We start from the raw sequence: 233,513 nt of genomic DNA on the forward strand, positions 1-233,513 counted from the left end.
GGATTTTCATATATATTCGAAAATGCAAATATGATTAATGCAAAGTCGTTTTTATGTGAATTAAAATGTAGAATTGTAGATGCTTTTAAACAAGAATGGTTTGGCAATATGAACGATATTTCTGTTTTAGATATGTATAGAATATTCAAAACAACTCTTGAATACGAAACTTACTTAGATTTACTGCCAAAAAGTTTGCGTACATACTTTGTTAAACTAAGGGCTTCTGCCCACCCTTTGAGAATTCAAACTGGAAGATACGCACGTAATAATATTCCCCGTAATGAAAGATATTGTCAATGCTGTGATCAAAGGGACATAGAGGATGAATTCCACTTTATATGTAAATGTCCATGTTTCCAGCAATTACGACAAAAATATATAAATATTGTTTACTATGTGAATCCATCAGTTTTTAAGTTCCATACTTTATCGAACTCAACTTGTAAAATTGAAATTATAAATTTGTGTAAATATATGAAGGAAGCTCTAGCCGTAAGACATTCTATCACAAATAATATTGCCAGCGAAAACTAAAGTAGTTCCTTACTGCTAGTAAAACGATATATATTTAACTACAGTAATGTAAAGTATTTCTTCTTTGTTAAATATACTTTGTCTCAAATTGTTATATTACATTTTGTATATTGTTATAACTCAAACGTTGTAATATATAGACACGTGACAATATTTTGTATTATATTTTGTGTATTTAGACGATGTACATTTGTATAAGTCTTAATAAACTGTCTGTTCTGTTCTGTTCATAACCAAGACTTGGTATTGAAAAAAAACAAATGTGACAACATAACTTCAAAATCTCAGTGTAACACATCTTGCACATGTGAGGATCAATATTATCCCAAATACTTTCAATTAACTATGTATACATATACGTTGAATTTGAATGCTTTGCGTTGATTTTTTCTATCCGATGTGCCCAGCTTCATCGTGTGTTATGGTAAGTAAAATGTTGCAATTATTACATTTTATTGTTTAACCCATATATGCCTAGCGTCTAGAAAAAAGGACGTGGCAAACAGCGTAGACCCTGATGAGACGCCGCATGATACGGTGTCCCATCAGGGTCTGCGCTTTTTGCATAAAGGAATTTCTGTAATAAATATTCTAAATATAGAAATGAATATAATAGACATACCTAATTTTGGAAGTTAATTGATCCAATTTAGAAGGATGGGAGAGTCCACTAGCCATAAATGGGTTAAGTCAGTGGCCACTTGTCTGGAGTAATGGACTAGTGAATATAAACAGACATTCCACTTCTCATAATGGCTCTTTAGATTCATTATTCCTAAATGTGATACAAAAAATACCCGTTTAATTGTACTTGGCGAGTGTTGTTATTCATGATGGAGGTACATTAATATATTATCCTTTAAGAAAGTTGTTCCAGCAAGCTGCGTTGGCCAGGCCAAAAGGAGCCTCACGTGTTTTCTGTAAAGCTTGGTATGCGACTGTCACAGGTTATCGACGTCGTAGATCAACGATTTCCTATGCCCGCAAATCTATCCATACATTGTAAACCACATTTATGCTATTATAAATCACTTCCATATTGAGCGAAACATTATCGTCCGACCGATTTATTCTTTTATTATAGTAATCTAATAAGAAACTGAAAGGGATAATTTCACTTAATCTTTATTGAGTCATCGGTTTACGCTGCTCATAGACGTGTAATCTGATGTCATATAAACCATTTTCTTTGCTCGAACTTGTACTCATACATTTTAAAATCCTTTTATGTTACTTGCGCTTTCAATAGTTTTTAGCTTAGTGCGTGCATGCTTTCATAACAATAAACATAATCATAAAGATATAGAAACTTATACACTAAATACAATTTGATTCCTCGGTAGACTATGAGCATATACGTGTTATATGGTGTTTGCCTCGTTATTTTGGGGGAAAAAACACAAGTAAAACTTAAAGTTAAAAATACGAAAATTATCAACTAATTATACAACTTATTAACTAGTTATTCACATCACACACAATATATATGATTGTCATTGATAGTTAAAGAGGTGTCTTCGCACTACCAAGTCAGTTATAATTTTGCTACATCGGTTATATGTGCAACTTTGCATGTGTCTTGAGTTTGGCCCAATATATGAAATTCTCAGCAATTCACTTTCTTGGAATAATGCCAGAGGTATATTCTCTACCATGTGTTCGAGTAATTATGAGGTATGTTGATTGCATTTTGATTTCAGAACATGGTTTTCTTATTATAATTGGTCTGCACTTTTTGCTATAGGATTTGTCAAATGTCTAAAGAACGTTCCAGGTTAAAGACTTTCGTTTACGTCAGTATACCTTTACTTACTTTTGTATTGTATATCTTCATGTGGAAATAAATCAAATAACAACTACTTTTATGTAGTAACGACGTGTCGGTTAACAACCTTTTCATATATACGATTGTTTATCTTATGTAGCCAACTTTAAAAAACAATTGCGAATTATTGTGGGTGTGTTTTTTGTTTTAATACACGTATCGCATCGCTGGTTTATTTATGAAAACGGTCTATTGCAATAATGCTTTTGGATAGATGTACAAAGGAATGGATAGACAAACGGCTACAGTGGGACCCTGCGTATTTCGGAAACATTATGTCTACTCCTTTTTCTATTGAAGACATATGGCGCCCGACATTGGTTCCAACATTGTAATAATAACGTAGCCAAGTGTGATACATTTGGAGTCAACTCATATGCTTGATTTGCTGTGATCTAGAAAGACAATATATGACAACATTATATTCAATGACACCAATTATTTAAGTACGTTATTCCTTCAAACATACATCTGCTTAAAGAATAGAATCCATTATTTGTATTTTAAAGTGCGGACTCCAATTTTGCCGTGGTCATTTGAAAACAAAGGTTTTGTCAACTCCACTGGTGTATTTGGGACCCGTATCATCAAACAAGTTCAGCCCCAAACACTTCGAGCGAGTATTTCTCATTTGATGGGCACGAATGCACCATCTAGTTCACGGATTTATGATGGCGGAGACGTAAGAGTCAGAATTAATTAGTTTCCGGTTAGGGATGCCAGCTTGTTTTGTTGTTTGCCTGTTTTATTAAATTGTGTTTGGTTACGTAGAATGCAATACGTTTGCAACTGAGAAGCATCTTTGCCAAGACCTTGGCAACAAAGAACGGAAACGTAAATTCTTCCTCACGTTCAGCGCATAAAGCAGCCAAGTCAACAAGATTAAAAATATATATGAATTGATGGAAAAAATCATTACAGGCGAAACGAGAAAAAGAAAGAACATATGATAATAAAGTTTAAAAACCTTCAACACCCAACATAAAACAAAATGTTATCCAAAATTCGAATGCATTATTAGCAACATATCCCGAAAATAATCAAGGCATCACATAAAGCGATGAGACTTATCGCAGAACATTTCAGGAAAACGGACGACATCACATAGAGCTATGAGACTTATCGCTAAACATTTCAAGACACGGACGGCATCACATAGAGCTATGAGACTTATTGCTGAACATTTCAAAACAACGGACGGCATCACACACAGCTATGAGACTAATCACTGAAAATAGCAAGACAACCTACGGCATCACATTAAGCTATGAGACTTATCACTGAACATTTCAAGACAAAGGACAGATCACGTACAGCTATGAGACTTATCGCTGAACATTTCAAGACAACATACGGCATCACCTAGAGCTATGCGACTTATCGCCGAACATTTCAAGACAACGGGCGGCATTTCATAGAGCTATGAGACTTATCGCTGAACATTTCAAGACAACATACGGCATCACATACAGCTAAGAGGCTTATCACTGAACATTTCAAGACAACGGACGGCATCCCATAGAGCTATGAGACTTATCGCTGAACATTTCAAGACAACGGACGGTATTTCATAGAGCTATGAGACCTATCGCTGGACATTTCAAGACAACGGACGGCATTTCATAGAGCTATGAGACTTATCGCTGGACATTTCAAAACAACGGGCGGTATCACAAAGAGCTATGGGAATTATCGCTGGACATTTCAAGACAACGGACAGCATCACATAGAGCTATGAGACTTATCGCTGGACATTTCAAGACAACGGACGGCATCACATAGAGCTATGAGAATTATCGCTGAACATTTCAAGACAACGGACGGCATCACATACAGCTAAGAGGCTTATCACTGAACATTTCAAGACAACGGACGGCATCCCATAGAGCTATGAGACTTATCGCTGAACATTTCAAGACAACGGACGGTATTTCATAGAGCTATGAGACCTATCGCTGGACATTTCAAGACAACGGACGGCATTTCATAGAGCTATGAGACTTATCGCTGGACATTTCAAAACAACGGGCGGCATCACAAAGAGCTATGAGAATTATCGCTGGACATTTCAAGACAACGGACAGCATCACATAGAGCTATGAGACTTATCGCTGGACATTTCAAGACAACGGACGGCATCACATAGAGCTATGAGAATTATCGCTGAACATTTCAAGACAACGGACGGCATCACATAGAGCTATGGAACTTATCGCTGAACAATTCAAGACAACAGACGGCATCACATAGAGCTATGAGACTTATCGCTGAACAATTCAAGACAACGGACGGCATCACGTAGAGCTATGAGACTTATCGCTGAACATTTCAAGACAACGGACGGCATCACATAGAGCTATGAGACTTACTGCTGAACATTTCAATACAACATACGGCATCACATAGAGCTATGAGACTTATCGCTGAACATTTCAAGACAACGGATGGCATTTCATAGAGCTTTGAGACTTATCGCTGAACATTTCAAGACAGCGGACGGCATCACATAGAGCTATGAGACTTATTGCTGAACATTTCAAGACCACGGACGGCATCACATAGAGCTATGGAACTTATCGCTGAACAATTCAAGACAACAGACGGCATCACATAAAGCTATGAGACTTATCGCTGATCAATTCAAGACAACGGACAGCTTCGCATAGAGCTACGAGACTTATCGCTGAACATTTCAAGACAACGGACGGCACCACATAGAGCTATAAGACTTATCGCTGAAGAATTCAAGTCAACAAACAGCATCACATAGAGCTATGAGAGCTATCGCTGAACAATTCAAGACAACGGACGGCATCATATAGACCTATTAGACTTATCGCTGAACATTTCAAGACAACAGATGGCATCACATAGAGCTATGAGACTTATCGCTGAACATTTCAAGACAACGGACGGCATCAAATAGAGCTATAAGACTTATCGCTGAACATTTCAAGACAACGGACGGAATCAAATAGAGCTGTGAGACTTATCGCTGAACATTTCAAGACAACAGACGGCATCTCATAGAGTTATGGGACTTATCGCTGAACATTTCAAGACAACGGACGGCATTTCATATAAGACTTATCGCTGAACATTTCAAGACAACTGGCGGCATTTTATAGAGCTATGAGACGTATCACTGATAATTTCAAGACAACGGACGGCATCACATAGAGCTATGAGACATATCGCTGAACATTTCAAGAAAACGGACGGCATCACATAGAGCTATGAGACTTATCACTGAACATTTCAAGACAACGGAAGGCATCAAATAGAGCCATGAAACTTATCGCTGAACATTTCAAGACAACGGACGGCATCACATAGAGCTATGAGACTTATCGCTGAACATTTCAAGACAACGAACGACATCACAAAGAGCTATGAGAATTATCGCTAAAACTTGCAAGACAGCGGACCACGTAAAGACGAAAATAAATACACGACTTTATTTCTGTTTGAATCGCACTAGCAATAATGACCATGGCAACACTTTGTGTTTGTTTATTATATTGTTTTTGAAACAGAAATATACACATTTATAAACATAGTAAAACATGATGAAATATAATTATGCTTAATTTCTGCTATTTAGCATTTTTCATCATTCGTATGCCATTTATTGCAGCAAATGTTTTACCAGAAATGTGTTGCCATGTGGATGGATCGCAATTATGTTTCTTATAATCTTCATGTCAGCCTGCCCAGTTAGTTCGATTGCAATTTTGCTTAACGCCCTTCCTGTTCACGAACGTTAGTCTGAGAGGGATTTCAAATATAGTCACTTGAGATACAGTTGCGTTTTGACTTGTGATGTGTTATGAAATGTTATTAAAAGCGTATGTACAGTTTTCATGTCTTTATTTGATTAAACATGTTGAATTATACAAACATTATTTTAAATTCATATTAAATTAACAGTTACTTATGTTTAACGTGCAATTCAACACATTCTTAACTGTTATTGTAATTATAATATAGTGCTTATACTGGTGTAAACGTATAAGTATGGTATTATAACTTTCATCAACTGTTTTCTTTCTGCTCGTGTATTCCTTCCACAACAGCTTTCTAAAGCACTGATTGTTTTTGTTGTTTGTACCATGTATATTACAGTCTGTTGCACTATCGCTAACACACCGGCAGTAACAGCTGATGTTTGCTACCGCACGCATTTAGATCAATCAAAGTAGTGCTAACTGTTTACAGCGTTAGAAGTTCATCGGTACAAACTTCTCTAAAATGCATTCTTCACTTCGACTGAACATTTGAAAACTTATAATTTGCCTCTGTTCTCGGAATCGTTATTAATATATTGCACATATTGGTTATGCTAATCCGAAATAAATCATTATTTACAAAGAACACCTATTGCGTGGCATGGAATTTATAATAGTAGAAAACCGGTTAATTATGGGGAAAAATTAATACACTCAATCACACAAAATATAGATCGTATTTAACAAACAATTAGGGAACTCGTCGACATACATCATTGTTTTCGGATTCATGTTGGCCGTATATCAATCGAAGCTATTTAATCTCCCTCTCTAGATTCCTGAAACAATGACTGATCGCGATAATTTGGTCCATGTTGTGCTTCTTGATTCCTGTCTGCCGATATTCAACACTTAATTGCATGGTTATTCGGGAAGTGCCATCCGTCTTTGTCAGGGAGAAATCGTTGGGAAGCCGTCTTGTCAGAGGTGCACGATCATGCGTGGCACAACAGAGAGAACTTTTGTACTTAAATAGATATTAGTCGTGTTCTGAGAAAACTGGGCATAATGCATGTGCGTAAAGTGTCGTTCCAGATTAGCCTGTTCAGTCCGAACAGGCTTATCAGGGACGACACTTTCCGCTTTTTTGGTATGTTTAGTTTCAAGGAAGTCCCTCCTTACCGAAAATCAAGTTTAGGCGGAAAGTGTCGTTCCTGATTAGCCAGTGCGGACTTCATTATGCCCAGTTTTCTAAGATCGCTACTCTTATGCATAAAGACAATGCCCTTGCCATATTATTTGTATAACGAAAAATAAATCGGTGTATGTAATGAGATACTTCAGACGTGACGCAGACATCAAATGATACAGATCAATTTTGATCACCTCATGATTTGTGAATTATTAAGTAGTTGGTAATATTCGATTTGGATTCAAATTGTTCACAATGTTGAACACATGCGACATTATTACACTGATCATATTTCGAGTATATCAAAACTCATCCCGTTTTAAGGAATGATATTTAAAAGAAAAGAAACTCCATCAATAGGTTAAATTGCTTAAATGATTATGACAGCATAAGTTTAATAATTGAGAATGCCATTTCTAAAGGTATAGTTTTACATACACTACACTTTTCAGGACAAGTGCTTTTCCCACGGGTTATATTTTTTTGATATCATAGTTGACAATTCAAAATAAGAAACTGTTGTTAAACGCTCTCCCTTATATATAATTACCAAATAAATCATACAAAGTTTCCTCACTGAAGCTTTGTAAAACGTGATTTTGGTAAATGTAAAGGAAACTCCTTTGTAGACATAAGTTTAACCGTAATTATAGATTTTAAAGCAGTTCAATTTTTATTAGCAACAACAATTAGAGAATTATGCGCTTTGGTATTTATGTCTTTACAATGTAAACATACCCTTATTACGTTTTCGAGGATTGAAAAAAAACAGCATTTTCTGTGTGCGCTTGTATTAAAGAATGTTATTTAAAATTAAGAATCTTTGTCAATTGTTATAATTGCTTTATTTTCAAAATGAAAGGATTAGTTTAAATTAAATTGACACTTCTACTTTATAAAAGGTCTGGTATTTACATAACTATTCAGGAAAAGTGCTGTTCGCACGGGTAATATTTGTCTACTTAGTTGACAATTGTAGGATATAAAATTGTTGTCAATCTATCTCATCCATATATATATAATTACGCAATCAATCGTGGAACTATCGGTCCAGTGGATTTAAATATTATACAGAATCATGTGTCGACATTATGAAATGATTTTCAGCTTCATTTTGTTTATTGAAATACATTTAATAGCACCAGCAATTTAAGATTTGTATACATTAATTCCAAGTTTATTTATATTGCACCTTTTTTAACCAGTGGTCAGATGAAATAAAATAAGATATTTTTTTATGTATTAAAATCCTTATTATATCAAACTTTTTAAAGTTTTTGTCAATCTTTATATTTATGTTTCATTTAACTTGACTAGTATTAAAATAAAATTGATAATACAATAGCCGAGACTGCGAAAAAAAGACTTCATGACAATTTGAAGAACGCTCATCGTATTATTAAATTTTAATATAGTAAACATCTAAAAACATGTTGTCACAAGATGTTTGGCTGGATCATCGCGTAATGTGAACGCAAAAAAAGTAATGAGGCAACTATTATTGTTCCGTATGCGTGGTTGTATGTGGTGCGTTAATGTTTGAAGATGATCGTATAGACGTACATTTGTAGAAAAATAACCAACCTTTCACGACCGACTGAATGAATGTCCATCATTTCATAGGAAAATTATGGTTATGTTTACTATCTGGAGAATCAACACCATTCAATGAACACTTACAATTGGAACACGCACACAAAACACATTGAAAATAAACATGCAATGATTGTTTTCGTAAATATACATTTATAATGTATAAATACGTTTTATAAAATAGTTTATTCTCAATATGAAAGTTTCACTATTAAGGGAACATACATACGTGCTACAGAATGTTACGCAATCAAACGGTTATTGATTGTAACGGTCGGCTATTTGCTTATATTTCATGCTTCAGTATAATTTTCCTCTTTTATACACACGGCGATTAATACAAACGTAAGTATACCTGTGATCTTAAATTAACTGCTTATTGTCAATGAAAATCGACAATCTTATAGGGAAACGAAGTAACCAAAACTCAGCCGAATGCAGTCGAGTGCCCAGATCAGATAATAAGGCGGCCATTTTAATTTCAGATTTTTACCCTCAATGTCAATTCGCGCATGTCATGGCCACGGAACATTTGGACCAGGTCATTTTGGGAGACGGACTTTTGTTTAAGCCAGGCCAATCTTTAAACTTTATAAAACCTGATCTGTGATTTTAATCGGCATATTGGGATAGAAACGATTCACACTGTCTATCAACCATTTGGATGTTTAATAGCCTCTCTCATCTTACTTACTTAGGGATAACGTTGCAGAGAAAAGAATGTAGTTTCTACGACTGAGAAACCCATGTGTGTGTCTTATCAAACATTGATGGAACCCTCCATATGTTACATACAAAAAACACACAATTAACCATTAAATCCTAGGTAACAACGTGATATACTATATCATCTTATCATTGTTTTCTCTTTGGTAATAGAACGTGTCGTCCCAGCCTCAGAGTTACATAACACCGATACCACCATGACCGTTATCACCGGGCGGAGAATAAGATACATCAATCTGTAAAGAGGTGTGGAATTAAGAAAACATGATTAATATCAACTGAATGTGTGTATATTGGGTTCCTTGATAAGGTTTGCTTACAAATCCTGTGTTCAGATAATGTTGTGGCGTTGGTAAGACTACTTATTTTATTCTGTAGCGGTTACGCGGTTAAATTGAACTGTTTATTAATGTATTTAATCTTGTCGACGAGTGTGGTCAAACAAATATCCTTTACGAAGTACGAGTCTTCTAGTCAAATACTTTATCAGATGCAAATGAGTTTGAAATCTAGTCTGAGTTTACGTTCGATACGCCAAACTTTCATGATGTAGGAGTTTATACCGTATCTGTCATCGTTCGAGGCTATGAAAAACGGATTCATGTGCAAATTCAAGTAATTTCCAAGTAAAGCACAACATGAAGCCAGTTTTGATAGTTTCGATAACTAAATGTTTTAAATCTGCATGTGTAGGGTAATGTTGTTACAGTCCTACAAAGAAACAATTTACTGCCCAATATCATATGGATTTATTGTTTAAACATACAATTATTAAAACGTTTATGTTATGCAATCCATGGGTCATTTACAGTTCGATTTTATACGAAATTACAGACGCTAAAGTGTTGTTTTTTTACAATTTGATAATTGTACAAATAAAATTGACATGGGCAAAGTAATCTTTATCTAACATGACAAAATATTAAGTGGTCGGTAAATTGTCGATTTATATTTAAAATTGCATATTTTATACATTTATTAATAATAAGAGATGAAACAAAAAGGTTCACTGCACACTGTATCATTGCCGAATGGGAGTTATATTTTTATCAATTTTTAAATGAGCAAACATCCAAGTAATGATATATTCCAATACTAATATTCTAGAACAAATATATATATATATATATATATATATATATATATATATATATGGCAATTATTGCACAAATGAATGCGAAAGTTCAGTAAAGTCACAGATGGCACACCATGATATAAAACCACTTGTTTCGAAACTCAATTGATCAATACGTTTTAACAAGTTTAACTGATACATTTAAGTACACATATTTCAAGTGAATCGCTGCTTATTTAACCAAGTTTACACAATTTAAATCACAATGCAAAAATCCAATAGTTATTGTTATTACAAAATTGAGTTCTGAATATCACATTGTGTCTTTTCATACATTATTTGACAGGTAAAGTATTTTTCATGCCGATATCGTTTGACATATGTATGTCAATGTTTTTGAAACCAGACCACTCCATAGCCAACATCGCTATGTTTAAGTGTCATCAAAGAATGAAAAAAAATGATAGTAAACATTTATTTATGGCATTCTAAAAACAAACTCGTATTTACATAGACGAAATTGTATGGTATTAGACATGTTCACACTACTAATATTCAACACAATGGTTCTATCTTAATTGAGGTTACAATTCCATAGCACATATATCTATTTACTACAATACATTATTTTTTAATATTTTCATTTCTAGTACTGAAATTTTCAGTAACATAAAAAGTTCACTGTGTGAAGCAAAATCCATCCTTTCCAAAATTGTCAGCAGTAATAGCCGTCCTATCGTCGTATATCGTTGGTGCCTGCAAAAGAATGCCGAATGTCCCTATTATCGAAGCTAGAGTAAACACCCAAAAGAAAACTCTGTCCAACACCATAGCAATGAACTTCCAGTCCTGTTTATCCTGAAAAAGGTTCCAATGAATAAGTGAATATGTTTTGAATAAGATATCAGCAAAATGATAGGATACAAACTGAAGAACATAATGCAATTATTTATACAATGATCAATGCTTACTCAAACCCATTATAAACGCATTTTGTGACCATCCATCACGTTTCTCCCGTCTATTAAACGAGGTTTTCAAATTCAGTTTACGATAGACATTTATAGACAATGTATTAGCCGGGCGATTACATGCATTATGCTGAAAAGATGCCGTAGTGAAATTCCTAGAAAATACCGAACATAATTTTTACAGACCTTACCAGACGGACAATAAGCAATATTTACCGATGAATATTCATCTTCTTCTTTCAAATGGCCCGATATAAATGTAACGTCATCGAGAGCATTGTTGATTTGTGTTAGAATGGCGGAGCATTTCCTATGCGCCGAGCGGTTAACGTTCCGTCTCCATGCCGGAAGATCTTCTAGAGGCTCGTTCTCGGCAGCATGCGGTTCATTAGCTTGAACGATCACTGGCTCGATGACATGATGCCTTTGTCGCACACCGTTGCATCTCAGATGACTGTACTTACGCATAAGAGGACGCTGCATCATTAGAAATCTTGGCAAAATGACAAGGAACGTTACTCTTGTCCATCTCGACATCTTATGAGTCGCCGGTGAACGAAAGTGGATCGTCAGAATCAATACTGTTACGATGATCGACAGGGTAACTAAAATCATGGTGAACAGTAAATATTTGCCAATTAGCGGAATTACGATTGATGTTGGCGGAATGATCTCTGTGAGCAGTAAGAAGAACACGGTAAGGGAAAGAAGCACTGATATACAGAGAGTTATCTTCTCATCGCTGTCAGAAGGGAGGTAAAACACAAGTACCGTTAGAAATGAAATAACGACACAGGGTAAAATTAAATTCACAGTGTGAAACAACGTCTTCCGTCTTAATATCATGTAGAATGTCACGTCAATATAAGGTTCAATGCAGCAAATGTAGATTTTTATATGTTTCTGTGCAGTGACAGAAACGATGTCCCATTCCACATTCTGGTAAAACTCACTTAGGTCCATGCCATTCTCAATTACAACGGTTGACTCCGAGTCTATGGCACACATGTGTACCAGGTCAATCTCAAACCCGTCGTACGTCCACGATCCAAATTTCAAGGAACAGTTTTGCACATCGAAAGGAAAGTATTCTACATCCATAATGCACGCGCTTTTGAATATTGCTGGCGGTTCCCATATAACAAGTCCTGTGTACATTAGTGTGGCTTTTGTTAATATCTTGACTTCGAAATGACCATCGGCACTGAAATCCGTTTAAACACGATTATATGTATATATATATACATCATGTGGTATAGAACGACACCATTTACTAGATACTCGTGAACCCAATTAGCATTTATTACACCAAGCTCTATAGTTTTATTCGGTTTAGCTCGTGCACGTATAACACGATATTAATTGCTTTAAAACCGTATTTTAGCGGGATATTTGTTTTTCATGTTTAACAAAACAGATTTTAATTTTGAAACTTCTAAATACTTCGTAACGGAAAATACAAATATATATAAATTGGATGAGTGTCTGATAAATGTGTGTCCGCTGTTCAAAAGGAAAATGCTTAAAATACATAACATAAAGTATTAGTTTATTGTACTTTTATATACTCTGTTGCTGTAACATTTTTCTTATGATAGTTTTAACTTTATTTGACCAAAAACTGTATAATAATGGTTACACTTTAAATAACTATAGACATTAGAAAATGATACTTGTATTAATCTTCGCTTGAATTATGAGCAAAAACATGTTTTTATAAGGCACTAATGGTAGATACAAATATGGTACGACATACACCAGAACATTTCCATTAACATTGCAACTACTATTGTCTACACTACGAGGGCGTTTTCACTCGGATGAGACTAACATTTAACAAACACACTTCACAAAAGCTTAACGCTTAACTGTTTAACGGAAAATAGCAGGCATTAATAAATCTAAACTGGATGCGTGTATGTGTTATTTTCAAATATGCATAGCGATTTAAATGGATTATTGGCACAGCTTACAGTAAAGATACTAGTAAGGATTACTATATTGTTATTTGCAATATATTCCCAGCCCAGTGCATTTAACATATACGCGAGCTTAAACATACTACAACATGTCAAATCAGCTTTAAATTCGTATTAGTATACATGCAGTGTGGTTGAAAGCAAGTGTGAAACTTCTGAATGCTGGATTCCATCGCCAGGCGCAAGAGTTTGTATCTCCTTGAGTTGACCTACCATATTACTGTCTGGGTGTAAAACACATCGTATGCTCTGACCTGCTTGCTGTGTATAAACCTGCAAAAAACTCAACGATGTGTTCTACAGCATCATACATGAATTAGGAGCATTTGAGCAATGAAATAAAGGAAGCAGTTTGTAGATCCCTTCCCTTCCTAAATCAAGCAAATTGAAAGGAAAAATTCGACTTTTTTCAAAACAACTGTTTGTCTGCTATTATGGATAGTACCCGAGGCCTAGCATTGCTCTAAACGTGCTAATAGTGTTTTGTACAAAAAACACTGATTAACAAATCTGGGTCTTCTCTTATCTGCATCAATACTAAACAGAAAATAAAAATGTTATAACTGGTTACTTGTATGTTTTGTAATATAGTACACGTTTATGTAAGAACGCACTGCGTATGACCATCATAAATTGGCAGAAAGCTTATAAAAGTCAATAATAGTATCAGCAACAAAATATTTCCAACTGTTTGTTTGTCTAAGGTGTGTTAAATTATATGTTTGTATGTTATGTCATATCTTCGTACTTTTTATCTTTACATAAAAACTATAATCGGCCTTGTACAATTAATCGTTAAACATACTGAAAGAAATAAAATAAAACGAAATAAGTTCTCTCATAAATTGCACACTGACATTAGCAATGCATATTATACTCGAAATCATTTCTTGATATAGCTTTAAATTGTTCTTGCAATTAATTCTTATATGTGGTAATTAAACATCTATGATAATCCGAGCGTGGTTTTATTTCTTTCGAATAGAACTCAAAATCAACGTATTTCTATTTGTTAAACAAGGGAAATTGATAATACTACATATCTTATATCAACAAAATCCAGAATCAATTATTGAATGCTATTTCGCAACTTGTTCATTTGGTATGAATTAAACAGCAGAAAAAACATAGACTGCCTTGCTGAGCCTTCTATAATTGAAATCGTGCCGTCGAATTCGTTTGCGGGATTTCATTACTGAATTAGATTATAATTTACATCGTCGTTGAATTATGAAAAATGATAATCAAGACAAATTTAGTTTCTACGCCGTCTTGACAAGTAAATTTTGCAAAGCCTTCACGAATTATTTGAATCAAAATAGCTTTGAAGAAATCTTGAATCAAATAAGAGGTTCTTGTTAAATCTAAATATGAATAGGACTTTAACATGCACTTTTTAAATATTACAGCATATTGCTAATTGGTTAATCCTAATGATTTGTTTCTCCGAATATTTACATAAAATGAAATAAAAGTTTCCATAGGCTTGAAATTTTTATTCAATTTCAACGAAAACAATAAATAAAATCATAATACATAATTTCATGCTTATTACTTACTTGATGGTATATTAATCACTGTTTTAAGTGATACGTTTCATTCTAGTTCATTTACAAACTGCAATTTTCAGGATAAAAAAAAACAAGATAGTTTGCATGTTTGAATGTCAAGTTTGCAATGTTTATTACTGATCATCAGATAATTATGATGCAGGTAAGGGTTGCTATTTCGAACGGGTTCAGTGTTTTTATATGCTGTTAGGTCCAAAAGATAAGGCTTGAGTTGCAATAATAATAATAATCATTATTATTATTATTATTATTATTATTATTATTATTATTTTAATATTTACATGTTAAATAATGACTTACGTTCCATGGGTATATTAAATCGGACAAAAACGTATTAATTTAGTAAACTCCTTTGTTATGGTTAACCTTGGATATTTTCCACTGGAGGCACGCATCGGTAGGAACTAGCCACTGGCGTCAACCGCTGTCTGTTGTCATAGAGGGTCGGCGCCTGTAAAATGATGCCAAAGGTTCCTACCACGCACGCCACTGTGAATATCCATAGAAACAACCGGTCCATCACCATGGCAACATATTTCCAGTCTTCTCTGACCTGGTAAAACCAAGAAAAATTGTTTACATGAGCAAAGGCACTGTCATTCTGTAAAATATCGACATACAGAAAATGCTTATATGATGTTCCCTGAATGTCCGATTTAAGTAAGAAGATACACGATTGCGTTTAGTGGAGCAATATACGAGTCTTGTTCTGAGAAAACTGTGCTTAATGCTTGTGCGTAAAGTGCCGTCCCAGATTAGCCTGTGCAGTCTTCACAGGCTAATCAGGGACGACACTTTCCGCTTTTATGGTCTTTTTAGTTTGAAGGAAGTCCCTTCTTACCAAAAATCAAGTTTAAGCGGAAAGTGTCGTTCCTGATAAGCCTGTGCGGAGTGCACATGCTAATCTGTGACGGCACTTTACGCACATGCATTATGCCCAGTTTTGTCAGAACAAGACACATATATAAATATACAACACTTACGGACGCAGTATTGTCACCCTTCTTCAGATGCTCAGCTATGAAGCATATGCTGTCAATAGCTTCTTGAACCTCTACGGAAAGATCCGTATCCTTATCTTCCACTTCATCAGCTGCGGTAAGACGCATAGTTTCGTATTCAAAGTCTCGTCTGCTGACATACTGGTCTCGTATCTCTACTCCATTTCTCGTGCGAACGAATGTTCGCGCTACCTTTTCACTTTCAAGATTTGGACGTCGCATTAGAAGCATTTTGGGTAGAATGTTCAGAAACACTCTCCTCACCCATGGCGACATCGTGTGCGTAGACGGCGAACGGAAGTGGACATTTAACGTGATGACCGTAACAATGATTGACAATGTTATGAGAATCATTGTAAAGAGCAGATACTTTCCAATCAAAGGTACAACAATGGACGTTGGTGGAATTATCTCCGAAAGAAGCAAGAAAAAGAAATTAAGTGAGAGCAAAATAGAGATGCACAATGTAATCTTCTCGCCGCTATCAGAGGGAAGGTAAAATACAAGGATTGTTAAGCAGGATATCGCCACAGAAGGAATAATCAAATTAACAGTATGAAACAAGGTTTTCCGCCTCATTGTGACATTGAATGTAATATCCGGATAATCGATGTTGTTGTTAACGTTCTTTTCAGCAGTCACTTCTAAAATATCCCACTCACCAGATTCGTAAAAGTCTCTCAAATCGATACCATTGAAAATGACTTCTCGCGCATTCGTGCTAGTAGAGCAATTGTGAATAAGGTCAACCTGGTCACCAGCGTACGTCCAGGATGCAAATCGCATTGAGCATAATTGTATGTCGAAGGGGAAGAATTCAACTTCGATCGTGCACGAACTTTTGTAAATGGCTGGGGGCTCCCACACGACACAGCCTGTGTACTTGACCGTTGCTTTTGTCATTAATGTCACTTCGTAATTACCGTCGGCGCTGCAAATTTTTCATTTTAAGCACGGGAGTAACAATCGCAAATTGAAACTAAAAATTGTCGTTTACATATATCTGATTATAAAATATGGGTATAGACTCCTTAAATGATAAAATATAACATATATAAACCACCAAGACTATACATTCACAAACATAAGGTAAAAAGCGAGGAGAGAGCCGATTTTTTACAGTAAAGCTTATACAAAAATACGGCTTCTGTGACTGCGGTGTACACTCTACTATTGCTCTCACCCTATCCCTTCATACTTAACGAATTGCTATGTGGGATAGTGTTTTCTGCCCGGGGGTACCGGGTCATTCGCATTAAAAAAAAGAATTTCCTATTAAAATATTGCTTCTATTATATAAGTTGACAAATAGTACCTGAAACAAAAGAGAAAACGACAAAGCCCTCGCCGAAAAAGGTTATTAATTAGTAGAAAATAATTAATAGTTTTTAAGATACGTTTGATTGTAAAATATATTTTATATTTGTTAAATATATAAAATATAGTATTGGATATTATTTGAATAAATCCAATGAAAAAGTGTTATCAATCATTCATATCCATCTTTAACTATAAGTAAGGTTAAAACAAAATGTTTTAAAAAAAAGCGTACTTGTTGAAGAGGACTATATCTGGCAGCCATATGTTTTTCGACGGCAATTCAATGGTGCTGATGTTTCCGTATTCTTTCGGATCCCACTGCAGACTAACGTCGCGCCATTCCTGCAGTGTATCGACTCAACAATTCAAATTTAGCGTGATGCAATAAAGGCATGATAAACGTATTAAACCCGTATACCTCTAGACCATGCATGGAACAGCAAATGGTGCAACTTACACACTTCAAACTCTGAATATCAGTTTTCTAATTTGCTACGTACATTCATGCATCTAAAAACGTGTAAAGCAGTATATACATGCGGGACACTGGATTAGAAGCGGATATGGTATCATTTGCATTGTTGTATTCGTACTTATTATACAAAACAATATCTGGCAACCAAATTTGCTCAGACGGAACATAAAGCCTGTCTACGCCTCCGTATTCATTCGGGTACCATCGAAGGTTTGGATCATACCACTCCTGATGTTGCAGCGTATATAGAAAAGAATATTACTACATATGTGTATACGAGCATGTGCGAAAATAAATAGTTATGGTATAAATGTCATTAAATATTAGTTTTTCTTACGAAAAAGGTGTTGCAATTTTTGCAGTGACTTAACGATACATTTTTTTCAATGCGCCTTCAGCAATTTTATTCCAATGAAGCGAATGATTGACAATGTTATATTTATTTATATCAAAGTATATGTGACATATATATCAATGTCATTGTTATTAGAATAAATAAAATATTAAAAGTATTGAATATTACATGTATTGCATTGTGTTCATGGTCTTAGCTTTCTACAGGCACTATATGTTAGTCATTTTAAAAAACATTAATTAAAACGATCAAAAGGCCTAAACTGCAATACAAACAAGAGGAGGTTGAGGATTGGGGTTCTCTCTAGGCTTAGTCGCCACTTACTGGTATGATGAATGAAATATATCTCGATTGCAATAAAAATAATATGCACACATATTAAGTGTTATTATATTTTGATTCATTTTTATTCGGATATCGGAGTCAAGATAGCGATTGTTGTGTGAAGCAACACAATACAATGAATTGACTCGGCACGGCTGAACAGGCAATGGTTGCGGTAATATCAAGCTAACGCAAAGCAACACACAGTTTAAATCTTGATTTAAATACATTTGCATTTGTCGATTCAGGTTGAAATATGGTAAATCCAAAATTATGTGTCGTTGAATATTTTTGAAAAATATGAACATCCAATATAACGCGTATTTTATTTAGACAATATTATCATCATTGAATACTCTAACAAAAAGTTGCACGAAAAAGTATTTAATAAATACCATTCAGTTACTAGTATAATAACGCATTTCATTTCATGTTCTCATTTTAGGTACATTTATATATTTTATAAAAACATTAAACTAAATAACCCCCGCGTAGGTACAAGAAATACTATATAAAAAAAAACATAAAAACTGCATAACGTACACGAACATGTAAACATAAACATATTGGTTTTTCATGAATGATCATAGTATATGTTCAATTGTATTTCATGATCATAATGGGTGACACAAGTTAAGACAATTGTTTTCTTTTACTTTAAAAGGGGGAACTAAAGCGTCTGAACACGGTTTTAAATACATTGAACGGTTTGTTTATTCATGATTCATTCTACTGTATTTTTATTCTTGGAAGCGATAATAGCTGCAAAATCATTACTACAAGCTCAGACGCAGAGATATCGTCTTGATTAAACAAAACATCCATCAAATATGAAGAAATACAAATAAACAAACAGTTATCGACATTTTGAATTACTTGTCGTTGCACATTATTTCAAGTCCAAAAACAGACCAAATCCTTTCATATCGAAAATCATCAATTCATCCGATATTGCTTGATACAAATGTACCAACTTAAATGATGTACATAAAACTTGACACTGGATATATTGTACAGATCTACGTGGTACCATTGCAAACACTTATTTTATGAAACACATTTTAAGAAGATGCCATTGTAAAATCGATGAACAAATATTAGTGGTGTATGATGTTCAAGTCAGCTATCATAACTGATTGCGTATCTGTTAACCTATTCGATAAATAATTTATACAAACCAAGATTCATTCATCTCTTATGTCATATGCATTTACCAAATCAAAGTATTGGCAGTTACTTCAGTGCCATGCAAACACTAGTGATATATTATGAAGACGACTGAAGTGGATAAAGGTGAAAGCTGTATAATGTTGTATGCATTTGCCAACAACATTATCGAAACTTGCTGTATCTAAAATGTATTAATAACAGTACCCACATGCGACTTTTGGGTTTGTTATAACCTATCGTGGTAACAATATCGCATGGACCCGTGCCAGTTTAGACCCGATTGTCATACATTAAAATAACTTAGTATAGGGTCACTTTACTATTTTAAAAATTTAATAGTAAACCAGAGAAAAAATATGTTCAAAGTATTTTTAACTAGTTTGTATCCATGGTAGCCAGTCTATGCAGCGGTCCGTAAAAATATAAGAACAATTGTCAAAACTATCCCATCTGTTTTGAAGCAGATATTTTTTACACTCAAAGAACGACGCACGAAGGACGACGCACGACGGACAAATAACGGCCCCAAACGCTCACGGTGTTAGCGAAGGATAGCTTAACACATGTTTGTTTATACCTCTGCGATTTAAAATATACAGAAAGACTTTCATCAATCTAAAATATGTTTACATCTGGCATATATGTTGATTGATGTGTATCAAGTGGACAAATTGAAAAGAACAAACTGTTACCGAATGAGCCATACAATACCAACATCTATAAATACATTACCTGACGAAGCCAAACGTTTGTTGTCATCACTTGATTAAGCTCATCCTGTAAATAAATAAATAAATAAATAAATAAGAAAATATTCACCAAACGATTCTGTATCAAATGGATACATGTTTGACACAAATCTGCATCTCACTGTGTTCGGAGTTTCTGTTTTCGCATTCCATTCTTAACAATATGATATACGAAGTTATTCAGTTTTAAATGTCTTTGGATCGATGTCATTGTTGTTGCTTAAGATTATTTATGCTCATTTTTATTGCACTTTGCAATTGAAATCAGCATTACGCTAAGTGCAAAATCTGCATAAAGTCTCTGTTGCAAAATTGCGTTTGTTATAAAAGTCGCGAATAACAGGACAACAATGTATTGTCAGTAAATAACATTTAGTATGACTTTTACGACAAGTGATTCAGGAACCCAGAGAGTTTGTTTCTGATTTATATCTGATTGTTTAAACACACTATATTACTATTCGGTATACAATTTTAATGTGTATACTTGACTACATGAGCAAATGCAATGGCCAATTGAACTATGTTAGGCCCGATTGTTGTCATTTACAAATGATGAACTACATGTTAGTAATACTTGAAAGCAGTTTGTGTTAGCTGTATATGAAATGAGATATGTTTAATAGGTTTATGCAATATTTAAAATTCTCGAACTTATCATGCTTCAGTCATATTCGTTTCGGGTAAACCTTGCTTCCCTTTAAAGGGGCCTTTTCACGTTTGGGTAAATTGACAAAATTGAAAAAAGTTGTTTCAGATTCGCAAATTTTCGTTTTAGTTATATTATTTGTGAGGAAACAGTAATACTGAACATTTACCATGCTCTAATATAGCCATTATATGCATCTTTTGACGATTTAAAAACCTGAAAATTATGAAGCGTTACAACGCGAAACGAATTAATAATTTGTAGAGTTCTGTTGTTGTCGTTATATTTTGTGATACTACGAGGATTGCTTATATAAAGTATAAAATACATCTAATATTGTATCTGTGGTCTAAGTCGTTTTTACTTCAGGACTCCAGGGGTCAGTGGTTCGAGCCCTGCTGAGGGTTACCTGTTTTGTTTTTTTTTAATTTTATTCTTGAATGTTTACTGGAGCTTTTTAGATCCAATGTTTACATTTATCAATATTAAGCATTTAATGACAAACATCAAAACAACCCGAAATCTGTGAAAAGGCCCCTAGTAATGCTGAAACATATCATGTTTGTACTTAAAAAAAATATTTTACAATTATCACTCAATGATACATCTTAGGGTATTTCTGTGTTAAAAGTTTGCATTTTATTTCTTTCAATTCAGATTCTTAAGACTTTGGACAAGATATTGCATCTTTTGTTTTTAATAATGGGAGATAACAACACGTGTGTGCTAAAAGTTTCTTTATTCTGGTGGCTCCATCTTATTAAGATGAACAATATTGAAGTTCATAAGAGTTAAATTTGTCTATAAAAACGTTCAGAAAAAAAATGATTACAATATTGAGTTTTAGCGACTTGGAATGTCTTAGAATCCTCCAGCGATTTTCCTTGTCCAATTGGGAAAAGTACCCGTACCGGTCCGATTGGGAAAAATTGAGTCGTGAAAACCTCAAAATTGGGAAAAATCGAGTCGTGAAATCCTGAAATTGGGAAAATCGCGTCGTGAAGTTTGGGTCTTATTGAATACATCATACAGTTCATACTTAATTGAACATACCCATTTAAATAATCATTTGCAGGCATGCCTTAATGACCATTAAGTTATAAAGTTTATATAAATAACAAAATATTATAAAGAACACACCAAATCAATTACTAGTTGTTTTAATCTCTTTTAAAGCAATGTCTCTCTCTTTCATTTTTGTGAAATTTCAACAATCTTTGATGTTTAATCATCAGTGTTGTGCCGGTGCCCGGTCTATAAAATGCGCACATGCCTCGTGATTGGGAACCGGCGAAGGATCGGTGTGGTGCATGCTGGGTGGCACGAGATGGTACGGTCTCTTATGCACGGGTGACTAATGCGAGTAGACGTATTTTCCCAAGCTGAGTATTGCTTGGAGTAATTGTGAGCCTGAGTGAGTAATTGTGAGCCTGAGTATAGATTATATTGTATTATATTGTATTATATTGTATTTTATGTGTGTTCAACACGTATTTACCTGGAAGGCCATTCCCAGAAGATATAAGTGAGTCTGTGACTGTGCATGTGAGTTGCCTGTGATTGTGTAAATGACAGGCATTTCCCTGGAGGTGTATTCCCAGAAGTATATGTGTATGTAAGCAGGTGACTGTGTGTTTAAGTACGTATTTGCCTGGAGGTGTATTCCCAGAAGTACATGTATAGTGCCATTTTGTGACGTGCAACCGACGAGTATAGCCGACGAGTTCCTTCGAAGACGACGAGGACGATTGGTGCCATCCTGACGAGCATTCCAGTCGATGCCAACGTGAGTATTGTATTTAGTGCCGTTGCAAGTAATTGCTGTAGTTGTTGTGAAAGAACCCCAAAGAGCTAACCGTGAAAACACTACAATGGCGCCCAACGTGGGGCAAAGTGAAAATTGTGTTTAACGGTTAGGCTAGTTGCAAAATCAATCGGCATCGCATACTTTATTTTCAATCGACGGATCAAATTTAATTTGAAGTGTATAGAAACTGTTCATTTCATAAAACGTTATTTCTGTTTTTAACTTGTTGAACTCAGTGTTCGTCTATTTTAAGAAGTGTGTAACAAACAGACGGCATCGTAGTTTTTTTTTACATTGTTGGCATTCGCCGGCCATGTTATCAGTTGGTGAAATATTTCTTAAAAAACGTGATTTTCCAATGCTGTTTGTTACAGTTTAATTGCTTGTGTAATCAACGGATGGCCACGTGTTTTTTTTATTTGGCAATTTTCCCGTGATTAGTTGGCGCGTATTCTGTGCGCAGCAGTTCATGAAAAACGTGTTTGGTTGACTGTTGTATATAGCAGTGTAAATTGCTGATATATCGGTAACTAAAGTCCGAGGAAATAGAAGTTTACACGCACGAGTTTTGTCCTTGGCAATTCTATTTATAGAAGTGTTATTGCGAATGTAAACTGGGTCCCGGGAAATTAGTGCTTAACGTCAAGTTAAAGCGACGTGTTTCTTTATTGATTTTTGATAGCAACAACAGTGATAGCGATTTTGTTAATTGGTTATTGTTGGGCAATTAAATTTTAATTGTCTACTAGTAGATACAAAAGTTTTTATTTCAGAATTTCTCGGCCCATTTATTTTAGGTTGTTTATTAATTTAACTTTTTCATATTTACTTGTAAAGTTCTAAATTAACAATGGATATGGGAAGTGGATATACCCCACCATTTTTACCGGTAGCCCCCAGAAAAATTCGAGTGAACTACGACACTCCCACTAGATTATGCAATATTCTGGGTGTGGGCAGACAACTGGCACAGGCCATTGTTTTGATACGGGAAAATACGGGAAATTTGTTACCAGATACTTTAAAGGCAATTATAGGGCGGCCGCTGACCTTTGGTGACATGACCGAGTTGGATTTTAGTACTAACCCCGCATTATTTAGAGAAGCCCTGGGGTATGGGGATGGGGCGGAACATGTTGGGGAGGGTGGAATGGGGCGGTCAATCGCAAATAGGCCCATTGACCCACACGAAAGGTGGATAGATATGTCTGTGCTTGAGAAGGAGTCGGTAAGTCAGGATCGCGAGAGGGCCCAACTCGAAGCCCAAATTTCGGCTCTTGAGGCGGACGTAGCTCAATGGGACGATTTTCTTCCCCAGATTGCAAAGCCTTTGCTCCCAAAGCGTCTGTTGTTACAGCCGGACAATATGATGACAAGCATACCGAAACCGTTAAATGTCGCATCAAGCGTCCCCGCCCCGCCCCCTTTGTTAGGTTTGCCCCAGAGTAGGGACAATGGGCCTACGGGATCCCATCGTGCCTCAAAGGGCCCTCTTGCCCCGAATGGTCTACCTGTCCCAATTCCATCTACCATCACTATTCCCATACCCAGCAATGCACCGGTTTTCAATAATTTGCCCGGACCAAGCAACCCTCCTGGCCCATGTATTTCCCCGACACAGAAAGATCGGGATGTTCTGACAAAATTGCCTAAGAGCCTGCTATATGATGGGCAGAGCAATTGGTTTGTTTTTCAGAGCAAGTTTGAGCGCTACGCAAGGGTGCAAGATTGGTCTGACGCAGAATGCGCCGATTGCCTTGGTTGGTGTTTGACAGGAAAGGCGGTCGATTTCTATGCATTGCTTACCGAAGGGAGAGGGACGGTACCTTACGCAGAGCTAATGCAGCGACTGCAGGAGCGTTTTGGCGCCAGGGAGCTTACCGCCACCGCGCAGGGCCGTTTCCACTTTGCCCATCAGGAAGTAGGCGAGTCCCTAGACAATTGGTCAGATCGGGCGCTGAAGCTGGCAACAGCGGCGTTTCGTGATCTGCCCTATGCATACGCCGCTGAACAGGCAGTGACGAAGTTTTGTCACGGTTTGATTGACGAGGAGGCCGGCAAGCATGTTAGTCTGCAGTTACCAACATCTATGGGAGATGCGATGAACATGCTGAAGATATATAGCCATGTTCAGTCGGCTTGCGCCGCGGCTCCGAGGTATACCCAGGCGACTGAGCAAGAAGAGTCAAGGTGGGTTCAAGAGGTGAAGAAAGCACCCACTGCGGATGAGGTCAGTGTGTCGGCGGTCGACAAATTGACCCAGGTGGTCGAGAAGTTGCTGGATGCTGTGGAGAGATTGTCAAACTCTTTTGGAAGTTCGGCCGTTGATCCCTTTTTCCGACAACCGGGTAAGCCGTTTCGAAATAAAAAAAGCTATGCCGAATACCCTGTGGAGTGCCCCTACCCAGGGAAGGTCCGGAACCGGTGGTACAACGACCAACGCCAGGTTATGTATCCTGCGGGTGCGGGTGGCGGAGGTTTACGTGGGTATCGGAACCAAAGTTCAAAAGTCCGCCCTGAGGGATCGTATCGCGGCAGATATGGTTCCAACTGGGGACATTTCCATGCCATGTCCTTGCCCAACCATAAGGAGAAGGAGCCCGTTGTGGTAGCTGCGACGACTAAGCAGTTGGGCCAACCGGAAGTTGATCATGTAAACCAGCTAGGTCCGGTTTCCCAGTTCTGCATGAAGGTGCAGCATGCCAAGGACGTGCACGATGCAGTTCCCTTGGTGCTGCCAACAGTGCCAGATGTCGTCAGTGATCCAAGGATGGTCATTGGCGAGAGCACTGAAGGAGACCATGGAGATCCTGTGTGCGATGATGAATTTCGCGTGCAGCGCGTTGCGGTTCAGTCTGCGGAGGCGGCTAAAAGCATGGCGACCGACAGGGCCGACCAGGTGGGGGCCAAAATAGCCCAACGAAAAGCTGCTGAAACTACTCCGGCCACCGGAAGGTCAGTCCCTGTCAGACGGGCGACAGAAGTTGCCGCGTGTGACCGCCGTGAGGGCGGCGCATGCGGATGCCGAGTTACCCCAGATGACAGCTGGGAAGGTGGTGTTCGAAGACTTGTTATGCGTGGTTCCAAAGGGTGGCGACCCTCTAGTTCTCGCCGCTGGGAGCGGTCCCAGCGGTGGAAATTAGGTTGGCGACCACCAGAGCGTCTAACTTCCAAAATCTGTACCGCCTAAAATTGTAAATGGCGAGGTTAATTGTTAGTAAAACTAGGAAAACAATGCAAAATACAAAAGACCCCCAATTTAAAAAAATTACAGTAGAGTTGCAGTGACATTCTATTTGCGGTGTTGATAATGTATTACGGTGTACGCGGAGTATCTCTAGTAGTAACACTAAAAGTAGTAGTAGTAGTAGTAGTGGTAGTAGTAGTGGTAGTAGTAGTAGTAGTAGTAGTAAAAGCTGTTGTTATGAATATTACATGAAGTACGCGGTGTATAAAAGTAATAGTTCTCTTAAACATTTTGATTAGTTTGATTAGATTGTTTTGAATATATATATATGTCCTATTGTCTCAGTTTAAGCCCAGTCTTTTATTGCAATATTGTTGGAACTATAAAATTGAAATTAATCTGAGCAGTGCTCTGCGAAATGGGGGTTTAATGAATAGGCATAAAGTGTCGTCCCAAATTATCTTGTGCCGTCCGCGCTTAACTTCCTGTAATGTTTGTATTACCGCGCTAAGAAGTGCTTTGCACAGTCACGGATGTGTTTGATTATTTCCCGTGAAGTCTGTTGTTTTTTTTTCCTTATGGTCGGGTGTGACATTGTCGGACATTGTCGGACGACCGCTGTCACACCGCACCATCAGATGTGGTAACTACGCAGATGGTGAATAGGAACCCGGTTTCCCCTGCAATATCCCAGTCTTGGCACCTCCGTCACCTTTTTTCCTTCCATGTTAAGATTTGTGAGTCGATCTAACTTCAATCACTTCGTCATTGCTGTATCATGTCATTTATTTCCGTAATTTTCTATAAATGAATTTATTTTGTACCAACCATATGCCGAGCAATGTCGTAGAATTTTGTCGCATGACTTTGTTTTTTATAGGTGACAGTGCTTGACGACCACTGTTACACTCAATACTGTTGTCCGGAAGTGGTATTTCCCGGAGTTGTTCTTTTAAACAATATTTGCAGGTCTTTTTAAATTTGTGTGTGACCGTGCTTGACGGCAACTGTCTCGTAGCGTCACTTTAATTTTTTGAATGGCCGGAGTTGTTTCCCGGTGCATGTACACTTTTATTTTGTTTTTATTTTTGTAAAGTACATTATTTCTCAGTGTGATCTCCACATTCTAATACATAAGTGACTGTACTTGTTGGACGAAAGCCAACAAGAATGTTTTTTCTTGATTAAGCAATTGTCGGACGATAGCCGACAATAATGTTTTTTGTATTTACTAATGTGATGGAAATTTTCTTATGCAAGAAACATATTGGTCACTAACCGCTAGAATGCAGCGGTCTGTATGTACCCCGCTGGGCAAAGGCACTCCCGTGCCTGCGGGAGGGGGATCATGGTCCCATTTGAGTCTTTGTCTCTTCTGCCTTGGGTGCGACCGTACGGCGGCGGCCCAAGAGGAGAAAAGTGGGAGGAATGTAGTGGGTACAATAGTTTTATTTTAGTTGTCTTTTCCTCCATATAATGTCAATGATTATGTTGCAAAATGTACGTTCTCTATATAAAATTAAAAGCAATTATATGTATTATTTGGACAAAAATAAGATTATTTTTATTCTTATATTTTTAACCTTTTTGTCACTTAGATATTATTTGAACGCATTTGTAGTACCTTAGAAAGTTACATTTCTTGTGATTTTTATTGTAATATAACCAAGAGGATTTTTATTGTATATTATGCAGTCACATGCAGAGGGCGTAGGCCTTCTCATTTGGGCTGCGAGGAGATGTATTTGTATGCAGTTATTTTATTTCTTAAAATTTGTGAAAATAGGTTGGAAGGTGGGTACACTTGTCCAATTATTGTGCAGACAAGAAAAGGAGCAAGAGTTACCGGGCCTTATTATGAACTTTTATTTTTAACTCTTTATTAACAAAGATTAAGGCTCATATGCGTTCATATTTGTGCGAAGGTGCTAAACACAAATGGTCATTTAATGGAGATGCATTAACTTTAGTTGTGGTTTATGGCAGGCGTTGCGCCAAAAGAGAGGTCGGACGAAAGCTATGCCTGACTTAGGGGAGTTGGGTCAAGGTGCTTACGCAAGGGGCACTATTACTTCATCGGTGGCGCCGGTACGATTCCTTCGCTGTGTGGCGTCGTCCCAAAAGGACAAAAGTGGGAGGAGTGTTGTGCCGGTGCCCGGTCTATAAAATGCGCACATGCCTCGTGATTGGGAACCGGCGAAGGATCGGTGTGGTGCATGCTGGGTGGCACGAGATGGTACGGTCTCTTATGCACGGGTGACTAATGCGAGTAGACGTATTTTCCCAAGCTGAGTATTGCTTGGAGTAATTGTGAGCCTGAGTGAGTAATTGTGAGCCTGAGTATAGATTATATTGTATTATATTGTATTATATTGTATTTTATGTGTGTTCAACACGTATTTACCTGGAAGGCCATTCCCAGAAGATATAAGTGAGTCTGTGACTGTGCATGTGAGTTGCCTGTGATTGTGTAAATGACAGGCATTTCCCTGGAGGTGTATTCCCAGAAGTATATGTGTATGTAAGCAGGTGACTGTGTGTTTAAGTACGTATTTGCCTGGAGGTGTATTCCCAGAAGTACATGTATAGTGCCATTTTGTGACGTGCAACCGACGAGTATAGCCGACGAGTTCCTTCGAAGACGACGAGGACGATTGGTGCCATCCTGACGAGCATTCCAGTCGATGCCAACGTGAGTATTGTATTTAGTGCCGTTGCAAGTAATTGCTGTAGTTGTTGTGAAAGAACCCCAAAGAGCTAACCGTGAAAACACTACATCACTCAGTTGCTTGCATCCCTCCCTGCACAGCATCATTATTGCTGTCAATGTGTCCTGTGATTGATGGTTCCGATTGGTTTTTTGGCATAATATTTGCTATTATGACTCATTTCAAACTACGATAAGGTTACAAACCGACGTAAAACAGTACGCTGGCTGCCTGGCAAAAGAACCGGAAACAGTAACAACTCTATTGATTGAATGCGCTGAATAATAAAACCCGAAATTAATCGAGCGCGTGGTTACACACAACTATACGATTTTCTTTGTTCGCTTGCCGAAAGTTGGTTTTTTTACGAAACTTTCTATCGTTTTGAGAAAAAATTCGGACGCTGATTGGGATTTTTCCAGATGCCGATTGGGAATTTGGGAATTTTCGCTCGATTGGGAAAGTACCGTTTTGGGAATTTGGGAATTTTCGTTCGATTGGGAAAGTACCGTTTACCGGTACTTTATAAAGAAGGAGGAAAATCGCTGTCCTCATGTGTTCGGTATTAATTTCTAAAACGTTTATTTAAGCATCCGGAGGCCATCACAACAGAAGGCAACACAGAAAATCAAAATGTTACAATTAAAACAAGAATAAGGCTTCTATCAACTGTAGAAGCCACATAAACTTGTTAATATTTTGCTCTAAATGCCGTCTCAATTTTACAGTCGATACTACGGTATGTATTGAAGACAAGTTCCCTTTGAATAATACGCAACGTTTTGCCAAAATATTTTCGAATTTGAATAATTAATAATCCCGTAACTCGGAACATATTTATGTTGCTAAAAAACTTATTTTAAAGTAAGGTTAGGGAAGCCTCAAACTACTATAAATAAGCAAATAAAGAAGTACCGTTTAAAGTTTACAGAGATTATCTAATGTTTTCACATATTTAAGAAATGTATTCTATTTTTGCATAAGTATTTGTAAAGTGTTGTTGTTTTTTCATTAATTGCGCTTGTACAATGTTGTTGTATTGTTGCGTTGTCTGTTTGGTGGCGCAGCGATGTTGTAATTAAAATATGAAACTATGAATAGATTGGTACATGTTCTCCAAATGCCACGTTGGTTTACATTTTCGTTTGTTTAAGTTTAAACAACAGCAATAATATCATATACACATATCTTCATATTAAGAGATGGAATCAAATAGATGAATTCAAACACACTATGGTAAATTGAATTTAAAAACGGATGCATAAATTAAACACATATCCGAAATAAAACAAGGAAATTCGTTGAATCGATATCCCCCGGCAAATAAATTTTGTTTATGGATGGGTGTAGAACTAAAAGAAAAGGTATTAGTGAAAGGTTGTGTTTTTTTTAACTCATATTGTACCTGTGATGGGTTTGCAGACAATACAATGCAGATAGTATATTTTTTATGAATCAATTTACATCGATAGTATCATGACAAATGGAGAAATTGCTTGTTATTAGCATTTTCTTAAATAAAAACCTTATATACTGAGTCATTGCCCTGAAAAGTATCAATATACCAAAATAACAAAGGACTATAACTCAAAACTAAGACAAAGGAGGATTCTTGAGCGTTACATATTTATTTAGGTGGATACAAAAGTCTTGCCTCTTCCACGAAAACATTCAATCTTAATAAACACTAAATTTTCAGAGTGTTGCAGAGTGAACACAACATCCGCCATGACATACGTGGAAAAAACATAACGAAGTTTTTAAGGTTAATCATCCATCATTGAGTACGACCTTACATTAAGCATTTGTGTAACCTTGACACTTGATGTGAATCGTATGACCTTACATGAAGTATATTGTGTGACGTTGACCTTAACCCTAGACATGAACCTTGACCTTAACCCAAGACATGAACCTTACATATGACACACACCAAGGAAGAAGCCGGATAATACTTATGGAAGGTTATTACAGAATCAACTTATGCATAGTTAAATAATGGCTTAATGTTAAATATTTCTACAAATGTGTGACCTTGATGTGTGACCTTGACTTTGGTAAAAAAAACATAGGTCTTGCACTGCCTGATAATTGAGAACAATTACATCAGGTCATTTTGAGAATCTATTTTAGTATGGTAATATCGTTACCAAAAAGGCACATTTAATCAAAATGTGTGATTTTGACCTTTGTGTGTGACTTTGACCATGACCCTAGCAATCTTGACATTATATTTGACATTCAGCTAGATAATGGAGAACAATTGGGAACAGTTATTACAGAATCCCTTGATGCAGTAAAGGAATGACTAAATAATGAATCATTCATCAAATTTGTGACATTTGACCTCAATGTGTGACCTTGACTTTAGCCCCTAGGATTATGGGAGTTGAATGTGAAGTATCCCCCGATGATTGTGAACAAATATGGCACGTTTCATGGGTCTGGCTCATGTGTTAATGGAGATAAAGCTCTAAGCCTATATTAAAAAGCATTTTTTTCAAGATACAAAGGGCAATAACTCCGTTATTAAACGATGGTGTACAATGCTATTTTGCGTGCATCATCCTCTTATCCATATATACATGTTTACTCATACAAAGTTTCAATGAAATCCGCCAAAGCACTTCCAAGATATGGCTCCGGACACAAAAGTGCCGGACGGACGGAAGGACGGACGGACGGGAGACGGACGGAAAGACGTACGGACAACGCCAAATGGCGGAGAATAAAATACTCTGCTGGAAGATTTAAAAAATAACAGTTTACAATCAGCTGTAACTAATTGATAATCTAAACATTCATTGCAGTTTTAAACCAGCGTAAAAGTCATAAACTATAAATATCTATAAACATTCTATAAATAGTTATACAACATAATTATGTCGCACAAGTTTAGTTGAAGACATAAAAGGGAAACATTTTACCTATCTGGACTATAATATACATTCGTATAGAAACACCCATAGGTGGTGCGTGTGTCTATGATTCTTTTTAGTATACTTTTTAGTATAAACATCATTTTGAATGAAAAATAATCAAATTATAACGAAATATCAACTTCTCTGAAAAAAAACAGTTCACTATCTAATATATATATTTGATAGTGCTTTTTTTTCAGACAATTTGAATTTTCGTTATAATTTTATTATTTATTATTCTAAATGATGTTTTCACTAATTGGTATCAAAGCCACATGCTAACCACATGTGGAAACACCGTGAACATTAAGTGCATTTTTCATGCAATCTTAATTAAAAAGTGAGTCTCAATGTTGACCTTGAATGTTGTATAAATGAATGTAACGAAAACGCTGCAAAAACGTTCGACGTATATTACTCTTCACTCGCGATATAATAAACTTGATAAGTAATGTGTGCGATTACTCACAAAATACATTAATAAGATGCATGCCAACATATTTCATCTACGATCGTTTTTCTTTTGCATATAATGTATGTGTTGGCTATACAATGTGTGTTAACAGCAAACATATTTACATTGCGTAACAATGCAAGTTTTCTACACGTATCCATATAAACCAGAAATTTGTTTACTACCTGCGAACGTGCTCGTATTAATCATTACCTTGATGTATTGTAACAGTCTCGTGGAAACAGCTGGGGCTGTGAAACTCACAAAGTATTGATCTAAACTTATCTTTGCTCTTACCTTCTTACATTGTTTCTCATAGTTTGAACGTAGATTATAAATACGGTTTCGAGTACGCATATTATATTTACCGCAGTCATATATTCTTCTTCAAATACAGTTCATTAACAGATTTCTATGGTGTCAATTATTTTCAGCCAATTTCATGTATACGCATGCGTGCATCATGTACTGTGGTCAATAGACTTGTTTGGTCACTCAACTTCAACGTTATGCCGACAAGAGTAAACACGTATGTAATGTTAACACAACAGATTTGGTAACACAGAAAAGTGTTAAAACTGTGCTCAAGCTATTGAATGTGTCTAAAACATTGTGTGAATCAATATTTAAATAGTTTTTTACTTACTTCATAACCTTACGAAAACAAAACGTAACAACAGCAGAACAATATATTAACAAATCGCATGTACTTTAACATTCATGTACATTAGAAATGTTTCAAAGACAAGATGCCCCCACGACAAATGTTGGGAAGAGTACGAATCCACTAAAAAGTCTACAGTAGGCGTAATTAATGACAAAGGGCAATGTCAGTCATACCTTGTCGAAGTCAAAATCACTTTCTTAAGGATCATTTATGTTATTCAACCGTGAAAGTTTTAGCGAGATCAACCAATTACTCAAAGTGGAGTTCAAACTAAACTAAACGTACGTACGAACGGACGTACGGACAAACAAATGCAATCCCTACTCCCTGAGTATTTAAAAAGATGTAATGTATTATTACGTAACTTAATAACAAACAATTATTAATGCTTCAATAACGTACCAAATAAATACACTCAACTCTTATGAAACACACTCAAACATACCACGTCGATGATCTGTGAGAGCCGGATACCCATCTTCACGGTCAGTGGTTCCTTGGTGTTGTTCCCTACGGGCCTGATCAGCTTGTTGTACTTGTTCTGTACCAGGAGGTCGTGGTAGAGTCGCTTGGCATCATCGTTCAGTTGAACAGGTTTGAAACACGTCAGTGCAATCACGGACAATAACATACAACTGATCCACAACATTCTCTTGAAAGAATTTGAACTTGTTTTTCAATTAGAAAAAATTCACAACTATCGATACAGTTTGTACCAAGTCACAAACAACACTTTCCATTTTAGCACCACATTGCAATTTTGTCCCAGTGTTCTCTCATTATTAATCGGTTGATCAGCGGTTAGAATGCATTCAGCATTGAGCCTAATAATGATTAACGAGAGAAGCGGTATCAAAGCGTCAAAAGCCTGATATCTTTGATTTTCCTTACCTATTCCTACTTCTCCGATACAACCACGCGTAATGTTAATGTCATATTGGAGAAAGCCGTAGTTGTTTGAGAGGGCTGCTTGCGGCGTGTAGTAGTCGAAGTCTTGTAACAGGGTATTAAACTATTTTTCCACATGTAGCTAGTTACAGTAACTTAATGAAATTTGGCATGTTGCCACTGTTCTATATTACGAAGATGTTAAGGAATATACGCCATTAAATATTTTATTGTTGTGTTAATGTTAATGTTTCTGTTAATGTGTTTTAAATTAACAGTCTTTTTTAATAGTATGTGTTATAAATCGTTGTTTTGAAGTAACATGCATATAGTTTATAGCTACGTATATATAACGAACCATAATGAAAATCACTTAAAATATATATCCTACGCGTGTAGTAATTAGTTAAAAAGCATATATTATCCAACACAAAACGTAACGTGCAAATTACTCGTTTATCTACCGGATTTGTCTAGCTTTTTTAGTGACGCATGAGTGCATTCAACCGTTGCGTGTGTGTGTAAATCGCAACATGTACATGGAGGTATCAACAAACCAGATACTTAGAAATAATAATGCATGCACACACAAATTGCATTGTTAGCTCAGCTGACCATAAAGTATTCGTTGTGAGATATAGTGTACCGCATTGTCCATCGTCCGTCAAACATTTCGAGCGTGCGTCCGTTTTTTTCCAGAACGACATTTTTTCCTGAACCGCTGGTCAGAATTTATAAAACTGAATAGGAATGCTGCTTTTGTGGTCATATATGGATATTGGTCAAATGGTTTCGGATTTTTATGTCCCCCACCACTATAGTGGGGGACATATTGTTTTTGCCCTGTCAGTTGGTTTGTTTGTTTGTTTGTTTGTTTGTTTGCCCTAACTTTAACGTTTGCAATAACTGTTGACATTTTAAAGATAGCAATTTGATATTTGGCATGAATGCGTATCTCATGGAGCTGCACTTTTTGAGTGGTGAAAGGTCAAGTTCAAGGTCATCCTTCAATGTCAAAAGTCAAATATATAGCTTCAAAGCGGCGCAAAAGGGGACATAGTGTTTCTGACAAACGCATATCTTGTTTATTAATAAGGTTACATTCTCAATAGGGTCAAAACCAAAAGCTTCAAAATATTTTTCTTTTAAACTGATCTGCCCTGGTTTTAAATATTGCGGGCGTAGCATTTCATTTTGTTCATATACAAATGTTGTGCAAAGCATGCAAAAACAGTAAAAGTAATCAAAATCGTCCGTCCGTCATTGCGCTCGTGCGTCCGTCAATCAACCTTTTCTTAAAACAACCTCTCAAACAGTTATTGATAAATAATGTTAAGAGGTCCGAAAGTTTTCTTTTTTCTTCCTTCAAATCTCTTCTGAAATCGCTTTGTCCTGGTGTTTATATTGTGTACGTAACATTGCATGTTCGTCCTTTACAAAGGTTTGTTAAAGAATACCCATATGTTTATGATTAAAACGTACAAAACACTTCATCTTATGAACACAATTCACAGATGCATGGTATTTGTTAGTTAACAACGTATCGAGTTCTTCGTAAAAGTTTGTTCAAATCATGCTCTATATGTCAAAATTGGCCCCGCCCTTGAGGTAACTTTATTTCCTGATATGCATATAGTGTAAACTACTCACGTGAAACGTTTTTTCCTTATGCTGGTTGTTTGTTAAGAGCAAAAGATGTCAAACGGTCAATTGTTAAGGTCCGAAGGACTTGTAACAATCGAAACATTTGCATAAGCAAGGCAATCCAGAAATCGGAGTATTACATAAATATATCAATAAATAAAACATTTGTGTGTGCGTGGATGCGAATTTAAAAGTAGTTATGGCACCCGTTTACTGTGTATGTTCAGGTCTGGTAATGTTTTTTGTCAGGTCTCCGCCAGAAAAGCACTTATATATTGTATTGTTCAGCCGTTAATGTACATAACATATGTAACAGTATGAAAACCACCGCTAACATTGTTTTGAAGGTATGTATAAAACCTGTTTTGTATTATCATTTTTTTAAGTACTATGTTTATTTACTTTACTTTTATATTAAACATTAAAATGTTGGAAAATGTAATATTGTTTATGAACCGCGACTTAACTGCTTAACATTGACTTTGTTTGAATTATTTACCGTTCTGTAATTTTAAAGATAAGAGGCGGTAAAGTTAGCGAAATATTATTTTTGTTTGTTTTGGTTTCTCAAATATGTTCATTCTATTCAAATTTAAATGGACAAATTGCCTTACATTGTAGTGTACTGTGATTATTTCGATTTTTGTGTTTGTTATTTGATATGTCATCTAAATTCTGATGTATCGCTTTTTTTTGACATGCATGTAAATTATAAGAAAGCTCATCGTTTATGGCAATGGGTTGTGTATTGTTGTTGTCGTTTGTAAGTTGTTTTTATTGTCGCAGTTCACAAAGGCTTACTGTTCATTTTCTGAACCTGTATAAACAACTTGCTAGTGGATCAGCAAATAGAGACCGTTACTATAATGACAAGTTATAATGATAACATCGGTATGTGTCGGGAAGGAGTGTCTTTTCATAGAGACAATTACCATATAAATGTAACCATGTGGTTGTCGTAGTCGTATATTATTAATACAGTTGTCTTGAATATATATACACACTCCATTGTGTCTCTGTTTTTGTGCTGTTATGTTATTTCGTAAGAACGCTATGTTGATTTCACTTGTAAGGCTACATGAGTGATTTTTTTCTCGTTATATATATATATATATATATATATATATATATATATATATATATATATATATATATATATATATATTTATTTATTTATTTATTTATTTATTTGGATAAATAAAGTTTCGAGAGTCTGAGTACAGCTGGTGCATTTGAGATCTATAGAAGAAATATTGCTCGCACGTCCCAACGACTGATGTTAATGGCATATACAGTAGAATATAAATTGTTAATTTGTATAAACAGATTGTTTTGAATTTCATCAAGCGATCTGTAAATTAATGTGTGTTAATAAAAACGCGTATACTGACGCTATAATGTGTATTTGATTGGTTCAAATATAACATGTCAGTCATATTTGATTTATAGCACATAATGACATTTTACGCATTAATTATATTTTACAAAATATAGCTTCGCTAATTCCCTCAAATACTTTACTGGGAAAAACAAATAATAAATTCAACACTGTTAATGCTGCGTGAAGATTCATGTACAAAATTACTCTTAAGCTTTTCATATCATGCTTTGCTAGCAAAGTTTCTAGGCTTAGCAATTCTTGTTATTTGCCACTTAATTTGATTTGCAAATGTCAGGAAATAAGCGCTAATTGAGTTCGCATAATATTTTTTGCCGCATGTTATGTTTGTAAACAAGCCCGGAACATAAAAACAACTTTTAAAAAATATCGACATGAGACGACAATCCTTTCGAAATGCGTCTGTTCTGTGCGCATGAAATCTACTTAACCATATGACTAGAATATCAAAATGTCTGGTCATTTGATATAGAGGATATTTGTTGGATCCGGTGGATTATCGATTTTAATTCACGAGTGATCATAGAAAATAATATTTTCACGAGTGGCGCAGCCACGAGTGAAAATATATGTTTTCTATGATCACGAGTGAATTAAAGTCGATAATCCACCGAATCCAACAAATTTTCTTTTTATTTAATGCATTTTTCACAGTGTATATATATTGTTCAAGAGTTTAACTAACGAATTTTGCTTGGATAATGACGTCATTTCGTCAAAAAAATGACGTCATTTCACAGTAAACAATGAAAATTATCGATTATTCTCACTGATAATTTTCACTGTTTGAAACAGTGAAATTATCAGTTTTAATTCACTGATATTTCTCTATAAACCACCGGAAAGCATTAAATAAAGTCCTATAATATTTACATTTCTAGTTTAATATGGCATAGCTTAAATGCTTTTCATTGACAGCTATTGTTTCCAAAAAAAGATCAATTATACAGCGACAAGTGGGGTACACATGAGGTAAATTCATACAAATGTTGTGGTATTTTGTATTTTTCATTTGAGATTGTCGTATGTTTGTGACTGTTCAAGGCATCGGTTAGGCGTATCATAATTTAATTGTTGGTAGTTAAGTTAATTATTTCAGCCAAATCACGAAATGTAGACCCTTTCGCCGATCGCAAAATTGGGTTTTCTTTATATAAACAAGCATACAGGATTTAGGCGCTTACAATTAAACTTGTCTAAATAAATGTTCCCATCAACTATACTTTATTGAGTTTGTATTCATGACTTTTAATGCTTTATGCAGAGGACTACGTTCTGCAAGATCGTGTGCGTATTAAAATAAATAGTGGGTATATAAATATTGTAGTCACTAGTATTACGTCGCTTTCCTTACACGTGCAAAATATAAGTATAAAGGATTCGGTTTTTAAGAAAACACACAATGCAATTTGGACAATAAAAGTACACCTTTAGCGATCTTTTGATTTTGGGGTGTCATTAGAAATATATATTTTATAAGTAGTGATAGGAAAGTATTGTTCACCTGAATAGATCAATCAATACGATATTACATTGTTATTGATAATCCATGTGTACTGTTCTGTTTGCGTAGTTTAATTCTGAATAAAGGGTACGACTATTGTTACTTATTGTGCTATATTCCCGAGAGTTGATACGTTTGGTATTAATTATACAGTGCAATACACGGGTTAATTTCACATAGCCTTACTTGACAAGCATACTTTTGTACACTAGGGCTCTAATTTATAAAGTCGCACCGCATTTATAAAGAACGTGAATTATCACAATTACAATTTGACAGTGAAATTTAAACATGATTTAAAACATGGCGTGCTATAATACCCCAATGTCCACGCAGAGTTGTCGTTCCTTGCTCTCACATACACCTCTGCGTAAGGCTCAGCATGCAATTTTGTCTACCCAATAGGTAAAACCGAACAAACGCATTCAATGTATATTTGAGTGGATATTTAAGATCGCATGCATTAAATTAAGAAATATGACTTTTAGATTTACGATAAATCGTGCAAAAACTTGTGTGTTTTAATACAACTCTATGGAACTATTTTATTTCCCATTTACACAGATGGAATCATTCAACGCACTTCACAAATGTAAACAATTGTACATATTTTTTATTGAGTGACGTTAGGCATTGCTTCGACGTATTTATGTATGTTGGTTTCTTAACATAAAAAAAACATATCAATTTTATAATAATGAATAAAGACTGATATAAGATATCATGGTTTGAGATGGGGGGTTTTTAGCAGTGAATGCAATGTTACCGTCGTGCAAGAGATTGTTTAGTATACTGTAACCTCAATGATGAACGCTTGAAATGATCCTGACATGAATGAGACGCTTTCATTTCAGTAGTCCGTTTTGGTCATAATACACTAAATAGTTTCCCTATATAATTCAATGTAAAAGCGACAACTTTGAGCGAAAATAAATGCAACATTTTGCACATAGAGACCCCCATAGCCATACCTTTTCTTAAAGGCCATTCTAAGCGGAATCGATTTATGCAATAAAAAAGAAATGTCATGTACAATGCAAGAAAGAACTTGACACAAATCAAAATCGACTGTTTTTGCAACTTTTTTTTTCGGCCGTTTCTTAGTGGAATATAACCTTTTCTAGTGCAAAGGTTTACTATAGTCTTCAAGTGTATCATATTTCAGGGATTCAGTAGTGAACACCTATTCATGTCCTACCATTATCTCCGCAAGATAACACCCGAATAATGGTAAAAAGTGTAAAACATGCCTTCTTGTCAACTATGATATTTTTTTAGAGAGTACAGCCCTACATGAAGCGATCATTTAGTGTATTGTAACCTTTTGAGCCTAACACAGAGGTGAATGTAATGTAACCGTCGTGCAAGAGATTGATAATACCCGTGTATCACATTTCTTCTCAGCATTTATTAACATTTATTACATAAAAAAATATCCGAATTTCATTGTATATGGAGTAATAAACCTAAACAAATGGCATATTTTATAGTGGTTTTGATGCCAGTCTTTATAATGCTTCAACGCTAAAACAATGGGTGCACTACAATGAATGAATGATGGAAACTCACGATATATTACCGTAAGAATTCACAGTTGTTTGTGTCTGGGCCGAATGCCAAAAATTTTTTTGCTAAAAAGAATACAAAGCACGGTTGTTTTTGTTTTGTTCAAAGAAATATGCTAACAGAAAATGAAAATTTTGCGCTATATGACGCAAAACTATTTGTTTGAAAGTCTTTTCATTAATAACATAAACTTGTCGTGAAAAACAAGTATGGAAGAGTTTACGGAGCAATTCTCAACACTTTAACAGAAATGTGTTCGATGATATGGTTTCACTTAAAATTCCGGACGATTCAGTTATGAAGGAGTTAAATGTTTAATAACGTTTAACCGCCATTATATAAAATTTATTAAGAGTACGAACTATAGCATAATAAATAAGCGTCGTCGTTAATCTTTTCGATGATAGTTACTTCGCATTAACGTATATTCATTCATCCTTTCATTAATTCATTCATTTATTCATGCAATAATTTATTAAGTCACAACTTCATTCACTCACACAGTCACTATCATACTCAATTACTCAATCAAATACTCACTCACTCACTCGCACGCTCACTCACTCAATCACTCACACACTGAATGAATTAATCAATTAATTAAAAATCACACACTGGTTATTTCGATAAGAAGTTAAAAGTTCAAAATTGTAGTATTAATTAGGCTGAATTCGTTTTGCAAACATCCGTCGAATAACTGATTGATTTCTTTTTGCAAAAAGTTTTACTTCATTATTACTTTATTATTTTCTTTGAAAAAAAATCAAGTTTCAAATGTTTAACAGGAACATTTCTTACATGTATATGTAATTTGATAAAAAAAAATCAATAATGACATTAGGTACATAATGATATCATAAATACTGCAATAGTGTAACTACGTTTTGGCATTATTTTGTCACAATGTATTTTCTTCATCCATGTAACATTATCACGAAAACGTGTTTATTCAAATTGATCTTTATTAACAATGATGTATGTTTTGTATTTACATCAAACGCATGCTGCTATTGTATACGTACATAAATATCCATGTACTTTAAAGGCGTTAATCAAAATAAGCTTTACTGTTGTTATTGTTGAAATTCAATTAATGAAAAAACGTAGTCAATACACTCTTTCTAGTATCTACATTCATTTTAAAGAGCGATGCATACATTAACGGTTTGAATAAGTGTTCGGAAAATGTAATTCTTTTTATTTGAGCATATCACATAAGTATGACTCACGCATATACGAGAGGATGGGACCTTAATATAGCAAAAATGATGGCATACAGCACATATCTAGTTGGATTTTTTGATAAGTGCGGGCTGTACTTTTCTGTTTTCCTTGTCAATAGCTGTCAGATAAATCATTTGAAAATGCAGGTTTAACCGCATTACAAGTCCGTATTTCTTGCCAAGAAAACTCGGATGCTGCGTCACGTGCCCGAAGATCGAAAGATGGTAAGTATAATATACATTTGTAGCCAATATATATCACTTGTGGAACAATTAAACGTTTGCAAACGTTTGGATGCACCAATCAATAATGTCGTTCAGAACTACCTTAGAAGTGCAAAGCATTGTCTCATCTAACATACTCATGATACCAAAAACACATTTATATGTGTTATTGTTTGTTATCTACTTTTCCAATGTATGTATGTTTGTTTATTTTTTTTGTTGAGTATTGTGTTTGTATGCGTGTGTGTTCTTTCGTTTGTTCGTTCGTTCGTTACTACGGTTGTTTGTAACTATATCTTTTTCTTGTTTTAAACGTTAACTGTGTTATAAAAGAACTGTTTAAACCATAAATAAACATAACATAACTTAATCATAGAAAATGTGGTTACGCTTATCATTTCAATTCTTAATCAATTTAGTGCAAATACACCATGTAACAATATTCATACAAATTTGACAAAAACTGTTAGTACGTCTTTAAGCAGAAGTTTGCATAGGTTCACCAACTGTCTCCTCAATATACCAATGTATATATTTGAAGACCTGTTATGCATTAATTAATTAGGAGGATATTTTTTCTTTTTTTTTCCATTCTCAGTTTGAAGTTTGGTTGAGCTCACTATCTACCGCTCGAGTAAGCATCACGTGTAACTAATATTATTTAACGAATCATTTACTGATTGTGCGAGAAATAATAAAACACAACCTTGGCACAAGCAGTTACACAATTAAAATACAATATTTGGCTTTTTTTTATTATTTTCTTTAACAAAGATTATTATATTATTGTGTTAATAAAACTGTTCGCGTTTCAAAACTTAATTAAAATTAAAATTTTAGGTATCAAGTTGCATTTTTAGCGAAGCTTTTTCTATTGTACTCCCCGTACAAAAACCCAACCATGCCAATTAATATTGTACATGATAGTGAGAAACCAAATCTTTTTAACTAATCATGTTGATGGGAACATCATGAATTCAATAAAGTTATTTTATAACTGATTCTACACGAATGTTACATACACACAATGTGACAAGTGTAGTTGGTGACATTATCGAACTAATGAATGATAAAGTGGTCCTCAATGATAATGATACCTATCGGTTAAGAGTGGTGTTAAGTGGTCCTAAATGAACAATGAGTGATCGGTATGAAAAAAAAAAACGAAGTTAAGCAAATACATTTTGAAACATCATTTAAAGTTGCAAAGACAGCATCTAGTTAAATTGTGTTATTTGAATAGCAGTCGTTATTCTTGACAAACAGTAAAAACGTTGCAATTAAACAATATTTACGTTTTCGAAATCTCTGTTATTCCAACATATGTGTTATTATAATAATGTCACTATTTAAAGCAGATATTGTTGGCATTATCTAGTCTTTGTTGAAAGGACAAATCGACATTTATTCGTTTATAAATGTTTTTCAATGGTTTCAAATAAATTTACTGTATAAATAACAAAAGTTGATATGTTAAAAGAATTAGTATGCAGATGCTTCGCTGTAAACAGGCACACTTCTCTCGTGTTCAAATCAAATGCCAAAATATTTTTTCATTATCACATCTTAATTTATTTCCTGTTCTAGACTGCGTAACATAGATTTAAACGTCATTTAAATTGACAACAGTTTTATTTAAATAGTGTATTGCGAAAAACCGGATTACATGTATATTTAATCTGCAAGGATATAAATATTCTGATTCTTCCGCACCCGAACTATTTTCAGATTCATACAAAACAGCATTTCATGTCTTGTATTTTCCGAAACTTTAGCCCGTGATTTCGTTTACTTTAGCATACAAAAATAGATCTTCCAATGTTTGATAGGCGTATAATAATTACACATTTATTCAGTTACCAGCGTTCAAGCATTTGAATAATTGCGTTACCGTTCCCGTCTAAAAAATACTCCGCTTATTTGTCCGCGCATGCATTCTATTTGCTAGTTTGGATAGGTAATATAAACATTGGTTTAGGCATAACTATCTTCTTGCAGAGTTATTGGAATTAAAGCTCATGACTGTCCCTCGCAAAATATATTTCGGTTGGGCTATAACGGACGGGAATATATTGTATACTAAAAATATAATTATTTATAAATTTTAAGAATGTACTACTATCATCTGCATAATGTATGTGCAAAAACAGACCATTCAGTATCTACTGTATGATAAAGTACAAATAAGAAATTCGATTTTATTGAAATAAAGCGTGAATACTTGATGACAAATATTCTAATGGACGTATGACATAGAGAAAGCCTTTAAACATTCGAAGCTGATGTAATGCAAAAGCGTCCATTCTGTTAAATTGGCCTTTTCACGTTTGGGTAAATTGACAAAATTGAAAAAAGTTGTTTTAGATTCGCAAAGTTTCGTATAGTTAAGATATTTGTGATGAAACAGTAATACTGAACATTAACCATGCTCTAAAATAGCCATTATATGCATCTTTCGACGATTTAAAAACTCGAAAATTATAAAGCGTTGAAAGCGAAACGAATTAATAATTTGGAGAGTTCTGTTTCTGGCGTTCTTTTTTGGGAAACAACGAGGATTGCTTTTATCAAGTATACATTACGCATGATATTGTGTTCGGAAGGATGGGCGAGTGGTCTTAGTAGTATACTTTTTATTCAAGGACTTAAGGGGTCAGTGGTTCGAGTCCTGCTTAGGGTTACCTTTTTTCTTTTTTTAATTTATTTTATTTATTCTTGATTTTTTTATGGGGCTTTTTATATCCAATGTTTACTTTTATCAATATAAAGCATTTAATAACAAACTTCAAAACATGCCAAAATCTGTGAAAATGCCCCTTTAAACAGCTTTTTGTACTGATTGCACTGCGATCGGGCAATGCATAGGACAAACATACAAATTTTAAGACTGTTATGAAATTAAAATGATGCGTGACACGTTTCATGCCGTTTCTACGAATTTTGAATAGAGGAAAAAAAATTAATTGCAATGCATCTCTGGGTACACTAAATACCTATTTTCAACAAAACAATTTATCATTCTCTAACGATTGCATTATCAATAATGACTTAATACTGAAACAAAACAGCACTGTAAGCATTTTTTGGTTAGTTTAAGTACGCGTGATATGATTATGATGACCCTGTCGTTTCGTTATTAATTATTTCTATATGTTCCAATTAGTGATGGCTTACAGTTAAACACAGATCACAATATTTAATGGATTGTAGGTACATAATATTTTTTCTGTATTGTTTATAAATGAACTGTTTAAAATAGTCAATGTATATTTGGTATGGTCATTCTTTATGTCCTCATCATCAAAGCAAGTGACATATAGAGTGCACTCTTTTTTTTTTGATACGTGCGTGTGTACGTATATAAAGATGATAGCCCTGACAATGGCTTAATAGGATTTTTCCATGATTTTTGTAAAGATATCTAGAATGACTTGACCGTTTTTCTTGAGCAAGAACAAGATAGCTGGGTTCTAGATCAGGGTCAATATGATCTTCTCTTATTAATATCTTCGTCTGTCCAAAAGGTATGTGGATATTTTTGGTAATCAGTTCTAATACTGTATGTTTGCGTGTGCTCGGGGTGTTGGAATTAATATCATAGCGAAGCATGTCCATGTCAACAACGCTTAATACATACGTTAGACAACGCACGTCTGTCCACTGCTTATATGTACATACCGACCAAAACACTGATTCATGCCAAGAACGGTTAGCTGTGCGCAACATACATACGTGTACATGATCATGTACATGCGGTTTGATTTCTCGTAATGGACGTTGACTTCCTGTTGACCAGTGCAAAATAATACAAACACAAGTAAGATGCTGACATAGAGATTGTGTCTAATTACAATACAAGGGAGGAACCGGTTATTGTCAATAACAGTCAACTAATGTCACAAATGAGGCCAAAGCAACGTGTTTACATTGTATGTATTATTACTATAATATTAGTTCTTATTATTTTAAATGTGCAATCAAGATATGCCTCTATGTCTACTAGTCACCTGTTGTCCATACTGGATATACATCATTTACATCATTTATTGGCGAATCGGCATATTTGCCTTTGGCCATTTACAATCTATTTGAGTTTAATTATGGCCAAGACATACAAAAATACAACATATAAGCGTACAATACAATACAACAATAACGAACATAGCATTGGATTAATACAGAGCAAGTGGAATAATTTGTAGAGTATATTTGCCAGATAAACGGGAAAGACAGAGTAATTGTACTAGGAAGCAGCATACACAATCGGAAGAATAGGAACTTCCTAGAGGTCAATGCATATCATATCATATTTCCTAATGGGCTTATGTTTCCTCTGAAATATGCGCCTAATGCGAAAACGAAAATTAGCAGCTTACAAAGGACAATAGAGGCATACCTTGCCATGAAAAAAAATAGTTTAGAAGAATAAAAAATAACAAAATTAATTATTTAATTTAAGAAAAAAATGATTAATAAAATGGATCGTAAACAATTTACAAAGAACATTCTAGAAGTCAAAGCATACAATATTATCGAATGAGTTATGTCTTTGTAAATAGCGCCTAGTGCGAAAACATAAAATTAGGAGCTAACAAAGGACAATAGAAGCAAAACTAAATGGGAAAAAATTATAGAAGTAAAAAAAAACAATAAGTTAATTGCATAAAAATAAATAAAATGGAACGATGATATAAAGTAATGGATTGACACGCACATGGGTTCTTGAGTAGTAAATGATGGAGTATATTTCATAAGTTTCAAACCAGCACTCAAAATATACCTAATATCAGCACAAAGATATTTATGATTTATATTTTAATTGTTATACCTTATTATAAAATTAAATATTAGCTTATGATTTTAATTGCGCAATCGTCTTGTTATTTATTATAAATCACACGGTATGGGAACATAGATGTCGAGTAAAAAAAATATAATGTATCCAAGATGTGTCCTTGATAGATCAAAATAAAATGGAGTAATTCTACTTTGACTTTTGCATATATTCTGGTGATAGAAAACATGCTTCATGAATGTCCCGTTGTGATGCATATCGACACTTGGTTTCATGTTTAACTTGTTTTCAATCCTAATGTGCGAAGTCATAAAGTACTGTTTATTGGAATAAAGCGGGTGTACACTATGATAACGTTGTAATCTGTCAAATTCTTCAGTACCGTTTTCAATCGCGGGTTACGTAATAGCCAATATGGCGGCGCCCATAATATCGATTCTGGGATTGTCTATATCAATGGATCTAAACTGCTGCGAACAATGCGTTACGATAAGATTAATCAAAGAAACATCAAGGGAATCATAAACAGACGAGGCGATGTCTTGTCATCACAAATTAACTAAAATATGTGTTTGCTAACTATTTATGCATGGTCAGTAGATCTTTGGTAATTATTTTATATGGCACATAATCACCAAGCCGTTTAGGACGTAAGAACAAAGAATAAAATAACATTGAACAAATAAACATTATTCATAATTTACCTACCAAAGTTGATTGCTGCCTCTACCAAACATCAAAAGACTGGTTTTAAATGAAACGTGATGCATTAATAAGTATTATTAAATGCATTGATGTACTTAACAGTAAAACATTTAATGATTTGTTATTGAAGTTTTGAGACCCTATTTATTTGTCTTCAGTCTACGAATGTAGTGGTGAATATGAAACGCCAGGGTTTTCAAACTTTACAAAACATGTGTTATTTGTGTGTTGTTGTTTTTTCAAAGTACGAACACATTCATAGTTTTGTGAGTTCATTTAATTAACAGAATGAGCTGTTAACAAAATTACACATTTTACCTCGTTGATGTTCTGAAAACGTATTAATCCATGTCAAGATTATCCTAATTAATAATGTTATAATTTCTTGGTGACTTGTCTCATGAAATGAACCAACTTATCACAGTCTTTTAAACATGTGTCCTCTTTACCTAGTTACATTCATCTGGAAACGATTTAAAGTTAAGTGCTTAAAATGCTCTAAATGGTATGACTGTATTAAGGGAAACATGAAGGAACACTGATAAATGGAATTATAATTGTGTCGCGTTCTAAGAAAACTGGGCTCAATGCATGTGCGTAAAGTGTCCGTCCCAGATTAGCCTGTGCAGTCCGCTCAGGCTAAATCATGGACGACACTTTCCGCTTTTATGGTATTTTTAGTTTTAAGGAAGTACCCTCCTTACCGAAAATCAAGTTTAGGCGGAAAGTGTCGTCCCTGATTCGCCTGTGCGGACTGCATAGGCTAATCAGGGACGACACTTTACGAACATGTATTATGCCCAGTTTTATCAGAACAAGACACATATTCTGAAGCACAGGCTTCTTATTTATAGCATGTAATTTGTAAACGGTCGAAATAAATATAAAATCCTATCATATTCGTTATCAAGGGTTTCTTTATGTCCTACTGAAAAAAAAACTTTACGTAAACTAGTGATTTTAAAACAATATAAAAGTAGCACTTGATAAATATAACTTACGAGATGCATACTTAATTGTTTTGTTTAAAATGGCTTCCCGTAGATCTTGTCAAATCTTATGGTTTATTTTCCACTATTTAACGGACACCGATGCTATTTTTTTCTCCGGGAAATAATTTCTTATATGATGCTTTCGACACGTCTTATTTCAATTGTCAATTCGGTATCTGCCGAATCATACTGATCAGCACGCCAGATAAATGGGTCTTAAATTTGTCCGAGGCGGTCGATTATCACAAAAATAATCTGTTATTGACTTAATATATACTTTTTGTTTTTTTAATATTTGTTGCTGTGTAACAACATGAAAGTGGAGTCTGGTGGAACGTTATCCAATCTTAAATAGATATTTCGTAATGCTGAAACATAATCACTATTTGATCACAGTTAAAAAGTAGTTCTTCATTGCAAAATAGCTTCCAGTTATTTTGCAATTATATTAAAACCTTTATATGACACTATGTGTACCCCTTTTCGCCAATTCCATGCCTTATTTATGCATTTAAACTATAAAGCCAACGTTATTTAAATACTAATCAAACCATTTTTTTGGTTTAGGTACCACAGTTTACCAAATACCTGACAATTTGACAGTGAAGCTAATTGATATTCATCACAATTTACTCAAACTTTACACTGAATGAAAACAAGCCCAGAATCCGTTTTTATATACGATAATAAACCGAAGCACGAATTAATGTTATATCTTGTTACCTTGCATCTTAAATGGATAACAATTAATGCGTGACAGATGCTTCAGCTATATCGTGTGTTTATTTATAGTGTGGACAGCTATCTTTTTATGTCAACATACAAATCAATTAAGGAATGATCGAAATATCTCCTTGTTTGATTTGGGATTTTATTATAAAACGATCTCGCACAATAAATTGTTACTTCATGCACTCATTTGTAAAGAACATTGAAATTATAAATTGCATTTTGCTTAATGTTAAAGACCCATCAAAACAACTGCATGTATTTCAGAAAACTTAAATAACCGTTTATGGTATAGTCCCTATGTATTGCAATATAAAATAAAATGCACTCAAATAATAACACATATATTTATGTAAATGAAAGTAAATCAAATAACCGATCGATTGTAGATAGATCGATTATTGAAAGGCGTTTAATAAGGTTTCAAGGAATGTCACCAATATTGATTCACCTTACAAAACATGTTGCTTACTACAAAGTATGTTTCCCCGCGAAAGTATGTTATTGCTTTTGTACAAAGATAGATGAATGCGTGTATTAGTTGCATGCTTCTTTCCCAGGTAACTATACATACAAGCGAATTTCAGTACGTCTGTATGAATAAATAGTCGCTCTTGAAGGTTAAGTAACATCTAACAAAGACGTTTAAATATCCCGGTTGAGTACATACCAAACGGATTTACCCACATTACGTTATCAAAGTGGTTAATGTGCGTGCGATTAACGTGTGTTAGGAAGCTCTGGCAGAAACAACGTTTTCAAAATATGAGATTTTCGTTGCGAATTACGGAGCAAAACAACTGCCTGAATAATCCGATGATTTAATGGTATTCAGGTTATAAAAAGCATCTGTTCGTTTACATAATAACATGCATTCACGCTCGGCAATGTTGCACAATATGCAATATTGAATGGTTAATTAACATGTGAATTTATCAAAGGATCATTAAATATTTTACATATTTCTATTCAGAAAACATACGAGTTTTCTTACACAACAATGTTGGACGTTCATGCCCTATCTGTTTGGACAGTGCTGAGTTTCGGTCTGGCTACTGCAGGAATATTCGACGCGTTGCCGAACACCCGGCCCAAGGAGCAGTTGCTACATCACTTCCTGTTACAAGTACATACATTGTTTATTTGATTGTTTAGATTAAAATGATATATATAATAAGTATATATATATAACATTATGCTGATTTATATTTGTGAACATTATGCAAATCGTAAATAAGCATGAGCTGACATTTAATTTACGGCTATGGCTGCAAAGTCGTATTGAATTTGCTTTATAAATCTTTGATTTGATGTAAAATCGATATTCTATACATAATTTATTTTTCTTAAAAATGTGCATCTTCGATACATATTTTGTTAACATCATTGAGAATATTAACTAAACGATCATCGCCCGTGTATGACTAAATAATTCATGCTTATATCAGAAATGTATTTAAATCTCGGGCCATTTGATATGCTATACACAACAATGTGTAACATACTCATAGCGGCTGATGTTACACAAACATATGTGTCCGCATTACCAATCTACTGGAACAAGGTATATAATTTCACATTTGTTTTACAAGCGACTAAAACAGTTGTTTAAGTTATTTTATTTAATGTTGTATTCATGAATATGTCGCAATCACATGAGACTGGTACTATTTATCTTTTACGAGGAAAACTCGTACAACAAGGAGATTATGCCCGCCGGTAGCACGATAAATGGCACGGCCGACAGCAAATTGACGGTGAAGCTGGGAATGCGACTGTCACAGCTGCTGGATGTGGTAGGTCACATGCCTTATCAAGCTCGTGTTTTGATTTCGAATGGCAACATATGTCAAAATAAACGCAACAGAGTTTAATATTACATTTTCGGACAAAAATACAGATTTTGATTACAACATGGTTTTCGTTTGTTGAGTTGTTTCCAGATTCAAATGATATCATAGCATGTGTAAAACTGGGTTTTTGTTTTAATATAGTTATCAGAAATATGTGTTACTATAGCTTTTCCAAAAGGACTAAATAGAAGAAACACACTGCACACGTATCGTTCTAATTTCATGCCTTGTGAATATTTACGGCAAGAATACCTGAACAGAATATATAAGGAACTGATAATTAGAAAAACAGGCACACAAGCATTGAGAACTAGCCCATCGCATTCCATAACTCATTTACTATATATCGCCTTGAAATTGATGTATAATGACTGATAATGATTGTTTCATCTATCTTACGTGATTTCTCTAATAGGTAGAATATCAGATGATATGAACATAAGCACAGTTTGGCAGTTTCCAACGATAATTCTTCAACATACGCTTTGATATTATGGTGTAACCTAGTACATTTAACTTAAAAATAATAAAGAGGACAAATTTAATGCCTGCACCGTAGCATACACAAATTAGAACTCAGCCTCCTTGCGTAACCAATGACAATGTAAATAGTGTATTTTTGCTTCAATTCTTGCGGTCTATATATTGAAGTGCCTTCAAGGGGAAAAATAAGACATTGCTTATTTTCACGACATATATAGAGTTACCTGGAGAATTACATACTTTTCTTAGCATTTTAACATCTACTTCCGCTATACCTTACAATAGACATTTGCCAGCTGTCAAAGTATCCGATACGCCCGCGATCAACTTATCGTTGATCGACTTCCGACTTTTGTTATAGTCGGTATTTAAATTTAATTGATATTCAAATATAATTTCTGATTATTTGTAGCTCGGCAACCGTCTTCTTAATCTTACATTGTACAAAATAATTTATCGTTACCATAAATATGAAAAACATGAACGGGTGTGTTTCGTTACAGAAATGAAGTCACAAGAAATACGTCACAATTTGCGCAAACAATTAACTGAAAAAACTACAGGAGAGTTTATTCTATCATACTTTTTATTGAAGAAACAAAATATGATCAATTTTTTAAAGATAGAATAGGACAGAACTTGGCCGTAATCGTATAATCGGCCCTGACCACAAAATGGCCCCCGGTCATGAACTATCACAAAAGGCTTTGACAGCAGCGTTTGATCATTACAAATGGTCTTCTGGTAGAGTGAATCTTGTATACAATGATTATTCTAATCAAAATTACGTTTAACATCGTATAATATTTGGAAAATTGTAACGGTCATTGACGGGCAATATACTTATGTCCTACATTCGTAACAAATTTTTGACAAATACACATTGTATGTACATTGGAATATCACATATGCAAATACCTTCAAACTAAACATGTACGCTTGTATTTCGTTACATCTACATTTATTGCGTTTGTCGTCTCATAACTAAGCCTCAAATGTTAATATATATTCAATATTTTGGGTGTAACTATCGATGTATTTGTACTTGATTTTTCTCTGACCATTTACCCTTCCGAACTGAACAAACACAAACAATAATTCATACAATAATACAAAACAGAAGAATATGTACTAGACATAACATAAGTCTATGTTTATTGTCTCTACCTTGCATTCAACCAATTTTACATATAGTAAATTATATTAATCGATACACTAATAAATGAAAGCAACATTGATTACAAGCGTTTGATATAAAAACACGAAATAATCTTTAGTGACGAGCTTGTAGCACATGTTATTCAGTACCCATCCATTTACTATTTACTGACATCAATATGTGTAGTTAATATCACGCAGCGTTCTGCATGCCATGAACTTCTATTACTGTTTGTTTTAACGTACATATATTAAATGCTATCTTTTTTGTATTTCAGTCAGAAAAGTATCAGATTCTGACCTCGAACCTTTGGCTCCGACACGTATGTTGTAAATGAATTGTTCTTTGATACTTGTGGTTACACATGACACCTTTACGCTAGTATTTGTCCAGTTAATATTTCATCGGTAAATGCATTTTTACGCGGCGTGTTGCCATACATACCACGTTGTTCCAAAGATAAATGCCCCACGAATTCCACGATATTCTGAAACACAAAACCCGTTCCCTATAACAATAATTCTGTTATATTTACAGGAATGGGTTGATAACAGACTTCGGTGGGATCCCAACAAATATGGTGGAATTCAGATGACATTTATTCCATCTGGAGAATTATGGAGGCCTGACATAGTGCTGTATAACAAGTAAGTTTTCAAACAAAAATATAAACATATTGAGTAAAAAACGTAAATATTAACTTTTTAATAACAGTTCTATAAAATGCGAATATTCTGTTCATTTATCACTACGTATACTATTCTCCTTATTTATTATAATGCATGTACTTGTTCGTATCAAAAACAAGGTGTTGGTGAACAAGGAAGATAAAACATGTTTTCAATGGTGGTTCTGAAATTAATAAACAAAAGCCCTTTGGGGCGTTCTTATTAGTTTGGTTTCATTAATATATTTGCGTTAAGTCGCCTTTAAAATATCTCCATTCATCTTACCCTAGTTGTGGATTTGTTTAGTGCCGATGGTGAATTCCATGTGACCCTGCTTACAAATGCAAAGGTCTACAACACCGGTCTGATTGTTTGGGAGCCACCAGCCATATACAAAGCTTACTGTCCAATTAACGTCGAGTACTTCCCTTTTGATCAGCAAGAATGCTTCATGAAGTTCAGTAGCTGGACATACGATGGACGCCAGGTGACGAATAGCTCCCTGAAGTGCGATTGTTTTGTTGGTTAACGAAATGTTAACACATAACTTCGGATGTTTTGTGATCAAATGCCCCATGTTTGTCGCCCGCAATTGTAAGAGGGTATAATGGCTACAGGTTATTTGTCTGTCCGATGTCGTCGCCGTCGGAATTATTCTCCTGGGCTTATTTTGAAAAGCAAAACGCAACTTCAAACACACACATTTTAAGTTAGGTAGATCTCACTGAGTTAATCTGCAGTGCGTAAGAACCATGCTTTTCGCTCCCTTAAATTTACATTTACTGTTCCTTGTTTATTGTTGTTTATACGTTATATCCGGAGTATATGTTGAAAATTAATATAGCTATCAAAGTGAAATTTATTCAGTTTATAGATCTTATTACGAACGTGTGGCTATATGCATTGTTCCTATTTTTTTAGTTATTACCAAGTTTTTATTTGGGTTTTTCCTTTTCTTAAAAGTTGTCTTTAGATTATCTTCAAAACTAAAAAAAAAGGTGTCAACATGATTTTTTTTAAATATAAATTATGTCTGAAGCATAAATTGTAATATAAAAGAGGGTTCAACTTAAAACTGAATATGTTGTTAGATCTCCTTAAAGGGCTGTGCTGTGCGCATGAATTAAAACTCTTACTACCTCATGTTATGAGTTATTTCCCTTCGTTTAAACTGAATACGTTATCACACGCAAACTTAAAACAAATCTAGGTCTTATTACGAAAATGTGCAGCTTACGAGACTTATAATTCTTGCTTCAAATAATTTAAAAATTATTGTCCTTGTGGAATATTAATTAATTACAATGTTGTATGGGGCATTCTTTGGAAAAAATAATATGCAGATCGATCTCAATTATGGGGAATGCTATGCAAAAGAACCATTACGCTTACTGTCATCACTGTATACATATTTCACCCGTGAAATGCCGTGACTGAAATTTAACCAGACCATATCTCGATGCTGATCAAGAATGGTTTATTTAATATTCAATTTAGTGCGCCATCATTCGTTGACCATCAATGTGATCTTATTACAGATCGACCTCCAACATGTGAGTGGACCTGGTGTATGGGAACACGATCAGATGGTGATTCCGAAAGGCGTGGATCTGTGTGACTACTACCAGAACGTGGAATGGGACATCATCAATGTGACCGCCAGACGCAAGGAGAAGTTCTACCCTTGCTGTCCGGAACCGTATCCCGACATTACCTTCAACATTACCATTCGGCGACGAACTCTGTTCTACACCATCAACCTCATCATGCCATGCGTCGCCATCTCCTGTCTCACCGTGCTTGTGTTTTATTTACCCAGTGCATCCGGCGAAAAGATCGTGTTGGCTATCTCAATCCTACTGGCCCTGACGGTGTTCTTTTTGCTGTTGTCCGACATCAATCCACCGACATCCATCGTAATACCATTGTTAGGCAAGTATCTGCTCTTCACTATGATCGTCGTGACGCTGTCTATATTCCTGACAGTTATAACACTTAACATTCATTTCCGTTCCCCGGCCACTCATAAGATGGACCCATGGATTAAATGGCTGTTTATTGACACAATACCGAAGATCATTTGCATGTCAAGGCCAGCAAAACCAAAGAATGAATATAACATAATGGAGATGAAGCAGACGCCTGAATGTCTTCGACAGTTCCCGGATGTTGACAGCGACGGGACACGCTTTGGGAATGTAAGGAACAGATCTAAGTACATTTCAATGGACAGGTATCCCCAAGAGATCAAGGAATCTCTGAAGGCGGTACACTTTATTGCTGACCGTCTGAACCACCACGAAGCAGAAATAGCAGTAAGTTCAGTTAGTGATTTGATATAACTTAGTTTCTGATGACAATAGTTTGCACTAATTCGTTGCAATTTTTAAATGATAATGATCGTGCAAATTTCGGTATCTGTGTTTAATGCTTTTTCTTGCAAACTTCCTTTTCACTAGACGCTTAGGGATCAAGCAAATATCACGCGCCACGATACGTTCGTTCTTATTGAATGAGTTAATTTGACGTGATAGATATATTCTTTTAAAGTACTGGATTTTACAATAAAATAATATGTTTGTGTCGTTTGATTGATAATTATAAATCGCATATTCTTTAAAGAACGTTTTGGTGATGTAAAGATATTTCTTGTGTTTCAGGAAGATCGCGACTGGAACTACGTTGCTATGGTAATGGACCGGATCTTCCTGATTTTCTTTGGCACAGCGTGCGTCTGCGGCACTCTTAGTATATTTCTTCTGCAGCCGTCACTCTATGACTCAAGTCCCGCTTTAACTAAGTCCAATTTTAATTGTACAAAATAGTTTATAGGTAATGTGTTACGAACATGTTTTCTTTCTGTTTTATATGAGTTAGAATGTACTCTGTAACAAGATGCAACTGTATATAGAATTTTATTTTTAAATTAGACTTTTTCATGGATATGCATCTCATTCGTTGCAAACCAAACATATACATCTCGTCTAATTAACCGATTATGTTGTAAGATGTTTATAAAGGATCAAACCTTTTTTTTGAATATTACTTCTTTCTTTTATGATAAAATATGACATTTCTGAAGTGAAATAACAGCAGTGAAAATAAACAAATTGTTATTTTCATCGATAAAAATAACACATTTTCGGAATTCCTTTTTCTATTTTTAGATTATCATATTAAGACGTACTTCCCTTCTTTATATCCTTGTTTATATTTTTTCTATGATCACGAGTAAAATAAAATCGATAGTCCACCGAATCCAACAAATTTTCTTTAAATTTTATGCTCATTTTACTGTTGTAAAGAGTTTAACTGAAGAATTTCCCTGGAATAATGACTCAACAAAATGATGTCATTTCGTCATCAAAATGACGTCATTTCAATGTATTGAGGCACGCCACGGGAGAGTGGGTCACTTTTCAGCGAAAGGGAAATTATAATAAATTTATTTTCTTGACAAAAGGGGCGTAAAAGAAACAGAAAATGTGTTCATGTCAGTGTAAAATCGTTTATTATTTCACTCGTGATCATAGAAAAATAATAGTTTCTATGATCACTCTTGAAATAACAAACGATCTTACACTGACATTTACAAATATCCTCTATATAATATACACTGATTTTTTGTCACATATTCATCATAACTTGTTTCTTATTTAAATACGGACGTTTCGTTGTATAAAGCAATTTACATTTGTATCTAGGCATTTAAGCCATTGCAAATATGTTTAATCATATCCAATACTCGTCCTGAATCTGAAATGCATTTTTGTGTTTGATTAATTTTACTCGTAAAACAATTTAACCCATTTATGCCTAGTGGACTCTCCCATCCTTCTAAATTGGATCAATTTATTTCCAAAATAAGGGATGTCGAGTATATTTAGTTCTATATTTATAATATTTCTTACAGAAATTAATTTAAACAAACAGCGCAGACCCTGATGAGACGCCGCATGATGCGGCGTCTTATCTGGGTCTACGCTGTTTGCCAATGTCTTTTTTTCTAGACGCTAGGCATTAATGGATTAACTACTATTTCAAAAAGTGATCTTTAATCTGGACAGTATCGGTAGTTTCAATGGGTTCATTCTTTTTTAAAGTGTTCCCGAAAAGATATTTTAAGAGTATTTGAAACGGATCGTCAAGGATACAGGATTTACATGTTGATAAATGAATTCAAGGTTACGTCTTAACGTGATACAAATGTCACACTAAACCAGTTTAAAATCTGGAAAAGCATGAATTAAGATGCAATTATATCGGCAGATTTTCCACCCATCATGAAAACCAACAAAAAACCTGAACATAGATAAAATTTTGAAAACATGGTTATCAATGGATATGCCTTCATCTGCACCGTAGTCATTTGGAACAGTTAATCTAAATCTGTACAGAGAAAAGGATCGTTTCAGAGCAAAATAATCCATATGCTAACCAATATTTGTTTTGTAACATACAGTATGAATACTAACAATTTACAACATTATTTATGAGTGTGAGATATATTAAAGTGTAATGGCATCGGCATTTAAAACATACAACGGCATATGGAATTATATACATGGAGTATTTGTAATTTCATTTCCCCCCTTGTGTTGTATGAATATGACCCAGTATATAGAGAATAACAGGTTACTGCCTGATCTTTTTGTAATATATAAGGCAAGGCTTAGAATAATATAACGGCGAGGCTTGCCGAGCCGTTATTTTATTCGTGCCGAGCCTGATATATTATAAAAAGATCAGGCAGTAACCTGTTTTCTGTTTATCATACATCTACGACCCCGATTTTAAAGAAATAATGAAAAAAATCGCTAAAAATCTGCAGTTTTAGCGGGAAATAATATGACTTGTCGTTTGACCTGTTAATAATGACGTCATGAGCACGCGCACTTAATACATGTATTTGTAAAAAAAAAAATTTTTTGCTGTTTGTTTTGCATTTTGTGTTTAAAATATATTACATCTTGGTATCAAATTGTTTGTTTTGTTTAATCTGATTCGATTTTACTAAAAGTGATTACTTTATAGTTGATTCCGAGTAATATGACTATCCTCCACACATGACTGATATAAGAACTTCCTGTTGACCATGATATAAAAAAATATATCAGGCAACGTTATATCAGGCAGATATCAATGCGGTGGTATGATAAATTATTACCATTACAATTATCATTACAATGTATTTCAGTTTCACGAACAGGCTGTATTCTGATTTAATGATCCGATCATGCGAATTAACTGTTTTTTATTTCCCGATGAACCCATCCCGGTGGCACATTTGAACGCAAATAGTCATGACAGTAAGACTTGTTCGTTAACAGGTTAACAACTGACAGCGATTGTATACTCAGTTTAACCAGCGTAAAACCACATACCGGGTGATAAAAGTACGTAATTTGTTGGTATCTTGTCGGTAAACATGTGTATAAAATTTGTTTAAAGGCTCTATAAAGGTGAAGATCCGTAATTATTTACCGATTTTTAAATATTATTTTCATATTTTATTTCTAAAGGTTATCAAAAAACAATATATATATGCTATTGGACATTACAATTAAAAATTAGCAATACAACTTGTCTTGATCTCAAAATAAAGTGTCCTCCAAGTCAATTGTGTTTACAAACAATCCGTTTATTTACATCGCTGTTTACTCGGGAAAACGAAAGTGAAAGTGACTCAGGTCACCAAAAATATATCGATGATTTTTAACGTTTTCCGGTATTACTCACAAAGTAGGTCTCTTCTAAATGGTTAAAACGTTTGTAGTGAACTAATAAGTTTCTTTCTGCTGGTAAAAAATTGTTTAAAATAGAATTAAAATTGAATTTTCTTTCGGCTATTTAAGCATATGTCACTGCTCTGAGGATACACATCACTTTAGTTGAAATATGTAAACATTTTTCCAATTATGAAACGGGTATATCTTCCATAATTCTTGGCAACGTTGTACCTAAGCTGTATTATTAGCAGTTTTTATGCAAGAGTAACTGAAATCCGGTAAAAATATGACCAGTTGATATGCATAATAATTGGACTTGTCACATTTATAGAGCCTTTAAATATTCCTTAGACAATAACACACGGCAAAGCTGGGCCGGGCGTCTATAATCGGCCCGCTGCCGACATAACGGCCCGACACTTTCCGCTTTAAGGGTATTTTTGGTTTAAAGGAAGTCCCTTTTCACCGAAAATCTAGTTTAAGCGGAAAGTGTCGTCCCTGATTAGCCTGTGCGGACTGCACAGGCTAACCTGGGACGACACTTAACGCACATGCATTTTGCCCAGTTTTCTCAGAACACGACACATATAATAGCCGTTGGTAAAATCAGATAAATTTGAAGATTTTGCTTAAAACATAAACATGGAATAACGTTTTGTTACTATGGTAAATGAGTAAGTTATAAAATACAAGAATTGACTATGAACATACATTAAAAAGGGCAAGCATTCCATTTGTGTGCAGTGTACACAGCATATAAATGCGCTGAAAACCCGTGCACGAAATTGGATATTCCATCGCCATTGTCTTGTCTTTACAAAAACAATACAAATACAAGTACACTTATATAGCGCAAACATTATTTGTCAATATTCAATTGCGCTTTACAAATTTATATTACTTAAAAACTTTGAGTCGTAGAAAACGCAAAACAAATGCGTTTTGAAGTTAAGTTTTAAACTGAAATTCGCTCGAAGTGCATTTTTTGTCTTTTGGCAGAGCATTCCACCACTTAGGTCAAGTAATTGCTATTGATCTATCCGCCATCTTTGTTCGAGTCCTTGAGATGTCAAAGTTATTATCATCAATTGATTTAAGTCTAAGATCTTTAATAGACGTTGGATTGAAAATAACACCCCTGTTTGCATTCTTCAAATTCAGATATGTTATATGCTGCTGCATGGAGGTTTCAATACCTTCCACATCTCGGAACTAAACTTGTTTGGCACTTTTGAATGAAATCGTCTTGCTGTTTTCGATGGCCATTGTGTTTGAAATCGAAAGCGTCATTCGGAACTTCGCGCCAAATATAAGTCTTTACAAAATGCATTTCGGGAATTTTTAGTTTTCGGTTATTTTTTAGTTTTCCGGTTGTTAAATTGCACAATGCGCAATTTGTTAACTCACATTGAAGGCTACTAAACCTAAATAAACGCAAACTGAACAATGTTTAAACATACTGATGGGTAAATTTAACCAGCGTGTATACAATCGGGTGCTGACGTCAATATTTTGGGCGAAACGTATTGACTTTGTTATTCAGTCGTCATTAGCGAAATACCGTCATAGCCTTGTGCAAATGTCAATATTCGATTCTACGATCTCAAATCGAAATTGAAACTTCATTCACTAGCGCTAAATAGTCCGTTGTGGCCTTAAGAATGTTCATATGATAATTTTCGTTTTTGTTGTAATTATAGGTATTGACTGGCATTTCTTGCACGCCTTTGGCGTTATTTCAAATTAGGCGTCATTTTCCCACAGATCATACACCAAATATTAAAAGGCTTAAAATACTCATCAATTCTTAAATCGTACGTGATTCCTACGGCAATAACTTGCCACATGCATCACACAAAAAACACACCAATATAAACTTCATCTTACTTTCTGATGTATGAGATGGACGTGAACAGGTGGGTGCAATACACAAACGTATTTATGAGAGAAATGTAATTTATTTTGTATTGCTATATTATTTAAATTGTGATGCTAATTGATCCTTTTATCGACCATTTATTGTTTTATGAATACCTTTGGACCAATTGTGCGGTCTGGATCTCTTAAAAACTAGTTTCAACAATATGTTTGCATTTGGCGGTGACCTCACTTGTAATAATGTTTGTATGTGTGTTGTGTATTTGTATGTCTTGTCTAGTGCATTTATGGTTTGTCTCACTCTTCTATAGTTGGTATATTGCAATTAAAATGCGCACATTATTTAACAATTTCTATCTTCTACCCATGCAGCAGAAATTCCAAGGTGTGAATATATTATATTTTCATTGAGGTGATATAAACAATATCTTGTGTAACGTTCATAAAGATAAATCGACGAACAAATACAACATAATAATAGAATGCCCCTTTAATCTGTAGACAGCGTAGATCTATCGCTTGTAATAGATTTGGTAACTGACATTTTATGAGGATTGCTAACATCTGTTACCCATCTCAAACAAACAGACGTGAAAGCTTAACGCTGTTGTGCCAAGTAAAGTCCTCAGTTCAAATAGATTTCAACATCTCAATACATCGCCTTATGTTTTATACCTGTATTGAGCACACAACACCTCTGATATTATGTGTTGCTTTGAACGTTGAGCGCATGTTCTCCTTTGATTAGGGCGTTTCGCTTACATACGTGCGTTTTGCATAATTTAAGGGCAACCAATGAATAATGTAATATTTTGAATTGCCTGAATGTTTACTTATACACGTTTTATTTACAGAGCGTCGATTTACAAATGTTCTCAATACTTCGTTTTGATCAAAGTTTCTTTGATGTCGGTTTCAACGTGATTTGAAACAGGATGCGCTAAGTATGTACATGCAACATGAACGAGATACTGATAATTGAACTGATATCATAAAACATATATTCGTTAAGAATCAGTCAGTAACCGATTTCTGGAACCTTATAATGACAAATTATTTACTGAAGCAACTAACTGCTCATAAATATAAACAAATATTTTTATAACAGTAAGTTTTATAATGCGTATATGATTGTGTCATGCCCTTTCACACGTTGGCAAGATGCGTACGTGTTGTGCAAACTTTAAACTTACCGTTTAGTGGACGACATATTGGCTTAATCGTTTATGAACATACAGTCGAAAACCCAATGGCTCGAACTCGCCGGGAATGACAACAAAAGCTAGAGCCATCCGGAATTCGAGCCAACCGATTTCTAACATACCTCTGTTTACTAACATGAATCTGCTTTAGATTTTCATTTGCAATTGAAGAGAATTCATACCACCTAAAATGTGTAATACTTTTGCTTGGAATTAATAATAACCAAATATATACATTATATTTTTATTAAATAAATCAATATTTTAAAACAGTTAAAAATACACTCAAACAAATATCATATTCTGGTAATAAAGGTATGTTATATCATTACCTTTTTATGTAGCACACTTACGGGTTATTATAATAAACAGCACTAAGAAAAAAAACATGCATAAGCACTTAATACACATCGCTGAAATATTTAACAGAACTACGTGATTTATTTATTCGCTTGTTTGTTTTTACAGAATGCCATGATATCAGTCTGTGTTTTAGTTGGTCGCGTTAGCGACCAACTAATTAAGATGGCGTTTTGCAAGTCAGTCTGCTGTTAGCTACGCTAGGAACGATAGCCACCGCATCTGCATGTATATACTCTACTGGTACACTGCAGACAGCAGAGTGTGTATGTAATCAAAAGGGTTTAACAGCTTGTGCGATGACATTGGCCAGTCTATTGTTTATAGTAAACATCTACAAGGGAACTTTACACAGTTTAAATGCTAAATGGTTAAATGCATAATATTGATAAATGTAAACATTGGATCTTAAAAGCTCCATTAAACAAAAGAATACAATTTAAAAAAAAGTTACCCTCAACCTGGCTGGAACCACTGACTCCTGCAATAAAAGTCTATCGTTAAGACCACTCGACCATCCTTGCTCTACAATGAGAAATGTATTTGATACTTTATATGTATAAGCAATCATCGTAGTATGACAAAATATAAAGACAACAACAGAACTCTCCAAATTATTAAATCATTTAATTTTGTCAATTTACCAAAACGTGAAAAGGTCCCTTAAATGTTTTCATACTTGCAAATTGAATGAGTTCAATACACTGTAAGATCTGGCATCATGAATAACTTACAGGTTTAGTGGTTGCCTGTTAGCCTGGGGCCAGTGGATTTAAGCAAGAGAAACTCAATTTCAAAAGTTGGTTATAGTTGGGCTTACAGCAGGGTAACTAGCATTTTCAAAGCTTGAACAACTCAATCCAATTAAACATAAAATACGAATTGGCGATCATTTAGGCCTAGGAAGTAATTCCATTCCGGCTCACAACAAGACATGATGCATTAAAAGACTGTTATGTCGGCAAACGTGTTGCTCAATAATTTAAAGAAAATAGATAAAGTATTAGATACACATAACACAACATGTTCATGATTCTAGGCTTGTTATTGTTTAGCAAGGCAACCAAAAGTCTTAAGATGGTTGCCAGTGCAGCAACCAATTGCGAAAAAAGAGACATATTGTTGTTATTTTGTCAAAGTTATCTCTATAACATAAAAATGAGGATAAACAGTGCACACACATCTCGACCTGAGCTTTAAGACACACTCTTTAGAATTTGAATGGGTTGTGTTTATTTGCAACTTGCGATATAAAAAGCTATAACATAATTTTGAAAACTGAGTTGCGTCTAAGATTATGCAAAAGCGAACAACTTCAGTGCCTTCAGCGCTTTGATTTCATGAGTTGCTGTATAGATACAACGTTTTTTATCAATCAAGTTGACATTTAACCTGTTGTGAAGCGGTCGTTCCAGCCGAAACGAAACCAAAAGCCATTGTGATACTGCGAATAAGAATTAGTTACCTTGCAACGGCAAAAATTAAAACGATGGCATGCCATATCCGCACAACGATTATTGTCATACATCAAGACATACATTTGTTTACATTTTCCTAAAGAGGAAGTTAAAAAATGGTAGTCATTGTCTAGAGCCTGCAGTGTTCAATCTAGAGGTGCGCCCTTGCGCCCTGTGCCGCTTTGGCTCGGCTAGGGCGCAAATCTGAGACGTTTCCGGGCCCGCCGGGCGCACTCGCGGCCGAAAATCCAACTCCGTCAAATTCTTTGTTTCTGCTTATTTTGTTCATTTCCGCTCATTTAGCGAGTACCTTGCAGACTGCTACCCGACGTAGGTGTAGTAAACTGCTAGTGTTCATTGCGCTTAACCTAATCGATCAATAACCCGTCGGTTACTATGGTATGTTACATCCGGTACGCGCATCACATGTTTCCGCGTCAATAAACAAGAAAATGAAGAGAATTTCGGAGTATTTTGCGCCGACAGCGGCGACCAAAAAGCCGAAGACCCTAGATGAGCCCCCGCCTAACAATGATAATAGTCCTCAATCCTCAAATGAATTGAAAACTGCCCCGGAAACTTCAACTAATAGTGATAAAAAGAGAGGTTTTCAGCGGATATGGCTTACGTACGAGCGCTTTAAATTGTTGCTATCTTACGATGAAAAAGAAAACCACATGAAATGCACTTTGTGTGTATCCACGGGGAAATTAAATCCATTTGTCTCGGGGTGTTCAAATTTCCGAACGTCAACACTGGACCGTCACATGGCATCGGCTGATCGCGTGAATACGTTGACTGATAAAAAGGAGCAGTCTCGTATGAAAGCCGCCGTGAATTCATTGTATGACAAAAAGAAAAACTCTGTTATTTGTGCAATGAGAACTGTTTATTGGTTATGCAAAGAGCAAATCGCTACTGTAAAGTACAGCTCATTTCTAGACCTACTCAAGTTGCAAGGCTGTCCTGATATTGAGTCTTTGTATTCAGGAGAAAATGCCACTTACCAGTCGGGTCGGGCTGCTGAAGATTTTCAAGATGCCATTTGTCAGGTAATTGAGACTGATTAAAAGCAAAAGATAGCATCTGCCAATGTTGTATCCCTGATGTGTGATGAAAGTGATGATTTTTCAGTCCAGAAAAAGCTTGTAGTCTATGTGAGATTAATTCCAAAAGATAGTTCCTTTGAGCCATAGACGTATTTTCTTGTGTTACAATTGAAAAGGGTGATGCTGAGACTATTTACACACATTTGAAAGCTACTGCTAGTGACAAGGGTATAGATGTTAAAAAGATTATGTTTTTGGGATCCGATGGGGCATCGGTGATGACAGGCCGGATATCTGGAGTGAGTGCACGGCTTTCTAGAGATCAGCCCTTCCTAGTGAACATTCATTGCATGGCTCACAAGCCCAGAAGAAATTGAAAATAAAAGAGATTCACGCAGTGAGATGGTTTGCCTTTTACAGTGCCTTGGAAGCTGTTTTCCATACCTGGGGATCACGTGTAACCTACTTTGAGCCGGAAAAGCAGTCAGAAAGTGGTGGAGCAGCAAAGGGAATACATTCCCAGCTGACACAGTTTGAGTTTGTTGCTGTCACTTACTTATTGATGGACATTATGCCAATTCTGACAAAACTCAGTCTCTCCTTCCAGAAGAAGAACATAGACATCGCAGTGGTGCAACCTCTAATACAGTCCACAATATCACAGCTGGAATACTTGACTGAAAATGATGGCCCCTACATGACCATGTTAAATTCTGCAAATACTGAGAATCACTTGGAAATCAAGAACCACAGAATTTCTATGACCAAGAACAAGGCGACACACTTCAAGTCCATCAGAGCAGAATTTATCCAGCAGGTGATATCTCAACTACACATGAGGTTTTCTGAACATGACACATCAGTCATAAGGGCATAGGCAAATCTTGGCATGAGAGGCATTACCTTTGTAGAAAAAGACAAACTACTTGCTCATGGCAAGGAAGAAATTCAGATTTTGTGTGAGAAATATGGTCAACAGGTGTCTCAGTGTGTACCCTATGTTGAATAGGCAGAGGTGAAAATGGAGTGGCAGATACTTAAGCACCTGGTGATTCAGCAGAAGTATCCCACAGACAATATCTACACTCTTTGGAAAATACTCCACACCCACCACAAGGACTTAGTTCCAAATATGTTTAAAGTGGCTGAGTTGGCCCTCATTGTTCCTCTACAAACAGCAGACTGTGAGAGAGGTTTTTACAACTCAAAACGACATCAAAACCTCTGATAGGAACAGGATGTCGGCAGATAGACTGAATACATTAATGAGAATAGCCATGAACAAGGCTACAGTTGCTGACTTTGACTATGAGAGGGCTGTTGGAGTATGGAGGGGGTCAAAAGACAGGAGGGCTTTCAGTAGCATAAGCAAGTGACTTTCTCAGTGTCAGGGGAGCAAGTGTAGAAATGTTCATTTCAAGGTAATCAGTAACACCATATCATGTGTTTCGTGTCAGTTTTATATATGTATTTTTGATTTGTCTGCTAATGACCCCCAACTTTGACCAAGGGCCCCCTCCAACAAAGTATGTGGGCCCGAAGGGTCCCTTTTTGTGAAAAGCTGGATTGAACACTGGAGCCTTATGTTATAAAAATCATAAATAGTATAAAGTGTAGTGTGCATCGGACCACAGTATGTGATGTGAAATTTACAGGTCGCATGTTATATTTACATGAGGACAACTGCCTTAATAAAAATTATGTGTACAGCATTCAAGACAATAACAAGAATATCTTACAGTGCATAAGGAAGTATCATAGACAAGACACGTTCAACCTATACGAAAGGTCTATATGATCAATAAGTACACGTAATTGTACGATAACTGCAACTTATGTGTTTGCCTGTACGCTTCCCTTTCATCATGAAATCTTAGTATAATAGGATTAAACTGCCCATTTACTCTGCACAGAAAAAGCTGAAAGCATATGTTAATTAACTTTTATAATTTTTTAAGCGAATAAGGTACCACCACGTTTAAATTAAATTAATTGAAATAAAATGGATTTCTTTAAACGTCATTGTTTTAATACCATATCTTATAGATATTTATGTACATCAATTGCTTATGCTGCTAAATAATATGTGTAATATTATCGATATATTTTAACATAACATACTGCTTGTATCTCATTCCGAATTATTAACCCATTTATGCCGAGTGGACTCTCCCATCATTCTAAATAGGATCAATGTATTTCCAAAATTAGGGATGTCTAGTATATGTATTTCTATATTTAAAATATTTCCTACAGAAATTCCTTTATGCAAACAGCGCAGACCCTGATGAGACGCCGCATCATGCGGCGTCTCATCTGGGTCTACGCTGTTTGCCAATTTTCTAGACGCTAGGCATAAATGGGTTAATAGTGAAACATAACTAGAGGTATATAGCAACATGTTGCCATTCAGGTATGCGTCTGACTGTTATTAACGATCTCTATGGCGTATTGGTGGGAATATACTGCTTTGTGTTTGCATATTACAAAACCTATCCATACGTTAGTTTCCTACTGTAAACCTGTATCAGCAGTAGAAAGAAAGCGGTGGCTCGGATAGACAGACAAGCGGTACTCTTTTAAAATTCGGCATAAAGCGCCGTTGAGGTATATAGTTACTAGTTAGAACAGTGAAGTGAAGTCACATCATGCATTTTGTTGCTTAGTTGTGTCTTGGCATTTGAGGTTCAGCTTTTTATGAAAGTAAATGCAGGTATAGACTAGCTTCTTAAACATGGCGGACTTAAGGCACTGGCAATATTTTTTATTTGTGTCTTCGCTCCTGGTTGCCTTCGGAGTTGGTGTTAACGGTCGACAGCCCTACATATCGGATGAGCAGCGCCTACACCATCATCTCATAAAGGTAGGGTCATTAAAGGCTTTTGTGATGATAACATGAAAGTATTTACATGTTTATTGTACAGAGTTTTGGCATAATTTAAAATCCAGTATTATATTTGCATAGACAACAGTTTCAAATGATGACAAAACAATAACAAATTGAGGCTTTTTACATTATGTTAAACGTAATTTAGTGAATGTTGAGTGAAAACTGGACATTTGTTACTTTTTATATTTAGTTTGTGACAATTTAAGAGTTACATCTGATTTTAACACAATTTGCAAAGGTAATAATATGTTATATTCAAATCATTACGATTTACCATTAATACGTGTGGAAACTCCCCTGTCTTGCGTTGACTATCGCAATACGGTGACCTTTCCCGTGTGCTATGTTGAGCATAATGTTGCAATTATTATCTTTAATTATATAAGCAATTGGTTACTAGCCTGAATTTGAAGATGATCGAATATAAACATGATTCATGTTTTGATATGATTCTAAAGTTTCATAATTCCTCTATTGGATACATGTTTAACGTTTAGTGGTCGTTGGCGTGTGTTGTTAGTGTTGATAGCGTAACATCAATATGGTCCTTGCTCTGTGAAAAGGGGGTTTAATGCGTGTGCGTTAAGTGTTGTTCCAGAGTAGCCTTTGCAGTCCGCACAGGCTAATCAGGGACGACACTTGCCGCTTTTATGATTTTTGTTTGTTTAAAGAAAGTCTCTTCTTAGCAAAAATCCAGTTTAAGCAGAAAGTGTCGTATCTGATAAGCCTGTGAAGTCCGCACATTTTTGGACGACACTTTACGCACATGCATCACGGCTCATATATTATCCCACAGGAAAGACGCTATAGCAAGCTGTGCAGACCACCAGGAGAGCCTGACGTGCTAACTGTGAAGCTTGGTATGCGACTGTCACAGATTATCGATGTGGTATGTGCAAATAAAGCCATGTTCTATTACCTCATCTCTACCCATACCTTGTAAAACCCATTTATGGTACTATCATGCACTTTCATCGAAAGAGACAAACATTTTCATCTAGCCGATTCATTTTGTTTTTAACCGTGATTTTTTTTCAGAAAACCATAAGGACCATTGCACTAAAACAGATCGGTAGATAATTTTCATAGACATGTAATGTGACGTTCCATTTCGTATTAAAACTGAAGTATTCCTTACGATTATATAACTGAAGATCAAACAGTTTATTTATTTGAAATAGCTTAATTAAATATGCATGAGTGTCGTTGATTCATAAACAGGGTTCCTTTCCACTAGGGAATTTTACTGTTTATGTTCTTCTTTGCATATGTTCAAATATTCCTCGATGTTTGCAAACTATATAACCGCACATTCTCAGCCATTCATCTTCATGGAATAATGCCAGAGGTATAGTCCATACAATGTGTTTGAGTAATTATGATGTCTGTTGATTGCAATTTGATTGACAGAACATGGTTTTCTTATTAGCAATGCTGCACAGCTTGTATTTTAGAATGTTCTATATGTCTTTAGAACGTTCAAGATTAAAGATATGACTCTACTTCACTCTACCTTTACTGTATTTTAACTTTATATTTTCAGTCGGAAAGAAATCAGATAATAACAACTAATGTGTGGTTAAGACATGTAAGTTAACAACGCTGTGTATATAACTTACTGCTCTTTATATTATGTAGCCTCTTTAAAATCAAATTTGTGAATGTTTTGTATTTTCTGAGTTAATAAAAATGACTTAACATTAATTATAGCGTACGTTTATTTGAAAACATAGCTTAGTGCACACATGCTTTGGGATTTATGTTCAAAGGAATGGATAGACAAGCGGATAAGATGGGATCCTACGGATTTCGGGAACGTTACATCCACGTATTTCCCTATTGAAGACATATGGCGCCCCGACATTGTTCTGTATAACAAGTACGTACGCATGTGTGATTTTATTGGAGGCAAAGTAAGTGATCTTAAAGATGACCACGTTGTATTCAAGTTGGTCAAGTATTGAATTGAGTTTTTGCACTCTACTATAGTTCTTCACTGGAACATTGTAATAAAGAATGACATTCATGTTTTATTTTAACAGTGCAGATGGAGATTTTGCCGTGACCCTTTTGAACAAAGCCTACGTCAGATACACCGGACTTGTGATTTGGGAGCCCCCAGCGATTTACAAAAGTTACTGCCCGATAAACGTCGAGTATTTCCCATTTGACGAGCAGGAATGCTTCATGAAATTTAGCTCCTGGACTTTCAATGGCAAAGAAGTAAGCGTGTTTGTCGGCATTTATTATATTCAGTTTTGTTAGGCTGAATAACTGATTTGTTGACCTGTGTATTTAATGAGGTATAAAACAAATTTTGCAACTTAGAACCATTAATGCCAAGATTATTATTCAAATTGTTGACGATGTTGGCTAAATCTCAGCCCAATGACATCGTATGATATACAGATGTTAACTTAACATATACTTATAATGAGACATATACATATAAAAGCATAACGTTTATGACATTCAATGATCGAAATAGTCATTATTTAGGCATTAACAAATAAATTATACCGCCTTTCAGATTGATCTACGACACATTGCGGAAAAAGACAGAGGTGTGAGTTTAGAAAATAATCAAACGTTTATTTCACTGGGAGTTGACCTATGCGAATATAGCCAACACGTGGAATGGAACTTAATAAATGTCACTGCCAAGAGAAACGTCAAGTTATACCCTTGTTGTCCCGATGCTCCATATCCAGATATAACCTTCTACATAACACTACGACGAAAGACCTTATTTTATACAATAAATCTTATAATGCCTATAATGGCTATTTCTTTGCTGACTGTTCTAGTATTTTACTTGCCATATGAATCTGGGGAAAAAATAACATTGTCTATATCAATCTTTCTAACGTTGACTGTGTTTTTCCTTTTGCTGTCTGACATGAACCCGCCAACCTCCTTGGTGATACCGTTGCTAGGAAAATACCTTCTGTTCACAATGATCGTTGTGACGTTGTCAATAGTTCTTACTGTCACTACCTTGAGCATATACTTCCGATCGCCATCGACTCACAAGATAACAGTTTGGCAACAACGGGTGTTTACGGAAATTCTTCCTCAAGTTCTGTGCATGAAAAGACCAAATCATCAAGATAAAAACATATCCGACCTGATGGATGAAATAATCAAAGAAAGTAAAGAGAAAAAGAAAGAAAAAGAAAAGATGACCAATAATTTACGACCTTCCACACCCGAAAGAAAAATCGTCGTTCCAGGTCCTAAATCATCACTCACAATATATCCAGAGAATATTAAGGCTTCTCTTAAAGCTGTGAGACTTATCGCAGATCATCTCAAGAAAACAGATGACGTAAAGAAGGTAATCAATAAACGACATTATTTGGATTATAACAATAATGACCCAGGATTTTTAGTCAAAAGTAATTTTTTTAAAGGAAGACGTTTTATGTGTTTGTTCATGAATTTGTTTTGTTTTCATAAATGTATGAAATGATAAACCTATGGGGAAATTATGATGAAATGATATTGTTTAATGTATGTTATTTAGTCACAGCTTAACACTTCGATTGCGATCTATTGCAGGAAATGCTTGACTGGAACTATATTGCCATGGTGCTGGATCGGCTATTTCTTATGATCTTCACGTCAGCCTGTGCCGTTGGTTCGATTGCAATCTTTCTGAACGCTCCTTCTATTCACGACCCAAAGTTGCCCTTATCTCATAGGGATTTCAATTGCAGTCAGTTCAGATAGTTGTGTTTTGACGCGTGAGTTTTTTTTTGCAATTTTATTTCATCGCGTCTGTACAGCAGTTATGTATATATATGATAGTGAATGTTTTATTATGCAAACAGATTTGTTTTTCTATAAAATTATCAGTTATTTATATTAAATTTCACTTACAAAAAAGTGTAACTGTAATTTTATTTTAACACTAGGTTGAAATTTCATTGTCGCTATAATAAACATACTGTTTTTCCACCGTGTTCTCAATATTGGATTCTTCCACTTAACAGAAAACTATCGCTTTCTCACACAGTTCAAAACGCAGATCGTTATTTATGTTGTACTACATATATTACAGTCTGTTGCACTAACACACCGGCAGTAACAGCTGATGATATTTGCTACCGCACGCATTTAGATCGATCAAAGTCGAGATACCTGTTTACAAACTTTACAGTATTAGAACGTCTTCGGAGCACGTCTTCGGAGCACGTCTTCGGAGCACACTTCTCTCACAATGCACACCTAAATAAGACAAAAACTTATTGTTGTCTATCCTCGAAATAGTAATGAGTGCATCGATATGTAATTAAGAAGAACACTTATTGCGAGCCATTGAAAGTCCTTTAACAATTAAGATAAATAATCGCACTATACAACTAACAAAAACATTAATCGTATTAAACAAACAATTAGGGAACTCGGCGAAATACAACATTGATCTCGGATACTTTTTTGACGTAAATCAATAATTGCGATTCAATCTCCTCCCTGGATTGTATACAACAATGACTGATAGTGATAATTTGATCCATATCGTGCTACTTGATTTCTATCTGCCGATCTTCTACAAGTAATTGCATCGATATTCACGAATCGCCATCCGTCTTTGTCATCGAAATCGTTGGAATGGTTGGGTAACCACCATGTTAGACGCGCAAATCACACGTCGCATAACTGCCAATCTGCCATTAACTGGGATAGGTTTAGCGCTCAAATAGATATGCATTAATAACACATAAAAAGATGATTGCCCTTGTCAAATTATTCTTGTTTAGATGTATGGAGCTCAATACAATGGTATACCGTGAGAACCTTCTAGATTAACGCAGACATTAAATGATCAGGTCAACCGGTGAAATGTTAAACAGATTATGCTTTGTGTATTATCAATGAAGGGGGTACATACTCGAATTACATTTTAATAAATGTTTAAAACGTTTAACAAAGGGGACGATCAACGTTTATTATATTTCGAGGGCATTATAACATTTCCTTTATATATGTGTCTATAAAAAATGATATTTAAAAGTAAAGAATACCTATCAAGTATTATAATTTCTTTTCTCAATATGTAAGCATTTACTTTAGATGGAAAATGGCACTTCAACTTTTGGAAAGGTCTTGTATTTACACACTATTGTTTAGATAATTAAAAAGTGCTTCTCACACGAGTAATATTTGATCAATATCGTAGTTATCAATAGGAAGGTATTCATTAAATGTTGTAGATCGTTCATGATATGTATTTACCAATGGCTTTGTAAAGATTTTTGAATGTGATAAATACTTCGTTTGAGACATGATTTCTGGGCTAATTATAAATTTATTTTTTAACAGTTTCAATTTTTAAGCACCAAAAATGACGTATAATAAAGAATGAACACTGATTTCACATTATAAACGATAGAGAGTAAAATAGGGACCTACTAGTAATTGTATTTAAGACGTGTTCTGATGTAAAAGTATCACGTAAAAGTATATGCCTATAAAATAACGAACATGCGACAGTTCAGTGAATTAATTGCTTTCATTATGTAATGAAATCAAAATTTTACATTAACTGTTTGACGAATAATCAATACTCTCTATATATAATAACATTGGGAACAGACACAAATATTCATACGATTATAATCAGTTTTATGTAAGAATTATTTTTCGAGAGGGAAATATACTGTTTCATATTTGCAACAGACAGTTGTGCGATACATAGTTTTTCAGTTATAATGTTTTTTTTAATCTCATGTCTTTTACCGGTATAAGTTACTCACTCATTAAACAGCAAGCGTTTCATAATCACTTACTGTACCCGAGTGGTTTTAAACCCTTTTTAATAATTTGTAACCTCATTTCTTGTGGTCAGTTTTATCACTATTGGGTGTGGTTTTCTGGTTGACTTGTTCACTTTTGGTGGGAATTTGGAAAAGAAAGGCAGACATTTTCTTCATTAATTGGATCAGTATTAAATCAGGATATCCACTGGCTGCAGTCACGTGAGCTTGGAGGGTAGAACTTAAACCAATTGGATGGGACACAGCCTAGAGTTACAACATCCTGATCACTTATTTGTGACCTATGTATTTACATGAATACATTAATACGAGAAAACAGAACCGTATTGCGTTATATTGTCCTCTTATGTGAGTTATAATACCCCAAAGAACCCCAGAGTTATATTACTATACCTATAACATAGAAATAACTATAGACTCGAATAAAATCTACTACTAATGCTGACATCAGCTGTCATCAAACAAAAACGCGAACGTTTATTACGGATACACTTAACCCATTTATGCCTAGCGTCTAGAAAAAAGGCCTTGGCAAACAGCGTAGACCCAGATGAGACGCCGCATGATGCGGCGTCTCATCTGGGTCTGTAATGTGTGCTTAAAAGAATTTCTGTAGGAAATATTCTAAATATGGACATTAATACATAAAAATCCCTAATTTTGGAAATAAATTGATCCAATTTAGAAGGATGGAATAGTCCACCTGGCATAAATGGGTTAATGTACATATATTCATGTTCAGACTACGTGACATTTGGGTTAGATTATTTTTTGGGGGGGAAACGGGCGTTTGTTTCAACCAAACCACACCAAGCGATTGTAAAACCTAACCTGAGATTTTAACCCTCCCAGCGCTGGAACCGAATTTTAAAGGCCTTTGCAAACAGTTTGGATCCAGATGAGACGCCACAGAACCGTTGCGTCTCATCAGGATCCAAACTGTTTGCTATTCTGATAGTATTCTTCGAAAAAAATCAAAGAAAATGCTAATTTTAGAAATTCAGCAGACGACATTTTAGCAGACGACAAATTTCCCAGCATGCAAAAGGTTAAATGGCCTCTTTGGATGTAAGCGAATAAAACTTTCCATTTGACTTCGGAATGTAACTTCGCAATGTGTTTAGGCCTCCGATCCCGCTTTCTAAAGGATTACGATGCAGTGAAATCAAGTGTATTATCAACGACTGAAAAAACGGGTGCGTCTTATCAGGCTGTTCATGGCACCCACCGTATGTTACATACACAAACACACACAATTAACCAGTAAAGCCAAGGCACAACCTGATATTCTATATCTCCCTATCATTGTTTTCTTTACCCAAGAACGTGTCGTCTCAACCTCTGAGTTAGATAACACCGATACACCATGACAGGTATCCCCGGGCGGGTTTGAGACATATCAATCGTTAATGAGGTGTAGACAAACATGATAATTATCAGCTAGATGTGTGTATACAGGCTCCTTGTTTTTTGCTTCATTTGAAAGTAAGATTATGTTAAGAAGAAAAAAACATTTGCAAAAAAACGCAGTAGGCCTACTGTTGCACTTAGAGGTTATGTTACCTTTTCATCGCGCTTTTCAATAAGATACATGGTTAACAATAGTGTATAAGCCGCTCATTACATGTTTCAAACTACGATAATCAATATGTGTTGTTTAAAAACAATTGTTCATATATACTTTGGGTGTTATTTAAGTGAGTAGTTTTCATTAAGGTAAATGATTTTTAACGGTTACGCATTGACATGATCTTAATGAAGCACATTTTATATATTGCAATCACCACTTTATTCCAAACTAAACTAGAAAAAAAGCAACACACCGTAAACGTGGTACTATGTCATGAGTATTTAAAGAATCCAACGTTAGCAGTCTCGAAAACGAGGAAGTAAATGTGTATGTCCTAAAACGTCATCATTATAAAGTTGAAATCCTCTTGAGATAAACGTATGACCAATAATTATTAATACGTTATTTGTTAGCGGATTTATTCCTGAATAATGTCTTATGTGACGAATAGTGCCAATTAATAAAAACAAAGAAGATGCTGAAGATCCCCAAAACTACAGACCAATAACGCTACTACGTTGCTTAGGTAAATTATTTTACAGGTGTGTAAAAGAAAAGACTCAGAAGAAAAGTATTTATTCAATGAAAATAAGGCTTGTTTTAAAAATGACCATTCGACGATAGACCATATTTTTGAGTTACGTGCTCTGGCTCAATTTTGTAAACGTACAAATAAAAAGTTGTTTTGCTTTTTTTTCGATTGTCAGAAAGCATTGTGTTCAAATAACCATGTTAACCACTGTTGAAACAAATCGCTAAGTACAAACACTAAACGTTCCTGTGTTACATAAAGATTTGCATATTAAGAAACATCATTTGAATCACAATTTATAATGCCATTGTAACTGTTATTTGTACTTCATGTAATAAGCATGTTTTCATGAATTATACTACACAGAATTCTGTTCTAACTGTTAAACTGATATCGTCAAGTTTATTGCAACATCACCTTGTTTAATTGTCATCATAAATAGGATATTTAATAGTACACATACATTGATGGAAATTTTGTTGATAATCACATATATACAGTCATAATGATGCGGTATAAAAACGTTTTACGGGTGATTGTTAACGTTCTCCACAACGTTTCAATCTACTTTTAGATTATAATTTGGTAAGGTGTATTTTCATGTACATGAATTCAAATTCATTCATCTTTCTTAAGTTTTTGAAATACTGTAGTTTTACGTGGAATGTTCATAGTTCATTTTGAGAAACAGAACGCTATGTGTATCTTTGTTAGAATGGCAGAGCCATTCCTATGCACCCGCGGTTTACGTTACGTCTCCACGCCGAAAGGTCGTATAGGAGCTCGGCCCGGCAATGTACCCATCATCAACTTGTACTGGCTCGATTACATGATGAATTTGTCGAATATCTTCTCTTCCGATGGTATTGCTTGCGCATTAGAGGGCGTCGCATAGTAAGCATCCATAGAAAATGAAAAGAAACATGTGTCTTCTCCATCTTGACATGTTTTAAGTCTTTGGTGAACGTAAGTGGATGGTCAAAATTCTATACGGTTACGATTATCAAGAAAAAAAGTCCTGCTGGACAGTGAATATCTATTTTCCATTTTGCCAGTGGCGATTGATGTCGACGGAATGATCTCATTTAGGAGTACGAAAAACGCAAAAAGGGAGAGAAGCACTGATTTACAGAGTGTAGTATTCTCTTCACTATCGGAATGAAGGTAAAAAAGTACGGCTAACAATGAATAACCACAGCTGTTAAATAGTATGTAATCATACCACATTAAGCGTTGAAATTGTGGCTATTGCTATAAGGAACACTGATTGTTTAGGTGTTAACTTTATTTTACGAAATGTTTGTTGATTTTGAGCGTTATAGAGGCTTTAATATTCCATTGAATTGTATGGCCAAACAAGGTTCAGTGCAGCAACTGAAGTGTTAAGTATCTAAGCCGTCACATATAAAATGTCCCATTCCATTTTCTGGCACAGCTCACGGAAGTCTATATCATTCTCAATAGCAATGGTCGACTCCGAGTTAATGGCGCACCTGTGTTCAAGTCAACCTCAAACTCATAGTTGGTCAACGATCCAAAGGTCAAAGAACAGTATCGAAATTAACGAATTCGACATTCCTGATGTTTGGGCTTCTATACATAAAAAGCGGTTCCAATGTAACACGTCTTGTGTAAAGAGGAGTGACTTTTGTTAATAACTGCCTTCGAAATGACCATCGGAACTGTAATTCGTATAAAACACGGTTATTAGTATTTGATATATTTAATCACTTATGCCGTGTTCTGTGAAAAGTGGGTTAAATCTGTGCGTAAAGTTGCGTTCCAGATTAGCCTGTGCAATCCGCACAGGCTTATCAGGACAACACTTTCCGCTTGTATGGTATTTTTCGATTACCAAAAGTTTCTTCTTTGCAAAAATCTAGTTGAGGCGGAAAGTGTCGTCCATAATTAGCCTGTGCGAACTGCCCAGGCAAATCTGGGACGACAATTTACGCACATGCATTGAATCCCCTTTTCACAGAGCAAGGCTCAATTTACAGAGCAACATCATTAACCAGATACTCGTGAACTCAATAAGAATTAATTAACTCTAAAGTGAATGCGAAAGTCTGAGTCTGTTTAGTTTGTGCATATAGTACAAGAATGTAATGGCAAGATAACCGTATTCCAGCGGGATATTATTGTGTCCATAGCACCTTATCATACTACAGGAGCTGATTCATGACATGATCAGGTATTCATAAATATTCACGAATTGGGTGAGTGTCAAATTTATGTTTGAAAGCCATACATAATAATGCTATTAGATTGCAAAAAAGTCTACGTTTATTGCACTTTAAACTCTTGATGTGAGTTAAAACTGCATTTAATCTAGAATCGTATATGCTTTAGTACAACTTAAATAATTATATAAATTACATCATGATAATTACATGTAGTTCCACATTTATTATGCACCATTAAATGTATTTAGAACGATTTCATTGTGGTTGAATATCGACATCAACACTTAACACACCATTCCCATTAGCATTGTTACTACTATTGCCTACACTCTATATGGGGATATGAGTACATACAACAAACGAAACTGTTCACATCACTTTTTGTTTAAAAAAATTATAAAGCTTAATAAAAATATTTATAGTTGTATTGTGTTGGGAGAATGTGGTAGACATCAATTGTATGTAAATTATTTTACTAATTGTATTAGTTATTGGTGCAACCTTTTACGAAATCGCATCGTTATCCGAGAAATTGTTATTTATTGTTAAAATCACTAGATGACGCTGCGCGAATCTGCTGAGCTTCGAAAATAATAAATTTGTTGTACACAGTCGGAGTTGGTTATGCTTTGATAAGTTGGTGATAAAACATATTTAGATCATCTTTTAAGCACGAGTCGATGTCATCATTATAGACATTACAAAAGCGTACTTAACACAGAAACGTACTTATCAATTGTTACCAAAATATAAGATTGTGCTTTCGAAATTCCGAGCCTCAAACCACAAATTACAAATCGAACAGGGAAAACGCGATCATGTACAAAAAGAGAACAGATACTGTAATAATTGTTCTACAAACGAAGTTCGAAATCTGGATTGCGAATACCATGCTTTCTTCGGATGTACCAAATACAATAAAATACGATAAAATTAACTTTCAAAGCTGGTATTAATCAGGCGAATCACCGCTAGAGTTGTATAACTTAATGAGCTCTAATGATGAAGCTATTTTTTAAAAGTTATGTATATATTTGTATCATCTATTGAAAATTATCAATATCTAAATCAAATACGTTCGATATATTAACACTGCATATGTTTTGTCTGTGTTGTTTTTGTTGTTGTTTGTGTATGTGTTTTCCTATGTAGACACGTTCTAACCACAATTATGTTAAGACCAATAACTTTATAATGTACATTGCTATATTAAAACAACCCGTATGTATTTTTATTAATATGTCCTAGACACAAGTCTGTTATGATCCAATAGTTAGTTATAATGTATAACTATGTATTTGGCCCTGAGGCCTTTCTTTTCAAACTACAATTGACTTGACTTGACTGAGACAAGTTTGCACTAGGATGCGACTATAATAAGCGTTCAGACTTTACGAAACACAAGAATAACACAAATATATAAAACTGAATACAACCGACATGAATAACTGTATTTTAGACGTTTGCAATTGTTATTTTATAAAGTATACGATAATTTGAATTCATCTTTAACATTGTAAGGATTAGTTATTATCTATTTTAAGCTATTAAACGCCCAATTTATCTTGTTTATTCAGGAGCTTACATATACCACTAAATTTCAACAACGAACATGAAGTTAACCTCCGGATAATAAAACATGCATTGTGATTACTTTGTGGAAAACAAACGTTATACTTCAATATTGGATTCCATCGCAAAGCGCGAGGGATCTTATCTTCTTTTGTTGTCCTACCCTATTACTGTCTGGGTGTAAAACACATCGTGTTCTCTGATCTGCTTGCTGTGTATAAACCTGCAATAAATTCAACGATGTAAATTGCATAACCAGAAATGAATTATGGGCAATATATAATTAAATAATCAAACAGAGTTTTTTGGAAAACCAAATCATTAAGTGTATTATATGTTTATCGTGATGTATGTACTGTGTGTTAAATCGCACTGCTTGTGACATGTATCATATATTGGAAAAAGGTCTTTAAAATCAACTTTTGACCAGTTTCATGAACACAAATTCCTTAATCCGATATTCCGTCAAATGTATTTTTAATTAATTATTAGATATTGTAATATTATTCTTATATTTGTCTATCGTCGTAAAATTTATCTGTATAGGTAGATCCTAATTAGCATTGTAAAGCTATCGACAAAGCTGAAAGAAATCCGGAATAGGATACTAAAGTTCTCATTGAAATTGCATAAGTACATTATCAAAGTACGTTTAAATTGAAATAAAGATCGTATTTTTCTTATAATAGTTTTGAATTGTTTGTTGTTGTTTTTTGCAATTAGTTCAGATTAAACAACATGAGTAAATCCTTGTTTAGTTTAATAACTTGGCAGCAGAGAAAATACAATTTGTGTTTATTGATACAAAATTGTACATCGATAATTATATATTTATTTGAGGAAATTAAATCAACAATTTGCATACTCAATTATAGACCGATATGTTGCAACTTGTTCCTTGATTACGAATTCAAAAACAGTAAAAAGTATAGACATTTGTTCTAAGCCTACTTAAATTAGAATCGTGCTGGAACATTCGTTTTAGGGATTCCATCGTTCGCCAAGATTATCTAGGCCTCTTCATCCATAAACTTGAGTTTCTACGCCTTCTAAATAATCATTGCTGCAAAGTCTTCACGAACTATTTGAACTAGAAGCGGCGCGACAGAAGCCGACGCGTATCCCCACGCCGCATATATTTTATATTTTAAGGCAATTTTGGATGGGCAAGGCCTATGTTGGTGAGGCCCCGGCGTGGGCAATGTGGACATGGATGGTCGAGATAAGTCATTGTCATAAGAGATGTTCAGTATTAATTTGAAGACAATTGGTGAATAAATGAAGAAGTCATGTTAAAACAAAATGTTGGGTACGAAAAAAAAGTGCGTACGAAAATGTTGGGTACGAAAAAATATGCCATAAAAATTTGGGTACGAAAAAAAAAATTGGTAATGAAAAAAATTGGGTACGAAAACAATTCGGGAACGAAAACAAATGGGTACGGAAAAAAATGTGAGCACGAAAAAAAAATGGGTACAAAAAACAAATTGGGGGTACAAAAAATATGAAAAAAAACAATTGGGTTCGAAAAAAATTTGGGCACGAAACAAATTTGGGTACGAAAAAAAATTGGGTACGAAAAAAATTGGATACGACAAAAAATTTGGGTACAAACAAAAAAATGGGAACGAAAAACAAATGGGTACGAAAAACATTTGGTATGAAAAAAATTTGGGTAAGAACCAAATTTGGAACGAAACAAAAATTTGGGTACGAAAAAATTTGTGTACACAATAAATGAAAGTTATGTTAAAACTATTTTTTGGGCGGGCGTGGTTCTCCACTATCTCCTCCTACACTATTAGAACTTGAACATTGAAACTTACACACATGGTAGCTATGAGCATATGTGCGACGGTGCACTATTTGGAATTTTGATCTGACCCCTGGGTCAACAGTTATTATCATATGCGTCGCATGTTGTTAGTAAAATGATTTTTTTTACCCATTTTACCCATTTATTTACCAATTACTATTGACCCAGGGGTCAGATCAAAATTCCGTCGCCGTCACCGTCGCACATATGCTCGCAGTCACCGTCGCTTTTAAAAGCGTGGTGATAATCAAATTAAATTTGACGAAATACTAAATAAAATTAGGGTTTGTTGCTCAATCTAAGCTTCATGGAATTTTACAATAAACTTTCCTTTAGTACTACGTGTGTATTTTGCTGATTGGCTTTGTACAGTGATATTGTCATTCGAACTTATGCTTCAAATATAACTTTATTCAGATATAAGTTTCTAATACATGTATTTTTTTCAAATTCAATGAGGATAATGCATGGAATCTTTAAAGCGGTAAAATTGTCGTGTTTATTATTTAAATTATAACATTATGAGTTTTGTATAAGTATATGTATCACTGAATTTAGCGAGACATTGTATTCGAGCTGTAAAATACTTTTGTTAACAAACTGCGATTAATTAAGAGAAAAACATAGCTGGGTATGTGTATATATTAAAGGACTGCTATGTTTTTCAATTATCATCTTATAATTATGATGCATGTAATAGTTGAGATTTTCAAGCTGGTTCTATGCATCAATATAGATTTAGGCCCATATGATAAGGCTTGAGTTGCAATAATAATAATAATAATAATAATAATAATAATAATAATAATAATAATAATAAAAATAATAATTTAATAACAAAAATAATAAAAATTATAATAATTATCATAATTATCATTGTTATTACAATTAAAATAATAGTCAAAATCGTCATAATAATAATAATCATTAGTATCATTCAATAATCGAAATAATAATTTTATATTGGACAATCGTAATTGTATGTAATAAAATCCTGTATTATGATTTACCTTCGCTATGTCCCACTGGATACAGGCATCGGTAAGAGCTATCCACTGGAGTCAAACGATGTCTGTTGTCATAGAGGGTCGGGGCCTGTAAGACAATGCCGAAGATTCCTACCACACACGCGACTGTGAAAATCCATAGAAACAGTCGGTCCATCACCATGGCAACATATTTCCAATCTTCTTTGATCTGGTCAAGACAAACAATAGTGAAAACATGAGCAAATGCACTGTGTTCTGAAAATGATCGACGTAAAGAAAACTCTCATAAGATGTCATCTGGCTGTCGGACTCAAATACAATACCCCGATATACTGGTTTACTTGTATATGAGCACGATAAATCAATGTAAAACACTTACGGAGGCCACATAATCATCTTTCTTCAGGTGCTCAGCTATGAAGCATATGCTGTCAATAGCATCTTGTGCCTCTACGGAAAGACCCGTATCCTTCTCTTTCACTTCATCAGCGGCGGTAAGACGCATGGTTTCGCACTCAAAGTCTCGTCTGCTGAACTCAAAGTCTCGTCTGCTGAACTCAAAGTCTCGTCTGCTGAACTCAAAGTCTCGTCTGTTGACATACTGGTCTCGTACTTCTACTCCATGTCTCGTGCGAACTATTGTTCGCGCTTCATTCTCATTCTCGAGAATTGGACCGCGCATGAAAAGCATTTTGGGTAGAATGTTCAGAAACACTCTCTTTACCCATGGCGACATCGTGTGAGTAAATGGCGAACGGAAGTGGACATTAAATGTGAAGACCGTAACAATGATTGATAAAGTTATGAGAATCATTGTGAAGAGCAGATACTTTCCAATTAGAGGTACAGCAATGGACGTTGGTGGAATTGTTTCCGAAAGAAGTAAGAAAAAGAAATTCAGTGAGAGCAAAATAGAGATGCACAAAGTAATCTTCTCGCCGCAATCAGATGGAAGGTAAAATACAATGATAGTTAGGCACGATATCGCCACAGAAGGAATAATTAAATTTACAGTATGAAACAAGGGTTTTCGCCTCATTGTTACATTGAATGTAATATCCGGATAACCGATGTTTTTGTTAACGTTCTTTTCAGCAGTCACTTCTAAAATATCCCACTCTCCAGATTCGTAAAAGTCTTTCAAATCAATACCATTGAAAATGACTTCTCGTGCATGCTTGCTTGTGGAACACTCATGAATAAGGTCAACCTGGTCAATAGTGTACGTCCAGGATGCAAATCGCATTGAGCATACTTGTACATCGTAAGGGAAAAATTCTACGTCGATCGTGCACGAACTGGTGTAAATGGATGGGGGGTCCCAAACCACAAAGCCTTGGTAGTTGATTGTTGCTTTTGTCATCAACGTCACTTCATAATCCCCATCAGCGCTGAAAATCAGACATGTTAAGAACGGTGTAACATAAATGTATAAAAAAAAACAATAATTGAATATTTGTTAACTAAAATTTTCTTTAACAAGATTTATAAAAAATATATGGTTGTAAATGGGTGAATTATCTATCAAATATATCAACCTCCAAGGATATGACTGGCAAGCTACTGTTAGGGTTAATACGGCTGCTGTGACTGTATTGTACACTCTATAATTGCCATTACCATATCCTTTTGTAAAGAAAATGCTCATTAGGATATTGTTTTCTGCACAAGGACAATATACAAATGGTATTCAATAAGAATTTAAAATGAAAGAATTGCTTCAATTACATTCTGTCGACAAATAAGACCTGAAACAAAAGATAATGACACAGCTTAAAGAGTGAATATTTTTTTAAGTAATTCATAAAACAGATACATAATATAATTATCACGTATGCATGATATTTATTTCAATACACCATATATAGCATAACATATTTTTGAGAAATAAAAAAACTGCTAAAAGGTTCATACACTGAAGCATGCGTTTGACTTAAACATAAATTGTATAATAAAGGGCGTACTTGTTGAAGAGGACTATGTCTGGAAGCCATATGTTTTTCGACGGTAATTCAATGGCCGTGATTTTTCCGTATTCTTCTGGATCCCACTGCAGTCTTAGATCACGCCAGTCCTGCAGGTTACCGGTATATACTAAATAGTTTGGTGCCATTATAAGATGCTACATATGTAAGTAATACCATGCGTGCAAACATCTCATGGTACGACACATTTCTAAATCTGAATTCAGTTGTCTAAAATGCTACGTTCTTGCATGCCTCTAAAATTGAAATAAACTTAATAAAGTTATATAAACTTAATAAACTTATTTAAATGCAGGAACACTGAATTAGAAGCGGACATTGTAGTATTGCCATTGTTGCATCCGAACTTTGTATGTTAAACCATACATAGTTATCCAATTACATCGGACGGAACATAACGTCCGACTACGCCTCCGTATACATTTTAATTAATGTCAAGTATGTAAGGTAGATATACCATACGTTCGTTCAAAACGTGCTTTGAACGATAACGGTATATATATTGTTCACAGACGAAACGACAAAATGTTATCAAAACCTTGACAGCAATTTCATCGAAGCGAAGCACATTTTAGATAATTGTATAATTATTTATTTCAAATTATATTACACTTGTATTGTTGTTGTATCGCAATTATAATAAAACACTAAACAGAATATTGAATATAATATGCACTGCATTATATTTTGGTTTGGCACGGATTATGAGGCAAATGTTGATACTAAGCTGGGTAACACACAAGTCAAGCGCTAGATTTCAATCTCGCAATTAATGATCCCAGTCGTTTAAAATTGTTTTAAACAGGAAAATCCAATAAAAAAATTCATTTAATTTGTAAATTAATTGTATTAATTAATGATGTACCGATATTGTTTTCATTAAAATATATAACTATTACTGCATTTTGAAAATGATAAATCAGTTCATTTCCAAAAATAACTTAGTAATGTAAATTATTAATTCACAGCATTAAACTCAACACACTATTTCATAGATGCAAGTGAGAAAATATGAAAGAAAATACATGTATAATATATTTCGTACATAAACATATTACCATTTTGAGTATTTTTCTTTTTTAGGAATGGTAATTAGTTCAAGTATTACTCATAACTATTTAAAAAGGCATGCTTTGCTTAAAAAAAGGCCAATTCCAGCTCTGTAACAACCGTGGAACATGGTTTAGACGTAAGCAACTTTAACGGCCTGTAAATATGTAGAGATATCGCCTATAAAAGGACGACGGCGACGCACGATATATTTAACACGATATATAGCATTTTGGGCTAACTACACAAGGGCGATATATCGTGTTTAATATATCGTGCGTCGTCGCGACTGACGCGAACAATATTGTGCGTCGCCGCGACTGTCGCGCAAAATATCGTGCGTCGCCGCGACTGTCGCGCAAAATATCGTGTATCGCTTCGTGTGTCGTGTGTCGCCCTTGATGAAAGAGGGGTGAGATTATAGATGACACTATCCGGATTCCATAGAATGGTTTTAGCCTATTTGCAACGCAAATAGGCTTTTGTAATACCACATTTCGAAATCACTACTGAAGAATGGTTGTCCGTTTTGATGCCTTACCAGATTTTGGCCAGACGAAATAGACATTTAATATAGTATTTGTTAATTCTTACAATTTTTCATTTAGAAACTTTTTTCTAACATGTTCTTCCAAGAATATTGCTTACATCGTTTTTAGTGAATTTTTCTAAGACCGTTTTACGTGAAAAATGTTCTTAGAATCTAAAACAAATTTCGTTCGTAAAACAATTCTGTTCTTGTTGATAGTGACCTCACAACTACTTTCAATTTCCTTTGTTTACTTCTGGGAGAGGTCAAATCTGTACATAACTGAATTCATTCGGCCCTGGTTTATGGATATCTAAAATTTCATTGGTTAATTATTAATAGAAATTTACATATGCTCACCAGGAAGTCGGTCAAAAAGCACTTTCATTCTTTAAAAATGTGTATGAAAAATTGCGGAGAACCATGAATGTTTTCTGATAATTCTGACATGGATTCTGACCTGCCTTTCTATGGATTTGATGTAGTAGAGTTTGAAAGTAATAGAGATGTGTTAATTGAAATTAAAATGATTTACTTTGAGCAAGAATTGACCGATTTAAAATCAATTTGATGTAGAGAATGGGTGTACATAGGAGTCCCCCATTAACAGGTCGTACAAAGTTGAACGTTGAAATGGAGAGGCAGGAGCCATTAAACTTCTTAAAACTGTTAATTGATGATGCCTTGATTAATAACCTTGTGCTATTTAACTATGCTTCTGCAAAGTTAAACGGCCCATTAAAACAACACTGAAGAATGAAAAAATGGGAAGAGGTAACATTTGCAGGAAATTAAAATGCTGACAATGGCAATATACATATAGGGTTGTTATACAGGTCAGATGTTTAAATCTCTGCTAATAGTTAGATTTTAAATGATTATTTTTTTCTTTGAAACTTAAAATTTTAACAAAATATAAATTGATTCAATATTAAATTGCTTTAAAATGTACTGAAACTAAAGGTTACTGAACATTACTTGTTCTCTTACAAGCTTTATTACTTAATACACATTTTCAGAAAAAAACAACACAAAATCTAAATTTTAAAACTACCATCATTATTTACAATCAATGACAAATAAGAAAAATATAGGTTTTATAAACTTATGTCTTTTAATAAATAAAATGCATTTTTTTTAAATAGACCACCCATATCAACCTCAGACTTTCAACGCTCTCGTTCATTCAGTCAACTGTCCGATCCCTTAACATTTACTTCAGCAGCAACTTTGCTGTAACTTGCAAATAGGCTTTCAACGCCATCGGCGCTCTCGTTTTTTTAGCTGCTATATATGCAGCGGACTGAAACGATCTCAGCAACTTTAAAAACAAATAGTCAAAATCTTCAAAGCCGGTGACGCAAGACACAAGACAGACAACGTACTACACAAGACAGACAACGTACGACACAAGACAGACAACGTACGACACAAGGCAGACAACGTACGACACAAGACAGACAACGTACGACACAAGACAGACAACGTACGACACAAGACAGACAACGTACGACACAAGACAGACAACGTACGACACAAGACAGACAACGTACGACACAAGACAGACAGCGTTCGACACAAGACAGACAACGTACGACGCAAAACAGACAACGAACGACACAAGACAGAAAACGCGCGACACAAGACAGACAACGTACGACACAAGGCATACAACGTACGACACAAGACAGACAACGTACGACACAAGTCAGACAACGCGCGACACAAGACAGACAACGTCCGACACAAGACAGACAACGTACGGCATAAGGCATACAACGCACGACACAAGACAGACAACATACGACACAAGACAGACAACGTACAAAACAAGGCATACAACGTACGACACAAAACAAACAAGGTACGACACAAGACAGACAACATACGACACAAGACAGACAACGTACGACACAAGACAGACAAACAACGTGCGACACAAAACGGACAACATACGACACATGACAGAAAACGTACGACACGAAACAGACAACGAACGACACAAGAAAGACAACATCAAAACACAAAACAGATAAAATACGACACAAGACAGACAGCGTACGACACAAGACAAACAACGCACGACAAAAGACAGAAAACGTACGACACAAGACAGACAACGCTTTACACAAGACAGACAACGTGCGACACAAGACAAACAACGCTGCGAAACAAAAAAGACAACGCGCGACATAAGACAGACAACGTACGCGACAAGACAGAAAACGTACGACACAAGACAGAAAACGTACGACACATGACAGAAAACGCACGACATAAAACATACAACGTACGACACACGATCGACACAACGCGGCTCTATCTGATACACCAATATGTTGCACACGTGAGCCAGAACTCATACAATGCAATTTTACCAATGGGCCGTGCGCTGTGACGGGGTTTAATGCATGTGCGCAAAGTGTAGTCCCAAATGAGCATGTGCAGTCTGCACAGGCCTCATCAGGGACGACACTTTCCACTGTAACGATATTTTACTTCTAAAGAAAGTCTCTTAGTAAAAATCAAGTTAAGGCGGAACGTGTTGTCCCTAACATATGGGACGTGCTCTGTGAAGGGGTTTTAATGCATGTGCGTAAAGTGTCGTCCCAGATGAGCCTGTGCAGTCTTCGTCGGCTCATCAGGGACGACACTTTCTACTGTTTTGATAGTTACGTTTCAAGAAAGTCTCTTATCAAAAAATAAAGTTTATGCGGAAAGTGTTATTCCCTGATTAGCCCGTGCGGACTTCACAGGCTAATAAGGGACGAAATTGTTCTCACATGCATAGCACCCCTTTTTTCAGAGCACGGATAATATTTAGAAAAAGTGGCATAAATCTAAAATATATTTTATGTGCGGTGTTAACATACATCTTCTCGACATAAATTCACTATATAGTATGGTTATCCAAACAACAAACTGTTATCACGTTAGCTATTAAATACCAATACATTTAAATACATTACCTGACGAAGCCAAACACTTGTTGTCATGACTTGATTCAGCTCATCCTGCAAATAAAAACTATTTAGTTCATAAAAAAACTACTTGAGAAAACGCTCACTTAAACATCTTAAACATTACAGGATTTTTTGTTACAAATGATCATGGAAAAGATCGATAGCTTTTGAAAGATGCTGTAATTGTATTCTATCCTTAACTTTTTGATAAAATTAACACGACGTTGTTCAGTGTCACATATCTTGGCATTTATGTAGTTGCTTTTTGCAAACTCATATTTATGCCCATTATGTTGCAATTTGTTATTGAAATCAGTACTGCGCTAAATCTGCATAAAGTCTCTGTCTCAACATATTGAATGGGTCGCCGTGGCGTAGTGAATAACGTGTCCGCCTAGCGACCGGGAGTTTACGGGTTCGATCCCCATTGTGGGAGAGAAACCCCCTCCCCAAAACACACCAAGTTCTAGTTCTAGTCCCAAGAAACGGACTCGAGAGCGTTTCAAATAAGCCTTAGGCTTTCGATGCAATCGAGATAAAATAAATAGGTTTAAACTAACATATTGAGTAACTATTAGAGTCCCGTATAAGATGACAACAATTTATGTTCTTTAAATGGCGCTTATTGTGAGAGTCATGAGTACCGAAACCCATTAAATATGCAAACACGCGCAATTAATGGTCTTCATATCATTTTTCGGGCTGTGTATTCATGCATGGTAAGAGATTAAACGGGTCAGCATCGTTGTAATATTCGAATCGGCGGGACAATATAATATCATTTTTTGGAAAAACATATTTACGTTAAGTAAAACAATCCAATTCACAATTGAAACAAGAAAGTGCGTTGATTGCCTATACACATCTCTAGACATTGATCGTATCAATCAAAACCGTGATGCACTTTAAAGTCTCGTGGAAAAAATGAGAGCTGTGAAACTCATATTGAATTGATCAAAATTTCAATTTCCTTTTACGTACTTCTTATATTTTGCACAGTTTGAACGTTGATTCGTTTAAATGTTTCGTGTCATGTATGCACATCATATAAACCGTACTCTCAAATATGTTTCTTTATATATGTCTTGTTCTGAGAAAACTGGGCTTAATTCATTTGCGTAAAGTGTCGTCCCAGATTAGCCTGTGCAGTCCGCACAGGCTAATCAGGGACGACACTTTCCGCTTTTATGGTATTTTTAGTTTCAAGGAAGTCCCGCCTTACCGAAAATCAAGTTTAGACGGAAAGTGTCGTCCCTGATTAACCTGTGCGGACTTCACAGGCTAATCTGGGACGAAACTTTACGCACATGCATTATGCCCAGTTTTATCAGAACAAGACACATATACAGATGTCAAACAGTTGTCGATTGATTAACATGTTACCTTTAATTCAATCATTTTGCCTTAATCATGCACTGTAAGCAATTAGCATAATTTGTATAAAACAACATGCTCTTTGATGTTTGTGTATCAACAGTTCAGCGTCACTCCAACAAAAATAAACCATAATGTCATTTTTACACAACAGAGTCGTTAACATAGCAGAAAGTAATGTGAAGCTAACCAATGTTCGTTTCTAAAACAACAAGAGCTGTCTCCATAAGATGACATATGCCCCCGACAAACGCTTTGATATAAGTTATGAGCATTTTTCGAAACCTAAACGCAGATTTTGAAACATATACGCGGACCCTAAGTTCAAGGTCAAAGGGGTAAATATTTGTGTTCGTATGGAAAGGCCTTGTCCATAAACCACATGCATACCAAATATGAAGGCTACATCTGAAGCGATATAGAAGTTATGAGCATTTTTAGAAACCTTAACGCAGATTTCGAAACCAAAACGCGGACCCTAAGTTCAAGGAGAGTCAAAGGGGTCAAAATTTGTGTGCGTATGGAAAGGCCTTGTCTATATACACACGCATACCAAATATAAAGGTTTCATCAGAAGCGACATAGGAGTTATGAGCATTTTTCAGAATCAAAACGCAAAGTGCGACGGACTTACAGACGGACAGACGGACGGACGGACAGTGCGATCACTATACGCCCTCCTTCGGGGGCATAAAAACATGTGCATAAATAAGCAGACATGTTAAATGTTATGTACTCACGACATTTAACGTACAATAACTAAGTATACTAACATCTGAACAATTTTTACATCACAATTCGAAAGTCCGTGCAATTGCATGTAAAAAGTTACGTACGGTATAATCACGCAACCACAGGACAAAAATGCATTAATGCCTAACCCAAAACCAAAAAAAATCGCAAGCCATATGAAATACACGCAACATACCACGTCGATGATCTGTGAGAGCCGGATACCCATCTTCACGGTCAGTGGTTCCTTGGTGTTGTTCCCTACAGGCCTAATCAGCTTGTTGTACTTGTTCTGCACCAGGAGGTCGTGGTAGAGACGTTTGGCATCATCGTTCATTTGCGCAGGTTCGAAACACACAAGAACAACCACTGCAAAAAATGTACAACACATCCACCGCATTCTATAGAAACAATGTGCATTTGTTTGACTTAAAATTAGAAGATAGATAGAGTTCGTTGCGATTCACCAACAAAACTCTCCTATTTCTGTCCGGTAATCGCGTATCATAATCGGTTCATCAGCGCTTAGAAAGAATGCACCTTGAGCTTAAAACTGATCAATGAGAGTAGCGTGACATGTCCGAGATCTCAATGAGAGTAGCGTGACATGTCCGAGATCTCAATGTTTTGTTCTTATTCCTATGACCCCGATGTAACCATGCGTCCAGTCATATTGTAGAACGCCGAAGTTGTTTTAGAGGGCGTTTTGCAGCGTGTAATAGTTGACGTCTTGTAAGTCATTAGCGATATATTATTGTAACTAATTTCACACATGCAGCCATTTACGCTTGGTTTCCGACATTTCGGCATGTTGCCAATATTCTTTATTATTAATTCAGTAAAAGCCGTTTCGCCATTAGCGTCTTCATTGTTTATTTTCAATTCTATTAAAATATTTTTTGTCGATTTTGTTATCATTTTAATACTTCTTATGATTATCTAAATATTTTTATAGATATCGGTGTAATTTGATATAATGAAACTCGTCTGAAAAATGAAGGGAACAATGTCCTGATTCCAAATCATAAGTGTTTGAACAGGAGATATTATATTGGCTGTTAAATATGTTGTTTGGAAATAACAAGTTCATAAATAAATATCTTGAAATCTGTTAATCTCTCGTTTTTTAGAATCCTCTCCTCTGACACCACACGTCGCAGTGGTTTTTATTTGTGCTTAGCAAACATCGTATTGTAGTCACCTACCTAGCTTGTTTAAATCATACATATGGGGTCAAAATGTGCACCGTCAGGGGAATTTCCCTAATATGTATATAGTGTCAACTTAAAATCTTCTCTAAAACAGCAAGTTCACAGGTTGAATATTTGTTTTGTAGTATCTTATAGTGTTGAAACTTCGAATCGTGTTCAAATCATGCCATGGAAACAAAATTGCCCACGCCATGTGGGTTTCTTGTCATCATTATGTGAATATTTGTTAAACTTTCTCATTTGAAAATTAGCTGCTTAGAAGTTTGGTTTTAATGCGTAACACTGCGTAGTAATCCTCTGCCATAGTTTGATAAAATTATGTCTCTTTGCTAAAAAGTGGACTTACGAAGGGGATCACCGTTTTTACAGTAAATTATATAGGTGTCTGAAACGGCAAGCTATAACTTCATGCATTGTATAAAGGGCCATCAACTGGTCCTCTACGACGCTAGTTAAATCTTGCTCTTGGAATCCAAGTTGACCATGCCGAAGAAGGCATTTCTTTAATTACATCCAAATGTCTTTTTAAAATTCGGACCGCAACAACAATGCGTGGTGCTTTGAATTAAGTATGTCAAATCATATTGTGAGTTCATTCAAAGTTTGTTCAAATTATACCCTGACGTCCAAGTGAACAAGCCGCATGTGTCACATGTTAATGTATACTTACTATCTTCACGCATGTCCATCCCAATCCTCAAATTATAAGACCCATAGGTGTCACATTTTGTATGAAACATCGGAAAATATTACACTGCTTATTTTGTTAAAATACTTCTGGGGTTAATACTGGCCACACCCATGTACTGGTGAGAATTTTTTCTATAATAACTTACATATAAAGATTCGTTCAAATTAAGCGTCGTCAAAATTGCATAAAATCAAAGGTATCAATTGACACACCACTGAACAACAGTCTCTCACATTAGCAATTCTATGACCCTACTGGTTCCCTTTTTTTTTAATTATGACCCCTTCAAAGAAGCGTGGATTTCTTGCTTTGAATCTTTCCGTCGGTATGACGGTCGGTCGGTTGGACAGTCCGTAGGCCATTTGGTTTCCCATGCGATATCTCGAAATTTCTACGATCATCTGACTTGGTTTACTAGATCACGGCCGTTAATCACGCGCGTAACCTCTTTTTTAAGATGCATTATTAAATGAGCCAATGCAACTTCCGAAGTGGCGCTCAGGCCCGGATGTTTTGAAATTCAACGGATAATTTTACAGAGTGATTAGGTTTAATATGTTTTTCAACACATTTCGCAATATTTAAAAAAACAAATCGGCCAATGTAGTGCGATTCAGCGATTATAAATTCATGTAAAAAAGTACAGAAACATACAATCGCAACCCATTTGGAAACGTGAGGACCTTTATAAGTTGTGGCATGGTAGAATTCGTTAAAGCTAATCGATGTCTTTTGCCTTTGTGACGAGCAAAGTCCTGCCAATTAAATCGCTCATTACATAAAACGATTGCTTTGAAACTGTACAATTTAATGCGTGCATAAAAACATCGGCTTCTAGCCGATCTAATAGATAAATTTGCATTTAAAAAAAAGAGATGGAGCAAATGCCAAGGAGATGGCGCTCAGATTAGGAGGTGGCGCCAATGTACATTTATAGCTATTTTAAAGTGAAATATTTTATGTAATGGTTTATATTATGTTTACAGAACTTACACTATGTTTTGTAAGTTGACTACTTCAGCACATTTGCGTCGCGTGCGTTTCAAATTAGAAAAAGTAGTTTTCTAATAATGTATTTGTAAGATAACAACATTTAACGTGTATTATACAAAAATGTTAACGGAAAAAGACCGAGCTATCTTCCTTTTTTGGAGTTGATAGTGGGAAAAACAACATAAATGAGCCTAATTAAGATTCGTTGAACTTGGTCTTTTAGTAAATTAAGTATTTGGATTAACGGCCACAAATCATAGATTTAAGAATAAGTGTTATGTTATACTTATTTCGTGAATTATCATACTATATACAAATATTGATGTCGATGCATTATTTTGATAATGTTGAACATTAAGATATTGGTTTCATTGAGTATTACACATTTTTGGTATACATCGTACACTATGTATTATTCATGTTAGTGACTTCTTAATTGAGTTGATCACTTATATATTTAAAAAAACTATATCTTATTTATTATAGATTGTGTTTATGTTCTGTAAAGATTTGGTATGTACGTTGAAAAATAAATTTAATATAACAAATAACATTATCTATCAAATCTACGTCATGTGATAATGTCATTGTGATGCGACTGTTAATTGATACATCCTGCATTGGCGACACCTCCTATCATTAGCGCCACCTCCTAAGCATTGGCTCCATTTCTATTGAAAGCATGCAAAATTATCTACTACGTCGGCAAGAAGCCAATATTTTTTGTGCATGCAGCATCTAATGTATGTTGTACGCAATCGTTTGATGCCGTTAGTGATTAAATTGGGTGGACATTTTCTCGTCACACAGGAAGAACTCATCGAAACAATCTTACACTGACATGAACAAACATCCTCTATTTCTTAGAGGCGACTGTTATATTCCCGATTTCGGAAAAAAAACAATCATCACCGACACTTCAATTGCTATCCATCGTAACCGGTTAACATAACTATTTATATGAGCCGTGCTCTGAGAAACGGGGATTAAATGTATGTGCGTAAAGTGTCGTCCCAGATTACAATAGCACATATAAACATATAACAGTAAACATAAAGCACAATTTAGACCGTTGTATTCAAACATGACATTATGTCAGTTCAAAAAAAATGTGGATCATGGCTAGTGGCACAGTCTTAATATTCGTATTGATGTTCTTATATGTATTATACCTTACGAATTTCACTGTAAAAATATCGTATTTTTGAGGAAAACGACGAGGAATAGCTCAAATGATTATTAATGCTGGTTTAAATGCCGGTTTTCGACATGTATGTCAATGCTATATTCACAACTGTTTTATAAAATGATCACTGATCAGTTATTTGTATTAACAACAGAACAATCAAGACAGATGTATTAAACCTGGAAACCTATAGAATTAGCAAGGACTATTATAGGCACAATAGATATTTTTGACTACGATGAACAAAAACAACCGAGATATTATCTCCCATAATTTGTTAGAATTGCATCTTTCATGATATCGGTGTTCGAATTGTAACTTACATTTAACATAAGTCTTCGTTATAGGTAAAGATTAACTCGTGGGCCAAAGTAAAGTTCAATCATTTTCAATTTTGAAGTAAGTGTTTATTGTGGATTTATATCCAATCAAACTACTAGAAACTTATTTACATCGAGTATTTTACGACGTTTTAAATAATTAATATTTTGTTCTTTATGCGATAAAACTGGATTGGGGTTATTCAGCTTATTCTTAGCGTAGATTCCGATAGTATGAATCAATTTAAACCATGAACAATTTGCGGCTCCACAAAAATAGATTGTACAAGCTTTATCGTTTATTGAAACTAATGCATATTTGGAATGCATTGAATGATATACATATTCTTGTTTGAATGAATAGCATTGCAATATATATAATCTGACATCCGCGTTAAATTCTCAAATATTATGAAAGCCAATACCAGTTTTAATCTTTGACTTGTTTTCCGATAATACTAATACCAATTTGAAATTATTATTCTATTCAAATAATATTTAAATTATACCCTTGTTAAAATCTTATTGTTTTCAAATAGTATATAAACTAAAACATATGTATATACTATTAGTTGTATTCAATTAATATGTTAACGGATACCCATTCACATTTCTGATTTGTTTTAAAACAAACTAGTGTTACGTAAACTAGTTCACATGTTATATTCGGATTTGAATTAATTAATATGCATTTCCAATAAAAAAAATGTATTCAAAATACTATCCACTGTTTAATCGGGCCCGGTTATGAAATATTGTATTTAGCTGTTATGATAAAGATATAAGATATCAAATCGTCACCAATATAAGATCAGAACATACAACACAATTAATCTGCATACATATATTTTCAAAACACACACCAAGTTCAAAGTTGAATATTTTGCATAGACATTAAAAAAGTCCACATGTTAATATTTAATGATAATTACAGTATTATTTAAATGTACACATACGCACAAATTTCATCTCAAATAAATTCCATACAAATCGTTATTTTCGTTTTATGTGGGCATTGAATAATGTATACCGAATGAAAAGTTTTCTAAGTACATTTATACAGTTAAAAAATAGTCTGGAATGGTATCGAATACAACGTGTCGCGTTAGAAACGCTTTATAATTTATCATTTGCTTAATTTACACTTAATATTTTTTTACAATATTGGTGCTATTGTTTTGGATTATCTCAAAAAGTGTCGGCAAACTGTCAGTTCGTCCGTCTGTGAACGTATCCGAAACAAGAGCTGTCAGAGGACAGCGCGCTCGACTATTGGAGTGCTTGACAGTATAACGTAAGCCATCATGGGGAAACTGTTTATATTCAAAAAAAAATTGGGGGTAGCGGGGGGAGAGGGGTATAATGTGGGGTGTGGTAATTTATTAGATGATGTTTTAAAAAAAAAATGGGGGGGGGGTAGGGGGGTTGGGGGTGAGAGGGGGGTATAATGTGGGGTGTGGTAATTTATTAGATGATGTTTTTAAAATAAATTGGGGGGGTGGGGGGGGAGGGATTCTGGGTAGGGGCATGGGGTATTGTTTGGCTGGAATCCATTGTGGTATTCAGGTAAGTGTTGTTTTGTCAAAGTAATAATAAAATGTGATCATAAATAAAGAAGTTACGGAAATTGAAGCAAAATGTTCAATTATCTAAGTGTAAAAGGGGCCATAATTATGTCAAAATGCTTGATACAGTGGTCTGCTCTTGTTGATAGGTTGGGATCATGTTGGTAAACAAGTATGCAACATATAAAAGCAATATGTCAAAGGAAACTGGAAATATTTGGGGTAGTACGCAAACTTCAACATAGATTTATCAATAATATGCATATTCTAAGTATAAAAGATGCAATAATTATGACAAAATACTTGATAGAGTTGTCTGCTCTTGTTTATAGGTTGGGATGATGTTGGTTAACAAGTATGCAAAATATGAAAGCAGTATGTCAAGGAACATTGAAAGTAGTTGGGGCAGTACGCAAACTTTAACATTTGCTGCATATTCTTAGTGGAAAAGGGGCCATACTTATGACAAAATGCTTGATAGAGTTGTCTGCTATTGTTGATAGGTTGGGGTCGTGTTGGTTAACAAGTATGCAAAATATGAAAGCAATATGTCAAGGGACAAAGACAATATTTGGGGTAGTACGAAAACTAACATTTGCACGCTAACGCAGACGCTAACGATTACGCAGACGCTCACGCCGACGCCAGGGTGAGTAGGATAGCTCCACTATATATATTTCATATATAATAGTCGAGCTACAAATGAGCACGAATGTAAAAAAAACAAGTCGAATTAAATTTATAACACGAAGTTAATGTATATTACTTTATTGATAGTTTCTTATTAATTATCATGCTTTACTCAATTTGATATCGATATTTAACAGGACAATTTTCACTAACGGAAACAATTGTAACCAACAGGATGCATCCAAAATGTGAATGTGATCAGCTCAGAGATACAGCAAGAGTTCCAAAACAGATATTGTTGGCTTTGTCCAATAATAACATTTCATTGTATGAGTGCGCGTGGTTTCTATGGTAATATCAGTGAAATTTCGTCATTATATTAACGTCATGATGTAGCTGTTCTTGAAATAGTTTTCAGTGTAACTCCTTTAAAATGGATCGACAAGAAGATGATGAAGAAGTAGAAGAAATATCCGTATTGCTTCAACTGTCCAATGGTCAAGAGAATGGACACAAGTACACGAGAAGGACGATTTTTACAGAGAAATAATGGTTTGTTGCCGAAGGGAATATTTGTAAATGAACGGATACCTAAGGCAAAATGACATTTCACTACCGATGATTGTCAACAAGTATATGACCGTGCTCTGTGAAAAAAAGTGTAATTCATGTGCGTAAAGTGTCGTCCCATATTAGCCTGTGAAGTCCGCACTTTCCGCTTTTATAATAATTATTTTCTGTTAAAAGAAAATCTCTTGTTGGCAAAAATCCAGCTTAGGCGGAAAGTGTCGTCCCTGATTAGCCTGTGCGGACTGCACAGGATAATCTGGGACAACACTTTACGAACATGCATTTAACCCCCTTGTCACAGATCACGCCTTTATTTAATTAATGTATGTATCTGCTATACACGAATACAGCACCATGATACACTAGAGTTATCTCTTGGTTTAAGTACACGACATAAATATGTGTACATCCAACATACTTCACTGCAAACATTCTTTACACAATCAATTGTCTGTGGTCATTTTCATTTCATTGTTTCCGTATACGCTGCTATATGAACATATACTAGCTTTCTAGTGCAAATATTTCACATGACAGCATTTCCATAGTAAACATTTCTTGTAACTACTTATTTCTAACTACCACTCTTTGCAATTTCCCAGTTCTTGTTGTACTTAGCGAGAATGTCTGACTGGTTGACATGCTCAAAGACATGTGGGGCCTTCAGGAATATAGACAGCGTCCCCACGGCGGTCACCAAGAAGAATACTAAAAGGAGCAGTCTGTCAATCACCCTGGCAGCGTAACGCCAATCATCAATCACCTGTAATGAACGGCAGCGTCTCATACTGTGTAAGTATTTGCATAGGAAAGAGAAAAAACTCCGAACGGGATAGCAATTTAAGTATCTGATTAAAATGAAAAAGACCTCGTCCATTCAAACACTTTTTTCATAAACTGAGAAAAGTGCCTTTTTGATTAAAAATGGACGATATTTGGCTGACATATGTGTGAATTATAGATTGGCATAAAGCGTTTCATAAACATTAAAGATGCTGAATCTGAAAAACTAACAGCATTTCGTTGCAAATACTTGCATACTTTTCGAAAGATATACATTAAAAGATTTTCCAATAAAAATATTTGAAGTCTTTTAAAAACTTAAATTGCTGTATCGCCTATTGATTGAGCTCGTCAAAAGGTTTAAATTTCGCTTGTTAAACGATTGCCGTCGATCAGTGACGGAATCTTCCGGGCTATCAATGTCTATTCATCGGTACACAGTATTGTTCACGTTGTTTGCACACGTATAATTCGATTACCGTGAGGTCGGGTTTTGTTTTGCTCTTCTAACTTCAAAATGCCTTATATTTGACAATTTAGTATCTGCATGTCATTACAAACGTGTGTATTAATAAAGCCTTACGATGATTACGACACTTTAATATCGCTTGTATAGAGTGTGGAAAAGACGTGTATGTGTAACATACTTTAAATTAATTACGTTTCCACGAACCATTATGATCAATGTTCCGCAGGTAATCGTCAAAGTGTTGCATTTCAAAATGTAAATAAAAAGCCAGAAAGCCAAGCTTGCTTTAACGTGTAAATATTGCAAGCAAGGATTTTTCATACTTTGTGGAATTCGAAACTGTACCAAATGTGTTTTCGAACCCAGCGATATAAACACATTCCTACAGAAGTTTCAGATTCAGCTTCTTTTAGACTTTTATAAAGGCTTTAAAGAGAGTCAATATTATCGATCGGAGTACCTATTGCACAATTGAAAGCAGTGTCATAAAATTATGGATGTATGCGTAATCTCAGACGACATATTTCAATGGATTTACTAACTTAATAAAAAGATTGTCAATTTAATTTAATTGTACTTAATAATTAGTTGTTAAAGACAATTGCATTGGTTGTAACCAAAACAACAAACTAGATCTTTGTTTCGAGAAAATCCCTTTTCTAAACAAAAATAATAATTAAGTGTCGCGAACTAATAATTATGAGTTATTTTATTGATATATAAAATACACATGTATCAACGATTCTTACAGTATGGTATTCGTCATCTTTCATTTGGTGCCTCTGTATGAATAAGACGGAATCTGCAGCTCTGTAAATTTCTGGCGAGAAGTGGAGACGTGGTTCCTGAGTGTCAGTAGTGTCCTGCTGGCGAGTGTCTTCACCATCATTGAGTCTACAGTTAGGCTGATGGCTGTCAATCAGATTCTGTATCTGACCACCAACCACCGATTGAGCGATATCACTAAGTGTAGTTTTAGGCACAGAGGAAGCCACTGCACTATGAGTCAAATCTGGATCCCGTCTTAAATTGCCAGTCCTTCTCAATTCAGAATCGACAACTTTATCGGTTTTAGTTGCCTGTTTGCCTCGCCAGCGTTGTTCATGGTGAGGTCTTTTCATTCTTAGCAATCTTGGAAAAATGTTCAGAAAAACGTACCGTACCCACATTGGCATTTGATGAGTCCTAGGCGTACGGAAATTTCTGTTTATCACAACCACTGTGCAGATAATGGCCAGTATATTCATTATAAATGTAAACAAAAGATACTGGGAAATTAAAGGAATAGTCAACGATGGTGGGAGTATTTTTGATATAAGTAAAAGAAACACAACCAACGCAAGTAAGATAGAAATGCTCAATGTCATCTTCTCTCCCGCATCTGCTGGTAGAATGAAAACCGATATCGTAACAAATGATATCAGGACGCAGGGAATTATAAGGTTCACAGTATAAAACAAACGTTTTCTTCTAAGGCGTAGTACAAAGGTGACCATTGACTTAAAATTTTGTCCCACTGGCATTCTTTGAATTGTTGCCCCTCCCTCCACGATGTCCCAAGATCCGCTTTCTAAGTAATCGCTCACATCGAAATGGGGAATGTTATGATAAAAGGTAAAATTCAGTTGATGTTCCTGAAAAAAAATATAACCATGAGTTGTTATTAAACGTTTGTTTCAACGAACAACCATCAATAATTACAATTGATTTTTGTAATTACCTTTAAGGCGGCGTTTAATTTCTAAAACAAATCAGTAACCATGGTTCTATATTTTAGTTTGTAAATAAATGTGCAACTCAATATGTACATACCAATATTCATAAGCAAACATAAAATAATATCTGATATGAATGAATATTAAGTATCATTCAATTAAAAACTACAATACAGCTCGTAGCCTTTTGTTAAATCGCACATTCACGCCGCGGATAACGTACCATGAATTGGTATGATCATTATAAGAATATTGTACTGGACATTTAAAAATAATATCAATGACTTTTGTTAAAATATCACAAATCTTACTCCTTACTGCATGTATATTGCTTGTCATAAATGAATCGATGTGACAGAGTAAGCCATTGAAAATATACTTTTCGCCATATCAACAAACACCACGAATCCACTTGACCCATCTTACCATGGTAAGAATATCAATTACCCGTCTGTACACTTACCGCGACTGTCCATGGCCATTCATAGCTCCACTATTAAGAATATCTTGGCAGTACATGACGCTACTTTTTACAAACCACAGAAGCCACTGACCGTGCAAACAACCTACCATGAATGTCCATGAGCCAAACTTCAACTCGCAGACCTGCTCGTCAAACGGAAAGTATTGGACATCAATGAAGCACGAGCTCTTGTAGATGGCGGGAGGAATCCAGTTAATTGACCCGTCGGAGTAAACCACAACGTTTGACATAAAGGAAACTTCGTAGTTGCCATCAGCACTGAAATAATATAAATGAGCTGCGTTCTGGGCTTAATTCATGTGCGTAAAGTGTCGTCCCAGTTTAGCTGGTAAAGTCCGAACAGACTATAAAGGGATGATACTATCCGCCATGGAATTGTTCTCAAAGAAAATTAGGTCCAGGCGGACTGTACAGGCTAATCAGGGACGACACTTAACGCGCATGTATTACAAACGGCTCAAATTGCCGACTTTACACACGCGACAATAAACATGAATATTAGCATTATTATTGAGACTTTTTCTGACGAATTGAAATTTTAAATTAAGAAAAAGTTGGGTTTTTTTATTTCTTGTATTAAGATTTATATTAAATCAATAAACCATAAGTCATTTTGATTGTGTTCGTTTTATGAATTATGAATAATGAATTAAATACATTGTTTTTAATTTACAACTTATTTGAATATGCTGTTTTGCTCACTTTATGCATATGCAACTTTTAGTTATGTGTCATATCCATATATGCATTTACATTTGTCCGCTTTCGTCCAATATTCATATGTATTTGCTTTGTGAATGCCGTATGGTACGAGTTATGGGTTGAATCCATTGATGCCGCAACAACTTATGAAGTACAGTCTAATCTAATAATTAATGAAACACTTTAACACACAACACCTATAACCTCTTACTTGTTAAAGAGAACGACGTCAGGTCGCCATGCAAACTCTGGGTTAATACGCAATTCTCCAATCTCTTGGTAAAATGGATCATCTTTCCATTTCAGCTGGAAATCCTCCCAGTACTGTGGATAAGAAATTAAAAATAAGGTCTTGTATTGACCAATAGTAGTCTTATTTATAAAACGCGCAAAGCATTTAGAGATACTTTTTATATGGGCTAAATTCTTTGGAGCTCCAAATATTACCAACATAAAAAGTAGCTTAATATTTGAGAGCGTCAACAAGTTCGACTATGACCAATAGCTGACTGGTAAAACGACATGATTTGTGCTCGCAATTCTATGAAGCGTTTCCGTACGATTGATACTGCTCATTGTTCCATTATTTATACATTTATGGTTTTGCAGCATTCATTAAAACTGACTTGCTACGCAGCATACGTGTTTTCTTAAGTTATATTTACTATGATACACATGTGAATAACAATACATACTGGTCGTGCTCTGTGAAAAGGGGGTTCAATGCATGTGCGTAAAGTGCCGTTCCAGATTAGCCTGTTCAGTCCGCACAGGCTTATATAGGGACGACACTTTCCGCTTTAATGATATTGTTCGTTTCCAGAAAGTCTCTTCTTAGTAAAAATCAAGTTTGAGCGGAAAGTGTTGTCCCTGATTAGCCTGTGCGGACTGCAAAGGCTAATCTGGGACGACAATTTACGCACATGCATAAACCCTCTTTTCACATAGCGGGGCTCATCATTTAACTTACAAGTTGCAGCCACACGTTCGTTTTCATAATCTGATTTTTCTCATCCTGAAAATAATTGCAGTAAAAACAAAAGTCAAGAGATATCAACAAAAGAGACGCTCTTGTAACAATCGGATAAGCGTTTTTACTCAAGGCAAGTTATTATTAGCCTGTATAAAAGCAATATGTTATATTATATGCAATACTACAAATATAAACATAGTTAAAACTGGGATCACCGCCTTGGATTTGTTAATTTAAGCTTAGGTGCTTAAAGGGCTTAAATGTACGACAAATCGTTCACGTAAAAATGATATTAACCCATTTATGCCTAGTGGACTCTCCCATCCTTCTAAATTGGATCAATTTATTTCCAAAATTGGGGATGTCTAGTATATTTATTTCTATATTTAGATTTTTTCTTACAGAAATGTATTTAAGCAAACAGCGCAGACCCTGATGAGACGCCGCATCATGCGGCGTCTCATCTGGGTCTACGCTGTTTGCCAAGGCCTTTTTTTCTAGACGCTAGGCATAAATGGTTTAAACAAACGATGCGCTCAGATCGCTGCCAAAGACATTTTGTATATCTTACCAAGTTGACAATCTGCGAAAGTTGCACGCTGATTTCGACTTTGATGGTCTCGTTCATGTTCTTCACAGGTCTGACCAGCGGGCTATACCTCTCGCTATCAAACAGCTTCTCCACCAGGCATTCGTACTTCTCCTGCCGGTTAAGTTGGGCTGAAAACGGAAACACAAATATATGCCAGCATCAACTGTTAAAGTAGCTTTATTTCATCATGTCCGACAGCAAGCTGTAACTTGCAATAAAGTGTCGTAATTTTGTTTATTTGCTTGACGTCATTTGAGTATGGTCGTGTTTTTCTACCGTTTTTCTCTTGTTATTTTGATTTAAGCATACAAATGGTTTGATTAAAAGAAAACCAGATAAAAGTCGATTACGTGAGTGTCTAATAGTGACAATACATGTAAGTTTAAAGCTCTTGTTCGGGTTTTCTATGCAGCGTTAAAAAATATCACTAACCTTATATTCTCTATGAGATTCATTGATTAGTGTACACAATAATGACGGATATATGCATTTTGAAAAAAAAAATTGTAACATTATTAGCCTTCATGGGCGTCCGCATATGACGGCAAGTGAGTTCAGCTGACCACCCCCCACCCCCACCCCCCTTAGAAATTTGATCAGCCGAAAAGTTTGTAGAATATGGAATAAATACCGTTTAAAATTATAATTCTTGAGTTGAACAATTTGGGAAAGAATGACCCCTGTTTTTTTTACATAAACATCAATTCAAATTCAAATGTAAACAAATCAAGGATGCGGTTATTGTACAATTTATTTACTTTCAAACACTTGTTTTAAACATTATTCATTCGTGCGAAATCGATGTTGAATTTTGATCAATTAACATTTATTTAGCCCCTAAATAGGTAGTGAAGGCGAAGTGGGTCTCTCACTGTCGAATTCTCGATGTTTCGATGTTCATGGAAACCATGGAAAGCATCTTAAGTATATAAACAACATCTTCGAGGAAATGACTTATACACAGGTATCGTCCTAAAACGGGGCCTTCCGATTCCTATACCACATAAGTTATTGTGGGTTAAACATAATGAATGTCTTCAGGTGATGACTTATAAGAATTCTATATGAGACATGTCACTATGATCCATGGAGAAAGAAGATAGGTATAATCCACTTCAATACAGTCAACTTATCCATTTTCAAATCCGAACTCGTTACCTTCCAGATATACTTCATGATGCACCATTATCTGGCCTTATTCTCAAATTTTCTAAGCCTTCGGCGGCAAAAAGTGAGCAAAAACAATGACCACGGCCCACCCTCCCCCAAAAAAGGATAATTCCTGTCGGAAATCCATGGTAACATTAACATAAAATATTAGCGCAACGTAGCAGCCACTGTTCTAATTTTATTGTTTTTCGAGTTTTATTATTCCTATTTCTACAAATGCGTTAAAGCGCATTGAAATTTCAGCATTGAATCTACTCCACATTCGTTCTCATTTAAGAAAGAATTCATTTTATTCCAATCTTTCAAATCAAAATTATTTGAAATACCAGCGTTCGTATGGTTCGCATGTTGTTAGAGATTCCATAATATTCGTCATTCTTCAATCTATGACGGGATTGTATTGACAAAGGACGTGGTTCTTATTCAATTTACTAAAATCATCTTTATAAAAGAAGACAAATGCCGTTTACAATTGGCATTTATGTTAAAATAAAAATAAAAATGTAATACTGTTAATAGCATGTGAACTATATGCGATGGTTTGCGACCATGAATATGAAATATCTGTACTTATATTAAATATAAGAGAAACATAGTTCTCCGCATTTATGAAGATTAAATACCTAGAGAATGAATGTTTATACATCAAAGCACGTTAAATCTTAATACCCATATGCCACAGAGTAATAAACCCACACAGATGGTATGTTTGAATACTGGTTTTGATGCAAGTCTTGGTGATGCCCAAACGTTTAAACAATTGGTAACACTACAATAAATGAATGCTGGGAATTCACTGTACATTATCGTAAGAATTACAGTTTTCTGTGTCTGGGGTGAGTGCCAAGAAGAGTATTTTAAAAGTATTAATTGTTTCATTGAATTGCCTTAACCATTACTTCAATCATCAGTTTCAGCTGAAATAAATGAGCTTCGATCTGGGAAAATTGGTGCAGTTAATGCAGTTGCGTTAAGTCTCGTTCTGGATTAGCCTGTACAGTCCGCACAGACTAATCAGACACTGTCCGCTTTGTTGGAATTTTTGGTTTATAAGAAGTACTTCGAAACGAAAATCCAATCTAGGCGGACAGTGTCGTCCCTGATTAGCCTATTCACATGCTCATCTCAGAGGATACCTTAGGCACATGCATTAAGCCCCGTTTTCACAGAACGAGTCCATAATGTTAAACAACGCCTTTGACTTGTTTTATAATATTTGAAGATTTAAAAACGAGAAGCCAGTGCATGACATTATGTCGAGTATTTAATTTAATTGTAACAATAGTTTCAGGGGGAGATATCCTCGCCCATATTGTTTTCTCTCTTTTCTATTGACATCAAATTTGATTTACAAAATGGAATACATGCCGAAATAACACTAGATAAAATATCGGCATATCTATTATTATTCGCTGGCGACGCGGCTTTAATTTCTTAAACACAGGAGGGTATTCAATAATCATTAAACAATTTAGAAACCTACTGCGATAAGTACAATTTAACAGTCAACATTGATAAAAACTAAGCTCATGGTATTCCAAAAATGTGGTACAATTTATAAAACATTAAAATGGACAGATAAAGGTAAAGAACTTAAAATTGTTAATAATTTTAATTACCAGTGTCATGTCAAGTGGTGGATCATTTGTGCACGCAACAAATACACTGTATGGCAAAGCCTTAAAAGCGATGCATTCTTTGTTTACTCTAACAAAAGAAATAAACGTACCTATAAATATCATGTCAAATTTATTTAACGTATATGTATCATAAATTTTAACTATAACTGTGAGGTTTGGGAATATGTAAAAGCGGAAAACATTGAGCGCGTTCATCGTAAATTTTGTAAAAGAATTTTAAATGTAAATATTTCAACAAACTCATTATCGCTATATGCCGAAATTGGTCACTTCCCTTTGTTTTTAGACAGATATGTCAGGATTGTTTTATACTTTTTGAAATTGTATACTGTAAAACAGGGTAATTGTTTTCTAAAACACATCATAGAGATTAGAAAATGAACGCACAAATAGCATTCTTAACCAAACCAGTTTTAACGATGTATTGCTATTCCCCGACTCTGTGAACTCTAATCAATTAATCCAGTTTCTTAAAAACAGATAACGAGACCAGTATTTCACTTACTGGAATACTGGTGTCATCAACTAGTTCAAGGATTTCATATAATGATTGAAAACCAGTATTCCAAAGATGGACATATCTTGATATTGTTGAAAATAACAAGCATAGGAGCATTATTGCTAAATAACGTCTGTCGTCTCACAAATTATGTATTGAAACGGGTAGACACCAGAACATTGATAGAGATCAACGCAAATGTGTTTTATGCAACCTAAATTATACCGAGGCTTAATATCACTTTGTTCTTAAATGTCCTTACTATGCCGATGTTAGGAGTACATTAATTCCAAAGTAGTATAGATCTTCTCCAAAAACGTTCAAGTATATCGAACAACTTAATATTTCAAACAAAATAGTGTTAAGAAAACTAGCCATGATTTGATGAAAATGCTAGAAAATGTCGTATATGTGTAATATTAATGATATATCTTTCACAAAGACGATAAGCTTAGAATAATGTAATACTTGTTGCAATTATTAAAGCACCATGTATTAACCTCACCCATGTGACATTCTCACTAACACATGTTGAATTTTATTTCTTTGTAAATGTGTCTTTCTTCGAAATGGTGTGTTTTTTGTATGTAATTGAAACGCATGCTGTTATTGCATATGTACATTGATGACTATGAGCTGTATATATGCCTCAGTTTAAATAAACTGTTTCGTTCTGTTCTGTACAAAAAATGATATTTTTTTTACGTTTACGGAAGCGATGGCAAAATAATACAGCAAAATCAAACAAAGATGTCAATATGATTTCACTGTTATTATAGTTTTTTGGCGATTTATTTATGAAGGATTGAGTATATTTTTACGACTTTTAAATGCAATTTCAATAAAAGTAGTATAATTATTAAATATACAACATGCATCAATGCTAAGGATAAAATAGTTTTAATACTGTTTACATTTTTAGGCATCTTTTAAGTGCAACGATGCTTTAAACTAAACAGCAAATTTAACACGTATTCCGATTGCCCTATGGAATGTTGCAACAACATAAATTGATTTGCTGACAAAACTATTAAATGTTAGAAATTTTAAAATAACGGTTATATCAAGAAAAAATTGTATACAAATTGCTGCCTTCTCCGTCATTCGAATCTGGGTCAATATGGCGAAATATATAACGCGCGAACCAATAGGCATTTTAAACTTTAGAGAATTATTGTGACATTTTTGGCGGAATCGTTTAAGTGCATCGCTAATTATAACTATAAGTAATTTAAACACGTTTGTCCATTATCTTTTGGAAGTTTGATACAATACAAATAAGATTTAATGTCAAATCTAACAAATTTTGCGTATTTAAAAATAATTATTATTTAAAGAAGTTGAATACAAAATGTGCCTTATGCATGAATCGAACCAAGGTCCATCGAGAGCAAAATATAACGCGCTTGCCACTTGGATTTTGGAAATTCGTTGATTTTTGACGCTATTTTAGTAAATTAGTATTTTCCAAATAAACCATGAACGTTTTACAAACGATGAAATACCATTAATTAACGATTCTACATTTTAAACATATTGCTAAATTATGAGGATTAAATTACTGTTTTGAAAAAACTTTCATCAACAAAATGTCTATGGCGAAGCATCAATGAGAACAACGTGTTAGGTATAGTTTTACAACGTAATACACCAGTTTGGAAATAATAAGCGGATTATTTGTGTAAAATAAAGACATTTGTTAAATTAAATAAAGAAGATTTCCTCCTAAATTAGCACTGTTATTTCACAGTACAGTTGTCAAAATGTGTTGGTGTTTTACCTATACAGAAATACAATTGTATAACCGAACGCTGAATCGTTAATGGTTACACTGTAGGATGCTGTCAAAACAACGTAACAAACTACAGTATCTACCCACGTTAGTCTAGAGCATATTCTCTTGCAAGTGGTTTACACGTTCGAAATATGCGTGAAACACTCCTGAAGCTTCAAACACGGTTGGATTGCAGATACTTTTTATGACAACGGCTTGTTCTTATGAGCGACGATTGTTTTATGTCTTTGTTGAAGCAGATTGACGAAAAAAGGAAAAGTTCTAAAATACCGTAGTTTTATACAATTAATAGTTTATATTGATTAAAATATTACGACTGGTATATTACATTACTTGAAAAAGTTGTTAAGATTTCATATTTTCAGTATTTTCGGTAATACAATTTTACTGGGTATGTGTACCAGGTAACTATCAGTTAACCATAAATAACGCAAGTAGATTGATCATCATCGTCACGTGGTAAACCCAGGAATGCAAACTGTACATGCGTATTGAATTTTATATATTTTATATAATAAAATGATTAATCTACTTGCGTTATTTATAGTGTGTATATCGTTATGTCACATATTTTCGCGATGTACTTTCGATTTCACATCGCGAAATTTTATTACAGAATATACTAAAAATATGAACTTTATCACGTAATGTGATATAACAGTCGTGATATGTCAATCAATCTAAACTAATAAATGTAAAAAATACGGTATTTTATAACTTTTCTTTTATTTCGTCAATCTGGTTGACGGTCCCTTTAACAAGTAAGCCTTGTTCTGTACTAAACTGGGTTCTATTCATGTGTACAGGCTTATCAGGGGCGGCACTTTTCACATGTATTCAATGTTTCGTTGACAAAAGGTCTCTTCAAAAGGAAAATCCAGTGCGTGCGGAAACAGTTATCCCAAATTAGTCTTTGTGGACTGGGACGACATTAAATGCACGCGCGTTAAGCTCTCAACGCGGCTTAATATTTTTACTCATATTCTGGATAAATGTCTTCTTTATAAAAGTAATTATGTTGATGTCCTGTTAACTTTTAGTTAATAAATAAATTTTAGAAGTGAATGTTTGCATTAATATAGTGATGACTTGAATAATTAAAATACATATTAATAACATAAAAATAACACTGAACTGTTATAGTTCAACAATTCGGACTATTAGGTTAACGACTGCATGAAATATATTACAAATTTTAATACAAAATAAGTGACTTGTTTAATAATTTGTTTACGACAGACTAGGGAAAACAAAACACAATTATAATTCAAAAGAAAAGTATTGTTGAAATATATGGACTGAAAAAATGTTTACATTTACATTTATGTGTTCTTTATTTCATTTAATCAAGAAGACAGCTCCGTGTTTAAATGAATGCCAAATAACATATAAGTTTGTTTTATGCGACAAAATCTACATTCTGAAAGAAGTAAATAATTTTAAATCACCACATCCTGTACGAAGTAAATAATTGTAAATCAAAGTTCAAGTCAAAACGCAAAGTAAATTGAAAATGCAGTTAATGAGTTTCTTGAAGCTATTCAAAATAGTATCGCGACTGTTCCGACGTAGACATAGTTAGTGAGAACATAATGTTTAAAACAAAACAATCTTAACCTTTTACCACTCAGAAACAAAGTGAAAACTCATAAATGTTAACAGCATAAAACCAAAATAGCCTGCGAGTAACTTGCAGTCTGTTCAGGTTTTATGCTGTTTGCTGCTTATCAGTATCTGAGGGCTGGAGATGAAGCCTTTAAACTTGAATGTAGTAAGAAAGGTATTTAACTACATGTAACTTTCAAAGATACCATACAAGCGTCAAAATACGTTTCTACGTGGTAAAGGTTTAAATTAATGAACATTTCGGTTACTATACAATAGGAAACACGAATAATCAAAATGTATTACAATAACGAGTGTACATGTAACTCCATTCGAATGATGTATACTGTATGTTGCAGTTTCCAAGTGTTTTCACACTTACTGACCATGGAAAAAGGCATACCACACGAAGATGTTGGGAAGATCTAGAAGAGATAATGCAGCCAATGTAATTAACCTTTATTTTTTGAACATCTGTTTTGCTAATCAATAGAAAAGGTCTGAGTTAAAGATCAACAAAATAATAGGTTCCGTGGAGAAATAGTATCGACCGGGTGAAGGGTCGTGTGGAGGTATTTATAAAATGAACACTTGCTTACATCGAGATCTCAACTTACTGGAAAAGGAAGCGTTCATATCTGTGTGCACGGAAACGTTATAATAAATGAGCCGCGCTCTGTGAAAACGGGGTTTAATGCATGTGCGTTAAGTATCGTCCCAGATACTGAGGCTAATCAGGTACGACACTTTCCGGCTTAACTGGATTTTTGCTAAGAAGATACTTTTTCTTTAACAGAAAAAATATCATGAAAGCAGAAAGTGTCGTCCCTGATAAGCCTGTGCGGACTACACAGGCTAATCTGGGACAACACTTTATGCACATGCATTGAACCCCCCCTTTCACAGAGCACAGTCCAAATACATGTACGGTATAAACAGACACGCTTTATAAAATGGTGTATACGCTATGACAGCAATTGTTATATCTTAATTATTTATGTTTGTGTAATGTAAACCATTGGTTTATCTGACGATATATAAATTCCTGGCTATGAAAATGGCAAATGTGTGACTGACATGGATTAAGTAATACAAAATAACCTTTTGATACTGCATTATGTTGAAAATAAAGTAGTCCCAAAAGAACATTTCCAAGTTCGAATTTGTTTCCCATTCGGAACCTTTAACAAATTACCAACCCAAGTTTTGTAGACAATATTTATTTACCAACCGTTAAGTAGAACAAGCAAATGATCTTCGTGCATTGCTAGCTAATAGAAAACACCTGGCATGGTACTACGTTGTGCACTGGAATTAGTGTGCATCGCTTGTTAGAAAAATTATACGTCTTAATTCAATTATATAGTATGTATTAACGTATGACATGCATATATGTATGACTTATTTAATGCTACTGATAAAAGTGTATAAATGATCCACTGTAAAATCGCATATCGATATGTTTCGTCAACTTTTATGAATGAAATATTCCTATAATTAAATAAAATTTATAATAAATACATTAACATATATGGTGTTTAGTAACTTTATGTACTACTAGTAAACATCGTGAATTTAATTTAAATGAGCCGTTCTCTTTGAAAAAGGGGTTAAATGCATGTGCGTAAAGTGTCGTCCCATATTAACTTGTGCAATCCACACAGTATTATCAGGGACGACACTATCCGTCGTAACTGGACTTTTGCTGAGAAGAGACTTTCTTTAAACGAAAAATATCATAAAAGCGGAAAGTGTCGTCCCTGACAGGCTAAATTGGCATGACACTTAACGCACATGCATTAAAACCCCTTTTCACAGAGCGCGACCCAAATAGTTTGAGCAGATAGATACCAGCACAGTATCGAGTAAAGTTAATATATCGCTGTTACTTGGGCCACACAAGACTTGTGGACATGATAGAGATATACTCTCAAATTTGCTGATGAAATTTATACAAATGTGTCATATATTTGTATCATGATGACAACATATTTGAAGTGTAAATATAATTCAACCTGAATTTCATACCACCGATCAGTAAAACAAACACATTTTGAAAGGCAACTTCATATAGAAATTGTATATATATACAATGTATATAACACTACTTACCATGCAACGAAGGATCACATTTTGATGGCATGGAATGCAACGGTGGAACAAACAAAAGCATCAACCAGCCACATAATTCCAACCATTTCTTGCACATTCCTCCTACTCGATTGTTGACGATCATCATGGTGCATGGTCCCCTTCTGCGGTCAATAAGGTGCGTTGTGATTTTGATTTTTACTCACATGTTTATTTTATTCTCCAATCGATACACTTGATCGCGTATAGATCTGATTTGAAATTCCCGTATTTGTCGACGTTCAAAGGCTGTATTGTAACAATTGTCCTCAAAACCAAAAGAATTTAAACAAATACAATTTAAAAGAAACTCTTCTTGTTTCGATTCGTAAGCGATTAAAATCGATACTCGTTTAAACCATCGACTGTTACATTTACTCCAAGCATGCTAGATTTATCTCTGTTAGAAAACATACTTCTTCGCAACACATTTTCTACCATATGGCTCTACATGTAATGTTCGCAACATGCCACAGATCAGAAATACGTTTATTCAAATAAATCCAAGTCTTGATTAACAACTGTTACCTCGATATATCTGTTTTCTGACTCATAGTGAAGAGCATTATCCTCGCGAATTTGTACATTAATGCTTTTGTATACACACTCTCTGTCCCAAACAAAACACTTCAAAGACATAAATTGTAATAAAACAGAAACAAAAGAAGCAGTTACTTTTTCTAGATCAAACAAGGGTTATTTTTCATCATAATAATCCTCAACCCACCCGTACAATGCTACGAGAAATGCTAAAAGCACAAGTCGGTGGCATTGGTAAAGGTAGACAAGGGTGCGTATAGACTGCAATAACTGCACCTAGATTTACTCTTCGATACGTCAGTGTGCGTCTGACCTGAGCCAACCATCAGGTACAGTGAGCCACTATTCCTCTCCCTGTATTTTACACAGTAGGCATAGGTAATGTAGTAGTGTTGTTATCCTTACTATTAGTCTTCTTGAAGAACCTATTTGCTTCGCTTACCCGCCTAATTTTCGTTTTTGTTCATTATTTGACGAGATCAAAAATTCAACTCAACGATGTTCTTGCGCAATGAAAAAAAGCGTGAATTCAAGGAAGACGAGTACTTAACATATGTGAAGAGATTGTTATTTGTCGCTCGTATTGAGGAACAAACTTAAACCATGTTAACATTAAAGCAACTTGCTTATGTAAATATAATAGGAGTTTGCTTTAATCGTGTGTCTATTATCAATTGTGGATACTTCGAAAATCAAAACACTGATTTTGCGGATTTCATTTGAATAGTTTGTGACAGTTTTAGTATTCACATCTTATCCCTTAGATCATTCCTAGTAGTATATGGACCGATGATACTCCATTTATATAGCTTGACGCGTCATGCTGAATTCGGTCTTATGTCATATGCGGCCTGCAAAGCGCCAGACTAGCCTGTACAGTCTCCCAGTCTAGTAAGGAGCTACACTGTCCTCTATAATGTCGCACAAAGTCCCGCGGTCTAATTAGCGGGCAGCGTAGCTCCTGAGTTTGGGGCTTGTCTGGAGGTACACTGGCCGCATATGGCATAAGGACAAAGTTTCGCATGACGCGGGTCGTATAACGGTATAGAGATGTTTAACCCATTTATGCCTAGTGGACTCTCCCATCCTTCTAAATTTGATCAATTTATTTCCAAAATTAGGGATGTCTAGTCTATTTATTTCTATATATGGAATATTTCTTACAGAAATTCTTTTAAGCAAACAGCGCAGACCCTGATGAGACGCCGCATCATGCGGCGTCTCATCTGGGTCAACGCTGTTTGCCAATGCCTTTTTTCTAGGCACTAGACATACATGGGTTAATAAGCCGTATGTATTTATGGATTGCTGTGTGATATTATAGACAAAAACAACCACCATTGTCATAAAAATAATTGTTGATCGTTCTCTAGACATTGGTTCTTGTTTGTTTTTGGATCTATGAATAACATATTTTGCCGTGCCATTAGTAACATTAATGACACTTGAATAGACATGGGCCACCGATTGCGTGCCACGATAATGCCAGAAGCAGAATAAATTCTTAATTCGGGAGGACATTCATGCAATATTCACACTTGTTACAATACGCAATTAAGAACACAGATTTGGTGTAACCGTTGATTCCAAACACCTGAATTGATAAACATGTAAAATTGGTACTCTCATTTTTAAAATAAATGGGTTTGTTCTTTGGCCTGGGCGTAGCCCCAACCCCAAGGCCATAGTAATAATCACAGCCTATCCGATTTGGCTGGCTGCCATAAACCAAATTCCCAAAACTCCGATTTACCACTTAATTCATGCGCAATAAAAGTAGCTCTTCGCAGATCACAATAACCCGCCTTGTAAATACAGGACATCACTATATAACATGACCGTGTGATCAAAAGTGTAAAAAAATTAAATATTACTGAAGCAAAATTGCTAAGCATTGGCTACAACATAGTTTTTATTGTTTACATATTCATGCGAGAATAAATTCCTCACTTGACGGTTTAGGCCTAAAAGATACGAGTGTTTACGGAGACAGAAAGTATATTTTTTACTGATAAATTTTTTGAAGACATTAAATTTGGTATTTATAAACATACTTTAAAATATTGTTATTTTATTTTGCGTTAACAAGACATTCCAGAAAAAAGAAAATGAAAAAAACAAACAAATATTCCATGATCATTCTCGGAAATAGACAAAGAAACCGGATATGGTATTTCACTGCGCAGATCGAGCGCGCAAATCGAGCGCGGAAAGTTCTACGTGAGACAAAGTACACAATCTTTACAACGTTCTTTATTTGGGTAAGTGGATTTTCTTTTGTATACACATTACAAAGGAAGTATCAGTGTTTTCCTGATCTGTTAATTATGTAATAAAAAGCTATTTTAGGCTATTGAAAGTCATTTTTTGACGCCAACAATAACAGTTTTTTGCGGCCATATTGTTGTTGTTGTTGTTGTTGTTGTATATCTTCACCGCCCATGTAGACGAACCTTTACGAGATCTGTAGAGTTGAACAAAAGGTTATTGTTCCCACCACAACTATCGTGTAGTCTTCCACCGTCTATGTACACTGTAGTATATACACAAATTTTTCTTTTCTTACAGTCTCTGAGCTTCTAAACTCAACCGCTCGGGTCAATCCGTATGAATTCGGACAAAGGGAGAAATTCGGACAATACTTCTTCCCAACCACACTAAATCCAGCCACAGGCCTACAGCGCCTATGTACAGCGCTTTGATTTTATAGCAAACGCGATCCATTTCAAATATATATGTATGTAACATGTTTACTGGTATACAAATTTAGTAAGCGAATCAATTTATATAAGTACAAATTATTTTTATTATAAGAAGAGGAAGAAGAAGAAGAAGAAGAAGATGATGATGATAAGTTTGTAAGCACATTTAAATCATTGGAATAACACAATAATCAATACATGCATCTATCATTTAATAAATTAAATATAAAATCAACTTAGTTTTCCACCATATACATACAGGAACGCCTTCTTAACCCAAGGTATGTACGGTATTTCCCGCTCCTACGTACCTACAATTATGCCTAATTGATTGGCGTGCCAGTGAGCAAGCACTGTATGTCATGCTGTGATATCCCGATAATTGGTATTACACACTCCGTTACCATCGATAAATGTTTCGTTAAAATAAGAGCAAGCATTCTGATTATGAAGACATCGGAAATTATATATACAAAATATATCATAGACAGTTGAAGATCATAGTGCATATTGCAACCCGAGGATAGTGGTTTCAACCGAGATCGAAGGCCAACGTTTAAATTACTGATCGAGAGGACAATATATACTCAACCCGACATCATAAGCTGCTATTGGTGTAATTATATGCCGAAATGATGTACTTAAAACAAAATTCCATTCTTCCACTGCTTTTATTAGTAAATCGAATGCATAAAAATTATTATCTAAGCAAATATGTTATGAACATTTTTATTATTCCGTACCGACTACAGGCTTAAACAGAATTTTCGTTAACCGGTTTTGAAAATATGCAGGAATGCTTATGCAATCTAAATACGAAAAGTGATAAAATAAAGGAAACGGTTTTATTTAAGATATGTAAGTTATCTGTTATTGCTGGGTTTGCTTCACGTCACCTGCATTACTAGACGACATATTTAGAAGGCATTGTGGTCTTGTCGACGGCTTCATTTCCAGACGACGTAACTGATTTCGGTACGACCTGACGACAATATACCTGTGAACAGTGCTAGACGACGGACGTGAAGTTTGACCACCAACAATCAGGAACAGCATATTTTGAATGCGTTTAAAGTTGACGTCAAGTTTATTGCTCAGCGCCAATTTTGAGCGTGATATAACACTCTTGCAAGACGACGGACTTTTTACGTGTTAGAATATGGCGACACGCAAAAAATATTTTCATGTTTGGATGAGGGTTTTTTTACTTTACGACACCCCTAATTTTTTTAGAGGCGTTTGAAGTTGTTCTAAATTATATTGCCAGACGACGAAAATTTAAAGCCTGAACTTGACGTCACCCTTCAATTACAGGAGACGGAATTTCTTTTATTCCTCTTGGATTATAAAGATGTGTTTTCTGACGTTTTTTATCTTTAAGATCAATATGAATTTAGTTATTGACATGTGAGTCGTTGTGATTTATTTACTTAGAAACTAATCAGAGTCTTTAATTTGTATTTTTTGAAATTGGATACATTATTTTGTATAGATGCGTTATCAGATAAAGAATTAAGTAGTTCTCATCCTCAGTAAACTTTCTGGTGTTATAATAATTGGATTCGCCATATGTTCGATGTTCTACAAGTATACCTTAATGCATTGATGTAATCTTCACCAGGTAAAAAGTAATCCATTAGATGAAAATCTATTACTAGAGGATCTTGACCTAATCACATGACAACTATTGGAACATATTTCGAAGGATTTGATTACGCATATCCTTCTGATATATACATTGGTATTTTTAACACATCCATATCGTTTTCAATGCTACAAATACTTACATAACTGTTTCCGGACTATCCGTTCAGCTAATAAAAAAAGTCATTTAACAGATGATACAGTTTTAAAAAATGCGTTCGTGATAAAAAGCGCTGAAAACTAATGAGGTACTATTTTGTCTAGCACATTCCTACTAAAAACCAATCTCAATTTAGGTGAAAAATACAAACATACCAATATAAGCAATATCAATTAAACATTCACATGTGATTTGCCATTGTTTTTTAACTAAATAAAATGTACAATTTATTATATTTTGGCAATTACCTCTTTCATTCATTACAATTGATAGATCAATTTCAGCATTTAGTTAAAATAGAATGGATAAATATATGATTGAGTCGAGCTAGTTATGAACAATACATTAAACATTTTTAATACAAAACGAACATAATAGTCATGTTCCGTATTTAAATTCCATATAGTCTTTCTGTTTATGTGACATGAACTAGTGATTAGTTGGTCATTCCTTTGCATTTTACGAGCTAAGTTGTGTATATGTTGCACTTTTATATAACAAAACGAAGTTTTATCAAAACGGTTTTTAAAATGTTGCCTTAACCAAAGACCTATAGAATAGGTCTTTGCCTTAACATTACACTCCAAAATCATGACTTAATCAAGAAATTAACCCGTCGTGATAAATCACATGTAATGTATATATTAACTAATACCTTTGATTATTTGAAGTCAATGTAATACAAACAGACATCTTTCATTCAGTGAAAATAATTCGGAGCATACTGTTATTACATTTTAGTCGTTCTCTGTGAAACAGGGGTTTAACACATGTGCGTAAAGTGTCTTCACATATTAGCCTATGTAGTCCGCACAGGCTAATCAGAGACGACATTTTCCGCTTTAATGGTATATTTCGTTTTCATAAAGTATCTTCTTTGCAAAAATCCAGTTTGGGCGGAAAGTGTCGTCCCTAATTAGCCTGTGATAATCTGAGACGGTACTTTACGCACATGAATTAAATCCCCTTTTCACAGAGAACGGCTCGTTTAAAGTTTGATTGCCATTATTAAACATGTCAACGTTACCGTTATGCTTTATTTAATGAATCGAATAAACACTCGTATTACGTGACTTATTATATATTGCATACTCGCTTAAACTAGTTTTATGTTTAATGTGTTCTTATGTTGATCAGTATTTCATCTATTTCATTTGCAAGTTAGAAGGATCTTTTTCGCAACAATTGTGTATACATTAAAATTATGTGACATACTTAAGCTATCACAACGGCGTTTAACTCTGACATAAACACAGACGTTGATAGTGTAAAATTCCGCGATACGACATTCAAAAATACGTCGCATCGCAAGCAATGTATGAGTCTGTCTGCATCTATATGCACACGGGAAAACGTATTTAAAATAAGATGTTATCTGAACCGGGCTAAATGCATGCGTGTGAAGTGTCGTCCCAGATTAGCATGTGGAGTTCACACAGGCTGATCAGGGACGACAATTTCCCATAGACTTCTCTTTCTGACATGTTCATTGGGTGAAAATACTTACCACTTGTACCATTCAATTAGTGTTCCTTTGCTACGTACAGTGCCAATAACTAACAACAATTCAAAGCAAATGTCCAGTCATTATCAATTAGTTAACGTCTTATCAGAATATACAATGTGTTACGATAATAAACAAGCATGCACTTCTATGACCTCTTGTAGAAAACTAACTCGCAACCGTGCATTCATAAGCAATTTCCCCTTGCCTTTCATAACTAATACACACATGTAAACTACAATGACAGTTGGAAAATCTTTGGTGATAATCAATTATGATAACAATAAATTCACAGGCGCTGTATGGCAATCTTGTTGTTTTTTGTTGTTTTTTATGGGTTTTTTTAGTTACCCGTTGTTTATTATAATGCATACACATACTAAATCAATATAAATCTTCCGACAAAATGTCTTCTTAAAAAGAGGATAGTTCGACTTTGTATATAGATATTGAGAAAATGGCGAGTGATTTACCTTGTCAACATCTATATACATAGTCGAGCTATCTTTTTTAAGATGCCGTTTTGTCGAAATATTTTTATTGATTTAGTATGTGTATGCATTATAATAAACAACGGGTAACTAAAAAAAAAACAAAAAATATTTGAATAAATTAAAAGAAACATTGTCATCGAGCGCCTGTGAATAAATTCTGAATAACACACATGAGTGTATCGTTCGAACCCACCGCCTTACTCTGTCGATTCTGTCTCCAATCAAATCTGCACAGTCGCACACATCTCACCACGTTAATCAATACTGATGTATCTATGTCAACACCGTCATATAGCATACGTTGATGAACATAACGTTGAATAGTCAGCCAACGAGCAAAGGGTTATTCGATTATATGCATATCCCTGCATCATATACGGCCACATACACGAGCGCGCCTCTATGGCAACCGACGTTACTTCCGGTCACGGGTCACGTGGTTTGAGAACCCACTTGCTGATGATGTCCTGAATGATCTGATCCTGATCGACATACTCTAGGATGTGCGGCGCTTGCATGAGGATGCACACCGTGCCCAATACGGTCACACAGAGAAATATGTAGAGAAGGAGGCGGTCTATTACCCTCGCTACGTATTTCCAGTCATCCAAAACCTGAAAACAGATATGCATGATACGAGTGTTAAAATATTGTCCGCGGATATCCCTTATAATCAACGGTTCTTAGTTACGGTGCATAGGAAATAAACCACGAGAGGTATACCCCGATATGATTTATAACAAGCACCGTGACGATTAACTTTATGACAAATATATAATTTCTTAAAAAAAGCTTTTCATTGAAACCTTCTAATTTAATGCCTTCTCATCTGAACTTGGGTTCGTTATTGAATCACGGAGAAACAACACGTTATTATAAAATATCATGTAACCGCGTTGGTTTTTAAGCCTAAATGTATGTTTTATTACAGTCGTAATTATTATCAATATAAACCGAGTAATTAAACTTGTTTTTTTACATAGGACCTGTTGCGTTACAATGGATTTTCTTAGACACAAACGAAAACATGCGAGGATTTGCATTCAACGGTTTTGCTACATTTAATTGTTGAGAATGGAGTGTTGTGTAAAGTTTGTTTTGGTGCAAATCCACATGTTGAAAGATGTCATTCTCAAAATTTACCTTTCAAAAGTGATAATGACTATTTCGCCGCATGCATGCTTAACATTTTAAGACTGTTTAAAAGTACCAGGCAGAAACTACGGCCAAGACACAAGGGGTTCTGAAACTGACTGATCATTAGTCTTCCACGGCGAAATCCATCGAGAAAGATTTTGCGATCTACTTTTAAACATCTGTTTTCATTTGTGTTTGTTTAGCTAAAGCTCTTGTTTGTTGAACAGCCCGGAACAGATGTTCGGTAAACACGTAAGGATCATTAATTACACGAAATCGTGATGTTAAGTTTTGATACGATACGTGAGCTTAAAGTGTGTAAAATAAATAAATGTTAAGTTAAATATACCTTACAATGTTTAATTACTTAAATCATAATTATGAATAATTCATTCAGTATGTTATTAGCAACTTGTGTGTCAAATATAGAAATCAATTCAACACAATCCGTTCGTTCATTTCAGGAACAAAGCATTCATCAAAGTGCAATAATTACGCTCTACCTCTATTGATAAGCTGGTTCGGAGAAACATTGGTTAATGTTTCGTAACGCATTTGTAATAAAGAAATAATGAAGATTACACGATTTAAACCGTTGGTTAACCAACCTAGCCTAGCGTCTAGAATAAAGGCCTTGGCAAACAGCGCAGACCCAGATGAGACGCCGCATGATGCGGCGTCTCATCTGGGTCTGCGCTGTTTGCTGAAAGGAATTATGTAAGAAATATTCTTAATATAGAACTAAATATACTAGACATCCCTAATGTTGGAAATAAATTGATCCAATTTAGAAGGATGGGAGAGTCCACAAGGCTTAAATAGGTTAACCAAGATAAGTCATCATCTATACCGTGTTGTATTCGTCCTCGTTTTTCAGATGCCGACTAATGAACCTCAAGGCTTCAGCTGCTTTTAAGATTTCGGGCGACAGTTGTGCAATGGCCTCATCCTCGTAGCTTGTCACACGCGGATGCAGCTCTCGAACGGGCGAAACCGTCAAACGGCAGGGGGAGTGGTTGCGGAGTTCCGGTAACTCAACAGATTCAACTAAATTCTCATACTGTCCTCCACATGAGTGTGGTAAATACTGCGTAACATCTGGTGACCTGGAGTTCACGCCACGTGGTGTCCGTTGCGGCGTGTCTTCCGAATGTCCCACGCGATGGTCTTCCGGGGGTCGCCATCTCGTGCTGTGGCCCGGTCGCTCCATAAACAAAAGACGTGGCAAATAATTCAGGAAGACCAATCTCACCCAGTAAGGCATCTGGTATGTGCGCGGCGTCCTATAGTTTCTATTGATGACGATGACTGTTAATGATATTGCTGCTATATTCATAATGAAAGTGAACAGTAAATATTTCGCCACCAGAGGGATAGTCAGCGACGGCGGCAGAATTTTAGAGATTAGTAAAAGAAACACAACCAATGCGAGAAGAATAGATATGCAGAGCGTTATTTTCTCCCCTGCGTCCGCTGGCAAGGCAAACACGCATATAGTAACAAAGCTGATCAATACACACGGTATTATAAGATTAACAGTGTAGAATAGAGTTTTGCGCCGCAATTTGAAAGTGAATATGACCATGGTTTTATAATCGCCAGTGACCGGATGTGGCACGCGTTCGATCTTGGCGGGACTGTCGAGGATATCCCACGTGCCGCTCTTCAAGTAGTCGGTGACGTCGAGGGAATTCATGTTCATGTAGAAGGTGAAGTTCAGCTGGTCCTCTTTAAAGGTCCAAGAACCGAACTTCATGTCGCAGATTTGCTCGTCAAAAGGAAAGTACTGAAACAAGTGTGGAAAATGAATACAAGAAGATGATGAGCCAAGCTCTTAAAAAAGGGGGTTAAATGCATGTGCGTCAAGTGTCGTCCCACATAAGCCAGTGCAGTCCGCAAATCAGCTAATAGGAACGACACTTTTCGCAACATTAGAATGAATGCACTGAAATTAGTACAGAGAACTTTGACCGAATTAATGTTGTTTATTAATTTCCATTATTATTTTATTTGTCAGTAGAAGTCTCACAATGAAGAATTCACAATTGTTAACCAATTTTGAACAGGAGTGGATCTTTCTTTTATACCTTAAGATAAAATATGACATTTCTGCAGTGGAATAACAGCAGTGAAAATAAAAAAATAAAAAATAAGAATAGAAAAAGTAGTTCCGAAAATTTGTAATTTTCACCGGTGAAAATAACAAATTTTCGGAAATACTTTTTCTATTTTTAGATTATCATATCAAGATTTATATGATCACGAGTGAATTAAAATCGGTATTCACCGAATCCAACATTTTTTTTTCTGAGTTTTTCGCCGTTTATTTACATTGTAAAAGAGTCTAACTGGAGAGTTTCGCTGGAATAGTGACGTCATTTCGTCAAAAACATGACGTCATTTTGTGTATTGAAATGCATTGAGGCGAGCCACGGGGAAAAGGGTAACTTTTCAGCGAAAGTAAAACATCTGTTAATTATTTTCTTGAAAAAGGGGCATTAAAGAAACAGAAAATTTGTTTATGTCAGTGTATGATATGCCACTCGTTAAAATATATTTTCTATGATCACTCGTGAAATAACAATCGATCTTACACTGACATTAAAAAAAATATTTCCTCTGTATCAATTCTATGAATTTGCATGAAACAAAAAAAGTTGTAGCATACGTGTATATTTTTGAGCCGCTCTCTCTTAGATGCAAATGTTTTCCAAGATTTCTTGTGCAGTTCGCACGTGCTAATCAGAGACGACACTTTTCGCTTAAAAACTGGAATTTCGCTACGGAGAAACTTCCTATAGACGAAAAATAAAATAAAATTCGTGCCTGATAAGCCTGTGCGAACTGCACATGGATATCTAGGACGACACTTGCATTAAGTCTCGTCTGTATTGCCTCTTTACCTGTACATCTATTGTGCAAGAACTCTTGTAGATCGCTGGGGGTATCCAATTAACTGCGCCATCTTTGTACACGATGACATTCGATCTGTAGGAAACTTCGTAATTTCCATCCGCACTATACAAAACAACATAAACTAGTTGGTACAAATTAAGACTTTTAAGAAACATTTAAGAAAAATAAGACTTGTATTGCATGCTTGTCTCAAAGAGGAATTATTTCATAATAGGGGTAAGATTGTAAAATTTCGGTTTCGCAAGGTTATTCCGGAAGTTACATCTTTTTTTTTCATTGACAGTAGTACAGAAATAATTACATAATCGTGTTTCGACAAGACATTAATTTTAACCAAGCATCAGCTGGTTGCCGACTTACTTGTTAAACAGCACAATATCCGGGGTCCATGCTTTCTCTGGTCGGATGCGCAGCGCCTCGATCCCTCCGTAGTCCTTCGGGTCCCATTTCAGCTGGTAGTCATCCCAGTACTGCAGTGGACACACTACGTTCTGACTACCAACAACTCTGTCGGCAATACGCTCGCAAGCGTTTATGATAAAATTATGATAATCAGACTGAACTACAATACGTTTACCATTAAGTTTGTGTCTTATTTAAAGCATCTTAAATTTGCTTGTCAATTATTCAAATGTACTTATTTAGATTCGAACAATTTTTCCTCAAGCAAATTCAAGTGGGGTTGAGTAAAGGCTGCACATGCTAATCTGGGACGACACTTTCCACACATGCATTAACCCCCGTTTTACAGTTCGAGGCTCATATATAATGAAGACAAAATTGTCACAAAACCAGGTTTTCCAAAAAATATATTTATAACTAGAACTTAGTCACAGACGTGACGAATACCCCAACATGCTGCATTGACACAGAATATTATGCATGCCGTCTTAACAAAACAAGCTAAATTATGGCGATTTGTAAGAATTATTATGCCATTATCATTAACGGCCATTTTGGCCTTTGAACTCTTGAATTATTTCGCATGACACGCCGTCCAATGACTGTGAACATAATTAATGTACGGAGTCAGTTTTAAAATCACACAATGAATGAAATAATTATGGCGCGGACAAGCTCATTAATGGCCATTTTTGACTTGCAAACTCCAAGTGTGACCTTGACTTTGAATATAACGCGTAATTCTTTCGCATGACATACCGTCCAATGATTGTGAACAAATGTACCGAGTAATTTTAAAATCACAATGAATGACATAGTTATGACCTGTACAAGATCATATATGACCATTTTTTACCTTTGAACTCAAAGTGTGACCTTAACCTTAGAGATATTGACGTAAGTCTTTCGCATGACACACCGTCCACTGATTGTGAACAAATGTACCAAGTAATTTTAAAATCTCACAATAATAATAATATCAATCATAATAATATCATTTATGGCAATTTTTGACCTTTGAACTCACAGTGTGACCTTGACGTTGCATATATCGACGTAATTCTTTCGCATGACACACCGTCCAACGAGGTTGAACAAATGTGCCGAATAATTTGAAAATCTCTCAATCAACGACATAGTTATGGCCCGGACAAGCTCATTAATGGCCATTTTTTACCTTTGAACTCAACGTGTGACCTTGACCTTGGATATATTGACGTAATTCTTTCGCCCGACTGATCATTAATAAGCAGTTTTTTTTCCTTCGGAAAACCTTTTTTTAACCGAGTGTATGTGATGCTGTGCGTTGCTTATAATCTACATATAAAAAACTATTTGGCTCTGGTCCCATTGTTTATTCATGTATAAAGTATGGTAATTGCAATAATCAAACAAATGTGGCTTTCGTCTACAACGTTCTTTTCGATAAAACAAAATTTATACCACGTGATACCATGTTCTCTTAACTTAATGGTTTACTCCGTTTTAATACCAACTCGTTCAAAACGACAAAAGTCCCCATAGGGAAATGGTAGAAACGAGAGTAAAATTACATCATATTTAACGCAATAAAATCAGGCACTTTCTAACATATTGTACAACACCAAACTAAAATATAAGACGCGTTCTGGAAACTGGGCTTAATGCATGTGCGTAGAGTGTCGTCCCAGATAAGACTGTGCATTCCGCATTGGCTAATCTGAAACGACACTTTCCGCTTTTTAAGGAATTTTAAGTTTAAAGACGGTCTGTTCTAAACGAAAATCCAGTTTGGGTGGAAAGTCCCATATAAGCCTTTGCGGACAGCACATGCTAATATGGAATGACACTAAACCCACATGCTAATATGGAATGACACTAAACCCACAATGCTAATATGGAATGACACTAAACCCACATGTTAATATGGAGTGACACTAAACCCACATGCTAATATGGAATGACACTAAACCCACATGCTAATATGGAATGACACTAAACCCACATGTTAATATGGAGTGACACTAAACCCACATGTTAATATGGAGTGACACTAAACCCACATGTTAATATGGAGTGACACTAAACCCACATGTTAATATGGAATGACACTACACCCACATGCTAATATGGAATGACACTACACCCACATGCTAATATGGAATGACACTAAACCCACATGTTAATATGGAGTGACACTAAACCCACATGCTAATAAGGAATGACACTACACCCACATGCTAATATGGAATGACACTACACCCACATGCTAATATGGAATGACACTAAACCCACATGTTAATATGGAGTGACACTAAACCCACATACATCAAAACCAGTATACTCAGAATGTTGCCCATCATGCGATCTATAAACATAAACATACCACTTGTAGCCAGACGTTAGTTTTCATAATCTGGTTCTTCTCGTCCTACAAAAGACAACGACCCTGATTTTATTACTAGAAAGGCATTAATCACAGCCAAGACAACATAATATTGATAACTGTCTATGGTAAACGTTGTGATGCAATTTACAGATTGCCTAGTATTTCCCAAGATTGCCAAGGGAAAACCCATGTGTTACAGATCGTAGAACGCTCAGGCGATACAGCAATATTCCTTGACGCTTAGTTTGCATTTTCGTTTTTACATCCCCTTTGAATTTGAATACCAACATTCAGGAAATAGAATTTGATTAAAAAAATGTATGTCAAAACTTTGATCATTAATTTTATTGTTTTGTTTCCAAACATTTTGTTTACTGGTAATCAACGAAGAATAAAGAAGATTTAAACGAGATTATTTATTGGTTTGGAATACCATCAATTAAATAAAATCGATTATCTATAGAACAAATAAATTGTATTTTAGTTTTTGCTTTTCCAACGTTTATTTAGATTTAAAAAAGTTAATACTGTAGACTGTGTGTACATATTGACGTCGTGACGTAAAACGTAACGTCATTTTACACGTATTGAGTTCGGCGTTGCAGTGAATCCTCTTTAGTAGAGCTAACTGTGTTTATTCGCGAGCCATACAAAATCAGGGTGCAGAATCAACAGGGTTCACAGGGATTTACGCACGGGCTGGACAGAATGAAAACACACAGTTAAGAACTTTATCTTTGCAAATATAACAAGTTATTGAAATACATTAGCAATACTCTTTAGTGCATAAAAACATGTGTTCTTGCAGTTTGTGCCGATTTTTTTAAGATTTAAGAATAAATAATTGAATACGTCTGAAATCGGTGCCAAAATTCCACGTTGCGTGCAGCATAACTGTGTAAATGATTGCGTAACACGTTACTTTTTTTACCAAGAACAGAGGCTTATAAAATAAAGAAATTCCGATGTATTTCACATTGCCATCAACAGCATACAAATCTGTATTGTATGCAGTAATTGAAATTCTAAAGAAAATTTGGTTTAAAAAGTTATTTGTAAAAAAAAATCATCACATACGGGTGTGAAATCCATGAAATTTAATTGTGAACCCCACAAAGTCACGTGATCCTATATATTTGTGCATGCTTGTCACGCAAACATAACTTATTTGTGTTTTATCAAATACGAAACCGTATGCTATAATTAACAACAATTAAACTGCACAAAAAATGCTAAATAAAAAATCTAGCAAAATGTCAACACTTTAATATTTTAAACATGTACACTAGATCTATTTAATAAATGGATGCATAGACATAGATCTGAAATAAAACAAAATTAAATAAAAAAATACGCTAATTCCACATTCTGCTTAATAAGCATTAATAAAAACGGTATATCTTTATATTTTAGGTTTTGAACAGTACGGTGTCACATATTTATACACTTTAAACGTTTGAAATCTACTTCTGAAAAAAACATTGTACGAATACTGATAATACGAATTAAATAGAACTAACATAATACTTTGTTCATTTAACAATACTTACCACACTTATGATTTGACTCAGTTGAACACTAAATTTAATCGTAATGGTGTCATTTATCTGTCTCACCGGTCTTACCAACGGGCTGTATTTGGACTTCTCGAACAAATCTTCTACCAAACATTCATACCATTGCTGCTGGTCAATGGGTTCTGTGAATATACAACAAAATACCCTGCTTGCATGACGTTTTAATATACATTCCTTTTAACTATGACGTCACCGTACGATCACAATGACGTCATCATATTAAACATACCACATTTATTATCTGGCTCAGGGCCAGATTAAATTGAACGACGATGGTGTCTGAGATGTTGACCACTGGTCGAATGAGCGGATTATAGTCCTTGAAAAGGTGCTGATACAATCTTTCGTCATCCCCTGTGTCCGCCCAGCCTACAACAGACACGTAAGGAGCGTGAATGGAATTTATAAAGAGCGTTGGGAACACCTCATCAAATAAGCTTCGATCAGGAAAAACTTTGTCTAGTGCATGTGCGCAAAGTGTCGGACAAGATTTGGCCGTGAAGTTTTTGCACAGGCTAATCCGGGACGACACTTTCCGCTTAAGCATTAGGCTCAGTATCACCGGAACGATGCTAAAATAATTTCATAGTTTTGATTTAAGTGAATTACACGCTTTAAATCAATAAGTTAACTAAGGAATAAAAAACTAGAAAATCAAGACACTTAAATAAACATGTAACGCGTTTAGGAAATCGTACAGTATGTATAAATGCATACCGTTATCACGTAAATGCGTGTATGAAAAATAAACTGTCTGTTGGGTACTTAGATAAGTACTGAGATCTTTATTAATTGAGCCTTATACAAGCACAGTACCAGAACGTTCAATGCATATATATAAATTACACGTAAACGTGGAGAAAATATAATTTTAGCCATCTAAAAAGGCAAATTGTGGATAGTTGTAAAAATATGTTTCTCTAAGTAACCACGATGCATTTGATAACCGCGCAATGCTTTATGAAGCGTGACTTAAAAATTTAGTGAATAGGCACAGTACACTAAATGTATAAAGATTGATAATTTCAAAGGGGTATCGATCCAAATAAATTAGTAAGTCCAATTTAGTTTATGGTATTTTTTTTCGTGTGTTTTGTTTTTTTTTAAACTTCCTCTTGCAAAATAAATCCCAATAAATGTCCCGTTCGTTGACAGCGTTTCAACTGTTCAATATTTTCCCATATGCTTTACCTCAAGCAGAGTATCGAGATTTCAATATCAATGAGGCGTGCTCTGTGAAAAAGAGGTTTAATGCATGTGCGTAAAGTGCCGTCCCAGATTAGCCTGTCGAGTCCGCACAGGCTAATCAGGGACCACACTTTCCGCAAACAGTTTTTTTTTTGCTAAGAAGATACTTCTTTAAATGAAAACTATCATTAAAGCGGAAAGTGTCGTCTCTGATTAGCCTGCGGATTGCACAGGCTAATCTGGGACGGTACTTTAAGCACATGCATTTAACCCTTTTTCACAGAGCACTGCCCAAATTATCAACGCAGTGAACACTATGTCAGTGTGCCTGCACATACTTTTTGTCGTTTTTTTCATTATAGCATCTTTTTACAAAAATCTACCTTTTAAGTGTAGGTCAAAACTGGTTTTGTTGGTTTTGTTCGTGTACGCCGCTTTTTTAATCATATTTCTTTAATGGTGACATACAAACATACAGATAAATAAGCCTACCTCTATTATCTAAAATTTTGGGAAGTTTGCCTTGAAGCATACGGTGCTTACCATTGACCTTACGGCGTCTATTCCATTAAGTTAGAAGTAACTTCACATGTACGTAGTTATTATACGGAGACCATTGGCGCCGATGTTTGTGTGGTCGTGAAACACATTTTAAATTCAGGGGTAATCAAAGCAAACAAATTATGTTCAAACAAATAAATACATACTTCTAAAAGAATAGCACAACATTTACCACAAAAAAAGATGATAACCGCATTAAAGCTGCCCGAGTTAAAGTTGGTATATTTTCCCATTTGTGGTATGTGTCGCCAAAAAGTGATTATGACTCAAAATGTGTTTGTATTTATTGTCAGATGTGCAAAAAAATGTCAAAATTGGTCAAGAAATGCCCAAATTTAGTACAAATATAGGGCTTTTCAATTTCCGTGCATGCACAGAAATAATCTAAATTTAAACACGTGCGGGTCACATGCAAAACCACATGACCATTGCAATATTGTTTACAACGCCATTTGCATGAATGATGAATAATCATGTCATTACCCGTTTACAATGGGACAAGCAAACGTAATGTTTTTGCAGCGTGATTTTTTTGTCAATATCTATGCATATTACTCGACAAAATTCAATAAACTTTCATCAAGCTTGATAAAATCTCCTTTTGTTTTCAATCCACAAATCGGCCTAATTGAATTCGCTCTGATCTGAGAAATCGTTTTTATGCAATCAGCTTGCATTCTGTCTTTTTACGAACATGATATTCAATACAAAATGATCCTCGTTTATCCATTAAGACAAAAACATCTTTTATAATCACTTTGCTCGGGCTATGCGTAGACATAATTTGTTTGTAAATTGCTTGTGTTATTTAGTAGTTATGCTTTGTTTTGAAATGCGCGGAAATAGAAATCACGTGAAATTGGCGCTCACGTGACCCAAAGCGTGCATACGTCACAGCTTAATATAAGTCTTTAGGATTCCGTTATGTACATAATTAAGTTTCGTATTTTTGATGCTTTTGGCATTTTTTTGGCACAATTTTTGCGAAAATCAGTATGGGAGAGTTACGCCTTAGAATGTATCTGACGAATACGGATCAATTCTGGTCAGTTGAGATAACCGAATTGTTGTGAGAAATATCAACTCGGGCGGCTTTAATGAATCGTCAATCCCTTTCAGCTGGATGTAAACTCTCCATTATTTATTTATTAACATGTAATTAATCTGTCTGATAACAAAAGCAACGGCTGTACACAATTGAATTTATGGTCGATTGTTACTAGCTGATATCAATGCAATAAGTATTAATATTCCATGTAAGTGTTCATTGTAAGCTGTTTAATTGTTAATTGAGATTCGCGTCTACCATAAGTGTCATCACTTTAACGTTCCTGATTGACTTACATAAAATATAGTGTGTTTTTTAATATGTAAATTTAATAAATCTTATACGGGTGGATACTAACGGCAAGGTCAGTATGCTGAAACACTGGTATCTTTGTATTGTGCTTTAACATTTAATCGCTACAAAAATCTAATGTTCAAGAAAGAAAATGATAACAAAATATTAATATATAACTAAGCCGTGCTCTGTAAAAAGGGGGTTTAATGCATGTACGTAACGGTGTCGTCCCTGATTAGCCTGTGCGACACTTTCCGCATAAACTGCATTATTGATAAGAAGAGACTTTCTTTAAACAGAAAATGTCATAGAAGCGGAAAGTGTCGTCCCTGATTAGCCTGTTCTGACTGCACAAGCTTATCTGGGACGACACCTTACGCGAATTCATTGAATCCCTTTTTCACAGAACACGGCCCATATAATTGTCGCATAGCAGGCATTATCGACGCCAAGGCGATGCTTTCCTCTAACAAGACAACGCAAATGTGTTATTTCTTTGTCATCATAAGTCCTTTGTATAATTATTAGCTAAAATGGCATTTTTTCTTTTCCACAACAAATTGAAACTTTAATATTGGTGAACACTATCAAGTATGAAACTTATTTTGCTCTACTGCCCCTTTCGGTGTACATGTCATCATTACTGTAAGATGATTAGTACAAATGAGTCACAGGGACGACACTTTCCCATTTGATCTTGTGGTTTATCGTTTAAAAGAGGTCTCTTCTTACCAAAAATCAAGTTTCTAAAGGCGGAAATAGTTGTCCCTGTTTAGCCTGTACGGACTTCAAAGGTTAATCTGGGACGACACTACAAACACGCATTAAACCCCGTGTTTCCATAACGAGCTAAAATGTCTTGCCATGCTACATGTATTGTATTATTCAATACAGGAAATGATTAAAATTGTGAGCTGACTAAATATCATAGTTCAATAACCGAATAGCTCTTTCTGTTGCCTAACTATTTATGATTCAAAGTATATATCTTAATATTATTTAAAGCTTATTGTTATGTAAGCGTTATCACACATGTTTCGTGTACATTGAATCTCATTGGATATTTACCGGTACGTGATTTGTGAGTTGTTATTTTTGATAACTGTTTGCTCATGGGCATTTCTGCGACGATGTATTTGAAAATAAACTGTATATTGGTTTAAATAAGTTTCCGAATAAGTTGTTTTGTGATTGTTACAACTCAATCTAATTATTGTGCAGTTTACACTAGCCATGCCATTTGTAAAAAAAAACAGTTGATTTACCAGCCAGTGTTCCACCAGAATATATCTAATAACATGTGGAATGCATTAGAACGTGCCGATCAAATGAGTTTAAAATTAGAGAACATTTTGCTGTCACAATTCACGCGAAAAAAAAGTATTTGAGAAAGCATATTTTATCAAATGGCTTTATGAGGTGTGTTTTTTAATTACAGTCAATATAACTGGATATATTTTATCATTCTTAAGACAATTTTTATTAACTCAATAATTTCAATCCATACACAATATGACTGTAATCAATAAATAAATAGGGAAGTTGTAAGGATTAAATACAGTAATATTTAAACTCCAAAAGCAATATTAGGAGATACTCCTTGTTGTAATCGGATCGTCTTTTATTTTAATAAAGTTACTTATTGCTTACACAAACCAGGGAGCCGTTTCATATTTGGTTGCAGCGCAGTTGCAACCAAATATGAAACGTCTTCCAGAACAACATGAACAACGGTGCGCATGGTCACAGTCTAATGACTGCGCAAATAAAACGTTACTTCCTTACTAAGTTTAGAAAAAAAAGGTATTTATAAAATTCAGCATTTTTTTTATTGTCATATTATGCTAAAACGAAAATTTGTCTAGAGGGCTATATAGCTATTTCTTTGTTCTAATTAAGACTTTTAATACATTATAATAGCTGAATAATGTCGCAAACGACATTGAGTTGAACATATTATTCCCATCTATTTATTGTGTAAGTTATTACTGTCAAATGCGAAATGGGTCTTGTGTCAAGAGCTCCTCTGTCCGTTATAAAGTCACGCAAGGTCTCATTCGTAGCTTTTGAACAGATCATAGCGCAAAAGCATTGATCATGTACACACGATTGCTACATATATGTTCATATTTTTCAAGCATGCTTAGCGCAATAAATCGTTCGATTGATTTTGAATAAGTATTAACATGCAAAACAAATGTAAGGTAGTGATATTTACCTATTCCACGACATGCACGTGCCTGGGGTGGGATCCGTGTTGATTCGTCGTTTATTTCATTTCATAAATATGATCTCTTGCACTGATAAATCATTGCAAGATGGTATCAACAGGATAAAAAAGCGTTGATGATAATAAAATTTATGAGCAGACATTAATATAAAAACATGTTTATCGTACATGTACGCAAATATAAAACAATGTGCTCTTCGTCATCATTGAATTACTTCTTTATACAATATGGAAATAACTCTTAGAATAACTCTTTATTGAGGCATACTTATCAATTTACATACAAGAATATACAAAGACGTTACAATGAAAGAAGTTTGAATTGCATTTATTTGTTCTGACAGAAATGTCACGTTCTGTTTGCATTATTCTGTTTTAAAAGCTTGTTATAAATATGCAAAGGTCTTTTTAAAATTAGAACATTTAAGTATCATACATTAGTTGAATATAACATCTTTAGATAAGTGTATACCACTAATGTCGTGTATACCTGTGGCGGACATTGGGTCACATCGCGGGTCAATACTAGTCACAAATGAGACCGCTATTACGTACAACGTCCATAGAAATACCAGCACACAATTCATCGTGCATTTCGGGTTTCGTTTCGCTCGATTACTGTTTATGTTTTCAATGATTTTCTATTATGTTGACTATTCTTGTTCAAACATATATATAACACTTAATCCATTATCAGTCACTGTTTGCAATGTTGCCAATAGTTAGATTTGTTTCGCCATTTTGAAACGGTCCTACCACAAGTGTAAACCTACTCATAGAAAACATAATAAATTATGTTTTAACTAAATTTTTCTGAACATATCACTTGCGACTTCATGGTCCGATATCTAGATTGAAAATCCATTTATTTCCATAGGAATAACTCCATTCAGTGAATCTTTACTACCCATGTTTAACATAAATACATCCATTCTCTAAATCTTTTATAACCAAATTGTTTACAGTATTGGCTGGGAAGTCAGATTGTGTTCCCCGCTTCGACGTTTGTCAATATTATCGACACACGGGCGGGCCCACGTTTAAGTGAGAGTTGTTCTCTAAGACGGATGAGGAGTCAATATCGATACATTTCTTAACACTCTTAACTCAAGTAATGACACGAAGAGCAAACTTCAGGGACGCTCCTCGAATGATTAATTAAGATCTAGGAATACAACGGAGTCGCGTTCTGAAAAAACTGGGCATAATGCATGTGCACATGCTAATCTGGGACGACACTTTACTCACATACATTATGCCCAGTTTTCTCATAACACGACTCAATAAAGTTCTTTAAATAAATGTTAGAAAATCTGTTTTTGAGCCTCGCTCTAGGAAAACGGGGTTTAATTCGTATTCTTTACACATATACTGGATTTTCGTTTCGAAGATACTACCTTTAAACCACAAATTCCATTAAAGTGGACTGCACACGCGTTTCTGACACGATACTTGCATTTAGCTCCCTTTTCCCAAAGAACTGCTCATATACAGAAATTTGGTCGCCTTCCGCTTTATACGTTGACAGTCTTATTCAGATGCATTTATAAACCCTTCTTTCATTAAAAGTCAAAATGAAATGGGGGACTGTTGGTCTTTTTTTTTTTCAAAAGGAATGTATACTGGGCCATGCTCTTTGAAAAGGGGGATTTATACATGTGCGTAAAGTGTCGTCCCAGATAAACATGTGCAGTCCGCACAGTCCAATCAGGGACAACACTTTCTGCCTTAACTGGATTTTTGCTTAGAAGATACTTTTTTAAAATGAAATCGCCATAGTTACTGCATCTATTGTTTTCATTTCTTGGTCGCCATTCGTCCACAACTTTATGTTTGGCGTCTTTGTTTTGTAGAGCATCGTTTTGTTTTGTTATAGTAGATCAGACACAATAATATATAAAAGGTATGGCTTTAACTTAAATTCCCTTTTTCAAAACACTAACTTATTGTATAGAGATATGCTGCATGTAATATAAACAAAGTAATTGGTTTCAATTGATTGTTCTCAAAGTGCGTAAGCGATAAACATGTACATGTACTTACTACATTATCTATGGTCTAAGAAAGATAAAGTTGCTTTTTTTCCAATTACTTCCAAACGTGTTTTATTATCAAAACAAAATGTTACTGTATCTTTAATTTACAATATGTATGTACAGATATCTAACATGACGTAACATGCCTAACCAATAACCAGTTATATATATTTCTTTGTATTGTTTTATAAGTGGAATGATGGGCATTTTGCCTTTTTTCCTGAATAAAGCAAAGCATAAAAAAGCAAGCATATAAACACGTGTTTCGTTGATTTAACGCCAAAATACGCAAATATCGAGTATACATAAAGTATAGAAAAGTACAAATGCTATGGCATATTAGAGTTTTCAACATAATTATTGTGGCATAAATGCAAAATGTGTACTTTTTTGTTTAATATCGTCTATTTCATTAAACAATATATTTGCAAACAAACATATACTCACGAACAGACTCTAAACTGTTCATGTGTGTTTATGTATTTTGTATTGAATGTTTCGAAGAAATTCTTTTTTAAGCTGACCATTAAAAGAACAATTATAGGCACAACATGTATGCTTTTACAAAATGTGTCTTGTTCTGACAAAACTGGGCATAATGCATGTGCGCAAATAGCCGTCCCAGATTAGCCTGTGCAGTCCGCACAGGCTAATCAGGGACGACACTTTCCGCTTAAACTTGATTTTCGGTAAGAAGGGACAACCTTCAAACTAAAAATACCATAAAAGCGGAAAGTGTCGTCCCTGATTAGCCTGTGCGGACTGCACAGGCTAATCTGGGACGACACTGTACGCACAAGCATTCAGCCCAGTTTTCTCAGAACAAGACACAAATGCCCATCGTCTGTCGCAAATCTCTTAAGCCATGTCAATTTTATATGTTTCTCAGAAAATGCATCCATCATTGTAACCCCCTCACTTCATAATAATCTTTTACAGTTGCTGCCCATAGAAGTTTGCTTTGACCTAATTTTGCTTCAAACATACTTATAGAAGTCGTAATATACTTAACAAACGTGTAAAACAATATAATTGGTAAGAAGTAGCAGTTAATTAAACAATAATTTGTTACTTTTCTACGACTCCATGGATTCAATTTATTAAATAAAAATGTTTCATACCATGTTTTCTTTATTAGTAATTATTCCAAGAACTTATATCGTTGTTGATCCAAATGTCACTTTGTATTCAGTTTGCATCTACATATTCATATACATGATAGAACTAACCCAACTTAAACATAATGTTTCGTAGAATATTGTCAGTTCAGAGAATGCTGTAATTAAAAGAAGCATGTATAATTTATAATAAAGTGATGATTTATATACGAAACTTCATAACAATATTACGTCAACAAATTGTAAAATTTGGTATTCTACAGTTTGTATTATTTACTTCTTTAAGTCCATTCACACTGTCATGAATGTTAAATTTAATATGTTTAAACGCGAATATAACATCACACAAACTCATTGAAATACCAGGCACCCCACCCCATTTCCGAGTAAAGGTTATGTTTGTTAGTGAGCCCATTGTTAGGTTTGGTGACATCATCGACCAGTTTATACCCACCCGTCGTCATAATTGTGCGTCCCGGTATACAAGAACTTACGCCGCGTGGTTCTTTCATTTTATTAGAACTGAATGCTTGCCCCCTTGTTATGGGTATACGTTGTATTGCGATTATGGCATCGTGAGCATAGGTGTTCAGGCTACCGGGTGTTCAGGCTACCGGGTGTTCAGGCTACCGGGTGTTCAGGCTACCGGGTGTTCAGGCTACCGGTGACATGCATCTGAGTGGCATCTTCTACATTCTGGTATCTCTTGAAATCATGAAACATCGTGAATAATAGCTTGTCTTTCACCAGCCATTTTGCTCCGAATTCGTCTGAAAGACATCATTCGGTTCGGGAGGTTATAACATTCAAAACTCATTAAACACGGAAGAACGGATATCATCTCTTCCGATTAGAGTTATACGTTTTGATAGGTCCTTTTCATTTTAATTTAATACAATTAACTACAAAGAGTACATACGTTTCAATTGAAATTTCCAATGTGTCACAAGAGTTCATGATTGTAAAAAAAATCAAATATATTTTCGGTGTACAGTATCTTACACTTCTCTGCGAGGTTTCTTTGTATTTGCTCATTGTTATTCGCTGAATATCGCAGTGACAGGCTTGATAGCAGTATCCGTCAACCTAGCAAACCAAGCACGGGCGAGCAGAAATCAATACAAACGAAATGTCAAGAAATATGTTTGCTTCGCGTACCAAAAGAATAGAGCTTTCCATCACTATTAGCATCACGCAACTGCATGGCCACTCAAGCATAGCACCGAGATGGTTTCAAATAAGCAGTTTACATCTTATAACCATACAATAAACTTGCCTATTGGATAACTTCGATTGATCAATCATATTTGTATTGGTACACAAACGTACATTGATGTATAACAGCTCCAAAACATGAACGGCAAATCATTTTATGAACAATCGAAAGGCATGTCTTTATATTTCGGTTTATTGGTTCATTGTTCTTTATTTTTGTTCGTGATGTGTGTATTCGCGATTTTCTAGTAATTCTAGTGGTTTGATTTATGTGAACTGCAAAGAGAAAGTATCAATCATTGTCACGCTTGCCAATGCACTCAATCAAAATAGTTATACTGTTTACCTTATAACGCTTTCTTCCTAATACATCAGATCTTTTGTAAAAATGCGCAATTTCTTTTATTTATTTCGCCTCCATTTAAAACTGGGCGGATATGCGCGCTGGTCTGGATCAACTTAGGCCGCATGAGACATAATACCCATATTCGCTTGACGAGGTCCATATCAGTGTTGACAATCACAGTGCAATTGGATTATAGAACTTTTACTGTTATGGATTTATTACACATGATTATCAAAATAATTATTTAAAAAAAATGACGTGGCATTAGTGTAAATAACAATACAATAACCTTGTGGATCCAGCTCAGCTTATTTGCAACTCTTGTAAATAACCAACAAAACGATCAAATAGTTCAGAAAAACAACTTTTGGAAGTTTGAAGAAAGGGGTGATATATAAAAATGTTGTTATAGAAGGATAACTGAGTTAAGTCCCTTAGTTAAATATGTGTTTTATTATTTTGACAGGAACTATGGCAAGGTTCGGCGTTCAATCCCTTTGTCACAATGAGAAAAACGCTTTATCTGTTTAACAAGATCCAAAATATTGAAGATTTGTGAAGAACACCGTTTGCATGCATTTGATACGATATGGTTATTATTAAAATGCGAGTGTTTATTATTACCTTGTCAAGAGCTGTACTGATCTGTTCTGAGTGAATCGTAACGCACCATAGCGCATCCGTACAACTTCTCTTTTCTAAGATATACGAAATATCAGGACTTAGTCTAAGAGGATTATCTGACCGTGAATTCGACAATGAACATTTAAAACTGTTTAGATTGTGAATGATTATTAAAATGTTATGTACTATGAGAATGGCAACACATTGTTTTACATATTTGAATAGTTGGTAGGGGTATTTTTCGCTGTTCATATGAGAAAAAATACTTTTTGATGACTTTTTTTTATAAAACTAAAATGTTCTGATAATTTCTTAATGCCCATATTAATATTCTTGCAGGCTTGATCCAAATAACATTCAAACCTATCATGTTCGTATTAAAACTTATAATTTTCGATTTAATTCATAATTAATATCTCATCTAAGTTTGCACACAACACTTTGTTTATTTAAAAGCCAGCCAACACATATAATAAAGAATCCCCTTCTATTTATTGTAATAGTTTCACCTCCATCTTACATGGTACCATTTCGCAGAAAACACGTGTGGCGTCATTCGAATCGGGTTTGTTGCTTATGGAAGATGAAGAAAGTGAAAGTGCATGCGTAGTTATGTTATATTTCGTTTTATATGAATTATAAATTGTTATTGAACAATGAATATCGTCATTCTTACTGATTGAAGTTATGTTTGATGGAAAGTTTTGAGAAACAAAGCATTATGTACATGGTTGGGATGTGTTATTGTTCTATATGAAACAAGAACCAAGTTTTCCGCTTTTATAACAGTCCTCCTTGTAACAGGCATGCGTGCAATGGTTAAGGCTCATTTCGTGACAGGAAAAACACGAATATAAAACGAATTAAATCGTGAGATGGTTAGAAAATGTATTATTAATTCATTGCATTGCTTTCATATTGAATAGTCCTAAGAAATAACAAAAAGAAAGAAACTGTTGACATAATTGCGTTTTCCGGCAATATCATATAGCTTTAAATGTTACCGGAATGAATCAATTTGTACGGGGAAGACATAATGAGCATAAGAAACGAATACAATCACCATATTGTTTAGTTAATATATTGTTTATTCAATACATAACTTCCATATTTTATAACCTTGAAGAACTAGCCAAAAAGTATGACAGTGCTGACCTAATTTTTACTTTTGGATGGATGGATGGATGGATGGATGGATGGATGGATGGATGGATGGATGGATGGATGGATGGATGGATGGATGGATGGATGGATGGATGGATGGATGGATGGACGGACGGACGGATGGACGGACGGACGGACGGATGGATGGATGGATGGATGGATGGATGGATGGATGGATGGATGGATGGATGGATGGATGGATGGATGGATGGATGGATGGATGGATGGATGGATGGATGGATGGATGGATGGATGGATGGATGGATGGATGGATGGATGGATGGATGGATGGATGGACGGAAGGACGGACGGACGGACGGATGGATGTCTCTACTGTAACAAAAAGATATGTGCACCTGCATACCTAAATGGGTGCTATTACTGTTGAATAAGTTTTAGTTAAATGGAGCTAGTGTTTCAGTTGTATATTTTATTTTACCCAGTTTACTATTTAAAAGTTTAATTAAAAAAAAGTAACAATTAATTTCATTTTCTCGTATATACTAGTAAAACAAAAAGACATTTTGAAAAAAATGACTTAAGTTTTTTTATAGAATGGATAATTTATTCCGATTTTTTTCTATATGAGATAATGCATCTCATATAGAAAATAATCGGAATAATTTAATTATAATAATATATAAGCTAACCTTACAACACGATATGTTTTAAGTTTAGCGTTTGATTGTTCTGAACATTATGTTAAAATTTACATATTAAAAGTCAAGAGCGTAAGATAGTTAAATGACCGACCGAAACATAAGTATTCCTTCTTTCATAACTGTCCTTCCTATAAAATCGATATTTTGATAACTGTTTACTTCATAAACCATATTTTTTGAATTTGGGAAACATACCATATGTCGTTTAATTAAACACCTGATGAAATGGTTTCAAAGACTTTTTCTGCTCCCCGAAAATTTTGCCAGTTCGAAGTTCCTTACTTATTTCCTCCCTTTCTACCGTCGCACTTTGTTACAGTTTCTCATAGCGCCTTCAATATATTCATCTAGATTATTGTAATCTCATCTTGTATGGAACAGCTCAATGCGAAATAAACAAAATGCAACGTATCGAAAACATGTGTGCCAAATTGGTACTCGGCCGACAGAAATATGACAGTTCAAAAGATGCCTTGTATGAACTACACTGGCTACCAGTAAAGGCTAGGATAACATTCAAATTACTGAACTTCATGTATAATTGTTCTGTTGGTAACGCTCCAAAATACCTTACAGAACTTTTAAAAGAAAAAGTACCAGCACGTAACCTACGATCTACCGTCTCGTATGACGGATGTTATGATGTGAAACGCACAAAGAGAAAAACTTTCATGGACAGGAGTTTCGGAGTTGTTGGTCCGAAACTGTGGAATGACCTTCCATCAAGCATCCGGACTTCCGCATCAATAAACATTTTCAAAAGGAATTTGAAAACATTTCTCTTCAGAGACTTTTACAACCTATTTTAATTGGAATACCTGTGATTAAAAAAAAATAATCGAGACTCAGTTGTACGGGCTTATTCTTCACTAGGACTCATAGGACCAAGCAATTTAAGAATTGTGCGGGCTTATTTGCTCGAAAAGGATATTTATTGTACAAGTGACTGGTAACCAAGAATCATTAGGGCTTCTTTGCTCAATGATTGAATTACATCAACCAGCTGCCTTTTAGTCATGCTTAGGCCTTCTAGTTGTGTTTTATAGTCACACTGTAATTTTAACCTTCAAGTTGTGTCTTGTAGTCACACTTGGTCAGCCTTTTGTGACTTGTAGTCACGATAGTTCAAATTAGGTTAAAACACAAAAGAAGTGTCCTTAAGTATGACAGATGACCGGTAGCTGTGGGATCCGACAGCCAGAGTGCAGAAATATCCTTTTACGTATCCTTTTAGTTAATGAAAAACAGTTTCTTTATGTTGCCAAATATTTGCTCATATTATCATTATAATTATTGTCTTAACTCTAGTTATATCAATTTATTACATAATATTTTACTTTTACTGTGTTTTAATAGTGTAGCCGGTATTGTTTTATTGCTTAAGTTCCTAATAGCATTCTTATTTATATCACACATTTTAAGATCATTAATCCTTTAACTAATGCTGCATAATAGTATCAATACCTCTTATCTTTTATCAATTTATGTACATATATATGTTTTGTACAACGCCATTGAATATAATTATATAAATAGGCGTTTCATCAAATTAGCAAGTTTCCAGTTTTCAAGTTTGATGGGCATACCTAAATATGTCATATTGTTCCACTACAGTGAGTTTTCAATGAATTGAGTAATTATTAGTTTCCACACAACTAGCACATAGATTGACAAAGCGCATCATCAGTAGGCATCCATCAGTTTTACTGACATTCTTGTTTATTAAGAAGTGTAAATATATTGCAGTAGAAAAAATTATTTGAAGAAGAAAAACAAATTATACGATGCAAATAGTTGCGAACAAAAAACAGTGACTCAGATCTTTGCTGAACATATCCAACCTTGTCTTCTTTTTCACGTTGCCAACGTCTTCGTCATGCCTTACGTTTTACGCATATACGCCCGCGTACTTCAAATACTATGTAACTACTACACGAAATATGGACACGACACGCAATGTAATAACTACATCTTACGATCATCCAGTCATGAACTTCCGAGACCCATCAAATCCTCAAACTCTGCTTGTCAACAATTACATATTATGACATTGAATACTTTCTTTGAAGAATAACACGTTCAACATGCCATCAATTGAGCCTTGTTCTGCGAAAACTGGGCTTAATGCATGTGCGCAAAGTGTCGATTAGCCTGAGCAGTCCGCTCGGGCTAATCAGGGACGACACTTTCCGCCTGAACTTGATTTTCGGTAAGGAGGGACTTCTTTGAAACTAAAAATACCATAAAAGCGGAAAGTGTCGTCTCTTTTAAGCCTGTGCGGACCGCACAGACTAATCTAAGACGACACTTAACGCACATGCATTAAGCCCAGTTTTCTCAGAACGCGGCTCAATTGAATTCAGAACTCCCTGATTGATGTACATGTACGTGTAAAGAAAGAGATTTGAGAATGTAATCAGAAACTTAATGTTAAGGCGTTTCTCGCTAAGGCCCGTGCACGACGTTTAATCGACATGTTAGTGAATCGCTTATAATTTCATGACTTCCTGCATCACTACCATGTCACAATTGAGTCGATGCATTTTCTCTAAAACTTCCGATAGTATAGTACTGCGTCAATCCACCTTGGATACCTGCATCCCGCAATAGCCCCGATCGGACCAGAGCTAGTACGGTATGGGTTATCCCAAGTTATCACATTTTGTGTGGCGAAAGCTCTAGGTACAAGATCTCTTCTGGGCACGAATTTCGACCGTCAGTCGTCTGTAAAATCCCTTGTGATTGGGAACATAATCACATCATCACATAGTAAATACAAGCATGACACTTGTTCTGCATTTCAGCAATCATGATTAAAGACGAACTTCTATACAATGTTCATTTACAAGGGCAAACACACCTCGGGAATATCGGTGTCTTAGTAAATAACTAACGACTTACAAGTAAGGCCCTGAAAGATCATGTGGACCACTGGCGTCTGTCTTGATAACATTTATATTTCAATGCCACGTGGACGGAGAGAATCGGTGCACTACAGCAATTGTGTTTCTATAATGCTTTCAATAAGTTCGAACTGTCCATGCGCCCCTCGCGTAATAACCAAATTCATTTTAGCCGCGCTTGGGGAAAATGCATGTGCGTTAAATGTTGCTGCATCCGCAAAGGATTATTTCCGCGTAAATTCGATTTTCGCTATGAATAGACTACTTTTAAGCGAGAGAAACCATACCAGTGGAAAGTTTCGTTCCAGATTAGCGCACATGAATTATGGTCAGTTTTGCCAGAGCGAGGTTCATTTTGTCGTAGTGGAGACCAATCGCGTCAACCGAGACCCTAGCAGGTCTTAACTGCGTTCTAGCGAGTCATAGTGACTTCCGACTGGGCATGGTGTGTAAGTAAGGACATGGTCTAGTGTTATGATGCTTTTGCGCGCATAGACAAAACCTTTTCATTTCCACCATCTCCATTAATACAATACCAGGTCGCGACATTTCATGCTGAACAACTATTTCAAGCGTCTTAATATTGCTCATTTTGTATTTCCTAGGGGAAGTTCGTGACTAGACTGCGTTAGCCATCTAAAGTTGCCATCTTTGAGGGCAACAAATATTGAGATCGATTCCCGGAACACTAATCAATTTTTTTTCCGTGTGAAGAATTATTAAATAAACATACAGAGATACTCTAGCCGTCAATTAGAGTAATTTTATTTCGATAGTGGTCGTGCTATTAAAGGTGTAATAACAAACAAGTTAGCAATTGATTTCTATTTAGCTGAATAAAATGTTAGATCTTTATTTGTGATTCTGTATAGAAAATATTAATATGTTTCTTAGTGAGTTATAAAAGTAATATATTGTAACTGCCATTAACGGTTTTATTTTTTTAAATTAATACTTGACAATGGCTTACAGTGAATTTCAGAAACTTGGGGTATTTGCTTCCTGACTTTTTAAATACTTTTTTATAAATACGCCTTTCACAAACAAGTCCTTGCGAAATAATAGATAATTGAAATAAATACTTCCTAGCGAAATAATGGATAATTGAAATAAATAATACCTTGCGATACAATGGATAATTGAAATAAATACTACCTTGCGATATAATGGATAATTGAAATAAATACTACCTTGCGATATAATGGATAATTGAAATAAATACTACCTTGCGATATAATGGATAATTGAAATAAATACTACCTTGCGATATAATGGATAATTAAAATAAATACTACCTTGCGACATAATGGATAATTGAAATAAATACTACCTTGAGATATAATGGATAATTGAAATAAATACTACCTTGCGATATAATGGATAATTGAAATAAATACTACCTTGCGATATAATGGATAATTTAAATAAATACTACCTTGCGATATAATGGATAATTTAACCCATCTATGCCTAGCGGACTCTCCCATCCTTCTAAATTGGATCAATTTATTTCCAAAATTAGGGATGTCTAGTATATTTATTTCTATATTTAGAACATTTCTTACATAAATTCCTTGAAGCAAACAGCGCAGACCCTGATGATACGCCGCATCATGCGGCGTTTCATCTGGGTCTACGTTTTTTGCCAAGGCCTTTTTTCTAGACACTCGGCATAAATGGGTTAAATAAATACTACACAGTTTACCGCCAAGGATGATATAAGTTTTTAGATCGGAACACCTAAAGACGATTGACAATCTAAAACTCAAATAATTGCCTTACATGTATTGAAGTCTGTCCTCCAAGACGAACTCTTATAATACAAAAGTATACGGATGTGTCTATCTTTCAAAGAGAGTGAGTCTAGCTGGGACATACATTAACATGATAAACAGCAGTCTTGTGCAATTGACAATCTACAATGCATATATCAAATAAGTTATTGCCTGTATCCCAAACTAAATCATTCTGGAGCTATTTAATGACACTCAATACCAGCTTTCTTGTCAATATGCATCGAAATTTGCTGGTATTAAACCATTTATTATGTCTGTGAATCTATAGGAGAGACTGAAAAGGGTTACAAATCGAATCTCGCCTCAGATATTGGGTCCAATATGTGTATGGAAAAACTTCATGTGAATCTTTGATTGAAATAGTTACGCACACATCGGTAATCCTGGCAAACCGATAAATGAACCGCGACATGCCAAAGTAGATCTTGTACAATTGATAGCAAGCGTAGGTCCACACCAGCATCCACACCAGCGTAGTCAGAAGCTTCCATTTCCACTGATGAGGCTTAGAAACCTCGAGTACTTTATAGCAGATAGTGTAGCTCCTGACCAGATATTGTGGATGCGCAGGCTGAAATGGTGCTACGCTAACCGCAAATGACATAGCACCCAATTTCCCATGACGCGGGTCATACGTCACATAGGTGCAGTTGGTTTTAACTGTACTGCACAATAAACTGAAACTGGTTGCTCGTTATTTATTTATTATCGTCATTATAATAAATTATGATTTTAGCTTTTGTTTCCCCTATACGTCTGGCCTTATTATTATTGAAGAAGAACTTGACAAAGAATCTCATACTACTGTCGTTTTCGATTCAATTATGTGATACACATACAATTATAAAAAGAGGAAACGTCAACATAATTGGACCTTTAAAAAGTGCATCTGCGCTTCGTTTGTAAAAGAGATAATCAAAATTTATTTAACCAAATAAATATTAGGTGCGTGAAGATGGCTCGCCGTTCAACGTTCGACATTAGTTCAACATTCAAATAACCGAATGTCGAGCTGGCTCGACATTCCAGCTCGACATTCAGTTCGGCATTCGCATATAGTGTTGCATGCTTATTTTCGAATGTCGAGCTGGCTCGGCATTCCAGCTCAACATTCAGTTCGGCATTCGCATACAGTGTTGTATGCTTATTTTCGAATGTCGAGCTGGCTCGGCATTCCAGCTCGACATTCAATTCGACATTCGGATATAGTGTTGTACAATAATTTTTGAATGACGAGCTGGCTCGGCATTCCAGCTCGATTTTCAGTTCGGCATTTGCATATAGTGTTGTATGCTTATTTTCGAATGTCGAGCTGGCTCGGCATTCCAGCTCGACATTCAGTTCGGCATTCGCATACAGTGTTGTATACTTATTTTCGAATGTCGAGCTGGCTCGGCATTCCAGCTCGACATTCAGTTCGACATTCGGATAAAGTGTTGTACAATATTTTTTTAATGTCGAGCTGGCTCGGCATTCCAGCTCGACATTCAGTTCGGCATGCGCAAATAGTGTTGCATGCTTATTTTCGAATGTCGAGCTGGCTCGGCATTCCAGCTAGACATTCAGTTCGGCATTCGCATATAGTGTTGTATGCTTATTTTCGAATGTCGAGCTGGCTCGGCATTACAGCTCGACATTCAGTTCGACATTCGTATATACTGTTGTACATTTTTTTTATGAATGTCGAGCTGGCTCGGCATTCCAGCTCGACATTCAGTTCGACATTCGTATATAGTGTTTTACCATTTTTTTTTAATGTCGAGCTGGCTCGGCATTCCAGCTCGACATTCAGTTCGACATTCGGATATAGTGTTGTACAATAATTTTTGAATGACGAGCTGGCTCGGCATTCCAGCTCGACATTCAGTTCGACATTCGGAGAAAGAGTTGTACAATTTTTTTGAATGTCAGAATACCGAATGTCGAGCTGGCTCGACATTCCAGCTCAACATTCAGTTCGGCATTCGCATACAGTGTTGTATGCTTATTTTCGAATGTCGAGCTGGCTCGGCATTCCAGCTCGACATTCAATTCGACATTCGGATATAGTGTTGTACAATAATTTTTGAATGACGAGCTGGCTCGGCATTCCAGCTCGATTTTCAGGTCGGCATTTGCATATAGTGTTGTATGCTTATTTTCGAATGTCGAGCTGGCTCGGCATTCCAGCTCGACATTCAGTTCGGCATTCGCATACAGTGTTGTATGCTTATTTTCGAATGTCGAGCTGGCTCGGCATTCCAGCTCGACATTCAGTTCGACATTCGGATAAAGTGTTGTACAATATTTTTTTAATGTCGAGCTGGCTCGGCATTCCAGCTCGACATTCAGTTCGGCATGCGCAAATAGTGTTGCATGCTTATTTTCGAATGTCGAGCTGGCTCGGCATTCCAGCTAGACATTCAGTTCGGCATTCGCATATAGTGTTGTATGCTTATTTTCGAATGTCGAGCTGGCTCGGCATTACAGCTCGACATTCAGTTCGACATTCGTATATACTGTTGTACATTTTTTTTATGAATGTCGAGCTGGCTCGGCATTCCAGCTCGACATTCAGTTCGACATTCGGAGAAAGTGTTGTATAATAATTCGTGAATGACGAGCTGACTCGGCATTCCAGCTCGACATTCAGTTCGACATTCGGATATAGTGTTGTACAATAATTTTTGAATGACGAGCTGGCTCGGCATTCCAGCTCGACATTCAGTTCGACATTCGGAGAAAGAGTTGTACAATTTTTTTTGAATGTCGAGCTGGCTCGGCATTCCAGCTCGACATTCGTTCGGCATTCGCAAATAGTGTTGTATGCTTATTTTAAATGTCGAGCTGGCTCGGCATTCCAGCTCGACATTCAGTTCGCGTTCGGATATAGTGTTGTACAATTTTTTTTTAAATGTCGAGCTGGCTCGGCATCCCAGCTCGACATTCAGTTCGACATTCGGATATAGTGTTGTACAATAATTTTTGAATGACGAGCTGGCTCGGCATTCCAGCTCGACATTCATTTCGACATTCGGAGATAGTGTTGTACAATAATTTTTGAATGACGAGCTGGCTCGGCATTCCAGCTCGACATTCAGTTCGACATTCGGAGAAAGTGTTGTACAATAATTTTTTAATGACGAGCTGGCTCGGCATTCCAGCTCGACATTCAGTTCGACATTCGGATATTCTGTTGTACATTTGTTTTGAATGTCGAGCTGGCTCGGCATTCCAGCTCGACATTCAGTTCGACATTCGGATATACTGTTGTACAATAATTTTTGAATGACGAGCTGGCTCGGCATTCCAGCTCGACATTCAGTTCGACATTCGGATATTCTGTTGTACATTTTTTTTTAATGTCAAGCTGGCTCGGCATTCCAGCTCGACATTCAGTTCGGCATTCGCAAATAGTGTTGTATGCTTATTTTCGAATGTCGAGGTGGCTCGGCATTCCAGCTCGACATTCAGTTCTATATACGAATGTCGAACTGAATGTCGAGCTGGAATGCCGAGCCAGCTCGACATTCATAAAAAAAATTGTACAACACTATATACGAATGTCGAACTGAATGTCGAGCTGTAATGCCGAGCCAGCTCGACATTCGAAAATAAGCATAAAACACTGTATGCGAATGCCGAACTGAATGTCGAGCTGGAATGCCGAGCCAGCTCGACATTCGAAAAATTAGCATACAACACTATTTGCGAATGCCGAACTGAATGTCGAGCTGGAATGCCGAGCCAGCTCGACATTCAAAAAACAATTGTACAACACTATATCCGAATGTCGAACTGAATGTCGAGCTGGAATGCCGAGCCAGCTCGACATTCGAAAATAAGCATACAACACTGTATGCGATTGCCGAACGGAATGTCTAGCTGGAATGCCGAGCCACCTCGACATTCAAAAATAAGCATACAACACTATTTGCGAATGCCGAACTGAATGTCGAGCTGTAATGCCGAGCCAGCTCGACATTCAAAAAGTATTGTACACCATTATCTCCGAATGTCGAACTGAATGTCGAGCTGGAATGCCGAGCCAGCTCGACATTCGAAAATAAGCATGCACCTGCATACAACACTGTATGCGAATGCCGAACTGAATGTCGAGCTGGGATGCCGAGCCGGCTCGACATTCAAAAAAAAATGTACAACAGTATATCCGAATGGCGAACTAAATGTCGAGCTGGAATGCCGAGCCAGCTCGACAATCGAAAATAAGCATACAACACTGTATACGAATGCCGAACTGAATGTCGAGCTGGAATGCCGAGCCAGCTCGTTATTAATAAATTATTGTACAAGACTTTCTCCGAATGTCGAACTGAATGTCGAGCTGGAATGCCGAGCAAGCTCGTCATTCAAAAAGTATTGTACACCATTATCTCCGAATGTCGAACTGAATGTCGAGCTGGAATGCCGAGCCAGCTCGTCATTCTAAAAATATTGTACATCACTTTCTCTGAATGTCGAAATGAATGTCGAGCTGGAATGCCGAGCCAGCTCGTCGTTCAAAAATTATTGTACAACACTATCTCCGAATGTCAAACTGAATGTCGAGCTGGAATGCCGAACCAGCTCGTAATTCAAAAATTATTGTACAACACTTTCTCCGAATGTCGAACTGAATGTCGAGCTGGAATGCCGAGCCAGCTCGTCATTCAAAAATTATTGTACAACACTATATCCGAATGCCGAGCTGAATGTTGAGCTGGAATGCCGAGCCAGCTCGACATTAAAAAAAATTGTACAACAATGTATCCGAATGTCGAACTGAATGTCGAGCTGGAATGCCGAGCCAGCTCGACATTCAAAATAAGCATACAACACTATTTGCGAATGCCGAACTGAATGTCGAGCTGGAATGCCGAGCCAGCTCGACATTCAAAAAATTTGAACAACAATTTCTCCGAATGTCGAACTGAATGTCGAGCTGGAATGCCGAGCCAGCTCGTCATTCAAAAATTATTGTACAACACTATATCCGAATGTCGAACTAAATGTCGAGCTGGAATGCCGAGCCAGCTCGTCATTCAAAAATTATTGTACAACACTATATCCGAATGTCGAACTGAATGTCGAGCTGGGATGCCGAGCCAGCTCGACATTCGGAAATAAGCATACAACACTATATGCGAATGCCGAACTGAATGTCGAGCTGGAATGCCGAGCCAGCTCGTCATTCAAAAATTATTGTACAACAGTATATCCGAATGTAGAACTGAATGTCGAGCTGGAATGTCGAGCCAGCTCGACATTCAAAACAAATGTAAAACAGAATATCCGAATGTCGAACTGAATGTCGAACTGGAATGCCGAGCCAGCTCGTCATTAAAAAATTATTGTTCAACACTTTCTCCGAATGTCGAACTGAATGTCGAGCTGGAATGCCGAGCCAGCTCGACATTCGAAAATAAGCATACAACACTATATGCGAATGCCGAACTGAATGTCGAGTTGGAATGCCGAGCCAGCTCGACATTCGAAAATAAGCATGCAATACTATTTGCGAATGCCGAACTGAATGTCGAGCTGGAATGCCGAGCCAGCTGGACATTCAAAAAAAAGTGTACAACACTATATCCGAATGTCGAACTGAATGTCGAGCTGGAATGCCGAGCCAGCTCGACATTCGAAAATAAGCATACAACACTGTATGCGAATGCCGAACTGAATGTCGAGCTGGAATGCCGAGCCAGCTCGACATTCGAAAATAAGCATACAACACTATTTGCGAATGCCGAACTGAATGTCGAGCTGGAATGCCGAGCCAGCTCGACATTCAAAAATAAGCATACAACACTGTATGCGAATGCCGAACTGAATGTCGAGCTGGAATGCCGAGCCAGCTCGACATTCGAAAATAAGCATATAACACTATATGCGAATGCCAACCTGAAAATCGAGCTGGAATGCCGAGCCAGCTCGTCATTCAAAAATTATTGTACAACACTATATCCGAATGTCGAACTGAATGTCGAGCTGGAATGCCGAGCCAGCTCGACATTCAAAAAAATCTACAACAGTATATCCGAATGTCGAACTGAATGTCGAGCTGGAATGCCGAGCCAGCTCGTCATTCATAAATTATTGTACATCACTTTCTCCGAATGTCGAACTGAATGTCGAGCTAAAATGCCGAGCCAGCTCGTCATTCAAAAATTATTGTACAACACTATCTCCGAATGTCAAACTGAATGACGAGCTGGAATGCCGAACCAGCTCGTCATTCAAAAATTATTGTACAACACTATATCCGAATGCCGAACTGAATGTCAAGCTGGAATGCCGAGCTATCCGAATGTCTAACTGAATGTCGAGCTGGAATGCCGAGCCAGCTCGACATTCAAAATAAGCATACAACACTATTTACGAATGCCGAACTGAATGTCGAGCTGGAATGCCGAGCCAGCTCGACATTCAAAAAAATTGTACAACACTTTCTCCGAATGTCGAACTGAATGTCGAGCTGGAATGCCGTGCCAGCTCGTCATTCAAAAATTATTGTACAACACTAAATCCGAATGTCGAACTGAATGTCGAGCTGGAATGCCGAGCCAGCTCGTCATTCAAAAATTATTGTACAACATTATCTCCGAATGTCGAACTGAATGTCGAGCTGGAATGCCGAGCCAGCTAGACATTCGAAAATAAGCATACAACACTATATGCGAATGCCGAACTGAATGTCGAGCTGGAATGCCGAGCCAGCTCGACATTCATAAATTATTGTACATCACTTTCTCCGAATGTCGAACTGAATGTCGAGCTGGAATGCCGAGGCAGCTCGTCATTCAAAAATTATTGTACATCACTATCTCCGAATGTCAAACTGAATGACGAGCTGGAATGCCGAACCAGCTCGTCATTCAAAAATTATTGTACAACACTATATCCGAATGCCGAACTGAATGTCGAGCTGGAATGCCGAGCCAGCTCGACATTAAAAAAAATTGTACAACACTATATCCGAATGTCTAACTGATTGTCGAGCTGGAATGCCGAGCCAGCTCGACATTCAAAATAAGCATACAGCACTATTTACGAATGCCGAACTGAATGTCGAGCTGGAATGCCGAGCCAGCTCGACATTCAAAAAAATTGTACAACACTTTCTCCGAATGTCGAACTGAATGTCGAGCTGGAATGCCGTGCCAGCTCGTCATTCGAAAATTATTGTACAACACTATCCGAATGTCGAACTGAATGTCGAGCTGGAATGCCGAGCCAGCTCGTCATTCAAAAATTATTGTACAACATTACCTCCGAATGTCGAGCTGAATGTCGAGCTGGAATGCCGAGCCAGCTAGACATTCGAAAATAAGCATACAACACTATATGCGAATGCCGAACTGAATGTCGAGCTGGAATGCCGAGCCAGCTCGACATTCGGTAATTTGAATGTTGAACTAATGTCAAACGTCGAACGGCGAGCCAACTTCACGCACCTATAAATATTCGCTTCTTTTTCAAACACACAATTTGCCTTTTTTGTAACTCCATACATACGCAACAGACACAAATTTACTTACACAAAAACGTGTCAGATGTTAACCCATTTATGCCTAGTGGACTCTCCCATCCTTCTAAATTGGATCAATTTATTTCCAAAATTAGGGATGTCTAGTATATTTATTTCTATATTTAGAACATTTCTTACATAAACTCCTTAAAGCAAACGGCGCAGACCCTGATGAGACGCCGCATCATGCGACGTCTCATCTGGGTCTACGCTGTTTGACAAGGCCTTTTTTTCTAGACGCTAGGCATAAATGGGTTAATTTCGATTCGCCAAACAATGCTTTGAATTCTAATCTTAATAAAACATAGCGTATAATAATAGAACATAAAATAAAGTTACTTTTATTCAATAGTTACCTTTGGTTACCGTCCCAAACACCGCCATGATCAGAAACACGGTGTGCATGATGTCATGTCCGTATTGATGTCGCTTTAAGACAGCAGACGTTGCAGACTAATTGAGATAATTTCAGAATTTTCGCCACTCACGTTCATGAACGTGCATATCCTAATTCTTCCTCTGAGTGTTCACAATTGCGGTAATCTTTCAGCTAAATGGGACTACTATTAGTTTGATTACGTTTTTTAACGTATAATGTCGAAGTTATCATCACACATGCTCTCGTTTGCTATGATGTACCGTATCGCAGTTATGTTTACCCACATACGATAATCACTTTCAAATGCACTGGATGCTACACATAATATGAAATGAGACCATCTCGCTTTACATAACACAGTGTAGAGAAAAAAAATAATCAGCATAGTATATATTATTTAAATACTTGCATTAAAGTAATTGCATAGCTGTGCAGAGAGTCTAAAAATCAACCGTGATTTCATCGAACTACGGTAATCGGTGCCATTTGCATCAATATCGATTCTGTTGCTGCTCCGGTCGATTCTGTTGCTGCTCCTATGTCGATTCTGTTGCTGCTCCGATGTCGATTCTGTTGCTGCTCCGATGTCGATTCTGTTGCTGCTCCGATGTCGTTCAAATTGATGTCCAAATAAACAAATCTACCTTGTCATTTTGATGGAAGTCCGATTAAATAGACTATTACACACACAGATGCAATGTGTTCCATGGCTCATCAATTCGTCCAGCTTTTCTGTCAGTGTAAATCTATATTTCAGCGTCGTATCAAGTGGCCAACGCAGTTGTACAATCGGAAATCTAATCCATCCAGAAAAACGAGACGAAAAGGCAAATGAGGCATCGTTTATAAAGACCACGATAACTTGCAATCAAACTGAAATGGAGTTATTCTCGCGAGATCTCAGCTATGCAGTTGTGACCCGAAGCGCTGCTTTCCTCGAGATTCCGAACTCAACGACTCTTATGGAGATGTATGAAGGATTCCAAATTGCATGCGCTGTAAGACTCATTTCATTTAAAATACCGTTTCTTTAATTCGATCGGTTAAATGTATGAAAACAATGTAAATTAAAAGTCCCAAATTAGCTGATATAATGTGCGAATTTTAATTTAAAATCATATGTTTTATTTCATTATTTCTGTGAGTTGCAAGGTTTGCATTGAGGTCTGAATATACAACATGTACACATTTTATGAAGCATCCTTGTCTTGATCTGTATCCGTAGTTTCAATTTGTTTACATTTGGTATAAATCCGTATCTCGATATTTATAGACGTGGTTATGCATGACCTCTGATTGTTTTTTTGTAATTTAGAATGTGTACATGCTAACTTATATCGCGATGCTTAGCAGCTACTTATATTGTTTTATTTACATCCGTGTTAAATTTAACAGGGTCAAAACAATTAATTTATTTCAGAAATTTCTGCATAGGTGTACTGTGATAGTTGATTTCAATACTCTTTTGCGATGTTCTGCCCTTTAAGTAGTCATTTTACGTACACTTTACATTGAGACTGTTTCCTGATTGACATATATGGCATAAGCTTAATTGGTCATCCGCTTGTATGACGTATTTTTTAAGCATTTTAACTTCCGCGTTTCTGTACTTTGACTGTCAAGTTAACGAACAGCGTAGTCTTCTTCATTTAATGCCGTTATTGGCTTTAACCGAACCATTTGTATAAAATGTATGAAACAAAATAAGTTATGTTGCTTTTGTGTTGCTCTTTCTTATAATCACAGTTAGTCACGTTTCGTTCGTGTGTCTTTGTACATGCATCTGTCTTTCAAATTGTGTTGTGTTATTTTATCTCAGAGACAGATCTAGCCATCTGAGCTCGACTCTCATTATTAAAACCGCCTCAGGAAAAAACGACGTTATAATAATTATCTGCAAAGGAGCCAGTATTTTCTCCTCCCAGAAAAGTGCGCAAACCACTGTGTTCATCTTACCGGAGAACGATTCCATGTCGGTCAAAATACATCTCGGCCATTGTTTATTCCTATAGGAATATTTGTAAGAAGCAAATCCTTTGGTAGTCTTGATGCAATAACCGTAAAGATTAATAAGACACTTTCAAAGCGAGTATGAGAAACCATAGTTCGTGTTTCTAGACAGTCAACTTTCTGCAATGATCATTCCTATCAGTCCCTGTAAACCTAAATGGTTCTGCCAAATATTATTCATAAAATGATTATAATGCGTTTAAAATGCATCAATAGGGTGTAATTAAGCGAGATTTTGATGTCTATGTTGTCTATGTTGTTAAGATGCCGGGTATATGCTGACTTTTTTTGAACAAGCAGTACAAATCAGTTGAGCGCTCGCAATGTGAATTCTTACCATTACTTTCTGTTGCTTGCAAACACTTTTTGTTGAAGGTGAATTATATGCAGTTGTATGTAATTTGTACATAGAAAATATACCGTTATTTTCAATCACAGAAACTTATACTTATATAAAACATATGTAATTCAAGTATTTTTAATATCAATGGAAGGTTTAGTTTAAATAATATACACACATAAGCAAATTAAAAACTGGTTTCACATACTCGGTGGTTTTTGTTCAATGTGAATGTTTATTTCAACGTAACTGTGTTCTTACACACCCTGTTTCTCAACCTAACAAATATTTCGGAAGGTGAAATAAAACTGCAAGTTTATCATCTTACTTTGAGATTTTGATTATAAGTCTTAAAATTAAAAGCAAAAATAGTCTAACGCTGAATATATCACATGCAGAAACAATATAATATTTGCAGAAGAGTCGGTCGTTAAATTAAGTCTTGATTCTGTTTAAAGTATAACATTCTTCGAGAAAATGAAGTATTTCCGGTTAGGCTTACACTTCCGATACTGAATATTGCTTTTTAATTGTGTTTGTTGTTCGAGGTTTCTTGATATAAATGCCTACCGATAATATGATTTCCAATCCACACCCGTATTCGAAATTCCAGTATCTTGTTCGCGTTGAACGCTATGCATCATGCTTTATTTTCATTTTTTTCATGTGCATTAAATTAAATGTACCTTTACTTTACTTGTTATCAAACCAAAACAAAATATCCAGAAACTTGTTGACCGCATGCTACAAAGCCTGGATAGTAGGGAAAAGAAATCAACGCTATCGCTCGTCCGCAGTAAACGAGTGCATTTGTTATACTTAAAAATGCAACAGATGCCTTTCAAACGACATAAACTGTTTTAAATGGTGTATATACGACCTGCACATATCAATCAGACGTTTCAGATATTTGAATATCGATCTCTTGCAAAATTTAAAATAAAAAATGGGTCGTTCTCTGTGAAAGGGGGTTTAATGCATGTGCGTAAAGTGTCGTCCCAGATTAGCATTAAAGGTCCACACAGGCTAATCAGGGACGACACTTTCGGCCTAAACTGGATTCTTGCCAAAAATATATTTTTAAACGGAAAATACAATAAATGTGTAAAGTATACAACCCAAGAAAGAACTCGACACAAGTCAAAATCGACTATTCTGCACCTTCTTTTTGTCGTCCGTTTTATAGTGTAACTGTTTTTAACCTTTTTGAGCGTAATGTTTCATCTTTTAGGCATTTAGTAGTGAGCCCCTTTGCATCCCGTATCTATATCTCGAAAAGATAAAACCAGAACAACAGTCCGAATCGTAAAACATGTTTTCGAGTTAAATGTGGTGATCTGTTTAGAAAGAACAGCCTTAAATCACCTGATTATTTTGTATAATGTTACCCTATATGGGATATTTCGTTTAAATGACCTCTCTTCTAAATGAAATCGAGTTTAGGCGGAGTGTCGTCCTTGATAAGCCTGTGCTGACTGCTCGAGCTCATCTGGAAAGACAATTTACGCAACTGCATTTAGCCCAGTTTTCGCATAACGAGGCTCATATTTTGACCACAGAATGCCCGCGCATGATTGCTCTATTTATTAAAACATATTATGAACACATATGATATTATTAACAAATAGTTCATAGGAAGAAGACATACTGTAGAATGTCTGTTATGATGGGATTTATTCGTATCACGTTATAAGCTGTATATTGCTTTAATGAATTTAATCAACAGTCTAATGTTCGCATACGTATCAATATCCTTTAACATGTAAAAAGGCTTTAAGTGAGGAGATAACAGTATTCAACCCACGCTTGGTAGCCATGAACCATACAAGTCTAGCTTTTTTCTGCATTTTTATATTTTCCGTTGCAGCCAATACCTAATTAATGTAGGTCCGTTTTAGAAGTCTTGATTTGTAATTAGTGCCTTTTCCATGCTATCTAAACTGCTGGGTTTTTTGCATTATTTATATTTTGACATGCTTACAGAAATCATGTACATGTATAATATTGTAATATGTCCTTCGAGTTTGTTTTAATGATTCAATTCTCCATTCCGATCAATACAATTATTGTGGTAATATGTTTGTGTCACAAATGAAAATAAAAAATACAGATTTCTGTATCTTCTTACTTCTAATATACCGGTAGATACTAATGCACGTTTATCCTTAACACATACGGCTTCTGCCATTGTATTCACTGACATGTGTCTATAAAATGTACGAAGCACAATAGTAAAACCGTGTGATTGTAAGACCATTTTTCATATCTTAATAGAATACCCCCATTTAAAGACCCTATCTGTTTTATTTTTAGTGTTGAACTGCTTTCCTCCGAAAAACTTTCTTCGTGAAACTGCCACCCTGTAATTGAAAATCTGAAATCATTGAAGATCATATGCGAAAACGGGTCGATTCGGTCACCATAGCTCCAGACCAGCCTGTGCAATTGTGCAGACCTTGTCAGGAGCTGCGCTGTCCGTTTTGAATGATACGTGCTACCAGACTACATGACATAATACCCATGTTTGCATGACGCGTTTCATGTTAATTTACATCAATATGCATTGTCCATAAATAAATTATTTTGGTCATTGGACAATCTGAATTGTCCATAAATACACTTGTTTTACAGGTAACAATGCTTGCCTGTTGAGTGTTATCATAGAATACCATGGACACACAAAAGACGTTCATCATCGCCAACAGGAAGCGGATGCGCTCCTGGGCGCTGGAAGTGGATCAGGAACTCTATCCAGAAGGTTTATGTTTATCACTTAGAAATTATAATACTAATATTGTTTCTTAATATAGCTCAATAAGGACACACATATATTACAATTATTATTTGCATGGAATCAATGGTATTCGTATTGTTATCAAGGTCGTCAACTATTTGCATGTAATCACAACTGTAAACGCATTATATAAGTTGCGCTTTAGGAAAACCGGATTAAGTGCATGTCCGTAAAGTGTCGTCCCAGACTGTGTGTATTAACCCATTTATGCCTAGCGTCTAGAAAAAAAAGCCTTGGCAAACAGCGTAGACCCAGATGAGACGCCGCATGATGCGGCGTCTCATCAGGGTGTGCGCTGTTTGCTTAAAGGAATTTCTGTAAAAAATATTCGAAATATAGAAATAAATATCCTAGACATCCCTAATTTTGGAAATAAATTGATCCAATTTAGAAGGATGGGAGAGTCCACTAGGCATAAATGGGTTAAAAAGACCGGTCTCTGGGACCTTTCGGACACAGGGCAATATCATCATCTGTAGAAGAATGGCCGCACGACGGTTTTGTCCGATTAGATGAAAGAAAGTAGAAGCCCTCAATAAGAACAGCGTCAGTGCCCACACAAAGTTTCTTTATTTTTTGGTTACCTAGTCTGACGTTCGTGTATGTTCGAGGACATAGAGTGCAAAAGTACTCCGTAAACCATTAACGTAGATAATTAATTTTTGATCAAAGTGTTCCATACACATAGCCCAATATTCCCGACGCAGCATCGTTCCCTTAACGTAAATAACAAATTTTAAACATGCATTAAACCCCCTGTTTTATTCCGGCATGGCATCGTTCAATAATTGGGTGTTTGTGTATTTGGCTGTATGTTCGGGCCGTGTACACACGTAAATGTTATCCTGCATTTACGTTTACTTATTTCATGAACAATAAAGACGCCGCTCAGCAATGTCCTGTTATTTTCGGAATGCAGTCGTGTAGAGACCCTGTTCATTTTGTCGTTCAGATTTACAGAGTTGTTATAATGGCTTCCTGTGCCTGCAATTTCCGGAGTGTCCGAGTTATATAAGGTTGTAAACGCTTCTTGTGCAGCCGTTGTTCAGACGCGGGAAATGCTATCCGTTATTCTAATTGTGACGTGACGTTATTGTTTGCATCTCGGCAAATTTCTGGCGTCCGATCCTTTTTTAGATGTGATCGTTTCTAATAATCATGTCAATCATATACTGAACATGATCCTCTGTAAAAAAAAAAAGTCAGTTTACCGTTCAGTAAACACGAACATTTCGTGGTATAAATGTTGTTCATCATCCACTGGGATTACAATTATAATATTCCTCTCCCGATGGTATCAATAACTCATAAATTCCCGTATTTATATTCGTTTTAAACCACCACCAGTCTCAAATAAAGGTATGCTCTCAAACGTCAGTGAATTTTAGTTATTTTTCTGCAATATAGTCAAATTTCTTATCTCCGAAAGGCTATCGTCATTCTCGTTACAAATACCCGTTGGTGACGCCCCTGCTGTTATTTTTCGTCAGTCATATTTCTTTTGGTTTTGTCGCTTCGTTCTGTTAATTGTTATCTTGATATTTGATTTTTTATATATTTCAATTATTTTAACTTTATCTTTTTTTGTAATGCCTTAATATCTAACATTTGTTTTTGGGTTAAACGGACTTGAGGTAACACAGCCATTGTGCTACATTGATTTAATTATGATTATGTAAAAACAGAAGTAGGGGAAGAAGATGAAAAAGAAGGAGAAGTAAAATAAATCGCAAAATATTGAAACAAACGTCACCACGACGCGTTCAAAGACATCATGACGTTGTGACAATTATGACGTCATGGATTGGCGTCTGGTAACGGCGTCACATTCCTTAATAAGGCGTAAATAAACATTTTATAAAAAAAAAGTCATTCGGAAAATAAAAATTGAAAGGTGAGATTAATCGTTTGCTTGTGAATAAAAATACCTGCTGACATTTTTATAAATTTATATCACTATTCTTTAAGTCATTTGTATGTAATCATTTCACATCATTTCAGTCCAGTTTACACTTATCAGTTTCTATTAAATGAAAGAATAATTAAAACATGCATTTGGTCACATAATAATCAAATATACATAAAGATAACCACACTAATGAAAAACTAAACAAAAGCGTGAATAAATAGAGGAAATAATAAATCAATCAATTAGTTTACACAGTGTTAGTAAGAACAACAAACTTATAAATTTAAATAGTACAGGCTTTTTTCACATTGAGCTCTACTCTGTTAGACTTTGTCAGTAGATGTTAATATGTCTAAATAATTCATCTTAGAGCGAACAATATTAATTTAATTTGATGCCTTGATGTATATAATATTGTAAACAAATTCAAGTTTTCATTGTTCAATGACTAAACATTGGAATTTTTACTTTTTGATATATCAAGACCTGAGTCAGACAACGATACATGTCATCTTTGTAAACAGCATGTATTTCTTTGATTCCAGATGTAATGCCAAACGACAAAGAAAGGAAACTCGGCCCCATAAAAAGCCTCGCAAAAGTTCGGTCCCAATGCGAGCCTTTGTCGGTGAAACTTTCTAGAGCCACATCAATTGCCGCACATGAGCTACCATATATTCTGGACAGATCTTTTGCGCATGCGCGTTCGGATCCCTCTGAAGACCGGAAGGAGGTCGCAAGAAAGCACTCCGTGGCGGGTCAAGTTTTCAAAGATCGCAGTAAAACCCATTCGACGGTTGAGGCGGTGGGTAGACATCTGTCTCGAACAAGAAGCTTGCTACGGAAAACGTCACTTCAGTTTTCGCAACATGTGAGTAATAGTTGTACGATGTCCAAATGAATTACACAACCAGTAAGTACAAAGGACTGAGATTAGAGGCTCGACATTAACTGAGTCACGTTCTAGGAAAATGTGCTTAATGCATATGCTTAGATTGTCATACCAGACTTACCAGTGCAGTCCGCACAGACTAATCAGGGTCAACACTTCTTGCTGTTGTTGTTTTGTTGTTTTAATGAGTTCTCTTTTAGACCATGATTCGGTGTGGGTTGAAATTGTCGTCCCTGGTTAGCTTGTGCGGACTGCAAATGCAAATCAGGGACAACTAAATACACTCCTGCTTTAAGGCCAAAACGAGGCTCATTTTTATTGTCTTGATACTATCTCCTTAACCAGCTAACCGCTTTTTGACTGAGTCCCCGTCTGTATCTATGTCTGGACGTTGTCATTCTTAGAAAGGAATCACAGTGGGTCGGTCAAACTTTCATATGACAGAAACGCAAGCAATACTGTGTAAACCAGTTGTGCTACATAATCTTTTAATATGTAATGTATGCAATATAAATTCCGTCAAACAAGACATTGACCCGACATCGTCTAGACTACGTTACCACGAACATCATACCCAATTAGATCACGCCTTAGAACTCCGACAGTCTCCCGAACGCGGAGGAAAAGTGTTTGCGTGAGTACTCGTATAGTATCCAGATAACGACTGTCGCCGAGACGATTGTGATTTCAGAATATCAGGATACATTATAATCAAAATTATAAATCTAATGCATGTTTGCTCCATAAACGAATTGGCGTTTACTTATCATAACTAGAAGCAATATATATGCCGCGTTTAGGGATACTGCGCTTATTGCATGTGCTTAAAGCAAATATTCATAACTAAACCATTTGTATTGATTGATCTTTGGTTTGAAGTGTCTTCCGTGATTAGCCGGTGCAGTCCGCACATGCTAATCTGGGACGAAAGTGCCCACTTTATACATTTTTTTACTTTTCGATGAGACTTTCTTTAAAAGAAACCGTCCATGAAAGCGAAAAGTGTTGTCCCTGATTAGCCTGTGCGAACTGCACAGGCTATCTGGGACGACACTACGCACATGCATATATCCCGGTTTTCACAGATCGACACTCATTTTATGCTAATTGTCAACGAATCAACGTCCGTTTAGGATCTCCATAATCTCATTTTACGTATATTTCCCTTCAAATTGCTCTCTTTTTTAAACACTTTGCAGCTGTAGCTTCCCCTGACGATCGACATTCATTGATCTCTGTCTTCATGAGTCAATCTATGTCCTGATTTGAAGGATTGTTCTTTGTTTATGTTGATTGTAAAATGAATTTATTTAATCAAACTCAGTGCGATTGTAATTCATGTATAATTAATTGGACTTTCCACCTCATTAAAAGTAACTTAACATTTCAATCGATATTCATGACAGCATATATTTAACGATAACTTTTTCCGAACCAGTCAAATCTCTTTCCTTTTGCATGAACACGATCATAAAAAAAAATCACAAGTAAGTTCTGTGCATGAACTATCAAGCCAAAGCAACTTGGTTTGCCAGAACTATCGGGTATCTATCGTGACTGTATAACTGGTTTGTGATTTCTAAAACCCTGGATTACGAAAAAGGATTGATTTATAGCCCGAACATGGTGTATTGATCATTGGATGTGAATAATTTAACAGCCAAACCTCTCTTGGCGAACGAACCTTACTTGCACTTGATTGGGTGGTCAACACTACCCTAAATTGTTTGGTATGTTTATTTGCAAGCAGCATAACACTAATCCAAATTTCTCTCCTTTTACCTTCATCCATGCAAATTGGTTGAAATTATTATAAACATACTTTTTTCATTCGGGATCATATGTATACAATACTTTATGGGATGGAGAGTGATAGTCAATGACTTCACAGATATGTTTGTTTTTTAAAATATCTTTCTAACTTAACATTAAGGACGAACGCGGCAGTTTTTATTATGTTATACAGACAGACGGACGGACGGACGGACATATATACATACAGACAGACAGACACACAGACACACAGACACGCAGACAGACAGACAGACACAGACAGACAGACAAACAGATACACGCATACACAGACAGACACACGCACACACACAGATAGACAGGCGGACGGACGGACGGAAAGACGAAAGGGCATGTCAAAAGTATTATTTTCCATATAACTAATATTCTGTTTTTCATATATTTCATAGTTTGATTTACATCAGACTGTTCATATGACTAAATGATTGTTTGGGGGTAAAATAAACAAATCTAAAATTTTAAATTTTCAGAATTTCACAAATGAAAATTCCTTTAAAAATCATACAAAATATGTTTTCTGAGCGTAAATAACATTTTTTTTATTAACATAGACATAGTTTTATCAGCAGCCAATACATACGAAAATTAAGAGACAAAATGTGAACAGGGTTGTTGTTCATCAGCGCACTTTAACAAAATTTAGTAAAACAAAATAAAATTGGTCAAACAAATACTTGCTCAACTTAATCCCAGTAGCACGGCCGTTAATCACGCGCGCCACCTCTTTTTTGAGATGCATTAATAAATGAGCCAATGCAACTTCCGAGGTGACGCTCAGGCCCGGATGTTTTGAATTTTAACGTATAATTTTACAGTGTGATTAGGTGTATTATGTTTTTTAACACATTTCGCATTATTTAAAAAAATCGGCCAATGTAGTGCGATTCAGGGATTATAAATTCATCTAAAAATGTACAGAAACATACAATCACAACTCATTTGGAAACGTGAGAACCTTTATAAGTTGTGGCATGGTAGAATTCGTACAAGCAAATCGATGTCTTTTGCCTGTGTTACGGGCAAAATTCCTGCCAATGTAATCACTCATTACATAAAACGATTGCTTTGAACCTGTATAAGTTAATGCGTGCACAAAAACATCGGCTTCTAGCCGATCTAATAGATAAATTTGAATTTTTCAAAAGGAGATGGAGCCAATGCCAAGGAGGTTGCGCTCAGTTTAGGAGGTGGCGCCAATGCACGTTTATAGCTATTCTACAGTGAAATATTTTATGTTATGGTTTCTATTTTATTTTAGGACTTACATTATTTTGTAAAAGTTGACAACTTTAGCAATTTTGAGTCGCTTGCGTTTTTAATTAGAAAAAGTAGTTTTCTAATAGTGTAATGATGGATTTAAACGTTCGTCTTTGTAAGATACCAACATTTAACATGTATAATACAAAAATGTTAACGGAAAAAGACCGAGTTATCTTCATTGTTTGGAGTTGATGGTGGGAAAAACAAGATAAATAAGCCTAATTAAGATTCGTTGACCTTGGCCTTTAAGTAAATTAAGCATTAGGATAAACGGCCACAAATCATAGTTACAAGTAGAAGTGTTATCTTATACTTATTTCGTGAATTATCATACTGTTAACAATTATTGATATCGATGAATTATTTTCATAATGTTGAACATTAAGTTAATGGTTTGATTGAGTAATAAATTTTTTTGGTATACATCGTACAATATGTTTTAAAAATGTTGGTGACTTCTTAATTGAGTTGATCACTTATTTATTTAAAAAACTACATGTTATTTAATATAGGTTGTGTTTATGTTCTGGAAAGATTTTGCCTTCGTATGTACGTTGAAAAATAAATTTAAAATATCAAATAACATTATCTATCAAATCTACGTCATGTGATAATGTCATTACGATACGACTGTTAATTTATACATCCTGCATTGGCGCCACCTCCTATCATCAGCGCCACCTCCTAAGCATTGGCTCCATCTCTTTTGGAAAAATGCAAAATTATCTACTACGTCGGTAAGAAGCCAATATTTGTGTGCATGCAGCATCTATTATATGTTGTACGCAATCGTTTGATGCCGTTAGCGATTTAATTGGGTGGACATGTTCACATCACACAGGAAAAACTCATCGAAATGCTTTTTAAAACTCCACCATGTCACAACTTATAAAGGTTCTCACGTTTTCAAATTGGTTGAGAATGTACTTGTCTGCACATTTTTGGACGAATAAATCTCCGCTAAATCGCACTACATTGCCCGATTTAAAAAATAATGCGAATTATGTTGAAAAAAAGCGCCACCTCGGAAGTTGCATTGGCTCATTTATTAAGGTTACGCATGCGCAATTAATTTCCTTCTATATTACATATAAAATAGTTGAAGTTCGATATCAATTTTTACCATGATCAAGCAATGACCCACTATATCATCATACATCATTGGAAAGATAAATGCACAATCCTTTGAAAAAATGGATGTCATTAAATTCTATACGTTGTTACTCAAAATATTCACCTTAGAATAGGCAAACCGGTTTTGACAGCTGTGCAGGCGACCATTTTGGGCTCAAATAGTATGACCTACTTTCAAAGCCGGGAACCATCAACAGAAAAAGTAGAGCACAAAAATGGCTTTTTTTCTTATTGCTTACAAATATACCTTCAAATTGATACCAAAACATTCCATTTGCAATGTATTTTACAAATCCTATGCAGCATGCACTGAACAATGTGTGCTAAGTATCAAACTGACTGCATGTAACCCTGCAGACAGGAGTTCCGGTTTGGGGTTATGTGACCTATTAATGCATCGCAAAAAGAGGTGGCGCGCGTGATTAACGGCCGTGCAGTAGGTCATGATTGATAATACACTCTCCAAGTATCTATTCCTGGCTGTTCAATATCTGATCCGAAATCGTTGCTGTGGTGACAGGTTGACACATACATGAACCTCATCATGCAAAAGGGGTCGTATATCATGTGCGGCAATATAAACACAAACAATACCATATTGCAGTTCAATATGATATAATTAGGCCCGTACCCAGGCCCTGGGGCCCTGGACCCTCCGCCAAAACTCAATGGACCGGAACGAATTTCACACTCCATCTGTAGGTCATGTAGGTAGACTCGCATACCAAAAATCAGCTCGATATCTGAAAGCGTTGCGTAAAAAAGTCCGGAAGACAGGTTATTATAGATAAAATGTACAAGTCAAATCCAAAGACCTATAGATAACATTTATTAAAGTATTTATATAAATTTTATTTTCCTTAATTTTTCCAGACAGTCATTCGAACAAGATCCTAAAATCTGTCAGCTTGCTCGACATAAATTTTGTCAAACATGTCCACTGGGGACAGACAGCCTTCGCGAAGTATGGAATTTATATATTTATATATATTTTTGATACTGTTTTTTTTTCATCATGTGATACTTTAATGAATGCCATTATTAAAGTCATTTTTAACAGATGAAAACTGTCTCTTTCAATCAGATCTATCCCCCCCCCCCACCCCCGGTATAAAAACAAATCACTTATATTATATTTAAAGATTTGCAGACTTATAGACTGATACCATTATAAACCTAATCTATGCTAGTACTGGATATAAAATCTATTGCAGATAATTCGGAACTATAACGTGGCTGCTGATCAGGAAATACCTGTTTGATACACATATATTGTGAGAATTGTTCTTTGAAGAAATGAAGAAAAATGCCATACCTTTAAAGTTCTCGTCATGCTTTTTCGTTACGTGACCTCGGAACCCAGATATAGTCTTGTATTCTCGTGAACAAATAGGACACACATATATATCTTTCTTATCAACACTAACACTATGTTTATCAGTACAAACAGAGTCATTGTCAGTATATTCCCCTTCAAAAAGCTCATTAAGGTATAAATCACTATCACTCCAAGCGAAAAAATCAGGGTCTCTGTAACGCGACATGATTGCACAAATGATACAGAAAATTAAAAATGTAAAATCCAAAATATGTATGTCCAACTTATAAGATACACAATCGAGAATAGCACAGTAACAGATGAAATAATTTATTAATCTTTTTTTAAACAGTTTTATACAGCATTTCACCGTGTTTAACACGTATTATTATAAACAAGTATATTAAAATCTAAAACATTCACAACAAAGACTTACCGTAATTACTCTAAGTTTTCGGACACCCCGTTTTTTAGCAAAAATAATTATTTTTCGTGACTCTTAATTTTCGGACACACGAGTTTTCGTCCATAATTAATGTCTCTAAGTTTTCGGACAGTCTATTTTACAGCGCTATTTAACCAAATTTCGGTCCTGTTTTCGATATCTAATGACACTTCGATCATGGGGTTTTACAACCAGATTAGCATCATAAAACATGACAGGTGCATGCCTAAGGGGCAACGGACCATTATATTTGCGTTATAGGGTAATTAACCTTGTAAACCGGTATGAATCAATGGTTTCGCCCGATAGCATAAGCGTTATGTCAATTACGAGGGGTAGTGCCAATTAATATGAGTGAATCCACATGAGTGAATCCTTTGTCTGTGGTTAAACCACGTGACCTATGTATCGGTCAGCTTAGCAATTAGTGACGTCACAGCAGAAATGTGCTATTATCTACCGCAATGGTACTTCCCCTTCTCAGTAAAATAACTGACAAATACTAAACACTTCAAAGTGTGATTCTCCCTATTGCAAGTTTTACGCACAATGGAAGGTGTAAGACAACAACTATCGGAAATGAACCAACAAAGAATTCATTGTTTGTTTTTTTTGCGTTAATTACAGGTTCATACTAGCGAGTATCGGTACATCACATGCTCATCTTTGAACTCGTTGGTCAAAGTACAAACTTGTAGTAACGATCTGTCAAATAAATTAAGCATTTAAAATGATTTAAAATGCAGTGCAAACACATATAACTGTAATTTATACTATACGGCATGGTATTTTACAAGCGCGTGCTATTACCCGTAGTCGTTGATACAATTGACGCTATTTCGGACACTTCAATTTTCGACTCTAAGTTTTCGGACACCTGTATTTTGTGAATATTTTTCGTATCTAAGTTTTCGGACACGAAATTTTTTTATTATTTTTAAGTGTCCGAAAACATAGAGTTATTACGGTACCTTAATTGGACATCACAATGACATATAAAGAATGAATTCGCCGGCCGCGGCCACTTATCACACAATTTAAATCAATCAACAACGCAAACTGATAATTGAAGTTAGGATCTCTTCTTTTAATTAATTATCAAGAATAAAGAAAAAACACACAAAGCATCTTCTTCAGTTCGCTAATTGATCCGACGATTAACACGCGCGTGAAATGGGTTTTTTTCTTTTCGCGAAATCCTAGCACACGATACTGAAAGCTTAATTTAATTACCAAAAGAAAAAAAACTGGATTACAAACAAAACTTTTATAACCTATAACTCATGAATAAGATCTAAATAAAAAGAGAATTAAACAATTGAAAAAATCTACACAATCAATATTGAAATAAGTCTAACTGAAACCGTTTTGGGATCGAACGATCATAGCATTTATTATACTGTAATGTTGTTTTAATCAGAGACCTAGATCTATGTGTCCACATATATCTATCCGTTTTGAAATAATAATATTTTATATGGTTTTAACTGTTTAAAATACCAAATAATACAAGAATATTTTATCAGCAAAAGCCTTTCAAATAAACTATTCAACAGCATTCTCGCCGCGATTTGGAAGTTCTTAGCGCTATTTCTTCAACGATCTCGGCATTATAAATTCTAATTGTAGGTAAATAAAATCGAGATTTTTTAAAAAACATAATTACTCATGTTTCTATGAAACTTTATTTTATAAAAATCGGATCATTATTGACCAAGTTACAGCCGCCTTTCTATAGCGCCGTTACATATTCGCATAACTTTGCTCGATAATCGTAGCCGTTGCTACTGACGCGTCGCTATCTTATCGCAATCGTGATACACCGGCTATCTCCGGACTACTCCGATTGATTCATGGAATAAATCGTCTGCTGATCCTAGGTCAGAATACACTAAATAGTTTCCATATATAATTCAATGTGAAAGCGACAACTTTAGGCCAAAATAAATGCAACATTTTGCACATAGAGACCACCATAACCATACCTTTTCTTAAAGGCCATTCTAAGCGGAATCGATTTATGCAATAAAAAAGATATGCCATGTACAAAGCAAGAAAGAACTTGACACAAATCAAAATCGACTGTTTTTGCAACTTTTTTGTTTCGGCCGTTTCTTAGTGGAATGTAACCTTTTTCAGTGCGATGGTTTACTATAGTCTTCAAGTTTATCATATTTCAGGGATTCAGTAGTGAACACCTATTCATGCCCTACCATTATCTCCGAAAGATAACACCCGAATAATAGATAAAAGTCTAAAACATGCCTTCCTGTCAACTATAGTACTTTTTAAGAGAGTACAGCCTTCATGAAACGGTTATTTAGTGTACTGTAACCTATAAGACAACGTTTAGTGTTAACATCGCGAAAAATAAGTATTTTTCGATAGTAAACGCCTGGTAAGCCATCTGGCTTTCGCGGTAGGAGCTTTGATTAATAAAGGGCATTTAGGAGTAAAAAAGATAACACTTAACAATAAAAATCGGCCATAATACTGGAATATTGTTACAAGCTATGTAGAAAAAGAAGTAAACAACTATCAAAACATGTTTATGCGTTATTTCAGCACAAATTGTTGGGATCTGAGATGCTCAAGACGAGATTGTGTACGTTTTTTTTCTTATTTTCCTCTAAAACGCATTTTTTTTTTCTTAAAAACCCGCTATGCTCCTTTAATTCATGAAACAAACGCAGTTATTCCGTGAAACTTGCCCAAACGCGTAAAATCCCGCCCCAAAAATGGTGAATTTCTGTAAATGCAGCTCCTTTGTGACTGGCCTGGTTTGCCTTTAGGTCAGAATACACTAAATAGTGTCCCTATATAATTCAATGTGAAAGCGACAACTTTTGGCCAAAATAAATGCAACATTTTGCACATATAGACCCCCATAACCATACCTTTTCTTAAAGGCCATTCTAAGCGGAATCCATTTATGCAATAAAAAAGATATGTCATGTACAAAGCAAGAAAGAACTTGACACAAATCAAAATCGACTGTTTTTTGCAACTTTTTTTTCCGGCCGTTTCTTAGTGGAATGTAACCTTTTTCAGTGCGATGGTTTACTATAGTCTTCAAGTTTATCATATTTCAGGGATTCAGTAATGAACACCTATTCATGCCCTACCATTATCTCCGAAAGATATCACCCGAATAATAGATAAAAGTGTAAAACATGCCTTCCTGTCAACTATAGTACTATTTTAGAGAGTACAGCCCTTCATGAAACGGTTTTTAGTGTACTGTAACCTATAATCCTAAGTGTTCTTATCAGTTTCACGACCACGTGACCCCGCCGCGAGATAGCCCGATAAGGCGCGAAGTTTCCAATCTGTGTTATCTATAGGTCTTTGTCTTTGTCAAATCTAATGTCGGAGTTGCAGACAATCGTGGTTGTTTATCTGTGTTGCTGAAAGAAAATATGCAGAAGATGATAAACATTTATAAGGAATTTACTATGTAACTTAAGAGGAGGTTTAAATTCTAGGAGAAAACACTATTATTGTATATGTCAGTCATACTTAATGATACATTACTTAATAAAGGTTTTTGATTTTCAAAGTTTGCTTTCCTTCTTCATCAAACATCATATATTTCTGATATCTAAAGCTTGAAACATAGGTGTGAATTTCACACCATTTTTTTTAAAGCTTTAGACTTCAGAACGGTGATGATTTACTTGATATATTCCATAAATTTGTATCACAAAAATATTTTTAAGCATTATATTTCATCTTGAAAAGTGCCATATTAAAAAAAATAAAATGCAGTAGGGAAGACACCTCACGCACCCTCCTCAGTTTGCGCCCCCCCCCCCCCTCCCTCCCCGAGTCGAAAATTCCTGCGTACGACCCTGGATATAATAATCCATTAATTTATGCCTTGAAATTACAAGCGCGATGCGTTAGAAGTGCAATTGAGTGTTTATCATAAAATTTAATGTACCTATAGAATTTATATATAATTCATATCCAATCTTATGTTTTAATGACATATTTTACGTGTGTGACAATACCCTCACAGCATGCTTCACGCTAAGGAACTCTAGACTGTTATGATAAGTATTACTTACGAAACACTTATCTTCATTTATACTGATATGTCGACTGTTTACACTTGATTCCGGACTTAAACTTAAGAGTGTTTATACACGAATCAGTGTTTTGCAGCTCACAAACATCGCATAATCCCCAATCCGCGGTCTTTAGTATTCTGCTGACACGTATCTGGCTAATATTGAGATATGCTACTTATCAGTGTATTCTTGAGATTTTTACAACAATTATTTTACTGCGCCTTTAAATAAATTATGTTCGTGTATAATCATGTAGCGATTTATAATAACGATCCCCGAAACACTTCCTAAAGCAATATTTAGGTTTGTTACACTCGTTATAATGAAACGAGTCTTTATCTGTAGGGTCCCCTCCTCGCTGCACCATGCATATGTTCCGACGCCCATGTATTCATCTCGTTTTTATGATGAACTTGGCATAAAGTCATACCTTTGTGTGCATTATTTTGAATTGGTAAATACATCGCGTACTAACAATGAGTTGTAAATGCAAGTACCTCACGTTAGAGGAGCGGGACAAATGTGTGAAACGGTTTGAATCGGTATGAATGTAAGTGAGTTATGTCTTGGACGTACGCAACTGCAGAGTGTGATTTCTATTAAGCATAAAATAGTGGAAAAGTATGAGTCAAATGAGTATAAAACGTCCGAAAATTGGCATTGAATACAATGGAATGAGCGATGTGGTTAATGAGAGCTTCACCGATGCCATGGTATTTATCAGTTTTTGGTGTCTGTTTCTTTCAATGAGATGATACTGTCATCTGAACAACCATCTCAAACGTGGTCACCTGAGGTCAGCGATCATCTGCCTACAATCGCCACCCTGACCACTGTCCTTGACTAATGCTATACACAGGTTGGACTATATATATTTGTCTGAGTATGTTGTTGCTGTTTTAACTGTTGATACATTTTTATTTTCGCATTTTAAATCTACTTAACGGCAACAATAACTAGAAATGGCGCGGCAGAGGCCGACGCGTATCCCCACGCCGCATGTTTGCCCCAGGGGGCACCCCAGGGTGATGGGGACATGCATAGTTGAGATTTACCGTATTGTCATAAGAGATGTTCAGTATCAATTGGAAGTAAATCGGTGTAGAAATGAAGAAGTTAATTTAAAATAACATAAACAAGAGATGTGTTTGTCAGAAACACAATGCCCCCTCCTGCGCCGCTTTGATTTATTTAAAAAAAATCATTTGGCAGGTTCATTAATTACCTTCCATTAAAGCTTATTACTTCCCTTGGATTAGTTTGTTGACCTTTGACCTTGAAGGATGACCTTGACCATTCACCACTCAAAATGTGCAGCTCCATGAGATACACATGCATGCCAAATATCAAGTTGCTATCTTTAATATAGCAAAAGATATAACCAATGCACCATACCGGGGGCATAAAAATGAGTGAAAATCTCTGACCCGGCCCAACCCCAACCCCCATAACTTTTGACCCAGGGGTCAGATCAAAATTCCAAATAGTTCAGGGTCTCACATATGCTCATATCTACCACGTGTGTAAGTTTCAATGTTCTAGTGCTTATAGTGTAGGAGGAGGAAGTGGCCAGGACGGTCGGTCGGACGGACTGACGGAAGACGGAGATAACCAAAATATCCCCACTTTTTCTCCGAAAAGCGTGGAGATAAAAACACAGACAATCATTCCGTCGTTTAAAACACTTATACATGCAAATAATCGATTTCAGCTTATTGTTGACAAAACGGTTATTAAGTTATGCGTCTATGTTATTCTCTTATCAATGTTTAACATTGATTTATATGTAAACAGGGTCGTATAAGAATAACATGCGAACAATTTCCCATTGTTAAGAAGCAAGGACATAATATGGTGTATATCTGTTAAATACATTCAAATAATTTGCCGGTACATGCAATTGTCATTTTCGTCTTCTATAGTCTTGTGTCCTATCTTGGTATTCAATTATTTTCTTTAAAAGCATACATCTATTATAAAATTAGTAGTTTTTGTAGCTATGTTATGAATGCCATCGCTGTCAATATCCGGTCTTCTTTTCTTGTCAGCAATAGTTAAAACGATGATTTAACACAAACAATTATTTCAGTCTAGACAAACAAATGCACTAGTAAATGAGGTTATTGATTACTCTATAATTATAAATGACATATTTATTATTGTATTGTTAAATGCAACATGTCGTATTCAGTTCCCTTATTTGTTTCCACGATTTAACCATTGCACCTACTGTCGTATTGATACGTTGGTTTGTCTTTCCGTGTATGTGTTCTCCGAGACACCTTACTGTGAAAAAGCTGGCGAATTTACTACTTCATTCATGCCGTGTATTTATACGTTCATAATATTATTAAATAAATAATGTTTAATAAATAATGTTGTTGATAGCAAAACTTGCATAATTTCATACACGTTACAATATCGATTGTATACCAGTTTCGCACAGACATGTAATATACTACGTTCATAATACAATATGTTTTTGCCCAAGTATGATGGTGTATATTTCATACATCACAAACATTTTCAATAAAAGAACATCTGGTCAGACAACATTCATGCAGTCGCATGATCGAAATACCTGACATGCGCTTTAGATCGATAAGTACCACAAACCTGTGGACAACATTTACGTAATGTAAAAAATGTGTTCGCACCTTTGAAGCTTGTTTCGGAAACTTACGAGATACTATGGAACCAGAACAATATGTAAATATCATGTATACGATTATTAATTCATTGTAAAATGATTATTTTCATTTAAATTTCTCAACAAGAATAATGCGTCGCGTAAAGTACTAATTGTGTTAATTAGTCCAGTCGTTAATTTAATGTAGCCTAGAACAAAAGTCCGTATATTAATTTTATTAGTTGGAGAAAATTAATCATTGTACGTTAAGGGGCGATAATTATATCGCCAGCCGGTATCAGGGTATCTGATAAGTTGTCAAAGTGTACAGATATCCCCAGATATACATCGATAGTGACTGTGTTAGTATTTATAAGTAAATAACGTGTGATGTACACAATGAAAATATTGCCATTTTAACACTTTTTCAGTCGTAAAATATGTATTGTAATTAAATTGTCCGCATTTTATTACAAATGTATTTTAATTATAAGAAATAAAGACCTAATAAAAACCAAATACGTGTTTTAATAAGTATTATTTGTTTTAACAATCACAATAAATTATGAAGTTATTGGCATGGATGTAGTTCTTTTTATCAACTAATAATCTACGTATATAACACATTTCGTTATGTACAAATCAGTATGTATATAGCCATCTGTTCTCACAATTAAGTAGCGGGCATGCGTGCAGGTATCATCTGTCCGCTTAATCACACATCGTCGAAAGGCACATACATAATAGATTGCTGACAATTTTGACACAATATTGCTATCGGATTGTTTTTATATTTCATGAACGCAGAACAAACGAACTAATTTCATCGCATGATTAAAAATACATGCGTCCGAACTTTTCGCGAGTGAAAGAAAACTGTTAAGTGTTAGTTGCTAGAAACAAGACATTCTATAGGATCTATTTACGGGTATTCGAATATGACAATTTTGACATAATCGGACGTTGATTACCTTTTTGAAACCCACAATAAAGGAGTCGGGCAATTTTGTTGCAGTTAAGATCGAGTTAACCTGTCAAAACCCGGAAGTTATGACATGATACTGTGCGGACGTTTAATGATAACGTACTCGTGTTAAGTAATCATAGCAAATTACCACAGGCAATTTATTGGCTTTTGTTTTTATAAAATACGTTCGTTATATAAAATTGAGACACAAATTCGAGGAAGATAAACGACTGCATAGACTATTGCGTGCGGATCAAATCGAATAAAGTGGGTGTTAGTTATTTCATCATAATTGCAGAAAGAATTGTGTGTATTTTCGAAATAGTCATGGCGAATGTGCAAAAAGGACGAAGGTATCGATCCAAATCTGCGCTAGTTACGCCCAGCGTTTCACCGACATTAGAATTCAAATTCCAAAACCGACTGTCCTTAGACGGAGAAGTCAATCGGAAAAGCTTCTCACTGGGTAGCGAGATAATGAGTGTGTCACGTGACAAAGTCGCCGATTGGTTGCCCGAGTCCGTGTTGAAGCGAACCGGGGAGTTACAGTGTTTGATCATTCCAACTGCGGATTTATTACATAATTTGTTTCAAGATAATAATCAAGAACATTTTTCAAGGAATGTTTGTTTAGATGTGAACACTTTCAATGGAAAACGGCATGTGCCCAAGTCTGGTGACCCAAATCGGGTGTCCGGAAATAAAATGAAACCGAATTGTACGCAGAAAATGGATAAAGTTGAAAAGATGGCTAATGCTGGCCCATGTGTTTCGCCTGTACATTCTGAAAGCAGGAAAATGGTAAGGTCAAGCACTGTGTATGGCGTGAGCACATGCACGACGTCGCGCGTTGATATCGTGGACAGCGTTCAGTTGGGGAGATGTGTGTCACTCTATGAGAGGAAGCGAACGCCTCACTCCTGCAGCGTTCATTCTGCCGACGATGGTCACGAAACCCTCCGTAGACACAGCCGAAGCCACACGGAAAGGCCGCATACCCCAAAGCGACCGATAAGCGTCGCATCTAACAAAGCCGCAAGTTTGCGACGGTCCCTGTCAAGCGCTTCGAGTGGCGACTGCGCCGGGTCAGGTATCACCTTCTTAAGCAAATTCTCTGAAAGTGACGTGACCGTGACGTCTACACAAGTCGACTCACGCAGCCACAAAAGGCCCGGCGACTTAAATGAAAAGCCGTCGCGCGCTTCCCTCATCCCGAGGCCCGTTTCGCAGAAGAAAACCTCACCGAGATCGCGTTCAAGCACAATAAGCGAACCGGTAACTGTATCTGTCGTCTCTCTATTGAGTGGGAAAGCATTGAAACAGGCATGGGACGGAAATGGCCACCGTATAAGTTCGCCGTCATCATCAGTGTCTGTTCCGACAACACCCCTGACATTCGCGGACAAACTCTCATTTTCTGATCAGACTAATCGCAGCAGTTCTTGTGAAAGCTTGAATGGAATTTTTAATAATATGGTATGCATTCAGTTCGTTTATTCTACATTGGATACATGAGCAATATGTAATATACCGGTATGTACCGCTAGGCCCAGGTGCATTGTACGATGAAATTATAGAGATATTAAAATGAAGTACAGTATCTAGTTTCTCATCATTGTCTTTAAGTTACCATCTAAATGATTTACCGAATAAAACCTCAAATGGAACTTAATGACATAAAGTTTTGCATGACACAAACATAAAGATTGGTATATCATGTTTCTTAATATACATTTCAAGTGCAATATATAACGAATATGAAAATGCGTACGCTCACAGGTATATATGCTAGTTTTATGGCAACATAATACTTCCATTGCATTTGATATTTTCAACATGAAAATGTAACACATATAACGCAATATAGACCCAAATGCCCCCGTTGCCGGTTTCAGCGCGTGGTTCCAGAAGATGAAGACGGTTACCCGGAAGTCCGGCCCTCCAGCAAGCAGAAGAGCGACGTGTTCGTAGCCAAGGATCATGTGCGCGTTGACGAGCATGCGATGAGCGTTAGTACAAAATATATTTTAAAAAAGTCATACTAGTCTTGTAAATATGAAATATGTATGCATTTATTATATATGGGCCGTGCTCTGTGAAAAGGGGGTTTAATGCATGTGCGTAAAGTGTCGTCACAGTCCGCACAGGCTAATCAGGGACGACACTTTCCGCATGAATTGGATTTTTACGAAAAAGAGAAAAAATGCAAACGAAAAATACCATAACAGCGGAAAGTTTCGTACCTGATTAGCCTGTGCGGACTGCCCAGGCTAATCTGGGACGGTACTTTACGCACATGCATTAAATCACCTTTTCACAGAGCGCGGCTCATATATATTATTTATATGGAAATAAGAATTAAGCTTTATTGTTTGTTGTATTTTGTGTATACATGTTTTTATACTACTCGCCCGGCGTCGGCGTTGGTTAAAATTTTTGATAAAGTCGAATAACTTTAACATTTTCAAAGATAATTAACTCAAACTTAGAATACTTCTTTATGGCAACAAGACGTTTGTGTAGGTTAAGGTGCATAACTCTGTCAGCATTATTTTTTGATTTTTGCCCCTTTTTATACTTAGAAAATTCGTTTGAGTTGTGTGTTTGGGTCCACATTATTCCTAAAGTATCAAAGCTATTGCTTTCATACTTGCAACACTTACTAACTATCATAAGGAGACTGTGCAGGCAAAGTAATGTAACTCTGACTGGCATTTTGACAGAATTATGGCCCCTTTAATACTTAGAAAATTGAAAAAAATTGAAATTTTGTGTTTTGGTCCATTTTACTCTTAAAGTAGCATAGCTATTGCCTTCAGACTTGGAACACTCGCTAACTATCATAAGAGGACTGTACAGGACAAGTTGCATAACTCTGGTTGGCATTTTGACGGAATTATGGCCCTTTTTCGACTTAGTAACTTTGAATATTTTGTTAAATTTTGTGTTGAGATGCACTTACTTCTAAAGTATCAAGGCTATTGCTTTCAATCTTCAAAAACTTTCTTACTATCACGAGGGTACTGTTCCTGGCAAGTTGAATTCGACCTTGACCTTTGAATGACCTTGAATCTCAAGGTCAAATAAATACATTTTGCTTAAATTGCCATAACTTCTTTATTTATGCTCAGATTTGATTCATTCTTTGAAAAAACAACACTTACCTGACATACAACAATGGACTCCACCCAAACCATTCCCCACGCCCCACCCCAGAATCCCTCCCCCATTTTGTCCTTTTTTGTTCTTATTTTTTTAAATATCATGTAATAAATTACCACACCACCACATTATTCCCCCTCTCCATCCCCCCACACAAAAAGATATTTTTTAATTATATTTAAAAAAACACAAATATTTATTTCTATTATTTTATTTTTGAAGACCGTCCAACCATCCCATCCAAGCTATTGCTATCAAATTTGAAATATAATCTTATTAGTTTGTTTTATGTCTTTACAAGTGTTAAATAGATTGTTTAAAAAAGACCTGAACTCAGAATCGTCTATAATGTTTCACTTCTTTAAAACATAAGCGATCATTATGTTTCAAGTATGGTCCTCTTCTAGTTAGAATAATACTATATTACCTTGACCTTATTGAATTTGAATTATTTCCCCATGATGGCTTACGTTATATTGTCAAGCACTCGATAAGTCGAGCGCGCTATCTTCTGACAGCTCTTGTTTAACGTTGTATTAAAACAAGAAACTATTACATAATAAGCTTTTTTGTTTACGCACGTTGATGAGTTCATGTCGCTTAAACTAGAGATCCCAAGTCTTCTTCAAAAGAAAACTGCTTCATCGAAAGTTCGACAAAATGAAAAACGCACTCCACCCACACAAATCCACCCACACAAATGCATGCATTTCTATTACATAAAAGGTGCCATCGACTCGAACTCTGTATTTTAAATATATTCAGACTTACTGCATGCAATTAAGTATGACAACATGCATATTGTTTGCTTCAGGCTCCTGATTCGCTTCAAGATGATTTCGACAGTCTGGTAGAATACTTAGTGCAGGACCTAACAGCGACCGTCTCCATGGTTAGATCAATCTACATATGGGTGACGACACAAAGGCTTCCCATGACGTCATCAGTCGGGTTCACTCAGACGGATACACCACGCGGGTTCCTGTTCAATATCAGGGAGAAAAAAGCAACGTACCAAGAATTGTTTGCAGTATTGTGCAGGTAAATTGGTAAATTAAATACCTAGTATTTCAACAGATCTTATTCAATGAGGATAATAGTTTGCTTTAAGAAATAATCGGAATGGGTTCTGAATGCATATTTCGAACTGGACGTTTATGTTAATGTAAAACTCAATCTGTGCACAAATTGTGGTTTAACGTTTCAAGGGCTGTTATTTTAAGTTTGCAAGATAATGTATCTTATTTGAATAAGCATATCGCATTTTAAATGATAAAACGCGTGACTTTATGTGGCTCTGAAAAATGTACTGGGCGAGTAGCATACCATGCTATACTTAAAAATATTATTTTTTGATGCTTGAGAAAGATAAATTGTGAAATGTTTCATAATGAAACATGCTATGTGCGTAAATCTTTTGTTTCGTTATCAATGTCAGAATACAGAACTGTTTAAACCATTGATACTAATATGTGCATGCACGTACCACATTTCATGCTGGTCTGAATGTTGCATAGTATAAATAATTATTGTACTAGTTATATAACTTTGTGTTTTTGCTTTTTAAATAAATTTTATTTTAATTATTAAAACACAGGTAGTTTGTGCAAAATTCAGTTTGATTACCAAATATTATATACCGTATAATTGTAAAGTATGCGCCAATATGTTCCGTATTGCAGGCGATCCCACATACCGTGCGTGATTGTTCACGGGGTCGCAAAGAGCATCTGCTACGATGCAGGCGCCAAGGTCTCGTTCAAGAAGGGAAAAAACTCCTGGAACGCCGTCCTTATAGACGGTGAGTGGCGCCTGGTGCACCCGTACTGGGGAGCAAGCAGCGCGCCTGGGTACTGCACCGGAAGATGGGGCGAAGTGGGTAGTAGCAGTGAGAGGGACGCGAACGACAATGCTCAATCCAGATTCGCGCTCTCTCGCATTAGAAATGAGTTTTATTTCTTGACCGACCCTGATATGTTCATCACCAAGTGTTTCCCGGAGAACCCATCATGGCAGTTGCTGAGTAAACCTCTGTCGAAGATTGAGTTTGAAGATCTTCCGTTTTACCAACCGGCCTTCTATGAGCTAAAGCTGAAGGAACGGCTTCACGAAAACTGTGTCGTTCATACTAGCGATGGCGAATGCAACTTTGAGTTTACACTGCCAGTTGACCGTGCGCAGCGATACAAATTGTCGTACACACTGCATGCCAGACGGGCATTGGACGCGGAAGGGGAGTATGACGTCACGCCGCTGGAAGGCTACTCATTCCGCTATAGATACGAGCACACCGAATATCTCCAGTTTCGCTTTCCGTACATAGGAGTGTTTAAATTGAACGTCTTTTGTAAAGACTCAAAATGTTCTCTACCGTCGGATTGGGTCGTTGAGTACAAAATCGTATGCTCAAAGACGAACCCGAACTGTCGGCCGTACCCCATAACTCCTGCTATTGGCTGGGGACCAAACGCTGAGTTGGACGCGGTCGGCATGCATAGTTTCTCCCACAAAAACGCTTTGGTAAGCCTGGATGAAGAACCAGTCACGTTTGTCCGTTTCGCTCTACCGAGAGACCAAGAGATTGACATCGAGGCTGATCTTGTTACGAACGGGATGTCTCGAGACGAAATGAAAAGTCACGTGACACTCGAAACAGAGGGCGGCTACGCTGTGATCAAGGTGGCGCCTCCAGGTGAGGGGGAATATGCGCTTCAGGTGTTCGTAAATGATGGATCGGAACGAAAGAACGTCTGCAATTATCTCATGCGTCGTACGAAACTAGTTGAGGTAAGTCAGACATTATGTAGCGAAATGAGACGACTGTCCGTATGTATTTTATTGTAAATGCGTTCACTGATAAATATATTGAGTACCATATACTTTTCCAATATTAAATCTAAAAAACACAAGTGGTTATAGTGAAAAGCGATTAATAATTGATAGTACGGTACGCGGGTTGTTGTGTAATAAATGGACAATTATTACTCAATAAACCAATAGAAACTTAATAAAAATACACACCCCAGGACCCGGAGCTGGCGGACATCCGGTCTCAGCTGCAGAGGGCGGTTGAGAGCGGCGACGCTGAGGCCCTGGCGCATTGGATCAGCAAGTTCAGCGAACGCGACATGGAGGACCGGGGAGACCTCGCGCTTTCCCGGAAGAAGCTTCATTTCGCTAAGTTAAACAGAGGTACTCGTCTAGTACCATTTTTAAGTACCATTTGCTCTGTTGCATTGTGAAGAATGTCGATTATAGAATTGCGTGTGTACTATTTAGTTGTATATGTGATGCTTGATGAAATATGTATTTGTATAGCATACCATTGAACACAATGAAATATGATATCCGAAAGTTTATTTCATTGTATAATTGTGTACCGGTTTTCGTTATTTCTATAACATTTTCTTTATGAATCTGTTATGATCGTTATGGGATCTTAACTGGTCATTACAATGCTTTTATGTTAAGTGTAAATAATAAATACTATAAGGTGTACTATGACATTCCTTTTGTACAAAGATCTGGAGGAAGCAATCGCCCGGAAGGACCTTGATCTTCTAGAGAAGGCTCTTCAAAGCGCCAGTGGAACCTCACTTCGACGCCAGCTCGGCGACCTTGCGGTCAGGGCAGAAGCGATGCGGTCCAGGCTCCGCCGGTTTAAAAGGCTCAGACACGAGGTCCTTGCTATGAATCAAAAGACGATATCCGAAATACGGAGCTATCCGAAACCGCCTGACGCAGTGCACGCAGTAATGGCTGCCAGTTTTCTGTTACTGGGTAACCAAGAGCAAGAATTAAGGGTATGTTGACTTATTTCAGTTTCGTTCGTAACACGATTAGTAAGAATATAAGATGATCTGTATTGAAGTAGTATCTTAAATTGAAGAAAAATAGTGCAATGTGTCAATTCAACCCCAAGGACATGTAACAGCCGGACATCATAACATCAAGGACTTCATAACCACTAGTACTAAACTGAAATTGTTGATTGTGTGAATATAATTCCCTGATATATTTATCAATTAAGATGTTGTTTTACAGAAATGGTCGAAGATTCAGAGCCTAATTTCGAAGCGTGGAAAAGACTCTCTCAAGCGACGTGTTGCCGACTTCAAAACAGACAGCGTTCAGCCAGAAGTCCTTAAGCGAGTAAATGAGATTCTCGCCAAGTATGACCTTGAAACCGTCCAAGTGGCGAGCGTTGGTGCCGCTACGTTCTTTCAGTGGGTGAGTCGATAATTTTGTTTATGATTAAATTGTATGTATATTAATTGACATGTATAAAGTAAACTTGTATTTTGATAAAATGGTAAAAGGCATTTAGTTTTTAGATGTGAATTAGCTCGTGTTTGTTTAATATATATGACTTGGGATCAAAGAAAATCAATTGTACCACTCGAGGCTGTACAACTTGTGCAACTATCATTCTCCATGAATATGCGTTAAAAAGTACGATACTTTACCGAATTCAACACATATCCTCTATATCGATTGCAACAATTGACTGATTACATATCCAGCATCATTTTTTTGTCAGTTGTGCTATTTCACTCCTTTTTGTACACTGTGCTTTTTAGGAGCCGCGATGGCAAAAGTGTCAAATCGTCAATCTATTACAGTATCGTTTCTCTTTAAATAGAAGTACCAGTGATTCATTTATTAAAGATTCTGTATCAGCGTCCCTGTTAAATATTTCGGATATCAAACAAAGCCGTTCCCTTTTATTTTTCAGGCATTTACAATGGCTGCTGAGATGGACGAAAAGGATCTTTGAATTTGTATTTGTCCAGCGCTCTAGAAAATAGGCGTAATGCATGCGTGTATTGTTTTTCAAGATTACCCTGTGCATTCCACAAAGGCTAATCAGGTACGACACTCTCCGCTGTATGGATTTTTATTTGTATGAAGAAAATTGCTCCTAAACGAAAACTCAGTCGAGGCGGAAAGTGTCGTCCAATATTAGCACCAGCGGGCTTCATACGCTTGTCTTGGACGCAACTTTACGCACATGCATTTGGCCCAGTTTCCCAAGAACGCTGTTCATTTATGTGCATTCACTTGACTATGATTTGAAATAAATGTAAGTAAACGAGGCATAGATAATAACAAAACTTTGGAACGTAAAGGCAATAAAATAAATAATGTATTTAATGACAAGTGTTTAATTGCGCTGGCAGTGTTTTCCATGGGCGATGGTGTTTGTTTCGATTGTTTTTATTTTAATTGTAGAAATACAGCTATACATGCGAAATAACTGTTGTAATATTAAATCTTATATAATACAAAAAATTGTTGTTATGTCTGTGTTAACGTGGTCATTCCGCTAAAATAATAGTAATATGACGACAAAGAAGAAACACATTATCAAAACAATTACATGTATAAAGGCCATTGAAAGAAAGAATTAGTGATATACATATACTGATATTAACAAAAACATTTTAATATTTATTTGTCAGGTGTATGATTTAAATTAAGATAACAAAGAATATACAATATAGATCCTCAAATTTTGCAGCTTTAGTTATAAGCATATGGCAGTGCATTTCACCTCACAGAAGTGCATTCATTTTTTACTATTTCATTGAGCCCTGTACTTGTTTTTAGAAAATGGTCTGGCAGAGAAAACTTACACATGGTAATAACGCAATAAATAATGCAGCTAGAATTATAAATCTTGGACATTGCCCTCCATAATTCAACCGTCTATCCGTGTATGAAATTCGTATTGAATATGCATAAATGTTTACAAGTTATGATCCGGACAAACACATATGATGCAGGGTTGGCACCAATCGACCGCCCCCGGTTTTAACCGGCGGTTTTTACCGGTTAAAACCGCCCCGGTCAATACTCCCAAAGTGGTCATTACGGGTCAATACTGGTCGATTGAACTTTACCCCCAATTTTGATTAATCTGCCATGCTTAATTTAACAATATTGATAATATAAATTAAACAGACATGTTGCAAATAATGTCTTTAGCCATTAATACCCACTATTGTATACCTGTTCATGCAATTTGTAGGCCAACCTCTCAAAATTTTGCAAATGAGTCAAGTTGCTCAATTGGATTTTTCTGGTCGACTGAATTTTTTTTCAATTCTAATGAATTATGAATGCTCTGAAAAGTCTGTGCTTGATTCAACAAGAACCTGTCAATTACTGTGTATTAGTTGTTCCTCATGCCCCACTGTCTCCACAGTCTTTCACAGTCTTCTCACCTATACAGGTTAGGACACCCAAAACTGATAATAGCTTCAAGCAATGGAAAATGTTTCCAACTTGTATATTCTATGTTTGATGTGAAGAAAATGTTTAATTTAGGAAAAAATTACATAGAAAAAATAATGATTAGTTTAAAAAATTGTTTTTGGAGAGATGTCCTTACATGTTACATTGAGTATATTAATAAACAAAACGTCAGTAAGTGTGAAGATATACTTGATATGCCTTTATTTTATTACCACAATTTTAAGATAGGTATGAATATTATATTTAATAAAAATATGTATGATAGGGGAATAAGATATGTAGGAGATATATTGTGCACTTCTGGAGAATTTTTAAAACAATCTGTATTAGAAAATCTCATTGGTGTTAAAATTAACTTCCTATTTTATGAAGGGTTAATCAGAACTGTGAAGGCTTTTATCAGATTATCAGGACTTCCATTTATATAAAAGTCTAATATACAATGTGCTTTTATATCATTCTACTTGAATAGCATAGTATTTGGGTATAATCAAAATAAACTTGTTTACAAATGTTTCAGCTATAATACAGATGTACCCACTTGCCATTCAAAATGGAATACACTTTTTGATTACGTTAAATGGACTAAAGTGCATGCACTTGTTTTAGTATATCTAGTGACACAAACACCCAGTGGTTCCAGACAAGAATTGTTCACAGAATTTTAGGCACCCAATCTTTGTTATTTAAAATGAACATTGTTGATGACAATTTATGCTCCTTCTGTAATGAAAATGAAGAAACCCTATTACATTTATTCTGGGACTGCTTTTTTACAAAGAGAATTGTTAACTATGTTGTAGATTTTTTAAGATCACATAACGTGCAAACATGTACTGAGTTTTCTTGTCAAACAATGTTATTTGGGTGTACAAGTATAAACATGACTAATATAAATATTCTAATCCTAGAAATTAAGAAGTATATATTTGTATGCAAGAAAAATGGTCTATTACCTTCAATAACGGGGCTAAATAACTATCTTTGCGTAGCATGGGAAATTCAATCGAAAACAAAAAATCAAGAAAAGGAAATACTAAACTGGTTAATTGTTAAACTTTTTATAGATCAATAAAATAATCGTGTTGTTGTTTGCTTTAAATATTGAATACCACGGTCGTTTGATTAATGTTTATAATTGTCTTAAGTCCAAACGTTTGATTAAAGTCTATAATGGACTGAAGTCAAAACTATATTTCTTTCTTTTTTTGTATCATCACATGGCATTTGCGCATGTATCTGTGTGTGTGTGCGTGTGTGTGTGCGTGTGTGTGAACTGTATGATTGTGTCTATGTTATGGAATGTATGGATTTTATTTACCTCTATTATAGCAACCAAGTTGAATTGTTAAAAAGATAATATTGACATGCATTGTATACTAACAAACAAATATGTATACTAACAATACAAATTGTAATGCATGGAGGTGAATAAACGCTATAAATTTATAATTAAAAAAAACAAATGATAATAGGGCCTTACATGCCACCTTTGACACAACCCTTACTTGTCATGTATTCTTGCCTGGATTTCTTTAACAAAATAGTGAAAAAATATTTAATTTTCCATTGATATAAAAAAAACATAATAAGAAATAATTATTAAAAGAAAGAAATAATTGAAAAGAAGAGTCTAGAGTAGACGCACAATTGGTAAACATTATTTGTTGCCGAAATCAAGAACTTTGATTGCTTATTCATTTGAAGGCCAATTGAACTTTAAAATATGAAAACACTCTTAATATAGAAAGGAGACAAGTTAGAAATAACTATTAAGTTAATAACATTAATAGCAAGTTATCTCATTTTGTTTGAGTGAAATGAAATAGCCTAAGGGCAGATTTGCTTCATTGTCACTATCAGAGACATACCAGTGCATGCATTTTATTACCAATTAAGGCTTAGGGGCCAGATCATTTATGACCCTAGAAACCACAAGAGTTCTGTTTGTCCATCAGCTTATAAAATAGATATATCAATAGATCAGTGAAATACTATGGTAACTACAATAGTAATAATACTTCAGTAACAGATGTGATACACTGAGATAAAGATATTGCCTCAGTTCTTTTGTATTTGAGACCGTTTCCATAAATAATAAAGAAGTATTTTTTACAGCTTTAAAGATTTTTTTTACAATAGATAACTAAAAAAAGTTTATCAATTACAGAATAATGATTGATTTAATATAGACTAGCTTAAATTCTTCCTTTGTCATGTTTAAATGCTACAATTTTCAGTCGACCAGTATTGACCAATAATGACCAGAAATGACCAGTATTGACCAGCTTTAACCGGGTATTGACCGCCGGCCCGGTCAATACTCAATTGACCGGTCAATATGCCAACCCTGTTATGATGCGATCAGTTGTATTCTTTACAAAACTGTATTTTATCTGGTTGTATCTGTACTTCAAGAAAGCAAGCATGTCTGTTTAAATTTTTATTTTTTAATGCAAACAAATAACTATTTTTCTAGTGTTCATTTACATAATATATTCTTGAAATTGTATCGCATTTATTTATTTACCGCATGCACACGCACCATAAAAATGTTTTTTATTATCACGGCATCTCAAGTTACTCTGAAAGCTTAGTATTTCACACATTTTGTATAATGTCATATTTTGCACAATCTGGAAACGTTTAAATCATGAGCACAGAATATAATTAATTGTTAGAACACAACGAATGTTATAAATATACATGGTTCTGTGCCTGCAATTTGTAAACGATAGTTATACGGGTTTGAGAGATATCAATTATTTGCAACATTGGTTACAACAATGCATCCGAAAACCAATCTCGTTTAAAAGTTCAATACTCCTTTTATTATAATACCACATATTCCCAACATCCTTATGTAAGCAAGCTACAAAATCCCCGACCTCAATGGTGATCGAACCGGGCCCTCCCGGATTCAAGGTGGACACTCTACCGTGTCGTTGCAAACGCTAACTTATATCGCAAAGCAGGATACGTTCTCCGTATATGTCACCCCACAACACATTTACATGTTATTTTACAAATACCGGTATATGTATTATTAATGCTCATCGTTTGATTGTCGTCTGGAGCATGTCGGTCAGCTGACCGGATGTGTGAAGGTAACGGAGCGTCTGCTGGCCACCGACAAACTGACCGTTAATGAAGCTGCTGGGCACCTGCAACAAAGTAGAGAATAGCAAACTGCATAATAAACAAGAGGGCCTAAAGTCCAAGGTCGCTAACCTGAGACATGTAAAAACTGGCCGGTCATGTGAAAATTGTGTGTCGAATAACCGTATTTTTACTCTGTATAACATGTATTTGATATGGTCGCAGCCAGTTTTAGAACAAAATAAAGTTTTTATTATAAACATTAAACAAAAACAAGTAACCGCTAGGATGGCACCTATTTTGACATCAGGTGTATGATTTATACACTTAGTAGAGGACCACCATACGTTGTCGCACACTATATATTAGACCTCTAAGACTTGCGGTTTCAGTAATAAGATTTTAATCGTTTACTCTTTAAGTCTGAATAAATCAAGTAACTCCAAAAGGAGGATTAGAACAAATTCAAAAGGGGGAAAACTAAACAATGAAACATTTCAAATATCGGGGACAGTTTTATTTATAGGGGCATGATTTGAACAAACTAAGTAGAATACCGCCATACGATTGTACAATTATGCAAAATATTACACCTCAGAAAGAGTTTGTTTTAGAGAGAAAAATCTTGAGTTATTTAGAAAAATTACTCTATAAATCATCTGATCCCTGCGTCTGACCACCAGATTAGGTTACACATTAAATATTTAAGCCCTGACCCGTGTGATTTTGAAAGACACGATTTTTGTAATATTCTTTTGTATTTATCTTAAGCTATGGCGACCTTCATATAAAATAGACTGGCATAATTTGAACAATTTAAACAAGAGATATCTTTTAAAAGATATACGGCGTTGATGTTGTAATGTTTGCGACCAGTGAAAGGAGATGGGATGAAGCGACCATGTATTTTAATAAAGGTAGTGTGTGATAATAAGATAATATATTTTAATGTATTAACAAATAAAAATGAAGAGCAAGAAGAGGTGAAATTGTATGTTTTATTGTCAATAAGTATTGTAATGACTAGGTTTTCATAATTGAACGAGTAATACATTAGTTTCAATAGGAAAAGAAAACATATTCGACACTGAAAAACTATGAACATAATGTTGGAATGAAATAAAAGATAATGTGTTATAATGTGTACAGATGTTAGTAGAATGTAAACATAAAAGACTCAAAATTGCAAGCATCATAGTGATGTGAATTTTTTTCAGAAAAACAGAACTTTATATAAAAAATGAACAAAACAAAGTACAAAGAAACATATTTACACTAATAAACTCAAATATGGATTATAATAAATCAAAGACAGATATATTTCCAACACCTATATATTTCCTTAGTATCGCGGGCTACCGCCCCCAAACCCCCGCTTTGTCAATAGTGGTAATTACACAACTGCGTACCGGTAAAGTGCAATCTAGCCTGTTTTTGTAGTATTTAGTGTGGCCGCTACGGCATGTAAACAATAGATTCTTTTAATTGTACAGACATGTGATTAATGCTATAGTGCTTCGTAAACTAAGGAGAAACGTTTCGATGTAATGTTTAGCGCATGTTTTGTATCATGACAGTTTTTAATTTATTGTAATTTACATGTAATTTACAATATATTCATATTTCAGTTCAAATGATATGCATCCAATGTTTTAGTCTGGGAACCAGACTACCAATGTTTACGGTGATTTTTGCATTATAAGCCAATGCACAATTCGGGTTTATTCGTTTCGGACCTATCATGAATGATGGTCATCTAAGGTCAAAAGTGTCGATACACAGCTACGCCGAAAAAATGTTACTTAATGTTTATTCCTGTAATTTTCATTCTAATCTGCCAATTGGTCAAAGCCACACACCTTAAAATGAACTACATTTCATAGTAAATTTAAGTATAAATAAGAAACATATTTTATATATGCCAATTAGAATATATCTGGTAGTTACAAGGTAGATTTTTGCGCTTTAAAACTTAAAAAATAATCGCGTTTGTCGAAATAGACGTATACGTCTAGAAATCCTTCTTTCGGTTTAAAAAGCGGTATCGTTTAATAAATAATAAATAACATGTACTTGCTAACTAGGCTATATATTTAATTTTATCTATGCCAATTAGAATATATCTGGTGGTTACAAGGTAGAACTCCGTCTATTTTGCGCTTTAAAACTAAAAAAATAATCGCGTTTGTCGAAATTACGTTTACGTATAGATATCCTACTTTCGGTTTTAAAATTAAAACAAAATAATACATTATTTGCTTACTAGGCTTTAGATTTAATGACAATTTTGCACACTTTCAAATTGCATCTAAATGTATTAATTAACATGTATTTCATTTCAAGGTGTGTGGCTTTAAGGACTAGAATTCGTGAGAAAAAAATGGTAACGTACGCATCTTACACACGAATGCACTGACGGACACAAAGAGTTTTATCCTTCTTTATAAAGTACCAATTAAAGGCCCTTTCCCAATATATAATTATTCCTTAATTCCCTATTGCCGTACGAAAAATTCCCAATAGGAAGGAAAGTTACATCTATTACGTTCCAATCACACATCCTCAGCGAGTGACCAAATAAAATGTGCGCTGAAACTAAGCTTTCCAGCAAAAGGGCATGTACGAATATTAAGACGGTTTTGCACAATTGGTACCAAGCAATCAAACAGACCCATAATTCCCAATCGGAAGAATTCACGATGTCAATGTTCTTAATTTAAGGGTTTGAAATTGTTTTCAATTGGTGTGGTCCGGTACTTTTTTTTCCAATTGGGGACGTCGTGGTAGCCTGAAAGCTCCGTATGAGCTCTATGATTGCAGGTGATCAAACAAATTGCTCGTGTACACCCCCGGAAACCCGACATGCTGTGAGAAGTTGGACATGCTAGGAGATGTAGCCGATATATTTCAAAGAATTTCGGTAGGGTAAGTAAATCCTGTTCTATAATTGTTTAAAGGCATTTTTGAAATAAAATATATTTTGGTACATGCAAAGGAGGTATTACCATGTATGTTAGAAAAATCCTGGTTATTAATATTCATGATTTATTAAAATATGGCTATTTAAAGTCGACGATGCTGGGATTTGTCCCATATTTAGCACTTTATTTACAAATTTCTTTAAAGGTATGCCAGTGAAAAAGTTTTTTCACCGACAATTATATTAACCAATGTCCCCGAGTAACATATCCGCCAGGGTTTCTTAAAAAAAGTTCGTATTGGTTGAAAAATTCGACTTTACATACAACGTGTTGATGAAAAAATGATATGACATGGTGCTGTACAAAGATGTCGAGATGTGACATGTGTTAAGTTCATTTATAAACTTAAAAGCTCACTATTACAGCTGATTTATGCCCACTCTGGCGCATTGTAGATCATTTTCATTGAACTTTGAAGTTTTATAATGATATCCGCTCTGAAGCTAAGTTAATTTCCAGCTAATTTGTATCTTTTTTTATTGTTTGAAAATCATTGTAAATGTAAAGCAATTGATTCATACAGGTAAAAATATACGTCCGGTAGGAAAACTAAACATTTATAATAATATTTTGTGCCTATAGTTCCAATTATGGGCGGTAGACTTTCATAAATGTGAACTAAATTTGGATCTATTATACATGACTTCAAAATAACAGCTTTGCAAACATCTCCGACAATGCACGCGTGTAAATGTTTGTTTCTTTTCGTTCTTTTTGCTAGTGATATATGCAAAATGTAAACATTTATTTTCAAAACCCAATCCACGCCTCCTTCTTATGTGCATTTGCATAGATAACACGCATTTTTCATGTGATGAAGCCCCAAGCCTTGAAGGAATATATTAAGCCAGATTTCAGCCAATTATAACATTTATGAAAGTCTACCGCCCTTAATTGGGGCTCGATTGGTCATTGTCGGCTCGGGTACTACTTACATGTACCCCGGGTACTTTTAAGTATACTTACATGTACCCCGGGTACGGTAAATATACTTAAACGTACCCGGTCGATATTAGACTGTGCCTGAGTTGTATTCCCGCCTAAAATCCGATGTCGTAAAACGCGCTACCGATTACCGTAAAACGATATTGTTTATCTAAAACAAATTTCTCTGTTAAAAAACTGCTTCAACATGCTTTTTGAGGTATGAGTTTCGATATTATAGAGGCCATTTAACAGAAAATTTGACATAAATGTGAATATAATTAGTTTAAAAAAACAGCCGACAACGACCGATGTAGCGTTAAAATTCCCGGGTACGTTTTCGTATATTTACCGTACCCGGGGTACATGTAAATATACTTAAGAGTACCCGAGGTACTTGTAAGTAGAACCCGAGCCGACAATGACCAATCGAGCTTAATTGGGACTATAGGAAAAACTATTATTATAAATGTTTAGATTGCCTACCGGACGTATATTTTTACCTGTATGAATCAATTGCTTTACATTTACAATTATTTTCAAACAATAAAAAAAGATACAAATTAGCTGAAAATTAACTTAGCTTCAGAGCGGATATCATTATAAAACCTCAAAGTTCAATGAAAATGATCTACAATGCGTCAGAGTGGGCATACATCAGCTGTAAAAGTGAGCTTTTAAGTTTATAAATGAACTTCACACATGTCATGTCTCGACATCTTTGTACAGCACCATGCCATATCATTTTTTCATCAACACGTTGTATGTAAAGTCGAATTTTTCCACCAATACGAACTTTTTTAAGAAACCCTGGCGGATATGTTACTCGGGGACATTGGTTAATATAATTGTCGGTGAAAAAACTTTTTCACTGGCATACCTTTAAAGAAATTTGTAAATAAAGTTCTAAATATGGGACAAATCCCTGCATCGTCGACTTTAAATAGCCATATTTTAATAAATCCTGAATATTAATAACCAGTATTTTTCTAACATACATAGTAATACCTCCTTTGCATGTACCAAAATATATTTTATTTCAAAAATGCCTTTAAACAATTATAGAACAGGATTTACTTACCCTACCGAAATTCTTTGAAATAAATCGGCTACATCTCCTAGCATGTCCAACTTCTCACAGCATGTCGGGTTTCCGGGGGTGGTGTAGAGCTTTAACGACAAAATATACAGAGCTTCGATAACAGTTGTACTGCGGTATGTTGTAAATTGCATTCCGATATTGAGTTTATCTAACATTATTTTTTCTTCAAACGAAGATTGCATGCTTAATGTAATATTTTGTGAAATCTTAACTTTCTTTGATCTCTTATACTACGGCCTTATTAATGTCACAATTTTCTATACAAGGGCGTTATCAAGATCATATCAATTCTTTATATTTTGATTTCTGTATTCATAATTAGTAAAACCAACTAACCGTGATGTATTGTGAACATGTCATTAGAACAGTGGATTCAATGGCCCAAGTAAAAGTATTTTAAAAGTAGCAAGTGCATTTGTACAGCTATAACTGTAGCACTTTAACTCCTATATGTAAACAGGGAAACTTACTTTCCACAGGACAATTCGACAATAGTATGACCAATAAACAAAGTTCATCTCTATAAATCACTGCAAATGTTGTTCACGTTTTTTGAGTGCATGTGGTTAGACAACATAAATCAACGGTATACACAATATCAACAAATACGAAAAGTGTGGTCCTTATTTTGATAACTTTTTGGCAGTCGTTGTATTAAATAAATTGAAACATAGTAAGCTTTGCCTTAGTAAATATATAGGTTTAGTAATATAGATTTTAGCTGGTAAAAGCGTAAACGTTGAACAAAAACTTGCCGTCGAAGTTTGTTTTCATTTAAGGTATGTACTGTTTATTTTTATATGTAATTACCGCTGGGGCGCCTGTGATCAGCTGTAGATAATTCTGGAACGCTCGCGAATCCGCCTGCTGCTCGATGTCCACAAAGCACACTTCCGCCTGCGGTACGACTCGTCCGATGTACTTCCGGACGATGTTCTTGGCTCCAAGGCAGTGCGGGCAGCCTGGGCGGATGAACACCGTGACCCTGTACTTTCGGATGACCTCGTCGATAATTTCCTTAACACCTCCGTTCGACATAAGTATCCTATGGCGCGTGCTGTTATTTTAATCTCGTTTAGATATCCGGTTATTTCACTCATCGGATATCTAGCCCTCTTGATAACTCGCTCTCTGGGTATAACAGTTCTCACAAAATCTCGCTCAACATTAAGCACTATCCCGGATATTTCGTTATAACGATATCTCGTTAACTGGATGTTCCTATAACCTGGTATGGAATTTTCCGACTTGTCCGCTCTCTATAATCGCGCATACCGGATATCGCGCTTTACGTATGTTTTATCCTCCTTAATTGGCGTTTTATTAAAGTAAAGTAATTCTGCCTCGTCATTAGATCATATGAGAAGTGCCCAAAAAGTCATACCATTATTTCATAATTACACGTGAATATGTCATCGACAAGTGATTTTGTATGTGAACACCATATAACTACATTCCTTAATCCAACTTTAAAACCATGCAGCGACTGTGTGGCATACGCTCGGAGTGCATCTGGTAGGACTGTAAAAGAATAAAAGTATTACTGTAAGTCTGATATGGTAAAAGTAGCATGTACGTTGTGAGTACAGGAATAAAGATTGAGCTCTCTAACAAAGAAAATCGTTGGCTACGTTTATATTAAAATAAACGAGTCAGTGATACTTCCGGGGTGACTTCAGAACCGTGAGTATGTCTTAAAGGTTGCAGAAATCTAGCGGGTGAGTAGGGTTTACTTTTTGTTTACATATTTCAAATTAATTATTATTTTTTTAATCGGGCGATGTTATGCGATTCAGATAAACCATGAACTTACTATAAGTTTACTGAAACATACAATCGCAACCCATTTGGAAACGTGAGGACTTAAATTAGTCGGGACTTGGTGGAATTAAAGCAGCGAATCGATTAGTTTGCTTATGTGAAAAACGATTTTCGACTGAATTTTGTCAGAAATTATGTTATAAAACAGTTGCTTTACACTTTGTGGCATATCTACTTGATAGTTTTGTTGTTTTTTCCAAAAGAAATGGAGCCAATTTAAGAAGATGGCCCAAAAAAATGAGGCGGCGCCAATGCCCATAAAAATTATAATAAATTGAAAAAAAATCTATATCGCCTTTGTTACGTTTCTACGAGTTATGATCACATGATATGCAATGCTTTGTTGCTTAAATATTTACAACTCGTTTTCTTATGATAAGTAGGTAGGAGCTGTATATTTCGGGGATAACGTTGTTTTTCATCGCTGAAGAGTAATCAAATACAAACAGAACATCATTTACCAACTGAATCGTGCATTTGCTTCACCTCCTGTGTCTTGTGTCACTTTCTTGAGATTGGTTCCGCCTCCTTTACACAAATACAAAAATCTCCAGTACCGGTTGTTCGGTCCTGAAAAATGATTTTATTGCTGCTACAACTTGTATTATTTGCAAGCATCTGTTTGATATCATTATTGATATTATTGGATGGAAAATTCCTCTTCACAAAGGCAAAATCATCGGTTCAAAACAGCATCATGTCACAACTTTGAACTGTCCGCATATTCTACATTTTTGGCGATTGTATGTTTCTGTGCATGACCTTAAGGACACCTTGGAAGAATGGTGGCCTCGTTTTCTAATGAATTCAAAACAGAGTTTGACCCAGTGAGTAACTGATGCGGAGTAACGCGTACTTTAGCAGCATTTACTTGTATTAACCCATTTATGCCTAGTGGACTCTCCCATCCTTCAAAATTGGATAAATTTATTTTAAAAAATAGGGATTTCTAGTATACTTATTTCTATATTTAGAATATTTATTACAGGAAATCCTTTAAGCAAACAGCGCAGACCCTGATGAAACGCCGCATCATGCGGCGTCTCATCTGGGTCTACGCTGTTCGCCAAGGCCTTTTTTCTAGACGCTAGGCATAAATGGGTTAAGTGTAGATCTGCGTACTTGACACATATTTTCGGAGACCTTTGCATGATAAACACGCGCATAAATCAGAATTCGAAAGTATCGAAACATTAAATAGTATTGGGAAAACAATCGACTTATTAACTTGTATGTAAATGATTTATCTTCTAAATTTGAGTAATCGTCGATCGGCTTTCCACTATTATAAAGAATATTTCGTTTCATTTAATTTGTTTTCATTTTCAAATTTGTTTTCTAAATAATTCCTGATAAACAACGTGATATTTGAGCCTATGTCGAAAAAAAAAATTTAAGTAAAAAATAAATCCTTAAAAAAAATTTAGCGTTGTCGGCAGGATTCGAACCTGCGCGGGAAGATCCCAATGGATTTCTAGTCCATCGCCTTAACCACTCGGCCACGACAACTTGGTGCAAAACGGGTTTTCAATTATATATATAAACCTAAAGTAACAGTGTGTCTCCTATAAACTTATTTTCATGTTACTTAATGCAATATAATGATGATATTATCGGGTGCAATATTGTATTAACAAAAATTGAATTATTACACTACGTTTAAATAGCAATATCTCACCTTATCATTCTGTCTTTTGGTAACTAAGGGCGAACTAGAGTTGTCGTTCTTTCGGGAGATAGCAAGGGTAAGCTGACACAAAGCAAACCAAACGAAAAGACGTTCTGCATCTCAGATCGCTGACATCGGGATATTGCAGTTAATTTCAATTCAAATTAACGTTGAACAGAATTTTTCATTAATTGATTTACGTCAACGGCCAGTTTGGTGACACTTATTTGTATTATCCTTTGTCATATAATTTCGCGACCCGGAAATAATTATTGTGCTTTTAACAATCAACTACTGATACATTGATAATGGTATACGGGTAACGGGAGAAAAAGCATAACTGCAGATTGTTCAATTACATGTTATTGTGGCGCAATTTTTACTACTCATATTTGTCGATACATAACATGGAAGAAGAAGAACTTGATGAAAGAAGTTTTACTTCTCATTTTTATACTGGGTATTTTTTTATCGCTTGCAAACAACTAACGTTCATACCATTTTTTGCAACCCAGTTCTGTTATGATAGATAAACCTGATAACTGCCGCATCAGCACCAAGCAAGATTAGTATCATTTAAGCCAGAGGTTTCAGTTCTTCTACTTTATTATCCCCTGCCATAGGCGGAGGGATAGTGTTTTGGACTTGTCCGTCCATCCGTCTTTCCGTCCTTCGGTCTGTCCGGCACTTTTGCTTCCGGAGCCATATCTTGGAAGTGGATTTCATTGAAACTTTGTATGAGTATCATTATATTATATATATGGATAAGTGGACGATGCACGCCAAATGGCATTGTCCACCATCTGTTAATAACGGAGTTATGGCCCTTTGTGTCTTGAAAAAATGAATACTTTTGTGTCTGGAGCCACATCTTGGAAGTGCTTGGGCGGATTTCATGGAAACTTAATATGAGTATATATATATTACAGAGCTCCAGATAAGGGTCGTATTTTCGTAATTACGAATTATTTTCAAGTCTGTTACGTATTTATTTTAAAATCTTGTCGTACCATTAAGAATTACAAAATCAAGTTACGAATATTATTTTAACATCGGTTCATATCGATTTTTATTGAGTTCTTTTCACGTATTAAAGATCTTTGCGGTGCTTATATAGAATGGTTATCGGGTTTGTTTAACAAAGCGCATTTTTTTCCAATAAAAGTGGCGTATACAGTCTATTTGTCAAAAAACAATGGCGGCGCCCAGAGAGCGTCCTAAAAAACTGCAAAGCGTCCAAAAACACGCTTTTAACATATTGTACGCAAAGTGAGCCGAAGTTAAATGTTTAGAAAGACATTATAGAAAAGATCTTATACGATGTTGTATGTTCAGTTGCCGACACAGTCGGAAAAGCTAAACAAAAACGCGACACTACGGGTCCAAACTTAAACACAAAAAAACATTGAACGAGTGGAAGGGACAAGTCCCGTGGCTAATCGTTGAAAAGATTGAAGGGGAGACCCGTTTTAAATGTGAAATATGTAAAAATTCATCTAAGGCATGCAATCTAAGCACAGTTTGGGCATATGAAGGTATTGGAAAAATAAAATTGTATAATACTGAAAAGACACTGTTGAACTCGTATAAATAAAGTTGCTAGTATGTTTATTTTGATTTTTTTTTGCATTAAAATAACCATTATTATTTATTTTTAGGTCATTTAGAAAAAATAAGAATTATTTTCCAAAACTTAGTAGTAACGTTAAAAATAAAATTTCAGAGTTAAGAATTCTTTTTGAAAATCTGGTAGTAATTTAAGAATTTCACAAAACCTTATCTGGAGCTCTGTATTATATATATATATATATATATATATATATATATATATATATATATATATATATATATATATATATATATATATATATATGGATAAGTGGATGATGCACGCAAAATGGCATTGTCCACCATCTGTTAATAACGGAGTTATGGCCCTTTGTATCTTGAAAAAATGAATACTTTTGTGTCCTGAGCCACATCTTGGAAGTGCTTTGGTGGATTTAATTGAAACTTGGTATGAGTATATATGTAACAGGTTTACCTGTTAACCCAGGTTAAAGTACACTAGTAGTGTAATAAAACATAAAACAAATGCCATTATACGCAGTTTATTTGGAAGTACAATACTAAACACTAGAATACACACCAACAGACTAAATGTTTTAACTGACTGATTGGATAATAGAACCGAATAGATATTAAAATACACTAATATACCAGGATGGTTTCAACAGACTCTTTATAATAATAAACTAAATAAATATTTAGAATTTAAGCCACTAAAAATAAAATAGTTCCTACTGACTTTTCTCGTTAACGTAGGCAGGAGCTGCCTTCAGTGTTGGTGAGAAAAAGCCAACTACCATAGCAATCACAGGCTTATATACCATTGCCCATTAGAGGCCCTGTCTCAACTTGACACATAAAGTTACAATAAATAAATGTTTTAGACACTAGATTAAACATAAACAGAAGTAATTGTATGGGCCTCCCATTTATATAACTAAAAACACCATGAAATCCATGAGAAATAAATGGTCACGAAATTAAGTAGACTAGCAAAGACTGGTTACAAGATGACATTTACAAAAGAATAAGTAAAATTAGACTGGAGACTTAATTACAAAATAGACTTCGTTATGTAAAATAGTCATTCCTGCTACATTCCCCTCCCCTTAAAACCTAAATTATAAATGTTAATTTAATTTAGTTTAAAAAAAATCAGCAGGAATGATACACATGACATTTTAAAGACCTGAAATAAAACCAGTGAAATCGAAATCGTTTCAATATAGAAACATGCATAACGCTGCAATTAAATATAGAAAACAACATGTTCAACAGTGGTATTAGAATGCCAATAGTAGCACACAAAAAAAACTGCAACACAAAACAAAATCAACTTTTAAATTTTTTAAAGACCACACGATTGTCTTTTGATAACTCAAAGGTCTCATCCCTACAGTCAGCACGTTCTGTAGTCAAGGACACACTGGCCTCTTCTACGTCTCTGGCACGTTGCAGTCTGAGTCGTTGTCTGTGGTCCACCATGTATGGAGGGGTCCCCTTTGGATCGATGTACGCCTTGTTTGGTACTTCCCTCTGGATTGGCGTGGCCAGCAAGTGGTGAATTTTTCGTTGGTGTGCCACCAAATCTGGTTTTCGCCCAAACTTCTTATTGCAAGAGAGGCAGAACAAGAGTGTAAAGGTGTTCTCATGTTTGGCACACCAATGCCGTTTGTAGCTTTGGAAGCTGCTGTACTGATGACCCCCACACACGTTGCACGCTGTTGGCTGGGTAGGCCAACAAGGCCTTTCGAGGGTCTCAAATGCAGCAAGCTCTTGGCTTATGCCATCAAGAATCTCCAGAGATGCCATTATAAACTGAAAATATATGCAGGATAAACATAAAATATTATCAATAATAAATAAAAATGTTTTTATTTATTTTAGGCACAACAAAATGTGATCTTCTGGTAGATTAAATTAATTATCGTATTGAATGTTATCTAAACTAACAATAGTATTCTGGTCCGAGAAAATGTAGATATCCAGAATTATCTCCATAGTAGGTAATTAAATTATATAATTCCTAGGCAATCAAGTCAAATATATATACTAGATTGAACTTGTGATCAACCAAGGACAAACAAAAAATATTTATGATGACATCTCCTCGCACTAATGTTTACCCAGAAAACATTCAATACTATAATAGTTTATTTAATCAATCAAATTCATTTAGTTAAAAATTAACGGTTTAGGAATATATGTATTCCTTTTTATTGCAGTTAACGTATCTTAAATCATGTTTTATTGAATTAAGTGAAAATAAAATAAGTTTCCCGGTCTGGATGCGCATAAGTTTCCAGGATAACTCCCATCGTAGGTAATTACAACATATTTGCAATTCCTAGGCATTTTATATATGGAATACTATCTGTACGTAACAAATCACACTGAACTGATTTTCTACCGCAAAAACAGACTCCATAGAAATATGATGGCATCCGTACTTATCCATGAACACTAAAATTCAGCAAAACCTGATCATATTTTTATAAAATTAAATTAGTATCTGATGTTATGTTTAAATCCAGCAATATATAACTAATGAGGCTTTATAGGGTTACTTTTAGACACAATTTTTTGACATTTCCTGCTTAATGATGTTCTATTATTATTTAACTTTAAACATACATATAATGGCGTTATGTAATTTTTATAATAAACAAAAATTTGCATTTAAGAGGAGTTCTACCCCTATGCATGCAACATGCAGCCAAAGTATTTCTATACCCCCCTAAGGCCGGGGGCCAATTAAACATACAATTTTTTTTAATAAACAATAATTATTAGACAATTATCCATTATAATGATAATATTAATTTAAATATCATCATAATTAAATGAACATCAAACATGAATAACAATAAAGCATTTCAATTATGTTTACAATAGCAGACCACTCAAATGAGGTGTTCATTATAAAAACATTAAATCATACACCTTCTACTTGACACCATTTATACGTGGTGGAAATTTGAAACATCATCAATACATTATTTACACTAACCGAACTACCCTATGTGATCATAAATTTATAAATCACTAGGATCGAATAAAATTGAAACATCATCAATATAATATTTGCACTATTCGAACTATCCCATGTGATCATAAAATTACAAATCACTAGGATCGAATACAATTGAAACATCATCAATATAATATTTACACTAACCGAACTACCCTATGTGATCATAATTTTTACAAATCACTAGGATGGAATACAATTGAAACGTGATCAATATAATATTTACACTAACCGAACTACACTATGCGATCATAAAATTACAAATCACTTGGATCGAAAATCTGCTTTGGTTTGACCGTGCGTCCACTTCGTGTACGGTATTGTTGACCGTTTGATACGGGATCTGGCAATGTTTCACATGCAGCACAATCTAGAAAATTTGCAGTTTCTGTATCTGTTTCACCTACGAATTCAATATTTTGTGAAACTGACGTATCACCTACACATAACATTTGAGAATGACATTGTTTTAAATGGTCTACGTGTACAACTAAAATTTTGTTAGAACTTTGATGCACAATTTTATAGGTTACAGTTGTAACCTTTTTCAGCACCTTATATGGTCCTATCCAGGCCAGACCCAACTTTTGATTTGCTGTAGGAGGATACCATCGCCAAACCAACTCACCCTCACTAAATGTTCTAGGTTTTAAGCCTTTAGAATACGCTTTCTTTTGCCTGGACGCAGCTATTTTTAATTGAGCGCTAACCTGCTTAAAAGAAATTGCCATAGACATTTTTAACCATTCAACATACTCTGCAGGACATAAATACTCTATTTGTCCAGGGTTTTTTCCTAACATAACGTCTACAGGGAGTGTTATTTCCCTTCCAAACATAAGTAAATTAGGACTACATTTTGTACTTTCATGACACGATGCTCTGTAAGCCATCATAATAAATGGTAAATGGTCATCCCAATCATCTCTGTTATCGTTCACATACATGGCCAGCATTGCTTGTATTGTGCGATTATGTCCTCTCCACTAAACCATCTGAACGGGGATTGTAAGGAACAGTTCTAGTTTTTTGTATTCCTAAAAGGAGGCACATGTGCTGAAAAAGACGGGATTCAAATTCGGGACCTTGATCTGAATGTATAATTGTGGGAACGCCATATCTGCAAATGAACTGAGTAACAAGTGTGTCTGCAACAGTAAGTGCTGTATGATCTTTGAGAGCGAACGCTTCTGTAAATTTTGTGTAATAATCTGAGATCACTAGAACATACTGATTATCATTACTTGTTATTGGTAATGGTCCTAAAATGTCCAATGCTATGCGATCAAGAGGTTGATACGAGATATCTTGCTTTAGTTCTGATTTGCCACGACCTGGACCAGGTTTCCTGCGTGAACACATTTCACATGAACTAACCCATCGTCTTATATCACTACAGTAGTTTGGCCAATAGAATCGTTTCTTAATAGAAGCTATTGTTTTGTCTCTACCTAAGTGTCCAGCCAATCTGCTTTCATGCAACTGTTGAAAAATGTCAGACCTTAAGGTTGATGGAAGTACAAGTCTTAAGCCGTTTTCACCTGTTCTCCATAACAAATTGTCCTTTACAGTCAGGGTTTCCCATAAACTCCACAAGATTCTTACATTTTGACTATGTTCATTGACAACAGACTTTGATGGTTTATCACAAGAAACGGACTTGAACTGTAATAGAGTTTTAATGTCAGAATCACTACTTTGCATCTCCTCTAACTGTTCTTGTGACCACTTGTCAATCCAGTTGGAACACAACACAGTACTTATGTCTACTTCATTCTGCTTGGAATTGTGCATACTATTATCAGAAGACTGAATCGAAGAACATTGAACATCATCCGTACGTGCCTTTCCACTGAGTGCTTCAGGCATCAGTATGCCTTTTTTACTACTGGAATGACAAGGATTTAAAGCATGAATGTTCTAGACCCTCATCAATACACTCATCTGGGCAAAATGGAATACTAACGCTAGATTTTGGAGCTAATGTTCCAGGCAAAGTGTTGCCTTTTGAACTTAAATCATGACAATCAGTACAATTTTCACATTTACAGCGACGGTTTCTCAAAGGATGTCTCGACATTGTATCAGCATTGCCATGCAAACAACCTTTCCTATATTCAACTGTAAAGTCGTAGGTGTCTAACACGGTTAACCATCGAGCGAGCATGCCCTCTGGTTCTTTAAAGTTTTGTAACCATGTAAGTGAAGCATGATCCGTGCGAACAAGAAACTTCCTTCCCCACAAGTAATGCCTAAATTGTTTAACAAAGGTTACAACAGCTAGAAGCTCAATCATGGTAGTGCAATACTTCTGTTGGGACTTATTAAGTGACCTACTGGCATATGCTATCACTCTTTCATCACCATCCTGGACTTGAGAAAGAACTGCACCAATTCCTGTTTGTGACCCATCTGTGTCAAGTATGAACATCCCAGTGTTTTGTGGAAAGCCTAAAATTGGAGGGGATATCAGCTTTTCCTTAAGCTGTTCAAAGCTGGATTGGCATTCTTGAGACCAAAAGAACCGTTTTCTTTTCTGAGTTAATTCCGTCAATGGAAAAGCCTTCTGTGCACAATCGGGAATAAATTTTCTGTAGTAATTCAAAAGACCTAGGAAGCTTTTAATTTCAGTCTTATTTTGGGGCACAGGCCATGATTGAACTGCCTCGATTTTTGATGGGTTACACGAAATTCCTTCTTCTGAAACAATGTGACCTAGATATTCAACTTGTTTTTTGAACAAATGACATTTCTTTGGTTTGAGAGATAACTTTGCAGCACGGAATCTAGAGAAAACCTCAGATAAATTGGCAAACGCTGTTTCAAATGTACTTCCAAACACAATGATATCATCCAGATAGCAAAGACACTGTTTCCATTGCATGCCACGCAGAACTAATTCTACCAACCGCTCAAATGTTGCGGGTCCGTTACATAGGCCAAATGGCATGACCTTGAACTGATATAACCCACAATGTGAGGTAAATGCGGTCATATGCTTATGTTTATCGGCCATCTTAACCTGCCAATATCCACTAGTCAGATCTAATGTACAGAAGTATTTCGCACCTGCAAGAGTATCAAGGGCATCATTTATTTTAGGTAAAGGATATGCATCTTTCCTCGTTAATGCGTTTAGTTTGCGATAGTCAATGCAAAATCGGACAGTATTATCTGTTTTCTTTACTAAAACAATTGGTGCCGCCCAAGCACTGGAACTCGGTTCAATGATTTCATTATCAAGCATCTTTTGAATTTCAGTTTCAACAATACCTTTCTGAGCCAGAGGAACGCGTCTTGGGGGAATTTTGACTGGTTTTGCGTTTCCAACCTCAATTGTATGCTCTACTAGGTCTGTCTGCGAGACCTTTCCAGAGTTGTCGTCAAATATGTCACTATACTCATTCAGGAGACTTTTAAGCTTATTTTGTTGTTCAGTATCAAGAGCTTGGCAAGCATCATCAAATAATGGCTGAATATGAGTAGGCAGGGTTATTGAGTCTTTAATTGTATGATCGTGTTCATTTATCTCATTCACTGACACAATTGGCTGTAAGCTGGCAACTGTCAAATTTCGGTCCATTTTTATACTTCTATTAGTCAAGTTTATAAAAGTAACTGGAATTTCGGCGCGGCTAACATCAATAACCGTTTTTGCCATAATTAAGCCTCGTTTTTGTACTAGTTTGTATGGTTCAACTATACCTTGTTGCTCAAGAAATAACCCATCTATATTTGCCCTGATTGTCATTTCTGAGTCAGCGGGGATTGAACATGTATTTACTAGCCGAATTCGTGCTATTTTTGAGCTTTCATGTCTAATTAGTTTGATTTTGTGCTTACCAATTTTCATTAAAGCTTTGCCAAACTTTAACTGAACGTCAAACTCTTCCAAGAAATCATTACCTAAGATAGCTGTTACCTCATTAATATCGGCTACTATGAAATCATATGTTATGGTCTCATTATCCAATTCAAAACTAATTGTTATCTCACCATGAACTACAATAGTACTACCATTGGCAGCGGATAAGGTTTGGCTATTTTTTTTCAAACTATTGAGATCAATGTCACATTTTCTAACAAATTCAGTAGACAGAATGCTAACTGCAGAACCGGAATCTATTAACGCTTGGCATGTGTAACCCAATATAATCAATTTTGCAAGTAAGCATGACCTTTTGATTGAGTTAATCACAATGTTTTGTTGCCCTGGATGTGAACAGACTGATTGATCGGGCGCAACATCAGTCTTAGCTAGTTTTCCTTATCTCTATTTGGAATATTAGGGGCAATATGTCCCTTTTCATGACATTTGAAGCATTCCCTATCAGACATGTTAGTGCGTTCACGGCTATCTCTATTTGGACAATTAGGGGCAATATGTCCCTTTTCATGACATTTGAAGCATTCCCTATCAGACATGTTAGTGCGTTCACGACTATTTGACCTACTTCTAACTTTCAAGGTGTGAGTGAGATTTTTCAATAAATATGCGATGTCATTCAGTGTCACTTCTTGTTGGTTCTGCTTTATTTGATTACAAGTCTCATTTTCATAATCAAACCGTGGTTTTCGCATTATTCCTTGTGAACCCTCAAACGCTTCAAATTCTGTTGCTAGGGCAATAGCAGCATCTATTGTACTAGGATGTCTGTATTGTACATGACTTCGCAGTTCTGGTCTAGTGAGACCATGCACAAATTGATCGATTGCATACATCTCCCTAGCATTGGATTGAACATTCGGATAAGCCTTCGTACTCAATTTTTGAAGAGCATAACCAAATTCTGCTGCTGATTCAGACCTATTTTGTCTCCTATTTCGAAATTCGCACCTAAATGCCGTTTCCCTTTCAACTGGATTGAACCTTCTATTCAAAACTTGAACAATATAATCATAGTTGTCCAAATATATGGGATTTAACTCACTGAGTAACCGTTGTGCATTACCCTTTAAACTCATTACTAGTTGCTGGGCTTTTTCAATGTTGGACCAATTGTTCCAACGGGCTACATTCTCAAATTGAACAAAATAGTCTTGCCAATCAGTGGATTGTCCATCAAATTTTTCGGGTTCTTTAGCTTTTCGCATGCTATGTGGTGTTTGCTTTGACATGCGGTCTTGATCTTGCGTGCTGTGGTTTTGGCGTAAAGACATATTTTGAGGATGTGCGATAGGTGTTGATTCATATGCATGATTGTTCAGCATAGCTGTATAAGTTGGACCACAGTCACTCATAGTAGGATATATAATACTGTATTGAGTTTGTGGCCTATGGTCAATGGCTGTGTCCATGCGTAAGCTATGTGCATTCCTGTGCTGTAAAGTTTCAAATGTCATATTATTAGGGACTGTGTTGCTTTGCATGAGAGTTGTTTGCCCACTTTTATGTGTGTGATACATTGGGTGAAGTTGTGTTTCCGCATGTGGGCTGTATGTGTTGGTGTACATTGCATGCGATTGTCTACTGCGTTGTGTGTGAGACATTGGATGCATATGTGTACTAATCTGAGGGTTGTTTGTATTGTTATGCATCATGTTTATGTGTGCATCAGAGCTTTGCTCATATGTGTGTGTAATCGGTGTGCTTTGATATGTGGTGGACACAGGTGTTTGTTGGTAAGTGATTGACACAGGTGTTTGTTGGTAATTGTCCGACACAGATATTTGTTGGTATTTGTTTGACGCTAGTGTTTGCCTAGTCATTCTTGGCATTGACGACGTAGCAGCCATTGTGTGTGGGAGTTTCTTGAATGAACACTGTGATATGTTATCATCATTCGTTGACGCTTTTGGCTGTGAATGCCCAGCGAATTTAACTTCCCTTGTTTCTCCCAAAGGGATCCACCATGACATAGAGTCACTCATTGTCATTCACTTTGTGTAATAGGAAGGTAAGACTTCCTTTTATTGCAATTAATCAAAAGTAAAATTCACTAAGAGTGAATGAATTTAATAATTATAGACTTGTATAGCTATGTCTATTTACTAGTTTGAAACGGTGCTCCCAATAATGTATACACTCACTGTTACTAATCAATTAACCAGTGTTGTTTTTGTATTAACAAAAGCTTCTACAACTTATGATACGCTTCAATAATCAATGAACCAGTGTTGTTTTTGTATTCACAAAAGATCTGCTACTGATGATACACTTCAATTGTGTGTCTATTACACAGAACACGACTGTCAGTGCATATATGAATGCACTAACTTGTCTGTGGCGTGTACATATATGTAAACCTACATGTACCTCCAATTAAACACAAAGTTTTATGACAATATAGTTTATTTGTTTTAGAACGGACGAGCCCCCAAAATGTAACAGGTTTACCTGTTAACCCAGGTTAAAGTACACTAGTAGTGTAATAAAACATAAAACAAATGCCATTATACGCAGTTTATTTGGAAGTACAATACTAAACACTAGAATACACACCAACAGACTAAATGTTTTAACTGACTGATTGGATAATAGAACCGAATAGATATTAAAATACACTAATATACCAGGATGGTTTCAACAGACTCTTTATAATAATAAACTAAATAAATATTTAGAATTTAAGCCACTAAAAATAAAATAGTTCCTACTGACTTTTCTCGTTAACGTAGGCAGAAGCTGCCTTCAGTGTTGGTGAGAAAAAGCCAACTACCATAGCAATCACAGGCTTATATACCATTGCCCATTAGAGGCCCTGTCTCAACTTGACACATAAAGTTACAATAAATAAATGTTTTACACACTAGATTAAACATAAACAGAAGTAATTGTATGGGCCTCCCATTTATATAACTAAAAACACCATGAAATCCATGAGAAATAAATGGTCACGAAATTAAGTAGACTAGCAAAGACTGGTTACAAGATGACATTTACAAAAGAATAAGTAAAATAAGACTGGAGACTTAATTACAAAATAGACTTCGTTATGTAAAATAGTCATTCCTGCTACATATAGATATGGATAAGAGGATGATGCATGCCAATTGGCATTGTACACCATTTGTTAATAACAGAGTTATGGCCCTTTGTATCTTGAAAAAATGCTTTTTAATATAAGCTTAGAGCCTTATCTCCATTAACACATGAGCCAGAGCCAGGAAACTTGCCATAGTTGTTCTCAATCATCTGGGGGTGCTTCACATTCAACACCCATAATTCTAGGGGCGAAGGTCAAGGTCACACCTTGAGGTCAAAGGTCACAAATTTGATGACTTATTAATTATTTAGTCATTTCTTTACTATGCATCAAGGAATTTTGTAATATGTACGCTAAACCCATAAACTGACCAGCATTTTTATCTGAAGGAGGATATTGTTGTGGCGTTGTCCGTCCGTCCTTTAATCTGGATGAGATTGTTTTGGCGTTGTCCATCCGTCCAGAAAACTTTTGTGTCGAGAAGTTTATTGACGGGGGATATCAATTCAACGAATTTGCATGTTCATTAACAAATGGACACATCATGTAAATATCGTATTAAATGGAATATTTGGCTAGATTGAACTTTACCGGTACGCAGTTGTTTACCACTATCGACAAAGCGGGGGTTTGGGGGCGGTAGCCCCCGATACTAAGGAAATATATAGGATAAAAAGGATAATAAGGTGTTGCGTTAGTTGTTATATGTTAGGTGTTAAGGGTTAGGGTTAGGGTACGCTGTTTGATGGTAAGTGTTGCGTACCGGTAAAGTTCAATCGTCCCGAATATTTTTTAACAGAGCGTATGTTAGAAAATCAATAAACAATTTTTGAATTATACGTTTCGCGGAAGGGAATGTTTATGAATGATTAAAATAGTCCACTTTGTGCTGCGTTTTCATCACGTGGAATATTTTGCGCAGCATAGGTCATTCTAAATCTGAGGCTATTAATTGAAAAAATAGGGAAAATAAAGCTACTGCTGATCAACAAGCTATCGAGAATCCAATACAGTATCACGCATCTGTTGCGTAACCATAAATTTGTCAAGAGACACAAACATTAAACAAGGCTTTTAGAATATTGCAAGCAACACGGAGTACCTTACAGGTAAAAACATATTAATAAAGTGTACCTTCATATTGTCTTTACTTGGAAACCTATCATAATACAGATTTGATGTATTTTAAGGTTAAATAAAGCTTATAGGAACAGGTCAGATCTTACAAAAACCTTGTTATCACTCTAGAGGCAACATAAAAAATCAGAGGGTCAATTCTTAAAAAAACTTGTTATTTCTCTAATGGCCACATCAAAGACCTTATCTTGATGAAATTGTGTCAGAATGTTTATCGGGCCAATAACTAAGCCAAATTTGATAATGGGTAACATGTTTCCAAAAATAGTTCATCATGTCACGGAGTGTATATTGATCTAGAGTCCGTGATCATGTCAAATCTTATAACAACTTTGTTGCTTCGCTAGATGGCATATTTATGACTCAATCCTTATGAAACTTGGTCAGAATATTTCTGTATACAAAATCTATTCCGAGATCATCATTTGTTCACGTGCGTCCAAAAACTAGGTCACCTGGTCAAATCCCAGAAAAAACCTATTTATCAATTTTGTTTTATCTTGATGAAACTATGTCAGAATGTTTATCATATTAATTTATTTGGCGGAGTTCAAATCTGGGTACGTGCATCCACAAACTATGTCACCGGGTCAGATTTAAAAAAAAGTGTTATGCCTGAATATGTAACATTTATTACTTTATCAAGATTAAACATAGTAATAATGTTTATCCTGGCCATATCTACGCTTAGTTTGCATCTCGGTCACTTGCGTCCAAAAACTGTGTTACGAGGTCAAATCATTGAAAACATTGTTATTCTTAAGGACGTCACTTTTAATTGATAAAAGTTGGTACTTATAGTTATCTTGACAATATTTAGGCCTAGTTTTAATCTGGTTCACCTGCAAAGAAAACCAAAGTCACCAGATCAGATCCTAGGAAAATGAATTATTTTTGTCTCAATCTCGATTAAATTTGCTCAAAATGTTCATGTTTAAAATATTTAGGCCGAGTTCGAATCTGTGTAATGTGTGTCCCAAAAGAATGTCAACTGGTCAAATATTAAAGTAACAGTGTAACCACTATGGAAGCAAGATATTGCTTCCATTCAATATTTAAAGAATTCTAAGGATCATCTAAATAAGCATGATTTCAAATCAAGATATCAAAGGTCTAGGTCGCATTTAATACTTTGCTCCTCGTGGGGGGGGGGGGTATAGAACTGTTTTCAAAACATCTCTTGTCCATGTGTATGCAGGGCCCTCAATCTGTCAAAGCCACGGCCGAAATTCGGCCGCATTGCCCCCCCCCCCCCCCCCTGAAATGTATACTTTTTTCCCCTTTTTGGGGGAAAAATTCCCCCTAAAAAAAAATAAAAACAAAAATAAATTAAAAATATTTTTTTATAGATAGATGTCTCATGATTTTTATATCTCAATTCTATTTTTATTTAATCTTGTCAAACATACTTAATTATGAAATAAGCAATGAAGATAGTGCAAACATGTACAAATGTAATAATTAGAGAGTAAGTTAAAAATCTCCCAAAAAGGGAAACGCCGCCTAAATTCACCCTGCTATGGGTAGCGACCCGCTTCCCCTAAAATGGATTGAGGGCGCTGGTATGTATTATTGTGATGTTTACATGCGATTTTGCAGTTGTGCAAGTTTGTATAAATATGCCTGATGGAAATAAAAGAGCAAATGATATTTGCATTCACATTTTTTTACCAGTGCATGATATCACTGTTCTTTTGATCATAAAAATAACATTGTAGTTCGAAATTAATCCACTGTTAATATGCTAATATAAACATTAACTTAAGACTAACAATACGGGTAGATTTAGAGTCATAATAGTTTCGCTGATTTGTTTAAAATTGGAAAAACATGACACGAACGATTTCAATTACTTTCTAAAAGGTCGGGTTATTATATAGCCTGCACCTTGTGATCTTTGAGTTCAGCGAAGCAGTTAAAATAATTAATCATCTGACTAGCCAATTCTTCATTCGTACATTTATTTATTTACACCAATATCTTACTCGATCGCCAATAGTTCATTCATAACAGTGTACTTGTAATTTTTATCGCACGAAATGGAATATATACGTTGAAATGAGATACATTCTTAAATCAAGAATCAGTAGTGTAGGAAGTGTTCATTTGATTATTTCCGAAGTTCTGATATATTAAGCTACACCACAACTACCAATGGATCGGGAACTTAGGCGCAAACTAGTGGTAAGTGCATATTATTACGGTAGATGATAATTGAAAATAATGTTTAAAATAAGCGTTCCGTGCATAGACTTCCGGGCGTATATATCGAATGTTTTACGGGTAATATCATAACCATAGTTAGATCTACGTTTAGCATTCTGAAATTACTTTTTAATACATACATGTATTTATTTGAGCGCCATTGTACCGAAAGCCTATGGCTTATTGAGTCTCACTCCGTTCGTTTCCCGGCTCAGTTTTCTTGGGTGTGTGGGGGGGGGGAAGAGAAAACGCTCTAACAGTGTGGATCGAACCTGAACCTTGGCGGACACTACATCCATTGCGACACGGATATACGCATTTCAATAATGCAGTTTGCGAACATCATGAACATTGACTGACTTATAAAGATAGCATAACAATAAATTGATATAAAGTTGTTTTCATCGTTCAGTTTCCATCTGTATGTTTTTAAAACCACACCATAAATTTGTTCACGCCTTGTTGGAATGAATTCATTTGTATTCACTATTCAGACAAAGCCATATTTTCAATAACGGGAATGATCAATAAACAACTACTTTGGTTAAGCGGTGACTTATAAAACAGCGAAAATTTGTTGATCGATATCTGCGGTTGCTTGAGGTATTATATTTACATGCCATGCATGCACTGTTTACTTTAGATTTGTTAGAATTCATATGGGCCGTGCTCTGTGAGAAAGGAGTGTTCATGCATGTGCGTAAAGTGTCGTCCCGGCAAAGCCTGTGCAGTCTGTCGATAAGAAAGTACTTCCTTTAAACGATAAATTCAAGAAAACTGATAAGTATCGTCTCTGAATAGCGTTTGCGAGCTGCCAAGCTAATCTTGGACGACACTTCACGCACATGTATTAAACCCCCTTTTCCCACAGCGAGGCGCATTAACATGAATCGGAAACAACCCGAAAATCGGTAAATCAATGTGCTGTTAATTGTAAACACATTATGTACTCACTATAGGTATTGGTGATTTTCGATATCAATATTATGTCAATTTACTGTCCGTATTTCCTATTGATTTAACTTCAGATGAACATGATATATTTTTAAAACTGAATTAATGTGTACATATTGTATGGTCCGTCACCAACTCAAAGATGAGTTAAATAGGAATAAATAAGTACACAAACAATTGTTGCATACGGTTCCTGTACATGATAAATAACAACCCGAAAGAAATACCCAAGAATCCCATGGTGCCAAATCGAGATTTTCCGTGAAAATAGTTTTCCCAAGCTTTTTATATCTTCTGTGTTTTAAATAATGGTCAAATATATCTTTTATGGTTATTTTTACATCTCATTTGGTTCGAAGATGCCCACATTAAGTCAAAGTTGATCGCCAAAATATGTTATCTGTCTTTCAAAAAATAATCGTTCTTCTTAAACAACTGCAAATCTGTAAAAGGCACACCTTTACGTATCCTAAATGTAAAAAAAACGCCAACAGTAAAGCTTTAAAAAGGATCGAATTAAGACTTATTAATTTCTGAATATAAATTAATAACATTGATTTTCGCGGAAACGAATGTTGTTTACTGGTTTCTATAGATACGATTACGGACTACTTTGTCTGTTTCGTTATTAACGGATTGCCTTGGTCGAGATCGTTAGTACTATAGAATTGCGCAATTTCCGTACCACGTGATAGGACGTCATTCCGCCTTTTGTTAACTGCCTGTGCTCTGGTGTTATCATCGTCAAAAACAAACGTTTACAATTATATCTCGAGCAATCTGCGGAAATTCCTCGAGGCAGAAAACAGAAGCAACTGGAATCAATGGAGGACTTTACCCGATTCTTAAAACCCTATCCAGGTAGTGTTTTTTCTTGATTTTGGGGTAGATGTTTCGTGCATCATAAAGTGTTCCTTCAATACAAACAACGAAGCGGGGTGCGGTGTTAGTGGGGAATATGTTACTACATTATGTCTTGATTAAGCCATTAATCTATAATTTGGGGCGATCCCTGAATACGGGTCAGTCACATGAATTACGGTGTTAAACAATGACTTGGCGCACGCGCCAGTCTCGCTGTAGCAACTCATTGCGAGGGCTGATTATGTGAACCCGCTTAGTATATTTTATTTATTTTTCAAATAAATATTTAGATCATTTCCGTTAAAAATGGACGCAGTATTTTGTGAAATTTATTGTGGCTGAAAATTCTGTTTGCCGGGGGATTGGAGGGGCATGCGTACTTATTCTACAACATTTATCTCTACAAGCTTACCTTAGCGACTATGAATCAACACATCGGCTCGAATGGACTCTGGGTTTCAGGCGTAGTATATCAACCTAATTTAAAGGTTAAGCTTTAAAAATAGTAGCAATGCCGCAGGGAAAAAACTTGTATAGCGCTTATTGGTATTAAATATCCGAGATGTATTAAATGTTCGAGTTATGTCCGAGTTAAAAAGTGTGTAATGGTCAAGTGACCATTGGTATTAAATGTCCGTGGTATTAAATGTCCGAGTTAAAAAGTGTGTAATGGTCAAGTGACCATTGATATGAAATGTCCGAGTTAAAAAGTGCGTAATGGTCAAGTGACCATTGGTAAAGTGTGTAATGGTCAAGTGACCATTGGTTCTTAATGTCCGAGTTAAAAAGTGTTTAATGGTTAAGTGACCATTGGTATAAAAGTGGTATGATCGCAAGTGTAGCGATCAAGTAAAAGTGTGATAAGTAAAACCATAGGTAAAGTGTATAATGGTCAAGTGACCATTGGTACTAAATATCCGAATTAAAAAGTGTGTAATGGTCAAGTGACCATTGGTATAAAAAGTGGTATGATCGCAAGTGTAGCGATCAAGTAAAAGTGTGATAACTAAAAGTGTGATCGCAAGTGTAGCGATCAAGTAAAGTGTGATCGCAAGTGTAGCGATCAAGTAAAGTGTGATCGCAAGTGTAGCGATCAAGTAAAGTGTGATCGCAAGTTGAGCGATCAAGTAAAGTGTAATCGCAAGTGTAGCGATCATGGATATTAAGGGGTCAAGCGACTGGTGAGCTAGGTCTAGCCCAATCAAGTAAATGGTTTTTCCAGGCCCGGTTGCTTGAGCATTTTTATTTGGGTAGGCGGTGTTGCTACTATAGCGTCGTTACTTCACATCGGTAATTCAACGTGTGCTCTTCCACCCCCGGTAGGCATGGCTTTTCTTGTGGCCGACTTCCACGAGTTTATCATCCACACTTTCGGGGCTCGTGGTTACCAACGGCTGTTTCTGGTTAACGCTGCGGCCATTATATCCCACTCTCTTACTTGCATAATATATTATATAGATCTGTTAGTGAATACTATATACATGTACATTCGATTCCATTTGTGTGATGTTTATTGGGAGGCAAAATATATTGTAATCATGTCATTTAACTAGTCAATTGAACAAATGTGTTGTTTAATCAATATCGTTGCAGTCGTAAAATAAACGAGTTTTAAATGACCTACAGTTCATATAAATTACTTTATGTGGTTTTCTCAAATGCCGGTCGTTCATATTTACTAGAACACTGAGCAATCATAACATACATTAATAAATCACAAAACAAATTATACTATTTTAACAAATTTAAAACTGTTTTCAAATATGAAAAATATCTAGATGCAGTAGACCATGATAATTTATTAATTATAGAATCGCATTAACAAAACTGAGACTGTGTTCCCACCAGCTTGAGATCGAAACAGGTAGATTCAATAATGTTGATAGAGTAAGAAGACTTTGTAAACTGTGAAACCTAAATGTAGTGGAATCGGAATTCCACGTTGTACTTTGTTGTCCCTTGTATCAATTTTAAGACGAAAATATAATATCCCAATTGCTTTTAATACAATGAATACATGTATTAAGCTTATGTCCTCATATCAAACAGGAGTTTTAAGACGCCTGACAAAATGTGTATATTTTTCTATGAAACGACGTTCCCAAATCCTTGATTGTAATGCTTCTTAAGCTCTATAAATATGTTTGGTCAGAGGAGTTCATGTATTTGTTGTTGTTTTTTTCGTTCTGTATTTGTACATGAATATTTTGATACTATGCACTTTAAACTTTACATGTTGTTTTGCTATGACCATCTCTTTGTAATACTGTATTTGTAAATGGCCAAAGGCATGGATTATGCCGATTTGCCTAATAAAGTATTAATTATTTTATAAATGCAAGACAAACAACAATTGCAATTTGTAATTTATATGTTATTGAATGACCATGCACATAAAACAATGTTTTAACTGCAACTTTATTTGTGAATATTAATGAGTGAATAGATTAAGTTTCAATATGAATAAATGCTGTAATCGGTTAATACGACACCACCACTAACATAATCATTTTAGTCCATAAGTAAGTATTCCACATCACACAAGCTATTATATAGACAATCCCAGAAATCGATACCTCCCGGATTACCCGCCCCTGAATACTCTCGCGCGCCTCCAAAACAGTACTGAAGAAATAAACATATGTGTGTATAGGTCCCTACGCAAAACAAGGAAGCGAAATGGGTTTATCAAATATATTTGATGATTTAAAGAGTTTCTGTTATCGATCTGACAACCACATAATAGTTCGTGTTTTTTTTAATTAATATAAATTACGTAATTAGTAGAAATAAGGTTCATCTGCATTCGTTTAAGAGTAACAACACATAGCATGGACATGGACCTATTTGTGTAGGTCCCTGGCATGAATAAGGTCTTGAGTGTCATTTAACATGTTATTTCAAGGTGACGCGTGATATCTTATCTAAATTTCGGTATCAACACATGTGCAGACATGTGGTGTCACGGGCAATCCCATAAACGCTTTTAATCAACACTTGGAACATCGCCTCCCATTGAGCGAATTCGTTCGCGCCTTTATCGCTGATGTTTTTTTCAAGAGATGTATGTTGCTGTCATTTATAATCCGTAATTAAAGAAAAATAAATCACTTATTTTGTGCGTGTTTTTATTTTTTACGCGTAAATTTAGACCGTTTTACGAACATTTAATAAAGACATACGTTTAGGAAATCTAGAGAACACAATTGGAATTATTTAAGTTTATTTAAGTCTTATTATTTTTCACTGTTGAACATTTCAATCGTGAATTAAGATGTTATTACGAAAATTTAATAATATTTCAGGCAACATGTAAAACGTTATTTAAATAATAATAATATAAGAAAGCTGTAAGACAAAAGCTGATATGTCCTTTTCAATAAAAAAAGTATGACATATCCTGACATCTTACACAGTTTTGCAAGCGAATAACTCCGATACTTGTTCATTTAAATCACAAAATTCATTTCCGGCTAGTTATTTTTGTATTAGCTTGAGAGCGATTTTTAAATAAAAGATTGCTAAAAACCACTTCAGTTTTAGACTAAACTAGATACATAATTTTAATTTAAAAAAAAATCTCTACCTGAAAATCTTACAGCGTTTCGATAACAAAGATTTACGAAAACAATTTTGAATCACAAACTTCATTTCGGCTATAGATTTGTATATTACCTTTAAAATGACACTTACAAGGGAAATATTAATAGCGAAATGGTAACTGTTTAGACAAACAAAGAGATGTATTATTTAATTAAAAAAGTCGTCCTAGGTCTTTAATATATAACGTTTCTTCATGAATATCTCCGGAAAGTATATAAAGTACGACATTTAATAAGAAATAATATAGGCTTAAACAAAGGCAGATATCAATTTTATTGTCTACATCGATCTTAAATATCAAAGATCTATCCAAAAATATGGTCTGAATGGATGTTTCCAATCTTTATATATTGATAGATCTTTGTTAATATCTCCGGCACTATTTACGCTAAAATCACAACGTTTACTTCACACTTTAGATATTTCTATACTTTTATAATTATGCTTAAATAATTTTATTCCATAAAGAAGAAATAATTAAATTTTATACAAAGGCATTATGCTGAAAGGTATGCTTAAAAATGCCAACTCGGCCTTAAACATTACGTGTTGTCACTGAATATTGTTGCAGAGACACATATTTTATGAATCTATCGTGTATATTTTTAATTTAAATTATATTGATTTACGATGTGATACATATCGACACTTGGTTTCATGTTTCACTTGTTTTCAATCCTAATGTGCGAAGTCATAAAGTACTGTTTATTGGAATAAAGCGGGTGTACACTATGATAACGTTGTAATCTGTCAAATTCTTCAGTACCGTTTTCAATCGCGGGTTACGTAATAGCCAATATGGCGGCGCCCATATTATCGATTCTGGGATTGTCTATATTTACTGCTATTTGAAACTAAATGTGAATGAATATTATGGTAGTTAGCAATATATATTAAGTTGTATTTATGTTATTTTTACATATAGAAATCCGCCCCTTCGCTGAGTCGCTTGCCGAGACTGGACTCTACCATATGCCGCCAGGAGCTTGTTACACCCAGCAGACGTCAAGGTGGTCTCATACGAGCCTCGCTCTGGGTAAACGGGGCTTAATGCATGCGCGTTAAGTTTGTCCTAGATTAGCTTTTGCGGTACGCACAGGCTGCTTATCAGGGACGACACTTTCCGCTTTTATGGTATTTTACGTTTAAAGGAAGTCCCTTCGTAGCGAAAATCCAGTTTAAGCGGAAAGTGTCGTCCCCTATTAGCCTGTGTGGACTGCACAAACAAATCTGGGAAGACACGTAACGCACATGCATTGAGCTCCGTTTTCATAGAGCGTGGCTCATTTATAATCCTTTTAACCTGCATTTGATTTAAATTACCGTATGAAGCACCCTACTGCATCATATTTTTTTTTATTTTTTTTATTCAATATAATACATACAATGTATACATGTATATGATCATAAAACAAAGTGATACTATGTAGCAGTAATAATTTTCAGATTTGTTATACAAGATATGCTAATATATATAATTTTTTGACTTTGTGATTTCCTTTAGATAAAAAAAGAAGGGTTTATAGAAAAGAAAAGAAAAAAAAAACATAATAGTTGTGAATAATGATGAGTTGCATAAAGATGGTAGAGAGCATACTGGACTTGTTATGAAAGTTTAATGTGTTTCCATTTTTGTTTAAATATATGCAGTGTATCATTGTTAGGGCTATTTCTTTTTCAATTTGAATCTTCAGTTTTAAATAATTGATATAACAGTTCATTGTAGGTATTTGTTTTCTATATTTCATGCTGAATATAAATAACTTCATTAATATAATTGTGTAGTTCACAGCGTTATTAACCTCTTGTCTTTTGAAGGTATTTACCCCTAAACTGATGCCTAAGAGAGAAAGTTTTACATTAATTGTTGTTTCTCTAGAAAAGGTTGTCAACTGATTCCATAGAGATTGAATATGTTTACACTCCCAGAAAAATAGTTCTATTGTTTCAATATGTTAACTACACATATCACATAGATTTGTGTTGGATAGGTTGCACTTAAAAATATATTTATTTGTAGCTATGATTCTCTGGATGTATATATATTGAAAATTTCTCAGTGTGCTATCAGTAGTTGATTTATATGGCATGACATATATTTGTTTCCAATTAAATTCTGTTTCTCCAAGAAGGTTTTGCCATCTAGTTTGAGCTTTTGAGATTTCGGCAGGGTTTTTAATTTGAAGTGTGTAAAATATTTTGTTCGTTTTGTTTTGTTTTGCAATAATGTTTTCTACGAATGTTTTTTGAATACATGGTGTGTTATTTATATTGGTAACAGCTTTAATATGTATGGGTATACTTTTGATCAATGTGTAGTACATCAGGAAATTACTTGTTGGTATTCCGTATATGTAGCATACGTTATCAAAAGTATAGAATTCGTTTATTCTGTAGTCGTACAATTGATCTACATATTTTATGTTTCGTTCGAACCAATGTTTATAGAAAAACCTTTTATTGTTAGTAGTTATGTCTTTATTGTTCCATAGAATGATTTTACTGTTTATTTTGGTTTCTAAATTATGAGTAACTTTACACAATGCCGATAGAACATTCGATAGAAATATGTTTTTGGTTGCAATTTCATCTAAGATATTATTGCCGATATTGCATTCAAAAAGTAAGGAGTCACCTTTTTTTTCCGAATTTTTTGGTAAAATAATTATCATTTACTCGTATTGGTTTTATCCAAATATCTTTTAACCCAACTGCATTTGATTGCATTCAGGAATGAATCTATATCCGTAAGTCTGATACCTCCATTTTCTACTGATTGAATTAATTGAGTTCGCTTAATCTTATCTGGTTTACCGTCCCATATGAAATTAAATATTTCTGATTTTATATCTTCAATAATATTATTTGGTGTGTTTGGGAGAACTGTCAGTGTATAAATTAATTAAGGAAGTGCAAACGTTTTCAATACGGTGTTTTTTCCGATTAGTGTAAGTTTACGATGCTGCCATGATTTTAAACAATTTTTAATTTTTTGTAATTTAGGTAATATGTTTTTTATAATTGTTTCATTTTCATTGTTTGTAAAGGTTATTCCTAACGTTGTTGCTTTATCTGATGTCCAGTTGAATTTCATTTCTTTTTTAAGACGAATATTACTTTGTTTAAATTTACCTACTCGTAGCACATTGCATTTACTTTTGTTTAGTTTAAGGCCTGATGCCATTCACCGTACTGCATCATACATACGCACAATAATATGAAAGATGGCATTAATACTGAATCATAACGGCATGTTTCAGCTATATCATTCCTGTGCGAACCTAACACGGTTATATGAACAAAGATTTATCGCTCGAAAAGTAATCTTCATATTCCATGTAAAAAACGTTGCTTATCATTACTTAATTACAATTTAACCAAATAGATTTCACTGTAAATTCAACGATCGTATCATTTGTAGCTACAGCGCGCCTCAGACGCACATTTCTCGAACGCAGACAGGCCGAGATTAACGCCGAGGACGCGCTATTGAGGCAACGACAACTGATGAAAGACAAAAAGGAACAGCTGGATCGCGCATGCGTTCTTTATGACCAGAGACTCGTCCATAATCTGCCGGTACAGCAGGAACGCAAGGACGAGATCAGAAACACTGCTCTTCAAAAAGAAGTGATAAAATGGTAAACATGGCTTTGCGAGTTTCTTCTTATCCTTTCTTGTTTGTGATTTTGTAAACTGTGCATTATTAATACCATATGGATCCGGCACAAAAAAAATCGTATATGATAATAATATATAGACAAGGGGTAGAGCATGCCAAATAGGCAGAATGTCACACATTCAACAGAAGTTCAAATTACAAAGTCATTATCGTTTAAAATTTATAAACCTATATATAAAATTGTAGCTAAATATCATCTGCAAACGTTGGCCATAAACAAATTTTGCCTCATTTCAACCGTTTAAGAATAACAAAGTGAAAAATCGGACGAAATCGACAGTTTTCGCTAGGTAAGACAAAAACCCGCACTCCGATCTAACCATAACCCTTCGTGTAAATGCGTGCTTGCAAACAATACTATCTCAATTTATCGGTTTATATTGATGAAAAAGAGTTAAATAAACAACTTACCCATAAAAACTAATTCCAATACAATCAGAATGAGTTAGTATTTTTCATTTAGTTACATCCATTCCGTGAAAGTAATCAGCGGTCGCCATTTGTCAAAGCGTCGTTGTTGTTGTTGATTGTGCCTGGCTCTGTCAGTGTAATTCAGTGCTAAGCCGGGTTCAAGAGCATGAATGGCGACTTTCGTTTTCAAGTAAATAAAAAAGGGTTAAACAGTTGTTGCAAAGAAAATATAAACTTTTGGAATTAGTTTTGAGGGGTAAGTTGTTTATTCAACTCTTTTTCATCAATTTTAAGCGATATATTGTGATAGTTTTGTTTGTAAGCACGTATTTACACGGATGGTTATGGTTATATTGGAGTGCGGGTTTTTGTCCTACCTAACAAAAACTGTCGATTTCGTCCGATTTGTCAGTTTGCTATTCTTAAACGGTTGAAATGATGCCAATTTTTGTATGGCCAACGTTTGCATATGATATTTAGCTACAATTGAATATACAGGTGTATAAATTGTAAACGATAATGACTTTGTAATTTGCACTTTTGTTGAATTTGTGACATTCTGCCTATTTGGCATGTTCAACGCCTTGCCTATGATTAATACTACTAAGACTGGTTACAGTTGTGTAATTTAATATCATGTGTAATGGCGCTATTGAGCAGAAACATATATAAGAAAACCTCAAAGTTAAACAAAAAAATGTTAGATCAGAATCAATTAAAAAGCTTGTGTTGTTTTCATAATGCCGCAACATTATTCTTTGCTACAGCAACATTCCCCGTTCGCCTTGCGTTCACTGTCCCAATTCGATTGGTAAGCGCCCCACCACGAGACGATCTAACTGCGCATGTGTGTACGGACGCTCCGCTATTCCAGACAGTACGCTCGTCTTCGCGTACACGTTCCACCAGAGTGGACAGACATTTCTTCATCAGCAACGAATGGACATCAGAAGGAATCTCCTTGCTACGTTTCAACAAATACGCACCCGAACTTCACCGTAGAGCGTGGATAGGATAATAGGGCCGCATATATAGACATTTCTGTGTTTAAACATGAATTATAAGTGTTAAACTCATTTCTTTTACGTCTCTGCATTTGTAAAAAATAAAAAATGATCACACTTACATCGAAACCATACGATGCATGTCTACTCACGTATCTGGTTTAACTGATAAAATGTATTACATTAATAAAATCGAAGTACTTTATGTTAAAGTCGATGTTCCACACTGACAAGTCAAGTAAATGGGAAACGTGTTTTTGAACCAGATATTTGACAAATACCTACTGTACATTACAGGTAGATGATAAACTATTTATGAATAGGTTAATAATGGAAATTGAAGACAATGCCAGTTTGTTTAGTTCATGCGAATGAAAATCATATTGTAATCGCGAAAATGAAATGCAGTTAAAACTTGAAATCAAGATAAACGTTGCTGTTATGCAGAACGAATACTATAATTTGCGAATAACCTATTCAACAAAATCTAATTTTAGTTTTCTATCAGACTTAATGGTAATGGTTTTCTTTCAGACTTAATTAATGGTAATGGATTTCTTTGACTTAATTGAAATGGGTTTCTTTGACTTAATTCAAATGGGTTTTTTACTGACTTAATGTTTATGGGTTTCTTTCAGACGTAATGTTAATTGGTTTCTTTCAGACTTAATGGTAATGGTTTTCTTTCAGACTTTTCTTATATCGCTCTACCATGGTTCTTAGCCTCGCATGATAAATTTGATCTTTATCCAAAACTCACATAATATTCTATATATTGTATTGGTTTGTGTAAAGCACATGGATGATTTTCACAATATAAATGGACGTATGTATGTATAATGCTTTTTTGGTACGATGTGGAGGGGATGCCCTTGACCCACACACCCCTATTGCCTAAATATAATAAACGCACACATATAAGTATATACATATATTTCACCAATAATATCATAACTAATAACAAATACTATCACGTTATAACTATCAGTGAGAGAAAGTTTCTTTCAACATAGTAAAATAATAACACTTGTAAAATATTTTTTAATAGCTGAGATTTTCATTCGACAACACGATGTCGAGACAGCTTACACATGCAGTCTGTTTTGGCATACATATTTATTGGAGACTATAAAACAACCATGTAGAATTGAATTCCATCTCCCTGAGTTATATTAGAGTAAGAAAAATAAACAATGCACCAAAGTCACGCTACGGAAGTGTCAAATCACAAAACAAACATCTGATTAATTAGTGGGGTCACTCTGTCACACTGCAGGCTATGTATATTTGAGCCGCGCTCTAGAAAAAAGGGCCTTAATGCATGTGCGTAAAGTGACGACTATTTCCGTCTAGACAAGATTTATGTTTAGAAGTGACGTCATTTAAACATAACATTTCATAAAAGTGGAAAGTGTCGTCCCTGATTAGCCTCTGTGCAATGCACATGCTATTCTAGGAACGACACTACATGCATTAAGCCCAGTTTTCGCATATGTTCATTGAGATAAAGAAGGTTTTGTTCAGCAGGAATATTTTCTTCACAAAGCCCTGTATAGAATACCTTAAAAACAAGAAGGGTTTGATACAAATTTTGGTAAATCAGATATCATCTCACATTCAAGGAAATATTGTCCCAAAGTGATCCATGTTAAAGGCTGTAATTATTACACTCCTCTTCTATACTTGCTCCAGTTCCACCAAAGTGCCATTGCAATCCTTGGGGTGGAGAAACACTACGGGCTTCCGTGGGCCCCGATCTTGGGCTCGTTGCTTAGGAGACGAATGTTCTTGGCTTTCAGGTCTGCCATGGCAGCCTTTATGTCATCTACCTGTTAACATGCAATTTGGGAGGTTAACACCTGGCAGTAAATAAAGGGTTGCAACAGACTTCTGCATGCACTGTTTAATGCAGTGAATTCAAACAGAAAGGAAAAAAGCACTGGCAGTAAATAAAGTGTTGCAACAGGTTTCCGCATGTACTGTTTAATGTAGTGAATTCAAACAGAAAGGAAAACTTAAGACAGCATGTACAAGAAAGTATTTTCATTAAATTAACATGAAACTAACGAAATAATTCAGATCTGATAAGAAAAAATTCAATATTGTTGTTGGAAGACTAGAGCAAGATACTTTTTGAAACTTGAATAGTGGTTATCTGTTATATTGAATAGTGGTTATCTGTTATATTGAATAGTGGTTATCTGTTATATTGAATAGTGGTTATCTGTTATATTGAATAGTGGTTATCTGTTATATTGAATAGTGGTTATCTGTTATATTGAATAGTGGTTATCTGTTATATTATTTATTATTCATTCAATCAGTGGTTATGGTTTACTGCAACAACTTATTGTGTGTATCCAAATAGCACTGACTCTAGGTTTGTGTAAACAGAAGAAGATTAGAAAGTAGTAAAAGAAATAAAGAATACAAAAAATTCCTACCATAAAAACCTTTATGTTACTAAAACATGTTTTAGTGTCAAATATAAATAAATACTTGTATGCACTCAGAATTAATAATTGCATTTTACTCACTTCCAAACATATATGGTGCATTCCTCCACTCTTATTCTTATCCAAGAAGTTTTGGATTGGACTATTCTCCCCTAATGGATTCAAGAGCTGAAATAAGAAATTGTACACTAATCTCACCATGGATACATACCAAAAGCAATGGATTCAAGAGCTGAAATAAGAAATTGTACACTAATCTCACCATGGATACATACCAAAAGCATTAACGATGAAAGTAAACATAAGTTACAAATAACTTATGAACTGCTAAAAGTATAAGGCAGTCGTGTTCTGAGAAAACTGGGCATAATGCATGTGCGAAAAGTTTCATCCCAGATTAGCCTGTGCAGTCCACACAGGCTAATCAGGGTCGACACTTTCCGTCTAAATTGGATTTTTGCTAAGAAGAGACTTCATTTAAATGAAAAATGTCCTAAAAGCGGAAAGTGTCGTCCCTGATTGGCCTATGCGGACTGCACAGGCTTATCTGGGACGACACTTTACTAGTTCTTTTCCCAGGCCATTTTAGCGTGGCAAAAAGCCACGCCGCCCTCCCGGATCGCCACGCTGCCCTTTTCAAAGGCAACTTTCGTCAAGCGCCCTTCTTTTCAAAGGCAAATTTCGCCACGCGCCCTTATCGATAACATCTTTATTGCCTTACGATCTAACTTGGTCTGCAAAATCAGCGTCCTTGATTGTCTGTGACGCTCCGACTGTGCTTGATTTACTCGAGAGACATCAACGTCTAATCGACTATATTATTTGAGCAGATTTAATCTATTACAGTGCTCGATTTATAGGTAGACTACTCCAAAGCTGTGAATTAGTCATGCGTGAATAACCCCGTGTCAGTATCAATCGATAATGCCAGAGGCTATGTTATACCAAGCGCACTTTTCGGTCGGCAATGTGTACTCCTCCACGATAAAATCGTTACGTACGGAGACTTTTGATGTAAAACTCGATGTTATTCTCGTGGCAATTGTGCATTGCATGCATTATTCAGTTATATCAAAACATATATTTTTACGCATAATTACATTAAACAACACAAACCAATTTATTCTTTATCAGCTTTCGTCTTTAAGAAAATTAGATCTAATTATTGAAATAATACTGAGACGTATACTAATTTAACAAAATGCGAATCGCGTACACGATTTAACGTTGCTATGCGCACCAGTCGCTTACATCATTTGACATTTGAACAACATGGCGGACTATACAAATTAAATTGCGACTCGGCAAAAATGGCAAATAACGTCGTGAACGATCGAATTAACGATGGAGATTATACACTAAGAAGGAATTAATGAAATGTCTGTGATAATCAATGATGCATACAAATGTTTTAGATAGCAACAACATTATTTATTTATTTGTAATCTACTTGGTGGATGTATGTCACGGAAGCGAGTGTTTGCATATTGTTAGCGATCAATTTACTCGAAATGTTATTTTAAACATCTGGCAAGATTATTGTTAGAAAATGGGATAAGACAAACATGGTTTCAATTATATGTTAGTGGATCTGTGTATAATCAGATTCATATGCATATATTGCTTTATTATGTTTGTCGTGCTGTACAGTTTATTGAAACAGCATGGAACTTAAATGTACATTGCAAGGTAAATATATTAATATAAATCATAGTAAGTTAAATACATCAATTACCATTAAATGTGCTTGTTTATATGTTATTTTTTCCACAACTGCTTCAGATGCGATTACATGTTGCCCCGTAATTCAGGTATTCAGGGAACGTTTTTGCCCTTTTTTGCCTAAACTGCGCGCTAAAATGCCCTTTTTGAAAGTAATGCGCCATGCCCCTTTGCCTTCCTGGGAAAAACACTATTTACGCACATGCATTATGCCCAGTTTTCTCAAAACGCGACTCAAGGTAATGAAAAACATTAAAAAAAGACAAATGAGCTGCTCTGTAAAAAACTGGGCTTAAGGAATGTACGTTCCACAAAGACTGGATTTTTGTTAAGAAAAGACTTCCTTGAAACAAAAAATACCATAAAAGCAAAAAGTTTCATCCCTTATTAGCCTGTGTAGACTGCATAAGCCCCATTTTCCCAAAAAGCAACTCAAATAATTTACTCAATTCTATCAGCATACCACTAACAATATGAATACTGGTTCTTAAATCTAAATACCTCTATTTTGGTATCCCCCAGCTCCACAAACACTGTGTACACGCCATGTTCAGGCTGTGGCTGAAATCAAGGCAACAGGTAGACAAGATACAGGTATTCGATAATAAAATTAATTGCATACAACAGAGTTCAATTCACATTTCCAGTTTATGTAAAATAGGTAGTGAGTATTGAATGTTCTACCCTTTATTGTATAATATAAGCTTTATCTAGGATCTTTAATTAAATTTTAAAGAGTTAACACCTCTGATTAAATATTCCATTTAGTATAACAGCGGCAATATCAGTGAGTTGAATACTGTATGCTGTACCCACAGCAACTGTTGATTACGAACACCAGTATACCACTTAACTGGAATATAAGTGCCACATCATCTAGTTCAATGATTTTATATAAAGAATTGAAACCAGTATTCGAACGATCGGCTTATCTTGATATTGTTGAAAATAAAAAACAGGAACATTATTGCTTAAATTACGCTTGTCGTCTCACAAATTATTTATTGAAACAGGTAGATACCAGAACATTGTTAGAGATCAACGTAAATGTGTTTTATGCAACCTTAATGATATCGAGGATGAATATCACTTTGTTCTTACACGTCCTTACTATGCAGATGTTATTAAGACATTAATTCCAAAGTATTATAGATTTCGCCCAAAAATGTTTAAGTTTATCGAACTACTTAATAGTTCAAATAAAAAAGTGTTTACAAAATTAGCCATGTTTTATTTAAAAGGCTTTGAAATGTGAGAAAATGGCTTATATATGTAGGATAAATTATATACGTGTTGTAATTATTAAACTACATTTTTAGCTCGGCTGTTTTCGGAGAAAACTCCGAGGTATTGTCATAGCCTCTTCATCGTCCGCCGTCAGAGTCACTAGGTCAAAGGTCAAGGTCACTGTGACCTCTAATATAAAACTTTAACTTTGCCTCTAACATCATAGTGCTTCCACCTACAACTTTGAAACTCATATGTACATGCATCTTGATGAGTTCTACATGCCACACTCATTTTTGGGTCACTAGGTCAAAGGTCAAGATCACTCTGACCTCTAATATAAAAATTTAACTTTGCCTCTAACATCACAGTGCTTCCACCTACAACTTTGAAACTTCATATGTACATGCACCTTGATGAGTTTTACACGAGACTCCCATTTTTGGGTCACTAGGTCAAAGGTCAAGGTCACTGTGACCTCTAATATAAAACTTTAACTTTGCCTCTAACATCATAGTGCTTCCACCTACAGCTTTGAAACTTCATATGTACATGCATCTTGATGAGTTCTACACGCCACTCCCATTTTTGGGTCACTAGTCAAAGGTCAAGGTCACTTTGACCTCTAATATAAAACTTTAACTTTGCCTCTAACATCACAGTGCTTCCACCTACAACTTTTAAACTTTATATGTATATGCACCTTGATGAGTTCTACACGCCACTACCCATTTTGGGTCACTAGGTCAAAGGTCAAGGTCACTGTGACCTCTAAAAAATATAAAAAATTATGACAAGCTTTCGCAGCCGAGCGTGGCACCCGTTATGCGGTGCTCTTGTTATATTATGTATTAACCTCATCCATGTGACATCCTCACTAAAACATGCTGTATTTCATTCCTTTTTAAATTGATATTTATTCGAAAGGATGTATGTTTTGTATTTATTGAAACGCATGCTGTTTTTTTGCATATTTATGTTTATGACAATGAGCTATATTATGCTTAAGTCGAAATAAACTATTCTGTTCTGTTCTGATTAATTATTACAGAGGCCGTAGTAGGGCCAATTTGAGTCAATTTGAGCAAGGTAAATATATAGTATACAATCATTATAAAAGATATTTTAACTCTTTCTCTAATACAAAAGTCAGGGCTTTTTTGTTTTGGGAAAGGGCCTGACCCTCCATTTTGGGGAAAACATTATTTGACAAAATTGAGAAAGGAGAACAAATTTCACATAGTAAGCTTGAAATTAAGGGAAAATTGCATACTTTTAAAGAAATTCTTTTTGGCTTTTCTCTGGGAAGAAGGGGCCTTTATAATGCCCTTGCTAAAAAGTTAAAAAAGCCCTGAAGTGGAAGATATAACAGTAAATTATATGCTTTTCAAAATATTTTTAACATAAACTTACATGCTTTGCACTGACTTTGGCTCCCAAAACATCACGGTACAAAGCAGCGGTCTTTTCAATATCTGGAGTGGCTATGGCAATGTGATTAATCTTGCCAATTTTCCATTTCTGTAATTCAATAATAAAACATGTATTACAGTTATACATTCAAAGAGAGTTATTTTTATTATCTATTCAGTGTCATAGATTTAACACATTGCAATACTGCAAGTTGTTACATTTGAAATAAATAGAATGTGAAAATAATTGTTTTATATTTCTTACTTGAGCAGGTATGGCTGTCAGATGCAGGGATTTGGGCATGCATACTGGATTCTGAAATAACAAATATATTCTAACTCTAACTCTAAGTACCTGCTTTGGTGACCCACAAGTTTCAGTGACCTTTTGAATGTCTGTACTCACTTTTTAATTAAATATTAGTAAAAGATAATTATTTGTTCAAAAAAGGGCATATATTGTTACAATTTATTCAAATGCTTAACGATTAAAAGTACCTTCATGCAGTGTTCTACACTAACTAATCTGAGTAAGGAGTCTGAACAGATTTCAGGGAGTCCAACAATTAGAACACTTTTTAATATCATATTTTTTGGCTAATAGCACATGTTAATCCATGAAATATTTAATTTTTCTTTCATGTTTGTTTTCGGATCGAAGTTCAAAGTGACTGCTGTTCAATATTTGTTATATCACCTTGAAAAATGATTTATCAAAGTCCGGTATTATTTGAAGTTTAAAATAAACATAATTATTGTAAGGTTAAAACCATTATCGGAACATTCTGTTTTATAGTGTCATAATTATGTAATCACACCAAAAGGGTTCAACAGTCCTATATTTCTCAATGCTTTATATATATATATATATATATATATATATATATATATATATATATATATATATATATATATATTATAATATTTTTAAGAACTTGAAAATGGAGGAAACGCAATTTTATTCTAATTTTGCAGGCCATCAAGTCATTAAGACGTTTCAACACTTCCACTCGCAAAGATGAATTATTTAATCATTAGCTTGCACGTAAATTAGTCAAAACCATTAGTCTTGACTGAGATATTCAAGTCTGAAAAGTGTTGCGTAAGAAAAGTCTTCACGTGGACATGAGCTCTGTTGATTTGAAAATGGAATTTGTTAACTTTGTGTCAACATTACAATTCGGAAATGCGATTCGCATTAGAAAATTAATTATGCTCATTTAAGAATTCATCAATACAAGTATAGCTGTGTGTTATGAGTTCAATGATAATTTGTTAAAACGTTTTAACGTGTTGAAAAATGTTTAGACAATATTATGCATGAAAAGCACAATTTCCACAAGGATTATATCTGGTTTCCATCATCAGTCTCTTAAGTAACTTGCCACAATTTTATGGAATAGTACACTGTAGGAACCGATTAGTGTGGTTTGTATGACACGTCTACAATTAAACTGCAATACACCGCTATAATCATCGATTTATAGTGAAACGGGTTATTCACGCTAAAACTCATTTACAGCCGGTCCCATCTTCAGTAACTTGGAGTCATACAACTTACATTGTGCACAGGTACTTAATTTTTTTTTATTTTATTATATATATATATAAGGAAAAAAAAAAAATTTCAAGTAGCTATGACATAGTGTAAATAATTTCGGGTATCTTGATGTTTTTTATAGTAATGAGAGACAGTTTGGGGAAATTAGTTTCACTCGTTATTTTCGTGAAAATATCAGAGCAAAAAACAACCATAATCAGTTTAATTTTAAGTTTCATAGTTTTGCATGTTTCCCTATTACTACCCAGTATATGAAAGGACAGCAACAGGGAACCAAAATAAACAAGACTATTGCCAAGCAATATATATCCTCTACCGGCTCCACCATTGTCAGAAATCCCACTATTGTCAGATTATTATTTTTTGTTGCCATAGCAACCATATTTTTTGACGTAGGAACAAAATGAAATGACGTGCATAATGTCCATATTGCCATCTATCCATGTTTCAAATTTCATGAAAAAATATGAACAACTTATAAAGTTATCGCAGGATCCAGAAAACCACCATTTTCAGCAGTATTTCTAGTCTATTTGTTGCCATAGCAACCAGAATTCTTGAAGTCAAAAACAAAATGAAATGACGTGCATAATCTCCATATTGCCATCTATCCATGTTTTAAGTTTCATGAAAAAATATGAAGAACTTTTAAAGTTATCGCAGGATCCATAAAAGTGCGACGGACAGAAAGACTGACAGAAGGAGCGCAAACCATAAGTCCCCTCAGGTGAAACCGGTAGGGGACAATAATATCAGATTGTTGAGTTTTTGTCTATGTGTTCAAGCAGAATGATTAATGGCATGTTTTTCGGGTGCATAAAAGTTCTGACATTTGATCTTGTGGAACGAATAAGGAAATCAAAAGGGTTTTTTTATTCAAATATTATTTTAAAGAGTCCTTGACAAAAAAAAACAAAGAGCCCGAGTCTCATTTCAAGGAGTCTAGGATTCACGTAAGTGTGGAATGCTGCCTTAAAACAATTTAGTTCTGCTAATTTAAATAAAAGACAGGTATCTGTAAATATACTTTTGCCAAAACTGTCAAAAAAATCTTAAAATAAAATTTAAAAACCAACAGCAGTTGTGTTTATTAGTTGATCTAATTTAAAGATATTTCTGAATACTTATTATACGTGAAATTCAAAAAATGATTGCTTGACTGTATATATGTGTTTTACTATATTTATAAGGTGAAATCAAAAAGTACATTATAAGTGACTGCATTAGGGTCAAACAGTGGTCATTGAACTTGAGAAGTCGGGTAAAAACACAAATGAATACCGGTAACTTATTATCTTATTTGAAAATCACAAAAACAGGCAAGGAATAACAATAAGTGTTGACTAAATGGTGCAACAATATGGGCATACTTACAGAAACAGATCGCATTAGTCTGCCAAGCGGTCTTAATTTATTTAAAGCCATGTTCAGTCAATGTTGATATTTAAACTTGTACTGTGGTGCAGCCTTGACCTTGCGGGTAAATTACCCTCCACTAAAGAGTATGTAATTTTCAAAATAATTAAAATTCATAAAAATCGCCTACTTAATCAAACAATTCTCATGAATTTAATATTAATTTATGTAAAATAATAAAACAATGTGTCTGTGCTTGCAGATTTTAGTGCTTTATTCTTCTTTTTAAAGAAATATTCGCCCATATCGACCTTCACCTTAAAATAAAAAGACAACACGAACACAAGTTAACCCTAAAGAAAATATCCCAACAAGACACGCAACACAGTTTCGATTGTTATAAATAATGAATCGCATTGCTAAAATGAGCTCAAAGTTCTCGGTCATAGGTGACCTATAGTGGTACCGTGATCTCCTTCGTCCGTCTGTCATTCTTTTCGACTTCCTATACCGCTTTGCAGATTTTGACGAAACTTCACAGGAATACTCTTTGGATTAATCTTTCAGGCCCGCTGCCCCAGGTCCTAAAAGAAGACAGTACATTTCGTCTCTGAACATGCATTTGAGTTTAAATGTGTTTGATATACATTTATAGCTGATGACAGGCGGAAATCCACGGTCGAGCTAAGGCGCGCAAGAAATGAAGCGTACTGTAAGATGTAACAAGAAATATCTTTAAAAAAGATATACGGCGTTGATTGTGGTTGCAGTTAATGAAAGGTAAAGACTTCAATGAATGAGATCAAAGATAGCGAATGTCTTTTTCTGTGCAGTTCTTAGCTGCAGCAAACGCAGTACGGGATGATACGCGGAGTTTTCGCGGCTTATTTTACATTAGCACATATTGCTGGTCATAAACGTATAGATACAAAACAGAAAACCAAAAGAAGAATGGAAGTGAAATTAAAACATATGAGTCAATCGGCCACACGCGAAGTATCCGTACATATTTTAAATATTTATACGCGCGTTCTTCGAACAAACCTGTTTTAGTGGTTTGTTTGGCGTTTCTATTTGATTCGATTATTAACAGTATCGAGAATCATTGCGCTCATGCTTAATTCATTATTCAATATGATGGCATAATTCTTGTTAAATTAATTAAAAATAATATTATCATGGTATTGTTGTAAAACACATTAAGAATCTATTATTGACATACCATATGATATCGCTGGATATCTTCATTTACCATCTGTCTGGTCTAAAGAAAATTCCAGTTCACCTAGTTCACGCTATAGCGTCTTTATTATGTAACGATTATTTTCCTGGCCGCGAACTCCGATCAGCACATAGGGTAGAGACGCAGCGATGACCTGTATGTAAACTCTGACATTTACACACAGTGGCCGCAAAATGACCCGATATACCTCGCGAGTTGAAATGCAATGCATTAAAGTGAGTCTTCGCTTCCACGGCTCTCTATACTTTAAAATGTTAACATGTTGACAGGAATATGGAAGTTAGTACTAAATATGAAAACATAGCCTTTAAGTGCAAAAGTTCTCGCGCTGAAAATCTTCTGAAAATAAAAGGTGGGCGCACAAACTGTATTGATGTCGAGATTGAGTGTAAATTAGATATAAAATTGTTTCATGCTGAACACGCAGTAAAACAGTGTTACAAAGACGCGGGCATGTTTCCAATGTTCTGGTCGTATTCTCAAATCAGCCAATGCAGTCAATGAACTGATTCATCTGTACTTGGCCGCGGGAAGTTTTATTTGAATTCTATTGGACGCTAACAAAGGTCAGGGCTAAGGTGAAAAGCTGGCGTATACAGCTAACGCCGAAAAAAAACTCCAAAATTATAGAAATGAGACAGAAGGTGTGCAATTGTGATTAAGTGACGAATTTCAGTAGACATCGCCGTAAGCATGCCATAGACGTGACAGTTTAAAGCAAACAAAAATGTACTTAGTCTTTGAGAACTTTGTCGCAAAATATTTTGAAATCCCATAATGAAAGACAAAGTTATGGGCCTTACATACGAAAATGTACTTTCACTATATCCATATAAAGTTCACCTTGTGATCTTGACATTGAAGCCAGCAACATGGTTGTTGCAAGCGACACTTCGTCTTGATATACAAGTTACAATCATCGATGCCTATTTCCTGATACCTATTTATTTCAAAATACTAGTACCACAAACGGACAAAATTACGGGCCGACATGTACTTACACTTTATCCATTTAAGCAATATGCTGCAACTCTTATTGTCAACTGCGACCTTTATATGCAAGCGAGCGAAATAGTTTTGCAAGCGAAAAGTCGTCTTGAGTCGATGATTATTTGCGCCAATATGTTATGAAATTCTATTATGCACGACAAAATTATTAGCCGAACACGAAATCCCCCCTGCCCCACATACGCTCACGTACACACTAACAGACACGGACAGGGTAACCATATACGCCTTTCCGCCATCATGGCGAGGGCATGTAAAGTACGAGCATTCAACGGACGAACAACAGGCACAGGCTTTAGACTTTCGGGAAAAAAAACACGCTGATCATATTACGGACACCATGCATAGATGTTACTGTCTGTTACCAGAACGTAAACGTATTTAGAGCGTGATACTACGAAAACTTAAGCGCGCCAGCGTCCCTTCGAAGTATGCTTTTGTAACTGCCGCTTTGCCACAACAAGGCCGCCATCAGCTAGTATGCCAATCATTGGATTTCCCTTCAAAGTCCGCTACCCGAGGCAAAAGTCTTGCTTCTTTCTCACCACGACCGACGGCTTCCATCACTACCGAATCGCGTGTAGCCCTAAGAACACAGCAGCTCATTCAGGTATGGCGGTTAAAAACAAAATGTTACTTTATGTTGAACATGTGGATCTATGGTTAAGTAGTTATTCGTTAGCTGAACAATTAAGGTTGCAAGTTCTATTCCCCGTACAATTTTACATGCTTAACATATTACGCACGAGACTCAAAAATCTAGGTGAAGTATAATGGTACCAGGTGCCTCACACCGGGCATTTAAAGACTCAGGGTCGTCTCTAGGATGATGCGTCTCACTA

At 35.4% G+C, this 233,513-nt stretch overlaps 9 protein-coding genes and 1 non-coding gene across 14 annotated transcripts; 4 read left to right on the forward strand and 6 right to left on the reverse strand.

Moving 5' to 3' along the window:
• Positions 1 to 11,137: 11,137 nt before the first annotated feature.
• Positions 11,138 to 33,947, reverse strand: LOC127876385 (acetylcholine receptor subunit alpha-like 1). 2 transcript variants are annotated; one of them, XM_052421570.1, is made up of 7 exons: positions 33,430 to 33,947; positions 20,575 to 20,619; positions 17,751 to 17,860; positions 16,181 to 17,129; positions 15,564 to 15,750; positions 13,840 to 13,899; positions 12,708 to 12,851 (listed from the first exon to the last, which is right to left on the reverse strand). In XM_052421570.1, the coding sequence occupies exons 1-6, from the start codon at positions 33,631 to 33,633 to the stop codon at positions 13,844 to 13,846; spliced, it is 1,551 nt and encodes a 516-aa protein (XP_052277530.1). In that variant the 5' UTR covers positions 33,634 to 33,947; the 3' UTR covers positions 12,708 to 12,851; positions 13,840 to 13,843. The 2 variants fall into 2 exon arrangements, with proteins under 2 accessions (XP_052277531.1, XP_052277530.1); XM_052421571.1 differs by lacking the exons at positions 16,181 to 17,129; positions 17,751 to 17,860; positions 20,575 to 20,619; positions 33,430 to 33,947 and adding an exon at positions 11,138 to 11,534 and having other exon boundaries at positions 11,864 to 12,851; positions 15,564 to 15,724.
• A 15,359-nt stretch (positions 33,948 to 49,306) lies between these two features.
• Positions 49,307 to 56,009, forward strand: LOC127876387 (acetylcholine receptor subunit alpha-type unc-63-like). Its single transcript, XM_052421573.1, has 7 exons — positions 49,307 to 49,780; positions 50,340 to 50,450; positions 52,427 to 52,471; positions 52,687 to 52,796; positions 53,124 to 53,304; positions 54,356 to 55,132; positions 55,478 to 56,009. Exons 1-7 carry the CDS (start codon positions 49,655 to 49,657, stop codon positions 55,640 to 55,642), a joined length of 1,515 nt encoding a protein of 504 aa, XP_052277533.1. The 5' UTR covers positions 49,307 to 49,654; the 3' UTR covers positions 55,643 to 56,009.
• A 10,982-nt stretch (positions 56,010 to 66,991) lies between these two features.
• Positions 66,992 to 71,339, forward strand: LOC127876386 (acetylcholine receptor subunit alpha-like 1). Its single transcript, XM_052421572.1, has 7 exons — positions 66,992 to 67,355; positions 68,179 to 68,271; positions 68,926 to 68,970; positions 69,152 to 69,261; positions 69,425 to 69,605; positions 69,913 to 70,719; positions 70,944 to 71,339. Exons 1-7 carry the CDS (start codon positions 67,227 to 67,229, stop codon positions 71,112 to 71,114), a joined length of 1,536 nt encoding a protein of 511 aa, XP_052277532.1. The 5' UTR covers positions 66,992 to 67,226; the 3' UTR covers positions 71,115 to 71,339.
• Positions 71,340 to 76,654: 5,315 nt separating this feature from the next.
• On the reverse strand, positions 76,655 to 112,644 carry LOC127877016 (uncharacterized). The gene is given in 15 exon segments (XM_052422597.1): positions 76,655 to 76,757; positions 79,194 to 79,245; positions 81,849 to 82,035; positions 82,207 to 83,218; positions 83,792 to 83,901; positions 88,361 to 88,405; positions 90,657 to 90,832; positions 90,835 to 90,861; positions 98,209 to 98,389; positions 99,628 to 100,512; positions 101,164 to 101,335; positions 101,991 to 102,103; positions 102,750 to 102,794; positions 103,324 to 103,472; positions 112,166 to 112,644. Coding segments are annotated over 15 exon segments (3,384 nt in total). The 5' UTR covers positions 112,293 to 112,644.
• Positions 112,645 to 118,803: 6,159 nt separating this feature from the next.
• LOC127876388 (acetylcholine receptor subunit beta-like 1) lies at positions 118,804 to 152,884 on the reverse strand. 2 transcript variants are annotated; one of them, XM_052421576.1, is made up of 7 exons: positions 152,679 to 152,884; positions 127,857 to 127,996; positions 126,048 to 126,092; positions 123,641 to 123,750; positions 123,268 to 123,382; positions 121,215 to 122,150; positions 118,804 to 119,841 (listed from the first exon to the last, which is right to left on the reverse strand). In XM_052421576.1, the coding sequence occupies exons 1-7, from the start codon at positions 152,725 to 152,727 to the stop codon at positions 119,653 to 119,655; spliced, it is 1,584 nt and encodes a 527-aa protein (XP_052277536.1). In that variant the 5' UTR covers positions 152,728 to 152,884; the 3' UTR covers positions 118,804 to 119,652. The 2 variants fall into 2 exon arrangements, with proteins under 2 accessions (XP_052277536.1, XP_052277535.1); XM_052421575.1 differs by lacking the exons at positions 127,857 to 127,996; positions 152,679 to 152,884 and adding an exon at positions 127,676 to 127,741.
• A 6,739-nt stretch (positions 152,885 to 159,623) lies between these two features.
• Positions 159,624 to 182,714, forward strand: LOC127876384 (hillarin-like). 3 transcript variants are annotated; one of them, XM_052421568.1, is made up of 9 exons: positions 159,624 to 159,739; positions 160,300 to 160,625; positions 176,180 to 176,293; positions 178,261 to 178,487; positions 179,129 to 180,233; positions 180,473 to 180,638; positions 180,969 to 181,249; positions 181,491 to 181,676; positions 182,182 to 182,712. In XM_052421568.1, exons 2-9 carry the CDS (start codon positions 160,305 to 160,307, stop codon positions 182,221 to 182,223), a joined length of 2,442 nt encoding a protein of 813 aa, XP_052277528.1. In that variant the 5' UTR covers positions 159,624 to 159,739; positions 160,300 to 160,304; the 3' UTR covers positions 182,224 to 182,712. The 3 variants fall into 3 exon arrangements, with proteins under 3 accessions (XP_052277528.1, XP_052277529.1, XP_052277527.1); XM_052421569.1 differs by lacking the exons at positions 159,624 to 159,739; positions 160,300 to 160,625 and adding an exon at positions 171,120 to 171,238 and having other exon boundaries at positions 182,182 to 182,711; XM_052421567.1 differs by lacking the exons at positions 159,624 to 159,739; positions 160,300 to 160,625 and adding an exon at positions 174,008 to 175,760 and having other exon boundaries at positions 182,182 to 182,714.
• A 3,422-nt stretch (positions 182,715 to 186,136) lies between these two features.
• On the reverse strand, positions 186,137 to 195,410 carry LOC127879677 (glutaredoxin-like). The gene is made up of 4 exons (XM_052426669.1): positions 195,310 to 195,410; positions 194,093 to 194,201; positions 192,621 to 193,331; positions 186,137 to 186,868 (listed from the first exon to the last, which is right to left on the reverse strand). The coding sequence occupies exons 3-4, from the start codon at positions 192,846 to 192,848 to the stop codon at positions 186,758 to 186,760; spliced, it is 339 nt and encodes a 112-aa protein (XP_052282629.1). The 5' UTR covers positions 192,849 to 193,331; positions 194,093 to 194,201; positions 195,310 to 195,410; the 3' UTR covers positions 186,137 to 186,757.
• Positions 195,059 to 195,140, reverse strand: Trnas-aga (transfer RNA serine (anticodon AGA)). The gene has a single exon. It is a non-coding gene; the product is annotated as a tRNA-Ser (tRNA).
• Positions 195,411 to 211,871: 16,461 nt separating the features above from the next.
• Positions 211,872 to 219,234, forward strand: LOC127877017 (uncharacterized). The gene is made up of 3 exons (XM_052422598.1): positions 211,872 to 211,983; positions 216,515 to 216,625; positions 219,011 to 219,234. Exons 1-3 carry the CDS (start codon positions 211,947 to 211,949, stop codon positions 219,232 to 219,234), a joined length of 372 nt encoding a protein of 123 aa, XP_052278558.1. The 5' UTR covers positions 211,872 to 211,946.
• Positions 219,235 to 221,604: 2,370 nt separating this feature from the next.
• LOC127878593 (methylmalonyl-CoA epimerase, mitochondrial-like) lies at positions 221,605 to 230,755 on the reverse strand. The gene is given in 7 exon segments (XM_052425119.1): positions 221,605 to 222,425; positions 222,428 to 222,515; positions 223,224 to 223,310; positions 225,366 to 225,425; positions 227,505 to 227,612; positions 227,769 to 227,819; positions 230,439 to 230,755. Coding segments are annotated over 7 exon segments (507 nt in total). The 5' UTR covers positions 230,490 to 230,755; the 3' UTR covers positions 221,605 to 222,363.
• Positions 230,756 to 233,513: the final 2,758 nt, after the last annotated feature.

This window comes from Dreissena polymorpha, chromosome 4, assembly GCF_020536995.1.
Source record: "Dreissena polymorpha isolate Duluth1 chromosome 4, UMN_Dpol_1.0, whole genome shotgun sequence".
Taxonomy (NCBI): domain Eukaryota; kingdom Metazoa; phylum Mollusca; class Bivalvia; order Myida; family Dreissenidae; genus Dreissena; species Dreissena polymorpha.

What these genes read in the sequence shown, in the direction of transcription:
- LOC127877017 (XM_052422598.1), top strand. Translation starts at nt 211,947, where the DNA reads ATGGAGGACTTTACCCGATTCTTAAAACCCTATCCAG. An exon ending in ATTCTTAAAACCCTATCCAG is followed by an intron (nt 211,984 to 216,514) that starts GTAGTGTTTTTT and finishes TTTTACATATAG; the next exon opens with AAATCCGCCCCTTCGCTGAG. An exon ending in TCATACGAGCCTCGCTCTGG is followed by an intron (nt 216,626 to 219,010) that starts GTAAACGGGGCT and finishes TATCATTTGTAG; the next exon opens with CTACAGCGCGCCTCAGACGC.
- LOC127879677 (XM_052426669.1), bottom strand. Translation starts at nt 192,848, where the DNA reads ATGTCGAACGGAGGTGTTAAGGAAATTATCGACGAGGTCATCCGAAAG. An exon ending in TGATCACAGGCGCCCCAGCG is followed by an intron (nt 186,869 to 192,620) that starts GTAATTACATAT and finishes ACTTTGTTGCAG; the next exon opens with GTGCCCAGCAGCTTCATTAA.
- LOC127876388 (XM_052421576.1), bottom strand. Translation starts at nt 152,727, where the DNA reads ATGCACACCGTGTTTCTGATCATGGCGGTGTTTGGGACGGTAACCAAA. An exon ending in GTTTGGGACGGTAACCAAAG is followed by an intron (nt 127,997 to 152,678) that starts GTAACTATTGAA and finishes TGTCTGTTGTAG; the next exon opens with GCTGGGCGGACACAGGGGAT. An exon ending in TGAGCCAGATAATAAATGTG is followed by an intron (nt 126,093 to 127,856) that starts GTATGTTTAATA and finishes TGTCTTTTGTAG; the next exon opens with GACGAGAAGAACCAGATTAT.
- LOC127876387 (XM_052421573.1), top strand. Translation starts at nt 49,655, where the DNA reads ATGTTGGACGTTCATGCCCTATCTGTTTGGACAGTGCTGAGTTTCGGT. An exon ending in TACATCACTTCCTGTTACAA is followed by an intron (nt 49,781 to 50,339) that starts GTACATACATTG and finishes ATCTTTTACGAG; the next exon opens with GAAAACTCGTACAACAAGGA. An exon ending in CGAACCTTTGGCTCCGACAC is followed by an intron (nt 52,472 to 52,686) that starts GTATGTTGTAAA and finishes TTATATTTACAG; the next exon opens with GAATGGGTTGATAACAGACT.
- LOC127876386 (XM_052421572.1), top strand. Translation starts at nt 67,227, where the DNA reads ATGGCGGACTTAAGGCACTGGCAATATTTTTTATTTGTGTCTTCGCTC. An exon ending in TACACCATCATCTCATAAAG is followed by an intron (nt 67,356 to 68,178) that starts GTAGGGTCATTA and finishes ATTATCCCACAG; the next exon opens with GAAAGACGCTATAGCAAGCT. An exon ending in GGACTTTCAATGGCAAAGAA is followed by an intron (nt 69,606 to 69,912) that starts GTAAGCGTGTTT and finishes ACCGCCTTTCAG; the next exon opens with ATTGATCTACGACACATTGC.
- LOC127876385 (XM_052421570.1), bottom strand. Translation starts at nt 33,633, where the DNA reads ATGTTGTGGATCAGTTGTATGTTATTGTCCGTGATTGCACTGACGTGT. An exon ending in GATATAGTCCTCTTCAACAA is followed by an intron (nt 17,130 to 17,750) that starts GTACGCTTTTTT and finishes AAAAATTTGCAG; the next exon opens with CGCCGACGGTAATTACGAAG. An exon ending in TCCAGTGGAAAATATCCAAG is followed by an intron (nt 13,900 to 15,563) that starts GTTAACCATAAC and finishes AGTTTTTTGCAG; the next exon opens with GTTTATACACAGCAAGCAGG.
- LOC127876384 (XM_052421567.1), top strand. Translation starts at nt 174,612, where the DNA reads ATGGCGAATGTGCAAAAAGGACGAAGGTATCGATCCAAATCTGCGCTA. An exon ending in TTGACGAGCATGCGATGAGC is followed by an intron (nt 176,294 to 178,260) that starts GTTAGTACAAAA and finishes TGTTTGCTTCAG; the next exon opens with GCTCCTGATTCGCTTCAAGA. An exon ending in TTTCGCTAAGTTAAACAGAG is followed by an intron (nt 180,639 to 180,968) that starts GTACTCGTCTAG and finishes TTTTGTACAAAG; the next exon opens with ATCTGGAGGAAGCAATCGCC.